Source organism: Seriola aureovittata, chromosome 13 (assembly GCF_021018895.1).
Source record: "Seriola aureovittata isolate HTS-2021-v1 ecotype China chromosome 13, ASM2101889v1, whole genome shotgun sequence".
Classification (NCBI taxonomy): Eukaryota; Metazoa; Chordata; class Actinopteri; order Carangiformes; family Carangidae; genus Seriola; species Seriola aureovittata.
The window spans coordinates 23,738,018-24,026,375 of record NC_079376.1 but is presented as its reverse complement, the minus strand read 5'-3'; the positions used below and the strand labels follow the sequence as shown (position 1 = coordinate 24,026,375).

The window sequence follows — 288,358 nt, the reverse complement described above, 5'->3', positions numbered from 1 at the left end:
GTTTTTTTTCCTAATGATGACTTCAGAGTCTCATTATGACTCACTGTCATATTTAGGAGAAAAGATCTCACAGTTATGAACCCAGGTGTTGTCAGGTGTATTCTGTCACCTGAGCTGGAATTTCATATTTATTGCCTCTATACATGTTTTTTATCAGACTTTATTTCAGGCTGTATCAGCACAAAGCAGCTTGGAAACCTTTCAGCTGCAGCTGGTTTAACTGCCCCTGAACCAGCAGAGCCACTTTGAGCTCTCAGAGTGTTTTCACCAGAACAATCCCAGAGACTGTAGAAACCTGTTCAGTGTTGATACACTAATAATAACACTCCGACAATAATAATACCATCTCTACTGCTCAGAAACATTAATCTCTCAGTGTCTCCAACCAAGGAGGAAATAAAAGAGAAATAAATCAGGTTGAACCATCGTATCCCTGTCTTCTAAAATATTGATAATCAATAATCACATCAACCTGTCTGAGATCTTGATCTTGTCGTTATGAGAGCTTTTTTATTTAGGAGATAGTAAATCATAGCTATGACATACAGATGTCACGATTTAACGAACAATTTAATAATTTATATTTTTGATTTAATGTTTTTGTCATGAAACGCCTGTTTTCAGACTCTCACGCTTAAAGGTCTCTCACTGCCCAAACAAATCTTAAACCAAATCAGATGAAGCCACAGAGTCTCTCCTTAATGAAAACTATACAGCAGCTGTAGGTTGACAGACTTCCTCTCTGAGTCCATGTATGTTGAGTTGAGCCTCTTTCACTTTGCTCTACAGTTTCTCTTTGACTTTGACCTGATTCCTTTTTAATTTAATGGAGTACCATACCTTACCATAAGGAATTATTGGCACATATTGCTGGGAAGTATTGAAAACAACTGTGATACAATTATAAAAAATTCTAGGTCATTTCATCCCTGCTGGCTTTCCATAATACATTCATACTTTCACACTCAAATTTTATTGTAAGTGCTTTAAAAAAGGTCTTGAAGGTTTTGTAAACAATTATCACCGACCAGAAACAGACCAAACCTAGTGCTTCATCGGCCACACCTCCGGCCTCCGTTCACCACAACTCCCCCTTCCCTTCACATTCTCAGTCAGCGAGGTGAGCCCAATGAAAGTGGTCACTAAACACACAACAAGACGTTCACACACACACATTAGAATTGCTGTGATGTGCTCCCCAGCAATGCTGACAGTTAGTCAGCTAGCGATAGCAACATTTGCCCAACACATTCATAATATAGGTATTAGCAAGTTAGCTAACATCATGTGTACTGTAACCGTCACTAATGAAAACAGGCATGTAGCATTATGAACCATCCAGATATTGACACATGGAGGAGAAGAAAAAGCAGTCAGCAGACTAGCATTGGCTCCATGGTTGGACTGGGAAAGAAATAAAGTCTTTGACTTATCCATTCGAACCAGCCAGATGAATGACACTTATGGAGCTGGTAAAAACTTTTTTGAAGGTCCACACTTTCTTTATCTCACTGGGTGCTCTTTCAGTGTCTCATGACAAGGACAAACAACTTTATCCCATCCCCTCCGCACAGCGGTGCCCCAGGAATTGGTACTACCATTCTCTTTGCAAATACACCACATCCTTGGATCCGATTATCTACTCGCATGGCTTCTCTGTTATGCAGATGACACCCAGCTGTACTTCTTGTTCCCGCAAAATGACCCCCACGGTCTCTGCAAGTGTGTGTGTGTGTGTGTGTGTGTGTGTGTGTATTTTAAGTTCACTCATTGTGCTGTGAACAGAGGAAGTCTAGTGAACCTACAGCTACTGTATATTTTTCATTAAGGAGCCACTTTGTGTCTTCATCTTATTTACTGTGACATTTGTTTGTGCAGCTTGAGAGCAAGAGACCCAAAGTGTGTGTCGCACACCAGAACTGATATCAAATGAAGAACACACGATGAAATATTTTCTCCATGTTGCCTCCCTGCTCCGTATGATTACAAGATAAAGACTCCAGTTCCTTTATCTTTGTGGTGAACTTAAATCCATACATACAAGCCTACATTTGAACAGAATAATAAAACAATCTGTGTTTAAAAGCCATGTAATTTCCATGTCTGCATGCTGAAAGAGAATGTGCTGGTCTGACCTCCCCTCCTCCTTTCAGGTTCAGGCCTGGTGGAGTTCGATGGTTGACACCAGGCCTGAGGAAGTGTAAGTGTGTTTTTAATTTGATTCATTAAAACAAAGCAGCACATTCAACGTCCTTCAAACTGTCACATCACTCATTCAGATCACTGATGTCATGTGTCATCATCACACTTTCAGTAAATTATCAGATAGATCAACAACTGCAGTTGTCTTCTTCTCTCCATTAGATTCCTGTGAACTCACACTCGACACAAACACAGTGAACACACAGCTCAAACTGTCTGACAACAACAGGAAGGTGACATATATGACAGAGAAGCAGCCGTATCCTGATCATCCAGACAGATTTGACCACTGGCCTCAGCTACTGTGTACAACTGGTCTGACTGGTCGCTGTTACTGGGAGGTCGAGTGGATAGGAGATGTTTATATATCAGTGAGTTACAGAGGAATCAGAAGGAGGGGAAAACGTAACGACTGCGTGTTTGGAAGGAATAATCAGTCCTTCAGTCTGTACTGCTCTGATGAGCATGGTTATTCTGTTTGGCACAATAACGTACAAACATCCATACCCTCCTCCTCCTCCTCTGTCTCTAACAGAGTAGCAGTGTATGTGGACTGTCCTGCTGGCACTCTGTCCTTCTACAGAGTCTCCTCTGACTCACTGATCCACCTCTACACCTTCAACACCACATTCACTGAACCTCTGTATCCTGGATTTGGAGTCTGGTTTTGGTCTTCTGATTCCTCAGTGTGTCTGTGTTGAGTGTAGTAGAGGGGAGTTCAATCCCAAAATCCCAATGTCCCCCCTAAGGCCTAAGCCATGAATCCTTGATGTCACCTGGTACGTGATTAGGTGAGGACTCCAAATGGTGTTAATAGGAATGGGACAGCACTTTGTCACATATTGCATTACCTTGATGACACCCAAAGATGTTTATTTGACATAGGGTTGCCCAGGATCTCCTGTGGGAAATGTACCCACTATTGATGAGTACCTCTCACAACCCCACATCAAATAACCTGAACTATAAGAGGAAATTCTGATTCAGCAATAATACACATAATCCTCTGTGCAAAACTACACAGTGAAGTGTGTTATGGGTAACCGATGATCCAGTTCCTGGCAGGAAGTGTGTAGTGCAAGCGTAGTCAGTGTAACAGCACACACTATATATTTTTAAAATAAGATAAAGATACACTTTTTATTTATTGTTTAAAATGTTAAATCAAGGGATATCAATTATTACCTGTTTGGTCTCTGCTGTACTTATGCCTCTCTGTTTAGACCTGGAACTGCCACAGCCACACAGCAGGCTGCCACTGGCTTATGACCAGGGGTTTCCAGAGGAAGTGACCAAGTGTGGTAGAGTTGGAGGGGTGTTGATGTGTTTTATAGTAAGTAATGCTATTGTAATTGCCTTTTAAATTAATATTTATTTACAAATTTGTTTCAGTATGTTTTGTAACTTTAGAGTACATGTGTTGATCAGGTGTTAATCTCCTGTGGGAAAACTGATTAATAAATAATTAAATTAATTAATGTCACTTAGTAGTACCCAGCTGATATAAAGGAGGAGGCTGGATATCCTGGTGAGTCAATTGTGATTATACCTGAAACAGAGACAAGCCAGCAAAATGAAACTGCAAGGGCCCAGGGTAAAAGGGGCAACGTCTAGTGCAGAGGCAAGTTTTTCTTATTTTTGTCTTTTTTTTTATATATATATATATATATATATATATATATATATATATATATATATATATCTTTATTTTTGGCCAGGCCTGCACTGTACATATTTCTGCATGCGAATGTCAGTTGTCACTGCTAAATAAATGCACCTGGACTGCATATCTGGATTTTGCCTCAGTTTTGTGCCTTAGCCACTCAGCCAACCCTTACACGATGGACACTTAAAACCCTCAACGGTCGCCATCTTGGCTTCATAGCTAAAGGGGTGGGACCACCAACGTATTTTCATACTTGACAGTGAGCATGACACAGGGGGCACACACAGGAAAGTAAAATGTTCATTTGGAAGTCAAATGAGCAAAGAACACATGGCAACTCAGGGGGACGGCTCGGAGGCCTTATGGACAGGCTGGGCAGTTCAGTGGGGCGACCCGGAGATCAGGCAAACGGACGGAGCCGTTCTGGAGGCCAGCGGCGAAGACGGGGTCTCTCCGGAGGTCAAGCCGGAGGATGGCGTCGCCCCTCTGGAGGGCAAACAGGAGGACGGCGGCGAAGATGTGGTCTCTCCGGAGGATGTCGTCGCCCCTCTGGAGGGTGACCAGGAGCCGACCTGGTACCAGGGGCAGTAGTCAGCTGGACCACCATCAGGACACGAGGAACAGAGATCGGCCGGACCACAGGAGGCAGCACAGAGTCAGGGACCACCGGAGGCGGCTGAGAGTCAGGGGCCACCGGAGGCGGCACAGAGTCAGGGGCCACCGGAGGCGGCACAGAGTCAGGGGCCACCGGAGGCAGCAAAGAGTCAGGGACCACCGGAGGCGGCACAGAGTCAGGGGCCACCGGAGGCAGCAAAGAGTCAGGGGCCATCGGAGGCGGCACAAAGTCAGGGACCACTGGAGCTGGTGCCCTGGCAGGAGCCACGAGCGGAGGTGACGTCACGGCTGGAGCCAGGGGAGAAGGTGATGCCACAGTCGGAACCAGGGGAGAAGGTGGTGACGTCACATCAGGAACCAGAAGAGGTGGTGAAGTCGCACCAGTAGCCGTCGCCGACACCGCTGGAGAACACGGAGCAGCGGCCGCTGGCACCACAGGAAGACAGGAACAGTCGTCGACGCCGCTGGAGAACACGGAGCAGCGGCCGTAGATACCACAGGAAAGACGGGAACAGTCATCGACGCCGCCGGGGAACACGGCGTACATCAACACAAAGGTGATAAAAAAAAGGTAATTTCAGAAACAAAAAGGACAGATGATGTAAAAGGGTCAATAAAACAAAACTCAGAAAATCCAGTCTACAAAACTCAACAAAACATCCAGACACACAAGGTAAGAAACTTCTAAATAAAACAGGAAATAAGAGACAAAGATCCAATAAGTCACTTTTGACATCCGTCACTAAAAACTGTCAACAGCATGTTTACTTGATACCACAGACACCACATCTGTTTTATCATATAAAGCCATAATGCCATAGAAATAGTTCATGAAGTGTTTTTCATTAAAACAGCTAGTTAAATATGCAGTAGTATCTGCACTGTAGTTACTGCATTCTGGTTTTGTAATCTGTGAACTGTCAGACTCATGATCAGATGAATATATCAAGCGAAACCTAGTTTGTGAGATAGCCGTGGCTAGCCGTAGATAAAGCTAAAGCTAAATCTAGTTATTGATTTTCCTCTATTGTCTAATAATCAAATCACAATCCTGACTTCCTCCTTTGCTCTCGTCATAATTAAATGGCTGCTAGACGTCCCATAACAATGAATATGAGCAATGATATTTTTTTGGCAAAATGAACCTTTCTCTCTGTTTTACAGTTTGCCATCCGGTAATGCAGTAGGAGTTGTTTTTTGTACCTCATAGTTGTTTATTTTCATTCAGAATCTTTCCTTGTTTCTACTTGGTACCAAAAGTATTATTAGAAAAAATATACTTTTAGTATTGAAAACAAAAATATAGGGTTACCTTTGCCTAATGATTAAGGTGCATTCTATATATAGTCCAGACTGGAAGCATTTGGACAGTTACATTGGTTCTCTGGACATTCAGCTTGACAGGTGATATAGCCCTTTTAATACATTGTACGGAAGTTGCAAACACCCGGCTACTATTTTTTAATTGAGCAGCTGTGACTCATTTCAACATAAGTTCAAGCACAAGAGCTCACACGCGACTCAGAGTTGATTGAAAGTTGAGAATTGCCATCTAGATTGATATGGAGTTGTCTTTCAATATGAGGTGTAAAGAGGTGACCATTCAATTTAAGGAGATAATGACGAGTTTGGTTTGCAAAAATCAACAGTACATTTTAATAAAGCAAGTGTTCACAGGAAGTGACCTGGTCGACTGACAAGCACAAGTCTTGGCTGACTGCGCAGTTAAACAAGAACACTCTCTAGGATGTTGGTGGACATGTCTTGTCATCAATCAAGAGACTTGATGACCATAAACTCACCACAAGATACAAACTCATGGTAAACCTCAAAAACAGAAGGACCAGTTTGCAAAAATATACAATAAGAGACTGGTAGTACTGGAGCAAAGTTCTGTGGCGTGATGAAACAAAAATCAGCCTCTGTCAAAATGATGGGAAGAGGAAAGTGTGGAGAAAAACAGACAGTTCATGACCCAAAGCCTCCACCTCATCTATCAAACATGATGGGTCTGTTATGGCTCGAGCATGGATGGCTGCCAATGGAACTGGCACACTCTCATTTATTGATGCTTTCACTGCTGATGGAAGTAAGAGGATAAATACAGAAGTATACAGGAGCAGTCTGTGGCTCCGATTCAGTCAAATGCATCAAAACTCACTGGACGATGTTTCATCATTGAGTAGGACAATGTCAGGGTCAGTCACCTGATCTCAGTCTGACTGAGCTGCTTTTTACTTCATTTGTATTTGTTCACTTATTCTTGAACCCTTAAACTTCAGGTATTGTATCTTAAGGCTGGGATTTGGCCATTTATTCTTGTCTCTATTTTATTTTATTTCACATTAAATATGCTGAATGAGCCTGAACAACAAAAAACAGTGCAACTGTCCATAACTGTCCCTGAACACCTGCAGTCTGGACTGTAACTAAAATATCTACTGTTTGATTGTGGCCGAGGATCTTTGTTACATGTTCTCCCCGGCTGTCTCATCCTGTTTTCTGCTTCTCTCTAAAATGTCTGCTGTCAAATAAAGGCAAAATACCAAAAGCAGTTTTATTAATAAATTACAGTCATTGGATCACTAGCTTACTGATGCATTACTTTGTAAGAAGCATTTTTTGTGTTAAAGTTGTTGAGATGGAGCTAATTATAATTAAATTAAAAACTTTATTTTAAAACCCAATAATTCTGTACGGTCAGGAAGTTTTATATAATTCATTTTGTATGTAAAATCCAAATTTGCAAAGTGGTAACTAGCTGTTAAATAAATAGATAAGTAACAACAATAAGTAATAAGTAATTTAACTTCTGAATTAGTGAAGTATGAATTCCTTAAAATGGTAGCTACAATACTTGAATTAGGTTCTTTATAAGTTGGGGTTACTAAGTACATACAGAGTCCTCACAAGGATATGAAGACCAACACGTGGGTGAGTTTAAGCCCAGTGTTCAACAACAAACAGACAGATCGGACAAAGTTCCGCCCTCGCTGCTCAGCTGTCAGTCAGTTTGTCGGGCGGAGCTTCTGATGAAGCAGCCGTTGGTTGTGTAACCCAATGATCCTGGTGTGACATCTGGCATTTGGCCTCAGCGACCACAGCAGCAGCTTCTGGAGGGAAAATCAAATCAATGCTACATTGACTCTGTCAGAGCGCGATGGAAACCTAATTAAAGGCCCTCTAGGCACAGCTGGTCATTTTATGCAGCCAAGCACCAGGGCTCTCAAATCAAGCCAGTAATATGTGCTATTGCTTTACTCTGGACTGAGGGAGGGGGCACGTGGGCCTCCCTGAGCAGGATAGTGTCAGCATTCAATATGCTAAAAACACACGCCTGTGTCATGTCATTGTTTTTGACAAACAGCAGTGTACTCTAATCTAAACTACTCAGTACATCACACATAACTGAACCTGAATGTCTGTACTGCAGCAAAGTGTATGGAAAAATGACCCAAGCTCTAGCAGTGTGAAGACATTTAAAACAGAAGGACTATGTTTATAGTTGCTAACATGTTCGCCATGGTGTCATATTATGGTTGTGGGACTTTAATAACATTTAAAAATCATAATTTTAAAAGGTTTTATTCTAATTTAGATTTGAAAATCTCTTCTCAAAATCTTGAGTCATTGTCACAGTTAAAAGTTGTACATAGGGCCCATGTGTCCAAAGCCCAACTTTCTCATATTTATCCAGATGTGAAACCTTGTTGTGACAAATGTAAAAGAGGCGAAGCCTCCCTTATCCACATGTTCTGGACATGTCCTAGCCTGGGAAAATACTGGATGAGATGTTTTCCAAACCTCTATTTTAACTTTGAACCCATGCTCAGTGGCTGTCCTGTCTAAGCCTCTAAATGATCCACTATTCAATTCATTACTCAAATAAAAAGTTCCTGAAGGTGTGGGGATCTTTCATAGAATACTTTCAAAATCAGGCAAATTAAGGATTTGTTCCCTCCTGCTCTTCATCTTTATTTTTTTCTTCTCTGTTGTTCAGTTGATTTTTGTCAGTAATACAGAGAGTTTTATCCATTTCTAAACCCATCCTTTGTTATTTATTAAGACACAGCTCGACAGCCTGACAAATAATGAGCTTCAGAGATGTTAGTAGATGCTGTCTGACAATGTCTAACAATTTCCTGACTCCATCTTGGTACCTAACATACACACATGAGATTGCAACAACTCCTCCAACCAGAACAACCAATCAGGTAGTTTTTTTCAACCCTCTGATACGACCCATTGGAGTGTCTCCTCAATTAAGCGCCCTTACTGCAATAGGTGTACCAAACCTTGGTTGTCATGGTTATAATATTAAACACACAGACTCTACCGGGAGCGGTGTAGCTACCTTCATCGCCATAGGTACTATAATAACATTCATAGCTTGGTTAGGGTTAGGAAAAGATTATGTACTTCCTCAACATTAGACGATCTTTGTTGTCATGGTTACAAAAATAACAACATAGTTACAATAGAAACAAAAACTGGTTTCACATGGGAATCAAACACCGCTCTCCTGTGTCATATTCATCCATCCACCACAACCTCCTCCTGACGTGGACTTTGTCTCTCTTTATACTACATCAACGCACTTTTCCCTTTGCTCCTGTCGTAATTACTACGACCACCAGATGTTGCCTAGCAACAAAACGTAACTATAGGTCATAATAATCTGCTGCACAGACGACCTATAGGCTTGTGTTTTACAGGACAAGTCTCTGAGATTGATGTCAATTTTCACATCTCAGTCTCTCAGTGTATTTACCAATGTTGAACATCTGGGAAATTAAAAAGCAGAAAAGGTTCATTCAAGTTCATTAAATTATTTGTTGCTTTTTCACAATTTCTATTCATAACAAAAATACAAATGATGCCAAACCACTGAGTTTTTTTCCACATGAAGACTTTTACCATGTCCTTGTTCATACTTTGCTGTATTGAATGTACACAGCAGGGATGCCAGCCAGTCATGCATGCATGAATATCCCCAACCCATCAGTTTAACAGCTGTGTGCAAGACGACAGGTTAAATGAAGCCACATTATCCACATTAGATTGGTGAACTGAGCTGAACTCAAACGTGAAGGCCTCCCCGCTGGCTCATTAACATCTTTATGTTGAGGGCCCCAGGATCTGGACCTATGTGAAAAACCAGCCATAAACAAACATCACCTCGCTCTGTCAGAGAGGGTGATATTGATGGCACTGGTTGGAGTTGGCACTGCTGGCGTGGGAGAGGGGAGGGCGGTGGGGGGCATTGTCCCGTCGGGAGGCGATCGATGCTCACATCCTGTGAACTCTGCATGTAACACGGGAGAGCACTCGCAACACACAGGCTGCTGCTGCTGCCACAGCACACACAACACAGATACACAGAGAAACAAAGGCGGAGGGGAGCAAAGGGATGTGGACCGGAGTTTGGGACCGGCACAAGAGGACCTCCAGACACCTCCATGGGGTAGCTCTACAGACACTGTCAAATCATAGGATGCTTATCTGAACATGATGAAGTGCATCAAGAGGCAAAGAGGGAACCCATACCAGTGATATGTAAGTGATACTGACAAATGGTTACTTCATTGAATGGAGTCATTTGGTGTTATGTCATTTTGTGCAACACACTGGTCCAGGAATGACTCTGGTAGAATAGTTTTCTCAGACAGACTCAATAGTAAGTGTAAATGTTTTATTTTCTTTTATTTGTGATTGTAAAAAGATTGAAATGATTCCAGATGAATTGGTTTTATTTTGTCCAGTGAACACACACCAGTAATTCAGTGCCGTCATGGCAGTGACATATTTGAAAATAGGATGACCACACATTAAGCTCCAGTGATAGAAAGCCTTGAAAAAGACCAGCTGGGGTTCAGATTCATCAGTGAAATGATGAAATTACTGGAGTTGAGTCATCTTCTTTTCAAACAGGTGTCTTTAAGCCCTAGACTGTAGTGATGATGTCATCCACAGGTGACTTCTGAGTAATGATGTTTTATGACAGCAGCCACTGTGATATACGGATGTATAGTAAAGCCTAAGCCCTGTATTTAAATCAAACTGCTTTGTTCCATTTTCTCTTCATTTTGATCAGATCACATTTCAAATTCTTTATTTTCTGTCTTAGGGAAATATTTGTTCAGATGCCACACCTGATGTGATAAGCTCTAGTTTGTTTTGACTCCCACGTACCCCTGTCTTACTGCCAGAGATACTCACTACTAGACCTGTATTCTATATGTTGTTGAGTTGTGTTCTTACATTATCCCACATGTTTCCATCAGTTCTCCTGTATTTCATTGGTCGCTTTTCAATGACATCATATCCTCTATGATCATGTGTCAGTGTTGTGTTTGTCTGACAGAAGTTCAACGTTGACTTTTATCTAGTTTTAAGCCACTTTTTACAAATGACTCATTTTAGATCTTGGATGGTTTTATCTATATATTTGAACCAGATGAAGGATTTTAGTCATCGGATGTCTGGATCTGAAGTTATCAGACAAAAGAGCTGAGTAAACATTAACAGCAGTTCAGCTCAAAGCCAATCAGGGATGATTTTTAACATGAAACAGTTTTACTCAGTGTTTTCACTGGTTTTAATCCCCTGGTGTGTTTGTAATGGAGAGGAGGACACCTCTGTGGATCATTCAGCTGCTGGTAAAAACCTGCTGAAGCACTGACACTGAAGGAATCCAAACCAGGTCAAGCTAACTGCAATGGTGTCGAAGACCAGCTGTGACAGCAGGGCTGGTGTTGTTTTCATCATGTCTCATCATGGCAAAACGTGGTCCTGGAGACACCTACTGTAGAAGGGATTACCAGTGAGATAGGTTTGTGGACAGATGTTGTCAACACAACCTGCAAGATAAGTCACAAAAGTTAACAGGTGTGTAATCAAATTGAAGGCTGAGTTCAAAGATGGATGTAATCCGGCCAATGAGTAATGACTACTAACCCTAACCCTGACTAATGAGTACTCATGGGATGTCCACCAACATGGACATCAACATGTCGTAGTAGTTGTGATCCAATCACAAGGTGGTGTCTAGCTCTTGTCTGAAAGTCAAAGAGCTCAGTTAAAAGACACAAAATGACCATAAAGCCAGAGAGTGTCTTCGCGTTGTTTGCAGTCATTTCATGTCTCTTTCAGCCTGGGGGTCCTATATACGAGCGGTGTCTATGCCCAGGGGCCTGTGTTCTCATAATCTTTCCATGTATGCTATGTCTCCACAGTTTGAGGACATGTGGCAGTGAAGTGGTGAGAAGCTGACCATGGGTGACTGGAACCTGCTGGGCAGCATCCTAGAAGAGGTCCACATTCATTCCACCATCGTGGGCAAGATCTGGCTTACCATACTCTTCATCTTCCGCATGCTGATCCTGGGAGCGGCCGCTGAAGACGTGTGGGATGACGAGCAGTCTGAGTTTGTTTGCAACACAGACCAACCAGGCTGCAAGGCAGTTTGCTACGACCGTGCCTTCCCCATCTCCCTCATTCGCTTCTGGGTCTTGCAGGTCATTTTTGTGTCCGCGCCCTCACTGGTCTACATGGGCCACGCCCTCTACTGCATCCGATCGCTGGAGAAGGAGCGCCACCGCAGACGGGCCCAGTTGAAGGAGGAGCTGGACGAGGCGGAGTTGGCGTTGGATGAACATAAGCGCATGGAGAAGGAGCTGAGGAAGCTGGACGAGCAGAGGAGGGTGAAGAAGGCGCCTCTCAGAGGCTCTCTGTTGAGAACCTATATCATCCATATCCTGACACGCTCCCTGGTGGAGGTCTGCTTCATCCTGGGCCAGTATACACTCTATGGTATCCAACTGGAGCCACTCTATAAGTGTGAGAGGCTGCCTTGCCCCAACAGTGTAGACTGTTACATCTCCAGGCCAACAGAGAAGACCATTTTCATGGTCTTCATGATCGCCATCGCTGGTGTGTCACTTTTCCTCAACATCCTGGAAATATCTCACCTGGGCATCAGGAAAATCAAACAGACGCTGTACGGAGAGAGGTACACAGAAGACGACAGTGTGATTTACAAGAACAGGAAGAAGGCGTCCTTACCACATCTCTGTGTAATGAGCAATTTATCACCTCACAACGGGCCTTTGACTCAGACCTTCAAAGTGATTCCAGAGGCGGACATGAAGCCTCCACATTACAACACTGGGCTCAAAGCCAACCAGGACGCCTCAAGACACAACAGCTTGGCTCATCTGGTACACAGTCATACCAGCTATATCTGCCCCCAACCTAGGATGCCACCCAGGTCTGACCAGAACTGTGCAATGCAAACTGCCCAAACCCACGAAGATGGCCACGCAGCCACGGTGGCCCACCATCCACCCTGGGCCTCAGCTGTGTCCAACGCAGAGGAAAGTGCAGCCAGCCATCTTGAGGACACCCACAAAGGAGAACACCCTCACCCCAGCCATTTGGACGCCCTGCTGCCCAGTAGCACCTTCAGGCCAAGTGCTATCCCAGACCTCGATGAGGACGAGCGAAGGGAGTCAGTGGGGAGCGAGGCCCTGGTCCCTAACCCCAGAAAGACCAGTTTCATGATCAGGCCACCCTCTGAGAGCTTGTCCTCCTTTAGCCGCTCCACGAGCCCTTCCTTCCATACCTCAGAGGAGTCGGACGAGTTAGGATCCCTGCAGGGAGACATGCCCATGATGCCGCCTGCCGGAGGCCGAAGGATGTCAATGGCAAGTAAAGAGAAGAGATTGTTTTGTGTCTGAATCACATTCCACGTTCGTCTAGAGGGTTGGCAGACATTTACTGTTCAGTTATGAAGCTCGTCTATCGTTTCATCTGCCATAATAATCTTTATCATATACTGTATATCATATATATTTAAAACATGGAGCATCTGCTGGTGGGTTATTGAAGAAGTCAAACAAAAAGTTTCCCAGATAATAATTTTATTATAAGTTCATGAAATCAAATAAATATTATAACCAAGAAATAGGTAAATTATAAGACATGATCGAAGTTAAATACAAAAAAATGAAACTAGTTTTTATTGTTCATTTAACATGACGGTCATAGGACATTTAAGCATAATTTGAATTATTAAAAATATATCAAACGCAAAATTAGACTCTATATTATATACATTTTACAGATCATAACTACTCTTTCATAAACACAGATAGATACAGAGCTGAAATCGTGTTCTCAAATTAATAAAATGTGCACATTAATTATTAATTCATTCTCAAATTGTTATGTAATGGAATAAACAGAATATAGCATTGAACATAAAGTATCAGTTCAACGTTTAATGCATGTGTGTAAAGGACATCATAGACAGTGGAGATTTGGAAATCTGAAACAACGTTGTGTTACCTTTAAATGTTAAAATCTTGCCTAAACACTAACGTTATGTTCTGTTAATAAATCAATTAGTCTGCAAATACAGCTGCTCTGACAAATGACTTTTCTTCATGACACATGTCAGCCGACATAGCTTTCAGGTTTAGTTTTATACTTTCCAAAAAATCATTATTATAATTATATAATTCACATATCCGCACATTGCTTCCATAAACTTGAAATGAATGGATGTTAAGGACAGTGAGACGAAGCTTCGTGAAGCACTGAATTGTTCCAGCAGTTGTTTGAGATCTCTTGATGCTTCATGTTAAAAGAGCAACATCTACTGGCCACAATGTGAAACAGGCAAATACAAACAGCATAAGGGAAAATGTTTATTCAAAGCAGACCTTTATAGTAATTACTGTGGAGACAATCAACATATTTTCTAGGCATCAAATATCTTCTATCATTAATATCAGTTAGATTCAATATCTGTTTTCAAATCAAATCAAGTTCAATTATGAAGCACATTTAAACAAAAGTGCTGTACAATAATATACAACAAAAACACACGACATAATCAACTATCCCATAGTCTGAGACAGACAGCAAACAGCTTGAAATAAAAACATATGGGATAAAAGATAAAGATCAAACCTTCGGGACACTCAAAAGCCAAAGAAAACATGGGTTTTAAGTTTAGTCTTAAAAATGTTGTTGAGGTGGAACGCTTAATTGAAAGAGGTAAACTATTCCAAAGTTTTGGGGCAGCTACCACAAAGCCTGATCACCCTTTACCCTTAACTGAAGTGTGAAAACTGAGTAGTCAGTGTATAATGGGAAATGGTTTTGGAACATCACCTGGGATACACAGAAACTCCAGTCCAACCCATTATTACAGTGGATCCTCGAGCCATCCAGTTATTGGGAGACATAAGATCAAAGTCTGAGGTATTATACACACAGTAAAATGTTGCTCCATGATTTGAACTGTCATCAAAAGCAGTTGCATGGTACAGACGGAAACAGAGGCTTCACATGTCATCAGTTACATCATACATCTAAAACAGCCCGTCATAGAGAGGGGAAATTAGCTAAAATATCATGTTTTAAATTCAGTGTTTCTCAAACCGTGTGTGAGTGACCGCAAAGCCTTCTAACAAGTAGTGTATATGTCTTGTTTTCAATATTAAATCAACTCATACTGTATGTAAATTCAAACATCTTTGGCGTCTCTGACTACTCATGTCGCTACGACAGTTTACAGTTTATGTTTTATGATTCACGTCAGAAATGATCAGCGTCACATTTGAAAGGAAAATTTGGATGAAGCTAACAGTTAGCCTGCCCTGGGATTGTGCAAAATTTCCAGTCAGCAGCCTATTAACTATAAAATGCAGAAAACAGACGAGATCATGGAGCGGTCGGTTAAGACCAAAATGAAACTTCTGACACAACGAACACAACAGCATATGTTAAAAAGTGTTGAGTTTTAGTAGTAATGTAGTCACCACGACTGAGACTTGTAGTGTGTTTGATGACCTCTGGCCAGTGTTGATATGTGTGTGATAATTCTGATGCTACATAAATAGCAATACCTGTTGCTGTGCAGTGTTTGCCAATAATTCAACACTTAGCAACACTTAGCAACACTCAACACACATTGAAGCCTCGACCACCAGATCACCAATAAAGGATTTATTCATCATTACCAACATCAAGGAGGTTATCATTTCACCTGTGTCTGTCTGTTTCTTTGTTTGCGTGTTTGTCAGCAGGATTATGATAAAAGTAGAGAACCTGTTTGCACCAAACTTGGTGGAGGAATGGGACACGGGAAAAGTTTTGATGTGGATCCGAATCACAGGGCAGATCCAGGAATGTTTTAGGAATTACTTTCCTTGACATCGCGACAAATCATGTTTAGATCTTGATGTATATACATATTTATTGTGTTGAGATCTCTGACTTTGTACAATTTAGTTTAGATCAGGATAATAGTCTGTATCCAGATAAGAAAAGGTTTGGGCTTGGCAAAGGTTTGCGCTCTACTGGGTGCCATTCTACTTCTTCATGTTGTTCCCTGATGTGAACGTACGCCTTTAGGGTCACAGAAATGATGAGTGTTAGGTAACTAATGGAGCAGTGACACTGGACAAATAGTGAAAGATGCTTGCCTCATGAATTCCAGGTATACAATGTGTGTTTAATGTGTTCTTGTCTTTCTCAGAGTATGTTCCTGGATATCTCCTCCATCATGAAGAAGTGAAGAGACGGGGCTAACATCATGTCCATGAGAGCACAGCTGGGACACCAGCAGGGGAGAAGCTGTATCAGTGATCCATCCATCAACATTGATCCATTGCTCAAGTCTCATGGGGCCAAAACCAGACAAATAGTCGGCCATGATGAGACAGCCAAAGTCCAGTTTGTTGTGGATTTGAAGCACCTTAGAGCGCCTCCATGTGGCTACAAATACCAAGGGATTGTAACTTTTTAAACAATGTGGATGTTGTTCCATGTGTTGGCTGAATTATTAAGATTTTGCAGAGACAACACTGGATTAGAGAGCGTTCTCGTCACGTCTGTTTGCTTGTGTAACATGGACTTTGTTAATTTAAAGTACATTTTCTAAGTCAAAGACTTGATTAGAACGTGTGTGTATCTCTGTATAGTCATTTATATACAGTCATTTCAATGATACTTTATATTATATTCAGATTAAATGCTTCTTAACAAAACAGCAACAATTTTTTTCAACATGATCTTTCATCAGAATCCACACACCAACACCAAACCAGAGACTTCTCATGCTTTTTGTTTTATTTCAACAAAAATTGCCTCGACAAAATGCTGTTTTTTTTCTTTAATTTTTCATATCAAATGAACAAAACATGACATGTTGCACAATATTTACAAAGAAAATCTAAAGAAAACAGGTCATTTGAACATTCAAAGTTAAAAAAAGGAAATCAAAAATGCTGAATCTGCATATAACAGTCATGTTGCAGGTACTCAAAAAAAGAACACATGAAAAATGGCTCACCAAAATCTACAAATACAATGACGTAACCACTGTAAAAAGTTAGAAACAACGGCACAGAAACTTTCTACATGTCTATCATACAGTCCTTACCCATAAAAAGAGGTATACTGAATCATCCAGGTAGATAAGTGTTAAGAGTCTGTTCAACAGAGGTTCAAAAAAAAAAAAAAAAAAAACTCAATCACAATCTGAGATGTGAGAAGTGGCCCTGACAATTTCCTGTAAACAGATTGGATTAAATAAGTGCTTCCTTTCAGATGCTGCCATGTTGTGTAAATGCAAATTGAAGGCATTTGATTCCAAGGTGATAACATCCCCTCCCTGATGACCACTGCTCAAACTTTAAACCATGACCGCTGGACCGAGATCAACGCTGCATTCAGAGATGTTAGAAAGTTGGGAAACTAAAACATCCTATTGAGGAATCTCTGTTCAGTTGACTAGACGAGTAGGTCAGTCCCAAGTTGGTTGACACGGCTAATCTGATGACAGCAGCGTACAGTGTAGACAGCCTGGTTCTCAGTCATAACCTACAGTGGCTCAAGAGTGCAGGATTTTCCTCCAATCAACTGAAGGCATCACCCGGTTTGAAAACATGGTGCACACAACAACCTGTTACAAATACAATATGACACTAACCAAACACATCACTTCCAAAATGCAATTAAAGGACCATACCAGTGGTTTTTTTTTTCAGTACTTACATTACTGCTGCTGACGGTTTTTGAATGTCGTCCACACAGCTTAATGAGTCTGCTAATCAACTCACAGGGACTGAAAACCTGCTGGTGTTACTGTGAACATGGTCAGAGTTTTGTTTTTGCGGCATGGTGACGCAGTTGCATTCTTGCATTGCACTTCCACACAACAATAACGCCACTCTGTTTCCCGACTAAAGCAAGGTTCAAGTGTCCGGGTTGATTGTTGTACTGAGATGAAATGAAACCATCTGAACATCAGAGGTCCAGAGTGTGCTTTAAAGACTGATCAGCAGCGATAAAAAGTGTATTGAATTTGCAGACATTGGACTAAAACAAGCCTTTAAATTCTATTAACACCATTTTGAATTTAAAATTGCACTGGTGCTACACATGCTCCATGCTAACTAGTCAACTAATACTGCTAGACACAGATAAAGTTGCTTTTGTGTGTAAAAGGAAGAAGAAAAAGATCATAATTTCAGTATCAATGTCAGACTTTGTTCAAAAAATGTATCCTCAAATTTGACATCTTTGGTCCATTCGTCCCATTAATGAGGAATATTGTGCAGCGTCCTTGTTGTAGACCGACTTCTCTTTCTTTTTCCACATCTCTGATGTGCAGCGTTCCGTTAGAAAGAGAGCATGTGTTTCATTTGCATCATAACATGAAGAGAACAGGGAGGGAACGTGTTTAAGTCAAAATGAGGCACAGAATCATTTCATGGCACTTTTTCCCGTGTTGTGTTCTGCACAAAGCACAAGAAAACATCAGCAAATGGATGTTCTGATATCACATTTTCATCAGTTGACATTTTTTGTTGTTGTTGTTGCTATTTTGCAACAGGGATGGGAACAGGGAACAGGGATGTCACAGGAAAAGTAATGAAGCATTTTTAAAATGCCTGTTGAAATAGTTTTGCAAATTCTATTGTCTTCTTTTAACGATTCCTATTTTTTAATGCCTATTAAAATATGAAATTATGGAAATGTTTTACTTTTCCTGTGACACCCCTGGTCCTCCATAATGTTTTGTGTAGAACGGATTAAAAGCTATAAAATGATGTGATGCCTCACTTTGATATTTTGATGTTTACTCCAGGGTAGCTTTTTTTTTTTAGCTTAATTACAGAAATGCAACTGATTAATTACAACAAATACATTTAATTTATCTTTTAAACAGTTGGTCCTCTTTATGATATACCCCACATGGAGACTCACAGTGGCCAATAGTAAAATAAATAAATAAATATATACAAAATATATGATGTAGCCATGAAACTAAAATAATACAATGTAATTTGTTTTGTTTTTTTCAAAAAGTTCTAAAATTGTGTGTAATTGTCTGATAGTTTCATGGTTATATTACATATTTTGCCTAGTTATATACTGATATTATTATTTATATATTTCATAACATTTCATTTATTTATTTAGTATTGACCACCTTGGGTCTCCAGATTTCCATAAGCGGACATGTACTTTGTGAAACAAAAAGTCAGAAATAAACTGTTTCTCTAACAGCCGGGGTCAGAGGGCCATGCCCAGTGTACTTCCTGTTGAATAAAATCCTTTGTTCCTTTACTGGACTAGTTTGGCCTCTGTAACCTCTAAGGCAAGAAATTGTAGCTGCACTTGTCAGATTCCTATTTTTCTCCCAAAGTCATCAACACTTTTAACTTATGTATATATAAAAAAAACAGCTTCATCAGCTCGTCTATTCAAATTAATTCTCAGATCTTAATTATATCTTTACAAAACAAGAAGAACAGGTAATACACAAAATTGTAAACACACTCACTCCCCTTTAAGTTAAAATATTACAACTTAAGTACGTGTGACTTGTAAATCAAGACTTATTTTTTTCATGAAGTTGTCAACAATAACAAAATACAACCATCAACAAGTTCATTCTAAGAAAGGGTAGCGACCTACATTTTACATCTATGCAATTTCCTCTACAACCCCTCCCCCCTCACCCCCCACCCATCCCAAACACCAACCCCAAACAAGAGCCCAAATAAATAAATTAACAAGTTCACATTAAGAAATTAAAGTGTATGAAAATCAGCTGAGCAGTGTTCTTCAGTGTACTCTGAGCATTTAGTACATTCTAATTAGATTATCATTGGCTAACGGTGTCCTGTGTTTATCATGAGACCAGCACAGTCAAGCTGCCACTATCTACTGATCCATTTACAAAAACCACACAGGGAAATAGCAGCTCTGTATTTAAAGGGTCATCAACCAATTTTCTTTTTTTTTTTTTTCTTTTTGAAAAATCAAGTGCAATGAAATATTGTCAACTGCGGTTTCAAACTCCAGTTTGATCACCCTGTGCTCCAGCCTGACGCGCGCTGACGTCGCAGCAGAGCGCTGGGCAGGGTGGCGGCAGCGGCAGCACTCGCCCCTGCCACGTGCCTCGCTATCGACTTTTCAACAGCAGATGAATTTGGCATCTCCCTAAATCAATAACGTGCCAGTGTGTTTGTTTGAAGCTCTGAATTTCATACAGCACAGGATCAGGGAGGCTGATTCATACGTAGGAGCTGATCATGTTGCTTTGTGTTTGAACAGATTTACATGTGATTTGTGAATTTGAAAAGGTGGGTGTCTCACACCAACATACTATACCAAATACTTTCAGTAGGGATGTTTGTCTTCTCTATAATACAAGGACAGTGTAGCTAAATACATGATTGCCATAAGTATAAACACTAAATTCTTACTACTTTTAAGACAATACATAAATGGGTGACAAAGAGCACTTATGATTTGTTTAAATGACCAAACCAGCATGTTTAAAATTCAGCCCATTTAAAATGGATCATATTTACTTTACATTGCCACCATCCATTTCCAAAGCATAACAACAGTAGATTTCTGAGTCTGTTTTCTACCTTCCAGGCAGGTGTTGGTTTCCATTCATTTCACCATATGATAATATATAATATATACAGTGGCGTCAGAAGGTATTCAGATTGTTTGCACACTTTGTTTTTAGAAATATTTGGTAATCAATTAAAAATCAAGAAGTGAAATCTCTCATTTAGTCAATAGGTCTTCAGACTCTTGATCCAGTTCTTTGTAGAACCCACTTCAGCAGCAGGTACAGCTTCAGTCTCTACAAGCTCTGAACACCTGGATCTGGCAAGTTAATCTCCCTCCACAGATGTTTTCTGTGGGGTTTAAATCTGGACTTTTTGGTCAATATCCAGTATGTGGTTTGGTGCTTCAAGGACCTCTCTGTATTTGGCTTCATTCATCCTTCATGATGACGATCTGACCACTGTCCCTGTCCCTGCTGCTGGGCTCTTGGTCTCCTCCCTGACCAAGGTTCTTCTCACCTGGTTCCTCAGTTTGTCTGGACTCCGCAAAGAGTCATTATGGGTTACTGAGTGTAGACTTATGCAAGAATGGTAATTTTATCGATCTAAAATAAAATCTCAAAATCTCAAAAACACAATAAAGTGCAAGACGATGGGGCCTGTCTACTTTCTGAAGCCTCTGTAAATCAACTAGGTACGTTTCTTTATTTCAGACTCGTTATTTCTGATATTCATTTAATTCATTCACTGTTTTAGTTTTTATGTCCCAATGTGTCAACTTTTTAAGTCAACCTTCTGTTTGAAGTTTCAACCTGTGGTTCCTATAAAAAAGAATATAAAACAGAAAAAAGAAAATATAATTTCCAAGGACGTTATACGGAGAGGAACATGCAATTTGGTAATTGTGTGGAAATAGAGACAATGTTCTAAGACAGTAAATACCCAGTTATTTATTACTACTTTTTAACATAAATTGACTGAAGTTTTAATTTCCAGAGATTTTACTTGATAGATCTATTCAAATCATAATGAATGGAAAATGTCTGGAAATCAGTGTAAACATAATCACATAAATCAACTTGATTCTCTATATTTGTTGAATTGTATCTGTAATTTTACAACTGCACAGGCAGACAAAAGTTTTTGTTTTCTTTGATAAAGAATTGATCAAATCAATTAAAAGAAATTAAAACAAAATTAAATTAAATTAAAAGAAAGTCTCCATTTTCACTATCACAATGACCAAATGACATAGTTCTTCCAGGAACCTTCCACTTCCTTGTTCGGAGATTCTCGTCTGTAAGTTGATGAACCACTGCGGCATGCTTTGGAAAATGGTGGGCAGAAATGTAAACCGGCACTGTTACTGCCCTTTAATGTGTCTGGACAGGCTCGCTCAGGTTCAGTGCCAGGCGTGACCTCTTGGAGGCGCTGGGCAGTGCTTCAGTTCTGTAATGTTCTCTCTCAGCACAGATATGAAAAAAGGCAGAAGAGAAATGTGTAGAAACGTCCGTCTGAGTACGAGAAAAAGTAAAAGTGAAGTTTTTCAAATGAAACTTTGCATAATGAGAATTCATTGAGCATTTTCATCTAATGTAATTTTTTTTTTTTTACAAATACATACCTTTGGTAACATTTTACTTTAAAGTCCTGTGTCACTCAACAATTACCGGATCATTTGAGATGAGATGAGAAATCATATCACAAGTGAGTTGTTTGATGTTGTTCAATGTACTGAATAATTTAAAGGGTTAGTCCAACATTTTGGGAAATGTATTACAGTCTGGTGAGAGGATGTGTGTTGAGTACAGAGATGGAGTCAGGATGTGGTTAGCCTAGCTTAGCATTAAGAATGGAAGCAGGGGAAACAGCTAGCTAACAACACCTCTAAATCTGACAAAGGAACCTGTCGTGTCTCCTTTGTTTAACCAAAGACCTAAGCAAAATGGCCGCAAGTTACATCTACTGTAAATTCAATTCATTTAACACTAATACAATCGATGTAGCTGACGTAAAGGAGCTGTGCACAGTGTGGTGTACTTCCAGTCATTATACCGACCTAAGCTAACCATGTTCTGAGTTCAGCTCTGAACTTCACAGATTTGAGGTTGGTATCAATCTTTTTCATCTCACTCTCAGAGAGAAAGCAAATAAAATCTTGAACTATTCCTTTGGTCAACCAGACGTGACAGGTGTCGATAATTAAAACTGCAAATCAACCGTACGTACCGAAGTAATTATCCAGCTTGGACAGGACTCTAAAGTAAAGTGCGTGTACATGTGAACAGGGACATTACTGAACATTCTGTGGAATTCCTGAGTTTAACCTCCCGTGATGCACGAGAGAGCTGGGGAAGTTGACAGGAAGAAGTCAGGATGATAGAGAGGGAGAGAGAAAGCTGCCAGTGCTTCTGTGTTATACCAGTCCAAAAAATATCTGTTGAACAGTATTGCTGATAAGATAACGCTTGTGTCATCCTTTACAAAAAAAAGAAAAAAAATACTTCAAATATCAAGGTATAGACAAGACGAGTGTGTCGTAGACCAAACCGTTCACCACTGACTCTAAGGACAGTCCCGTCTCTTCTGTTCATCCGTCGTGCATTTCTTAGTCATTTCCTGACAGAAATCCACTGTTACAGTGGGGCTACATGTTTCCTCAGTGGATCCACGCACCAGTGGACACTCCGCGTTCTGCTGCCCCACATCCGACACCTCCACCCTACACTGCCTGCCCCTCCTCCCCTGGCCGAGACCCACATCAGACAGACACGCAGCCACGCTTTGCTGTGACACCGGCGACCTGGGCTGGGACGAGACGTCGTCGGAGGAAGGCGACGGCGGTATGGATGTGAGGTCGATGCTGGCGGAGACGGGAGGCGGCTGGCTGCCCTGCACCTCCCTGCACACTTGCTGGGAGAGGAAGGAGAGGTTCTGCCACAGCTCCGACATACAAACCTTCAGCTGGTTGCGCTCGCTCAGCAGCTTCTCCTTCTCACACATCTGTGTTCATAAGACAAAGTTTCATTGGGTCAACATGGTGAAAACACTGGACGATCCTCTGTTAGCACCAGAGAAACAACAGCATCTGCCATCTGTTCAAGAGCCAAATGTGTTCAGACCAACATGAAGCCACAGTGTTGACGCAATAAAATCCTTCCTCAAACTTTTAGAAATATCTGTGCAGTGATTTCAAACTCATGGATCTGATACTCAAACTGGACTTCCTGGATTTATTTCCTGTCTCACTGGTACCTGAATCAAGAGACCCCCACCAACACAGTCCACTATGTTAATACAGTCTGAATATTTAACAAGCAACCTCTAGAGGCTGTGTGAACTTTGACACCTGGCTGAATACTGTAGTTTGTAGTTTCTGGAGACTGTAATTGTTCCTTAATCTCAGACTCAGTAGTTCTTCTTCTAACAATAACAACAAAGGAACCCTGACCTTTGTAATTAGTTGCAGTTTGGATTTGAACCCAAACTCTCATCTTTCCCTGACCATAACCAATACAAAGTTTGTTTTTTTTCCAAAACCTTAACATTTTTATAATGGGGTTTTAAAATAAAAGACAAGCTTTTTAGTTCCATATAAGCAATAATCTCCATCCATACTAACACACCTTAAAACACATATCACATGACCATTCAAGTACACTGGGCATGTGCAAGCCAGTGTAAAAAGGAAGCAGATTGTCTACTCTGCAGTTGATTAGTTGCAGAAAATACTATGAACCAGTAACAGACAGTTGTAGCGTCGAAATACAGAACACAACGTCTACGTCATCATCTCAGTTTCTGTCCGTCCAGAGTACAACACAACCCCCAGGGTTTTCAAAATAAAGTGGGTCCAGCAGCATTTCTGAAAGTCTCTATTTTCATGGCTCAAAAACTCTGAAGTACTGTGAACAGCAGGTAGCCTACCACAGCAATGGCAGATACAGTAAAGGTCGTTTCATCCTTTTTCTTATGGACCATCAGATCCAAAACTGCTGCTATGGATTGTTTTTTAAAGGGAATGAGAGTTTACATCGTGTTGTTCAGTTTTTTGTTGGGTATGATAAGACAGTACTCTGGGAACATGATGACAACACAATGACTACAGCACTTTAGCCACATTATCTAATACGTCCTCATGTCACAGGAAATCACTTGAAGCAGGACGTGGGCCTGTAAACATCTTACTGTTCACCTTCATTTTCTCATCATCTTATTGTAACTGAAAGAAATTATCACAGAACCAGGAAATACTTAAGTGTAATCACCCTTTAACTGAGAGAAATCTGTGGGGAAATCCTTAATACTATAGAATAATAATTTTGTGACGTTTCCCTTCAACACAGTGACGGGGAACTGGTTAATATCAATCAGTTATTGTGAGGATAAGGAACTGCAGTTACCCAGTTTGGCTACCAGAGGGTGCTACATCACCTAAAAGCGCCCACTGAAAGTGTGTGCGTGTGTGTGTGTGTGTGTGTGTGTGTGTGTGTGTGTGTGTGTGTGTGTGTGTAGGTGTGTGTGTGTGTGTGTGTGTGTGTGTGATCGCACCAGTTTGCGGATCTCGCCCTCTAAGTTCTGGATGCAGTCCAGCTTCCTCTTGCGGCACCGCTGTGCAGCGATGCGGTTCTTGCTGCGACGGCGGACGTCGTGGATGAACTCCAGCTGCTCTGAGCTCAGCTTGTGCATCTTGATGAGGATCTGGAAGTCATTGCGCGGCAGGTTGGTGATCTGGTCCACGGGGAAGGGCAGCTTTACCTGAAAGGACCACAAAGTTTCACAGTCATGTCACGTGATGGAGGCTGAACCATCTCCCTGACAACAAACAAACTCATTCAGACTAAGACACCTGGTTGAAAGCTGGATAGTATTAAGATTATTTTGTCACACCTCTGTGTTTAAGGTGAAGAATGAACTTTCACAATAAAAGCAACATGAAGAATCAAGAGTTTATGTTCCACTGAAGTTCCACTATGGGGGAATCTAGTTTATTTAACTAAAGCTACTTACAAAAAGTAGTTCTTAAAAATGATCACATTGACAATGTACATGTGATACGAAATGATCAAAAACATACATACATAAACCAAAAAAATAAAAATACCCCGCTGTTCATGGGGAAGTGCTGGAACGTCAGCTCTGGATTTGAGCATGGTGACACACGAACTACACAAAGGTCAAGTGTGTGTTGGTGTCTTGCCTGATAAATGCATTGCCTGGACATTACTTTACAGGAGTCAGGACGAAAGGAAAAGGGGGCAGGCTGGTCAATGGTTCAGTTACAGTAGAGAGGCAATGATAAAATTAAAAATTATTCCTTTTTGACCCCAAATCATTTGAAAAATGGCAAAAAAGCGATTTATCTTCTCGAATCACATATGAATGTAGTTGAACTACCAGCAATTTACTGCAAGATGTAGTTAAACGACTAGATTAATTACATGTAGTTCACTACTCCACATCACTGGCAAGTGAGTGCTATTTCCCACCATATTAAATATTTTTCATAATGTCAATTATATATCAGAATCAGAAATACTTCATTAATCCCCTACGGGAAATTGTTGAATATATATATATATATATTTAATTTTTTTTTTTTTTTTTGCAGTTCTGCAGTTTTGCGCAGTCTCCCCTGCTGCTGAGTCAACCCCCCATTTCACTGCTGTGCTTGCTGTACATTGAACCTTGGCATGTGACAAATAAAACCCACCCCCTGATGCTGTCATTATATCATATACTGAGATAATTGTGCTGGACTGTGACGAGATCTTACATTTTGGGTATATTGCCTGGGCCGAGCAGAGTGCTATCATCACCTCGGCATGGTTTTCATGAAATGAATATTTCAATCAATGCTTTGAATCAAAGCTGACAATGTGTTAATTATAATCCTAAACATACATTGCAACTGAAGACTAATCAGAGATAAGAGGACTCTTTGTTGTAAATACAACATTATGTATCAATACAGCAAGAAGAAGCACTAAAACTATATTGAAAGCGCAATATCTAGTTCCATCATGAAGTCATTATGTGATGTGATATAAATACATAAGCTTTTACTTAGGGAGGATTAATAATGCACTTGTAATGGAGCTGTTTTAATTGTTTTTTAATTAAGGATTTGAACTCTTCCTATTCAGTAAGGAGTATTATTCAACATCAGTTCCCGGCTGCCTGGTGGAGAGACATGTGGTGTACCATCCACCAGGTGTCAGTGTTGAGCAGCTGACTGATCCCAGCAGCTCTGACACAAAGAGAAAACAGGACGAGCTCTTTGTTTCAGTCTGGAGCTAATTTTAGTCTAAAACCTGAAACATGTAACAATTTCTTTCTTACTTGTTATTTCTCTGTTATGTGTGTAATGTGTCTGCATTTGGATGTCTTTAATGGGTTATGTATTATTCTTATGCATTTACTTATGTAAGCATTTATTGGTATTTTAAATAATTTTGTATAACTCCATTAATGTACTCCAAATAGCTGATTTGTAAATAATTTTCTATAACTCCATTAATGTACTCCAAATAGCTGATTTGTTTGAGCCTTTCTTTGTCATCCTGTTTACTTGCACTGGGTGTGTATCCACCGTGTAGCTGTGGCCCCGGAAACTAAATTTTTACTTTTTAAATCTTGTTGATTTGCAGTATGAGAGCAATGCTGAGTGAACACTGTGTGTTGACCGTTCTTACTCCGTGTTCCCTCCGTGTTACATTGCATCAGAACAGTCTGCTACAGCAGATCCAAGCTGTTTTCATCATACCAGCAGCGTTCAGCACAGAGCTGCCAGTATACAGCAATGACATCATTCAAAGAGTAAAGGGATAAGAGAGTGTGTGTGTGTTGTGTGTGTGTGTGTGTGTTTAGGTGCTGCCTGTCCTTTACTCTATAGACATCTATATATAGCTCCATGACTCTCAGCAGTCACATAATAAGGTTGGAATGACAAAGTGAGCCGTGGATGGTCATAAATCCCTCGACCAATCTCTGTCTCTCTCTGGTGTTCTGGTTTCCATTTTTAACAGTGTGTGTATCCTCGGAGACGCTCGCTCCATCACTTCACGGTGTTAGAACGAGAACTTGTCTAACATGTTCGACATCAACATTTAGCCAAAAGAATGACTGTAATACACTACATGTAAATAAAGACTGTTGTTAAATGTAATAACTGCAGGATTATCAGAAAGTGTGAACCTGCGGAGGAGGATTAGAGCCACGTGATGTAACCGCATGAGTCCTGAGATCAGTCTACGAGACAGACAAAGACAATAATCACAGTAACTGTGTTACGGCCACAGGGGTTAAACTGTGAGGAGATGATGTGGGAATAGTTCAGCACTGACATCATCCAATGTGTTGAACTATTCCCATCACAGCTAACTCTACTATCTCTACCAACCTAACACAGTGACACATGTCAACACTTGCTGGCATAATAATCCGCAACAGTTGAAGAAGGCTTGAGTCAGGAGCAGTAGTTTGTGCTTTTATTATCTCTTAATAGACAACACATCAATTGTAATTCAATATTATAAACAGTGTCAAGGGAATCAGGAGCCTGACTAATGAAACAGGATTAGTTAGCCTCGGGTTTAAAGTGAGTCCTGTTGCCTTGGTAACTGTCACAGCGTAGTTTCTTTCTCGAATTCCTAACCAATCAGCTGTGAGGAAAATCTGAATTGCCCCTTTTCTGCAGAATCCCAGCCCACATTACAGTTAAAATAAAGAGCACGGAGTGACATCAGTATCAAGCATCTAAAAAATGGAGCCAAAACCTACAGTTCATCTAATGACCACTAGAGTCTGGCTCCAACAGTGAGTCAATCCCTATAGACTCCCATGTTAAAATGTCCAACTTTACACATTTACACCCTGGTACAAAAACAGTTTTGGTCTCTAGAGCTAATTTCCTCCTTCATGACAACTGTTTATATAACTCACCTGTTTACATTTTATTAACACTTAAAGTTATGTATAATTGAGGGCGTGGCCTCTTGAATGACCAGCATGCACCAATGTCTGCTCCACACACGCCCCACCTCTTTGACCATTTTTGGATTAGCTGGGAGTTACGGGCGGAGTCAGACACTGCCAAGATGGCGACTGTGGTGCGGCTAACTCTGAGCTTCATAACCACGGGTGTGTGGGTGATGTCAAAGAGGCTACGTCCATCTGTATTTACAGTCTATGATCTGTACAAACTCAGACTTTGTTTTACATGTCAGACGACTATGATAATAATACATGTTGTTGTGTTAGCATTACAAAAAGCATCCCAGGCTTTTAACAGATAAGTGCCTTTGTCTTTCTTTGGCACTTTCATCAAAATCTCAGCTGCATGTTAAAGTCTATAAATTATTTTATATAAATTAGTCTATTCGATTTCTTTGTTTGATTTTTGTTTTGGGGGTTTGTTTAAACTTTGTATCTTTTAATTAACTCAGTTGTTCCTCTTGTTGCAATGACCAAATCTCCCATCAGGGATCGGCTTATTTCAGGAACTATTCAAGAAATATTCATCCCCACAATACTAATGTTGTAAATACTCACTACAACTTAAATAATAATTAAATAAGAAGGAAAAGAAAAGGAAAAACTCCAAAATGCAAAGTTGAGTGGAGAAGGGGTTTTAACAGGCTGGCTTAATTGGAGCGGTCAGATCTGGGGTCAGGAACAGCAGATGGTGGAGGGAGCGTTGACAGGACACCTTCCACCTGCCTGCAGGGTACCCTGTGTGTGTGTGTGTGTGTGTGTGTGTGTGTGTATGTGTGTGTGTGTGTGTCCGCTCTATGGGTGAGACAACTGGGTCAGGGCAAAGAAGTGGGACAGACCACACATATATACACACATGCACACACAAATACATACAGAGGAGTGATATATGATGTAAGTATGCACACATGTAACACTACAATAAAACTAAACTAAATACAACAGTGTTAAAAAGCTGCCCAGTGTGCTTATCAACTCTTATCAGTGTCACACTCTACTGGGAGAGTGGTGCATCTCTAAAGCCCCTTTTCCACTGATTATAAAACCTGCTAAGACCCACTAACATCAGGCTTTTGACGGCAATTGAAAATGGTTCAATCAGCATTCACACCCAGGTCACATGACTCTGCAATACACTCGGTATTGATGTGAACACAACACTCGGGTGAACCCACTAAATTTCACCCCTTTTCCTGCTGTGATGTCTTTCAGAGCACAGACACTAAACAGACCAGTTGTCCAGGTGCTGGTAAACCAGAAACATTGCGGTTACACCTTACCCTGAGAGTGAGCTGCAGCCCCGAAATAAGTTTTAAAAACACACAATCCCTGACACTGACAGGAGCAACAACCTGAGGATGAGACGTGACAGACCTGTTTTACCAGTCTGCACAGCGGCTAACAGCTCACTGTTTCTACCCTGCGCCCATGTGTGTGTGCTCTGTAAGTGCATGTGATGATGTTGCTTCTTGCAGTTGTGTGTGTTCTCAGTCCAAACAGAAAGACAAACTCCACTGACAGTGGAAAATCTGCTTTTATTAGCAGGTTTAGCCATGTTTAAAAAACCTGCTTATACCTGCTAATTTTGTTGGAGAAAGGGTGTTAGTGTGGTGGACCTAATAAAGTGCTTACTGAGTGTGAACTGACATTAGTATCAATATTAAGTGTAGTAACATTAACTTAATTTGATAATAGATTTGCCTCTTCTACAACTCAAAGTTGTTTTAATGGAGTAGAAAAGCTGCATAGTGTTAGCCTCATGTTCCACAATGACCCAGAGTTCACATCTCTGTATGTGATGTCACATCTTTCTTTTCTTTTTCATCTTGACATACACCACTTCAGTCATTTTAACAGCGAACAATGTCAAGCTCAACTCTTGGCCTGAATGTCTTTGCTTTGAAGTAATTGCCTGTCTGTTAGCAAAGACCTTACATAACAAGGAGGCTGACTGGTGATTTGAAAGGCAGCATGAGTTCACATGGCAGTTTGATGAAACATTTGTAAAATTCCCAAACAACAGAAATGGATTATAGTCAGTCAACAGATTATTATACATTATACACTTATTCATAGTTATAGAGTTCTGAAGGAGTGAGTCTGAAAACCCTGAAATTAGTTGCATGTTAGCTCCGCCTGTTCCCTGGTCCTGAAGTCTCAGGTTCTTTGAATGTGATTTTGATTAGATGGGTTAAATAAGGTCTGTGTTTAACAAAAGCTACAACATAAAATACGTCAGTAAATATCCCAGTGTTGATTTACTGTTACTAACCATGTCAGAGGAAAGGCTTTTTATAGAAGAGATAAGAGCTAAATCAAATTAGTTGAAGTTTAGTGGTGGTGACGGTGAAGTCATGTGACCGTGGTGTAGTTGGTTTATAGGCTAACATTAGCTTTTAACTTCTGCTGATTGTTTTTAGGCTTCAAACATCATAAAGTGGAGTTCATTAGTGAAGATGATCCTGCTGAACTAAACCTGTCGGGATCATAAACTGTTGTTTATTTTCTCAAATAATCCAAAAGACAATGGAAGAATCCCAGTGACTTTTAATGGAGGGAACTAGGGTGATGATAACTGCAGGGCTGGACTATAAAAATACATCATCATGCAGAACTGTATGTGGAGAACAACATCTGAAATAAATAGGCTGGGTCTGTAGTGTCAGTTTCAGCATGTGAACTGAATAACTGAAGTCCTTACAACACAATCCCCAATTCCTTATAAGGTACAAAGGTGCCGCTGTTGTGTTACGTCACACCTCTGATCCCGAAACACCATCATGCTGAAATCACACACATCGTGGCAACCAACCAGCATTGTCTGGTTCAATGTAAACAAGCAAAGGTGGCATAATGTGGGGTCTTAACAGTAATGTAGTGGGATCTCTGTTGACTCATCCGCAGGCCAGAGGCCACAACCACTCAAATCTAATAAAGCTAATATTCTGTGTGTGTGTCTGTGTGTGTGTGTGTGTGTGTGTGTGTGTGTGTGTGAGAGAGAGAGAGAGAGAGAGAGAGAGAGAGAAAGAGAGTGAGTTCCAGTATGAAACTAATCTCACATCTCTTCAGATATTGCATGTACTTAGGCGTCACCATAGCAACCATACAGCTCTTTTAAGTCCAAGGAGCATGTGCTGGAAGTGTTTGCGTCATTTCTCCTGAGAGGAAAACTGTCTAAGAATAGTCCCAGCTGTAAATCAATGATCCAGGCTACTGACACAGGAAGATGTGTTTTTAAAGCTTTAAAAAGAGGTCAGTTATTGATCAGGTGATCAATACTTCAACATTACCATTTAATAGCATGACAAAGAAGACAAGTGAGTGTTAGAAACTAGATTGTTTTTTTTAAAAAAGCATAAACAACTTGCAGGGTTCATGTTGATGGGAAATTCTGTCAGACAGGAGAAAGAGTACTATGAGGCTGTACTGTATTTAGACACAGTGGTGCTTTGAGCTTAATGCTAACATCAGGGGGCGTCATGTGGCGTAGTGGTCTAAGCAGGCGCCCCGTGTGTAGAGGCTACAGTCCTCGCTGCAGTTGGCCCCGGCTCGAGTCCCGCATCGGACGGCCTTTGCTGCATGTCATTCCCCCTCTCACTGCCTTCCCATTTCCTGTCTCTCTCTACTATCCTGTCCAATAAAGGCACAAAAGCCCCAAAAAATATATACTTAATACCTATACTTAAGTGTGCTAACATGTTCATGGTGACAATGCTTACATGCTGATGATAAGCAGGTACATTGTTTACCATCAGCCAGGCACTGAATTTACGTTGATGCTAACACAAAGAGTATCCTGCTCAAGAAAGTATAGTAGAGGAGCGTACTAACCTCAGGACCAGAGATTCTGGACATGCCACTTTCACTGTCTCCCTCTGAGAAGGAGCCCGATTCATCACTGGAGTTGCCACCACTGGCACCAAATCCCCGTTCACTTTTGATCTTGGTGCAACCCTGAGAGAAGACCACCTCTCCGCTGTGGGGGTTCCTCTGCTCCATCACCCCGGCCAGGCACTGAGACAGTCCAGAGATGGAGCCTGAGTGCGGTGATGAGGAGAAGTCAAACTGGGGCAAGCTGGAAGGTGAGCTACTGCTGCCTGCGTCCTCTGGGTACGAGAACGAGGAACGGGAGCTGGAGGTCTGGGTTCGGGGCTCAAAGGGAGGAGGAGAGTGGGCTGATGTCTTGATGGGAACAGGGCAGCTGGTGGTGAGGCATGATCGACTGGAGGAAAGAGGTTCTACCTGCATCAGGGTTGAGACTTTTTCTCTGAACTTCTCGTCCATGTAAGATTGGGCCAACATTTGTCGCTCGCCAGCTGCTGAGGAGAAAATGACACTGCGTCTGTCTAGCTCGCCCTCATGTTTAGAAGAGGAGGCTTTGGACACTGGCCTCTCCATGTTCCCACCAATACCAGTCAGTGCTGATGGTATTACATCTGCAATGCCGGTCTTGAGGTCCACTTGGCCGACAGATTCCCTCTTATCCCTCTGTCTGTCTTTGACCAGTTCCCTGTAGTGGTTGAGGGACAGTCTGTTGGTGAGTAGCTGCTGGATGGTGGTGCTGGGAACACCGCTCAGATCCAGGCCACCTCTCTGGAGGTAGGAGCGCAGACAGGAAGAGGGCGAGCCTTGGCTAGGCGAGTGCTCAGCTGCTACTGGAACCCCTTCTACCTCCAGCTCCATCTCCAGCACCTCCTCGGTGCACAACTCCGTGTTGCAGCCATTGCTTTCTTCTTCTTCCTCAAACACAAAAGGTTCCTCTTTGATTCTGGAGGGTGTAAGTAGAGTTTGTGGAGCAGCACTGCTGTCTGCAAGCTGCGAGCTCACAGGGCTGACTGAGGTATGATCGGCCAAAATGACATCATCACTGCCATGATGGTTTTCTCCATTGAGCTTGTTGTCACAGATCTGGTAGTGATATTTCCTGTATTTCGGACATTGAGGAGGGTCAGTGGGAAGTGGCGTAGTGCTTGCTACATGATGCCTCGTGTCTGCAGAATCGTCCACGGATGCCGTCTCTGAAAACACTGTGTCCTTGGCTGTGATGTCATCGTCATACTCCACCTTGCCGTTACTGGCGTGTTGGCTGTCATTCTGTAGCTGCTCCTGAAGGAACCGGAAGCAAGAGTCCTCCAAATTGTGAACACCCAGGAAGTCAGCGCACAGGATGACGTCATGGATGTTCTCCCGACTTAAAACCAGCTTGGCTGTGTAGGCAAACTGGAGCAGTGGTGCGAAACCCTTGGCTGTCACCTGCAGAGGAGAGTAGAGAGCAGATTTCAATTAAATGTGAGATGAAAAAAATACCTTTTATTGACAGTGAGTAATTTAAAAGATACTAGTCAGATTGAGCTCGTAATAATCAGAAAAGGTTCAGTTCCCGTCGCCTTACAAACTAAATTCAATTATCAATTATCATTTAAGTGTTTGTCCTGACTTCTGCCAGCTTTCTCCTGAAGAAACAAAGACAAAGATTCATTGTAACCTTGAGAAACTCTGTCCAAGATGTGAGAGAAAACGCTGGTATTCTGCAAGAATCTAACCAAAGGCACCTTCAACAATTTATTATCTTGTGCATTAAAGCTGCAGTTTCACAGCTGTCCTTAAAGTGATGAAGGTGATGTTTGAGCTATAGAGGAAGACACCTAGAAACATCAGCCATCCTTGATGACGGCTCCCAGAGAATACTTAATTCAAGGTGTCCTTTAATATTTCCTCTGCCGCAAATAATTATATAATAATCATATTATAATCTCTGACCAGCTTGGCCTGGCTGAGCAAAGCTGTCCTGCTCAAACATATTCAGTGTCTTCCAGTTCAACCCTTTCCATATACATGAGTATGCAAGGGTCTGCATCACGTAAAGTTCATCATTGAAGATTAGATAAAAGTTTTTTGTGCAGTCACCAAGACCTTGACCTTTGACCTTTGACCACCAAAATCTAATCAGTTCAAACTTTATTCCAAGTGAATGTTTGTGCTAAATGTGAAGGGATCCCCTGTAGGAGTGGTCAAGATATTGTGTTCACAAGGCCAAAATCCTGTTTTGTGAGGTCACCATGACCTTGACTTTTAGCCACCAAAAATCTAATCAGTTTATCCTTGTGTCTTGGTGAATGTTTGTGCCTAATTTGAAGAAGTTCCAGCAAGGCATTACTGAGATATTGTGTGCATGAGAATGTCACAACCTGAAAACAATAAGTCTCGCGGAGGAATAAAAAAGAAAATATTGTGTGTTACAACATTGACCTTACAGGATTTTAAGAAGTTAGCTGGAAATGAAAGAAACTGGACTTTGCCTCACAAGCCAATCCACTTTATTCATAGTCATTCTGCCACACTCCAGGTTTATTCATCTCATCGTCTGACTGTGGATCATTCAGCTTCTTCCTCTTCTCCTTCATCCCGCATCTCCTCTGCCTCCATCTTGTTCACTACATTCAGCATGGCTATTATGTGTTCATATGAGTGTGCGTTGCTGTGTGGTTGTTTACTGCATATAGCTGTGTGTGCATGTGTGTACATGAATAAGTGTGTGTGTGTGTGTGTGTGTGTGTGTGTGTGTGTGTGTATTGGTGTGTCAGCAGGCATCAGCAGCAGCTGCCTCCTGTGCAGAGAAGCTCCTCTGCACACTGAAGCAGTCCTACTGATGAGCAGCAGCAGGGACAGATGGCACAGGAGACAGGTGGGAGTAATCAGTGACAATGATTGATCATTAACCACTTAACATGTAGTTTTCACCCTTTTAATGTAAATAAAAAAAAATATATATATATATAATTCCACACTGTCTGACAGTATGATATATATTCTCTATCATCTTGTGTCTTTGGAAAGTTTAGGATCTTCACTAGAATTTAGAACTTAAAAAAAGTTCTGTGTTAATCTGGACCATCAGCTGGTCAGCACGGTTTAAGGGATGAAGAACAACCATCAAGTAAAACTGTAAATCAGAACTGTGTGTGCGCTTGTGCGTAGTAATTCAGTAGTTCAAAGGTTCACAAACTGTAGTTTCAAAGTAAAGGGCTGTTTGACGGCAGATAAAGCAATGTAAATGTTCAAAATAAAACGGCACCTCAACTGATATCAAATTGTTTGTCTGTGCTGTTGCTCCTGCTGCTTTTCTAAACTGGCAGCTGGTCTGAATCTACTGCAGGTAACACACTGACTATAGATAAGAACCTCACACAACCTCATATCAATTAACCCAAACTATCACTTTAATACAAAGCCGGGTTTAGTTGAACTTGAACTAAAAATATGTTTCAGTTTCCTGCTTCCTGCATAAAATGTGAATGAAGAATAAGTTAAGCAGCCGGTGAAGACACTTTTATTAATTAATATTGAACATGTCAGGTGTTTACAGCCTGCGCTTCAACACTTATAATTGTACCTATAGAGGAAGTTCAATAAGTCCAAAACATCTTGGAAAACAATAACCTAGAAAATGTCATTTTTAATTTTACAAGAACCAAGCAGATGAGCGGTACGTCCTTAGTCCTGAAAATACTGAACTTTACACCCACATCTGTTTCACTCTGAACTCCAGTCATTTATGAGCAGGTGAGTGGATGGACGATAGAAAGGATGAGGAATATGAAGCCATGCTTAGAGTCATGAGGAGATGGAGTTTGATATGTAAAGTGGTGCAGGCCAGTGTGAGTTGTTACTGTATGAGGTAGAGACACATTCATCAATATGACAGATCTGGAGCATTATAAGGTAAAACCAGCCCCTGGGATCAGGAGCTGGTCCCTGATCAGCCCCAGTGGTTAATGGAAGCAGCAGCAGCTAACAGGGCGACGCCATCAATATTCATGACCAAAAGATTTTCATAAACAGATCCATTTGTGTCAAACCCACTGTTTCATCCACGTGCCCCCCTTCTCTTTAACCTTATTTATCCAAGGAAGGTCGAGGTATCTCAGCGCCTCGACTCCATGTCCTCCTGCCCCTGCTTTACATACTGTCCTGCTTATCAGACCAGACTCTGGGCCCAAGTCCAGCTGAACTATAGCACAGAATAATTGGGTCTGGATAGAGTCCTGTTCTGTTGTGTAAGGTCTGTGTCTAAACCCAGGTAGATCTGTGCAGACTGTAGCAGCTCCGAGTGGTGGTTCTCTTCAACTCCACTCTTCAACTCCACTGCAGGACCAGGTCTAATCATCCTCTGGTTCTTTTGAGATCAGCTCGATGAGTCTTAATTTATGCATGTTTCAGGCAGGTTCACCATCAGTCTGTTTTAGATCTGAATCCATCAACACCTCCACTCCACTATGAACAACTGAGGTTGGCCATTAAGGCTGAGTAAGATTTAAAGACCCCCTCCAATGTATATCAAGTGTTTTACCTTGTTAACATCCACATGATGTTTTTATATTACAAGACATATGATGAGATAAATAATGTTGTGTGTTTCCACCTTGAACTGCAGTGAACCAGTGACAGTCTCATAAAAACAGATTCAGGGTTTCATACGTCACAAACCTAAGGAACCAATCCTGTCAACTTGTGGGGAGGGGGGGTGGGGCTAAATAAACCTCTCAGTACAGACAGAGAGAGTTAGCATTAGCACAACCACTAACACTGTGTCAGCCACTGTCAGTTACAAGCTAACAAACACCATAAACAAATAGAAGATGCTAACTACGCAAATGGTTCAGATCCGACTCCCCATCTGAGTCTTTCATGTTCAACGTGATGATGAACGTCCACGACAACCTCAGTAGTCTCACTCAACCACTTGTTAGCAACCAGCCTTTTTTAACAGATGTAAAAGCTTAAAGAAATCAGGACTTGGGTATTTACTGACTTATTTTATGTCATAGAATAAAACATGAAAATAATTGAGCTTGCCTTAACACAGACCTTAACGCAGTCACCTAACTAGAAACCCATTCAAAAAACTAAACCACTCCATGTGGAAGTGTTGGTGGTGGCCCTTTACCTTGTCCGGCAGGTTAATGATGGGCTCCGCTTCACCGGGTGACGTGTTGTGCCCCAGGAGGGCTTGTAGGAAGTAGCGGCTGCTGGCGGCGAGGACAGCCCTGTGCGCCCGAACCTCCCTTCCCTCCACCTGCACGGTCACGTCGCAGAGGATGCCCTGCCGCCGCTGCTCCTCCAGGCTCAACAGCACGTTGGCGCAGTGGACCTTAGATTCATACACGTACATGGGCGCTGCGGACGCCTCGCTGTCCTGCTCCTCGCCTGCCAACATCACTCCCTCTGGGACTCTGCCGAGGAGAAAGACAGAGGAAGGATCGTTAGCCTGCTGCATGGGAACACTCCTCATTGTGTTCAGGTGTGAAGAGATATGACACAAGGAACTCTACAAGATTCTTCTTACACAGTCTAAAGTGAGGTTGTTCAACAATATATGGCCAATACATGGAGATTCTCTCTGTCTCTTGGTTGCCATGATACTAGGTATGGATATTCAAGATTGCTGGTGATTGCCATCAATCACTCTACCGCTAACGAGCCCTGAACAAGCAACAACAGTACTCAACAAATAATGAGTCAGATGGGAAAAAGGAGCCTCTGAGGGAAGACATGATGGAGATGGGTCAGGGAGTACAGTAACAAATTGAATTTATTGTTTAGAGACCGCACAGTTGTTCAGGTATTTGAGTTTGAAAAGTTTTTGAACAATCTGTAAATGAAAATAAGTAAAATTTTTTTGAAAACCTAATAATGTCATGTAAAATGTGGTAAAAATATGGGAAAGGCACAACTCCAGTAATACTACTGAGATGAGAGTAAGCGATTAATCAAATAGGCAAGCATCAGAAAATTAATTGACAACTGTTGTGTGATTATTTATTTAGTAATGTAAAGAGCGGTTTTGAAGCTCAGAGTGAGCTGCTCCACCGTCGCCATCTTGGCAGCACCTGACTCCGCCCCTTACTCCAAGCTAATCCAAAAATGGTCAAAGACGAGGGGCGTGTGTGGAGCTGAGACTTCAATGCATGCAGTTTGTGGCAATCATACACTCACAGAGCCCACGCCCTCAATTCTACATAACATTAAGTCTTAATAAAATGTAAACAGGTGAGTTATATAAACAGTTGTCATGAAGGAGGAAATTAACTCTAGAGACTAAACCTGTTTTTGTACCAGGCTGTAAACATGTTTATTTCTGCTGTAAAGTTGGACATTTTAACATGGGAGTCTATGTAGACTGACTCACTGTTGGAGCCAGACTCTAGTGGTCATTGGAGGAACTGCAGGTTTTGGTACGGAGGTTGATGCTTAACTACAATAAATATAATACACAATCCTAACCCTAATAACAGTGATAGATTGTCTTTCCTGTATAGCCACCACAGTGATAAACATTACACGGTCCCTGCCAGTTCTGTTTTCACTCCAACACCTGTCTGATAGAGGATACATTTTTACATGTTTATCAGGGTTTACTGTTCTCAATGGTGACCTGCTGTATGATTAGTGTGTTTCTGTTGATAGACATTGAAGAAAGTACATATAGACATAAAGCAGCTCTCCACACTGATTCCTGCAGCTCTGTCCAGAGGCTTTTCATTGTGTTTCATTTCAATGCTGCAGAACATAAAGCCCCAACACAGACAGCTGAGCATGCAGTCTGTCTGTCTCATCAGCCACGGGCTGTGTGTGTGTGTGTGTGTGTGTGTGTGTGTGTGTGTGTGTGTGCGCGCGCGTGTGTGTGTGTGTCTGCAGGCAAAGAGGGGGCTGCTTTCTGCTGATTCATGGCTTTTGAATAGGCAGAGCCCAGCACTGGGGGCTTGCTGAAGTAGTGTTCTGGCTTTTCTCCCAGTGGCCCAGGGGCCAATCATCTCAGCACTGTAGATCATCTCCTGCCTCCCCTCAGGAGCACTTCAGGCTCCGACCATTCTCTCCTGTTTTTATGATGCTTGCAAATTTGTCCACTGTTTGCCCAGTGCCCTGCTCTGCTGAGCTGCTGAGGGCCAAAACAAAAGAAAGAGGAAACTACATTCACTAACACTGCTCTTTGTGTCTCGTCATCTACTGTGTTCCTCAGACAAGTCGCTATGATGGATTGATTATTAATGACTCACACCCTACTGTACTCACCACTAACTGTCCAGCACAGTCACATAGCCACAGTCCAGACTCAAGGTCTGACCAAAAGTAACTGTATAAATATCTGTAGCATCATCTTATTAAAGGTCCATACAGTCTAAGGGTCTCTGTCCATGTGTTGTGTAATTATAAAGCAGGTCTAAGTTCTATATTAATACTGTGAAAGTATCAAAGAGCTCAGTCCACAAAGAAATGCACACAGCATGTATTCAGAAACTGAGCCTAAAAACCAGACGTCAGGACTCCTGTTACTTTGTGATGTCACAACAAAGCAGTCACCGCCCTCAGCCACGCCCGAAGCCACGCCCACCTGGACCCACCATCCATAGTTTTTTATTATTGTTGATGATTTTACTTGTATTAATCTATAAAGACTAGATGAGATGTGAATGCGTAATATATGATTACATCATTTTAAAGACAAGTGAGTGATGAAATGCATTGTGATTCACTGGAATTCATGTCAGGAAGGAGAAATCCATCATGGTAAATGTATTTCATTTGATTTTTAGCCACGAAAATGTTTTAAGTCGCGATTCAGACAATGTATTACGACCTGAGTGAGGGGAGAGACACCGAGGCAGGTTACAACAGTTACCTGGATGAAAAAAACAAAGACAGCGACTTAGAAGACTTCAACCTGCTAACCAGCTAGTCAAGGCTCAGAATGAGACAGAAGGGGAGGAGCCAGTATCAGTGCTAGCTAGAATTAAAAATTCACCCGATGTCACATTGTCACTAAAACCTTTATTTCTCAGCCTCAGAGACAAAACCATGTGAATGAAACCTTAAACCTTTGGTTTTATCCTACTGTTCAAAATTTTTTAATCAATAAACATATTTCATGTTATATGTTTCATGATTCAGAGGCTGAGAAATAAAAGCTTTAGTGAACATCAAGTTTTTCAGAAAACCCTCAGGTTTTGGGAGGTTGTTTTCACACAGTGCTGAAGTTTTAGAGGGAGACTCAGGTCTTAATGAGTTAAAATAACAAGAAATGTCATTGTGTTGCTAAGCTAACAAGCTACAACACAGGAGGCCAATATATCTCAGCACAGCGTTCCCAGTGACCAAGGGTTATTTTCTTCTGAAACAACTGATTTTAGTCTGAATTTGACTCTGACTGAACATCACCATTTATATTTACCAGTGACTGTTTTACCCAGCTACATCAGTGGGTGACAATCTGTTAGCTTGTGGTTGGCCTAGTCGTGCGTCATTCAATAAACAGCCTGGGAGAGGAGATGTAAAACTACACTGAGATGGTTTTTGGTTCTTAAAACCACAAATATATCTTCTGATGGATCAACACTTCAAATCAAACACAGGAGAGGAGGAAAATATGGAGCTTTAAGAAAAAGAGTCCACAGCAGAAATCTAGTAGCTGTAGATACAGTAGGATCATCATCACCATCATCAGGAAACACTGGGAGCACAGTACATTACAGAGACACGACACCTTCAGAGCTGAGAGTCAGAGTCAGCACCTGCTCTACCATTATATCACAATACAGAAATCATTTAGAGAAACTGCATAAACATTTCCCACTTTCCACATTTCCCCAAGTCTCACTTTCAATCAGCAGTCTGACGTATAAAGCTGTTTCTCTGTGTTTTCGCTTTCTTCCTTCCCACCACGCTGGGTAAAGTGTTCAGAGACAGTTGAGGAGCTTTGGTAAACAAGACGTTGCCTGTGGTTTCATCATCTCGTCGACGCCGAGCTTTAATATGTGTGAGAAGGGGATGGCATGTTGGAGCAGCAGACAGGCTGACAGGCAGCGAGCTGATATCCATAATCCCCCAACTGTAAAAAAAAAAATATATATATATATATAAAATAACATTCTGCTGAAGGGGGTGAGAGGAGGAGCAGATAACTTCTACTGGGCTAAAATAACCTGGTGTGGAACTGTAGCTGCAGGGAACAGTACACTCAGCGATCATTTTATTAGGAACAGCACATTAACACTGGGTAGTTCCTCAGTTCTTCATGTCATTGGATCCACCAGATGTTGAGACTTCCCTCTCAGACTCTGCTCCATGTTGACATGATGCATCAAACCATTTCTGCTGATTCATCAACGGCACATTCAAGCTGCCAATCTCCTGTTCTACCACATCCCAAAAGTGTTCTGCTGGATTCAGGTCAGCCCCCCCTCAGTTTTAACCCTAACCTGACCCGACTGGACACAACAACAGCAACAACATAAAATGTAGATCTGGGTAAAAACATGTAAACAATCACACAAGGTTCAGCATGAGGTGTAAATATGTGTAGGTGTGTTTCTGAGGTGAGACGCTGGTCGACTCAGATGAAACAACTCATCAACATGAACTCATCAGTGAATCGGACTGTCCAGCTCATCACTGCAGTTAATTAACTGTAAAATACTTGACATCATTAATACAGTGATTGTTGTGGACACTTAAAGTGAACATGTATTGGTCGTACACTGAGAGCCACTGAGATACTGCTCCATCTGCACAGCTAAACAACTGAAGATAGGTTTCATATCCACCCAGAATACTACAGGCTGATGTATGAGACCAAACCTAAAGACACGCTCTGTAACTTAAGGAAAATGTTTTTTCACATGTAGTTTTAATTATTTTGTTTTAGTTAACGATAATAACCTTGTTCCAGGAGACACTGAAAAGTGATGAACCCGGATGGATTTACATGTATTATAATACATCCATGTGCACTTGTTGCTCAATGCTTTTAACTTCAGAAGTCTTTTCAAAGTATTGAACAACAAGTGCATCACAGCCAGGTCCATCACTTTTTAGTGTCCCCCTGGAAACACTTCCGTTGTGTTGTGAGTATTTGCAGCCCATGTGTTGTCAAACTGATGAAGACGTTTTCTGAATTTGTTTGTGTTTTGTCTGTTTGTATGTGTTTTCTTACGCTGCATTGTGTTGAGCTCTAAGAGCCATTATCACCCAAAGGATCTGTGTCCTCTGAGAACTGTGTTAGAATTAACAGTTGGACATAAAAGCTCATGATCACCTTGTGACCCAGTCAGAGTGTTTCACCTACAACACTACGAACCACCTCCAACCCAGTGTCTAAATACAGACCTCACAATCACAATCAACAGACTGAACCCCAGTCGAGCAGAGCAGCAGGAGCTTCCTCCTGTCCAAGTGCCACTGCCAGTATTTCCCATAATGCAGCTCTCAGTGGCCGCTCAGCACTTTCTCCTCATCAGTCAGTTGCTCTGTTAGCCTACATTCAACCTGGGAGAACCATCAATCACAAACACACACACACACACACACATCTAAGGCTTTTCAACCCCTGAGACACACACACATACACACTTACACTTATCTTTGTGGGGACTCATCATTGACTTAATAATGTACTCACCAACCCCTCACCCAAACCTGAACCATCACAACTGAGTGCATGACCCCAACCCTGGGACCAAGTCTCCACCCTCAAACAGCCAGTTAAACGTGTAGCGTCCCCATAAATGCAGTAAAACAAGCCCCAGAACACACACACACACACACACGCACACGCACGCACACACACACACACGCACACACACACGCACACATGCACACACACACACACACACACACACACACACACACACACACACACACACACACACACACACACACACACGGTGCATCCCAGCAGGCAGCGTAGAAACATCCAGGAGTGAATAATTCATCACAGGAGCAGCAGAGCCCAAGGTCAGGCAGGGATCTTCCCCCAGAGCTGCAGCTACACTCACAAATATTAATTAACAAACACTAATAATTCACCAATTCCACTCTGTGTGTGTGTGTGTGTGTGTGTGTGGGTGTGTGCGCGTGTGTGGGTGTGTGTGTACACTCCAATGTATTACTATGGCCTACTTTCCTCCACATCCCCTGCCCTGATTATGTCTTATGTTCATGTGATGGTGTCTGTGGGGTATTCTGAGAGAAGCTAATTCCATCAGTACAACAAAAGAGCCATGTTCACCGCTCCCTCAGCTGCTCCTCTCCAACACCACACATTATTTTCACTCACTTCTCCTTTTATGATTTTTTTTTCCCCATCACAGCTAAATTATGGTCAGTTACACTTAACACATCCTGTACGCTTTCACATTAAAAGCTTGATCTTGACGAGAAATAAAGACACAAGCCACTATTGACTACGTACAGTGTGCAACGTTTCCATAAAGTTTTTAAGGTTTTTACCGGCTCCATCGGTGTCATTCGTGTGGCCAGTCCCGGTGGATCAGTCCAAGACTGAATTCTCTCCCAGTCTGACTGTAGATGACCGTTTGATTTTATAAACTCCAACTTATCATGACCATGCAAAAGACTAAATGCAATCCATTTTTGAATAGAATCTCCTTGTGAAAAACCTTGAGAAGTCAAAATATGACAAAAAGGGGACAAAAAACTGTGATTAAGAAAAGTTGGTGTATCAATAAGAAGAAAAAGCTACAAAGTGCAGCAGAGAAAGACTCAGCGAATAAGTCATGATGAAACATCTGATCTGTGTGAAGTACTGGCTGACAATTTTTTCGGGATGGGGAGTCAATTTCAATATTGGTACAGGAAAAGACGTCAGTGGGAGCGGACCGGACAGGAATCATAATAACAAGTCACAACAAGTCAGTTTTTATATATGCAGATGAAAGAACGCCATTTTCTTTATTTGGAACATAATGCAGATTGTTCTTTTGTCTTTTTTATTCAGTTTTATCCTCTCCTGTCTGACGAGTGTGGATGATGATGCGTGGTGCAGCCACCAAACATCAGAGAGGCTGCTCCCTCTTACATTAGAACTACTCAATAAGTTTGACCATGAAACAAAGAGAAATGTCATATTTCCATCATGCTCTCCACCTTGTTTTCATTAGTTAGAGCTTTGACTGCAGCCCTTTTAATGACATCATCATGCTGTGCCCTCTTCTTTTGCAGTGGTTTAATGGCACCAGCTGGAGAATAAGTGCCACCAACTGTTTATTGACGTGTCTGACTCCTGATACTCACATTCTCTTTTGTTGCTTTTCTGGAAATCCATTTAAATGTGTTTCCCACTTGGACTGAACCTGACACTGTTCTGCTGGACTGTTTACCATGATCATAATCTAAACAAAGCACTGGACAAATTGAAATGTTGACGATGTAAATTCAGGAAATTCATCAAAGTTTCATAATTCATCCACATTTCATGATAATCCATTCAAGACTTGTCCTTCTCAACCTCACGGTGGCGCCACAGGAAACATCAGGAGATCAGACGATCTAAATAAATACAGAAATTTAATCTCAGGAACAAAACAACTCACAGCTAAAGATAGTGCTCAGTCCTCACTACATTACTGAGGCCATCCCTCTGGACTTCCTGAGCTCCGGAAACACACCGCCATGACATCAGCGTCTCCCATTCAACAATGAGGCTTTGTTGAGAGAGGCTCTCACTTGCACTGCGGTTATTGACACCCTGATAAATGACCTCTGAGGTCATCGGCAACAGTGTTTGCTCATCCCTCAGCCTCCTTCAGCCCTCTATAACTCATCCTGCCTTTGTCAAGTGGAATTGGATTTAGTGTGAATGAAACCCCCCTCACCCCTCAGCACACAGCCAGCTCTCCTGCGCCAGACGACCACTGCACATGTGTGAAGGGCAAGTGTCCTGCTGCAGGAGAGGGGGATTACAGGTAGTAAATGGACTGCGAGGGCCTGGACGATGGACATGTAACATTTATAGAGGAATGACATATGTGCTGGAATGAGCAGGGAGGGGTGTACGTGTGTGTGTGCGTGTGCATGTGTGCTGTGTGTGTGTGTGTGTGTGTGTCAGTGTGTCTGTGTGTGTGTTTATCCAGTGATTAAGTTACAATCTATAGATGCTGAATAGCTGACCTCAGTGCTTTGTGTCTCATGCCCTCACTCTCCATCAATATCTTCACCTTTTATCCTGTAAGTGCAAATACACACACACACACACACACACACACACACACATACACGCACACACAGACACACACACAGACACACACACACTAATGCAGAGCAGTAATCTGTTTCCCTCCCTATATGACATTTAACTGCTTTCACACTCCCCACCAGACAAGAACACTGATGCCCAGGATTATGTTCAATGTGTATATTCAGCTTTTTTTTATTGTCATTATTACTATTATTACTGTTAATGCCAGTGTTCGGAAACTTCCTGCTTTGACCAATATCTGTGTGTGGTCAACTACAGTTTAGTTTAAGTTAGGGCAGACATGTCTGAAGTCCAGCCCACGGGCCAATCGTGGCCCACTGACCAATTTTAAACGTCTCTCAGAATACACATTATGTGGCCCGCCACACAGTATCGGTTAATGGAGTAAGTTCACTTTGCCCAAATCCTGTGCACCTCACGATGACGACACTATCGAATAGCTCACAGACATCTCCACTAAGGTTGTGCAGATGGACAATGGTATCGGCGATAGACTGACTGCTCGTGCCTTTGCAAATGTCAAGGCGATATTTGACTTGTTTTCCCATTAATGTAGTAACTCATTACTCACACTCCAATCGGCTGATTGTATTGAAGCTGCTTGTTGTGTGTAGGAACTGCTGTGATTTATGAGCAGAGGAGATCGACAGACGGACCGAACACATCATTTAGTTCAGTTTCTTATCCTGTTGCTTTTTATTGTGGTAAATACAACTTCTGGAATCAATGAGGGAGAGAGGAAGCAAATGGGACACACTCGCTTTTCTGGTGACTCCCCTTTCTCTCTCGCTCATATGGTAATGTAAGGCCCCCCCCATAGGTGTAGAGCTGCCGGAGCCACTTGAACGACGCTCCTCTACTTTTTTTCTCCAGATGAAATAAAATATCTACAGTTCAAATAATCTGTTTGATATTTATATGTATTTTAAGTGGTTGAAGATCCTTTCATCACTAAAGAGTCTGTCATGAAGAGCGCTAATGAAAAGAAATGAAACGGTCAAAGTTGTCATATTGACATTTAGGGTGTATTGATTAATTTCCAAATGTCAAACATGCATTGATTAACACGCAAGAAAACATTCCACCTTTAAAAGATGACAGTAGCTGCCACTAGCCTCTGAGATGCTCAGTGAATTAAATGGTTAAGTAGTAAAAAACATCCTTTCATTCATCATTCACTCCTGATCAAACTGTTCAGAAAGTAGGCGGAAATCTTTTAAAGATCAGCTCTACCTGTGATTAAGACAGAGTAGAGGAGTGTAATCGCTTGTTGACCGGCATGAACAGCTGTGTAGTAAATACTGTACAGAGCCGCATGGCCCCCAGGTATGTTTACTTTATCAAATCTAGAGTAAAAAGGAAGAGAACACAGAGTTGGGCAACTAACCCACCTGATAAGGGGAAAGAAACTGTGTCCAGACTGTGCAACACTACAGTAAGTACAGTGGGTCAAAATTGAAGCAGGAAGTGGGTCTGTAAACTGTGGTGGAGGTTTACAACAGACAATTTGGTTAATTCATTCATTTCTTATTACTCTTATTTTCTGTTCTATATAAAAGTTTCTGGATACAGAGTCTGATGCTCATGTTACCTAAATGTTAATTACATATGTTTCTGACACATTGTACAGCTATAGGTTACTGAATTTGGTGCTTTCAAGAGCTACTTAAAGGTCCCATATAGTTTAATCATAATATTTTATATCCAAAAGGTCAAAGGTCAACTTCACTCTGACATCATAATGTTCTGCTCGGTGGGGGAAACAACCAGCCACGTGTGCTAAGGCGAGCCACAGGATGCTAACTGCAGTTCACTTCATGGCCACCGGTGTCATCAACAGCAAGGGTTTTCTGAATGTTACATATATGAGGTTTAAGATCTAACCAGCAATGAGACGAAAACAAAGGCAATAAACCAGGAAAATCATCACATCACAGAGAGATGAGACATGTGAACCTCGCAGTCTGAAGCCAGCAGCACCGTTTTCCCCAAAAACTAACCCGACGAGGTTTTCTTCTTCAGATAACTACATTCTGGCCTAAAGCTTTGTGTTTTTCTTTACTGAGTAAAAGTTTTTCTTTTACTGTGTTAACTAAAGTTCATGAGATACTCAGTTATTCCTGTGGGTTGTTGTGTACGTAGGGGAATGTTGATGGAAAATTGCCAGTTGATACATTTTGGTCAATTAGCTGATTCCAGTTCAGCTGTTAAAGTGAGCCTTTCATCTGCCTTCGTATTCCATTACATTCCACTTCCATCTGAGTAAACAGCTTATACTGAATAAGACAATATTAATGTAAAGCAACAGTCAGCTTACTGCAGCGTCGAGGCTCAGGCAGACATTATGTTCTGTTACAATAACACTCAGTCCAAACATCTGCATCCATTGCAGTTGGCATTAAAAACAGTACTGTTGTTCTATTCTAGCATCATGTCTACTCATTCTTCACTATGTAATGTTGTTATCTTTGTCAGTTGAGGATTTTGATTGGTGTTCACTTCTGTTTGTGGGCTAATTTCTTAAGTTTCAAGGTAAAACTGAGGTAGATTCAAGCATGTGAGGCCAGTCGGATTTCACCCAAACAAAAGCAGTAAGGTTAGGGTTTAGGAGTAGGGTTATGTTTTGGGGGTGAAGGGCTGTTTTTGTTTGTCATTAATCACATTATGCTGACAGAACAAAATTATAATAATGCCCCCTTATCTGTTTATTGAATCCCATCAAATATGAGTTGAAATTAATGAAATTCCGACTTTGCTAAACCCAGTTAATTCAATCAATGTTTCTTTTTTATGCCTCTGCGCCGGTGTCAGCCAGGGCCGGAGGCATTATGTTTTTGAGTTTTCTTTTAGTTTAGTTTTTTTAAGTTCTTTTAGTTAGTTAAACAAAGAATGAATGAAATGAAATCCTCTGTAAACTCTCTGTAGGCTAACTATCCAAATAAAGTGTAACCTTTACATTATATTTGACTCTCCAGGGCTAAAACAAAGAGTGGAGATACGTCTGGCTACGCGAGACTATAGTTTGTCTAACATGGAGTTTGTGCTGGAGCCATCGTTGACTCCATTTCTAAGCTAACGTTAGCTACTGTTGGAGCTGTAAGGAAAGCCGAGTCGAGGCACTCAGGAGCGTAGACATCATGTCTTTTGGATTTTCCCATTAGATTCGTCTTGAGTCCTTAACAAATGAGTCCACAGGTTGTTTAAAAATCAACTAGAGGGGCGTCGTGTAGCGTAGTGGTTTAAGCAGGCGTCCCATGTGTAGAGGCTACAGTCCTCGCTGCAGTCGGCCCCGGTTCGAATCCCGCATCGGACGGCCTTTCACTGCATGTCATTCCCCCTCTCTCTGCCTCCCCGTTTCCTGTCACTCTCCACTGTGCTGTCCATTAAAGGCATAAAAAAGCCCCAAAAAAAAAAATATATACTTTAAAAAATCAACTAGAACGCTGGGCAGTTACGCTACAATCCGCTCACACGGTTGCAATAAAAAAAGCAATTAATACATGTCGTACCTTTAAATGAACAACTGGAGGTGCAGCTTGCTAAGCAGGATTTCTGCAGCTTTATAAGGATCAAACAGTTTGTCAATTTGTCAAACAGTTATTGTTCTCTTTTGACACTGCTGCTTTTAGTTTGTCTGGATTACATTTACCTCTGAAAGCTTCATGTGCCCACACTGTAAATTAACATGCACTCATTTGCTATGGGTATTCATATGTATATGCTATGTTCAACTGTGTTTTTCAGAACACAATACAAACTGTGTTATTGAAGTGCTGAAACCACCATGACTAAATGTTTCAGTCAGTGTGGAGGTGTCTTAAGTTCCTCTCATGGCCATGAAGGCAGCGAGACAACTCAATCTTTTTTTCACACCTCTGATTCCGCTATCTAAAATCACACACAATATGCCGGCTTTGTTTGGTTAAGTAAAGCAAAGGCGGCATAACAAGGGGTCATCTTAACAGCAATATAGTGGAATCTCTGTATAAAAGGGGGCTACTGCCTCAGTGCAGTGGACAGGATAAGGTTTCCTTTCGGGAGCATCACTGGACTTTAAATTGTAGAGTCAGGTTGGGAGCAGGGGTCGTCAGATTCTGGTCATACAAAAGTAGTAGTCCTGCAAATCTGAATCATCCAAATTCCCTTTCATCCATTCCAAAAACTGACTTTTGTACATTATCACCATCATCGCCATCATCATCATCTGAAAATGATGCTCCCTGTTCTCTTCATCGAATCAAGAATTATTACTACTGATGGGACGTATGAAGCTGAGACTGCACTGGGTATGAAGGGCCAGATGAAGCAACGACATCTGACAAACGAGGCCTCGTGTTGCATGGGAGTGTTGGTTTCAGAATAAAAGCACTGTAAACATCCAGCACTTTGTGGATTGTTGTTGGTGGTAGTTTGGTTTGTGCATCATCAGTGTAGGAGAGTTTGTAGCAATTGCGTTTGGTTTAGTGGAGTATTTGTTGTCATTATTACCATTATCATTAGTATATATTGTTGTTTTACTGGTAGTAGTAGTAGCAGTAGTGAAAGCAGTAGAAGTATCAGTACTAACTCTATACTGGGTACCTCAAGCACTGAATCCCAACACACAGATGTTATCATGTCATTCATTTTCATGACATGAACCTGAAACACAGCTGCTAGCAAAGACAACAATGATCTTGTTATCACGCTGTTGTGTTTCTTCCTGGACCATATGTAGATTTTTTTTTTACAAGGCAGTTACTCTGGAGAGGAACAGAGGTGAGCACTGTTGCAGAAAGAGGGAACTCCACTATTTGGTAGCCTTCAGCACAAGTCAACACTTCATGTTATGAACTTATCTTTCAACTTCCTTTTCCACATGAAAATAACCAGCATCAATCACGCATTGGCCCAATCACACGAAGATCACGGTGCTTTAGATCTTAAACAGGGGCTTGTGTAAATATACAGTATCAGTTATACAGTATGTTCATACCTGGCGCAGGGCTGAAAACTGTGCATTAAAATGAATCATTTTTGAGAGGGTGCAAAAGCTCTCAGATGCCAAATGAGTCATAAAGGCAGAGACGTTGAGCACAGGATTATTTCATCTCCTTCACAAGGCATCGCAGTGTAGGCATGAAAATGAAAGTACACATGTGGGCTGCTAAACGCCCACAAAGTTTCCACAGAGGACGACTGACAGATTAACATCACCCCGCTGAAATTCTTTCAGCCTTTCAAATGTTTTGCATTGCTGGAAAACCAGGAGCAGATTTTCTGCTGTCGGAATTACACCACCACAACGTGCAGTCGCACAGCAGCGCAAAAGTCTTCAGTGACTCAGATGTTGATCTCATCCATAGACTCGGGGCTGTCCTGAATACTGCCTCCCATGTTCCTCTGCAGCATATCGGTGTATCACTCTCCTGACGACACTGTAGTGACGCCACTGTCCTGATTAACCCAGAAACCATTGAGATGTCAGACCCGGTCCACTGGATTTTATTTCACCTGGTTGACGGTTACGGATGTAGCAGATACGGACCTTCCCTCCCCGAGGGAGCTCCTCCGTGGTCATCTGTGTTTCCTGACACTTCCACTCCCTCCTTTCAGCTGGGAGGCTGGGCTGACATCACTTTGCCTTAGGCTGCCATTGAAGCGTAAATTGGATCAGGCTTGTCGGGTTTCAGGGAAAGTGAAGCTGGGTTTTGCAGTGTGAGTCATGGCCAGGATGGAATACTGCAGAAATTAAAATGCACTACACTGGGAACGCAGCCAAATCAAACTGAAGCAATAGGATCAGAACAAAAAAGAAAAACACACTTTAACCTCTCAGTGTTTACTAGTGGGTTTAAACACGATACAGCCAACAGTCATTTAGCAATTAGGAGCAAGCTTTTTCATCCAAACACTGAACTAAAGACGGGTTTGTTTGTTTTGTTTTTAATGAAGTGTCTCTGTCAGAGAGATCACACAGCTCCACTCTCACAGAGCCTCATTTAGAACTGCTGTGAGGTGTAAGAGATGTGAACTCACTAAACTCTGACCCATGGTGCCAGCGTTTTAGAGGCTGGAGGAACTGAAAACACAGACGGAAAAGAAGCAGGGTGGGGTCTAGACTGTTTTGTTTGATGGTTTAATTTCAGGGGTTGGGGGGGAGGGGGCATGTCAAATTTAAACACCTCCATCTAGGCAATGATACCCATGATTCATGTTTCAGTGTTGGGACCTAAGTTGTTTATATTCTACATAAATTATATTTGTAAAGTGTCCAAATTATTCAAATTTGACTTATTTCCTGATGACACAAATTTATACTGGGAAGAGTTCAGCCTCTGAATTCAGTGGAGGGAGAATTGAAAACGATAAAGACATGGTTTGATACTAACAAGTTACCATTTAAGTCAGACTTAGTATAAATAATATTTGGACATTGGCAACAAAACTAGTTAAAAGCAGGATTAATGACTTTGAAATAGAAAGTTTCTGGGTGACATTACTGACTATAAATTATGTTGGAAGCCACACATAAATAATGTAGAGAAAAAAAGTGTCTAAAACTGTTGCAGTGTTGCATAAAGCAAAAACAGAAATCACTACTTATATTATACTGCTCTCTCATATTAACATACATTACTTATTGTGTGCAGATATGAGGAAACACTCATGCTGCAGAAGAAAGCTCTGAGAATCATCAAGCAATCAGATTCTACTATTTATTCATTAATGTGCTTTAAAATGTCATAATCTGCACAGATAATGTATAAAACACAAAATCATTTACTCCCAAACTGTATTCAGAGCCAGCATGAACTGAGGGGAATACGTACAGTGAAAAAAAGAGTAAGGACCAATATAAAAAGAAGATGCATATCCGTCAAAGGGGTAAAACCTGTGGATGAGTTGTGATGATAAAATAAGAATGTGTAAGTTCACTTGGTAAATTTAAAAAAAGGTTTAAAAATATGGTGATGAATAAGTACAAAACTGACATATAATGGATATCATCACATAAATGCAGCAGTGAAAGTCTTTTTTATTGACTTTTTCATATTTTCTTTCTTTCGGTCTCCGTACGTACGACTCACTGGAGCTTCGTCTTGCCTCATGTTCAGTTTTTCTTTGTAAATAGTTTGGTGTCTAATCTTAGGGGTGAAAAGTTTTTCTGTTTTTGCTTCTCGTCGTTCCTATTTTCTGTGACTACACATTGGCCTGTAGTGAGGAGTTTGCCATTTCATGCAACATTATGTAGAGAGGGGGGCTGTAATAAGCTGTGGCTTCAGCCGACACCTTTTCAGCCAATATTAGTGGGTTTTGTTTCTATGTGTATTTACTATGTATAAATATTAAAAAGGACCGAAATAAAATTGAACTGGACTTAACTGATACAACACAACTTCATTGTATGTATGCTAATATACACTCCCTGACCACTTTATTGGGAACACCTTTACAATCTATTGTACTTTAATACAACAGCTGTGCCATAAATTCTATATTTATGAAGTTAATAATGTTAGTGATATCATCAGAAATGTATAAATTCAATTCTATGTTTATTACTGAGGTCAGAGGTGGCGTGGTACTGGACTGCTTTATACTGAGAGGTGTTCCTAATATTTTGCCCTTCCCGTCCACACACATGGGAGGGACAGAACTGAATTAGCTATGACAGTTTCCTCATTTACTGAGTGCGAAGGACAAAGCGGACAAGCTGATTGATAGAATAAGTCGCAGCTTCCTCATTCGAAAGCGGGTCACACTAGAAAGTGGCACAGTGAAATGAATAGCTCCAGAAGCTGCTCAAAGGGCTGGTTGTTAAACTGCTATAACATGTGCAACCCAGACAGCAAAATAAAACTTCTGGTCCAACATATGCCTGGGTGCTCGGCCCGAGTCTGGCCCACATACTTCCACATCTTGGCAGATTCTAGCTGTTATTTTTTTATCCTGTGGTACTGACTGACAGCCTGAAGATTTTCTTTGAGTGCACCAAAACCGGTCCAGATGTGGACGTAGCATCTGACAATCATTCGGTATATGGGCCAGATTTGGGCTGTGGAACTGGGCATATACAGGACCAGAAGAAAAGAAGCATGTGGCCCAAGTATGGGCCGGATTTGGAGACAGCTCCGGCTGGGAGTCAGCTGCCATCTGGAAAGCTAACCACTAACACACTAGTGAGTCGTGAACATGCCAGCTCTAGTCAGTCACAACAACTTTCTGACCTTCTTTCAATTGTCTGTGTACTGAACAGCTTGCTAACTGCTAGCATTTTGTTGCCAGGAGTGTTCATTTCATTAATAAAGAGTTATTGAAGGGGAGTTAGTTTGGTTCCCAATAGGACAGTAAATTCACATAATTGATCCAAAACGCATTTGCTCTCTTGACTCCTCATAACTCTTAACTGTCTTTTGTGGAGCAGTTTATATTGCAGTGGATGGTGCAACGCAGCTAATAAGCTAATTCCCCTGACGATCGTCGCCTACGAGTGAAAAACAAGTTCACTGAAAAGTGAACCCGACAAGAAATTTGCACAGATTTACTTTGTTTTTCTAGTTTTGCCACTGTGCAACATCTGGCACTGAATTGTCTTGGCCAATTAAATTCATGCATGTCATGAGAGGGAACCCAGAGAATAAACAGCCATGTGATGCCTTGGACTACAACAACTGGACCTCCCGCTGTATTCTATATTTCATCCTCTCACTAGTATCCTGTAACAAGTCGGTAAATAGAATTTTATTCATACAGCACCTTTCAAACCTAGGTTACAACATGCTTTACAGAAGAAGACCTCCACAGCCTGAGACCCAGGCAGAGTCCCCTTATGTTTTCAGTCTTGAGCCCCACAGAGGACCTGAGGGGCCTAGCAGAGGTGCAAGGCATTAGTGGTTCACTGATGAACTCTGTAGTAAGATTATTCACGGTCTTATAGATGAGGATCCTGAATCGAATCCTAAATGTAATCAGAAGCCAGTGTAGGGACATGACACCACCACAGCCCCCTGCACTGTTCTGCTTCTATATTGGGTTTATCACCTCTACCGCTGTAATCCTTCATAGCAAACAAACCCTAATTGCATCACATCAAAGCCACAGCCGTGCCTTCCCTCAGCAGCAGACATGGAGATGAATGTGAGAGCGTGTTAATCTGTCTCGACAGGTGGAACCTCCACAACATCGAGCAGCCTTTGCAGCTTCATTGGCATTGTTACATCAGCCCACAAACAGCTCCAGTGGCCCCTGACCAGAACACGCTCACCAGGAGGCGCACTGTCTGCCATCAAGTAGCTGGAGTTAACAGGAAACAATTTGCACTAATTGTGAAGGAGGTGGGAGTATATGAGGGTCATTTTCCAAGTGGACTTTGATTTGCTGGTTTGGGCTGCTGGTTTTGGTGGTGGTGGTGGTGGTGGTGGTGGTGGGGTCTCAGCAGAGTCTCAACATTAATAAATACCTTGTGGATCCTGCTGATGTTCCTCAGCATGAAATGTAGTCAAGATGGTGATCCATAAACTTTTCATCTAGAGCGATCATCAGGTCAAAATGTAATTTGTCCATTACTTCAATACTTTCTCTCTCCTGATTGGCTGGATCACAGCGGACAGTGTTAATGGAGGTTGTGCCAGAATCTGTTTCATGAATAGTTTAGCCAAGCTCACTATCAATCAGCATGGGGTCTGAGAGCATCAGTAGAGACACTGCTGATCTCCTTTCAAGAGCCCCTTTCACACTGGACAAAAAACCCACTAATGCCTGCTAACAAATGGCTTTTGTCGTTTATGTAAAAGGGTATAATCAACGACCAAGTATTAGGGCCACATTGAGGAAAACAAATCTGAATTTTCAAGGATAAAGTCGTAATTTCACAAGAAAAAACTCAATATAATGAAAATGAAGTTGTAATTTTAGATTGTGTGTTGTTTTAGAGGGAAATGTCAGAAGCTTCAGAATGAGGAAGGTTTCACAAATAAGGAGATACTTCATGTTTTGGCTCATCATCATCATCTTCAGCAGAAGGACACTGAAAAGATTGTGAAGAAACTGAGTCTATTCTATTGTTAGAGAAACAGCAGCTGCCAGAAGCAGCTCAGGCTGACACTGATGTAACATTCCTAAAAATTATTTTTTCTCTCAAAATTTTACATTTTTAATTCTTGTAATATTATGGCTTTTTTCTTGCAATTTCAGATTTCTTTTTTGGCCCCAATACTCCATCGTAATTATCAGCATTCAGTCCCAGGTCAAAATGGCTCTGCAGTATGTATCAGTTCAAGCTTCAATCAGCAGTGATGTAAACATGACACCTGGGTGAACTCAGTAATTTCCGCCCTTTTTCCTGCTGTGACGTCTTTTAGAGCACAGATAATACAAACACACCTGTCACCAGGCTCGGTCTGGGCTTCAACGAAGGTTACTGTCAACAGCTGGGTAGAAAAACATCATGACATTTCCCGATCAGCTCACTCGTTGGCTATGGCAGGTTTCTGTTCAATATTACTAGTCCTTTCACACTGCAGGATTTCAGGTTGTTATTTTCAATCGGGGCGATTCCCATCCAGCCCGTAATGTTGAGATTACGCATGTAAACCCTCAGACGACAGGATCATTTGATCACTTGGTCGGATAATCGGTTCAGACCTGTCAAGGTTTGTGCTAAGCTGGACCCAAATGCAGCCGAAAAACACAAGGGAGTTGGTGGAAAGAAATTATTTTAATAACAAAAAGTAACTACTTACAAAAACTCAAAATCCAAACAGGCAAAAACTGGCAAACCAAGTGAAAAGGAAACCGAAGCACGAGGGTTACACAAGGTACTTAAACAGCAAGCCAAAACACAAGAAACCACAGGGGATGACAACAGATGAACCGGAGCACAGAGACTAAATAGATACAAGGAAGGCGAGGGTGATTGAACACAGGTGAAACACATCAGGGCGGGGCAGACAATCACCACACAGGGAACAGAACAAAGACAGGAAGAACAAACATCAAGAGATACACAAGGAAACCAACTACAAAACAGGAAGTGACAAAATCCAAGCATAAATGTCCACCATGGCAAACCATGACAAAACCAGCCTCCAATCAGGAAGCATCCAGCAATTGTCATCAGTCAGACCTAAATACCTTCCAAATTCTCCTCTAGTGTGGGGCCAGCATTAATTATTACACAGTGTGACGACGTAGGGAAATACCAAGCGGTCATGGATCAGAGCGTATATCTGTTACTGTCCTCTCAGCAGGACGTCTGCTCGTCTCATTCTGCATCAGCTGGGTCCCTCAGACTGCTCTGAAGCTCTGTGAGCTAAACAACAGATTCAGCTTTAGCTTGGCAACCCCTACATGGAATATGTTGATTTAAGCAATGCCCAAAACAGCTGACCATCATCTCACCATCTGCCCCCCTGCCTGTCTGGACCAATGACCGCCAACCATGCCAGATGGGTCGCCAGATCTGTGGCAAGATTATGAACCAGATAAACCAGGAATGCCAACAATGCTCTGAGCAGTGAGCGCCGGGAAGAGAAGTGTCTGGGTTTTGTTGTTGTTGGTTTGTTGTTTTAATTATTTTTTTTAGAAAATGTCACTTGTTAAATACTGATATGCTGTTACAACTCCTTACAAAATCCTCTCATTTCTACAGCAACATCATCCACAGTGCGAGCGTTCACACACGGTCTTATCTCATCAGGAATTCTCAGTGTGTCTCTCACAAGTCCAAACAATAGCTGCTCAAATCTGTTCAAAGACACAAATATGCGTCAGTAGCTCAGAGCTTTCATGTCAGGAACGCCATCTTTCGCACTGGGATTAGAAGATGGTTTTTCTGCCATGACAAATTTGCTGCTGGTGACACTTTTCCTTGTTTCAAGGTGCGAACAGATGGTTCCATCAAATATTGAATGAGCGGTGGCATTGTTTTCAACATGTAGGCCAGGTCTATTTCAAACCAAAAGAAATGCTGTGGAATATGTTGCTGCACATAGGTTGACTGACTGATAAGAAGAAAGATCTAGCTGAGGCCCAGTACAGTACGTACGTACAGGCCATTACATAGTATCTGTCTGACAACCCATTTCCCAGGTCTGTACCAGCAGAGGGATTCTGCCACTGATCATGGTAAAACTAAAATATGTTTGAGTGGCTACAAACATTTCTTATTCTTTCACTGATCCCATCAAATATGGACCTTGTTCACAGCAATACACTGGTCACTGTCATTATTATCATTGTCACTGCTGGTTATTTAGTTGTTCACCACTGTCCCTAAAATACACAAATCAAAGGATGTCCTCAGGTGCAGCGCTGGGACCAAAAGACTCTACAACGATATATACATATGACAAAATGAAAGGTTCTGTAAACCATCGTCACTACCACTAGATGCCACACTAGAGCACCAGCATCTCAGACCAAAACAAATGCTTTGTGGGCCACCCCCCCCCCCCCCCCCCATAGGGTTTTCCTCTAAATAAAACCAGACCAATAATAACCCCACATTCGGATTGGGAAAAAAATTCAGCCTTGGTTTTATCCGCTGGGATTGGCCTCACAAATGGCACTGATGGAGCTGGTAAAAACTCTCAAATATAAAACCTTAAAAATGAAAGAAAAGAACAAGATAATGTCATTCTTTTAAATGGAACTGCATTCCATTTCAAATTTCTTTTTATATTTTGTTTTTTTAATTAAAACTGAATACACAAATTATTATCTACTGCACTGTAGACGATCAAAGTGTAGCGTCAAAATCACACGGTGTGCAGAACATTTACTTCCTGAATTTACTTACAAATCCATAAGTTAATATTTCAGAGCCTGGTAGATAAAACAGAGAGAGATCAGAGTCTTTCTCAGGTGATAAATAAATCAAACTAAAGACAAGCGACAGAGGATGAGACAGAAACCTCTGCTTCACATCAAACCACACACCCATTCCTGCAGGATGACAGACTGACTGAGGCACAGCTGATAAAAATAGATGAGTGTGGAGAGTAGTTTCAGAAGAAGAGGGAGACAGAGGGAGGCGTGGACAACAGACAGACAGACAGAGAAGGAGCTCCAGCAGACACACTGAGCTCAGTGTCTCTGTCTAGCAGAGGAGCTGTGCTGTGTCTCCAGGGGCCGTCTGTCCTCATCACCTGTGCTCACACACACACACACACACACGGTCAGGCCGGCCTTTATCAGTTCCCCTCCCCTGCACACAGATATAACAAAGCTGTGAGTGTGAATTATGTAGCAGTTTGTCTTCAAACGGCCTCCTACACAGACAGAGGCAGAGAAGAAGGAAACCAGCTCTCTTCACCTCGCGGAGCTGTGATTGTTCGCTTTTGAAAATCAAACGACTGGTGTTTGCAGAATGACGTTCATCCTGCATCAGCTGGAATCCATCGTTTGACGCGCTGGCTCAGTATCAATGTTCGTTTTGATCCACTGAGAAGCTCAGGTCTGCATCACTTCATTCACTCAGTCGGCCAAAGTTAATCCATCTGCTCCCTATTTGTCATGGTACGGCACCACAGTGTCTCCACACACTGAACTCATTCTGCTTTATTGAGGAGCGTGCTGTACGTCCATGTCCTTATTTTCCCTGATTTAACTCTTCTTCTATGTTGACCTCTTGTCTTGATAAATACAGTATCATAGACATTTCCAGAACACAATCACTTCCTTTCCTGGCAGGAATCATTCCTACAGGATCCTGACAGGAACAAAAGAGTTTACAATAAAGCGATCAATAATAACGAGCAGAAGATATTTAACAAACAAACTCTAACAAACAGGAGAGTTTATCACTAAAAAGCAACATGATAAGTATTGTAGCTTAATTTGAACTGAACGCAGATTCTTTAATCCGACAGGATTCCTGACAGTGATGAAGCTTTTACTCTCCTCTTCATCACTGCAGCTCAGAATAACACAAGGAACATTTCAGTCAGACTGACTCATCAAACATCAACGGCTTCTCTCCTCTTTTCTTTCTCTCCTCTCTGCAGCAGAAACAGTCTGACATTCATCACAGTTTGTTCATCATCAGACAAAAGAACAAAAGTCCTCAGTGAGAAACTTAATTGTAATTCCCATACTTATTTACACTGTATCTTTAGTCTGACTTTAATAATTAGAAATTATTTCTAGAGTTTCTTTTTTTACTCTAGTCATGTGGTCATATTGTTTACATTTCACTTTATGATAACCAAAGACCTCAGAGACTGAGGATGAAGAAGAGTTGAGGTAACAAAGACCCTCAAAGTCACGGCTAAAGGCTTCAAGGAATCATTGGAGCTGGTTCACATTTCTGTTCATGGGTCGACCACACACACACACACACACACACACACACACACACACACACACACGTTTGCTGGACTGATGAGACTGAGGTTGTACTGTGTGAAAGCTGTGACCTCATAGATGACGGTACCCCTCTGCTGTCGGCCATATTGCCCCTGTGAGTTCCTTCTTCACTCTCAGTCATTTGACCGTTTGTTTAGAGCACCTGCATATTTTAATAAAAATATCGATTTTTGTCACCAGTGTATCAATAACGTATCACAAGTAGCACAATATATTACTTCATCAATATTTAGTCCCACCCCTACTATGTATGGTACACAAAGGGCTCTGCAAACAAACATGAAAACATCCTCCCAGAGGTGGAGCAGGGGGGGGGGTCATCATCTGGGTCTCTGCTGCCTCTGGACCTGGACAGCTCCGCATCATCGAGGGGAAAATGAATTCCCATGTTTATGACGGTCTGTTCCAGGATAATGTCAGGGTGTCTGTCCACCTGCTGAAGCTCAGGAGAAGCTGAGCGATGCTACAGGACCATTATTGCAGACATTTTGACATGTCACAGCAAGAACAGCACAGGTTTAACACAATTAACAATATTAATATGGCTGCATACCAGGTGTCTGGCATGGGAGGGAGTCTCATTATTACAACTGTGCATTAACTCCTAGCAGTCGAAGGCTGTCGAGTCAAACTGCACACCTCCTGAATCCTTAATATTCCTCTGATCCCATCTGTTGTGGAAATGTGGGAAACTAAAGTTCATTTCAATTCACACAAAATACACAAAGATAGACTGGTTTTGACCCGGATCCGGATAAGCGGGAGACGACGAGAGACGAGAGACTGGTTTTGAACCAGTCAAAGAAAAATACTACCTGTTTCCCAGTGGAGTGGAAAATTCTACAGAGCCAATGAAAACTGATATTTTATTTTCATTTGCTAAATACTGTATATTAACTGGAACCAGTGCTAAAATGATGAGTGAAATGATGATCAGATCTTCAGTTAATTATTTTAGACTCTTTAAATATTTGCAGCTTCTGATACAACAAGACGTCTGAGCACGTGACCCTGAGCGGTGGGAAACTGTGACTGATATTTTTAACTGCTTTCTGACTTATACACTGGACAATTATTGATTAATCAATAGAATAATCAGCTGCGGCTCTAATTTCAAGTCTGGGTTCAAGTGTTTGTTTATGTTTAATATTTAATGTCTCAGTTCACCAACAGGACAGTTATTACAGACTAAAGCTGGCTCCCTCACCATGTGTTACACAGTGTAGAGAGAACAGCGATTGACACGCAGTTATTTTCAGGACCGAACGCTTCTCACTCCCCTCACACACTGAAAACCACCAGCCATCCTTCCATTCAGCAACACTGCTCCATAGACAGACATACAGTATAAATACCTGGCACTACATGCTCTGTGCTCGCCAAACACATCAACACATATTCACTGTTTTTCCTGTTTGCAAACCGTATTTAAATCAGCCTAAAGCCAGATTTAATCAGCTCCAGGTAGTCATGGTCTAGACTGGTAGTAAAGGTCATTGACCCTGTATATCTGAGACGACTTTCACATATCCTACCTACAAAGCACACAGTGTAACACATAATTATTAATAACAATAATAAATTAGAATCATCTATTTAAAGCCACCATTTTGTTTCTTAATTCTTACTTTGGCGCCATCAAGTGGCAGCATCAAGAACGACAGTGAAATAGTGCTTTTATTTTGCTCCCATATTCACATCTGGATTGATTTACAAGAGACAGATTAAACCAAGGAGCAGTGGCCAACACCTTGTGACCTTGTTTTAGCCCAAATGCTGTATGCTACACTTCCCATGATGCACCTCAAGAGCAGCTTTGGTCTGAGCCATCCAGCCAGGTAAATGTCTGTTTTTCTTTTGTTTGCAATCCAAGCCCTAGCTGATCTAACATCATGGAGTTATTTTCTCAGACTGGACAAAGCTTCACATGTTATATAATTATGCGTTATATACTTATATAAGCGTTTTGTGTATATTCAGTGTGTTCTCTCTTTATGGTCTGAATTAGTCATATCCCTACAAATATTTCAGAAATATTTCAGTGGTCTTTGCTCAAGAGCTGTCTGCAAACCAAAGTGCTGGTGGTAAATATTTCATTGGCCTCAGTCAACTCTCATCTGCTCCGTTCAGCTGAGCTGTGTGTAAAACCCTGAGAGCGGAGGTCCTCCCACCCCATCACAACCAAGTGCTGCAAACACTCTCAGCTTGATGCTGCCGTTTCCCCCATTAGAGGAGCAGTGGAAGATGGAAGTGGAAGAGGGGAGAGTGGCTTCAAGGCCCGGAGGATAGGAGGGTAACAAAGAGCTGATGTGTTCACAACAAGCCGTTGTCACAAAGGATTAAACAAGTGATACAAGCAGACACTGATTCACCCAAAGGCTTACTGAATAACAACACATTTCTAGGTGCTACATGTATCCGGCTCTGCTGCACAGAGGAGCTCAGTTATTCATGTTTCACATCTCTGAGCTCGAGCGCTGTGATGCAGGTGAACGGCAGCTAATTCAGACACTTAGTCAATAAAGGCACCCTCGCTGTATTCCGAGGTGGGTGTTTACTGAACCGATTGTTCAGCGGCTGAGGGCGGGAATAAGGGGGGGGGGGGGGGGGGGAGGCTGGGTCCTTTGTCCCTCTGCAGCCCCCTTCCTTCCTCCCCCTCTCCAGCGTGACAGCGGAGCGTGTGCCCCGGTTGTGGCAGCGTTGCAAAACATGTGCCCCCCCCCCCCCCCCCCCCCCCCCCCCCGGTTTTTAGCCCACCACAGCTGGAGGAGTGTGATGTAATGTAAGGTTAACGAACAAATGACGGACTGATACAAAGACACTAAACTTCCAAGTACAATTAACGGGCGCGTGTCGGTCCGTCGTACAGAACGGGGTTGCTCGTGTGTTGACACACGGCTCCACAACCACGGTTCACTCTCAGTATCCAGTCTGTGTAGTGTCATTGTGATGACGCGAGATTGTGTTTATGTGTTTTTTTTAGTGTTTAATTAAAGTTAGCGTTGTAGAAACAAACGGCGAAAGGACACACACTTTGTTACGGTACTTTCTCGACGTGCTATCGAAACAGATTCACTCAGCTAATGCAGCGTAACCGTTAACCTGCGTCAAACCGCACAGCTCGACAATAACCGCAAACCAGCCTGACTAACAGAGACATTGTGCTTTAAACCAACTCCTGCGACCACAACAACCAGTGTGACTGCAACACAAACAAGTGCGGAGAGCCGCCACTGCGAGCAGACAGATTAGTGGTAAATCCACGGCTGACAAGCGGCTCCCGTAGTCTAGTTTATTCAAGCGTAGTAACGAGCGATAGTTGCTTATTATCCCGGTAACCGAGGCACCGACTCACCCGCTCTTCCTGCTCGTCTGCTGAGGTCTTCAGAAATAAGAGTGAGTCCACATTGTGTCTTTTTATCTCCGCAGCCCTCCGACAGCCACGAACCGCTGCTTCTCATGGACCGTACGCATCAGTCGGTGTGTGGTGCTGGATAGGTCCTTCTGTGTGTGTGTGTGTGTGTGTGTGTGTGTGTGTGTGTGTGTGTGTGTTAGGATGAAACGCCTTTTCTCCTCCAGGAGCTGCATTGTTGACATTGGCTTCCTGACGTCATGCTGGCCCTCATTCACAACAACGGCCGAGCCCCCCGCCCCCCTCCATGCCCTGACGACGATGCAGTGGAGATGTTTGTATCTTTACTACTGATTTACTACTACACAGATTAATGCATTTTATCAGATTTCACCATTTTACCGGATAAGGATTTAGAATAGGCTAAGGAAGAGAGATCAGATTTTTATACGCAAATGTAATGTATGTACATACACTGAATTTCCAAATATGACATAATGTGTACATATAAAATAAAAACACATCTGTAAAAAATTATACAAGAAACATATTACTAATTGGAATAATGTCATATATTGACATATGTCTAACCCATACAAATATGTATGTTTATGTATGTATGCTTATATTGTGGAAATATGTTACACATGGTATATGTATAATGTATATATGTATAATGTAACATATATCCATCCCACAGCCTGTCAATATATGCATCCAAAGGTCTGAGACCACTTTCCCAGAATGGGAAAATAGACAGGTTCACAATGAAGGACAAATGAATTAGAAAAAACATTTTTATATGTATGTTGTTTTATTAAACTTGCATTGATAAATTTAATGTATATCATCAACATATATGGTCGCATCATGTTAAAAATACAACATTTCATAATGTAGATATTTTATATATATATATATATATATATATATATATATATATATATATATATATATATATACCAATTTATGCATTAATATTAATCTATAAATTATTTTTTAATCACACTAATAAATAACATGTAATGTAATAGAGGACATACAGTATATGGTAACACCACTCTTGATATAGGGATGTACAGTATATATACTACATTTCTGCATGTGTCAATCATAATGAGCAGAACCTTCCAATGTAAAAGATCAAGTTACAGTAAAGCAGAAATGCGGAGAAATGTACAAAACATAGTTTCAATCTCTGAATTATCAACCTCTCAACCATCATCATCATCATCATCATCATCATCATCAAACAATGACAGACATATTAACCTGTCTACTTGCTCACCTGGTTCCTCTTGCTCTCTCTCTTTCTTTCTCTCTCTCTCTCTCTCTCTCTCGCTTTACCTTTGCTCTGACAATCACACACTGTATTCAGCAAGAGAATGACCTGTAATCTGATGATAATTAAAGCCAACACAGACTATTTATGGTGTAAATGAATATGAGAGGAGGGTGGGGGAGAATCCACATTTGATTCTAGTCTATTAATACTGTACACTGCTTAGTTATGTGAGATCACTGTCCACCACCTAGCATTATAACTACAGCATGTGTCCACTCTCTCACCTGGTTCTCTCTCTCTCTCTCTCTCTCTCTCTCTCTCTTTGTATAACAAGCAAATGTTTATAATCTAATAAGAGGTATAAATCAATGTATAAGATTATTGTAACTGAATATTGTGTTGCTGTAAATCCATCCATGGTAAAACAGTTTGTTGTGACGCCACAGTTCACTGTCCATAAATGTGCTGTAAATGTACCATAAAGAGCAATTCTCTCAGAATAAGCAGCACTGTGATTAATTTAACTGAAATAATAAAGTGCATCAGTTAGCTCGTTAGCCGGTAACTGTGCACACAGTGTTAGCTGACGGTCTCTGTCAAAACATTCAGTTTCAACATGTATTTTTAATCTACACAATGCACTCGTTAACAACTTCTTCTTCTTTGGTATTCCAGCCAACACTAAAGGTTCATGTACTGTACCGGAGTGTGTGTGACTTCACACTGGATGTTAAACCTGTTCAAACAAAGGTAATTGAACCTGTCCCCAGGTACTAAAAATGATTTCAGATAATAATCACTTTTTAGCTTTTAGCTGAGATGAAATTTAGCCGTGTTTTAGCACCTTTAAAAAGAGTCTAAAATCACCAATCAAAGATTTGATTATTGACTCCCAGAGTTCAGAATGTCAACAACAACACCAGTCTAAAAAAAAGACAGGCCTGTGTATTTATTACAGATCACGTGATGTTTGACTGAAACCAAATGCCATTATTAAAATGCTGATTAATTTTCTGTCCACTGACCAATCAATTTAATTACTTTTAAAGCACATAAATACAATTCAGCAAAATTTCCTTAATTAAAGTGGTAAAATTAATATATTTTGACATGTGAAATTCCCCTGTGGATACCTGGTCGGAAACCCTGAATTAGAACCTTGAAACCTGCTCAAGGTAACCTCAAAACCTCTGAACTCCCTCAAGGACCCTGGACCCTGAAACCCGTGTTGCTATTGAATTCAGAATAAGACTGTAAGCAGTTTGTAAGCTGTAGCTTCACCAACTGGGGGCAGGGCTGTGAAAAATGTGCAGTGAAACTAAGGATGAGTAGATCTTTATTCATTTGTCTTTTATTCTCAAAGCCAGATACACAGCGCATCTATTCACACCCTTTAGAAGAGGATTAAGAGGATTATTATCCACGAAGATAAGCGTCCTGTAAGCTCAGACATTTTTACACCATAATAAAATTTACACAGGTATAATATAATAATAAAACTAACGATGGCTGACTAGGATGCTTGAATCAAACGCATTCATGTTATTAGAAACACCTGTACGTTTCCTGCTATGGCCAATGAAAAAGTCTATTTACCATGTATTTATTGTGGTGTCGCATCCTGCTCAGTCTCAGTCTTAGTTGTGTAGTAATGCATGTGTGTAATGTGTATCTCCAGGTTCAGTTTGTGAGGAGCCTACTAAAGAAAGAAAGAGGGGACACTCTTCATAGCAGATATTAATAGACTTTATTTTCCATCATGAATGTTCTTAAATCCACCTGTGCTCCTTTGACGGCTCAAAATGTCCGAGGTACAAGATTCCGATCAATGTGCCGGACAGTAAAGAAGTGTGACTGCTCTGATGACGGCGGGGTTATCAAGATTCATTCAGAATATAAAACATCATTTTAAGTTTTTGATAACTGTTAACAGGGACGAGAAGACAAACAGATATTATCAAGAGAAACATGTCAGTCAGATCCAAAATATGAAGAAGCCAAAAACACTCAATGTAACAGAAGATCCTGCTGTCTGTATCTGAAAACAGCAGCAGCTTGTTTAGCTTGTATCTTCGCTATCAGTTCGCTGTTGAGTTGGTCTGTTATTCGTTCTGTTGGTTAGACCAGCACTTGACCACAAAAAATTTCTCGGACTTGGACCAAGATCTAATAATGCTGGTGATGTTCTGAAGAGGCCGAGCTAAAAATGTAAATAAAGCGAAAGCAAAAAATTTGTCCTGTAATGTGTATTATAATTTTCTTTCGGTTAAAATGGATTTGATCTTGAAAAGAAGAATATCCCACACACTGCTCTCGCTCAGCATCACAATTTATTGATCACCCTCACGTTTCTTTCTCTCTAGACCTTCATCAGCGGTCAGCAGGGACTGACATCGTGGATGTGTGAATATCATCATTGAGAAAACCTGCTGGTGATAAAGTAATCTATTAATTATTATTAATTTAATAATAAAATACATAATTAATAATCAACGCAAACTAATTGATAGCACTAAGAAAACAGGCCTCCATCATCTGGGAGCTACTGAGCACACAAAACACTTACATCACATTATAATCTGACTACAACACAAAGAAATAGAATGAATAGAATCCAGTCAGATGTAATTCCTGCTTGAATAAATCAAATCTCATGTATGTGACAGTGTGTTTGCAGTGTACTGAGGGCGTTATGAGCAGGACAGTAGATACAGTACAGTTTCTAATACAGAGTATAATCCTGCGGGAACTGGCAGAGCTGTCTCATTTTATCAGTTTTGCCACAGCCAGCCACCTCTTGGGCCTCGTTCTGAGCGGCTGGATTCAGATCAGCCCACATTCTCAATGTCAAGATGTTATAAATAGCTAGTACTGATTTGTACAGCTCCTCTGGCAGCTACGATCAGCTAAGCAGGGGGGGACGTGATGTTCTCAGGGACGGATCCGTGGATTGTCTGATAGCGCTGGAATGAAAAAGAAAAGACAAGCTGGTTGGTAGTGACCTGCTGAGGGAACATACACACCTCAGTTTGTCACTTAGCAGCATGTTGACCGGTCACCTATTCCAGCACAACAATATGCACTGTTGTTATGTAGGAGGCTGTTAGTACTGTATGTTACTGCTTCATACAAATATGGATTAAATTAAAGTGATTTGATTGGCTGTATGATGGAGAACCAAGTATTTTGATGAATTAATGCTAAGATAGGGGGAGACCAAAACATACAAATATCTTTTTAAAGGTCCATATAGTATAAATGTAGATGTCCATGTGATTATAAAGCAGGTCTAGGTTCTATATTAATACTGTCACCAACCTGTTGTTGCTAGAGCTGCAGAGAGAAGCCTGAGAGAGGAGATGTAAAACTACACTGAGATGGTTTTTGGTTCTTAAAACCACAAATATATCTTCTTATGGATCAACACTTCAAATAAAACACAGAAGAAGAGGAAAATAGGGAGCTTTAAATCAATGCAGCAGAAAGACGAGACATTACCTACAATACAACTTGACTTCCTACAGTTTGGGTGGCGATTCGGGTGTGTTATGCTCATAGCAGCTAATGTAGCCTGGAGCCGCTAGCCTTAAGCTTTAAGTGGTGTGCTGCAGAGTCTGGCAAACTCTCATCTGTTTTACTCCATACCCCAAGTTTTTTTTTCATTTCAAACTCAGGGTGAACCGATGCTGAATCAAAAGACATCACCACAGTTTGTGTCTCTGGAAACACAGAAGACTTTTATATACAACTTCTCCTCCATATGCAGCAATCTTCCCCAACACCAGGTTTCATTTTAATTTGATAAAACTAACATTTTTTCCCCATCAGTCTACACTTGAACTCATGGTTTGGTTTCTGTCCTAACATCCCGCACAGAAATGCAATATAGGCTATGATATATATGTCCCTGCATCAAGGGTGATGTTGCCATGCACACATGTAAGGTGATATATTATTATCACATATATACATCCTCTGGACTCTTTATGTCTTTATATATCCAGATTCTGGATATATAAAGACATAAGTTGATATAAGTTGCAATACCCAAAGTAAAATTTGTATATGTACATACTGTAAGCTATATTTAAAATATATGAATATCTTTTATGTGGTATTACATGTTATGAGAATATATGTTAACAATATATATTTAATTTATATATGCAAGTTAATTAAAACAACATACATATAGAAAATGTTGTATATTATTAATTTCTTATTAATCTCAGACTTGTGGACCCTTCTGTATATAATATCAATATCATATATATACTGTCATGTATTGACAGACTTTGAGATGGATATATTTTTTATGTAACATGTCTATGAGATATATAACACACATATTTGTATTGGCAAGACATACTGTATATTTTAATATATGAAAATAGTTCCAATTTCTAATAGAATTTATATACAATTTTACATATATGTTTTAATTTTACATACATATATATCTATTATTATTTATATATGTATATTACATTTGTGTATGGGGCTGCAGTGAATTGTGGGATCTTATGTACACAGGTGTGTCAATTCGGTTCACCACAGGTGGACTCCAGTCAAGTTCTAGACTCATCCCAGTGATAATAAAAGCAAAGAGGATGAACCTGAGTCTGAAGTCTGAACACTGTAGTAATGAATGATTTCTACAAACATGTTTCACGTGTTACTGAATCTAGACTGATGGTAAAAATGGATATTTGATCCATTCAAAATTAAATTTATAACAAAATAAAGTGAAGGGTTTGTTCCTATAGAAACAGCTCCTGTCTTTAAAAAAAAGTACGTTTTTTATTGCTGTGTATCTCTATAACTCACATTAGAATAGTGTTGGGGGGACTTGTCTAACTCAATAATAAGGTCTAACTATAGCAGGAGGTGACAAACCCCGTGAATTCACATTCACACACCTTCCTCAGGTGAAGCTGCTGAAGTCTGATCATCAGAGAGAGAGGTGGGTTCAAATTCCGCCCGACCTGTCATCCAGGAGTTTTCTCTATGTGTGTGTGTGTGTGTGTGTGTGTGTGTGTGTGTGTGTGTGTGTGTGTGTGTGTGTGTGTGTGCGTGTGTCGCCAGAGCATGTCAAATTATTGTTGAAGGGAGTACTGGGATTTATAAAAACCATGCATCGCTATGGAAACTGCAGCGTCGCATTCAAGTGAATCCAGTCCTCTCCTTAAAGCAGAAATGACATCAGTATCCTCCTGCTGATAATAAACCCTTTTACCCACAAATCAAAGTCTTACTCTCAACTCGTCCTCAGCTTCTTCAATGGGCCAATTAAAGATGTAAATTAAACTAAGCATGAAATTAGAAAAAGTATAATATATATATTTCTGTGAATAAATGGATGACAGGTTTGCAGGTAACTGAAATAAATATTTAAAAACATCTTACTGTCTAAGTGCTGCATTTTTAGAGATTGTTTAAGTGCTTACAAAGATTAGAGTATTTCAGATAAATCACATGTATATACAAATGTATGCACTGTACATCATGCAAATTTATTTCAATAATTAATAGTGCTTTGCTGAGGGTTTGCTGATTCAGTGTGAAACAGGGCTACAAGTAAACAATGGACGAAGGCGAGGACGTGCCTTTCTCTTTTGTGTGACTGTGAGATTGTTGATGAGAAAATGATAAGTTACCGTGACTGAATCTGTCGGTTAGGTGGTGGTATTTCATGACGCACATCAGGTAGAAAAAGAGCAACATGTCCTGTGTTTGTCTCTGATGTCTTTTCTTCAGTCTTTCCTCTTTCCACAGATCTCAGTACTTTTGGCTGGACCACAAGAGCAGGGCCAGCCTTATGAATGCGAATGTCCTTGACTGGCTGACTGACTTACTAACTGACTGTCTGATGATATTTCCAGCAGTGGTCAGTGGAGTGCTGAGCAGCAGTCCAGCAAGGCGCTCTGGTTTTCCAGCTGCTCGGGAACTGCAAGGAAGAGGAGGAACACTTCCAATACACTGAGCCTCGCCTCGATTACACCAAATAAACTACTTTGATTCCATGTATCATTATTACTAAAGGAGGCAGAGGAATAATTAAACAAAAGACACACCGAGCAGAGAGCAGGAGAGAGAGAAGTCTTCGGTAACGAGGCTTCGTACTAACCGATATGACCAACTCTTTGATAGTTAGACAGAAAGACCTGCCTCTAATAAAAGTCTGTTACGTTCTGGAGCTGAGGTAAATAAATATAAACTATTGTGGATCGCAGACGGAGTTCTGTGCTCTGAGTGAAAGACTGAATAAGAAAGATAGTCTGTCTCGAGGCGTCCGGTGGTTCACAGGACATTTTGGCTTAGTCCTTGCTGCAGTGGCCTAGGTTCGAGTCCGGCCTGTCTCTCTCTCTCTCTCTCTCTCTCCCTTGGTCATGAAGCATCTTTGATCATCTCTGTGTGCAGAGGGAAACCTGGTTTTCAGAAGCTGCAGGAGCATGAGGACTGACTGCTCTCAGACAGGACGTGGACAGGCTGGGTGTATGAGTGGGAGGTTGAGCCACCGTCCTGCAGACAAAGCTGTTTGTCAGAACACACTGAGCTCTGCTGCGCTGTCACTGCTCATGTGCTTCCTACTTGATAGGACCAACCTGCAACTGCAACATCAACAACAGCCACACTACTTTTCTCCAGATACTGTGTGCTGTGAACACAGTGTTAAAAAAAACTGCATGCTGGGAAATCACAGCACTTCAGAAAGACTCATTTAAGACTTAGGTTTCTTTCATTATTTCATGCATTTTGTTTTCCTGTGTATTCACTGTTCTTTTGGCATGAAAATGTTCGACTCTGATATTTTTGTGTGATCATCTATGTTTCTCACATGCATGAACCAGGTAAGAAAGACTGGCACGTCCATCCAAACCTGCTGTTGACAAGCGGCAGTGGTGATCCTGGACTCTAGGGCCCAATCGAAGAAGCGGTGGTGTGACGGCAGAATATACTCCACAACATAATTGCACTGTCTGGAAGGAAAGATGGCCGAGGAACAGCTGAAAGATGAGGTCATGAGACTAAAACTTTTTAAAATGAGTGCTATGATCAGGTAAGGGTGCAAACTCACATTAGCATCTGTGAGGCTTTACAACGGTGGAGAAAGCACAGCTGTACAAGGAAAGAAATTCAGTCCTGGATTTATCCGTTGGGACCAGCCTGCACCCTGAATGACAGGCAGAGCTGCCAACCTTTGGGGAAGTATTTGGAGTACCATAATAGTCTAATGCTTAGTCCAAATGCTTCCACAGACTATTACGACTGTAACACCTGTTTCTGTTGCTGTGTTGAGATGAATGACATCTGTCAGTTATCCGCCCTTGACATTTGGGGGTCTGAACCCAGCGCTATGATTAGTCGAACTTCTTCTTCTCTTACTCAGAAGACCAGACATTACTGCCCCCCTGTTGTCGGACTTGAGTACTGTATGAGTACAATTGAAGTCATGGGTGTCAACAGCTTTTTGCACAGTTTACAGCTACAAATCGTACCAGCGTAATATTATGTAAAAATGCATACCTGCTACTAGGGATGGGTACCGGAACCTAGTATTAAAGAGGCCCCGGGGCCTTTTTTTAAAGACCAGAGTATCGATAAGCTCCAGCGTTATCGCTTCTGCTCTCGGTACTTGAGAAATTAAGAAAATAGATTTCCTGCTTATTATTGCAACGTAAGTTCTCTTGTGCAATTTATCTCACCAACTCTGTTTCTGATTAAGACATTCATCTATGAATGACGCATTTTCACTGTGAGAGGCCTCTTTCTCTTTCTCTCTCTCTCTCTCTCTCTCCTTCCTGTGTGAGGGGCGGGGGCAGCATTGTGTCATACGCCGGAGCACAGCGCAGCACAGAGACACAGAACCTGCTCTTAGTGTCAATGGCATAGAGCGCTCAATGTTTAAAAGAGGGGTTCAGTCTTTTGCATGTAAGAGCGGAAACACGAGCCAATCTCTGGAAACATCCAGTGAAAATCAGTTACACACAGATGGAAAAATGTACAGGTCACAGTTTTCGACCGACAAGCTTGTAGTCCATCCGTCGTTGTGCCATGTGTTCTCTGTATACTGTATACTGTAGCCTGGAGCCACACACAGTAAATTAAATTATAAAAACACGGGTTTATGATGAAAAGTAACCAATAGCCATCTGATTGTTATGGGCACGTTGTTTGTTGGTTTGTTAAGCAATGATGAGAAAATAAGCAATTTTAATTCTGTTCTTCATTTGTTTCATTTTTTTCTTATAAAATGACAAAAAAGTACCAATAACAGTAGCGTTAAAGTACTGGATTGATAAATGGTATCAATAAAAGTGGTAGTACCATTAAATTCTTAACGATACCCATCCCTTACGTAAAATGCATACCACTTTTGATATACTGGAATAGTTTGAGGGGGTAAGTGTTACTCAGCAAACTGAATACATGCATTGTATTGTTGACCAGTAGTGTTACCTTGTGCAAATCCTCAAATAATCTGTCACACCATTGTTTCACCAGAGCAGCAGAATTTATCCTCCTGTTATCCAATTCTTGGCAGGTAAGACACCTGCACTAAAAGCAGTTTTGTAAATTAAAACAACAGAGAAAATACTACACGTTTTTTTTACTTTCTAAAAGTATATAATTACAGTCTGTACATTTTGAAATCACAGGAATTCTAAGGCTTCAATTAAAAGTATCCATGAAATAAACTGAGAAAATGAGCTGTACAGGAACAATCCTAAGGCAACGTTTGAACAAACGCATTGAAACAACAACCCATCCCAAAGTAAAGTGAGACTACAACACATGCTGAAGATTTCATTTGACCCAAATAAGTGCAGTGCAGAAGAATGTTAATATAATTCTGTGAAACGTGGCTGTGTGCAAAAAGTAACTCGAGAAAACAGAAATTAAACAGATTAAAAAAAAAAAAACATTAAAAAAACTCGGTCAAGTTCATTATTCTACAGTTATTTCCATTTCAAACAAAGCTTTTCTTTTGCTCTGAGGCAGCGTGTCTCTGCAGCAGAACTCCTTTGGTAACATGTATTCACAGTAAAACTGGTTTAAAATGGTACAGACCACCCTGCTGCTTCTCTTTTCAGAAAACACAATAAAAAGGGATAAACTAAAGATATAAAAGTCATTTACAAATCACAACTGAAATTACTTTTTAACAATTCAAAAAAGAAAACACAACAAAATGAAACTCACTGGCTAAAAGGCAAGCTGTCTTATAAATGACGCCTCAAGGTTCTGTTTTTATATGAATACAAGTCCCTTTCAGAATAAAAGTTCATGTTAAGTCTCCTCGGTCCCACCCTGTCCACTCCAGTGGTAAAGACTGGAATGAATGGGACTAAATAATTTTATGGCCAACTCCATCAGCAAATGTGCAGAGGCCCAGAGAGGACATGGTAGCTACAATCTTTTTAAGTTCATTATATCACAACTTAAAATTCAAACTGAAATTCTGCTTTTTAGGAAATGTGTTTCATAAATATTAAAAATTGAATCACCAAAACTAAGAAATGTATATTCTAGTTATTGTTCTTGTGTTTTATAGTGTGAATTTTTGGCACTGACGTACGATGCTCATACTGTACTTTGATTGCTGCAGGCTCTAAAAAAGTGTTTGTTTTATTGCTTATTTTCCAACAACCTAAACTGGAAATATGTTTGAACCAGGGTGGGGGTCAACTGCTGTTTCCAGTTAGCCCCCCCACCTTCGGTGACCTCAGCGCTCTGTACGTCGATCCGTAACTCAAATCACAGTCAAGTTCTGAGCGCTGAGGTCAAAGGTCATCCCACAGTCCAGTCATTTGTCAATACTACATCTGGATCCATGAAAGAAAGAGAGCTCACGCTAGCGAGATGTGATTGGTGATAATGTTAGCAAGCAGAGCTAACTAGCTTCCATCCATCCTCGCTCTTATTCTCAGAACTGTGGCCTTTCTGACTGTGGGTCAAGCTACCTTTGTATTCATCACCTTCACGAAACAACGTACTGTACGTCAGGGCAAACTGCGCAAGCTAGCTTGGTTGACCTCAGTTATTTAGAGGAGCTAATCTAGGGAAGTACTGACAAATGTCTGAAATAAAAGTGAAGCTTATTTGATAAACTTTAGGAGGCACACAAGGTTTTTTTGCCCAGAAGTTGGACTGAACAAATCTCTACAGTGCAGGTGACGCATGGTCAGAAAGGCCACAATTACAAGAATAAGCATTTTCCTTTTACAACATGACAGGTCCTTTCAATACCAGCTCACACTCAACCCACTCAGATGTCAAACACGGCTGTGACAGCGGCCTCATTGTAGCTTAGATTTCATTCCACAGAAAATAATTAAATGAGCATTTATATTTCAGTCGCACTTTAACACTTGTAGTCCAAACTAGTAATTTAATTCTAATGTTGTCTTGATACATAGTTTGGTTGTGAATTAAATGTCTTATTTTCTCAGGATGATGACTTAGCCTACGATACGCTGAGCTGGAGTGTTTCCCCCCTCCCTTCAGAGAAACAGGCAGTAAAACAGAGTAAAACCAACAGAGGAGACACAGACTGGTTGCTGTGGCCCGGCCTCCTGTCCTAGCTGTGGTGCTGGTTCTGACTCTTGATCAGGCTCAGTTTGCTCTTCAGGCCCTGGTGGTAGGCCGACAGGTGGCTGTTGTCCTCCAGCAGCTTGCTGTGCTCCTGGATGACTCGAGACGAGGTCTGCTGCTCCCTCTGGTCCTGCTCCAGCTCAGACATCAGTTCCTGTCTGGACAGAGAGGGACAGACCTCCTGTTACTGTCAGGACGATACGGACACTTTAAACAAACAGGAGCGAGTCGTTACAGCTCAAAGGATCGCTTCAATATTTTTACTTCGTTTTGCTAACATGGTTAGGACCTGACAACCACGTTGAAACAGACACCTCTGTTTGAACCCTTCACTCCACCCACGCACATACATGTCACCGTGACTACCAACTGTCAGCAGACAGATTTAAAAGCAGTTAAGTTACAACATGCCTACAAAAGTATATAGTTCTATTTAAGATATTTACACACAATATTCGAGTTGACTTACTTCCTCCGGACAAAGTGAGCAATCTCAGACTGGACCTTCAGGTATTCCTGTGCCATCCTGATGTGCTGCTCAAACACAGCCATGGACTCTCTGGAGTTTGGACATGGAGCCAGAGGCTGAAAGCATAGGGACAGATCAGTAATCAATACACCAATCAATAACAAGGTTTAACACAGGTTTCAGATCAACACAGAGCAATACTGTGAAAAGATAATGGTATCAAACAAAACCAGTATTTATGTGGAGTTCAAACACCTGCACATGGGCACAACCTCAGGAAACTGATTAGTTCAAACTAAGTATTTCTGACAGAATAAGATCAAATCAATTAATAGATCATCTGTCAATCCCTGTCCCTTTCTGACTGAGCGTGATCAATGATAATTCTGAAGCTATGAATGTGAAAAGTAAAAGAGCTCAACTTGACAAACACAGGAAGTTCAATGTATGTGTACAAATGTGTATATACAACACCCATATACTATGGGATCATATCATGATATTCGATATTATTGAACATTGCCCTAATTAGCATACTCACCCATTTCTTATTCAATAAACATGAACATTTTACTCAATACATTTTATTCTTTCATACTGTGTGTACTTTGACATAAACATGAATCCATTACAGACTGTGATAAGTATAAATATCTAATTTTACTGTTGTACTGTACTCCCTGCAGAGCTGTTCTACAGGGACAGTATGAACTGAGGAGGACTAGACTCACATAAAGTGACCCAGTGATACACATAATAGTCAAAAAAAGTTGTAATAATAATAATAAAATGAATAACAACAAGTATAGTTTAATTAAATCAATTAAAGGTTTTCATCCAATCAAGATTAACATTTATTTTCAACTCACCTGTAACTGATGATCCAGTTTCAAGTACGCCATGGAGCTGTCTAAACCATTGGTGGCTGAGGACACACACACACACACACACACACGCACACACGTCACTGTCAGTGTAACACAGTGGTAGGTTGCAGTCTAGCGCCCTGCAGTGGTTTAGTGTGGACAGTGCAAGAGGATTCAGAGCTCTGACTGTGTGTGTTGTTGGTGTGTGTGGTCACACTGTGATGAATAGGATGATAACATCCTATCTCCAATAAACGTCATAATCCTCAGGTTCTTGTTGAGTGTTAAATCCTGTCATCTCTTCTGCAACAACATGTGATGTTTTCCTGAATTTGGTTCTTCATCCAATGAAACGTTTTCAGACTGTCTCCTGTGTTTTCAACTAAAACTCTTCTGAGTTTTTGGCCCCCAGGGCCCCCTGGTACACAACACTATTCCCCCGTCATTCACACACTCCTGCAGCTCTGTTTAAACCTCAAACACCCTCCTGCTCTGGTCCAAACCATGCATGTACATTTCGCTGCCTACCTGGGGGACTAAAGGTCATCCTCAGTTCTGATTGGCCAGTGGTGGTCACAGGGCTGGTGCAGTAGGTGGGGCTTTGGGAGCGTCCTGGTTGACTGTCCATGCTTGACACCCTGGACAGACCAGTCCGCAGTGTGGCTGTCTGAGGGGGATAGAGAAAGGTTAAATCATGAAGCAGACAGTGTGATCAGACTCATGTGATCAGAATCAGTGTGATCAGACTCAGACAGTGTGATCAGACTCAGTGTGATCAAACTCAGACAGTGTGATCAGACTCAGTGTGATCAGACTCAGTGTGATCAGAATCAGACAGTGTAATCAGACTCACACAGTGTAATCAGACTCAGTGTGATCAGAATCAGTGTGATCAGACTCAGTGTGATCAGACTCAGTGTGATCAGACTCAGTGTGATCAGAATCAGACAGTGTAATCAGACTCACACAGTGTAATCAGACTCAGTGTGATCAGAATCAGTGTGATCAGACTCAGTGTGATCAGACTCAGTGTGATCAGACTCGGACAGTGTGATCAGACTCAGTGTGATCAGAAACAGACAGTGTGATCAGACTCACATAGTGTGATCAGAAACAGACAGTGTGATCAGACTCACATAGTGTGATCAGACTCAGAGTGTGATCAGACTCAGTCAGTGTGATCAGACTTAGACAGTCTGATCAGACTCAGACAGTGTGATCAGAATCAGACAGTGTAATCAGACTCACATAGTGTAATCAGACTCAGTGTGATCAGACTCAGTGTGATCAGACTCAGTGTGATCAGACTCACACAGTGTGATCAGAATCAGTGGATCAGACTTAGACAGTGTGATCAGAATCAGACAGTGTGATCAGACTCACATAGTGTGATCAGACTCAGTCAGTGTGACCAGACTCAGTGTGATCAGACTCAGAGTGTGATCAGACTCAGACAGTGTGATCAGACTCAGTCAGTGTGATCAGACTCAGACAGTGTGACCAGACTCACACTTCAGTCTATTTACCTTTAATGGTTTGAACTGCAGAGGAAACTTGGCCTCGAAGCTCTTCAGCGTTTCCTCTCTGCCCACTGAGTTCCTGCGTTCTGTGTTGTCATCGCTTTTGTTACTGTTGATGGTGTAGTCAGCGTACGACCCTTCAGCCGGCAAAGACATACACACACACACACACACACACTGACCCATCTGTTGAAAACAACAACCATGCATTAACAATGAAAGCTGCAGAGCCAATAGTTACCGGTGCTCGTGGCTGATGAAGAGCCACTCCTGTTGGCTGAGGACTGGTGAGGGAGCTTGAGCGGTTCATCAGAACCTGGGAAGTACTGGAAGACCCAAACACACCAACCATCACACACAAAAACCACTCACTGCACTTGATACACAAAACCTGGTATCTCATTATTTTATTGGTGTTAACAAACTAAAACTGCTTTTCTATTTCTTTCCCCTCAGGCAGGAAATTCTGTTTCAGATTTGAGGTTTAGATAAATTTGACCTTAGTTACCATGGAGATCTTTCCCTCGAGACTAAACCTGGTCAGACTAGTTTTCAGGTTAATCTTGAACCAGGATTACAATCACCCCACCACAAACTGAACCATCAGTCTGCTTCCAGTACAACACTTCATATCTACACAATGTTCCAGTGAACAGATAAACTCTGACCCACAGCTGAAGCCCCATGGTCAGTAGTGATAGTTTAAACTCTAAATCTGTAAAAATACAGAAGTGGTAGACAGTCACTGTGAAGGTATTTAAACAGTGTTTACACTAGTGATGATGGTGGAAACACTGTTTAAATAAACGCAGGAATGTCTGAGTCTGCCTGTTCCTGCAGTAAAGACCAGTCTTGGTAGGACATGATGTGGTTAGCCTAACTTAGCAGGGACAAAAGTTTGACACTGACAAAAATTCAAAAACACACCCACCAAACTCTGAGGCTAATGAATGTGATGTTAATGTTATATTCCATTAGCTCAGTCTGGACACAAACACACACAGCTACTGTACCTTCATGAGGTGGTTCATGGTGTTCTTCACCTCCTCCATGGACGGTCTCTGGCTGGGCTCCTTGTCCCAGCAGCGGGTCATCAGAGTCTCTATGGGTTCTGGGAGGTCTTTGATCAGGGGGGGCCTCGTACCTTCGTCAACAGGAAACACGCAGTCAGTCAGTCAGAGACCTGGAACGTCTACACGTAATGAAGCTAGCTGCTAACTGGATTCAGGAGTTATTAGACCTGGAGTCCAGTCAGCGAGCCCAGAGACACACTCTGATGTGTCAAACTGTTGGAGTCTCCCTTTATTACTAACAGACAGTTGATGTCATAGTCATGGTGGGGGGTCCTCACCTCTGTGGACGGCCCACATGATACAGAACGCCGAACCACCAATCTCATCGAAGGGTTTCTTGCGTGTGATGACCTCCCACAGGATGATGCCCCAGCTGAACACGTCACACTTCTCACTGTAGTTACTGCCTGAGGAACACACAGCAGCATCAGACTCAGTGTGTCCGAGGACTCAGGTTATCAACCTGACACACGAATGTGAGAGTAAAGAACAGCTAGTAACGCTGTGAAGTCATAAATGTCTTATTCTAAAGATGTCCTCTGATGCAAACCCAGTATTTAACCTTGTTAACATCCATGATGTTTTTAAATAATACAGACAGTCTCATAAAAACAGACTCAGGGTTTCATACGTCACAAACCTAAGGAACCAATCCTGTCAACTTGTGGGGGCGGGGGGCGGGACTAAATAAACCTGAAGCCTTGTCAGTACAGAGAGAGAGAAAGTTAGCATTAGCACAACCACCAACACTGTGTCAGCCACTGCCAGTTACAAGCTAACAAACAACATAAACAAATAAAAGATGTTTTATGTGTGAAAACCATGTTAAACTAAATATGAATCATAGCAGAGAGATTTAGCAGGGTGAAATCCACTCCGTGGAGGGTGGAGGCAATCAGAGGCGTGATGTTAAATCAGAGGGAGGAGTGAGAGCGATGTTTCGTGACTAACCTTCAAACACCTCTGGAGCCATCCACGCTGCGCTGCCTTTATTGTTGGTCATGTAGGTCTGAATATCACAAGCTGTGCCAAAGTCACATATCTTCAGCACCGTGCCCCGAGCCACGAGCAGCAGACTGAAACAGTGGACAGGGATCAGAGACTGAACACAGGCTGGGTCTCATCTGAAGGGTGGAGTATCAATGATAAGAGACTGATAGGAATATTTCTGTCACGATGACGCGGTTCAGAATAGAGCCACACACCCTGAGTGAATGGATAGCAATAGTTGAGGAAACACATATCTAATAGAAAGGTTGTTATTTTCTCCGTCGTTTTCAGAACCTGAACCTTGTCCCCTCTGTCTGCAGAGTCTTACTTTGGTGGTTTGAGGTCTCGGTGGATTAAGGCCTTTGGCTTCATGGAGTGCAGGTAGGCGACTCCCTGGGCGCACTGCAGACACCAGCTCATGGCGTGGGCTGCTGTGTAGTGGGGCTGAGGGTCTGCACTGTGCAGGACTGGAGAGACCAGCAGAGAGAGACAACACACACACACACACACACACACTCTTTAGTAGTAATCTTGTCAAACAGAGCAGAATAGTTCTGAGGAATAGTATGAACACAAGAGCTGAAACACACTGATGATGTCACTCACTCAGTGCATGTGCAATAAAATGTGTTTTGTGTGTGTGTGTGTGTGTGTGTGTGTGTTTGTGTGTGTGTGAACTGTTAATGTTTAATTACTAGAATTCCTTTAATAATAAAAAGCAGCTGATGCTGTTGATCATGACACTAATAAATGACTTACGGTTGTATAAAGAGCCACACTCTGCGTACTCCATCACCAGACACACCTGAGAACACAAACCATGTTACTGCACCTCAGCAGTCAACCTGTTCATCTGTATTATTATCAAATCCTTTACTTAAACAGGCAGTGTCATTGAGATAAGGATCTCTTTTTCAAGACAGACTTCTGTACAAAAATAAACTTACACAGTTTATATAAATAGACAGACTCACATAAATTCATTGGCATTAAAATGGACACACACATTCATTCATTACACATTGAAGAAAAGCATGTGCAAGTGTGATAGTAAATACATAAGTACAGTCTTTTAAAATGTTCCAGTGAAATAAAAGAGTGTAACTTGAGCTCATTCCATCTGTATGCAGCAAAGCATTTGAAGTTCAGTATGAACAAGAGGTTCAGCTAAAGTTAAAATGTCCAGTGACCTCATGTTGTAAGTGCTGTGTTTAAATGTTACCAGAGAGCAGACATAACCTGGCAGTTCCTGTAACAGAGCCTTAAAAATAACCACCATACAATGCTGCTCTTTTCTGTTTGTTAAGGAGGACCATCCCACCTTCACCTATAGGACGCAGCGGTGAGTGAGGTTTCAGTGTGGTGGGAGAAAGATCTTTAACTTCCTCTGAACACACCACCACCACTGACCAACCACCTGACTACATGTTTAGACTGAAAATAACATGATGGGCTGAAATGATGGAGTCCAACACTGAGACCACAGTGGTGTCAGACTGTTGGAGCCCACTGTATATTCTGCTGATATTAAAGTCAGTATCATCATATCCAGCAAACAAAAACCCAGATAAACCCCCACAGCTGTCACACACCCACTGAGTCCTCACATCACGTCAACTTTATCTCAGTGAGAGGGAGGATATGACGTCACTACGTCAAAGATCCAGGTGTTCAGAGCCTGTAGAGACTTGACCAAGAAGAGTGATGCTGTGACTGCTGCTGAAGACGCTTCTACAAACGGCTCTGAAGACTTCTAGAAATGAGAGATTTCACTTTTTGATTTTTGAATAAATGTGCAAAAATTTCTAAAACATGTTTTCATGTTGATATTTGTCCATCTGTCTGCAGAAAGTGAAAGCGTCCGAATACTTTCTGTACCTGTATGAAAAAGTGATGTGTCTGTTAAACTGGCTGATTTCCAGTCTGTGACATACACTGAATCTTACTGCTGTGGTTATAGCACAAAGAAACAGATACCACCTCCTCTCTCAACATGTAGTTCAGTTCCTCTCTCACTTCTGACCCGGCTGTCAGATGAGGTGCTGCCTGGCAGAATGATGGATGGACAGACGCTCTGATGGAATAATTAAATAAATAAAACTGATCCACAGCAGTTCTACTTCAGGAAGGCTCTGAAAAAAAACCCTTCTCCATGATCGTGGTGAATGAGCTTGTGAATTCATTCAGGAAGGTTTCTGCCCTTTACACACATCCCAACAGACACTCGTCTGTCTGACCATGCTGAGCTGTTACTCTCTGGTTACTTACTGGATTGTCACAGGAGCCGTAAAGCTTCACGATGTTGGGGTGATTCACTCGGGAGAGCTGGCGGAGCTGAGCACAGACACAGAGACAAAATACACTTTACTACAAATTCATACATTAATCTGTCTGAGTCTGTGCAAAGGTTTCAGGCACTCAGGACAAAAACTCAAGACAACAATGTCAGCTGATTCACATCACAACATTCCTGACCTAGAGATGAGCCATATGCATGAAATCCTCCACCTGGGAATATTGAGAAATGATAAAGTTGCAGGAATTTGTCTGCGACAGTTTTCAGGCCACAGCCTGTTATATCGTGTTTCACTGTTTAATCATGGTGGAGTCTTTTCCTTTGTCTGTCAGGGCGGATCAGCACGTCATCCACTCCCCAAGGACAATTCCTCCCTGGTCGCGTCTTGGACCACCCCGTCTTTGGCTAGACCCTCCTCTCTTTTTTTCTTTTTTGTTTTTGATGCTTCCAGTCACCAATCACAACTGTTTTGCCTGATTGTCCAAGCTGATGACAATGACTCTGTCAGTCATGTTTTTGTCTGCTCCAGAAAATACTTCAAGGTCACGTTGATTCAAAACTAATATAAAAGATGATTGTTTCTGACTCATAAACTTGCTCATCGTGATAATACAACCACAGTCTTTAACAGTTTCAAAGCGTCTGAAGGGTAAACAGTGATGTTTGAATTGAAAAGAACAAAATACAACCCTGCAGCAAACAAGACATTAAAAATAAATGTTAAAACCGTGAATGCTCTGTTACTTTTTAATTCATCAGCTTCAAACATAGAAGCAATTCAACAATAATTGTGGCATCTGCAAAAGTCTGGCCATCCTTCTCCTCCCAGAACTTCAGTAACTTAACTGACTCATTAGGACTCGTCAGGCAGGTCAGGAACTGTCATTCAGATCCGTCCTTTTCTCTGACTCTTCAAACCTTGTTGTAACACTGAACAACCACGGTCTCCTCTGAGCAACTGACTGAGGATCTGAACATGAAGCAAACTGAGGCCTTAAATCCAGGAGAGGCTATAAAAAGATATCAAAGCGCCTCAGCTTGAAATTCCCACTGTCTGAAGTGTCATTAAGAGCTGGCAGAAGAGGAACTGAGGCCGAAACCAGATCTGGAAGACCAAGAAAACATTCAGATAAAACTGTTCATCTGCTGGTCAGAGAGACAAAGCAAAACCCCCACATGAAGGTTCAACTGTCATCAGAGGGAAACCTGACCTATGACCTTATCACAAAGTCAACATGTGAAGTCTGTAAAGCAACATCTGGATCAGCCAGAGTCATTTTGGAAACAAGTTCTGTGGACAGCTGAAGTTACAATTGAGCTCTTCGGCCACAATCACTGAAGGTTTGTGTGGAGAAAAAAAAACTTGAACGCTTTGACAACAGTTACTTTAGTGGATTCCATTAAATATCAACAGATTCTGAATCAGTCAGGAAAGGGAAAGTGAAAAGAGGCTGGCTTCTACAACAGGACAGTGAAGCAAATCTCAAAATCCACCATGAACCTCTTCAAGAAACACAAGCTGAATCTATCACAGCCTCCTGACCTGAACAACACTGAACATCTTTGGTTGGATTCCCATATAAATATTAAGATAGTTAAACATGCTGTGTGCTGGGCGGCTTATAAGTGTCTGTCAGAACCTGAAGTGACCTGCAGGAAGAGAGGCTGAAGAGTCCTGAATCAACAAAGGTGATATCTGCCACACTGAGTCCTGACTAAGAAGGGTGCACAAACCTTTACAGGTGCCACAACCACTGTTTCGTTTTTTTCAATTTATTTTACATTCATGAAATAAACATTATCAGTGCATTAACATTTAAACTTAGCTTAAGTTTTAACGTCTGTTTGCTGAAGAGGTGTTATTTACTGTTTTTCACTTTAAAAATAAGTGCGTATTATGTAGTTTGTCCAGGTGTGTCGCTGAATGTTTGTTCAGATTCATTATCTCTTTTATTGAATCTTTGATCAGTTCCTGAGTCAAACCCAAAATGAGTTTATTCTGACTATATTTTGTAAAGACAAACTTCTTGTCCAGCTCCTCGTGAATTCAGCAACTGCAAATAAAGTATTGTTTTGCTATTGGTAATGATAAACAGTCCCTGTTAAATGGCTACACCTGAAACCCAGTAAGCTGCAGGAACACTCTGAGCAGAACAACAGAAGGTGATCACCGTACCTCAACAAGGAAAGCATTCCTTTCATTTTCACTCTCAATGGTCTTGATTGCTACATCCTTTCCTTTCCATATGGCCTTGAAGACAACTCCAAATGTCCCTCTGCCGACAGCCTGAAGAAAGACAAGACAACATAATGGACGTTACGGAGGTGATTATGGTTTTGTAAATCATCATCTCCTGGATGAAACAAAGTGCATATGTCTCCAAGTAGATCAAATACAAAGTGATATATGTGACGTGTAGGCTACCTGCACGTCCCAGCAACAAATACCACGCAGTAAACAAAGTGAAACATAGTGTCACGCAGAACCGATATCCACCTACTGATCAACTTGTAGAAGTCAATGACAGAATTGCCAATGCTAGCGTGGATCCAGAATCCACACTGAGGCAACAGAACCTCCAATAAATGTGCGACAGCAAAGACAGCTGTAGTGTTCAAATGCAGATATTAACCCTAGAACAGTCAGCAAAGACAACAGTCAGTAACACTTGTAATTCATTATCTGATTGTATTCACCACTTAAAGTTAAGTATAATTGAGGGCATGGCCTCTGTGAATGACAGGTGGGTGAGCGTATGCTTGCCACAAACTGTCATGAACCTCTGAGCTCAACAGATGCCCCTCCTCTTTGACCATTTTTGTATTAGCTGGGAGTTAGGGGCGGAGTCAGGTACTGGCAAGATGGTGAGATTCAAAAGCGCTCTTCAGAAACCTGTGGGTGATGTCATAGAGGCTACGTCCATCTTTATTTACAGTTAAGTTATGTTTTTCCCCCGTCGAGACTACAATGCAGTTTTCAAACTAACAGCCAATGGGCCGAGCAGCGTTTCCAAAAATGTCCCTATTAGAAGCCTGGAAACTTCGGAGTAGTGTGGACAGCAGCCATACATGTAGCAAAAGAAATGGGTTTAAAACTTAAATGTAGTAGCTAGCCAGTCAGGCTAATCCAACCCGCTGCTAGCCTGTTCCCCTTAATTATGCTTGTATCATAATTGGGGTCCATAGTAGGTAATCCAAGCGAGAACTGCAGCTAGCCACAGAACGCTACTGGAACTTCCACCACTTATATGTAAATGCAACCAGACAAACAAACAGGCTACGTCCACGTTTTAAAACTCACCTCTTTTCCTACGTTTCCTCCTGCCGTCCACACTAATCCAGAGTTTTCAAGTCCCAAAAAATTGGGACTTTTGGAAGTGCTGCTGACCCTGTTTTAGTGTCAAAACTCAGACATGAACTGAGACCTTTAGAAACATTACGTAGACACCCACAGTCGCTCCCTGATTGGGTCTTATCAACCATGACTACCAGCGGCGTTACTGACCTTGTTGTCTTTGCTAGCAGCTGTTGTTCCATTAACTTCTGCATTTTCTTCTCTTCTCTTTACAACTTGTCTTTAGCCTCAGGTATATCCAACATGTAACTTATCAGGCTAGGCTAGGAAAACCACAACAAACTGTTTAAGACAGATTTTGAGAGCACAATATGAAACACGGGTCTACAGAGCAATTAACTTTGAAGAAGGTCATGAGAAGATCAAAAAGGCCACAGGTGGGCTGCATGTGGTATTCATAACCGGGACGTGCAGTTAGCCTACACATCACACACGTGCCTTTGTTCATATCTCAACCTTTGCACAGCGTGAGGGGACAGATCCACTTTGTTTAGTGTCACTGACACAGAAGAGAAACACAACTCTCCTGCACAGGACACCGTGCACAGAGAGGGGGAACTGGGAGTTAACAGGGGTCCACCCACTCATTTTAGCCCACGACCCCCCAAGTAGTTTAATGTGGCCATGGTAAACAGTACATACCCCCCTCACTATCAGAAGAGGGGTTTAAAATGCAAACTGTATATTTACTATGCCCTTAAAAAGAGTTTACAATCACAATCCCACAACTGAGTTTTACCAGTGTACGTTTAACGACCAGTCTGCCCTTTTAAAAACTGGGGCCTTGTTCTGCTTGTTAAAATGCCTTCAGGGTTTTCAATAGTAAACGCTGTCATGTTTAATGGTTTGTTCAGGCCTCGGTGTATTAAACTCTCCCTGTGTTTCTCGTCACAGGACAGTAAACCACTCACTTATACCTTCTATCTGAGAGTCGCTCCTCAACAGAGAAAACGCAGCAGCATTTAAACTCCCACAGGAACATGTTCCCCCAGAAAACACAGAGCTAACGTTAGAGCCTCTGTTGTTGGTCAGTAAGTTTACCGCTTCAACTTGAATGTCCTCGTACTGGATGTCTTCAAACAGACAGCCAGCTGGAGCCTCCACCATCGCAGCGGAGCGGCGACTCTCCTCAACGCGAAGGGCCGAAGATGCAGGTTCTGAAAGCCAAAGTTTAGCCTGTGGTTATCGGGGCGAACGGTCCGCTTCGATGTTTGTGGGCTCCAAACACCGTTTTTCATCTGTTGCTGTGAATTCAGGAAGTAGGAACCAGCAGCACTGGCAGCAGCAGCGGCAGCGGCAGCGGCAGCACTGTTGTCTAATTACGCAGTGTGGGCTGTGCGCTCTTGAACGTCCCACCCTCCGTATATACGGTCTGTGGTCCCAGGAGACGACACAGAGTGTTTCTGGCGCGGTGTCTGAACTGTACCTAGCAGGTCTCATCTGAAACATCTGACCGGCGGGGAAATCTAGTCTTCATTTTACCGTGAGGCGAATGACCTTATCATACAGTGGTTCTGCCGACTGATCGACGGTCTTGAATGCAGCTTTGTTTTGTTTCTGCAGACTCTCCACAAGGGGCGATACACCGTTTCCATAGCTAATACACTGTACTGACACACATACACTCAAATTAACATTTTCGTATCAACATACAGCAGCGGCATTATTCGGTGTCCTGCGTCATTTAAATTCGGTTGAATCGTAGCAGCTTCATTTTTACAGCTGAAAGTCTCGTTTTAGTTTTATACAAGAGTTAGTTGCGACAAAGTGATTAGGCGAGAGTCATTCTGCGGCAGTATAACAGCACTGGGACTTTTAACTAAATGTATCACTCCGCTTTACAGGTGTTCTATTAACTGTTAATTAGCGTTACATTAACGGTCGTTATCTGTCTTACATTGTAACAAATTTTGAATAGCAAAGATGTATATATTTCCAGAAATAACGTTTGAATTGAATTATGTAACAAATAATAATCTGTTGTTGCTGTTAACTAATATGGCGATATCAATACGATATACATCACTCCCTCTCGTGATAAATAAAATAATAAACCACAGTTCATGTGCACACACAGTTCATACAGTTAGACACAGTTTGTTGCTGTGACTTTCCCATCAAAGGGTTTCTGGAAAAATGAGATTCAGTACATTTATGAATAACTTTCAAGAACCCAGTTCCACAGTGATATGGGCCTTCCACATTTCAACCGAGAGATTAAATTGCGTTATTGTTCAGTATTATTTTCTGTAAGTTACTGCTCCAATTCAGCTCATTCTTCAGTTCTTAAAAAAAATAAAAGAAACTGAAACAAAAACACAATATTGTTATTCCCACTTTTACTTAGTGACATTTAGTGAGCTTGACATACATTGTGGCAGCACAGAACAGCCTCTTCAACAGGCAGAAGATCACTATATGTGATTTACAGTTAATTAAAGAGTCCAGATATCCCACAGAGCTGGAAACCCTCCACACAGGAAATAAGATTTTGAATAGATGTGACAAATTTTCACTAATCAGAGGGATACATCTGGATCCTCTGAGGTTTTTGAATAGAAATGTGATGTTGTAAATGGTTCCAGATCAGTGAACATGTGGCTAAGTGTCAGTTCAGATAGTTTAGATTCTCTATACATAAATAAAGGCTGCTGAGTCCAACAGATACACCTGGCACTAAAGTACAATAACTGACACAGGAGACTTTTGATCCAAATCAACCAGGAATAATCTTTCCTCAGTTTTTCTACCAAACCCATTTAAAGCCATCAGAGGACACGAAGAGCAGCTGATCAATAATATTTGTTACTGGACTGTAATTCTTTTTAAATAATAACACCTGTGATTTCATCTATATCACACTTATATCACAACATATACCCACATTAACTGATAATACTGATTCTCAATTAAGTACAATTTTAATTATCTATCTGTAAGGAATGAAACTGAAGTGTTTTGTTCATAATTTGTTCAAATTGTAAATATTAAAATGAAACAACAACTTCATGAATACAAATATTACCTGTGCAGATATTCACATACTGTTGTGTAAAATGACGGAATGAATAAATGGGGAGGTGTTACAACCAGCAACAAACACCTGAACACTTTACAAAAACAAAACAGAACAAAAATATTGAGAGTTACTAAATGATGCATTTTTTTTTTTTTTATATAAATTTCACATTGATCAATAAATGTTTTAGAGGATGAACCGACAGAAGTTTTTCTTTCAGAACTGCAATAAACCAGAGCTGTGCACATACATAAACAATGTAGGTCAAATATATTTGATCTTAGGATGAATGTGTGTTTTTGTTACTTTCTCTCTTACAAAAATGTGCCATTAAAAAAAACATAAAAACACTCAAAGGTGTTATTTCAATTATAACTAATAACACAAGCTAGACTTCTGCTTCATGTCACTACATTCAGGCACATACATGAAGTTACATAAACTCAACTAAACTAAACTGTCTGTGAAGACACTGAGACTCCAAACACAATCATCCACATCCAGTCAATCCAATATTATAACTCTATATCACTCATGGTCCCTTATATATGATGTTATATTGTGCAAAACATCCTGTACAGATACATCAGTTCATCCCCAGACTCACACTTATAGCACACACTCACACACACACACACACTCACAAGCACACACTCTCTCTCTTTTTTTTTTTTTTTACATTAAAACTAGAGTCAGTGTAAGTTGAATTTGAAACTACTTTGTGGTTCCCGTCAACTACACGCTGTCACGTGTCACGAGGCACATCAAATTCAGTGTACAGAAGCTGTACACTTTATTGCTCCAGTTAAACCATCATGCATTGCAGCCTGTCTTGTGAAAGTGCAGCAGAAGCCATCTCACTAACATGCTAGGTGCTAACGTTAGCTGCTAGTTAAAAGTGATTTCATATTCTTATAAATGTATATTAGCGATAAATAAATAACATCTCTAAATAACAATACTTGTGAGCTCTAACAACAGTGGGCCTACTGTTGCTTTAAAAACAATGTCATTAAAAAAAAAAAAAAAAAATAAGATAAATGAATACTATACTTTAAATTTGCTTTGGACAGAAGTGTAATTAATACAGTATGAAACTCTTACAATAACACAAACTGACAACAGCAGTAAGAACTGACCAAAACAGACTTCAGGTTGCTCTGTATTTGAATGTATTTCACCTCGTGATGCAGATGCTCGTGTTTCTTTACGTGTAGAGATAATAATTATTTAGCAATTTAAGCAGAGTCTGAAATGTGTCAGCTGCTGTCTGCACGTATCCCCTAGTCAGTCTTCTGTGTAGAAAACTCTATATTGTGGGTGAGTGAGTGAGCAAGTGGACAATCATCACGATGACACTGCCAGGCAACCAACCAATGAGTCACTGAGGTCGGCAAAAGGATAAGCTGTGTCGCAATTCAGCGGCGCGATTAGGCTGCCACATTTCAACAGGCTTGTCGAAAGGCTGTTGAAATGTGACTAGGTAGGCCCAACCTAGCCCAAGATAATCTTATTTATAAAGCACTCCTCTAAACCCACGTTACAAAGTGCTTTACACAAGGCAGCAAAATAAAACATGAACGTATGTTGTATTGAATATGTGTATAATATAAAGCCTGAGGATTACACTTTTAAATGTAAGTATTGAATTCCAGCTCATTTCAACACCTAACAATAACTGTTAAAACCACGGGCTTTAAAAAAAAAAGTTACATGTTGTCAAGGTTGCTAGGCAACAGGAGCAGCGCTTTATGGCACGACGGTAAGGGCGAACATAGCTGGTGATGCCAAGAAAAAATCCTCCTTAGGCCAGACCGTCTCATTCCGGTTTGGCCTTCAGGGTCTACAACAGCTACGTAGACCACTTCCTCCGAACCCCTTAATTGGGACACAGCTTTAGTCTTGTCCATAACCTCCTGTAAAAGCACAACTTCTTGCTTTAACACTTCAGTTTTTGTACTCTATACATACACTGTCTGTATCTATATCTACTGTATATACAACCATGACCCATCAGTGTGGATGAAGCCTCCATCGGTCTCAGGGAGGTGTCGCTGCTTCCTGTCACTGGTTGAGTTTTGCTGCCGGTCTCTCTCTGCTGCTGTCGAACATGTTGTGTCTCCGCTGCTTTCTGCGGTTCATTTTGGACAAGTCCTTATCGAACACCTCCCCAGAGCGCAGAGCGGACACCAAGTCGTCGAACTCCCCGCCGCCCTCCTCTTCATCTGCTTTGGCCTTCTTCAGCTTCTGCTCCCGCTCTCTCTTCAGCTGCAGACCAAGAGAGAGACAGAGTCAGTGTAGGTGAAAGGCGGTGTTACTGATGTCGGCTCTCAGAGGTTAGTAAGAAAACGATCTGATATCGCTGCTGACCTGTGCCTCCATGAGAGCCCGTTTCTCCTCCTCCTCCTTGCGTCTGGCCATGTTCTGGTTGTCTTGTTTAGCCTCTAAGAACGATCCGAGGAAAGTGTCGAAGATCCCAAAGAACTCGTCCGGCTGCAGGGTGGATGAGTCCTCTCCGAAGTGTCTCAGTGCCTTTACAAACTGCAACAAGAGCCACAAAGGATCAAGCTGCTAATTTAATAATAACTTTCTATGGTATGTTGAAGCTTTGGAGAAAAAAACGCACATTGAAGTTGCAAAGTTTGCTTGTTTTGTCAGACATGGGGATAAACCAGCCTCACTTGTTTTCCCAAAAGCCCTGAATCTTTTATAAAGTTTGTACTTCATAGAAAACTTCAAGTTTGGATCATTTCCCCTCAGTCTCTCTGACTGGACCAGCAAATCAATGGAACTTTTTTAGCCGCTAGGGAAATATCGCCATCAGTGAAGTACAGACATGGCTAGCTTAGCTTAGCATAAACACTTGAAGCAGTGGGAAACTGCTAGCCTGATGGAGGTGGTCAAGAGAACACATCGCTCCAACATCTCCCACAGATGTTGAGTTGGATTTCTGGTTCCTCAGTGTCTGTGGTCGACGCCTTCACACCTTCACGCCTTTATTGTTATGATGATGATGATATACGTTTTAAAGGCAGAAGAAATCAGAGAAGGAGTCTAACTGAATGAATAAGTCATCTGTTGTTATCTGTTCTTACCAGTTCTTTGGCCTCAGTGAGAGACTCCTCGACCTCAGAGAAGCTGAATGAGGCCACGGTGATGAACTGACTGACCACAGGGACAAACTTATCCGCAGGACTGTGAGAGGCCTGGGCCTGCTGGTGCTTCAGCTCCTGCAGAGGGACCGAAATACATCAGACAAAGAGACAAGACATTAATACTGAAAAGATCTTCAAGCGCTCTGCAGAGCTCACTCACCGCCTCAACGCTCCTCAGACCAGATCTCAGATTCCCAATGTCCTTCTCCAACTCTGTCATACTGGAGAGACACATGGCAGGGTGTTAGGCTCAGATGGACCTGGAACTATTTCTTGGTGCAGTGACTGTTTACCTCCACCTGAAGTCTTGGACAAGTTAAGGTGCGTTTGACTTTATGTGGCGCTGCACAGCGCCAACTTGATATGATGCATGCTGGACTTAACACATTGCATACTGGTTAGAAATTTTGTCCATCTTTCACCGGCGCTGCACAACGTCACCATGTCACATGACTTTCAAACCTCGCAGGAGCAAGGCGCCTTCAGTTTTCATGATGACGTCATGATTGGCTGAAGGCCTCACTGACATGCATGATGTTTTTTATTCTAAGAACTTCAGATCCTCTGTTATGGTTCTCTCTGCTAATGGGGATACAGTTTATTTGATCTCCTCCTTCTGACTGCTCTTTTATTCACATAGACACCAACACTATGGTTTTCATTCCCATCAGAAAGCAGTAAAACAATATAGTTCAGAGTTTCTTACTGTAAAAGTAGTAAAGTCCTTATAGGTCATATTTATTATTCTTTAGATTTCATTTCTTTTCACCTTCTGACAACATGGTGACCCTTGTTTTCAGCTGAAGTCAATCTCGAACGCACCTTTTATTAACAAAGCCAGCTGCTAAAGACTGAAATAGACTTTATAGCTAACTGTGTCATGTTTCAACTTCCTCTTGTTTCACCCTCAGAGAATGACATCACAAACTGTTTCCCACAACTTCCTCAGTAGCTTCTCAGTCCTGGCTTTCCTGTATGTGTGCCCTGCATTATATACTGTGTATACGTATATAGTACCAGTCAAAGGTTTAGACACATGTCCTGTAGTATAGTCAAAGTTTTGACTGGTACTGTATAAGATTAATTAAAATATAAAACAAAGAATCATAATTATAAAACAACAATTATTCTTTGTATGGGTGTGAAACAATAACGACATGATTTTATTAATGTTTTGTTGAACATAAGTAAATGTAGCCAACTCGTTTAAAATGACATGATGCTGTGTGTTGCTTTTCCTCTTACACACATGTATAAACCGGCTAAATACATTTAAAACACAGCTATCTAGATAAACCTGATTCTGCATGTGTTACTTCAACAGTGCGTTTGTTCATTCTTACTTGACTTTAGCAGCTTGGGGCACATTCTGCAGCTCTTCACTGAACGCTGCCACCTTCGGGTACTTCTTCTCCAGGACAGTGATCATGTAGTGGAGCAGAGTGATGTTTCTAATAACACACACCACATGTATTTAACCATCAATCATCCATTAGTGTGGCTGTGAAACTGTTGAACTAGTGAACAGGGCAGGCAGCAAAAGCACAGGTGTTACTAATAGCACTGAAAATGGCTCTGTTCTTCTGAATAGAACCAGCATGAAGAATACCAGGACTCAGACAAACTTCAGCCCCCACTCCCACATGTGAAAAAGCTTTGTAGAGAAGTGTACTTGTCTATGCTGGACTTGGTGTCAGCGATCTTGTTGAGACTGGACATTTTAAATCCATAGGCGTTTCCTCGTTGTCCTTTGTTCATGTAGTTCCCGAAGGCCAGGACCACCTCAAGGAGCTGACGCAGAGTCCCGCTCTGAACCACCTCCCTGGACGCAACACACAGAGCTGAGAGCACAGAGAGGAGGAGGGAAGTTCACACACAGCACTCACGTCACGACTGTAATGTTCCATATCATATCTTCAGCAGAGGACACAAAACAGAAACTTTAAGAGAGAAATTCATTCATAATAACCCACACCTTAGGTTCAAATTTAACCCTCAAACATTCAGCCTCATTCATTCATTCAGTGTAAACTCACGACCCTCTGGGACAGAAACGGTACCTTTGATTTTAGGTTTGACGTCATCCACTCTCTCAGCAAACTTCTTCTTAATGTAGAGAGCCTGGAGTCTCTGCTGATAGTGGTTGATTCTGGGTTTGCACAAAAAATTGAAAAACTCTGAGTGGAATCAAAATCTCTCAAAGAGTCACTGACAACTGGACCAGCAGGTTACACAGCAACTCCGTACCTATGCCGTACCTATGCCGTACCTATGCCGTACCTATGCCGTACCTATGCCGTACCTACACCAGACCTACACCAGACCTATGCTGTGCATACGCCCATGCCATCTACAGTGCCCGGCCGTCCCCAAGAGAAGTTTGATTTTTTTTTGGATAGCAAAATGAAACTCAGCCCGAGTCTGGCCCATATATTTCCTCATATCCTCCAGTTACCCTCCAGTGTTGGCTGACAGCTGGAAGGTTTTGTCATGGTCTCAGCCTGGAGGCTCCAGGGTTTTGTTTTTTTGGACGTTTTTGGGACTTTCTTGATGATTCAGTTTTCTGTGTCTTGGGTTTCTGTTCTGGGTTTTGAGTATTTTTAGTTTGGGTATTTCTAGTGTCCAGTTTAGTCTTCCCTGTCTTGTGCTCTGTTTCCCCGTGCACTTCCTGTTTTATTTTGTAATTTGTTTCCTTGTGTGTCTCAGTGTTTTGCTTCCTGTCTTGGTCCTGTTTTCTGTGTGGTGATTGTCTGCCCCGCCCTAATATGTTTCACCTGTGTTCAATCACCCTTGCCTCCCTTGTCTATATGTTGGCTGCATTTTGGGTCCAGCTAAACCCTAACTACCCTTACAGTTGTGACAGATTTTCTCTGCTTGTGCCAGAATTGGTCCAGATGTGGAAGTAACATCTGACAATAATGCTGTACATGGGCCAGATTCGGGTGTATACTGAAAGCTATCTGGTTATGTGGAGGAGACAGAGCACAGAGAAAGAATTTTAGCATGGAGACAAGAGAGAAGAGGAAGCCACCAAGAGAAAAAGAGAGAGTAAAGACACCCATGGAGCTCAAGGAGAAGACCACTGAGAGAGGAGGAGGAGGAGACTAATTACAGCACTGTAGTTCAGAGAATAACTGAATTGGAGGAGAGTGATGAAACACAATCTGAGGTAAGAACAGGACAAAGTAAGACCTGTAGTAGATCGTCACCCCCACAGAGGGTGTGTTTTGTGGTGTGTACCTGCTCATGTCATACAGGAAGCGGTCTGCTTTGGCCATACGGTCCAGCTCATGCTTGTGTTCTTCTAACAGCTCGATGTCGCTCTTCTCAGGAACAAACTTCAGCAGCTTCACAGACAGAGATGCACAAACTTTTAATTTGAAAAGCTCCTCATGTAAAAGATTATGAGATATATGATTAGTAGAACATATTAATAAGATGTTTCCATGGTTCCATTAGAAACATGGATCCAGAATTATCTCAAAATATAAAAGTGAATAAAGCTGATAAAATCTTCTCTTACTGAACACATAGTTTTATTTAATAATATGATTATATATTAGAATGTAGCACATACAAAACACTAGACAACTGTCATCACCCCTCCCACGCTGTTAATGTCTTTCTGACAATACTATGTGACGTAATGAACATGGAGCTTGTGTGTCTTCAGACTGTGTTGTGTGTTTCTGTGTGTGTGTGTGTGTGTGTGTGTTTGTGTGTGTGTGTGTGCGTTTTGCCACCTGCTCCAACATGTCTTTAGGCAAGTCCTCCTGTTCATCCATGGTCAGGATGGCATGGCGCATCTCCTCATTGGTCAGCTTCAGCCTGTAACACAAATTTACACATTATACTTTTACATTTCATACTTCATTTTAATCTGCATTTTAATTATTTTTCTCTTGGTGAAATGAGCTTTTCCTGCTGAGGCTGTAAGAGAAAAAGCTTCATTAAACTGTGGAGGATGTAGTTTCTGCTTTTGTCCGGGCCTCTAGTTTAACATTAAGAAAGTGGTTCAGTCTGTGTTAATGCAGCAGACTGAGATCTCTCTCTGATGTGGGTGTTTTATACATTTTATACACGTTTTATAACAAATGTCCTCTTTGTTTTCTGTTGAACCTCTGAAGGATGTACAGACTGAAATATGGAAACACAGGTTAAACCCCTCTGTGCGGTGTAGGATGTGAAAATCTTTGGCGACTCCCAGTGGTGGTATCAAATATGACACCCACAATATAAATAGATAAATAAATAAATGAAAATAAAAAGACAGACAGTAGTGGTCAATGGGCCAAAATCTGGCCTTTCATTAAAAATATTTAGTCCTCTAAAACCTGCAGCTTCCACTTTGTTGTATTCATCAGAATTTTTACAAATCGACTGTAAATACAAGACTCATATAAATCCTGATAAATATGGCCATGTCTCCACATGAACAGAAGTCTAATAAATCTACAGGTAAATAATGATTTATTTGACCTATTTGACCACAACATTTTGTCAACAACAATACTGTTTCTGTTTCATCACTTATGATGCCATTTTTATGAAAAAAGCTTTTATTGTGATATGTCTTTTTTAATATCGTTTACTTTGATTTGTTTGGATGTTTTATATTTGACTCATGTGAAGCACTTTGTCATTTTTATTTAAAAGTGCAGTACAAATAAAGTCTTACTAAAGTCTTAATCATAAATCAAGCTGCTCCCTTTTTATTGTGGGTGTGGAAGTTTTTTGTTAAATGAGAATAACATCAGCTGCTGTTGTTAGGAAAACTTACTTATACACGCAATCCTAAAAATCGTTTGTAGATCAGTATTTTGCTCAAGTCAATTAGATGAAATAAGCAAAACGGTAAAAACACACAGACCAATGTGTGTTTCTCTCACACACACCACATGTAAAGGTGCAGACCACAACATCCAACAAGACGTAAACACTGACAGTAACCTGTGGTGAGTTCATGATCCTCAGGTTTATGAAGAATGTACCAGGTTATAATGTGAAGAAAACAACCCTCCAGGCTGCTAACACCAACAGAGTTCATGTCCAATTCCATCATTAACATAACACACACACACACACACACACACACACACACTGACCGGGAGAGCAGGATGTTACAGTTCTGTGCTCGGCGACCGTCGATCACTGACAGCTCCTTCACTTTCTTAATAAAACTGTGATCGTCCTCAGCGTCCTTCTGTTGACACACAGGAACGTCATGATGATGTCATTATCTTAAGATAACTGATTTAAATGATAAACATTAATACAACAAACTGATGCAGATAATCAGCTGGTTTATTCATGACGTTGGTTGATTATTGCCAAGAAATGAGAAAAAGAAACTTCAGAAACAAATCTTAAAATTTACTGGCAACTACATCTGCTTTTATCTTTTGGGAGAGTCTCATATCGCAGTGCATTAGCCTGGACTTATTAGAATAGGTATAATTAAAAGAAATGAACGTAAGCAGCGTTGCTTCATTTAGCATCAGAGACTCAGGAACTGTGACACTGAAGAAATCACATGAGAAAATATATGAATGGATGTTTATGTCACCGACACAAAGAGAAAGGACAGAGCTGCTTGAGGCATGGCGGGCGGGGGGGTTGTGTGTTGTGTGTTGTGTGCAGTGTGTTGTGTGCAGTGTGTTTACTTGTGGCTTCTGGTAAGCTGAGAAGGTCCTCTGGAACTCCTCCAGATCCAGGACTCCGAAGACCTTGAGATCGTCGATGTTTTTCCAGATGGTTCCTTCTGTCTTGTTCTGAAACAAACAGCAGAGTAGTTTGTGAATATAATCGTCACTTACTCTCCAGTTAAAACACGGTCGTTGCTGGTTTTGCTCTGCACAAGAGGAAAAGTACAGAACACCAGACTTTAACGTAGAGCAGCACCTCAGTGGAAACTGGATTTACTCTATTTCCCAGAAAGCATCAGTGTATTGTTTCTTGATAACAGTTTTTCGTTTTGTTCAATAAGATACTGTCTTTCAGTAATGACTCGTTGGGATTGTTTGAGGATGACTGAACATGTCTGAACATCAGCTGGACCAGTTCAAACATCTGTAGCTGTTGGCTGATGCTACAGAATGTGCGCTGCGCACATTATGATTGTGTTGAAGCTATTACACTGCAAACCTGACCACTGCTCCGTATGAATGCATTAACTTGGATGTAACTAGAGGCCTTGTTCTGGTAGGTGAGGAGAACATTAGTAGTAACAGCTGGAAGAGGAGCAGCAGCAGTAACAGGCCTGGGAGCAGCTGCAGCAGATGGACTAGCTGCAGTGACAATAGCACCGGTGACCAGTGTACTGTACCTCAGGCAGTTTGCTCCAGTTGAAGGACTTCATTGGGTTCGGTGGCTGAGGGATGTTTTTCTTCTGGACACTTCCTAGTGGAGCTCCTGGAAGGGGAGGAGGAGGAGGTGGAGCAAATGGAGCCGTGCCAAAAGCTGGTGGGCCTCCTGGAGGAGGAGGCGGTGGAGGAGGAGGGGGAGGAGGAGGAGGAGAGGGGACGGACGAGGCAAAACCAGGGAGAGCTAAACCGCCGGAGGTGACAGGAGGTCCTCCTGGAACGGTGGAGGCCTGAGACAGAGGACCGACACACAAACGATGGTCGTGATGACGGGATCTTGTGAATCTCAATATTACATACATGTAAATACACAGGAACTGATCACAGATACATGTTGAAATGTTTCTGCTGTCGGTGAACGTACAGAGCTGAGCTGCTGCAGCCGAGCAGACAGCTCGGCCACTTGTAGTTTAGCTTGTTTGTGGTCGTTGCTCTCTCGCTCCAGCTTGTCCTTCATCTTGTTCAGCATGGCCATCATCTCTTCTTTCTCCTTGCTCTTGGCCTCACACTCCCTCTCCTTCTTTTCGAAGCGCTGCTGGAGGTTGTGATGGTCTGGAGAGAGGAGACGGTCAGACAGCTCATAGCAGCATGTTAAATCTGCAAACCGGGTTATTCAAAGTGGAACTCTTGAAGGCAGAAACTGCTGCGACAGATGACGAGTGACGGACAATAATCCAGCACTGGTTTGACTTATTTATATATGAGTTTGGTTTTGTGTTGGGTGCTTCTTGTAGATGAATTAATTAAAATAAAAAAGGGAATGATGAATGTATTGAGTGTATATTTACCTTTCCTCATTTTATCAGCTTGTTCCTTCCACTGTTTGACCTCATTCTCCTTGACGAGCCTGTCGGCAAAGACACACACACACACACACACACACACACACACATGACTATATGTATATTTACGTTCACTCATTTGTCAGAAGTTTTTATCCAAAGCAGCTTCCACTGAGGGACCACACTAAAGTGTAAGTACAGAAGTAGACCTTGGTGTAAGGACTACATGTGTTTAATAAGTGAAGGAGATGAGGTAAAGAGGTGCAGGTAAAGTTGACAGTAAGAGCTCGTTAGACATGTAGAGGTGTTAGAGGTGTTAGAGGAGTTGCTCTCTGAAGAGAGGAGTCTTCAGCAGATTCCTGAAGACAGAGAGTGACGCTCTGCTCTGATACTTTAGACTTTAGTAGCTTGTTCCACCATCAGGGAACCACAGACCAGAACAGACTGGACTGAGACTGTCTTGTGTGCCGGACCACACGGAACACAGTGGCTGAAAAGCGTGAGGCTGAATGATTGAATTCAGGTAGATGGAGCATATAAGTTACTCTGAAGGCAGCATTAATGACTTGAATTTAATTCAGGCATTCATGGATGACCAGTGTAGGTCAATGACTGATCAAAGACCAGACGATCTGCTGCATTCTGGACCGGAGTGGATAACTCCGTGAATGAGCAGGTGTACAGGTGTTTCTAATAAAGTGCTCGGTCATTTACGTGTACTTTTGTAACATTTTATCAAAATGAATAGTTGGTAAAAATGTTTCCTTGATGCAGTTATTTGATGTCACCATAGCAACAGAGGTGAACGGTGTTAGATTGATGTAAGTTTATGGTTAATTATTTAAATCAATGTGGAGTTGGTCAAATGTGAGACTATATTTCTCTCATTCATCAAGATTTTGTGAAAGTAATATTAGACCTGTAAAGATTACTATTCAGAAGTCTTGGCTGAATCTGATATTATCTGAAATCCGTCATTGGTGCAGTTTGAATCTAATCTGTCATCATTATTAAAAACCTTTGCAGCACTGATGCTGATGCCCCAATGTGAGGAACCCTGTAAACTTACATGCGTATAACATTTTTAATGTTGAAGTCTTCCAGTGGAGCAACGTCAGGGTTTTCACCTTTGTCCGTCTGCAGAACCAGCTGCTGAACTATCCGGTCCAACAGCACCCAGTACTGTAGGGTGGTGCTGTTCTGCTTGTCTGCAAACAGACAGAGGAAGGAGTCAACACAGAGAAAACTGCTGCCAGTAAACTGTAGGTGAGCAGAGAGACGGCCTCTCTTACATGGCATCATGAGGCAGTGGTGCAGTGCAGACAGCAGGTGAGGGTAAGCTTCAGTGTGGTTCAGCTTCTTCCTGATCAGCTCGAACATCTGGCTCGCACTTTTAGTCTCTATATGGACCTGGCACATCAAAAGACATTTATCACAGACACATGTGATTTACATTTACAAGATGTACATATGGACTGACGGATGGATGGACAACCAGAAAACAATATGCTTCCGGCTCTGACTGTTGCTGACATGGAAGAACAAAACAGTATAAAGTTTTGTCTGAATGACTTACACCATCAAAGCGTTTGGACATCACCAGCTCATCGTCATTCCTCAACATCCCAAAGAAGTCCAGGTGTCTGGAAGACAACAACATCCAACAACTGAACTCAGAAAAATTCATCATATGTTAAGGTACCATTAACTTCCCCTGACCTGTCACTTATCTTTTAGATCCATGTTACAGTAAGTTTGAAAATTCTTGCACCTCATGGTGCATCTGATGTACCTGTCCAGCGTGGCGTTTTCATGGGAACGTAGTTTGTCGATGACCGGCTGGATGCCCAGCATCAGAAACTCATAACGCAGATGGATACGGAACTCCAGACTGGTCTGTGGAAGACACACACATGCACACATGCACACAGCATTGTCATATTATTTTCATCATTTTTCTTACACAATGTGAAAAGACAGGACAAAAATGATCAAAGATGAAGTAAATATGAGAAAGTAGTTACTGTTAGTAAATAGGTAAGTAAAACTTTATTTGAATAGCACCTTTTTCAGCACAGGTTTAGTGCTGTGTTGAAAAAGGCGCTGTACATCATGAAGCTAATCGAAAAGTGCATACAAGATAGAAGCACTCAAAAATACAGACAAACAGTGGCCTTTAGTTTTTCTCAGGGTAAGCATATACACAGAGAACAGAATGGGACAGAGGATTAACCCCACTCCAGATAACGGGACACATAGTGACCCACTGAAACCAACAAATATCTATTAGTCTAATATGATTCAGTCTCTCGCTCTCCCCTGAGAAACCAGTGACTACGGTTGACTAATGAGGATGGTATGATCAAAGGCAGTGCTTACATCGAGTAAGACCAAGATGAAGTGTTCCCCTCCTAATCTACTGTAGTTTCAGTTCTGTGTATTATTAATATTGTTCATCAACTTCAAGCAAAATTGAAAGGAAGAAAAAAGTCACACCTCATTACAAACTAACTCCTAGAAGACATTTAACGTAATAATGATGACGATGATTCCTTACCTCTCCTGCTCCCTGGCTGAGAACAGCATTGATGAAGGACATGATGGCCGTCTTCAGATTAACTTCGTCTCTGTAGCGGCCTGTAGATCGATCCAAGTCCGTCACCAGGGTCTGCACACAAAACAGGAAATACTCAGGTTTTACCATCATAAATCATGTCTGTACGGGTAAATATTTTTGTTTGACACCAGTTTGGCTTCAAAATTCTTTCTTTCACATTATTTCCCTGGTGGTCTGTCTACAGACTCCAGATATATACAGAAGGAGATGGACCTGCCTCCATCACACGATGGTGCTGACGAAAAACCACATTCAGCAGCAGAGAAAACTTACAGGTAGAACCTTTAAGCTTTGATTCATCATCATTCATCAATAAATCAGATTCACCTGTTTCGTCCTTTCACATCTTCCTCTGCAGGAATTGAAATGAAGCACAGACAAATTTAGAAAATCAAAGCAGACCTGAAAGCGAGTTCTCTCGGAGGCGAATCTCTGGTAGTGCAGCATGGCTTCAAGGACTTTCTTATGACCTCCTGGCACCAAACAAACTGCACCCAGAATCTCTAACACTGCAACCTAAGAGGAGAGAACGACGGTCAGTTACAAAGGAGAAGAAACATTCATGATCACTGTTGTACAGGTTGAGTTTACAGGAAGTATACAGTTTTTTAAAACTGTGACCAGAAACAAACCATACCTATTGTAAGAATACAATATATCACCAGCTTCCCTTCACATGGAAACCCTGTTTTTCACCACAAGTAGCACTATGGACCAGTATTTTTATGAGTGTGTGCCTGTTTTGTATGAATCCTGTATAAAGGCACAAATACATGTACACAAGCACACTCGGTGGAAGCAGTACGAAGCCTTGTTCGTTGACTTCTCTCTCTCCCTCCCTCTCTCCGGCTCACTCTGCTCGGTGAGTCTTATGTTTAGTTCTTCCTCTGCCTCCTTACTAATAATGATACATAGAATCAAAGTAGTTTATTTGCTGTAATGGAGGCGAGGCTCTGTGTATTGGAAGCACTCCTTTGCTTCCCTGCAGTTCCCAAGCAGCCAGGAAACCAGAGCAGCTCAGTAGACTGCGGCGCGGCACTCAGCTGACCAGTGGTGGAAATATCATCAGTCAGTCAGTCAGTCAGTCAATCAGTCAGTCAGGGACAACCTAGATTATAGGATTGGCCGTTGCGGTCCAGCCAATATTGTGAATATTCATTTCAAACAGAGGCGCCTGACCATGGAGCCCAGTCAGTGATCCTGATGTTGAAATTAGCATAACCATCAGCTCCCTCAGCTTCTAAATATATGTCTTTATGAATTCAGACTGACAGGAAGTCGCAGAGTGAACCTACATGCTCTTAGGTTGCACCCACCTTGGTTTTGATGTTTTCAGTGGTGAGACTCTGAGCGATGATGTTGATGCTCTCACAGTGACCCAGGACATGAGATCTGCCCTGAGAGTTGTTCATCAGAGCCTTGATGCAGCCAATCAGGGAGGTGTGGATCTGAGACTCAGTGGTCTCGTAGTCCATGGACTTGAGGAAGTTCAGGATACATGAGAGGCCATCCAGCTCAATGAACCGCGTCACGAAGCTGAGGGAGATCAGTCAGAGGTTATTCTGCAGCTCAGTGGAGCACAGGAGGAAAAGAGACAGAGTGATGTGTGTGTAACCTCATGGGCTGTGTCCTCAGTGCTGTTTTCAGACCATCCACCATCTTATATCCTCCCTGCTCTTCATCATCCTCCAGTGCCAGCAGAGTCTTCCTCTGGAAACAGAGTGGTTAAACTCAGAGACTGGACATACGCTCCCTAGTAAATGTATGTAATATACATGACAATATATATTATGACAAAAATAGAAAAGGCTCTACGTGTAAAATTACTCTGATGAAATGCTTTTTAATTCGACACAAGGATGTCAAGAATTTAGTGAAATTTTTGATTAATAATCTAATTCTGTAAAGAAAATTGTCAACAAAGCAAAATCTATAAATCTTAATCTGTGAATAAACTGGGACAATAATCAGGATGAAAACAGACTTTGGTGTGTTACTCACAGCAGCCATGGACCTGAGCTGGTCAATATAAAAATCTGGCCAGCTGGTCGCTCCTTTATTCTCCTCTGCCTCCTGAAAAACACACATGTGACACACAGGTCACGGTTATGGAGATACTGCACTTAAATCCACGTGTCATCAGCCTTTTTATCAACAGAGAAAATGAAAACTATTTACCAAAAAAAGCAGCAAGAGATCCGCTCTGCTGAAGTTATAGTTTCTTACCATTTTCTTGCTACAATAGATCTGCCACTTTTTCTCTGCTGGTAAAGAAAACATGGCGGCTCTGTGCTCCTCTGTGAGGCCCAGCTCATCCTGGGATAGAAAGAGACAGGAAGTGAGGATGAGGAGGACAAGAGGAAAGCTATTATGATTGGTTGAAGGTGTGTAGAAACACTCACCACCAGCTCCGTGAACATGGAGTCCAGCTCCTGAGGGGGGGGCATGGGCAGGGAGGGCTCCAGTGCAGCCATACCGTTGATATTGTCGTGGCAGTAGGTGATCTCCGGTTGGTCACTTCCATTGAAGCAACAGGAGAACAGAGAGGACAGGCCACGCCCCTCAGGCCGCTTCACCCAGGCTGCCATGGTTACAGCAGCGACCTCACCAGTGTTGGCTGGATGAAGATTAGAAATAAAAAAAAATGTTGTTAATTATTCCCCGGTTTTATGGATATCACATATCGATACATGCTATACGCAGCGATTTACAGATGTCCCCTAAAAACCTCACATGCAGACTCAGTAGACACTAGCTACAGTACATGTCATCATCAGGGGACCCACCTATAGGGGTGTTCTGGGGCCACAGCAGTGCACTGTATTGTGTCTTTAATGGAGGTTTAAGGGGTTTATAGTTGTCATTGCAAAATGTGTCAATATGAGGGGCCACCAAGGGCCCCTTTTTCCCTTGGGGGCCCCAAGCAATTAGATCCACTATTTCAGGAGACACTGCTATGGTCGTATCAGAGGTTTGAAGGTTGTTCAGGTTGGAGGAGTTTTGCTCGACACAAATGGACTCATCTGGGTGTGATTAACAAACCACAACTGAACGACTGAGTCACGAGGTGTGGCCCTGAGCTCTTACATCACAGACGTGTCTGGTAATTTATTTTAAGGGTTTGATTTATGATAGAAACAGAGCTGTGGTATGTTGCAGACAGACAGTAGTTTCAGTGTAGCTGTAGGTAACAGGTACTAACTCAGGCCCTGAAATCACAGTCAAAGAATATGATGTTATCCCACAGTGTTATTGCTACACTTCATGGTGTGTTTTGTGGTAGATTGCGGTTGTGTGAGTTTGTTTGTGGTGAGACTCGACACTGAACTCTGTATCCTGGAAATGATGTTTATACGCAACAGAACTGCGACAGTAAATATGTTCTGTAGGAAGCGTAACGGATGGACAGGTTGACAGAAAACAGGACTTTTACTTTTATTATTATTACCATGACGACAAAGGTTGCTTTGTGTACGTTCCTGTGTGCCGGGACAAACTGTCTAAGTGGCCATTTAGTTTTTAGGGACTTGCAGTACAACTTCCACCTGTGATAACTCCAGCTTTATGAAACTGTTTCATGTTTCTATTCAAGAACTGACAGCTCTTAGTTCAGGTCAGGGAAAGATCCTGGTCTGGTTTATTACAGAACTAGAATCACCTCGTCATGGCTGTATCCCTCCTCCACTCAGACTAGTTTCAGGTTACATCCCTGTTTATCCAGAGTCATAGAAAATATGAACCATCTGTGTGAAATTTTAATTGCTGTGAAGTCTTGAGGAATGGCTAAAAAGTGTTTTGTGAGGTCACCATGACTTTCACCTTTGACCTTTGACCCCAAATTCTGAATCAGTTTGTCCTTGAGTCCAAATGAAAGTTTGTGCTAAATTTGAAGACGTTCCTTCAAGGCGCACAGAAAGAACGCTGGTTACTGATTGGCTCCCTGGTAGGAAGTCAGAGTTGGCACCAGTGCCAACATTACATAAGAGGGTTGAGGCCAGACTGGGCCGACAGGTGAGGAGTAGCTCAACGGTTATGTGAGGCATGACAGCTGACGGACAGGTAGGCAGAGACACACCCTCAGCTGGAGGAAGCTCAGCTGATCGGGACAGTGACGCTCAGTGAGAGGTTATCCAGGTCCGGATCCAGGTCCGGATCCAGGGCCAGAAGCAGTTTCGATAATTTGAAATGAGAATGTCAGTGTTGCAGGTTGGACTGATGGACTGTCAGTATGTTCTGTAGAGTTGATCATTTGCTCTGTGGTTGATATCAGAGATCACATCAGAACTTCACTGGACTTTTTGGGACCGTGAATGTGGATCATAATCTTCATGGTGAACTGCCTGTTTAGAGAAATTCAGATCCTGGTAGCAGCACAAACACATTAACAATCTTCCATTACAGTCAAAATATTCCTTTAAGATGCAGTCACTGACTTTAGGCACCTCAGGTTATATAGGTAAGTGGGCAGGTATATGACTCACCCTTTAAAATTAAATACATCATGGGCTCATGTATTATTAGATTCTATGGCTTTCATTTTAGATAATATAAAACAGTCTAACTTACAGAATCAGTCATTTGATCCATTGCTTATATGACAATATTGATTATAGCAGCTTTACGTGTTGATTGCTGATCACTGCTCACTGTCATATTTTACATTCTAGCTTTTGAAAAATTTGAAAAACTTCATGAGTCTTCGACTGTTGCCATGGTAATGGAAATCCAAATCAGTGCTCAAATGCTACATTTTTATTCCCACAAAAATCTCAAATAGCCCATGAAGTAAGAAAAAATGATCTAACATTATTCATGATGCATTATATCAGATGATATTTAATCCTAGTGATAGATTTGTGCATCACAGCTCTCATCTAATGTTACAAACAGTGACACTGAGACAGTCACAGGTGACCATGTGACCTGAGAAATGATCAGGACAGCCGTAAAGAGTTCACTCATGAACTTGGGGACAGTAATTTGACAAAATAATCAGAACTTAACATCCACCTACAAACTTCTTTCTGGAGATTTCAACAGCATTTCTCTGTTTTCATCAGCAGATGGAGTGAGCTTATTTTCATTAAGTTGGTTCAGTTTTTATCACATGACTTAAAGTCTGGAGCTCACACTGCCACACTTCAGCCCTACAAACAACATATACAGACCTGGAGCTCCATGTGTGTGTTGATGTGTGTGACGACGTGTCCTTGTCTCAGTCATGTAAATGTTTTTTACATAACAACATGTCAGTGGCTGCTGCAGGACTAAATAATGATCGGCACTGTGTGTGTGTGTGTGTGTGTGTGTGTGTGTGTGTGTGTGTGTGTGTGTGTGTGTGTGTGTGTGTATTGATGACTGTTATAATTCATCCTGATCAACCACTCAGATGAGAGTTTGCAGGGTTTAATCAATACTTCATTGATCTCTGGAGTGTGTTTTCTCTAGCCCCTCTTTCACACAGGGGTCAAAGGTCAGTGCTGTAGGGGATTCATTGTCTCACTCAAGGACAGTTCAGTCAGTGAATGTTTATCAGAGCTTGTGTTGTTGATGCAGCTGCTGAACATCTGTCCTCTTGCAGACTGTCCAATTAAGGCCCCTTCATCATTTTCGTGGTCCAACTTATCCCAAGACTCATTGCGTGCTGGTAATGAATATAAGATAACAGCATTGACACAGAGGATTACACTGTTAAATGTAAATATTGGGTTTCAGCTCAGTTCAAAAGCTAACTGTACAACTGTTAAAACCTCAAGTTTTCTGGAGGAAAAAAGTTACATGTTGTCAAGGTTTCTAGGTGACAGGAGCCACACTTTGCAACGCAGTAGTAAAGGCAGGAACAGCTGATGACACGAAGCAGAAATCCTCCGTAGACCAGACCGTCTCATTTCGGCTCAGACTTCTCGGTCTACGACAACTACTAAAACACAGCACGCTCTCATGTGGACCCTGAATGACAGGCACACAGAGTGGACCACTAAAGAGATTTGACAGGGCTGGTTAAAACTATCTGACAGTCCAATGCAGCAGCCCACCAGAATTTGTCCTGTAGCTCCTGATGACCAGACCGACTCTTGCTGGAGAACATTGAACAATATGTTGATGCTAGCTGTTATATCATGAATAACATTATTTACTTACATTAATCAGAGCATTCACAATAATCATTCACAATCAACAGGGGTAGGTGTAGAAACAGCTGTTTATGACAGCTCTCTCTCTGGGGATTACTACAATGGAGGGGAAATGGAATTAAGACCAAAAGTTCTGTTTACAACCATGAAAAGCAGCAGGCTAACAAGCGAACTAAGGATGTACCAGATCCAATCAAATACAAGCTGATCCCAATTTGGGAGGTCCTGGATCCAACACATATTAAGCCCTGCTCAATATTATCTGTAAGAAGCTATCACATGTAGAAACTAACTGAACTCGTTGCTGTGCTGCAGTGCTCTGCTAATACATTGTGGATTTAAGTCACATGTGAGCACTGTGAATAATCTTCATATTGTATGTGCTGAAAATGAATTTACAAACATACGAACATGTGTGGGATGAAAGAGTGACATTTAAATAACTTCAAAGTTCCCTATAGGACTGCATCCAAGCGTTTTATAGCAAGAAAATTAAATAATTAACATTTTCTAGAAAATAAATTTATCTCAGTTGGATTATTGTGAAGTCAATCCTGTGATTCACACTTGCTTTGAAGCTCCAGGTCTGATCCAAGTCCAAGCAAGGAAACAAAAGGATCCAATGGTATTTATGAAATACACAATATTTATTATGAAAACACAGGTATGTTCCATCACAACAGCCACGATTACTCACTATAACTCGTGGGTAACATGGGAAAAGGGTGTGGACTCAGGCAAGACTCCATATTCTTTTTCTACACAGAAATATATCAATAAAACTGTTTGTTACAATTAAGCTAACAAACTAAATATCTTATGGGTCAATAAAGATAACATGCACAATACTTTGACATGAAAACTCTGGCTCCTTGGTTTTAAACACCTCAGACCATCAGACATTGGTTTGGCTGTCAACCTGTTTTTTTCTTATTTCATTTACATTTAAAAAGAGAACAAATGTGGAGAATGTTTCTTACTTTGGTTCCACAGGTTTGTCTTATTCCCAGTGCCTTTAAAAGCACATATGTGACTGGAATATTGTGCAGGTACTTTACAATAAGAGCAGCCCACAGTAAAGTGTGACACATTTACTTCTGACAGACTGATGTCCACACTGCAGCAGGGAGGAACCTTGGAGAATATGTCAGATTTTTACACCAGTTCCGCCTGAGGTGAATCTGCACCTGAAAACTAGTCAGACCAGGGGCAGGCCTGTGGGTTACCTGGCTTCAGGTAGCCTGACATGGGTCGTCCTGAATAACCACTAACACGAAGCTGGCCATCAGAAGTGAGGTTAGTGGGTTAACCAGATACCTTTGGGCTTATCTGAGGTTGTCTGGTATCATGAATCTGGTTTAGTTCTAACAGGGGCACATCACCATGTACATCACCATGTGGTGCATAGTCCATACATAAGACACCTTATTGGTCGCATCAGCCCATTGATACATCAACGTCGCGACCATATTGGACCATAACATTTCTATTTCTCAATGAGTCATTTTTATATTGAAGGTTTATGACCTATGTGGAGTGAAAAAAAAGGTTTTGTCTCCAGTTACTTATAATCCTGATAGTTTAATCATTGTTTTCTATAAGGACTGACGTGACGGTAAATAATTAATTGTCAAATGGAACTGTTAAAACCGTTTGTCGATCATTGACTGATCATGACTGAAACAGTAATAACTGACCATCACTGAGAAAACTGTAACAAAATCATTATACAAATAAAATCAGTCAGCTGCACAGTGTCAGTCAGCCGTGTTGTTTAGTATTAATATATAATCATTTACTGCTTTTCATCTCATAAGAAAAGTTTTTTTTTCAGAGGCCAGTCTCACAAATATGTTTTATCCCATCCTCTCAAGATAACAAAGCTCATTATCCTGATATAACGAGATACTGTCAGGAGAAACGTTTTTGGGTCGTGAGTCATGCAGTCCAGATAATCTGCATCGCTTGTGCCCAACTCCCCCATCCCTCTTTTCTACCTACACACTAAGAAGGGCAGGAGAGAAAAAAGAAAATATATGTTTTATTTTTGTTTTTTCTCTTTTTTCTTTTCCTTGTTTTTCTTCTGCTTTTCTCTCTCCCTCTCAGTACCTCAAAATATAATGATAACAAAAACGTTGTTGTTTTGTCACACTAGTAGTGTATGCCATCATGCTGTTATGTCATATCACCTTATTGTCTTTGATAAAATAAGAAAAAGTAAAATGAATTTAATCCTTTTCTACTGAATCAGATCAATAATAACCAACCTGCAGCCAGTGACCAAACAGTCACACTACAAACTGAAACTGCCTGTGTACATTTGAACGCCACATAGTTTCCTCACACAAAGGCCAGAAAAACATCAGCACCAAGGTCGAGCAGAGTCCATTTAGCTCCGGTGACGTCGGGTCACCAGGGATTTACAAAGGCAGCACTCACTTACTGTCATGATTTTTAACATTGTTTCTCCTCACCTTGTGATACACTGACTTACTGTGGGTTTTTGTTATGAATCAGTAACCAATAGAAAAGTGACTGTGATCCCTCCTGGGTAGTTCAAGTACAGTGGAAGAAAACAAGCCTGTGAGGAAGCAGAGGGAAACTGAAGGAGAAATAAACTGTTCTCTCAGTGTAAATACTGTGTCCTGTACGGCGCTGGAGATACCGGACTGGAAAACAAACACACGCAAACAAAAAGCTGACAACACTGATATTCTAAAGCCATGACGGTTTAATGTGTTTCATGGTTATGACGTATCAAACCTGTGGGGGTGCAGTCAGGTAATAACAGAGGCTTTGGAGAAAACTCAGGTGGAAGCCTGTTAAAGAATATATAAAATATATTAAATATAAAAAATATGGGTCACTCACCTCTGCTGGAGCACAGCAGTGTTCATTTATACAGACAATGACTAACTTACAGTACAGGGGACTGAAGACCAGACCCCCTGCACATACAGGAGCTGATTCAGCCTCTGTTCCTTATTAGCAGAATATCAGTGATGTCGCCGGCAGCTGTAATACTGTACATACTGTGTGTACTTTTTTTTAAAAATGATTTTGTTTGTTTTTTTAACATCCTATCTTGAAAATAGAATCGCGACAACAGGATGTCCCGTCTTATTTTGAGTCTAGATTGAAGAGGAGAGCAGGAGATGAAGGAGGAGTTTGGTGCTTTGATCCATCATGATATTGGAATTGATGCTGAGGTGGTTCTGCAACAGTTTGATGTAACGTTCAGAGGCAGAATAAAATTCAATTATGCAGGAATACTATTTTATTGTAGCAGCTTGGTTTGGTCTTGATGTTGCATGTTGTTATTACTATCTTTAGTAGTTAGTTAGACAGCTGCTCTCATGATGATGATGATGATGATGATGCTAATGAGGGAATCTGTTGCTTAATGCCGACTTTTACTTTTACTGCACGTTTCTCTGGGATATTCAATATAGTGTAATAGAAAATTGTATCATGTTATTCAGCTGCTGCTGTTGTTTCTCAGGCTAATCAGAGTGTTATGGTGATGTTGTAACTGAATCAATCCCTCTCTTTCTCTCTTGCTCACTCACTCGTTTGACTCGTTGAGTAGACATACTGTATGTGTGTGCGTGGGAAACCTAAACGTATTCTACAAGCAGACAGGTGGCTCTGTGCCACTGCACCACCGATGTTGACACCATTTCTCCAACAACTGTACTTAATAAATGTGCAATGATACTCTATAGTCTTGTTTTCCTCCACTGCATGAACAGGAACTGGAAATTATGTTATTGATACCTGGTTACATCACACATCACATGACTCTGTTTGGAGTCTCCAACCTACTGAGAGCTACTTTGTCAGAATAAAAGGGGCAGAGAGCTCTTCATGTCTTATATTACTAGTTACATTTATACACGTCGTATCGAAACACTCAAACTGATCTCCAAACCACATCAGATGACTGACAGGTAGATGAAGAATAAGTTCTTAATATCAATATCCACAACTCACATTTTGTACCAAAAAACAGTTGAAAGTCACATCAGACAAATAATCTGAGTCATGATTCAGCCAGACGTGAACACACAGACATAACACATCTATAAATAAACCTCAGTAAATCTGATTAGAAACCAGAGAGGGAGTCAGTGATCAGTGATCGTTGTCAGTTCATCAATGGTACATAACAAACAGGAATTTAACACAGATCATTCACTTCACTTCATTGAAGCCCACAGCTAAACTCACTGTATCCATGGCAACATAGTTTCTGTTTATTAGAAAAGTTATCAGAAGAGTTGCCATGGATCACTGTCATGTCACCACCTATACAGCAGATCTGATGTGAACAAACTGACAGTAACTTATTTGACTGATACCTGACTGAAGTGGGCGGGGGCGGGGGTGGGGGTGGGGGTGGGGGTGGGGGGCTTAGGTGGGCTCGTGGTAGCTCACAAGCCACGTGTTGGAGACCCCTGCTCTACATGCAGGGTGTGGGCTTCTTACCTGTGGGATCCTGGTCTATGTGATGCAGTGAGGCGCCATGTTCAGCTCCAGCTGCAGGTGTAGCATCAGTCAGGTGTCAGACGAACATCCCGACGACTCCCAACACTTCCAGCAGCTGACGGTCACTCTGAGTTTCTGACACGATTTCACTTTTTAAAATGAAAGAGATAAAAGTCGGAAAGTGAAATCAGCCTGTCGAATCAAAAATGTTCCACAGTCATAATCCTCAGGACGTTTGTTGAGTTAAATACAGAATCCGCCAGACAGAGAAACAGTCACCAAGATCTGATTGACAGAGAGTTAATCAAAGTCTGGAGGAAACCTGCAGGTGTCCGTGAAAATATAAATCCTCTTAACGTTTGTTTCACACGTCCACGCAACGTCTGTCCCTGTGTCTCTGACACACACACTGACAGATCACTCCGCAAAACACACACTACTGCATTCCTGGTGGAGGCGGTCACACCCAGACCTCACCCACTGCATTGTGTGTGTGTGTGTGTGTGTGTGTGTGTGTGTAGTGAGTGACAGAGAGAGAGAGAGAGAGAGAGAGAGACAGAGAGAGAGAAAGAGAGAGTGGCAGGTGACAGTCATTATAGGAAGCTTGTGTCAGGGGAACAAAGTGTTATATAATTTGAAATTAAAAAAAATTAGAGAAAATATCTAATTAGTTAAAATGAAATAAACATCCGTGCAGCTTCACATCTGACCATCAGGGTGTAGATCAACACATTATAGACAATATCACATTTACATTTTTTTTTTCGGTTCTTCAGAACCAGTTTGACTGAACCTCGATCATTAGTGTCGTTACCTCCGCCTGCTCTCACATAATCACACTCTGTAATGATCAGACACATGCAGGAGATCTGAGCCACCACAGAGGATCATATCATCTGTAACTTTTCCACATTAAAATGTCTTAAAACAACTAGACCCATGTTCTACTTATGTTCTTACATTATCCCAAATGTTTCCATCAGTTCTCCAACCAGAGAAACCAGAGGCAGAAGTTACAGACTGTGAGTTTAAACGGTGGGATGATTGATTTCTTTTGGATTACAGATAGTAGCATTTTTATGAAATTGTATCAGTTAAAAAATGTCTTTGATGTTTCTTTATTACTATAAAATTCCGCAGTGCAACAAACACACATGCATAGAGATGTACTGCTGTATTCTGAGGGCAAAGGTTGCAGCAGGTGTTGACACAGTGTGGGTGCAGAGTTTACAGAAAGAGGGACATAGACAAAAACAGAAGTGAACAATTTTACAAGATACTTTAAAGGTGATCTACAATGAGCTAATTCAGGAGAAACTTCACCTCCACCCTCCACCCTCCACCCTCCACCCTCCAGGCTCCTGCAGCAACAACGATGGCTGCTTCACATTCTGCTAATTCTTCTTCTTCCCATAGAGACTTAGCTTTCCATTAGGCTAACGAGGCCCGGCTCACATGTGACTAACATCCTCAACATTTGAAGAAGAGAGCAATTACTGAAGATGCATAGTGTTCCATAACGTGTAGGCATAATTAAGTAACAAGTTTAAAGAGAAGCACATAACACCTGATGACGGAAGGTAATTACACCAATAGACAGATAGATAGTGTAATGTGTTACTGACAGAACATAAAGTAGCCAAAGTTTATGATTCATTCATTATTCTGATTACACACGAGTGCTCGTTAGACGTGTCCGGGTGTTAGAGGTGTAAGGAGACGAGAGAGATAATCATCACCTGGACTAGCAGCTGGGTGGTTGGTTCAGGTAAGAATGACTGAGATTCAGTTTTAGAGAGGTTGAGTTGAAGGTGTTGTCCTTCATCCATGTGGACTTTTACCAGTCAGTCAAACTGCAGAGTTTAGACTCGTTCTAGATCAGCGGTCTCCCACAGGTGGAGGTCACCCAAAGGTCCAGAGGATATAGTCTGTACAAACCATGGATGTATAGATTAAACTTTAAGCGACACAACTTCACTCATTAAATCTGCTCCAAATAAAACTGAATCACGGCGGCTAACAGCTCCCTCTCTCTCTCCTGTGTGTTTGTGTGTGCTCTGTTAGTGCATGTGATGACATCACTCCTTATGGTTGTGTGTCCTCAGTCCGAACAGAGAGACAGACTCGACTGGCGGTGTAAAAGACTTTTATTAGCGGGTTTAGCCATGTTTATTTGCAGTGGTGTTCTCATGTCTGTGTTCAGCTCTGACTGAATCATGACTCTCATTTTTCTCTCATGTGGGTTTCACAAGTTTTGGATATTGATATTTGATGACTTGTTATATGATCTTATTGATCTGATTTGGTTTGGAGATCATGAGGATCAGCTGATAAAATGCACAGTTATAGATTAAACACTATAAAGGAGTTAGAAATGACTGACATTTATGTGTCAGTAATAATATTATACATATATAATATAATTGGGCTATTCTGCATAATGAGTATTTTTACCTCCTGTAAAATCTCTCTCTGACACTTCCTCCTCCACTGTTGGTGTCAACACATTATTAGATGTTGGTGCTGAGGCTGACACAGCAAAATCTTCATCCTGTAAGAACCATCGGCCTGGGAACCATGGAGAACGTGTTCCTGTTATCTCACCCTTACATCATCAGTGAGAGTTGATATCTCTGTGAGTGTGTGTGTGTGTGTGCGTGTGCGACAGACAGACAGACAGACAGACACACAGACAGGTAGATAGACGGACAGACAGATAGATAGACAGATAGATAGATAGATAGATAGATAGATAGATAGATAGATAGATAGATAGATAGATAGATAGATAGATAGATAGATAGATAGATAGATAATAGTGATATTATTATAATCATATAATCATTTTACTGGAGTATTTTTTTCTTTTACTCCACTACACTTAAAAGACAAATATTTTACTTTTGACTCATCTACATTTCTAGCATTTGCATTTTTGTCTAACTAACAATGTTTGAAATTTTAGAAATAAAGAAAGATTCCTTGTGTTGATCATGACCAAACTTCATCACTGCCTAAAGAAGACAGAAATATGAAAACAACAATGGCTGTCCTGTTGATTCAATTGCGTTTTTGTGGCCATTGCTACACACTTCTCTTTATTCTACAGGTTTTACAGACATTCAGTCAGTCAGTCAGTCAGTCAGTCAGTCAGTAGGTTTTTTTCACTCATTAGGCTTTGTAAATACATTTGGAACAATACAACAATGCCTTGACAAAAATGCAAAAATGTAGTTTTTGTACTTTTTAAAATCAAGTATTCCAGTAACTCAAGTAAAAATCTGACTGAACAACTTCCACTTGTATTGGAGTCATATTTGAACAGGAGGATCTGTACTTTCACTTAAGCAATGGAGCTGTGCACTCTGTCCTCCTGCTGTAATGGTAATAATGGTAATAGTGATGTGACCCCAAAGAAATGCTCCCCCTGTCTGAGTCACTGGGGGTGAGTGGTCTGTCATTAGATTTACACTACAGGACTGACTGTGACTCACTGTGGCGGGCTGAGGGGATTAAAACTGTTGTTGTTATTAAAGAAGTAATAATGGCTGTTTTCATAAAGACAACAACACATGTCCGGCTCTCCTCCAATAGGAGCTTGAGCTTTATGTAAATCTGTACTTGAACGTGACAAGGTATGTGAAGGGATGAATCTGATTTTCTAACTAAAGTACTTCTAAATTATCATTATTATTTCTATGTTTTGCTTCTTTATACTTGTATTTCACAACAATTCAGAGCCACTACATTTATTTCACAGATACTTTTCAGATTTAAAAAAAAAAACCTAATGATCACTTTATAAAATATGATACAGGAATACGGATGAAACTACCTACAAATACAAAACAGTTGAAAGCAGCTCCTCCCTGACAGGTTCTACCGACATGTTGATGCAGGATATAGTGATATAATGATGACAGAGTCCATTCTGCTTGATGAGTACTTTTACTTTTGATAAGTTGTAGGTGTATTTGTACTGATAAAACTTAGAAAGTTGAATTAGAAAGCTGGGTTTTTACTAGTAGTGGAGTATTCTTACTCTTTTAACGTCCATCTTTTAATTCTAATTGGTATTTTTTTTTTTAAATGTATCTATTGTTTGTTTTGGACAACAGCACAGCAGGAACTATTAGGTCCAACTCCAAAATATACCTCATATATACCCTGCAATAACTTCACAGTGCTTCTCTGAGGAAGGACAAAGTATTCAGATCCTTAAAATCACAAGTTACTGCAATTTAGAAATCCACCTTTACAAGTTATAATCCTGCATCCAGAGTATTACTTGTGCTATAGTATTCTGTTTTATTATTACAGATGCATTAACATGTAAGAGGCATTTATACTTGTGTATGTTTCACCACTTAAAAAGTAAAATCTCTAATGCATGACTCACTTTTAACAGAGTATCTTCACAGTATGGTTTTAGTTTTCTGACGCTTCTTGCACGAGTGCTTCACTAAATCCATAACTGATCCTATGTTCTTGATTTTTTTGCTGGTATACAGGCCTGTTGCACTTCACTGTTCAAATGCTGTGTTTTCAGTTTAGGTTAAAAAAAAGCTCAGACTGCAGCTGTCATGTTGCGTTGAAGTCGTGTGGGAATTAAATGTGGTCTTCACTTCGTTGCACAGCAGCTCAGCTGAAGATGAAATGTGAAATTTTCTACAGGCAAACAGAGAATTCAACATGTCTGAATAATAAAGTTTACAGTTATGAATGAAGGTATATTTTTTGGTTTTAAATGCAGCAGTTTCTTTGAGGATATTCCTCTTGAATTCAACAAGTGCTTTCGTGTGTGTGTGCTGGGCTGCTCTTCACTTCACTGCAGCTTCATGTCGCCATCTAGTGGACTAATAGTGGAAGTACAGCAGCTGATGGCAGCTTCCTCTGCCTCACACTGCTGTCTGACTGCATTTAACTGACACTGATATGAAACAGAGAAGAAGAATCAGTGGAGGAGCAGCTGATGTTTTAACAGGAGAAATTATCAGTTGATGTGCAGATGAATTATTTGTGTTTCTCTCCTCATGAAGGTAGAAAGTGTGTGAGCTGATGTGAACTCAGCAGCATGGATCAGTGTGAGGACAGGGAGGAGGGAGCCCCTCCCTCTAAAACCACTCTGTGTGGGGAACATGAGAGGGTGGGGGGGGATAACGTCTCCCATGTTCAGACAGTCTCTCCTGGAAGACGTTCATAGAGTTGACCTCAGTAGTTGAAAGAGACAGTAATAGTTTGTATGAAGAATGAAAAAAGAGCTGAGAGAGAATTTCAAACCCCGCCCACTTTCTCAGCTGCACACAGCTGACCAATCACAGAGGGAGGTGGGTGTTTCAGACGCCATTCAACCATCTGACAAACACCTCTGATGGAGTGAACTGATCCCTTCAAATGTTCCTGATTCATGTTTGAACTGTCACTTACACTGGTTCATTGTTCATACTGGGAGCTGTCCAGTACAACCAGTCTGATAGAGGCCGACAGTGAGCAGCTCCACTGGAGCAGCTGGAGGTTCCAGGTGTCTTGCTTCAGGGCACTTCAGCAGTGTTCAGTGAGGGAGGGAGAGCTATGTGAAGGGTTGATGAGAGCTGTTGTACTTTCCAAACTTTTACTTGCAACAAAGTGTTTTTACATTGTATTATATAAATTATATTAAATGAAAGAATGTTCCTTATAGTTACAAAACTGAGAGGCTGAGAGTTTAACTTTATAGAAAAGTTGTTTTTTTTAAAGTCTCTAAAGACAAAAAGAAATAAACATGAATGTGAAGAACAAATAAATCAGATAAGGCAGGAATTTGAATTTTCTGGTCATTTCTGAGGGGTGAAATATCAAAATAGTTCAATCATCTAAGCGCTGATAAATTTACAGGATTTAACACCCACATGTTCCCCTCCTCTAAAGGACCAGCTGTGTTTCCTGTCCTGGTGGTGTTGGTCTTTAAAGACCCTCTACAGTGACGCTCTTCAAAGACAGGTGACCTTTAGGCTTCAGTCCAGGATGTGGGCTTATAAAATACACGTTATGACACAGGACCACAAAGAAATAAAAACACTGTCCCCTTTTCATTATTACTTAAAACTGCAGGTCTGTTATTATATATGTGTGAACTGATTGTCATCCATTTAAATTTGAAGCTCAAACTACTACTTGTTTGGGGGGGGCCACCCTTGTTTTCATAAGAACTATATAATTTAGTACCAATTACCAGGAAAATAAAGACAAAGTTAGTTTTGAGTTTACATCCAGCTGTTTTCAAAGGACTGCTCTTTAAAGAAATTATTTGTTATCTATTTTTTTTATATATGTTTGTTTGTGTGTAGCATTTTTCATTATTTTGTGTTTTTTTGTGTCTTAATTAAATAAAGTGTTACCTTTTTTCAATGGTAAAAATGACACATGGAAAAGACATTTAAAAAAAAAAAAAGGAGACAGGAGTGGATTTTGAAGTCAAACTTTTTTTAGCAACCTCTTTATTGTCAACAAAAAACAATGATATGAAAATGCAGTTACACAAACAAGTCAACGTGTCAAGAGATGACATATTTTCCCTCCTGTTTGGCACCTGAATCCTTGTCCGTCCTTGTGTGTCTAAACTGGTCATTTCATTTTTAAAATCATTTTCTGTTGTGAAAACACTGTTAAGAAATCACGCCTGTCTCACAGTGTTAAATCTTTCATTGTATTTGTGAGAGTGCAACTCAAATCCTGTTGAGATACATTCAAGCTGATGAATAATCATGATCAAATCAAATAATAAGTAAGTAAGTATAAGTAATAAATCAAAACAACAGGCAGCAACAGACAGACATGATGAAAAGTCCTCACATCTAAACAACAAAACATTATGACTTTTAATATTCACAGTTTCTGATCTACAACATCTCAGCTTCAAACAAATTAAACCATGATAATTAATCCAACAAACCATCCATCATCACAACCTACTGGCCTGGTCACACCTGCAGTTAAGACAGCAACATTTCAGAGCCAAGTCAATTCATTCAAGTGCAGTTAGCATTAGCATTTCCCCTGCTGGCTAGTGTCTTATGCCGGGAACACACTGACTGCATTGTTTGTGTGTGTCTGCTGCGTCGCCGTTACTGCAGCACTATCTCTCTACATAAGAGTTTACAGGGTACTCAGCTGTTGGATTTCTCTTCATTATAAATTCATTTCTGATTTATTTTAAACTGAAAATGTCAGTAAAGTGCCACTGTCTCCACATGCAGCTGCTTAAATGGTTTATATTTTTCCATGTCTTGGTCATAATCAGATTCAGCCTAGACATAGAAACAATAGTGGTGGGTGTCAGTTTTATGTGATGTTGCTCAGAGACGTGTCACACGTGAAAAATAGCCAAAAGGCCGAATCTCTCGAAGCGTGAGGCATGTCTTCTCTAACTTGTTAACATGGGTGCAGAAATGAAAACGAAAACACACCCGCCACACATACGCCCACATCCAGTGTGGACACAGCCTTTGGCTACGTCCACACTACTGCATTTTCGGAGACAAACGCATCTCTTTCCCTTCGAGTTTTGTAAATGCGAATCCGTTTTAATTTGAAAACCCTGGGGTTGTGTTGTCATCTGGACGGACAGAAACGGACACCTTTGGAAACAATGACCTAGACACCCACGGTTGCTCCTGATTGGACTACCAGTATTGAATACAACGATAAAATGAATTACTGTTGTTACTGATCTTGTCTTTTCTAGCAGCTGTTGTTCAGTTAATTACTGTATTTTAATTCTACAACTGTTTTTGCTGTTTCTCATTTGTAGCATGTTGTAAGACTAATCAACTGCAGAGTAAACAATCTGCTCCTTGTTTACACCGGCTCACATATGCTCAGTGTACATGAATGGTCATGTAGTTATGCGTTTTTAGGTGTGTTACTCTGGATGTAGATTGTTTTAAAATGAAAACGTAGTAGTGTGGACGTAGTCTTAGTGGTTAGCTTAATAAGCTACAGTAGTGTGGATGAACTTCACCCTGGTGTGACGAGGCAGTTGGAGGTTCTAACAAGTTTCGTTGGGAGATTGTAACTTCAGGTTGTTTTAAGCATTAAAGCAAATTACTGAAAATGACATGTACAGTACATATATGTTTTAAACATGGATGGTTTAGGATCAAGGAAATGCTACATCCTTATCAATTTTCCATATTGACATATGAAATGACATGAAGAAATTGCAGCACAGGCGTCACAATACTCAACATCCCCTTCCAGAGGTCTTCAGGCTGGTCCTGTGGATCCTTCAGAGGACTTCATGGTGTCCTCCAAATTTAGGAAGGATTTCATGTAACTCATTAGCTGTTATACAGCAGTTGCTCAAACTGAGTTTTCACCATCATGACTTTTGTCTTCCTGACAGTTCTGTCAATTAATAGAACTATACGAAAAACTCATTATCCTCCTGATTCATGGAACAAAATCTGGTCAAGTTTTGATTGGGATCATGAACGTTTATGAGATGCTGTGATCCGACGAGACACGAATACTGTCAGGTATTTCTGAAGACCTTAAACTGGTGACAGCAGTCTCCAGATCCTCAACTGTAAATACAGATCAGATGGAAACCATTATCAGATAGTTCAAACTCGGTCCAGAACGTCACAGGCTGGTGTCAGCTGTCTTCATCTTTAGAGTGCTGACAGAGTTGGGTAGTGTTGTGGTGTCAGACTGGGCGTCCCTGCAGAAGAATACAGCGGGGTTTTTACAGGCCCACATTGCCACCTCTCCTCCTTTTCCAGGACTGGAACTCGACAGTCTGCTGTTATTGTTCACCCCTACCCGGCTTACGTAGCGGTCCCTTATCCTGTCTGCTTGGTTGAGCCGAACCTCGCGGTTCTGGGTTTGGCTGGAGAGGTACGCAGCGATATTTCTGGTCCGATAGCCCTCCTCTCTGTTCCGCCCCAGTAACATGGATATGTTGGGGTTCCTCAGGGCGTAGATCAGAGGGTTGATGGCTCCGTTTGCCCAGGCGAGCCAGATTGCCACCGTGTCCATTGCGGGGTTGAATTTATAGTCTCCCATTGCTGTGACCAACCCCATTAAACAATATGGCCCCCAACAGAAAATGATGAAAACGATCATAATCAGAACCGTGGTTGCTGTTCTCATTTCACTGTAGAACCGCAATAAGTATGCGTACGTGGTCACTGGTCGGACTCGGATCTCTGAGAGCCGGACCGTCTTACAGATGTTGTAATGGCAAAAACACATGAGGGAGAAGGGCAGTAAATAACACACCATGATGAGGCAGATGCTGTAAGCCGTCCCCATGCGTGACGTCCCAGAGTGGAACACGTACATACAGTGGTAGAAACCTCGCTTATGGATTTCTGCCGGCGTCCGGACTAACAGGTACCAGGGTAAAGAAAAGATGACAGCAGTTAACCACACAGCTACCAACAACTGAGTCGCTTTCTGGCGCCCAATTTTCGCCTGTGGCTGCCTGACTATGGCGTAGTACCTGTCAAAAGAGATCAGAGTCATGGTCAGGGTGGAGATGATACCAAAGCAGGTGTTGAAGAAGCCGTTGGCCACACAGAAATTATCCCCAAACATCCAGATCCCGTCCTTACTGAAGAGCATGATGAAGGAGAAGGGCAGACACAAAACAGCCGTGAGGAAGTCAGACAGCGACAGAGACATGATGAAGGCGTTGGTCACGGTTCGAAGCTGCCTGTGTTTGATGATGACGATAACAACGGCTGAGTTACCAAGGCTGGAGAGGAGGAAGATGGAGAGGAGCACCAGGGCCTGAGCTGCCACGGTGATGCCCTGAAGAACAGAGTTACTCTCAACGGCGCTCAGGACAGACGGGGTTGATGCCGGATGGGTTTGACTCAGCTCGCTCCTTCTTTGGTCTCTGAACGCCGACAGGTTTCCTGTGGTGCCCACTGTGGCCTCTGTGGTGGCAGTCACTAGACTGGTAACTATGGAAACAACCCTAAAGAAATAAAAAGAAGTTATATAGAGATATACGATGCAAACAGACGAGAGGAGGCAGTAAACACTGCTCTGCAGCCTGGAGCTGGTTTCACAAAGATATTTCAGACTGGTCTGTAGTGTTGCTCCAGTCTTTTGGTCAATTTGGCTCATAGATTAGTCTCATGCAAATCAGACTGTTTCATAAAAATATAGACTGACTCATTTTAAGCCTCAAACATTAGACACCTCATCCCAAGGCTAAATCAGGCCTACGACCAATGTCACCATGGTAACAATAAATAACTTGTGGTTTGCTAACATCGTTATGGAGAGGGCAAAGAGAAGGGAAAGAGTTTTTAGAGACCGCAGTCACTCTCCATGTAAAATGTCCTTATAACTGTTGAATTCTTCCTCAACAATCATTTTCTGCTGGGGTAAATGGAGCTCATTGGTAGGATGCATTTCCCCGGTCAGCCATTTTTTTTTTTTATTTAAAAAAAAAAGACCAATCACATTAGTCAAACATCACTTTTAAAACAAGTGATGTATTTGTTCAGCCAATATAATTTTCCATCGACACAAACTGTTTTTCACATCAGTCAAATACATTAGAAACCTCACATCTGTCCAAGTCAAACTTATCAATATAAAATGATTTAAACAACATTTGTATATCAATGGTTCTGTCCCAAATACTTTTGTTTTTACTACCATTTTTGGCGAGTTGAAATAAACGATCTAAGAAATAAAAGATTATTCTACACACACACACACACACACACACACACACACACACAGACACACACACAGAGGGTTTGATTCTCTTAAATGTTGTTCTCAAATGTGTCAAAGCTGTGGTAGTGAGCAATTCTCTTTTGTCAAGATCATCCCTCCACCTGACAGGTGTGGCATATCAAGATGCTGATTACACATCATGATTACTGCACAGGCGTGACCCAGGCACATCACAATAAAAGGTGACTTTAGAATGTGCAGTTTTATTACATAATTGTACAGATGTTGCATGTCTTGAAGTTTGGTGTGCTGAATGTCAGAAATGAATGGTCATTTCACCACCATGAGACGTCTCCACTGTTGTTTCTGAGAGTGTGGTCGTCCATCCATCCAGACCCTCACTCACCAGACATTGAGCATGTTTGGGATGATCTGGATCTGCGTGATCCGCTTCCTGTCAATATCCAGCAAACTCAGAGCTATTGAAGAGGAGTGAGCCTACACATCTAGCATGTGAAACCCACAGTTCAGTACCTTTATAAATATATTTTATCAAAACTATAACTGCACACTTAAAAGTGACCTTTTATTGTGACCAGCCCAGGTGACAACTGTGCAGTAATCAGGCTGTGTAATCAGCATGTGGATATGCCACACCTGACAGGTGGATGGATGATCTTGACAAAGGAGAAATGTTCACTGACACAGATTTAAACACATAGTGAACAATATTTAAGAGGAACAAACCCTCCATGTGTGTAGAAAAATCTTAGATCTGACCTGACCTGTTTGAACCACTAAAATCAGAGGTGTGGCCAGAGGAGGTGATTCAATAACACCAAAAACACAGGAATTATAAAACAATTCAGGGATTTCCCTCTAATCAAGTGAATGAAAAGTAGCTTGAATCAGTTACTTTAGCTTTGATAAGACACATGTCTTAACATGAATGTTGTAAAAAGAGAAAAGATCTAAATTTGACTTCTGCAAATCAATTAATAGCTCTGCACCTTGTTGTCTCGTCTGGAAAAATGTGCAGGAATAGAAAAGAGGGCTTAAAATAAAATACCTACAGTGCAGGTTCATCCCATAGCATGAAGAAAAGATTCAATATCACACAACCCACATTGACAGCTGAGCATCTTCCATCACCATGAAACCCTGATGGATTCAGTGGTCCCTGAGCTCCTGCAATATGCCACCGATATAAACTGTTTCCAGTCCTGAGGGCATGACACCACTCATTTCTGATCAGTGTGCTCTACATTTGAGATATGAAATCATTTCTCCTGGCTGAACTGTATCTCTGCTGAAATTAGCTGGTCTTTTAATTTGATGGTTGAAAATATGTTTGCCACCTGTAGGCCACTGCAGTGCCAGGAAAGGGTGTTTGGATGGTGCAGGTGCCAGTGAGCAGATAAGCAAGTAATTTAACCAGCTGTTACATTCTGGTGCAACAGAGGGGACAGATGTGAAGGCAGCAGAACAGAGTGAATTACCTCGGCACAACAGGTGAGCCAGTGCCTAGCTGGTTGATGAAGCTCGGCCCAGAGTTGTCAGCTGTGTAGTTGCTGCCACCACCGCCCCACAGGGCCGTGCTAACAGGCGACTCCATCGATGACGCACAAAAACAACACAACAAAACTCATCCCTTATCTCACAAACATCCAGTCGGATCAGAGTCAGTCAGTGTCGGGTTCCTGGAGTCAGACATGGCTGCTGATAATGACTCCTCCTCATCCGTGTGTCGTTTCCTGCTTTCAGCATCTTCAAATCCATCAACAGAGAAAATGAAAAGGGGGTAGTCAAGTCTGTGTTCATGATAAAAGGATGTAATGTCTTTTTGTATGATGGATACCAATAACCAGTAGGCTCGGGCAATATCCAAAATTTAATCTCGATACAGTCCGGCTCAAATATCATGACATACAATATTACCTTTTACTATCTTAATACTATCTTTTTATATATATATATAATTATGTTGTTGAATTTTAAGTTATATGTATATTTATATTTTGACTGTGCAAAACTGCAAAAGAAATGTAATCATTTTGATGTCATGTAAAATATTGCATATAGCAGGAAATATTGTGATATTTCATATTATTGACTATCAGGCCAAAACTGGCTCTGGGACTAATTATATGCAATGTCAAATATGCTTTGTTGTTGTAAGTGTTAGTGGCTGTAATACTACCATAATACTTCCCAGTGACACTTTTCTATTGAAGCCCACCTCTCAGGAGAAAGAGGTCACTGATTGATGCCATGACTGATCCACAGGAGTCTTTCATTAAAAATGCATGCGTTTTGTGTCGCATAAATCCAGTTTCAGAATAGATTATTATGCAGAATTAACAGCTGTGATTATAAGGTTTTCACTGTTTATTCATCAACACTTTAAGATACTCTGTACAGGGGGAGTCACCTATTGTATATCTGTAATTCATTCACATTTACATTTAGCAACAGTGATTTGATGATGTGGTTTTTGCTCTGCTAAACTAGTTAGCAATTGCATCTATTTCAGGAGTAACCTGATGTGCACATTTATTTTTTTAAAAAAGAAGATTTTTTTGTCTACATAACATATTTAGACCTTCACCTCTCTGAGTTAAATAACTTACCAGGAAGTTCTGTGTTATTGGTTTACCCTCTGTTAAATTTGACCACCGGGGTCGTATCCACAGTTAGTTAAAGCATGCTCAATATAAATGCCCGCTATCTGTTAGTAGAACACGGTTTATTTATTCCGTTTCTTCCTAAGACTTGGGACAGTCAGTTCACATTCACCTCCACACAAACGAGCTGTTTCTCTCCATCAGTCGTTTCCAAACGCCTGTTTGTTTTCCAGCTTCGTTCAACAGAGCCCAGTCAGCCGTTCACTCTGAATGAACACAGGCTCCGTTTCAAGCAAAGCTACGATTCACATCTTCAGTTGTTGTTCAGGTTCTGGCCTCTGAAAATTCTTAATACGGAGAAGAAGAAGAAAGTCAATCCATCTCCTCTTCCTCAGCTGTGATCAGCGCCGCTGGAGGGAGGAGAGAAAAAAACACATCGTCTGACATGTAGCGGCTCCCACCCTGTTGATCTCTGTCAGGAGAAAAACATACACTGGCCTTGTTCCTCCTTGTTCCTGCTTCTCTGTGTCTCCATTAGCAACAACAGCTCACGAGCTGCTCCAGAAATCCCAGGTGAGGCAGATTCTGCACGAGCTCCCCTCTCTCCCTCTACATGCCTACGACGACCCCCCCCCCCCCCCGTACCCGTACCCTCTCAGAAACCACGCCTTTCATATGAACGTGCTCACTGTTCCGTCTGACGTTTAATGCAGTTGCCATGGTAACTGGTGATAGATTTTTGCATCCATGTCCCTGTAAAATGGTATCATACTGGTGTCTGCAAAATAAACTATTTAAAATTGATACACTAGCTACATGTCAGCGGACGTACAATACTTTTTGAGCGGTGCGGTGATTCTCTTCTACCGCTGCTCAGAGGTTTCTGATGAGCATGAGCCTGTTAGCATCAGCTACAGTCAGAGCACGAGCAGCTTAACCTGTCCATTCTGATTTTAAAAAGCCATTGTCATCCATGGTGTCTTCAGTGACGTTACTGCATCTAGATCTGTCTTTTTATCAAGCCAGACCGCCATGACGTCCATGTTATGGAAGTCTGAAATTAAAATGAAACGTTTTAATTAAACTGAAATAATTTTTTTCCACCTGTGCTTGTGAATAAATAGCAAACTAAAATATTTAATTAGGTCTGGGTATACATAGACCATACAGGCAATTTCCATATATAGGCTATTACTTCATGCTACACAAATAAATATCACAGACTTTTTGGATAAAATATATTTCATGTCTCAATTAAAAGAACAAAATAATAAAAGATATAATTGTGTAGCCTATGGCTCCATCACATTATCAGTCACACAGCATTTTTTGTGATGCTCTTGATATATTGTCAGTTCTGTGGATTTGGAATTGTCTGAAGTGAAGATCACGAGAACTGCATAACAGAATTATAGAAGTTACTTCATCATATTTAGAGAGCAGGAAGTTGGACTGCTCTTTTCTGTGGTTTTCCACTAAACCAAAACGTCAATTTGTCATATTAAAACATAGTCCCCTCAAACATTACCATAACCTCAGGACAGATATTTCCAAGAGCGTTTTGTGGCCTAAAGGTGCATGAATATAAAATGCTACATCATATTGGCAGGACTTGAGTTTTATATTACACAACAGTTACTTCTGTTATGGAAACTTTGTTTGAAAATGTTATGAAGTGAATGTTTTTGGACCTAACTGCAGACAAACTCAAACCAAAGCTGGTACATGGAATAGGGGTAATTTACTAAACAAAAAAAAACTACCTGTTTCTCCTGTAGGAGGGGAGAACACCTGAACTGAATGAATGAGCTGACAGAAGAGAAAAGGTGGGACCTGAGCAGTGAACACCCTGGATTCTTCTCCCCAGATTACCCCTTGTTGCATGAGATGGTGGGGTAATTTCATGGGGGTATGTGTTGTGAGGTGAAGTGGCAGCAAGTCAGCGTAGCTCGTAGTGTCGATTGACGTTTTTTATTCTACACCATTGGTTCGTCTGATGATGGAGAAAATAATGTACATGAAGGAATTATTATTTTTGACACGTGAAGTGTGTCCCAGCAGAAATAGACAGAGAACAGACCTGTTGATGTCATATTTACATCATAGCAGCAACATGACATAAAACTGACACCTTCCACTATAGTTGTCTATGTCTAGACTGAATCTGAATGACACAGACATGAAAAAATATAAATATATTTTTTAACCATCTTAGCAGCTGCATGTGGAGACAGAGACGTTTTACTGATGATTTCTTTCAAAAATAAATCAGAAGTCAATTTATAATGAAAAGATATCCAACATTGGAGTAACCTGCAAACTCTGTGTAGAGAGACAGAGCTGCAGGAGCAGCAACATAGCAGAGACGCAACAGGTGTGTGTTCACACCTGTTGCGTCTCCGCAGCAGCTCAGTGACGGCAGCCACCACGCACAAGAGCAGGCAGTGTGTTCCTGGGATAGCCCAGTAACACGGGTGCCGAAATGTAAACCAAAACGTTCCGTCTCTCTCGCCCAATGTCAGCTGTGATTGGCTCCAACCAGACATTATTTACTGTATTTATATGTGAAGGGAACATGGTCAGTGCCAAATATGTCCAGTAGATGGCAGTCATGCAATAAGAGGGAATCCATTACTGGGTGTCAACAATGGATGTCTTCTGTCTATTTCCAAACAATTGAAATTAATAGTGAGATGGAATCTAAAAAGTTTTTGGATGCAATAAAAATAAATAAATACATACAATACATTTCTCATTCATTTAATTTTTATCCTCATTCGGTGAACTTTTGCACTCAAACTGCAGGAGGACAGAATTTCTTGGACTTGGTCTAAGAGCAATTGTTTTGATTAAATCATGATTGATTATAGGAACAACAACAATAAGAAGAAGAAATAATACAATTACTGGAAGAAAGGGGTACAAAATACATGTGAAAACTTGTAAATATATTGTTGAGTTTCTTTTCTAAAAAGCTCTTAACCTTCCTAAATTTGCTGCTTTGAATATGGAACTTATCAAAAATAGTGAGAAACTAGAATCACCCCCTGATGGTTGTCTACCTTCTCCACTCAGAGTAGTTTCAGGTTACATCCATGTTTATCTAAAGTCATATCAAATATGAACCATTTGTGTGAAATTTTGTCATAGTTGATCTGTGAAGTCTTTAGTTATGGTTAAAAAGTCTTAAGTAAAGGTTAAACAGTGTTTTGTGAGGTTACACTGACCTTGACCTTTGACCACTAAAGTCTGAACATTTGTGCCAAATTTGAAGAAGTTCCTTCAAGGCATTAAGGAAATATTGCGTTCATAGGGCCACAACCATGTTTTGTGATGTCAAGATGACCTCGACCTTTGACCTTTGACCATCAAACTCTAATCAGTTCATCCATGAGTCCAAATGAATGTTTGTGCCAAATTTAAAGAAGTTTCATTAAGGCATTACTGAGATATTGTGTGCCACGAGAATGGGATGGACAGACTGACAACCCTAAAACAATATGCAGCTCTCACTGTTGCCAGTGTGGAGGCACAAAAAACAATAATTAAATGAATTATATGGCTGTGTTTTTACTTCATAGACATCTAAACTGCACACATTCAAAACACAGCACAAATTCTGGTAGGATTTTATCAACACTGCAAAAACTCACATTAGACCAAAAACAGAACACATTTAAGAAACTCCAAAGCAAGTGAAAAAACATTTTTCGGTAGTTCAATGAACATCAACATTATCATCAATGTCACTTTCAAATCTTGTTAAATATAGATTATGAAATTGAGTCTTTGTCCTTATAATAATGTTCTGATGTTTTTGGTTTTGTCTTAGTCTACTGGCATGTATTTAAAAATACAGAATCAATAGCAAACCCTTGTCTGTGGGGGGCAGTGTTAAGCTCTACAGTGTGCAGTCTGCTGGAAATTCATTGGAAGAAGAAGAAAACTTCCGGTTTGTGTTACCTTATTTTCGTCCGTATCCAGTTTAGCTACCGAATGAAATACTGTAGCACCGAGGCGAGAAAGTTGTTTTCAGTCACCACTGGTCGAAAATGGGTAAGTTAGTCTTGGCTTTCATCTGGTGATAGTTAGCTTGTCAAGATAGTTGGACCGCCCCTGCAAATAATAGTCTGGTTTGACTAGCTACCTGTGAGCTAGCTAGCTAACTCCATCCCACTGCTTTACACTAATTAGGAGACGTCTCTCTACTCGAATAAACCACCACTGTGTTTATACCAGTTTAAACAGTCATCATTGAAACTAACATTAGTTACAGCTGCGGACATTTGAGTCAGTTTTTTTGGAAACTGACTTTTGGTTTCGATGTAACGTTATTCGTCTGCCCTACTGTGAAGTAGCTGCTTTAGCTCAATCAACAACATCTCCAGCGTATGTATTTGTCCACATAATAATAAACGAGAGACTGTCTCTACTGTTAAACACATCTCTCCTCTCTCCGGCACAGTGCTGGAGAGAATCCCGCCCATTCCACATTATAATCACCAGAATATACTGTTGACCGGAGCAGCTAACTGACACTAACCTTAACCCTCAGCTGTTCTCATCTACTTTGGAGCGTAGACTCGTTCGTGTTTACATTTGAAACCTGCAGAGTTACCGTGTGTTTTCACACTGCTGTGAGCAGTGGTGCCTGCTGTGTAAAAGCTGTCTGTGTGTCATTGCAGCTGTGGCCATGAGCTCAACGTGTCCAGGCCTGTACTGTGGCAGGATGATGGTTAATGGATCAGTGGAGGGAGAATGTGGTGTGAGTACTGACCCAGATTCATGTCTGACTGCTGCTGTGTATGTGTGTCTGTGGGGAACTGCTTGTCATCCGTCTATGCTACAGAAGAGAGATGAGATAGTTGAAATTTTGGTTTCCAGTTTTGTGTCCTGCACCAGACTGTGTAGTGCGTATAGTGCCCTAACCCACTATACAGTTGAGTCTCAGCTAGTCATTGAATTTCTGTGCTTGAGTGATGAAACCAAGCTACTCAACAGCTTCATTGTTCAGATTTGGGGATGTTGTGTCAGCTTCTCCATGGTCTGATTCAAAACTGGTATGGAATACCATCTAAATAAGTATTATATTTATATATTAAATGAATAAATAAATAAACAACTACTGTTATGAAATAAATAAATTCGGTCATACATATAGAAATATATAAATAAATGTAATTGATAAATTATATGTGAGTCAAATAAAAAAATAGCTATAAAAACTAATAAATAAATAGCTTTTAATTTAAGAATTACCTTTTTCATTTATTTCAGGGGTCTTTTATAATTCCACATTTAATTTTTTCCAGAGACTTTTATTTCGAAATGTCATATTTATTTCCCAGCTCTTTTTATTTCCATCTGTTATATTTAAAGGATGGAGCATGGTTATCTCACAGATTCAGACCGAAGCAACAGCACCAGAACAGCACAGAACAGATGGAAATAAAAAGAACTGGGGAATAAATGTGGCATTTGGAAATGAAATGTATATATTTATATTTATATTTATTTATTATTTCTACATTTATAACCTAATTTATTTAATTTAGGGTTCATTTAACAGCTGTATTCATTGAATTAATATTGATTTAGATGGCATTCCACACTAGAACAAGCAGCCTGCCTCAGACAATGTTTGACTAGCTATTTATCTACATCAGCTTTCAGGAAGTCAAACTAAATGTAAATATAAGGGAGCAGAGCTGTTATGCACGTGTTATTTAGTTGTGTTTTTGTCGTAGGAGCATCTCAAAGATCAGGTCTTGTCTCTCACACACGTTAGATTGTTGTGAATTATTGTGAGTCAAACAAACGCTCTCAATCCTTCCTTCTGGTAAAAATACATCTGCTTGAAAACTAGAAGACAGGACTTTATCACATCTGATTTTTTTAGTCTCTCATCAGTTTGAGTATAAAATTATAAAAATTTTCCTATTTACCTTTTAAAGCGCTTCATGGTTCAGTTCCCAGTTACATTGCAGACTTACAATCCAGAGCGCAGCCTCAGGGACATCCTGATGGGTCCTGTCTTAGGATTTAAGTCCCAGCACAGGACATATCAACATTATTATTATTATTATTATTATTATTATTATTATTATTATTATTATTATTATTATTATTATTATTATCATTATTCTACTGCTAATTATAATCATTATTGTTATTAACAATGGTGGTAGAATTAAATGAAAAAGTCATTTAGTAAAAAACAAAGGTACTGAAGGATGTCTAGATTTGGTGTCAGTGTCCAGCACCACACTGGAACCACCACTGCTAACATTGACTATTGTGAATGTAAAGCTGAGGAAGGTGTGGAGCTGCACAGGAAACAATCTTTTTTATGAATTTCTATCATAGTTTTCACAGTGAAATGCAGCACAATGATGATGTTGTAGATTCAATTCTGGAAAGACGAAGAGGAAAATGAAAAGCTGTTGTCGGGCCTGCAGTGAGTTTATGTGTGCTGTGTGTCTGTGCTGTCAGGTGTGTCCTCGTGGAGAGCGGGCCAACCTGCAGAAGGTGTGTGAACGCTGCAACGAGTCCCCCGAGCTCTACGACTGGCTCTATCTGGGATTCATGGCTATGTTACCTCTGGTGCTGCACTGGTTCTTCATTGAGTGGTACTCTGGAAAGAAGAGGTGAGGTCATACACAAGACTAGACACACACACACACACACACACACACACACACACACACACACACACACACACACACACACAAAGATCGAGACCACGACATGATCTGTCATTTCATGATTTCAGAGTCACTGTCAGGTCCAAAGATGCAAAGTGAATCTAACTTCTTGACATTGAGCACGGAGTTGACATTATAATGGAGCAGGACACTTTCCAAGCTCTGTTTTTATCAGAAGAGAGAAAGTCAATCTTATCAGGTCAAAAGCTGCAGCAGCTACAACCAAGATTATTCTAGCAAATCACTCACTCAGATCTCTTTCAGTAAACCAGGCCTGTTCTCAGGAAACTGTTTCTTAAAGCAGCTTCAGGCCGTTTTTGTACTTTACAGAACAAACAGATTTGACCCACAGCTGTAGCCACATTCTGAACGTAGCTTTTCACCATTTGTTTTCATTGTAAAAGTCAGAAACTTGTATAGTAGTTTTCAGTTCAATGAATTGAATGATGAAATGATTCTGGTCTTAACTGCTGTTCTACAACATCCTGCCAAAAGCACAAATGTTCTTGTTTATGGTTTTGTTTTTGCTGTGATATTTTATTCTTCATATTTCATGTAGGTTTGGGCCAATATTAAAAAATTAAAAATGTTGCATTGTACAATGGATGCAATAGTTTTATATCTCTACAGTCAGAGCTGGAGGCATATTGTTTCCTAGTTGTCCATCACCTGGACTCAAGGACAAACTGATTAGATTTAGGTGTCTAAAGGTCAAGGTCATGGTGACCTCACAAAACATGATTTTGGCCTTGTGAACGCTGGATCTCTAGGGACTTTCTTCAAATTTGTTACAAACTTTCACTTGGACTCAAGAATGAACTGATAAGATTTTGGTGGTTTAAAACTCTTTTTAGCCATTACTCTAAGACTTCACAGCAAATACGACAAAATTTCACACAAATGGTTGATATTTTCTATGACTCTGGATGAACACGGATGTAACCTGAAACTAGTAATGATATTCTTATCATAAAATTTGGGCTGGACTGTGTTGGGATATAAAAGTTTGGATATTTTCTGTGAGTTGAGTGTTAGAATCTGTGATGAGTAACTGGAGTTATGAGTAACTGGAGTTGTGCGTCTCTGCTGTCTGATCCCGTGCTGTCGTGTGTTCAGCTCCAGCGCTCTGCTGCAGCACATCACAGCCATGCTGGAGTGCAGCGTGTCGGCCGTGGTCACTCTGCTGGTCACGGAGCCCGTGGGCAAGCTCAGTATCCGGTCCTGTGGAGTCCAGATGCTGTCAGACTGGTACACCATGCTCTACAACCCCAGTCCAGACTACATCAACACCATACACTGCACCCAGGAGGCCGTCTACCCACTGTAAGAGCGGGTGATGGGGGGGTTTTAAAAGGCTCACTTTATGTTCACCAGGAAGTGCACAGAAGTCGTTGAAATTTAAATAACCTCCGGCCTGTGTTGTCACCAGCGTTGAGTCCATCGTGTTTGTCTTCCTCCTCAGTTACACCATCGTATTGATCTACTATGCGTTCTGCTTGGTGCTGATGATGCTGCTGCGCCCTCTGCTGGTGAAGAAGATTGCTTGTGGTCTGGGCAAATCTGACCGCTTCAAGAGCATCTACGCCGCTCTCTACTTCTTCCCCATCCTCACTGTGCTGCAGGCGGTGGGCGGAGGCCTGCTCTGTGAGTACTGACTTCATGTTTAACACATCACACAGCTGTTACTCACTTCAGTTTAAATGATAACGTGTAGGTCGACCTGTGCAGCTCTAAATGACAGCTTGTGTGTTGCAGACTATGCGTTTCCCTACATCATACTGGTCTTGTCTCTGGTCACGCTGGCTGTTTACATGTCTGCCTCTGAGATACAGGTAACTACACTCACTGCACCGCGTCTTTTCAGCATCATGGAGCATTTGATTTGTGTTTCCTTGAAGCTGATCTCTAACCTCTTGTCTCTGTCTACTGCTCCTCCTCCTCCTCCTCCTCCTCCTCCTCAGTCTTTTAAGAACCTGATCGCTAAGAAGAAGCGTCTGGTCGTCTTGTTCAGCCACTGGCTGCTCCACGCGTACGGCATCATCTCCATCTCCCGACTGGACAAGCTGGCGCAGGACCTGCCGCTGCTGGCCCTCGTGCCTGGCCCCGCCCTCTTCTACATCGCCACGGCAAAGTTCACCGAGCCCAGCCGCATCCTGTCTGAGGGCGGCAACGGACACTGAGCTGGTTTCATCAGGATTTCAACAGAGATGAGATTAAACTCACAGCTACAGTCAGATCTCCTCTGAGTCTGAGGCAGCCATCAACAGACAGCGGTGTGTTGGTGATCAGTGGGTTTGAATGGGATATTTAACATTAATGAAGTACATTCACAGTTGAATTGGACAATAACTGATATCTGCTTTATATTATTTATCATGAATGTGTTTCTGTCACATGAAATCTTTATTTATAACAGTTTAATCTAATCCTCCCATAGGAGTAAGACGCCATGAGCAGCAGCTCTTTACCCTGTTTGCACAGTCCAGGCTGAGAGCTGCTCACATCACCGTTTACATTTCCACTCAGCAAGGTTGCCGCTAATGATCGTTTATTCAAAGTAAATCCATCTTAATTATTGTTAATTAATTCTCCTATATTCCATAAGAATAATTACAAGTTGCCAAACTCAACGGTTTGCAACAGAGCAAATCTGGAACCAGAAAGTATTTAATATTTAAACTTGATTAAAGAGTGGAACAATTAATTGATTATGGATACATTTTCATCTTTAAGTTAAAATCCTGTTTTTGGAAAATGAAATCCTAAATTCATTATTCCCGTCCTCACTGCCTGTCTCATGTTGAGCTGACATCATCATGACGACAGATGCCTTTTAGTGTTTTTGTGAATGTTGTATATTTTCTCTAGTAAATGAAATGAAGAGTGATGGTTGCCTGGTTACTCAGATCACCTCAGGTCGTGGTGTAGAGACTCACGTTTATATCAAAGTGACCTCAGCCACATCCAGGCAGGACACAGTTGGTCCTGTTTTAACACATGTTGTCGCAGAGCTGAGCGTCCATCTTTCTCAAAGCAAAGTCCCTGGTAGTTCTGGGGATTTTCCCAGAATCCTCAGAGACTCTTGTGATAATCTGGATTAAAGAAAACCAGTTAGTTTAGTTTCTTTATCTAAATCAAGACTGTAGCTGGAAATGACACATGACCACACTTGATTTGCACCAAACCATTTGTTTAAATGAATGTTACTTTTTTATTTTAAAACATAATAACGTTCATCTTTTCTGAGACAGACTTTAAGAGATGCAGTTGTAGTGTGGTTGTAGGTGTGAGTCTGTTTTTCAAAGGTTCCCTGGAATTTGTCTTTCCCACCAACACATGAGACAAACCTGCTACATTCAATTTGTCCTAAAGATAAAATGTTACACTGAAATGACTTTTTATTAAAATGAATTGAAATGAGAGTGCTACATAACAATGTGAAAACAGTGAAGGGGTCTGAAGACTTTGCGAATGAACTTCCCTCCAACCCTTCAAATGTTTTTTCTGAGTTGAAGCTGCTGAGGTATTGTACATGTATGTGATTGTAAATATATGAATAGTTGTAAATATGAGTGTATTCATGTTCAGTAGGATTTGCTACATGCACAACTACGGCTCATATTGCAAAGTAAAGTTTCACAACAGTAATATTTAAAGTTCAGTGTAGCTTCCTGTATGATATGTGTTTACTGAACCAGTTAGTTTAGTTTGCATGAGCTAAAACGTCAGGTACCTATGAGTCATATTCACACCTGCTGCCAGGTAGAAACTGTGGTCTCTTGAACACAGAGATGAGAGCTTGCAGATGATTGTCTCTGCAGACGGGAGACATGTTACTGCCTCATGCAAAGCCAGCTCCATCCAGCCTGTTCACAGAAGCTTTTACTTGTTTCTGTGGATCACCTCGTTAGAGTGAGAACCTAAACAAAGCCTGTTCCACAAGTTCATGTTCTACAGTCGAGGGAGCTCAGTCCAGAGTGAACCAGCACACTCTGAACCTGACTGTAGGAACAATGCATGTTTGTACCTGTGTAAATACAGTCTGCACTTTGTGGGCGTGAACACACAAATAAAGTAGAGCCGCCTTGAAAACATGATAGAGCGTGGACTTTCTTGTAAAGTACACTGCAGGACATTTAATATACTGATAGTCAGGTCATAGAAATGAGATGACATTCCTTCTGAGCCTGCCTTTGTGTTATTTTCCCTCTTCCCTTCTTTTTACCTCCTCTGGTTTCTTTTCTCATGAATTCATTAACTTAAGGAACCAAACACGAAGACATTACTTTAAACATGGTCTGACAGAGTATCATTCAAAACAGTTCATTTGATAAGTGCTCGAAAAACGTATTTTTCTTTCCCTGTAATTACCCAAATTGTGTTTGAATACATTCTGGACAGTGCATTATGATGTATAGACAGGAGGCAGTAACATCAGGCTACTTAGCTGCAGGACGGTGTCACACTGAGACTCACTGACATACATTGTTCTGTTTGGACTATCTGGCTTGTTTAATACACTTCACTAGCTGACCTTCACTGTTCCTGAATTAGATGGTGTGAAGTATCTAAAGACGAACGCTGATGTTAGCTAGTTACTAACTTTAGCCTTAAATTACAGTTTTAGTTTGCAATGTTTCCATGGCGTTTTATTACGAATGCAATAATTGAACAGTATGAAATGTTTCCATGTAATTGTAATAGCAGTGATGAGAAGAAATTAAGTACATTTACTCTAAGTATTGTACATCAGTACAATTTTAGGTACTTGTGCTTTGAGTATTTCCATTTTTCCACTTTAAATTTATTTGACAGCTTTAGTTAAATAATACTGTAACTGTACTGTCATTGTTTGAATCACTTAGCCTGGATTAGTCAAACCACATTTGAAAATCAGGGCTCTGATGTTCACTGTGATAGTTTACATTATTGAGTTCACTGTTAAAATGGAAATGAATGGAAACCAACAGCTACCTGGAAGGTATGAATAAATTTGTCAAGTGGGATACAACTGGTCTTGGCAGCAGCCTGTAATCACAGGGTACAGGCATACTGTGACAGCTTTGGATCACATGACTCCGCAAACACAAATAAAATTATGACTGTCTTAACAACAACACTGCAGACACTACTGTTTAACTCAGTGACACCACAAAGATCATTTTCAGGAACACACTCATCTTTATTCCTTCACAGTGCAATTCAACATTTAGATTCAACATTTCCTTTGTAGGTACAGAGGAAACTCTAAACACAAAAGCCTCATAAACAGAAATTTATGTCCAAAATAATTGATTATGGATTCTTAAAAGAAAGACAAATGCAGCATGGCTACGGTAAAAGAGCAGTGAACATACTGTACAGTGATGATGTTTCTCCTGGAAAACTCAGTAGTTATCTTTAAACTCAGTGAGAATACAGTGTGTGATAATGTGACAAACATCAACAGAGGAGTGAAGAATATTCAACTGTAAAAACTACCTGAGACAACCTTTACAATTTACCTTTACCTTTACATTCTCCCATACTAGTAGATATTTATCTTACTAATTTTCCTTCAACCTGTATCAACTGAAGAATTAGTCTACATTCATAGGCAGATATTTTGCATTAGATTGAACAGTTTTGGAGGAAATGGTAAATGGGTGTATTCTGAGCATATCTGTAAAATGTTGACCGTCAGCATTTTACAGTAAGTAGAGTGAAATGGGTGAAATCCCAGAATAAGGAAACAAATGTTTTATAGTATTGTTGGATGTCAGAATAGGAGTAAACAATAAAAAGGTGACCTTTTAGGCGAGATAATGATTACAAGTCATTAAACTGAATGAACTGATGAAAACTCACACAAAGGAAAAATCAAATTATGGAGTTAATAACAATAAATTATTAACAGCAGCAGCCACAAAGCTGGCATTCTCAGTAGGCTAATTCAAAATGGTAAACACCATTGACCAATGTTAGCAACATTAGCATGTAAGCAGAAGTAGCCTGTAAACAAACCAAAGTGCTCATAGACAGTTAAACTACAGCATCACTCAGTATTGATGCAAACATTTAATGAATGAAAGGGACATACGGTGATATTATATCAGTGATATGACATTTACTTAACAATATAGCTGTGTCCCAATTCAGGGGCTGCGTTCTTCAAAGGATGTGGTCTAGCTGTTGTAGACCATGAAGGCCACACCGAAATGAGACAGTCAAATTGAGGATTTGCATCATCTGCTGCCCACCCCTTACCGTTGCGTCACAAAGCGCCACTCCTGTCACCTAGCAACCTTGACAACATGTAAATTTTGTATATAACAACTTGAGGTTTTGAGGTCCTTGGTTTTTTAACAGTTGTACCGTTTAACAGTGTAATCCTCAGGCTCTCTGTTGGTTTATTATTTTCTTCACCAACAAGCAATGAATCATGGGATACGTTGGACCACGAAGGATCCACCTGTGGGAGCCTTCGTGGCCCAGAAAAAGAAGGACACATTTCTAGGCTGCATTTGAGGAAGCCTTCAAAATGGCACAGTCTAGTCAATTGTGCAAACTTTAGCTAAGCCTTGGGACCACGTAATATCACTGGCATTAATGACTGAGAATGTCTTACAGAGGAGGCATTCATAGATCCAGAGAGTTCAGACTTTATTCCCCGATCCACTTGTTTAACTTTATCCTCTACTGACAAACCATTAAAATAATTGGAGAAGGCGACCAGTTGATCCGTATCGAAAACTGACATCTGACACCGCTGACTGTCACTTTCTGCCAACCAATTACACTCCACCCAAAATAGGTCCTCTTTATGTCGGGAACACACTGCCTGTGTTATGTGTGCATGATGGCTGTGTCGCTGAACTGCTGCAGCTTGCATGTATGTGTTTCAGTGTTCATACTGACGGTGTGTGTGCTGCGTCACTGCTCCTGTCAGCTCTATCTGTTATAGAGTTTGCCTTGGACAATGGCCAGCAGCCAGCTGCTCCAATGTTGGATTTCTTTTCATTATAAATTAATTTCTGATTTATTTTTTAACAGAAAACGTCACTAAAATGCCAGTCTCTCCACATGCAGCTGCTAAAATGGTTAAAAAAATATAATATTTATATGTTTTCATTTCATAATCAGATTCAGGGAACCGCAGTGATACGCAGTCACTCTAACCTGTTAAGATAGGCGCCAAAACGAGACCCAAGATGTTCCGCAGTCACCACGCACACGCCACGCAGGCAGTGTGTTCCCAGTCTTGAAGACTATTACCACCTAACACTTAAACCCAACCAGATATGGTGATTACACAGGGGCATTTAGTGTTAACGCCACTCAACTAAAACATAAATGTTAATCCAGACTAAAAACACAAACTGAAGGTATTTCAATATATAAACAAAACTCCAAGACACAATATCTAGTCTGATATGCTGATACTGATATTGTATGAATAAAAGTTGTGTATTCCATTTACTCAGTGAAGGTTAAGTATGTCAGTCTAACATGAAATGTTGTGAGGCCACACCAGCAGACAAACTGGAAGACCATACATATGTTGTTTCCATCCAGTGTAAAAGTTAAGCTTTGTAACAAGAGTTGACACAAGAATACCTGAATTAAACTGTATCTGTTGAAAACATTTACTTTCCCAATTTCTTATCTTCCCATGAATGTGAGAAATCATCAATATCACACGTTTCTGTCCACCCCCTTCAGAAGATGATTTCCACCTGTATCTATTAGAGATGCACCAATGTGTGATTTCAGGGCAATAATTCAATTTTTCCGTTTATCATAAAAAACTGTGCATCCCTAGTGTCTTGCAAAGTAAAAATTCTAAAGAGAAAAGGTTTCACAAGAACGTAACATATCCTGTATGTATTTTCAGACACTGTTCCTTATGATTATTGGAGTCATATTACTGCTGCACTTGCACACATTAACAGACACACAGAAAAGTGTGCAGTTCTGATTCCTGAGCACTGAGACTTTTGGCTTTCACTCTGTAGCTTCTGACTCATATACAAACAAACCATTTCCCATAATATCTTCCTGTTTTTTGTTTTTGTTTTAAATCAAGTGATCAACACCATTTATGTCATGTGAACAGAGGCAGCAGGACAGCTCCACTCCTTTTTACTGAGGCAGAAGCTCCAGACCAGACACTGAAGACTCCTCACTGAACAAGCTTTAAAACCACCATCAGCCTCTATCACTACAGACCTCTCCAAGACGTCCCCCTTAAGCACAGATCCACTGCATATTTCAATCCAAACATCCATTAGAATTAAATGAGTCCAGCATGTGCAAGTATTAACCAAAGAAAACAGCAGGCTCCATTGATCACAAGCTCTCATTACTTCTGGATGTAGATGATGATGATGCACAGAGTTCCCACCAGTCCCAGGGCCTGAATACCCAGGAACCAGAGCAGCAGCCAGAAGAAGACAATCACTACTGGCTCCACTATCTTGTCCCCAAAGTACATCTGGCTAAAGCCCATCCCCCGAAGACACTTGTTTAGCATCCCAAACAGAGTCCCCATCCGCTCGCAGTCGTCCAGCTGGGGCTCTCTGGTGGTGGGGTCGTCCACATGGGGCCATCTGGCAGTGGGATCGCTGGGCGGTCGAGGTTGGGTCTGGCTGCCATCCACCTGAGAAGACAAAGTTCCAGTTCCAGTAATGAACAGAGTTGCTCTTGTTTGTCTTGTTTGTTGTTACCCTTCTCGCAAAAAAAATTGCCAAAATCTAAATTTTCATATAATTAATGTGTTTATTATGCGTTTCTTCTAGACTGGTAAGTAAACAGCTGTTAATGCTAACGTTAGCTATGTAGCAATAGCAAAACTTAAAAATAGCTCCTTTAACATATAGAGGTATAGACGGTTAAGTTGTAGAACAGTTCTTGCATGTTCTTACTCTGCTGTGTTTTGTCCACCTTTTGACAGAGCTGCTCTGTGCTATGTGAGTACATAGTAGAGTATAAATGTGAAAGATTATTATGGCGCAAATGACTCTGGTTCACTGAGCTTTACTAATGAAACTGTTAACCTTCTCTTTTTGTCATTAGCAAACAGTAGGAATGTACGAAACCATCTGGTAGCTACTTGCCATTTTCAGCCAGTGCTGAATCAACATTTGGGCAAACATAAATCCAACAGAGTAAGACATCCTGTCTCCAGATGATTTGTCACAACAATTTCATGAGTCACACTCCCCCAGGTAAACTTTCATTCATATCATATTTATAATTTATACTTATCAACATCAATATTTGGATCAAGTAGCTTACAAAAAATGAGTTTTACTGAATTCAGAAGTCTACAGCTGTGAGGTACATATTTAATCAACATGTAGGTAAATATAAGTAACAGACTGGACACAGTATCTGCAGATCATCAAATATTAAATGACTCAGATCATGATCAAGGTCAAATTAAAATTTGTAATCTCATTTACTGTATAATGATTTACTTCCTTACTGGACTAGAGAGCGATCTGAGACACATTATCAATACGTTCCACCTGCTAACTTTCTGAACAACAGCACCCCTTAAAGAAATAGCAACACAAAGGAAAAACAAATGTACTACTAGAACAAAGTTCACCACAAGTTGTAAGAGACAATCGAAGTAGGGACCTTCAATACAACTGTGAATTACAAAGAGCAGCAGACACACATCAAAGACTAGAGACTGACAGACCACACCTTGTTAGTCTGCAGTTGCAGTAAGTTACAATGTAAAGCTCGGGCCAGTTTGAATAATTCTGAATTAAAATACAACTTGGGTATATATAAATGGGAAATAAGGAACATTACAGATGATCCAAATGATTCATCCTGTATCTGGTAAAACAAAAGGCAAACATTCACCTAGATCTCAGTGCTGTTTGACTGTCTGCAGCCTTAACTCCCATTGTAATTACATTACAGGCATGACCTTCAGCCTCCAACTGGTAATTAAAGCTCTGCTACTGTAGATGGGCTGAGGGCTGTCTGTAGTTAATGCATTTCATTCCCCTATGAACAAAACGAATCTAATAAGACACTGTCATTATTACTGAGTTCATGATAAAAACCCATCGCTGTCACATGGTGTTCTCTCTTATGAAGGTGAACAAGCATTTCATTTAAAGTTGTTGAGCGCTCCCCCATGATAAACAGAGACCTAACAGGCCACGACCTGATAAGTTTAAACGGTGTGTATAAGTTACTGTATCATATTATAATATAAGCATTACACCTTGCAGCTCTTAATTATTGTTATTATTAATAATGCAGCTACTTATATATTTGGCTCATATATATCCCGACTTTAGTAGTTGGTGGTGTTAGCTGTTAATAATCTCAAATCTTGTTCTATAAGCTGTGTATAGCTCACCTTTGAAAAGAAATATTTAAGTGTCAGGTTTTTCGAATGGAGTCTGGCTGGCGCGCTAGTGTTATTATGGCTTTTTACACGGGAGCTAGACTGGATAACTGAAAATCGTAAAGACTGAGGTGGTAAAGTGAAAGCTCTTTCTCTATCACAGGACGTGACTGAGCTCAGCTCCTACACTGTGAACCCCCTCCTGATTCCGGGTCTGGGTCCATGACAAAGCTAGCATGAGATCCACTACAGGGCTACAGCTAGCTTATTGACATGACGTTACTTGTGCTTTACCCGGTGTCGCTGGTGGTGTTGTGCGGTCTGCCTCGCACCGTGGACAGGTTGAGCGATGTGCCTTCCTCCTCTCTGGTTCACTGACGGCAGCTCTTCAAATTCACGTCGATGAAAAACACACCGGTCGTTTACAGGCGGCGTCACAGCCGACATTTTACAAAGCAGTCCACTGAAAGCAACTTTCAGGAATCAAAACATGCGAGCGGAGAGTGATAAATAGATATTATGGTCCCAACGTCCGCCCCGAGAGTTCGCGAGAGCTGGTCAACATCAGCAGTTCTAACTCGTGTCAATGCACGATGTGAACACGCGCCCCCTACAGGCCGGGACAGTGGCTACAGCAATGCTACTGACTGTAAATCAGGGGTCTCCGACCTTTTTTACTGAGAGCTACTTTGACAAAATAAAAGGGACTGAGAGCTCATCATGTCTTATATTACTGGTAACATGTATACACATGTGTTGGCTTGGTGATCAATTTGAGAGATCAAACTGATCTCCAAGCCACATCAGATGAATAAGATCATTTAACAAGTCATCTAATATCAATATTCAAAACATGTATAAATTCACATCATTGTGAATTTTTGTGTCAAAAATCTGAGTCATGATTCAGTCAGACCTGAACACACATGATAACATCACTACAAGTAAGCCTCCATAAATCTGATTAGTAATTGATCTTTGTCGGTACATCAGTGGTGCATAACAAACAGGAAGTTAAAATAGATAATTCAGTACACCAGTTTTTCATGCAAACAAACATGGGTTATAACAAAAAAAAACTGGGCTCAAGTTGATATTGAAAGATTTTTATTCAACACTTAAATTGCTTTTTAACATTATTGGTGTGTGTGTGTGTGTGTGTGTGTGTGTGTGTTTGTGTATGTGTGTGTTGTTAATTACAATTACAGTAACCTTGACTCTTGTAGAAATTAACTACCTTAATTTACAGCTATCAGCTTAAACATTAGCACCGACAACTAGCATGACAATACACAATAAAGATGACATAAATTAGAAAAATTTGCCAGAAAAACAATACTTTCTTACCTAAAAATGAGTTTTGTCTGTGTCTGTCACAGGGTGCTACTTCCTCACATGTGGAATAACTCAGTTGAGCAGGTATAGAGTGAATCAGGTGATTCATAACTTGTTCCTGATTGGAGAAATTGGTGTTGTTACAACTGATCCATGTTACAACCATCCACGCTTACTAGCTGTAACTTTCTTCACTACTACATTAACATTAAACAACACTGTGCTGTACAAATGTCTTCATGAAATACCCCACAGGGCAGGGTAGTGGGGTCATACTGTTCCAAGGCATGAAAAGGCTCGGGCTGGCCCTGATGTTGTGATTTGTTATTCTGACAGTGAGGCATGGGATTACACCCTGCTTGTAAGCAGTGTAATCCCAGCTAATCTGGGATTCATTTTCAATCTGCACTGTGGACACCACCTCAGACTGGAGAGCACTGGGAATATGGAGATACAAATGGCCTGTCTGAGTGCGGGGTTCCTCTGCTGAAGGATGTATCTGCTGGTCCTGGTTCACATCTTGCAGTCCTCTCTGTTGGCGGTCCACTCCTGTCCATCTCTGTGCGCCTGCTCGTATGGGAACAGTGGAACAGCAGAGCTCAGGTGGAGTGAGGCTGACTTCATTCTCTCTGTGTTTGTGTGTTCAACTGATTTGTTTCTCCATAAACATAACTCATCGTAGACTACTATATTTTATTTATTATTATTTTATTATAGAATCTCTATCTGAACCAACACATTAGTGCTATTGTAACAAATGTTATAACCAAATGATGTCATCACCGAACGTGAGTAAATCTGTGAATAGATTCCCATATTGCAAAAAAAAGGTGTAATCATATGGTCTGTCTCATGCATATATGTGTTTGCATTGTGGATAAGTGGGTAGTGTTATTACATAACATCATATACTTTTGATTGTAGATGAAAAGTAATCTAAAAGTAATAAGATTCCATTAACTAATGCACCCTCACCTGCTGAAGACCATCTCTACTTATGGAGGTTAAGGGGGGCAATCCTCCTGTTTTAAAAGGTTCTATTCTAAGCTTTCTCTGTCACTGAACATGGTTTCTTGTTGGGGGCTTGTGGTTGTGATTGTCACTCGTCAAGAGCTTCAGCCATTGAGGTTATAGTACGTCTTCTGAGCAGCTGCGTCTTCAGGACAGGCTGGAGGCTACAGACGAGCTATCAAGTCTAGCTAGTTATCATGCTAACTTCAGTAGATGATAGAAAGACAGTGGGGTCCAAAAGTCTAAGACCACTTTCCCATTCACTTTAACGACAGGTCAGTGCAGTGCAGTGACCCTGGAATCTCAGTTGTTCCCATTAATGTACCAGCCAACACAGTCAAACTGCGTCTGGAGAAGACCTTGATCTCCAGGGTGCCCCGGGCAGCCTTCTACAACCTGTCAGAGCTGCGGTTCTTGTGGCTGGTCTACAACTCCATCACGTCCATCCACCCCAGCAGCTTTGTCAACCTGAAGGCCCTGCGTGAGCTGCGTCTTGATGGGAACTTCCTGACGTCCTTCCCCTGGGAGGGGCTAAGGGACATGCCCCAGCTCCAAACTCTGGGTCTCCACAACAACCGCCTGTCCAGCCTTCCCGCCCACGCCGCGCTTTTCCTCCCTAACATCACCTACCTCGACCTGTCCAGCAACAGGTGGGTCCACATGCTGTACAACCATGTAGCCAGTTTACAGAGCTGTCAGCAGTATCAATAGCTACTTCAGCTTGCCTTTCCTACTCTCCTTGTTTCCTATCCTGTCCTCCTCTCCTTGTTTCCTATCCTGTCCTCCTCTCCTTGTGTCAAATTGTAAGGTTCTCAGGATCCAAACACAGATCCAAATGAAGGCTGGTAAGTGTACCGAGAAGGAGCGTTTGCCAAAACTAACAGGAAGTCAGAGGCACCGGGCAAAACTCAGGAAACAAGAACGGAAACACGATGAAACGTCAGGGGGAAAGTGAGCAGACCAACTGGCAGAGAGAACAGAGAGAACAGAGAGTAAATACTGTACATAAGGGAGGGAGGGATGACTGGACACAGGTGAAACACGTCGCACGAAAGCAGGAAAACTAGACAAAGACAGGAAGTAAAGCAACAGGGTACAAAGAGTCTCTAAAGGGCATATCATGACACCTTGTTTCCTTTCCTTGACTCCGCTCCTCATCTTTCTTTTCCTTCCCTCCCCTCAGGTTGACTATCCTGCCTGCCGAGCTGCTGGACCTGTGGTTTCCTCTCCCAGGACAACAGGGGGGGCCGACACAGAGACGGATTTTGGGTACAGTGTGTTTTGGAGCAACACAGACATTAGATTGTGTCTAATAGCAGCCATAGTTGATGTAGATCAGACATGAAGATTAAGTCCAATGTCTATCAGGCCGATAGATCTTCACTCTTATTCTCTCACTTTAATGTTCGTAACATGCCCATGTACAACATACATGTTGGTGGGATCGCTGACAAAACAATCCCACCACATGCTGTTGTCAGGTCCAAAAATTCTATTAATTATTGACTTATTATTATGCTCATTTTCATCAGAGACTTACAGAATTGGAACCATAGTTCCAATTCAAAGTGGCGGGAGTACCATCCATTTGCCCCATTCACTTTAATGTAGGGGAGGGGGGCACAGATGTTTCAAATCAACTGATGTCTGTGGTGTTTATCCACCACTTTACTGACATTTGTTCCAGTCAAGGAGACAGTCGGCAGGCAGGCAGACAGACAGACAGACAGACAGACAGGCAGGCAGGCAGGCAGGCAGACAGACAGACAGGCAGACAGAGTTAGTTGCAGCTCTATTTAAAATATTAGTTTCTGGCATTTCAAACAATGAAGCCCAGCTTCAGACTTTTCTCAGCAGCCAGCAATCAGAGCGTAAAATTGCAAAATTGCATTGTCTACTTACCAGGTGAACACGAGTGATTTTTCTTCTCCATATCAGCAGGTTCACTCACATGACATCATGCTTCACACTTCTCTTGGGAAATGTCCATTGTAATTGAGTTCATTCAGTAGAGTTCACAGGTTTTGGGGCATGGTGACAGACTCTGTATATATGTTTGTGCTTGTCAAGAGAGGGTACTATCATTATCTGTTAATCACTGACAATGACAAAAAACAAGCACAGACACATGCATGTTTCCTCATACTAACCACTCACATTAACACTGACTGAGAGTAAAATATGAGTGGGCATTTCATACTTTTCTTTAGGCTCTGATACAGTCTGTCCAACTTGGTGGTAAAATAGCTCAGAGGAAGCAAACATCATAGATAACTGACAGCACTGTTAGCAGGTTTCATTCATTCCAGCAATACTGAAATAAATGACTGCGCACAACTGAAAACCTGCCATCACAGCAGCTCTTCCACCCAGTTTATGACACATATCAAACATGACAATGATGCTAACAGGGCAAATTGTCCTGGATACCCAGGTCTCCATGACAACCCTTGGTTGTGTGACTGCCAGATCTCCATGGTGATGTCCTTGTCCATGTCCCTGTGGAGTCCTGTGGTTCTCATGGACCAGTTGCTGATGTGCAGCAGGTCTCTGGGTCAGTCGGGGGTGCTGCTGACCCAGGCCCAACTGTCCCGCTGCATGAGGCCCTCAGTCCAGCCCGCGGCCACCAGAGTCGTCTCTCCACTGGGCAGCAACGTCATCCTCCGCTGTGACGCCACCGGCTACCCAACACCAACCCTGACCTGGATCAAGACCTCAGCCTACGCTGGTGAGAAATGCAGGGTCTCTCTGCAGTGATGAAGTGATGTCACTAACATCTGAGCATCAGTCAAGTCATTGTGTGTTTGGTTCTGTGCAGATTGTTGCCAGCAGAACATGATTGAGAGCTCTGAACAGCTGCCCAGGAATTTAGAGAGCTGTAAGTGCTTTTTCTTTTTTCCTCATCATGTGTTCAACCCAATGTTTGTGTGTGTGTGTGTTTGTGTGTGTGTGTGTGTGTGTGTGTAGTGTATGTGTGTGTGTGTGTGTGTGATAGAAAAGAGCAGTATGCATGTGTGAGTGAATGGATGAATGTGAGTACAGAGGGTATACAGTATATGAGCTTTGGACCCCACTGTGTATGTGAAGGAGCTCTATAAGCACCCTGACACAGACAGATGTTTAATATGATTTAGTCATAATCATGTTAATAATGTAAATTAAAACCAGTACTGTTAAACACAGTCTGTAGCTTCTGCCTCTAGGGGTCTCTCAATCAAAACAATAACAAAAGACGGCGTTGGGAGACCCTAACCCTAACAGCTTGGGATCATGGGAATTGTTGTCTTCACCACCACCAGCTTGTTTCTCTGATAACTTCGGATCCAGTCGTCTCACGACTAAAATCCTTCATCTGGGTCAAATATAGAGCTGAAAACCACCAAGGTGTAAAAAGTGTATGTGGCTTTAAACTAAATAACAGTCAATGGTTTCTGGCAGGAAACCACAACGCCAACCCATCATCATACAGGATATGATGTCACTGACAAATGACACATACCGTTACCATAATGTACACAACTCCAGAAAATATATAACACAGGTCTAGTCATTTTTAAACCTTTCAATGTGGAAAGTTACATAACTTGAGTGTCCAGTAGGAAAAGTCACAATTGTTAAGTAAAGTTAAAGCCGGCTATTAGTTATCATTTATTATTGTTATTTGTTAAACCCAGTTTTAGTCCTGCAGAACTAACTGTCAGACAGGAGTACAACCTGAGTTCAGTTGGTTCTGGTCTCAAAGATTGCCTGTGTAAAACTCTATGCTATAGTTAACAGAAGTGCACCATCAGGAGAGGCAAACCAGGCAAATGTTTGGGGCCCCCAAAGGGAAAAGGCGTCCCTGATGGCCCCTTATATTGATACATTTTGCCATGACAACTATACACCCCCTTAAACCTCCCAATAAGACACTATACATTGTGCGAATGTGTGCTGTAGCTAGCATATACCCACCGATAGTTGCCTGTTAACCTTTTTATGTCCCAGTTATGCAGGAGTCTCCTCGGGTCGGGGTCCGCTGGTCGATCATCAGCCTAAACGGGTTGTCGTACAAGGACGCTGGAGAATATCGGTGCCAGGCGCGGAACATGGGAGGAATATCTGAAGCCCTGATCAGACTGAGGGTGGTGGGTGTCACAAGGGTGTCCCGTCCTCCAAAGAAGAAGTCCCAGAAGACCCCACCAAAACCGTCACTAAAATACAGGAGGCCAAACCAGAATCCAGCCACTATCAACACCCCCTCAATGAAGGAGAACCAGATATCCCTAAACATCACACCACCTTCCTTAAACAAGACCCAGACCGCCCCTGATCCTGGGTCCAGAGTGTTCCCTGCAGACGAGTACAAAGTGGACTCCCCAGATACGAAGAAGAAGACCCAGACGTCCATTAAGTCTACACCTGAGTCCTCAGACAACTCGACAAGTGCTCTTCTGTCGGAAACACAGAGATATAAAGAAGAGCAGGATCGATGACATGTCTGTGAACCTCTAGTTTTAGTGTTCTGTTCTGTAGAATAACTCAGGTTGTTGACGAGCTGTCCTGTTGGTCAAAATAAAAAGTGTCACACAGAGAAAATCGGATCGGTGTCAGTGATGTGCCTTTTGTTTTCCGCAAAGGTCTCAGATTACCGGCCTGTGAGCCAGATCCGGTCTGCAGGACCAGATCCCCTCATGTCCACATGTCCCCAGTCACTTATTTTGCAGTTGTGGTTTCTGGGTCTTTATTTCTCCTTTAACACTTAAGCTGGGACCATCCGAGAGGTCTGAATCACACGTGAAACCTGACACCTGAAAGTCTGAGCCAGGCTTGGGGGTAACCATTAATTTTCCCAAAATGCCTTGGGTCCTGTATTTCACAATGACATAGAGGTTTTCATAATCACAGCCACCAGAGACAGAGGGATGAACTGTGTCTACAGCTTCAGCTTCCAGAGAGGACACAGGCTCATACAGCACAGAGAGTCTCAATGTACAGCTTCATTATAGTGTGGAAAAATTATGTTTATTCAGAAGTGTTCAGCAGCCATTCGGAAGAGAACACCTTGGCCGTTGCCCCCGAGGTAATTTGAGTTTGAGGGGCCCTGGTTTGCAGTTCCACAAAGAGCCCCAAAGTAAGAATCTGTTTTTCCATATTCTTACTGTCTGATCCAGACTGTGTGAGACAAAGAGACGGTTACGATACCTACTGGACATTTTCTTTGACTTTACATTTAAATGTAACATGACCACAAGGTGGCGCCAGAAGATACGATACAAACAACTGACTGTGACACTGTGGACTGGGCTTTATAACAAGTACACCATCCCCCTGTTGGCATTATTCAAAATTCTGCCAAAATTAAAATATAGTTTATTTTTTTACAATGATATTTATTTAATCTGTCTAAATCAGAAAACCTTTATTGTCATTGTAAGATCTGTATACAATAAAATGATTGGTGCATAGAAACATGCAGAGAAGCAGCAGACACATAAAAACACAGGTCCTTATCATAGACCAGTGGTTTTCAAGGGTCCCAAGCAAAAAGAGGAATAACTGATTCCCCTTTTATCAATAACACAAAGTATGTATGACTATTCTGGTCATGGGTTTAAACACTTTCTGTAATAAAAGATCCTGCTTTTCTCTGGTTCTCTTCTTGATTTGCTCACGTGTCCAAGTCATGTAGTTACTTCAAGTTTTATTTTCTTTGCATATGTAATCATGTAATCATTTCCATGTCACAATTCTATCTGCTGCTCTTATATCAACTCATGTACTGATATATTCATTAGGTCACGCTCAGTATTATGCTGTGTGATCCAGATGTGATCCAGATGTACTCACTGTCATGTTTTACAGTTTATGTTTCACATTCATGTTTCTCAGTAACTGCTCATTACTCATCACAAGTATTGCTTATTATTCATCTCAAGTGTTATCTCTAATGTTCGCAATCATAACCTTCGTCCAAATACGCACGTGATTGTGAACAACAGGATGAGTTAGTTCCTCTATTTACTATATAAGGCAGGAAAAATCTAAGGCGTTGTCCTTCTTTTCCATTTTCCTGACCACTACATTTTAAAAACTGTTTTCGTGTTTTTGTTAACCTAAAATAAAAGGCTTAAACTTCACATCACACACCAACCCGGTTTGCCCGTCCACACCTGTCTGAAGGTAAGCCCCACTCCAGTGGATGGGTAGAGGTTAACTCCAGCTAGGTCTGATGTAGATCCTATGAGCCCAGAGGTACACAGAGAACTGTTTTATATTAGGGTGACTGACTATCCGGCTGTCCCTAATAGTAAGGCTGCCTAGTACATTTAGCTCTTTTGGGATCTGGCCCGCTGCACCGTCAAGGCCTGGCACTCCCGACCCTGTCTCTCATGCAGATACTTTTTGAGTTCAAGGATAAGGGAGTCTTAATGTTTATGAGTCTTATCTCTATGAAACACAATAAAGATACAATATGAGGAAGAACCTCAGGGTCAGGCTGTCGTATAAGCTGCTCTGCTTTGATCCTTTAGCTGTGTAACATGGTCAGCTGGGTTCAACTGTTTACCATATGGTCGTGGAGACGGAGGATAACATGACACTGTTGAGATCATTTTTCCAAGTTATGAAATCAGAGTGTTATTCGTCTAAATGGCTTTGCAGTTTTTTGGCATCTGATGAATCTTGAGACCCATGAATGTATCACTCCCTGGCCTCCCTGGATCGTATTGCTTGGCTGAAGTTGATTTAAAAAAAAAAGAAAAGAAGAATGATGACTTAGTTAATAAATCCTGACAAAAAGCATTAGGCTTCCACTGGAGAGACAACAGACTGCAGCAGATGAAAACATCAGATGTGTGGCCTTTGTTTGAGCTTTGACTGATTAGGTGATCTCACTGTGTCTTCTTCAAATGAAATAGTTTAAATGCACCCAACTGGAGAAATAGCATCACCAATGCATCCAACATACACAGCAGTGAAAGGAAACACGCATGAGTCACATTTTCCTTTGCAAATTTTCTTGAAGCTCAGTTAGAAGTTGCTTAGATTTGGATGGAAAGTTGAAGCTGCCACAAATGCTTTGCCCTTTGTGTTTTGCTAACACAGGTGTGTTTTCAGTAAGGTTCAGAAAACCTGCTCATCTTAACCTCACCCTTAACTTCCTATTAGTCACGCAACTGGTTTGTGTTACAATCTTTATTGATTTTTATTTTCATTTCATCTGAGTGCTCTGCTGCATGGTGCACTACAGAAACCTCACTGAATGCAATAAGAGCTTTTCCACATTCTGGATTGATTACTAAAATGCTACTGTTGCTATGGAGAAGAAGGAAGTAACCATACGTTCAGACTGAAAGCGTTGAGAGGTAAAAAATTCACTCTGGCTGCCAAGGACGCTGTTGAGGTTGGTGAACGCTCTGACGTGGATGAAACAGAGAGCTTTGTTAGACACGTTAACGGTATCTTTGTTCCAGCTGACCACAGGTAGTGTATAAGTTAAAGATGTTAACGTTACTGCCTGATAGGCATCACATTGTCAAGCTACACTGTTTTGCATGCTATGGCGCTAGTTAGCAACTCCCTCCTATTTTCACCAAATATATCACAAGCTACACTTCACCAACTCCCCTGGAACACCTACGGTGTCAGACACCTTAGTCCAGGCATCAATTTTATGCGACAAATGCATCAAAGGTCAAGGGTCAGTGTGACCTCACGTAACACTTTTGAGTCATTACTCAAGACTCACACAGAAATTATTACAGAATTCCACACAAATGGTTCATATTTTATATAACTCTGGGTAAACATGTAATCTGAAATTAGTTTGAGTGGTGGAGGCAGACAACACAAGGTGGTCTTTGTAGTCTCTGTAAACAAACAGGGACACATTGTATTATCTTTTCCATTGTGCTTCAGAACAAAAGTTTGACGGGCACAAAAGTTTACACAGTTGTTTTCTTTAGTGTTCTCTAGAGCAGAGCACCTCTACGTTCCAAAAGCCAAACCAATCGGCTCATTACCACAAAGTCACCTGGACGGCCACACCGCCGAAGAAACGCCACTGACAGGCTGCGGCTGCTCGACCCCAGGAGACGCCGGCTGACAGAAAATGAATGACTTCCTGTCACTTTGACGTTCATGTTGCTTTGGGTCTGAACAAGGTATAAATTCAAATTTTAACCTCTGTGATTGCAAGATTCTTACTGAAATGCACCTTGGGAGTTGTAGTTGATTTGTTTTATGGTTTTTGAACACAGTCTGGTGTCTTTGACACAGTTTAACAAAGTTTTTCATCGTACATGCTGATAATTGATTGAGTTTCATGTCCATTTAAGTTCTAACACTGTCTAACTCTTCCTCTGTATGTCCAACATGTTAAAGGTTCATCCTCTGGGGAGCATCAGTGGGCTCAGTAAACTTCATGGCAGCCTCTCTGTTAGATGTTAATGGTCGGCTAGATGAAAGATCAAGGGGCAACAAAATGATTTTCCTCTGGGGATCATGAACACATACTTTCATGATCAGCTTGCTAATAGGTTTAAATATTTTCATTAGGACCAACCATCATCATCATCCTCAGTCCTGCTGCTACTGGAACAAGAGGAGAAATGAATATTTCTCTCTGTTAATCCTGTTAGTGTGGTGCAGCACAACACAGCCATTGTTTTGCTTTTCTGTTCACACGTCTCTCTGTTGCAATCACTGTTGACCAAAGAGCAAATGCCATAGCAGCTACAGTCATGTAGACCCCCACCAACCCCCCCCCCCCCCCCAACCCCCGTGTCAGCAGGACAGATTCCACTGCATCCAGTTCACTTTACATTTATATCACTCAGATGGATTCAAACCAAACACACACAGAAAGGTTCACTTCTTTCTAAAGTTACATGTTGTGTTTACGTGCACACACACAGAGAACATGCAGCAGTTTTAAACCACAAACACTCACTCACACACACACACACACACACACACACACACACACACACACACACACACACACACACACACAGTTAAAGTTGAAAGCTGTTGATTTACAGACAGATTGTAGATGTTTAACAGGAGGAGGCGTGTTAACTCTGAGCACAGAATAAATCTCTCCCTCACTCTTTGAAATTCTCTACACTGTCTGACCGATTTCCTCTCCTCACTTCTCCTCCTCCTCCTTATCTCCACCCCACAGCACCAGAGACTGTGGATCAGCTCACACAGTGAATACAAATACTGTGGGAGCCACCGCCTACAGCTCTGACTCCAGGTCAGCTTCAGGACCTTTTACCTGACTACAGCTGTGTCTCAGTCCAGTGAGAGTTCAGGTTCTGAAGTCACCATGGTGGACAGCATGGACATGGAGAAGCAACAGAAGCGCTACTGCGTCCGTGGTAAGCATGTAGTCATCATATGTGTGACGGTGGTGGTGTGCTCTTTGGCGGTGGGCCTCGGGGTGGGCCTCTCCAAGCCAGACACCACCACCCCCTCCATCCCGCCCCCCACAGCAGAGCCTCCCCAGCCCCCTCCGCCTGGCAGAGGGCCTTGCACGCCTTCCACCGACTCCAGCGGGGACTGGAAGAATTTCCGTCTGCCCAACTATGTGAAGCCAGTCCACTATGACCTGCTCCTGGAGCCGGACCTGGTCGACGACACCTACACTGGCACTGTGGACATCCACTTAGAGGTCAACAAGCCCACCCGCCATCTGTGGCTCCACATCAGGGAGACGTTTGTCAGCGCCATCCCCAGACTGAAGATGCTGAATGGCCAGGGGGGGCAGAAGGAGATCCCAGTGAAGAGCTGCTTTGAATACAAACCTCAGCAGTACGTGGTGGCGGAGGCCGCAGAGGAGCTGCCCGTCACCGGACCAGGGGAGCAGTACGTGCTGAGCCTGGACTTCCAGGGCTGGCTCAACGGCTCCGTGGTGGGGTTCTACAGGGTCATCTACAACGAGGAGGGGACCACTAAGTAAGTGACAACACACACACAACACACATGTTCACAGAACAAAGAGAAAAGATAGCTCAGGTTCACACCCAGAGTCCAGGCTCACATCTAGAGTCCAGGTTCACATCCAGGGTCCAGGTTCACATCTAGAGTCCAGGTTCACATCCAGGGTCCAGGTTCACATCCAGAGTCCAGGTTCACATCCAGGGTCCAGGTTCACATCCAGAGTCCAGGTTCATGTTCACATCTAAGCTGTGTCCCACTTCAGGGGCCGCATCCTTCGAAGTCTTGGCCCTCGTAGCCTTTGTAGCTGTCATAGAAATGAGACAGTCTGGCCTACGGAGAATTCCCTCTTTACGTCACCAACTGTTCCCAGCCATACTGTTGTGTCACACAGCCCCCACTCCTGTCGCCTAGCAACCTTGACCGCTTAGGTTGTGGTTGTACCGTCTTCATTGCAAACTTTATTTGATATTTCAATTATTTCAATTCATTTTTCAGCCAGTCTCTCAAGTAGAGAGAACAGTCTGTTCATCCTCTCCTCTGCCTCTCTCTGCAGCCTCATGTCCTCTGTGATGAGCTGTAACAGCTCATCATCTCTCTTTCTCTTTCTTTCTGCTGCTCCTGACTGGTTTCTCCTCAGTCTCTTCCCCCTCCTCATCTTCCTCCTCCTCCTCCTCCTCCTCCTCCTCCACTGCTGCACTTGGCCCTGGTGTGTCCTCAGGGATGGAGGCAATCAGGACAGGGGGTGTGATGAAATGACTCTGTCCCAACACCTCATCCATTAGGAGAAACCAAGGCCAAGTAGCAGTGGTGGGGTTCCCGCTCACTCCCTCTCCTGACCCTGGAAAACTTACAATCCTAACACAGAGGAAACCAAACATGGCAGTGACAAACAACAGCAGCAAAACTGATTTCAGCAAAAGTGTGTTTATTAACCTGTATGATTAAAACAAATAATTTGAATCACGAGTCATCATCCCCAGCAGGCACATTTTCTCAAGACTTGTCCTTACGGAGAGAAAACAAGAGAACCAACAATGTTAACACTGGGATGCAAATATAGGGAGATTGGGAAAGATACAGGACAGAAAACAAAATCCCAGAAAAATATTTTACTTGGATACAATATTTTGGATTGTGACTATGTGACAATCATGGCTGGCTTCCGTGTGACAGCACTACAAACAACATAACAAAAAAAGGGTGTTGCTACATCTACTGGTTGTGAGGTTTAATTTAACTGTGACTTTACTTACATGGTGGCAAAATGGAGATATTAGCTGAATCTTTTTGATCCAGCACCCGTGACAGTACCTTTGTATGTGCGTGCTTTACACCTTGATTGCCCCAGTGGCCGTCATTCTCCCTCTCCCATTTATATTCATACAGTTAAGTAAAAATGATCTATGAAATTGACACAATCTTGGTAAGATGTCAAATTTTGAACTTTTACAGCCTTTTCTGTAACATCGGTTGTGGACAACCGAGCGGCGCTTAAGTGCTACAGCTCCAGGTAGCTAGCTAGCTAAAATTTAATAGTTGTACCGTTAACTGTTGAACTGAGCTGAAAACAATACTTACATTTAACAGTGTAATCCTCAGGCTCTCTGTCGTGTTGTTTGGTGCCATACTATATTCATTAGTGGCGGGCAAAGAATCTTGGGAAAGGTTGGGCTATGAAGGATCAACCTGTTGGAGCCTTCATTGCTCGGGAAAAGGAGGACACGTTTGTCGAGCCTTTGAAATGAGACGTAAAGGTTTGGTAAAGATGGAGGTTTGGATTAAATGTAAATAAGCATATTATATATTATAAGAAATCACTGTATGTTGAGTGGTGAGGGTCTGGACAGTCGAGGACAGTGGGGGCTGGAACCAGTGAGTGATTGTGAAGTGGATCAGTGTGATGTGTATTTCCTATAGTCTGTTTGTTAATAGTCCGACTGCAGCTACAATCCTACAGCAGCTGCAGACGGAGACACAGTCATCAGGCTGTCAGAAAACAAAGTAACAGAGCAGTAATATCATGCACAACACTGAGTCAGATGTTTATGTAATGAACTGTTAATAACTCACTATGCACTGATCTCAGTTAATGATGGTGTTTGTTCAGCCTGGCAGCGCCTCACAAACAGCACGTTTCAGAACTGTTGGTGTCTAAAGGTTTATTCCCACAAGTGTTCCCTCTCTGAAGGATAGAACAAGCCCACATATACTGTCATCAAAGACAAGATCAGGCTGAAGCTGCTCATTCTGGTAGGGGGTCTAGACCAGACCAGACCAGACCAGACCAGACCAGACCAGACCAGGGGCTGGTTCACAAAGATATTTTAGACTGGTCTGTAGTGTCGGTCCAGTCTTAGTTTGGCTCACAGTACAGCTCAGTATAATGTTTCCCCAAAATAAACACTGACTCATTTTAAGCCACAAACATTGGAAACCTTACCCATTTTTCTTTTTACTGTTTCACTCTTCCAGTTAAATGCCCTTGTAACTTGAATTCTTCCATAAGACGAACATTTTCTGCTGGGGTAAACAGAGGTGAGCGGTTTGATGCAGTTCAGCCATTTTTTTCATTTTGAAAGAAGTCTTAATTTACCCAGAATTCATTGTACAGCTTAAGATAGTCAAGCACTGAACTGCTTTGTGCAACAAGTGAATATAGGCATCTATCTGAAGTCCGACTAAGCTGACTAGGCTGAGTTTAGTTCTTGACTATCTTAAGCCGGACTGTGGTACAATGAATTCTGGGTAAATTAAATGGCCAACCGAATCCAACCACTGAGCTCCATTTACCCCAGCAGAAAATGTTTGTCTATTCGAAGAATTCGACAGTTACAAGGACGTTTTCCTTTGGAAATTCAGTGAAGAGTGAAACAATAAAAAGAAAAATCTGATATAAAAAAAAAATGCTTTCTCTTCTCTGCTCTCTCCATAACAATGTTAGCAAACCACAAATTATGAGCCATTCCTTCCAAGGTTTTGTTCGTGCTAGTGGTCAGCACAGGTGTCATTGATTGTTACCATGGTTGAGTTAGCCTGGGGGTAAGCTGTCTAATGTTTTTTTCTTTAAACTTGTCAGTGTTTATTTTTGTGAAACAGCATTAACAAGAACAGAAACAGAAACATCAACTCTCATTCAACATATCAATAAATCTTTCTAATAGCTGTTAAGTGTGTTTTTATTCTCTATGTCCCACAAAACCAACATTTTCAGAACAAGAAATGAGAAAGTAATGAAGATTAATTCATAATTGACCTTGAAAACAGAAATTTAATAAATCAATCCCAGTGGTCTTCATCAGACCATGTGAAGCAGAGACGTACAGTAGATTTTCTGTTTTCCACATAAATTCAAACCACTTTTCAAATCTTCAAGAGCAAAATTGTTAAAAATGACTCAACACACACATCACCCACCTTATTTTAACAGTCCACACTGTCTAATGTAAAGCTCTTGGTGTCAAACACTTCCAGGTGGAATAATAATTTGCTTCTGACCTCCAGAAAAATTGCTGCAACTGATCATGAGCCAACAGATGCCCGCAAGTCGTTCCCCTGCTTCGATGAGCCCAACAAGAAGGCCACGTTCAAGGTCTCCATTGTTCATGATGCTCATTATGAGGCTCTGTCCAACATGCCAGTCGAGGTAAGACTCAAGTCAACAGTGATAAACATCTGTCCAGCAGCATCACCCAGGACAGCACTGAATTTTTCCTCATTCACAAAATCCTTCTGTCCTGTCAAAGTCAACCACAATAACACATCTGAATTAGCCTCTAAGTCTATTACATTTATAACACTGTACTGAAACAGACAACACAAGAACAATGCTGCTGTTTGGGTCTTCTACATGTAACATGAATGGGATAGACTTTCAGCATCGTATCATGTATCCAAGAGAGCAAAATAAATCTGGTCCATACTTGGGCCGCATGTTTGTTTTTCTTCTGGCCCAGTGTCATGCCAGTTCCATGGCCCAAATCTGGCCCATATTGTCAGATGCTACTTTTACATCTGGACCACTTCTGGCATGCACACAGAAAATCTTCCAGCTGTCAGTCATTACCACAGGATAACAACCAGACTCTGCCCAGATGTGGAAGTGTATGGGCCAGACTCGGGTTAATGACCCAGGCATATGTTGGGCCAGAAGTTTCATTTTGCTATCTGTGATGAGGTGATCGTGTGTATGTTTTAGATGATTTTACAGGTTTCTACTTTTAACTCTGATCAGTTGAGATCAGTGGTTCTCAACCTTTTCCAGCTCATGGCCCACTTGAAAATCTCTAACATTTTGGCATCTTACATCTGACCCCGTAACAATACGAACATTAATGATGACCTTCAGATCTGAGCTGAAAGCAGGAGAAACATGTAGAAGGCTCAATTTTTCTTTTTTGTTTGACAGGACAGATCACTTTTCGATTCACCATCTATCTCTTGACTCTTGCTTTTTAACTCTTGATGTTGCTAACCAACTATCTATTTTGATCCTCCAAAATAAATATCCTCCTCCCTCCCTTGTCATGGATGAAATGTTTTAGAACAAATTCAGACTGAGATAGCAAACAAGTATACCATGTGGTCCGACAACATAAAAGTTCCTATCATTGGCTAATCACAGTGATAGACCTTAATACAAGAGGAAAAAAACAATGAAAACATCTTTAATCTTTAGTATTTAAAAACATTATTCATATTTTTAATTCATGTATTTTTTTTAATTATATTTTTGTTGTGCAAATCTAAGTTGGCCCACTTGCAAAACCTTCCCCCTGGTGGAGGGTTGGGAATCAGAATAGAGTTACAGTTACTGAAACCTGTCTGTCATGGAAATAGTCTATCACAGCAGCCTTGTTTTGTTTTTTTAATTTTGCCTCAGTTATTTTACTTTTTTTTATTGAGTTAATTCAAGTCATTTTGACTGGGGAGAAGAGCCATGTGAAAAATCGTCAAAAGTCACAATCCACGAATAACTACTAATAATGACTGCTTTGAGTTCCTTGATGTACTGAGATACTTGCTAGTAAAACTGTTCATAATCCTGTTGGCCTCCTGTTGGCTGCTGGAGGTGGAGTGAGTATTTCCATGGTTGAGCTGAACAAAAACCAAAGACAGAGGAAGCCAGGCTCGGAGTGAACACTGTGAATACCAAACAGCAGAAAGATCAATCTTGTGCCTCTGTTTTGGGGCTCGGGGGTTCCACCCTCTACAGGCTGAGTGACACCCACAGTAACCCATTAGCCTTTTGCTCCGCCTCTACAGGGCACCCCTCAAAATCTGGCTGACAACAAACTGAAGACATCCTTCGAGAAGTCCATCCCAATGAGCACCTATCTGGTGTGTTTCGCAGTGCACCAGTTTAAACACGTGGAAAGAAAATCTGCTCGAGGAATTCCTGTAAGTTCACCATCATGTGCTACAATAAAGCACTGTTCAAATGAAACTGATAGATGTAAACTGTCAGGCACATCCTGATACACACACTCACACCTGTGTGTTTTGTCTTCCTCTGCTGTCACAGCTGAGGATTTATGCTCAGCCCAGTCAGCTGAAAACAGCAAAGTATGCAGCCGACACCACCAAGGTCATCTTTGATTACTTTGAGGAATACTTCAACATGACGTACTCCATCCAAAAACTGGGTAAGTTTAGATAAACTGCTTCATGTTAATGGAAACCTCTTATCACTACACAGTGATCATAGTGAGATACATGCTTTGTTTCTGGGGTCACAGTGTGTTCCTAATAAGAATGACAAGTCTAACAGTTCCTGCTAGCGCCCCTTAGTGGCTTCAGTTTTATTCTAGAGTGTTGACTATTCCAAATAAATGTGGATGTCAGACAGTGCATCATAGCCCATCTGTGCTGATAAAATACTCAAAAACAGAATAATGCACCTGGGTACAGCACTGATTTTAGAATTATGGGACTGAACAGAATTGTTTATTTACACCCATCAATGTAAAATAAGTAACATATATTTGTTTGTATATTTGTTGGAATATCAGGCACGTTTACAAGTTATTTACAACCTCATGTAGAGGTAATAACCCTCACTTATTCCAGAGATTTAAATCAGACAGTCCAAAGCCTTCCAACATATATCAAACAGTCATCAGCATACAGAGATGTACTGTATGGTTGTTTGTGGACAGTGATGGGATCATGATGCTGAGCAAGTGATTATGGTGATAAGGCAAGCAATAAAGGTGAAAGAATACAACCATTTCATTCTCATAAAGCCTCAGTTACTGTAAACGCATGAATCATTCGTTCACAGCCCAGAGAATAATTTATGAAACCAGTTGGAGTGAGGACATCCATGTGCAGTTTAATGTCAGTGTGAAGCCAGACCCAGTGGGTCTTTATAATTTTTCACAGTACTGAAGTTTCGCAGTATTGACCTCCCAAGATAAGGACTACATGGAAATGTCCTGTAGTAATTGTCCTAATGAAAGCAAAAGCATCTTAAAGCTAGTTCCACTGAAAACAAGCTGTTTATCAGTTCCTCTGTGCATGAAAACTTCAGTACATATAAACACTCATGGGTACTGTTGATCAGTAAAGTTCATGGTAATCTACTCAGTTGATCTTAATCTTCAGCTATATTGCTGGTATATGTCAAGATAATATCTCACAGTAACATAATGCAGTGACGCCATAAAAAACATGATAAGGTCTTACTTCTGCGGGATCTCTGTGTTGTCTCAATCCAGATAAGATAGCCATCCCTGACTTTGGGACCGGTGCCATGGAGAACTGGGGCCTGATCACCTACAGAGAGACCAACCTGCTGTATGATGAGAGCCAGTCTTCCTCCTACAACAAGCAGCGAGTGGCCAGTGTTATTGCCCACGAGCTGGTTCACCAGGTACCACTGTCTAGTTACTTATTACTAACTTTGTTTTATTTGTGTAATGGAACCACATGTTGCACGTGTCGGAATCTAGAAGTGGAATCCAAGACTTTACACACTGGACATGTTTTTCACTTTGCTATTCTGCATATGTCTAAAAGATTACACAAATGGTGTACTTTTTTTAAGTACTTAAACTTGAGTATTTCTATTGTATCCTGCTTTATACTTCTTTTTCACTATATTTCATGTCCAAGCATTTACTACAGTGGTTGCCGACCTTTTCCAACTCATGGCCCACTTGAAAATCTCAAAAATGTTGGCTGCCCACATCTGACAACTTAAAAATATAGAGGCCAAATGATACATTCCCACAGCACTTTTTATTTCAAATAACGTTCAAACATTCAGGACTGAACTGAGAGCAGAGGAAACATGTAGGAAGCTCCACAGTCTCCACTCTGGTTTATCACAGAGGCTTTAATTCAAGCAGGAATTTTAAATGTTTGTTATGTTTTTAAAGATCTTTTCAATAAAAACATTATTGATATTTTATAATTCATAATATTTATACAAATAATCACAAACTTTGTTGTATGACGTTTATTTAAATATTTGTGGGACTTGTAAGAATTAGGAATTTAGTCCATCTATCCAAACAAGCTTCAATAACATACACTGGTAAACCTGGTGCTGTGTTTATACAGTGTTGAACTCAAAATGAACCACCACTGATCCCTCACTGCTGTATCTTTGAATAGTTCATAAAACTTTATTGACTGCCTCATGACATCTTATCTGTCATCACCGTGAAACAGCTGAAATGCTGGAAAGATTTGTTCCCATCATGCATCATAAAAAGCTTGAACAATAACACATTAGGGATTTTAAACATTTACAGTTGGGAACTCTGAACTCTCTGTGTGAGATAAAGATAAAAGCATTGTTAAAAGAACAGTGAGCTGATTTGATGGATTTGTTTTTTTTCCATCACGTGGCTACATCAAACTGATAACAGTCTGTTTCATGTTTGGAACACACTGAGTTTCTACTGCTCCTTCACTCAACTGGTCTCAGTGAGCTCCATCCATCCTGAACTGGTAACTGGTTATAATGTAGTCCATCCACCTCAAGGTTGGATGTGTTGTTCACGCTGAAGCTTTTCTACTCAGCACAGCTGTAAAGAATGGTTATCTGAGTGACTATAGTCTTTCTGTCAGCTCCAACCAGTCTAACCATTCTCCTTTGACCTCTGACCTCTGACCTTTCTCATCAACACAGAGCTGCTGCTCACTGGATGCTTTTGTTGTTGCTCCATTCTGAGTAAAAACTGAGTGAAATCCAGGAGAACAGCAGTTTGAGAAACACTCAGACCAACAATCATGAAGCTCAAAGTCACTGAGGTCACATGTTTCCATGTTTCCTCATTAACTGAAGCTCCTCACCTGGATCTGCAGGAGTTTATGCACTGCTGACACATGATTGTCTGATGATTAAATGCCTGAATAAGCAGGTTTACAGGTGTTCCTAATAAAGTGCTTGGTGTGTTTATAGTCCATCAACAACTTTTCTCAACAAAATTGAATATGAGAGATTTACACAGCTCACAGTGGTCTGCACCTCACTGTTTTCAATGGTAGACACTGATCCAGATTGAAACCTGCCAGGATATAGATTCAATTCCATACACACCTTCCTTTGTTTGGACCCTTAAAGCTCATGTCCATTGTCTTTTTCCAGTGGTTTGGGAACATAGTGACGATGGACTGGTGGGATGACCTCTGGCTGAATGAGGGCTTTGCCAGTTTCTTTGAGTACGTTGGTGTGGAGAGAGCTGAACCCACGTGGGGCATGGTGAGTCTTTGTTTAACCATCAGTCACACTGACAATAGACCAGTCATGTTGATGATTGCTCTTTAACTGTTGTCCACAGCGAGACATCATGATCATCAGCGACGTGCTTCCTGTGATGGTGGATGACGCCCTCCTCTCCTCTCACCCAATCATTGTGAACGTGTCCACCCCAGCAGAGATCACCTCTGTGTTTGATGGCATCTCATACAGCAAGGTACGACCGCCGGAAAACCTCAGTGTAATGTTCAGAAAACCTTGATTCCTGTGGAAACCATGACGAATCAGTTTCATTACCGACAAAAACACAGACAAACAGTATCAGGGAAATTATCCAACTCTTTGCAGGGAGCGTCCATTCTTCGGATGCTGGAGGACTGGATGGGTAAAGACATGTTCAGAGACGGCTGTCGGGTAAGGCGAACATTGCTGCAGCTTCAGGACAGATCATTGCCAACGATTAATGTTCATTACAGGCTGATTCTGTTGGTTTTTAATTCTTTTTCATCTTTCACCAGAAATATTTGAAAGACTACTACTTCAAGAACGCCAAAACAGCCAACTTCTGGGCATCACTTGCTAGTGTGAGTTTGAGCTTTATCAGTTTTATCCTCAGTTTCTGTGCAAGGCCAGATTGATGTTATGAATGTGAGCTCAGAAGATGGATGTCATGTGTCATGTCTGAGTGTTAAGTACAGAACTGGAGTCAGGATGTGATTAGCCTAGTTTAGCATAAAAACAGTTTGCCTCAAGATGTCCAAAGTTCAAAAATACACGTACCATCACCTGGAAAAGCTCAGTGATTCACAATCTTTACTCAGAGATAACAATTAGTGGTTATAAAAGGAGTCATCATCTCAAACTACTTCCTGATAAACAGAAGTGTATCCATCCACTTAGTGCTTCTGTACAGTGTCTCCCCCTACTGTATAGCGTGGGTAGTTATTGGCTCATCAGTTCCAGTACACAACCCCTTCTCTGTTTGTGTATGGAATAAAAAATGTTAATCAGTGAGCCTCAGATGTGATGGACAGAGCCAGACTAGCTCCTTCCCCCTCTTTCTAGTCCTTATGCTATGCTAGGCTAACCACTTCCTGACTCCAGCTCTGTGATCAATCTGAATCTCACACTCAGACAGAAAAAAACATTTGTCTGTAACTTTCACACTTTCACCTCTCTGTGCTCAGGTGAGTGGCTTGCCTGTTGCAGAGGTGATGGACACATGGACCAATCAGATGGGTTATCCTGTGCTGGACCTGTCTGTCTCAGAGACAAATGCCAAACTGAGACAGAAGCGTTTCCTCCTGGATCCTCAAGCTGATGCCAACCTGCCCCCCTCACCTCTTGGGTAAGAGGATAGAAATAACAAATTCTCAGAGCTGTGTAGAAGTGGATGACGATGGTATTTGTTCTATTTTGGTAATATTACCCATCAAACACTGCAAAAAGACTAAAGGCTGATAAATACTGGCTAGCTGCATGAAGTTGCTGTGTTCATGTTCATTCTTTCATACATAGCAGTGAGCAGAAGTCAGTTATTTGTTACTGACAAGAAGAAAACTACTGAGTCTTTCTTTAACTTCTCGTGTCTTCACTCTCAACAAGCTCCACCGGCTACAACGTAACCTCAAAGCCTACGCATGTAGTTGCCATAGATCTGGTGCGCCTGTAAATGATCATCACTGCCACTAGGTGTCGCACTAGACCACCAGCATCTCACACCACAACAAGTAGCCGTCACTAATGAACAGATATGTAACATTATGAACCATTACGTTACTGACACATGGTTGAGAAGAAATAACTGTTCTGTGTCCAGCTGGACCCTCTCAGTAAAACCAGACCAGTATTTGCTCCATGGTCAGACTGGGAAAGAAATTCAGCCTTGGACTGATCCACTAGGCCACACAAATGACACTGATGGAGCCGGTAAAGACTTTAAAAAGCCCTCAGTCCAGTCCACCTGTGCTCTGGTCTCCTCTCTTTCTTTGTCTGAGGCCTCTTTAGATGAAAATGTGGTTTCTTCTTCAGTGAGGGAAATTATGAAAGGTTGCACTCACCTGAACGCTGCATACTGCACTGAGCCATCTCACCTGTGGGCAGAGCCTGTGTCTGTGGGGAGGACCAACGGTTCACTAACATGCACACGATACCAGAGCGGCTACCAAAACAAAGAACAGAGAAACTCAGATTACAACACACAAAGAGGGGGTGTGACACAGAAGTAGAAATCCAGCTTTAGAGACCAGCTGTTGAACATAGCATAGCATCTAGCAGCTAAAGTGCCGGAACTTTTTCCAAAGCAGAGTCATGAAAGATGATAACTGCAGCTTCGAACAATTAAATGAAAATGTACGGTTTAAATGTTTAAAGTGAATGTGCTTCTGTTACAGGTACAAATGGATGATCCCAGTGAAATGGCACTCTGTGAAAAGTGACAAGAATATGTTTTCCATGTTTAACAAGAGCAGCACAGGTAATGTGATCAATAATCAGCCTTTAAACCAGTCAGTGAAGTTCTCCTCATAATGACACCTAATAGTTAAACAGGGGAGAAAGAATAATACACTTGATCCAGTTCAAATATCCATTTCCACACACTAACTATTGACTGTTGATTATCAGAGCACGTCATCAGTGACTACTCTCCCTCTGTGGACGGTCTGCTGAAAGTCAACAATGATCACATTGGATTCTACAGAGTCAACCACGACAACCTCATGTGGACCGCCATCAGTCAGCAGCTTCAGAACAACCACACGGTAAAGCTGTCCTCAGAGACGTGAGCGTTGTCTGCTGTCGTGTTGTTTTTACAATGTTACACACAGGGATTTTCAGAATAAAGTTCAAATATTTAAAGGAAAAAGTTGTAATGTTTAGAGACTAAAGTCATTTTGTAATAAAAATCTATATGAGAAAAAACTAAAACTAAACATAACATAGAATTTTGGCTGACTTTATTTTATAACATTATCTTGTTATATTAAACTTTTTCCTCATAACTTTATAACTTAGAGATATTTAAACTTTATTCTCCAGAACCTATGAAAAACAGTGACCCTTAATACCTTTATATTCATTCTTTTGAACCTATATTAAATCAATTGTAGGTTTAAAACTAACAGACACAGGCATATTATTTAAAAAATGATTATTATTTAAATTTACATTTACCTTGGATGCTAACTTCATCTTCTGTTTGACTCACTTTTCTGTCTGAAACAGGAGTTTGACGCTGCTGATCGTACGAGCTACATTGATGATGTTTTTGCACTTGCAAGGTGAGAGTTCGCTCATATGAAACACCGTCTGAACCTTCACGTCTCTGGTCATTTACAGAGACTGTAAACCCTGCTTCCTCTCTCTGTTCAGGGCAGACATCATAGATTATGGTAATGCCTTCAATCTCACCATGTACCTGAAGAATGAGACTGATTACATTGTCTGGGACCGCCTGGCCTCCTCTATCGCCTATGTCCGGGACATGCTGTCAGGCAACGCTACAATCTACAAGAAGTTCCAGGTGAGCAGGCTGCCGATCCGTCCAGGTGTAAAAGATGTCTCATCATATCACCATTACATTTATTTGTGATCTAAAGTTTCAACCAACCATCTCAGCAAAATCAACACATTATTTTTTTTTTTTTTGCATTCTATGAAACATTTTAGTTTAAATCAATATATATCTATCATTACACCACAGCTGTGGATGGTGTGCAAATATTAATTGCACTAAGAATTCAAAGCAGGAAACACCTGTATTGGATACAAACAAATAATAAGTTACGATATGAATTTTAATAATCACAGCACAACTAAGTGAAGATACCGGTTTCTTCACCTAATTTTCCGATAACGCTCAACACACTGCAACTCAAGAAAACACATGCAAACAGACAAAACACAAATATATACATATATATGGAAACACATACATACATATATATATGGTCCAGTAATCACTTGTACTCCTCGAAACAGTTCATCAGTGAGTTTTTGTGTAGTTTCCCTGTGCTGATTAAGAACCATATTCTTCTTTCTTTCCTCTAGAAACTCTTCCGTGATCATGTGAAACAAATCTCTACACAGCTTGGATGGAATGATACTGGCACACAGACAGAGAGGTACACCAGGAACCATCACACAACTACACCAGCCACTCTCAGGTCTCCCCCTGGTCTGATCAGTGAGCTGCTGTTAATGAACATGTGTCTAACCCGTGCACTACTTTATCAGCTGATGTAAGATGGTGGTTTGGATGTGTGTGGCAGGTTACTGAGGGAGACCGTGCTCAGTCTGGCCTGTCAGATGGGGGATGAAGAGGCTCTGAAAGAAGCCTCTCGTATCTTTGACCAATGGATCGATGGAGGTCTCAGGTAACGCCACTCTGCTGTTTTATTCCTCACACACAGACAATAAAGTTTTCTACAGTAACAGACCTGCAACTGGAATATGTTGTATTTTAATCATTTGTGTGCATAACCAGCAGAATGAACCACATGACATCAAGAACTATTGCTCTTTGATTCATCCTGACCTGATATTTACTGGTGATGCTTTAAAAAACAACTGTGTGTTGTGTCACATGAAGTGTGTCCTCTCTGGTGACATGACCTCAAAGTCTCCTGACCCCTCTGACCTGCAGCAGCGTGGCGGTGAACCTCAGGCTGCTGGTCTACCGGTACGGCATGAAGAACTCCGGCAATGAGGCGAAGTGGAACACCATGTTCGAGAAGTACAAAAACTCGCCTCTGGCTCAGGAGAAGGACAAGCTGCTGTACGGACTGGCTTCTGTGGAGGACGTCCGCCTTCTCTACAAGTAAGCAGAACATCTCAACTTTACACAGCGTCCGATCCGATAACCTTCCACTGCGTTCTAGCCCTGCTGAGATCACGTGTGCGGTACTACAGTGGGTATACCTAACGGTGACATCACCTGGCACCAGAGACGAGCCAATAGTGGATGGACACATGGACATCCTGTTTTTACCTGCAGATGCCAGAGATTTATTTTTTTGTAAAGCTGCGCTTGGTTTAACCGTAACAGAAAGCTTTGTTGTTACAAAATCTTCTTCAAATGGTTTGAATCGTGTGTAAATCTTCAGCTCGCTCACGTTAAATGCAGACACACACTTTGTCCCACTGCTCACTGGATGCTGGCAGTGATGCAGGTTTATGGTTTGCACAACACAGATGATATGTGGCTGTTTTTTCCCCTGATGTCTCACTGTGGACAGAGGTCTGTGTTTTAACCCTTGTGCGTCTTTAGGGGAAAAAAACAACAGAGGTATTATGTTGTTATGTTAACAAACTGGATTTAAAGGATCAGAATCTTCAAAGAGATTGAATTTTTGGTAGTTATGATCAGGACAGAAAAATTCATTCAGTGAAAGTGTAAAATAATATTAATATATTATATTTTTGTTACAGTTTTTTATTCTTTTTATACACATATTTTTTTTTCTCTGAGGTCACAAGGTCAAGGTCAGTGTGACCTCACAAACCACGATTTTGGTCACAAATTCATACCCTAATTGTCACACAATTTAACTCAAATGTCTATAAGGATAAAATGAAGTGATGGCATTTTAAATCCAAAAGGTCAAAGGTCAACTTCGCTGCACTCGGCTGGAGGCATTGACACTGTGAGGTAGAGTCTGACCCGGTGCAGCTTCATTATGTGGAGAGAAAAACCTGTGTTCTGCCCCACAGGCTCCTGGAGGCCACCAAGAATGAGAACGTGGTGAGGAGTCAGGACCTGTTCACCGTGGTGCGCTACGTGTCCTTAAACCCTCTGGGACAGAGCATGGCCTGGGACTGGACCACACTGAACTGGGACTATCTGGTCAACAGGTCAGTCAGTCCACCAAGACTCCGCCCACAGCTGACAGAGACAGACAGGCTGAGACGTTTATCAACTGAAGCTCTTCTATAGAGAAACACGAATCCAACTGTCCTGTGAAAACCCAGTGCACCCACAGGTCCCCCCACCTCAGACCCGTACACATGGATTAACGTTATAGAGGGAGGTGGAGAATAAAACATTCACTATGTTCTCTGGTCATTGAAGTCATAGTTCTGGACAGCATTTTAATCATCAGGGAGAAACGAGATGTGGTCAGTAATGGACAGAGACGTTTGGCAGGACAAGACCAGGAGAGAGAGCCAAAGGCCTCCCCGGGGGGGAGAGGAGAAGGGGGGGGGGGGTGACACAGATATTATTCAGTTTGACTTACACTTCCCAAGGAAATGATAACATCCAACATCCATAAAACTGCTTGGAAACAAGAGGAGAGACCCTGAGAACATTCAGACGGTAAAATAGGAATAGGAATCCAGAACCTTTAATGGTCATTGATCATTTTTTAATTTTCCTTTCATCACTATTTTTGTTTGAAACCAAAAACTAATTCATATGTTTTTTTGTTTTTTTGAAATTCTAAACCAAAAACAAGATCACATGCACTATTCGTTTTTCTCATTTGGCAGAGACAGTCGATTGGTGGACAGACAGGAAAAGGAAGTGAAGCGTAAAAAAAAAAAGTCCAAAAATAAAAGCCCAGAGGATATAAAAGTGTAAGCAAGCACAGGATCTACAACAGGGTAATGTTTGAAGATAGATAGATCCATGTGATGTTTGATGCTGACACAGTCACACAGTCAGAGGCGTTTCACAGGCCACGTGTTACCAGCTCGTTTCTAAACCCTTTCTGCTGGTGTGGACTGGAAACGGCCTCACAGCTCCATGAGCTGATGCAAATAGCAAATATAACCGTAAGCTTAAAAATATCCAAAAACTGTTCTACGGACTTAATATCACAACATGATTACGTCAGCTCTGGCTTTAGCTGTGACTCACACAGTCACAAACCTGACCTCTTGTTGTCATAAAATGATTCCAGGGTGTATTTTAGAGGAAGACTACAGCGCCATGTGACTGTATCAGCTGATGAGGATGAAATCTGTTAAAGTGACTAAACATGCGTCTGAATAAAGAAGATAAGATAAGACTAAAAGCAGAACTGTGAAGTTCAGTCAGATGAGGTTAGAACCCAAAACCATGTCACCTCGTTTTACATCAAAACTGCATCGTGTTGTAGTTGTCGACCTACGGTCAAACATGTTTGAACGTCCTCTGTTCACAGGTACACCATCAACGACAGGAACCTCGGTCGTCTGCTCAGTCGAATCACCACCACCTACAACACAGAGCTCCAGCTGTGGAAGGTCAGCTGTTTCCTTTGCTGTGTGTGTGTGTGCGTGCGTGCTTGTGTGTGTGTGTGTGTGTGTGTCAGGAACCTGCACACTTAATATGAAATCCTATATTCATATTATAATGATACAGATGTGTGTTTTAGAAGGAAAGTGAATCTCTGGTCCAGTTTTATAACCAGGAAATGAGTTCATAGTTGAGTCTATTTTTGGCACTTAAACACTTTTATATAGAGAAGATATAAAGAAGCTGCTACAGGAAACAGTCTTGTAAAGGGAGGGAAACACTATCTTAAGGGGAACGGACTTCCACGCAACACCAGCATGTTTTTCAGAGCCTCACTACGCAAGTTGTGTAGGACTCCACAAATTATGCAAGGGCCCCGCCCCGAAATCGATAAAAAATCAGACCAAAAAGCGAATCAACGAAAGGGTATCACTGAACGACGGCTGTGAGCAAGATATAATATCTGACTTTGTCAGTAGAGGTTGTCGGTTTGGGTCCAGGTCTCTGGTGACACGTGTCTCTCTGCTGGTCTTGTAGATGGAGCATTTCTTCGGCCTGACTCCAGATGCTGGAGCTGGGCAGATGCCCCGGCAACAGGCCCTGGAGACGGTGAGGAACAACATCGCGTGGATCAGGAGGAACGGGGGCGAGATCGCGGGCTGGCTGGAGGCCAACGTGGTCTGAGACAGCAGCAGTGACTGGAGACAGGAACTCTGTAACTGAAGAACGAGATCATCACAGACCCCTGCTGCTGTACATGTGGTCTTCTCCCAGTCAGTACGTACTGTACACGGGGAGTTACGGCTGAGATTAGGTTCTGTTTGAAGCTCTTATTAGTTCTTTACATCAGTTAAATTCATTCTTCAACAGATCTAAGTCCAAGTCTGTGATCCACAAGAGTCCACATCCAGTCTCAGTCCAGTCAGCAGAAACAGTCATGTTGTCATTTACTACTGCTGTCACTAATTAAACAGTGAGCTCCTGTTTCATGTAAATTAACTCTGATAGTTGTTGTACTGTGTTCTCTTATCATGTCGGTAAGAAAGTTGTTATTGATCACTGAAGATCTCTCATCTCTACTAACAATCATTTCTGATCCTGAAGGATATTTATAGTCTCTTCAATATTTTTTTTGTAAAACTTTAACTTATATAAAAAATAAAAAGCCTGAATTATTTTGTCACAAATACAAATGTTTGTATGATACTCTCTGTCGAACTGAATAAAAACTATTTTGAATGTTAGGTGTCGGACTTCTCATGATCACAGTGTAGGTTCATTATGAATGTTATGTCTTCATCACGTTGGCGAGGTTGGCCTGACGGTCTGTTCTGACAGGGGGGAACCATTTTTTATTCAAAGCACCTTTTGTCCAAAACACACGGCCTGTTCCGCTACCAAGGCATCCGTGAGGGTCAGGCTTAGGGTTTGACTAGCTCGCAACATGTCCACCTCGGGGGGGGTGTTTGCGTGCGTCATTCGTGGCTTGTCACGGCAGCTACACGACCAGGACCATCTGCCTGACATCCCACGGGGGATATCCACACACTGAGACCCCACCTGTCACCTCTCTCCACACTGGGAACTCTTGACAAAGATCCCCCTGCTGCAGGAGAGGAGAGTGGCGGAGCTGTGATGAACCCATTGTTTCTACCTGTAGCTGACACTTGCACCCTCAGCTGGAGGGTTATTTACCAGAGAGCCTTTGTCTCTGATGCAGAAGCCGCCACATCTGTACACAGAGGACTAATGGGTTTTTCATGCGCATGATCTTATTCAAACAAGAACACAGTCCACACACACACACACACACACACACACATATAGACTTTCACTGTCAGTTTGTAATTGAAGTAACTGGAACACAACCAATGACTACAATGTCACAGCAAGTGGGATTTACACAGTAAACACCAGGATGCACAGTCAGGTTATCAAACAGAATAATAACTATAACAGAAAGATTCACGTTACTTCATCAGACCAATCGTCTGCACGTGGTTTTAATGTCGGGCTCTAATAATACAATGCGATGCTTTCGTTTCATCTCACTGGGTCAGAGGTTGCTGGGAGGTTGTCATGGGAACCTGGGTATTGATGGTGATTCGCTGCCTGGTTTGACATCGGATCATCCCTATGATGGCTCTTCTGAACCTGGAGGAAAAGATCATTTATGCCGTTGAATGCACCACAAACACATCTGTCTATCACATAATGTTAAAAAAAAAAAAAAAAGGAAACACACTCACTTCTTGTTGGCTACGACATAAATGCAGGGGTTGTAAAAAGTGGAGGACTTGGCAAAGAGAGGAGCGATGATAGCCATCGGGGCAGGTATGGTCATGGGGTCACCGAATGACGCCCAGAGACACACGAGGGAGTAGGGAGACCAGGCCACCAGGAACATGACAATCATCACTATGGACATCTGACACAGATGGAGAGAGGCGAGACCGTTAGGAGAGAGACATGAAGGTGAAGAAGAAGAAGAAAAGAACATGAGGAGGGATCTCAGTGATCTCTCTGTTTGTCCTGGTCAAGTAGATTGACATGAAGGTCAGTGATGTGGGTGTGTCTGTGGACACCGAGCGGTCTGAAATAAATGTCTCTAATCAATCCCAGAGTTTGAGGTGTGACTTTGAGGTGTGCTCCTGGTAAGTGGATGAGGTCTTAGGACTGTCCCACTGTAAAGCCATCATGTCTGTGCAGTCATTGTCTCACTGTCAAACCATCAAGTCCACGAGGACTCTCTAGCAGACCTGTAGGGCCCTTGATGCACACTTTCTATAAGTCTGCATTTCTGCAGACTTTGCCTGAGGGAATTACCCACAGTTCACAGTGTTGTGACATTAAACACAGGGTTACCATGGTTACCAGGGGACGTCTGGAAGCGTTTAAAATATGCTAAACAAGAAGAAAAAAAAAAAACACTTTGCTCAGTGGTGATTCAGAGCCTGGAGTGTGTGTGTGGTCATTTGTCCTGTGATGACAGATACACTTTCCTCATCACAAACGGAGAGAAGTGAGCGAGTAAGAAATGCAAAACCCAAAAGGACATCAAACCCACAGTTATACGAAACATGTTTTGGTGTCGTCAAGGTAACATGATATGTTACAAAGTGCTGTCCTATTCCTCTTTATACTATTTGGAGCCCCTGAAGCGTCTCATGCCCAATCACTCACCAGGTGACGTCAGCGAGGGTTCAGGGGTTAGGGGGGGAGACATTGGGATTGGGCCCAACACCAACCATGTCAAGCTCGGCAGTGAGCCTACAACTTGTCTATAGCAGCCGTGTAGCAAAAGCAGCTGCTGCAGACCAGGACTGACCGGATCTGTTTACAGATATCCTCTCTGAAGCTCAGTTACACCATCAGTGTAGTGACATACTGTATACAAAACTCCACTGGTGCCTGTGGGTCACAGTTCTAGTTGTTAGCCTATGAAAGACTGTATTGATTAAAACCGAATACAGACTCGTGTGAGACGGACGACCATAAAATGTGACTATCGCTGTGTCCCGATTCAGGGGCCGCATCCTTCGGAGCACGCGGTCCACGAAGATGTGGCCCCTTTGCAGTCGTCATAGCTCGCAAAGGCCGGAATGAAATGAGAAGGTTTGGTATATACGGAGGATTTTCACCGTGCGCCCTCACATTTAGTGGCAAAGAGAGCTTCAGCAGTCGAACCACTAGCTGTTGAACTGAGCTGAAACCCAACATTAGCCAAGAGGGATCCACCCGCTGGATCCTTCGTAGTCCAGGAAAATAAGAGAGCATTATTTCTCGGCCAGCATTCGAAATGGGACGGTGTAGTCGCACTGCTGTGACGCAGTAGGTCTTCAAATGCAGCCTCTGAACTGGGACACAGCTTAAGCCAACATTGCATTTAAATGCATTGAGACTTCTTCATGTCACGTCTCTGCCATGGTCGCAGTGAACTCCTGAAGCCTTTCACCGGTGACTCATTTTCCGGCAGCATGTGGAGGAAAACACACTGATTAACTGACTGTTAGCCGGATGCTGAGCGACTCTGGGCCTCCACCAGCACCTCAGGGACACGCAGCAGCGGAAAAAGAGCGAGAGTTTCACCTTGGTGACGTCCATCTGGTCGGACCAGTCGACGTTGATGCTGTCCAGGCAGTTTCCGGCTTTGTACCTCCTCACGGTGACCGACACGTTGTAGTAGCAGTAAAACATGACGGAGAGAGGCAGCACGAAGTTCACAGCAATCACCGCCATAGTGTAAGAGATGAAGGAGCTGTGGAGGAGAAGCAGAGTCAGCGTCACACGGTCACACACTGGCTCGTACCTTGTGTCAGGCCCGGCTAACGTGTTAGTGTGTGTTAATGTTGTAAATAAAGTTTAATAATCTAAATTCAGTTCAAATTTAGTTAAGAAAAGAATGTAAAAAACTAACTATGTACTACTAGTAACTATTCATTAACATTAACTACATCAGGTACCAAACAGGTTACGTTTTCCCCTGTCTCTTTATTAGTAGCAGACCTGGTGAGGTGAAGGGTCATAGGTCACAGGGAGGAGTGCATTCGGCTTTAGGACAGATGTGTGAATGGGAATTCTTTCCTCTGGAGTCTGGTTTATGTTGTTTGACACTATCGTGGGCGGAGGTCTGCGCTCTCTGAGTGTCTCGCTAGTTAAGAATCAGCTCGTATCTGTTCGTAGGGGAACTTTACGCATTATTAATAGAGCCAGTATCAATTTCAATCTGGCAGTTTATAAACTGGGCCTCTGTGTTGCAGTTCATCAGTTTCCAGTGCTCTCTGGTGCATAAACCATGTAGTGGAGACACTGTTTCTAAATGTCTTCAGATGCCTTTATTTATATAGTTTTGTAGTTTTGTACTTACTTACTTATTATTTCAATGTAATTATTTTATTATTGTTCCATGTCATTTTACAATTATGTTTTTAACATAGTTTTTTATTTTAGCTGTGACAGTATTAATAGCAGTAGAATAACAGGATGGTTCTGTGGTTTTTAGTTCTAGTAGAAACTTTGAATATGAAGCAGCAGCAGTTTAAATACGTTTCTAAAGTAGGCGTTATATTAGCGAGGTTGGGGTCCATTTACAGAAGCCCACCATATAAAATGTGTCACACTAGTACATGCTGGGGCAGTACCGGGTTATCTTGTTTTAAACTGCTTCAGTCGTTTCCTCAGTATTTTTGATAACTCACGCGTCATTCTGTCTCCAGTTGATGGTGCATGTAGCTCCGGTGGGGTCGGGGGCGTAACCAGCCCAGCCCACTATGGGCATGGAGGACCAGAACACGGCGTTCAGCCACGCCGCCAGGATGAGGAGGTTGTACGATCGCACCGTCATCTTCTGCCCTGGAGAGAGAAGCGACACCACGTTCACAGTGAGACAGGCGGTGAACTGTACATCCAGTGTGCAGCTACTGCTGTCATTAACATGTGGCCCATTTCTATTGGGTTGATGCTGTAGTTAGTTTCCAATTGTTTGAATAAATTAACACTTAAACTGACAGCTTTTTAAATTGTTAATCTACACCTGATTATCCTGTTCGTTTTTATCTGTGAGCTTAACATCTGATCACCCCAGCACAAGATCATATCAGTCTGATTCTCTCTGTTTCCCCTCCACAAACAGTTCAATAATAACAACAATAAAAGTGTTATTAGGCAAAGAAACACAAAGTTTTATTTCAGTTTTAACCTCTAAACCTTGAGATCTCATGAGAGTTTGTAGCTGAGACAGAGACCGGTCTCTCATAATGTAAATGTTCTCCTGGTCTGTCTGAAGACTGTCATTTAACGTGAGAATGTTCTGAAGATCTGTTGTGAAAGAACTGATCCAATATTTATTCGGGTGACTATGAGGTGAAGGAATCATCATCTGTGATCAGGTTCACTTCTCCCATTGGAGTGAACAGACTCAGACCTGCTGCTGGTCTCCTGAAGGAGAAAACCCACGTGACACAGATACAGGAAGTAAGTCCTTTCTTATCTGTCTCTGGTTATACTGACATTACTTTGTCCACCCACTTCGTCTCAGTGAGAGTGACACAGAGACACCTCTCTGTGCAACACAACACAGTTCAACAGCAGCACCAACAGATCACTCAAAACCTGAACACGACAACCTTCATGAAGGACTGTTGTGTTACTGCGCAGTGTGTGTTTCGGTGTACGCTGCGGTCAGGCGCATGCATGGCGGTAAACAGATACCTATGTCTGGTCGACAGATGGTGAGGTAGCGGTCCATGGCCACCACAGTCAACAGGCCGATGCTGGCCATGCCAAAGAAGATGTTGAGAGCTGCGTAGACCTGGAAACAAAGCACAGAGATTCTAACTTTTTTTTTTTTAGTTCACTTTTTTTTTTAGTCCAGCAGCTGCCTGGTGGGTTGGATAGACACATTCCTCAACCTGCCAGTCTACTGTGTGCCTTCGGTTAGCAGTAAGGTATATGACATTTATAGTGAATGGATGAAATGATTGTATTGTCCTTTTTCTTTGGAGGAAAGGTGACAGTGATCTCTGCTGTGTGGACGACGACATGTAAACCGAGTGAGCAGCAGTGAGCAGACAACGAAGAGACGACCAAGGACCAAGACGAAGGAATGACCTAAAGAGCTCAGGGTCACAGACAGAGAGAAAACAGGCAGGACTAATGCCACTGAGGACCAACAGTGCACTTTGAAAAGACCTTCTTTCTATTTGATGACATGCTCAAGAAAAAAAAAAGAAATAGAATCACCTTGTGCATTGAGTTTTCAAGTCTTTTCAGGCCACAGGAGTGCAGCTAGTATCATATGCCAGTATCAAGAGCTTAAACAATATCCATCATTAACCTCCAAAAATATTAAACTGTCAGCTGCATAAACCTGAATCACCTCCTCCACCAACCAGCCACGTTGTAGGAAGTATGCTCAGTCTCTCCTTCCGCAGTTACAGCACTGAAAAATTAGTGTTTGCAGAACATTACAGTAAAGTTGACCTTTGACCTTTTGGACATAAAATGTCATCACTTCATTTTATCTTTTGACATTTGAGTTGAATTGTTTCATCCTTACTGATTAAATTTGTGAGTTATGGCCAAAAACGTGTTTTGTGAGGTCACAGCGAGACAGGAGTGATGATGTTCCCTCTGGGTCAATGTTCCCTCTAAGCTGCGCGCTTGCGCAATCGCGCACTGCTCGCACATTCTCAGCGCACAAGAAAATCTATGCAACGCAAAAAAAAAATCAACATAAACTTATTAATTAATATTTAATATTAGACCTAATCTAATCTAATTACACCAATAATATTTTTTTGCAATGTAACTCAGCGACAGGTGTCAGGTGTCCAGCTAATGATACGATACGGTTCACTTCACGTAGCCAATCATAGCATTGACAGTGCTTGCATATGTGCCCTGCCCATACGCGTCGCGCAGGTTAGCTAACTAACAACAGTGCAGCGGAGTTAAGAGACGCAAATGCTAACCCCTTATCACGGCGAAACGAACGGGTAGCGACACATCCACTCACCAAGCCAAAGTAAAAAAGAAATGCGGTTCTTTTACGATGGAATGGCTGTCGGAGTATGTGAAAATAGAAGAACAAGCGGTGAAACTGGGTGAGATTTTTTTCTTTTTCGATTGAGAAAGGTCTACTCTGCAAAACATGCAGCGAAGCCAAAGTAGCAAGTGAGTTTTCGGAGGGAAAAATGTGGACTGAATGGAAGTTGGAACTACCTCAAGCGTCACATTCAGCAGAAAAGTCATTTAAAAGCTGTTGGAATTGTACGAAGACTCAAGATGGGACTGGGGATCGGTACATTATTGCGGGAGAGCGCAAAAGACCGAGAGAAAAGGAACGAGCTGTCACGCAAAACAAAATCTGATCCCGAGCAAGTTAAAGTTCTCATTGACAATATTTTACTTGCCATCAAAATGAATGCATCAATGCTGTCAGTTCAACAAATCCACGATCACATGGCAAAGTATGTGAGTATACCAGAAAGCTGGCGAGGGAAAAACTATGCCTTTGAATTTGTGAACTCAATAAATGAGATGGTGCAGAATGAGACTATGTGCAGGGTTAAAAATGCACCCTGGCGTACCCTGATAGTAGATGAGAGCACAGACATATCAGTACACAAAATGCTAGTCATATATATTAAACACAGGAAGGAAAATGATGTTAACTATAAAACTGTGTTTGGTGGCATCATCCAGCTGACAGCATGCACTGCTCAGGATATTGTGCAGGCAATAATTCCAAAAATGGACTGGACATGCAGAGAATGGTGATGCTGACCTCCGATGGTGCCTCAGTAATGCTAGGAAAACACAACGGAGTTGCGGCTTTGTTAAAGCGCCAAATACCACACCTAACTGAACAACATTGTGTGGCCCATAGAGAGGACTTGGGCATTGATGATGCCTGGAAAAATGTGCCTTTGATTCGAGATGTGGAAACTTTTCTTAGAACTGTGTAGTCCGCTTTCTCTCGGTCCAGTGTGAAGAGGGGCAAAATGGAGGATCTAGCAAAGATTCTTGATGAAGATACACTGTCATTCAGGCCTCTGAACGAAGTGCGATGGCTGTCGCGGCACCGAGCTGTCAATGCTGTTCTGAGGAACTACACTATGCTTAAAGAATTCTGCAAAAGAGAATTCAACGATAACAGAGATCCAGTGGCAAAGTACTGCTACCTCATCAGCTGATGGCAGAAATACTGGTGAGATTACTCTTTTTATTAGTAAGCTCTGTGATCACATGGATGCTCGTTTTCCAGAGGGTGAATTAAAGGAGTGGTCTGCATTTGACATTGAAGCACTGAGCTCAGACATCAGTTTTGACTATGGATCAGCTGACATTGCCACACTGGCAAAGAAGTATGAAGCCATTCTCCACCACCCACAGTCTATTGAGGCCATTAACAGTCAATATGCTGAATTCAAGTACATAATGAAGCAAAAACTTAAACAGGGGTCAATCAGCACATTCTCAGATATGGTTGCTGCAGCACCTAGATGTGAGGAGCTAAAGGAGATCTCACAGCTTGTGGATATTTGTGCTACATTTCAAGCTTCCAGTGCAGATTGTGAAAGAGGATTTAGTTTAATGAATCATATCAAAACAGCATCCAGAAATCGTCTTGAAGTGGCACATTTGGACCAGCTGATGCGCATAAAGTCAAAGCAAGAAGCGGACGAAGCCATCAACCTGGACAAAGCGTGCAACCGTCGGAGAAGTGAGAAGGACAGACGTGAAAAATAAGGCAAAATTTAAGTCAGATTTGTGCATGTTCTAGTTACATTTATTAAGATTTTTTGTTTATGGATATTAATCATTAAATGCTCCACAGCGTGCACATCTGATGTTGCTCACAGTGGTCCTCAGTGTGCTCAGGGAGCTTGTGTGTATACCCAGACACATGAAAAATTAGAGGGAACATTGCTCTGGGTGTTCCTGGAAGTCGACGTCGATTCTAAAAATTATTCGACGTGGAATTTTAGTGTCGACGCGTCGCGTAAAACCACACAGGGTAAATGTTCATAGAACAAACCCGGAACTTTCTAATGGGACCGTCTATATCCATCGTCTTTGGTTTACCCGGATACAAGCGCAGCGCACGGACTGGGACAACGCGGTGACGTAATTGAAGTCATTGACTACGTGAATGATTTGCGTCTGTGTAATTCTATTTAAACAACACGGCGGCGTCTACCAGCGGTACGACGGCGCGTGTGGAGCAACAAAGGTTCGCACGCGGTCCTCCAAAGTTTGGGAATACTTTAATCTTGACACCAACAGTGCGGTAGTCTGCAGACTCTGCAAAGTGCATCTGACATATCACTCTAGCACGACAGTCATGCACGAGCACATAAAGAGGAAGCACCCTGGTGCAGCGAGTCAAGATGTTGGACGGGGCAAATTGTTATATTAAATGACTAACTGGAAAATAATTGCAATAAAGTTACTGTTAGGTTAATAAAAAAAAAATCGTTAGATTAGTCGAATAATTGAAAAAATAATCGCTAGATTAATCGTTTAAAAAATAATCGTTTGGGACATCCCTAAATGAGACACATGGTCTGCTTGTTGGCCAGTGGAGAGACTCACTGCTGCAGTGTGGTGAAGTTACACAACTTTTAGCGCCTGTTACTGTTAATAATTGTTTTACAGTTTGATTGAAATACTTTATCATCTCCAGATCATTTCTTATTTCTGCTGCTGTCATGATACAGTATACGTAAAATTTTGGGAGATTTTCTGTTTATTTGTTGTAAACCAGCTAATGATACGATACGGTTCACTTCACGTAGCCAATCATAGCATTGACAGTGCTTGCATATGTGCCCTGCCCATACGCGTCGCGCAGGTTAGCTAACTAACAACGATGCAGCGGAGTTAAGAGACGCAAATGCTAACCCCTTATCACGGCGAAACGAACGGGTAGCGACACATCCACTCACCAAGCCAAAGTAAAAAAGAAATGCGGTTCTTTTAAGATGGAATGGCTGTCGGAGTATGTGAAAATAGAAGAACAAGCGGTGAAACTGGGTGAGATTTTTTCTTTTTCGATTGAGAAAGGTCTACTCTGCAAAACATGCAGCGAAGCCAAAGTAGCAAGTGAGTTTTCGGAGGGAAAAATGTGGACTGAATGGAAGTTGGAACTACCTCAAGCGTCACATTCAGCAGAAAAGTCATTTAAAAGCTGTTGGAATTGTACGAAGACTCAAGATGGGACTGGGGATCGGTACATTATTGCGGGAGAGCGCAAAAGACCGAGAGAAAAGGAACGAGCTGTCACGCAAAACAAAATCTGATCCCGAGCAAGTTAAAGTTCTCATTGACAATATTTTACTTGCCATCAAAATGAATGCATCAATGCTGTCAGTTCAACAAATCCACGATCACATGGCAAAGTATGTGAGTATACCAGAAAGCTGGCGAAGCAAAAACTATGCCTTTGAATTTGTGAACTCAATAAATGAGATGGTGCAGAATGAGACTATGTGCAGGGTTAAAAATGCACCCTGGCGTACCCTGATAGTAGATTAGAGCACAGACATATCAGTACACAAAATGCTAGTCATATATATTAAACACAGGGAGGAAAATGATGTTAACTATAAAACTGTCATCCAGCTGACAGCATGCACTGCTCAGGATATTGTGCAGGCAATAACTCAGTTTTACTCCAAAAATGGACTGGACATGCAGAGAATGGTGATGCTGACCTCCGAAGGTGCCTCAGTAATGCTAGGAAAACACAACGGGGTTGCGGCTTTGTTAAAGCGCCAAATACCACACCTAACTGAACAACATTGTGTGGCCCATAGAGAGGACTTGGGCATTGATGATGCCTGGAAAAATCCATCGTCTTTGGTTTACCTGGATACAAGCGCAGCGCACGGACTGGGACAACGCGGTGACGTAATTGAAGTCATTGACTACGTGAATGATTTGCGTCTGTGTAATCTATTTGAACAACACGGTGGCGTCTACCAGCAGTACGACGGAGCGTGTGGAGCAACAAAGGTTCGCACGCGGTCCTCCAAAGTTTGGGAATACTTTAATCTTGACACCAACGGTGCGGTAGTCTGCAGACTCTGCAAAGTGCATCTGACATATCACTCTAGCACGACAGTCATGCACGAGCACATAAAGAGGAAGCACCCTGGTGCAGCGAGTCAAGATGTTGGACGGGGCAAATTGTTATATTAAATGACTAACTGGAAAATAATTGCAATAAAGTTACTGTTAGGTTAATAAAAAAAATAATCGTTAGATTAATCGTTTAAAAAATAATCGTTTGTGACATCCCTAAATGAGACACATGGTCTGCTTGTTAGCCAGTGGAGAGACTCACTGCTGCAGTGTGGTGAAGTTACACAACTTTTAGCGCCTGTTACTGTTAATAATTGTTTTACAGTTTGATTGAAATACTTTATCATCTCCAGATCATTTCTTATTTCTGCTGCTGTCATGATACAGTATACATAAAATTTTGGGAGATTTTCTGTTTATTTGTTGTAAAGATAATACACAAGGCTGCACAGTGGTGCAGTGGTTAGCGCAGTCGACTCACAGCAAGAAGGTTCCGGGTTCGAGTCCCGGCTCGGCCATGGGATCTTTCTGTGTGGAGTTTGCATGTTCTCCCCGTGCAAGTGTGGGTTCTCTCCGGGTACTCTGGCTTCCTCCCACAGTCCAAAGACATGCAAAATGGGGACTAGGCTGATGGGATACTCTAAATTGACCATAGGTGTGGCTGTGAGTGTGAATGGTTGTCTGTCTCTATGTGTTTGCCCTGCAATGGACTGGCGACCTGTCCAGGGCGTAACCCGCCTCTCGCCCAAAATAGGTAGGCTCCAGCCCCCCTGAGACCCTACTAGAGGATAAGCGGTAGAAAATGGATGGATAATACACATGTAGCATCATGACGATTATCACTCTAAGTAAAAACAACTACTGACTTCATAAGTTATTATTCCTCCGCGCCAGCAAAATGGTTTTGACCATAACCCACAAATACATTCACTAATTATGACATAATTCAAGTCAAATGTCTATGAGGATAAAATGAGGTGATGACAGTTTATATTAAAAAGGTCAAAGGTCAACTTCACTGTGACATCATAATGTTCTGCAAAAACTCTTCTGGCCATTATTCAACACTGTGACCCAGGAAGGAGAGACTGTGAGCAGACTTCCTGTAACTTGGCTCTGATTGGAGGAGGAAACAACCAGGAGGAGGTGATGGTGTTGAAAACCTCACATTTAATAACTTTGTGGTATCTTGAGGTGCTGATGTGAAGAAGTGATCACAGCTGACACGTCTTTACTTGCAATCAAAAAGAAGTTTATTTACAAGAAAGAAACAGTGTCAAAAATACCGAATCCTGGAGCATCTCTGCCAATGTGAGATCTCCTTTCTACCTTCTCATAAACTCCTCTATTTATCTGTCTCATCCCACCTTTGGAATGTACACTTCTTCCTAAAAGAAGAAGCCTTCACCCAAATGGTAGATAAGATCTGGTTTATGGCCTCTGCTCTCTGGCCTTTGACCTTTTAGGCTATAAAGACCCCGACATGTCTGAGTCTATCGTACCATATTAAACAGAAAAACCAAATGTTTAACCAGTTTTGACCCCTAATGCACATTCCTTAAACTCAACTTACAATGAGTGGTTGAAGGTAACCTTTAACAAAGCCTCAGTTGACACCCTTCTTGAACTTTAGGATAAAACATACATAAAAGAAGAACATACAACAATTTAGAATGTTGTAACAAAAGGAAATGAAGTGGATAATTCACTACAACTTGTTTTTTAATAACAAGTTCATTGTTGTGGACTTTTGAATCGTCACCAGCAATGTCACAAGACATGATGGAGGATAGTCTCTATGATACACATTCATGATGGTGGGTAATGGACAGAGGGCAGGACAGAGAAAACATGCTACAGATGGCTTGAACTGTGTGGTTTTAATTATGTCCCTCTTTGGGCCTCCTATTGGTGCAAATACATTTAGCTGTAAGTCGTATCATCTAATATCCATGATACTGCATTCCCCTTTTCTTATTTGTGTAACAGCTCATTTCACAGACCATCCTTCATTCACTTGTATCCCCCTGGACGAAGCCAAAAGTTTGTATCAACAGGAGACACAGTCTGACAGGACATGAGACCAGGACACAGTTGTTGATCGTTTACAATGTGTTCAACAGTATCTGGCTGCGACTTAATGAGACAACTGGCTGAGGGAATCAAGCAAGACTGAGCCAACAGAATGAAGTCTGTACTGGACCAATCCCCCCCCCCCCCAGAAAATCATAATAAGTCCTGATTAGGAAAGTATTTTTGGCATAGGAGCTTTTCTTTGTGTGTGTGTGTGTGTGTGTGTGTGTGTGTGTGTGTGTGTGTAAAATAATTCTGATAATCCCGAAATCCATAAACAAGTCGATTTTCCTCTGACTTTGTATTATATAGGAACGCCATTACTGATGGTCTGTCTGGCTCTGGGTTTTCCAGCTCTCCCTCTCACTGTAGATTAATATCACATGGGTCCGTGTCAGTGTGCAATAACAAGGGCTGAGGAAAAAACTTCTAATCTGCTGAAATATTCCCAACACGTGTCCTGCAGCGGAGCAGCAGCTGAAGCGAACGTGCGTCAGTGTGCTCACAGGTTTAGCCTCAGGCAGCTCACAGTAAGTCATGGTAGTGTGACATTTCTGAAGGGGTTTAGAAAACATAACAATGTTTTTATGCAGACGACAAGGCTGGTGCTACTTCTGACTGAACCTGGCGAATAACTGGAATATATTTGTACACATTTGGGAGAAGTAGTGGATTGAATATATTCTTCTCTAAAACACCTCAGCACACATTTAACAGATGGTGAGCACAGGAGGGGGCAGAGTCCAACCTCATGCACTACTGGCCAAAAGTTTTCCAGTTTTTATTTTGAATTGAACGCCCTGCTCAGACCTGGTATTATCATCTCAGGTGATCCGATCACAAGTGGTCAGCTCTAAGTTCAGGTGTGAACACGTTGAGGATGCGGTTGAGTTTTGGCTGCTGCTGGTTTCCTTCCAGCTGCCTGTGGCTCTTTTCCTGGCTGCTGGTGCTGTTAGTTTGTTATCCTGGATACTTCTGTGACACTGTGTTAAGTTTTGTTTAGTGTTTATTAGCGACTGTGTCGATGGTTAAAGTTTAGCCAGTTAGCAGCTAATGCTAAATTCAGCGAGCCCTCAGATGAGGAGGCCCCCGTCGTGACTGTTGACTGTTTATGTGACTGTTATGGAGAAATCTGGTCTTATGTTGAACATATGTTATATGTGTGTAAATGAGTGAGCCATTTTAACCCTTTAATGAGTTGGAGAGGTGGGGGACTTGTTTATTTTTGCACATTTATGGTATTTCGTTTTAGCGTGAGCAAGTCAGACAGTGAGAATCTCTGTGTAGATGGAGGCGGGTAACGCTGTGTAGTGACTGTGAACCTGAAGTGATATTATTGCTCTTGCAGAAAACATTCACTAAACGTGTATCACCAGATCGAGCCTGTGTGACATCATTCTGTGCACCGCTTCACTATCACTCCGGTTACTGCTACCTGGGGAAAGTGCTATCAGCTTCCTGTTTTGGTTGTGCAATGACAGACACACTTCCTTTGTACCCGAAGACAGAATTACAAAGTGAAACCAAGGATTAGAAAGAAGCAATCTAATGCTGTAATGGTGTCTTTACTCTATAGTCATTACATTGTCCAATCAGCATTTATTTCATAATGACAAGTTAAAGCAAAAAAACCTACTATCACTCTAATGTATATTTTAAGCCACACAGTGAAAAAACAAAAGAAAAAACTCAATCTTTTCAATATAGATGTGGTTCAATCATCCATTAAATACTGCACAGATAAGCAGTAGATGCTGTGTGTACATAGTAGAATTACAGTTGACGTCACTCGTCCACTAACCTGACAACCGGTGTAGCCAAATTTCCAGCTGCCGTGGATGTCGGAGGCAGCCGACATGGGGTAGCCGATACCAGCCACTCCGATGTCGGTGAAAGCCAGGTTGATTATGATGAAGTTGGTGGCAGTGCGCAGCTCCTTGAACTTCACAAACATGAGCAGCACCACGATGTTGCTCGCTAAACTGATGACACCTGAGAACAGGAAAGAGGACGAGAGGAAGTGTCACAGTGTGGGAGGTAGAAATCCTGAAACACCCGAAACTGTATTTATACTGAGCAAAAGTCACAGTGGCCGAAGAGGAAAGAATGAAAGCTATGTAGCCTCTTCTAATGCGCCTCATGATGGTGAGCTTTAGAATGACTGATAAACATCAGCGTGCTGTGTATGTTGTATGATCTGCTGCCAGCAGCTGACCATATATGACACATGACCAGGGAATAAAGTGGAGTGGAGCAGTGTGTCTGCACTCACCCGTTAACATGAGCGCTGGAGTAAACACCAAGGCGTTCTGCAGCCGCCACACAGCCAGTGTGTTCCAGGCCTAGGCCCTCTAGCCTCACTGATAAACTGTTAGTGGAAGTTTCAGTTACAAACATAATTGTCTGCCTGTGTGTGCTCTGTCTGTTGCACTTACCGTATTGTCAGGATATGGGATCTCAAGAGCATGATATAGGTGGGGACTGATCAGTGTGGATCTTTAAAACTTAAAGTCTTTCCAGTTCCAAAAGAATCTAAATTGTCTAAACTTTATCCCATGGGTAAAGCTGTCAGAGTTGACGTGGGGCCTGAGATGAATAGATGCTGAGAGTTGCTCAGTTTCTCCAATAGCAGGAAAAAGTCTTTCTTTCAGGATGAGAGGGAGGTTTCCTGACAGTGTCTGGTTAAGCAGGTGTGGAGTTAGAAAGGTCTCTTCCGGTCCTTGGCCCAGCAGTGGTTTTGGGGCTTTTTTGGGTGTAGAGACATTTAGTAGCTTTTATGTCATCTTTTAAAGAGGATGACCATATTCTGAAACTTCCAAACCGGGACGTTCATGCACGGACACGTGTGTGCTTTTTTAAGAATCGCAATGCAGCAGAATGGTATTATTACCTACAGTGTGTGTCCCGTTCTGTGTGAATGGTGTAAAACTGAATGAAAATAGAAGTAAAATTGGTCACAAACAGCAGACATTATGAGCTGTCAAACACAGGTGTCACTAATAAAGTCATGATTTGCTGCGTTGAATTTCAATAACTGCTGCGTGAGTCATTATTAATGTCACCTGTGCTTCTCCTGCTGTGACAAGTCACATGACTGATGTGAAAAACGTGTGAGTATAAGCAGACAGGAGGGCTGTGATAGGAGCAAACAAATCAAACAAAATGCCATGATCAGTACGAGACGGACGGAGTTTCAACAAAATAAAAAAAACAAAACAAGGCTGATGCTGATTTATCAAATATGAAGAAACCTACTGCATCCTGCTTTCAGTGAACTCACGCTCACTCAGTGAAACAACCCAAACCCGAACATTGTTTCTACTGTTGCTTTATGTTTCACTGCCTCAGTAAAGTTGCCATAAAAAGAAATGTTTGTATTCAGAAACTACTTTGAAGATGTCGGCCTGGTCCTAGGAAGCGGGAACTGAACATTAAACATGTTTTCATATGATCCAATCTCAGTAAACCACCATGGCACAGTGCCAAGGTCTGGATAAGTTACATAATACTATCAGAACAGCTTTTCAAAGGAAAACAAGAATGTTCTTTCACCATTAACAGCCCTGCAAAGTCTGAGCTCCCATTAAACTCTGGGGTATAAAAACTGTGACCTGGACAAACAACTTCAACTATCACTGGACAGACACTAAACAAAACCAATCCTTTAACGTTATCTGGACATAGTTTCATCAGTGTAATAAATAAATTCTGTATACATGTGTACATACATGTATACTTTACAGAAGTACACAATACGACAACAGTGGTAGGCTGATCCCTTCTTCTATAAATTACATCAATACACTTCTAATTTGCGACCGCAAATACATTTGTGATAAACATGATGCTGCATGTAATATTTTTTATCAACAAAATAATAAAAGCAACAATAAAAAAAAGTCCTGAAGGTATCTGTAAAATTCATTTCCAACATATTTTGTTGTAATAGTTTTATGGTTATGGTTCAGTAACTCTTTGTCGGGATTAGAGTTGGTTAAATATTTAAAAAGTCAACTGAAACTTGTGTTGAGTGTGTTTAAACAAAGAAGCACCACTGACCCCCGAGTCACATTATCTGACTGCGAGAGGTTCCACAGAAGAACATAAAGCAGTGAGATCACTCTGAATCTACACCATCATTATTCCACTGGCTGTACTGTACCTGCAGTGATCAGATATGCAGCCACTATGTTGTGCTCCAGCTGGGTGAAGGCACTTTCTCCCCCGTAAGGTGCGACATCATCTGAGATATTGACTCCAGAGTCCATCCCCATGTTCAGAGTTGTTGAAGTCGACAGTCACAGTCGTCCCACGAACAGCCTCAGACAGGAAGTTACACACAAAGCTAATAAACAATGTAGAGGTGTAGACAGTCCGTGCTGTAATACGCTGCTTCTGTCTAAAAAGTGTACGGCCTTTGGAGAGCTTGGGGGGGTGAATATGGAGGGATGGGGTGAGGGGGGATTATAACATACCACCGCTCCCCTGTCCCCAGTGAGCAGGAGGACCTCTGTGTGTGTGTGACATGGGCAGCAGGGCCAACACTAGACAGGATTACCTCTCACGTGTAGTCGGTTGCAGGTTCGGCTCCGACCAATAAGCTCTGACATTACAAAACTGAAGCTGAGTCAACGCCTGACTGAAGACCGTTCACTTCACAGAGGGTTCGAAACCATGGGCAACACGGACACCAGATCAAGGTCATAGGCCGCAGACTGACTGTGTGGTGATTAGTTTGCTTCATTAATATAAAGTCATATAGAAAGAGCCTTAATGTGACTGCATTTATATCTGATCTCCTGGCCCTGGTTTATGTAGTTTTAAAGAGTAGTGAACTATTACTACCACACTACTACTACTTCTTACTCATCACACATAGGCTGTGTCTCAGTTCAGGGACAGCATCCTTCAAAGGCTGCATCTGAAGACCGATAGCATCCATGCGGTGCGACAAGGCTGCCCCCATTTCAAAGGCTCCTTCGAGACGAGTGGGTCCTTCTGAGATTCAATGCACGCAAGTGATGAATCGCTTTTCTAAAAGAGAATAGGACTCCATTTTCCTCTAGTTAAAGAGCTCATGCACCAGAAGGTGGCAGTAATGCGCCAAATAGCTGTTTGCCAAACAACCCCAGAGGAGGAAGAACTATGGTGTAAACCCAACCGGCATGCGGTGTCTGGTGCTGATCATACAAACAACGCTGTCATGGTTTGACACTTTTTGTTTGGACTTTTGATTTATTTCCTGTTTTATTTTGTAGTAGAGTTCCTTGTGTGTCCACTGTGTCTTGTGTTTCCTTCTTGATTGTCTGCCCCGCCCTAATGTGCTTCACCTGTGTTCAGTCACCCTTGCCTTCCTTGTTTGTATTTAATCTCTGTGCTCCCTGTTGTCAGTTTGTCTGTTTTAATCAGTATGAGTTTTTGAAGTTTGTGTCTTTTGCTCCAGGTTTACCAGTGTTTTGATTGTCTGTTATACTTCTGATGATACTGTACCTCAGTGTCTCCCTGTGTTTCTGTTTTTGGACTTTTGTTTCCCGGGCTTTGTTCTGAACCAAGTAAGACTTGTTTTAGTGTTTTCTTTGTTTAATAAATCACCCTTTTTCTTTCTTTTTTTTCACTTCCTTGGATTGCCTGCATTTGGGTCCTTAACACTTCCAAACCTGACAAACATCTCCTGGTGCTGCTGAATTAGGTCATATGAACATTTGAACAGGAAAAACTAAATCTGACATTATTTTTCAGACGCATCGGCAGCAAATCTGAAACGACACATCCTCGGTCGGCCATTTTTTTTTTTTTTTTTTTTTTTGTATTGAAAAAAACTCAATGTACCCAAAATTAATTTTACCACAGTCTGGCTTAAGATAGTCGAGAACTAATCTGATTTGGGCAACGGAGGAATTTTGACGTCTGTCTGAAGTCTATTTGTTATAATTAAGCCACAGTGAGTATTTCACAGTGAGTGAAACAAGCTAATGTAATGCATTCCTGAAGAGCATAACTCCTCCACGAACATCGTCCTCCAGGACGCCAGGTGGCGCTAGTAGTCTTCGATGAGGCTATGAGGAAAAATGATCTTTGCACTGAATCACTTCCTCTTGACGCCATAGCAGCTCTGTCAGTCGAGAAGACATCTCTTCATCGTAGCAGATAAACATGCCGGGGTTCCTGAGGACCATCGCCAGCCGTGCTGCCCCTGCCCTGCGGCAACAGACTGTCTCCCAGAGAGCCAGTATGTACACCAGACCGGCCAAGGAAAAGATCGGCCCAGTCGTAAGTCTGCTGTAATCTCTCCGCCACCTTGGTCCCATGCTAACTAACGAAGCTAGCAGCTTGTCCTTGGTTGACGAGGTCAAAACCGGTATCTGAAGTCAGCGGGCGCTAAACCCGTGTATTTTGATTTATAAACCATTGCGTCTAATTAACCTAAGGTTCTCAATTTAAATCGTTACATTCCTGGGGAAGTATTTTTAATTCTCCGCTCCCCCTAACCCGCTTCTGTCGTTAGCTAGGCCCATGCTAACATGTTAGCCGTTCTATGTCTGTGTGCGCTGTCTCTGTGGAAGAAACAAAATGTCAAATTGTCGTTGTTATGACACAGATTTCAGGGACAGTTGCACATACATGAGTGAAAAACCTTAGTAACTTTTCAAAGTGTCACTATACCGCAATGTCCTTGATACATGCAGCCAACAAAGCAGGACATCAGTGAATACACACAGATACAAAATACTTCCTTCTAGATTTATTTTCATAAATTTACACTCGGTTGTCAGTTTATTTGGTGCACTGATGTTAATCTAATAATCCTCCTGTCGTCCAGCTATTGCAAAAAAGATTTAATTTGGCAGCTCATCAAACTGGAAGCCTGTAGTGCTGAATCATGATAAACTCAAGGACCAGTCTCTGTACAGAAAGCACACAAGTGTATTTTGTTTTTTAAACGCTGTTGTCTCAAAATGTATTTTAATCTACTCTTAAGTGGGTATTAGATGAGTAACTTTTGAAATATGATTACTGGTGTATTAATGTAAATGTTGGGGAACCACAAAAAAATCTGTCAAAATGTATTCACATTGTTCCCATTATTCACAGTTTTCAATCAGACATGATAAAGCTCGTGTTGTGATTGTCCCAGGAATCTTTCACAAAGGAGATTATAAAGAGATTTTGTCCCACAGATGGATATCATATGGTGTGACATGAAATAGTGATATTTATATGGGCAGTTGTGTGGAGACACAAAAACAATACACAATTTAATGAATATGCACAAGGAATATGACAATGTGACTTAGTTACTTAAGAAACGTATACCACATTTTCACTTTATGTACAGTAACTTTCACGTGACACCATATAACAGTTTGAGGCTCTAGTAAAACAAAATGGTGAATACATTTAGATTCAGGGAAAAATCTGAAAGACCACATATATTTCTGGTGCAATCAGTCAGTACAACACTACTCAGTCATTTTACTGCCTTATATTTGAAGAGTAGTTCAGGTTTATATGTGAACCAGTGAAAAGCCTGAAGCTGAGGAGAGTTAAGTCAGAGCTCAGTGAATCTCATGTCTGTGAATGTGATATGAGCATTGAATTCCAACCTGTGCCAGCAGTATCAACACATTACCTGATGATTTTACGCAGAAGTGAAGATGCTGATTGGCTGCCAGCTTACTAAATGTCCTCTCTCTCTCACTGTCTGTTGTCCAGGAAACTACCATTGGAATGAGTATGTTTGCCCTGGCCATCCTGGGACCATCTGGATGGATCCTGGCCCACCTGGAGGACTACAAGAAGAAGGAGTGAACGGGACATTTTAACAGTTTGACCTAGTGTATCGAGCCTCCTGTCTCCAGTGACCACCTGGGACCATAACCATAATGTTCAGCTTCAGAGAAAAATCTAGGACAAGTCTTACCTTCACACTTCTACCTCTGACAGTTCCACTCCACAGCTCGGATACAAACCAACTGCTCCCAAAACAATGACTCTGATACATCCAAAATTGAATTGTACATCTTTCCTCATAAGCAGTATGTTACAATATTAAATTTTAAACACAACTGTGTTGGCTGTTGTGTCTTTGTCTCCTGAAGATGAGGCAGAGCTCAGAAAAGAGAAGGAGAGTACAGGGCAAAGGTCAGCTGATAACTCTGCAGGTCAACCACACACTCACAGCAGCGGTGAAAGACGATCCTTCACTTACATAAAAGTAGCAGTGGCACCATGTAAAGATGCATTACAGTATATGTGAAGACTATTGGTCTCTTAAGCCTGGTCTCTGTTTCATGTTCTTAATTAATATTATGTTTATATATATATATATATATATATATATATATATATATATATATATATACCCTAGCTACAGAGGATAAAGATATGGTGAGAAGTCCTCATTGAGACAGGGAAACATGGAGTTCAACAGTGGGGATACCGGTGAACATTTCCCGCTCAGCTCTTCTCCAGCAGTCAAACTTTGGCACATCTGATCTGAGTCACTGTTTGCTCTCTGAGTGGGGGATGTTAATCTAGTCCAGCAGCGAGGTTTGGTTCATTTTCTGCTTCATGTAACTTTGTGAAGACAGTTACTCAAGAGTAGGGGTTATAATTAGATGTTGGAACATCCACAAGGATTAATAGAGTAGCTGTTTAACAGCATTACATTGGCACATAAATGGTTCATGATCAGATGTTCCTACACTGTAGTAAGACCACCATAAAGTGCACCTAGCACCCTTCAGTCCTTGCTGTGGTCCCATGAGGACTGATCTTTTCGCCTCTGCGCTGGTGACAGCCCAGACTGGAGCCCAGTATGTTTTCAGGTTGTCCTTCCTATTCTCGTGAACGTGATATCTCAGTGACACTTTTAGGGAATTTCTTCAGATTTGACACAAACATTCACTTGGACTAAAGGATGAACCGACCAGATTTTGGTGAACAAAGGTTAAAGGTCATTGTGACCTCACAAAACAGTTTTTGGCAAAAACTCACAAATGCATTCACTAATTATAACACAATTTAACTCAAATGTCTCTAAGGATAAAATGAAGTGATGATATTTTATATCCAAAAGGTTAATAGTCAACTTCACTGTGACATCATAATGTTCTGCAAAAATGTAGTCACTCAGGTGACCATATTTCCTGCAACGAGGCCCGTTGGCGGAAGGATACAACCATGAAGGGGTCCCATTTCTGATAATCAGAAAACTGATCCCATGTCTACCTTTGGAAGTGAGAAAGACTACATGTTCCTGAGTGAAAACCTGATGATTGAATAACACCTGGGCATAATTGTATAAACCTGCTGGGTTGGCCCCTTGATCTTTCGATCAAGAAAATACTACTCACTTGAAGACAGTACCCCCTCCTGTTTTATTATCAACAACCATCTGTCTCAGTACAACACCCTCTCTGCTTCCCTCTGTCCTCTCCAGTACATCACTGTCTTATCAACACCTTTACCTGTGGCCAAGCTGATTCAATCTAGGGGCCCTTCCTGGCCCCCTGGTAAATTGACTCTAGGTGTTACACTGTAAGGCCTCTCCATCCCCCTTTTTCATCCACTGTATAACTGTCCCCTTGCTCTTCATTCTGGGTCAGTCTATTGCCTCAGACCCGCTCTGTGTCAGTAGGCTCACCGTATTCTAGAATACCAATAAACTCACACCACTACAGCAAACTTGGAACCAGGGACTTGAGTGAATTTCTTCAACAGGAACCTGCGAAATAACATTTCCATGACGGGCACAACATGTTTTTCTTTTTTTCCCTGTCAAATATCTGCCATCCTGTACAAAATGTGGCTCTCAGAGTTTCTGAGTTGAAATGGAATTGCACCTGTCACCTGTCAGCACCGTACCACCACTCATCTAATGGCTGAGCTGAGACAGAGCTCATGAAGCAGAGCGCTGCTGATACATTGGAGAGTTAACCAAGGCATTGTTGAACATCACATCACTCCACTGTGTGTTGTGTTGTGTCAAAGTCAATGTAAACTACAGAGTAGTTACATTTTGAGGATGGATGAAGTGGCTGTTATTGCAGTCCAGGACCAGTAGAGAGCTCCAGTGCTGTCTGTGTAGTTGGATGAGAGCTTGATGAAACAAGACACTGTGGTGTAATCTGATGTTACATGTGCACACCTGGACGACTTTAAGATGCACGTAGCAAAGCAAAGAGCCTAACAGTCTTCACTGTATCCAGCTGGATTTTATATTAAATGGATACATTGAACATTAAGTTGATTTAAAGTATATTGACTCAAAATGGTATCGTAAAAATGTAAGATGTTCTGTGTATGACGTCAGGAGTGTTTTTCCCTGTAATTATGTCCAGTCAAATGACTTGACATTTCATGTGGTAATTGTCAGATTCACTGAACATACCTCCATTGAAGAAATCATCAAATCTATAACTGAAAGGTTTTTATTAGTCTTTTAATATGAGGAAATGACTTAAGTTTTAGTATGGATGTATTTGGTCATACAACATACAACAACTGTTCATTCTGAACAGGAATCTTTTGAACATCTTAGCGAATCTATTAAGGGAATTACAAAGGGAATTTTCCATGTTTACGGTGGAATTTAATTATTTAATTCGTGATTTTTTTTTTTTTTTTTTTTTACCAAATTATTTCCTAAATGTCCATATTGAAAAGCAAACTGATTGTCAGTCACCGAGTTTACATATTTCATTATAATATTTAGAATAACCTTTTTCTCTCAGTGTGTAAACATCCTTCAGGGCGCTTCCAGCACCAGTGCCGTAAGTGAACAAGGACTGTGGTGAAATCACTTGACCGACATTTGATCATGTGACGGAACAGCCGCTTGGCACGTGATCCCTCCCCAACAAACCGACTGTTCCGGCAGGTAAAAACACGTCTTTGTTAAACTTGTTGTTCGTGTTAACTAGTTTATGGTTAACCACTAACCGCCAGTTCAGTGACATGTCGCAGTAAGTGTACATACAACGCAACTCAGACGCATCCACTGCTGTTGAAGTTGCCTCTCTTGCTAACATTAGCCACTGCCTCACCGAACATAATGGAAAAATCTGGCAGTTTACCAGAGTCCTGTTTATGGACAGTGTTAACTGTCAGGGGCCATCTGTCTCTGCCTCAGCGGTAGATAACAGCCGGTCTTTTCAGACAAACCTGTATTTGAGAGGATACTTTTAATTAAGTGACTAATTGTAAAGTGACAACTATGATAATCAGCCACATTAAAATCAGCCAGTTTTTGAATTGAGTTTGGCGTGGTTTTGTCTCACTTTACGTCCATCAGGTCTCCATGGCGTCAGTAAAATCCAGGTGACTGTCATTGTTTTTACACTGCTAGTAGAAATCCAACACGATGAGGCTGGTCATCCTGGACGAGTATGACCTGGCCAGTGAGTGGGCAGCTAAATACATCCGCAACAAAATCATCCAGTTCAGGCCTTCAGCAGACAGATACTTCACTCTGGGTTTACCTACAGGTGAGCACCATCACACAGACAGTGCTCTCCAGGCTCAGAGGTCCTCAGTATTAAGCGGAGTGTGTTAACATCGTCTCATTTCTTTCAGGGAGCACTCCTTATGGCTGTTACCAGAAGTTAATAGAATACTACAGAAGTGGAGACATTTCATTCAAATATGTGAAAACCTTCAACATGGATGAATATGTTGGTAAGTGTAAGGCTGACTCAGTTATACAGTTGACCAGCTCATCTCCTCTTACACTGTCAGATGCAGCACCGGGTGACAGTGGGGAAGAGAAACTCCCTTTAACAGGAAGGAACGTCATGGGAGTTCCCTCAGCAGTCTGGGTCTATAGCAGAATCACTAAGGGATGGTTAAGGACTGACCTGAATCAGCTCTAACCATAAGCTTTATCAAAGAGCACAGCTTGAAGCCTGATCTTAACTGTAGAAAGGGAGTCTGCCTCCTGGACCCAGACTGGGAGCTGGTTCCACAGGAGAGGAGCCTGATAGCTGAAGGCTCTACCTCCCGTTCTGGTCTTAGAAACTCTAAGAAACCACAAGCAGACCTGTATTTAGAGAGCAGAGTGTTCTGTTAGGATAACAGGGAACTGTGAGCTCTTTAACATACGATGATGTCTGACTAATAATAGCTCTGTAGGTGAGGAGGAGGATTTAAAATCTATTCTGGATTTTACAGGGAGCTGATAAAGCTAACATAGGAGAGATGTGATCTCTTCTCTAGTTCCTGTCAGTACTGAAGCTGCAGTATTTTGAACCAGCTTTTCTGTGGGTTATTGATAATAATCCTGATAATAAAGAGTTACAATAGACCAGTCTAGAAGTAACAAATGCATGGACTAGTTTTTCAGCATCCTTTTACATCATTTCATATCAGTTAGCATCAAATAGCTCTGGACAGGGATGATTATTGTAAGATTTTAACGAAAGAGTGATTTACTGCGGGACTTTGACAGTATTTTACTGTTCAGTAGTTTACCTCCACTCAGTGATCTGAACCTGAAACTGAATATCAGCTTAACCCAGTTTATAACTTCCACTTCCTTATGGTCCCGACTGGTTTGTCGCAGTGTGTTTGGGCCAGTGTGTATCTGGATTCATGGCTCTGCAGCTCTCAGGTAAATCAGGTGACCCTCTCGTTCTCCAGGTCTACCACGTGCTCATCCAGAGAGCTACCACTCCTACATGTGGAACAACTTCTTCAAGCACATCGACATCGATCCAGCCAACGCTCACATCCTGGACGGAAACGCCGACGACCTGGAGACAGAGTGTCAGGCCTTCGAGCAGAAGATCGCCGAGGCCGGAGGGATCGAGTTGTTCGTAGGAGGTCCGACACATGATTTCTGTTCTGGTGTTCTACCTCATTACTAAAACAGTCTGTTGTAGATGTTGTAGGGTAACCTCATCTCTTTGTCGGGTTCCCTCTCCTGGTCTTGCTGTAGGAATCGGTCCTGATGGTCACATTGCCTTCAATGAACCGGGCTCCAGCCTCGTCTCCAGGACCAGAGTGAAAACCCTGGCTAAGGACACCATCGTGGCCAACGCTCGTTTCTTTGGTAACGACCTCTCCAAGGTTCCCACCATGGCTCTCACTGTGGGTGTGGGAACCGTCATGGACGCCAAGGAGGTCAGACTCAAAGGCAGTTCATTTATTGATCTCTAGTGACATCATCTATTTGACCAATTTAAGATTCTGTGCTATATATCTGTATCAGGGCTGTCACTTTTTCAAAAAATCAAGATTGAACAAATTGGAAATCACCCGCAATTAATTTGAATGAATTCAAATGCCTGCCACTTCTACTTCGCCCTCAATACAACAACGTTTTTAAAAAACCGTGCTGCACTTTTCATTCAGTGAAACTCAGTCTCAAAGTGCTACAGTAACATAGAACACACGCTACGACAGACAACAGGAGGGAGCTCCCACACCTTTGAACTAAAAATGTAGCAAGGTAAACATGGAATCAATAGTCAAGCCAAACGGTCTGACTTAATTGCTCATATTATTTGCCAGAAACACAAGTCTATCAACACGATCGGGATCAAGTTCGGCTCTCTCTTTATTAACAATATTAGCTGCTGATGGTCTGATGCGCTTATAGAGACTGCAGCCTACATTTGCAACAGGACATTACAGCTCCAGTATGAACTTTTCACCCCATGTTCGAACTAGTGACAGCCCTAATATGTACTGTTTGTAACAGTGTTGTAGGACTCCAGTCCAGGACTCTGACTGGAGTCCTGATTTTCAGGACTTGTGACCTGACTCTGACTTGGACACTGATAGCATTCAGACTGGGAAGTTGGAGACAAAGACTTTGACTTGTTTTGTTAGTTTTGGTGTGTGTGTGCTCGCTACCATGCTCGTTTGTCTGTTGTCTCACACAGTAAATAGCGTCTCTTTGAAATGGTGACAGCTGTGTCACTAGTGTTTATGTAGTTTTAGTTTTAGTCACAGCCTGATTCCTTCTGCACAATTAACATCAGAATTTAAGGATAAACATGTAAATATGTGAAAAAAAACTTCACGGCTTGACTCAAAAAGCTGCATATTACAGAGAAAGAACAGGCGTCTGTGAAAGTGAAACGGCCTTCAGATTTACTGTCAGTTTTACTGACCAGTAACAGAATTATTATTGTCATTGTGAGCTCTGCTGCTCATCAGTTGGTGCGTAGGAAAAAAGACAGATCATTTCTAATAAATAATATAAAATTATGTACAAAAGCTTCATATATGAGTTGAGTGTGTTATATTGATATTGGTAAAGGTGGTATTGCACATGAATAAGTAGCAGTGTGACATGAACAGTTTGGTCAGTTAGCTGTTAACAGACCATTAAATGAGCTAATGCACAGCTAAAACACAGCAGGCCAAAAGAGAAGCAAACCAGCAGCTACAGCAGCAAAATATATTCTTGATGCTTTTCACACCAGACAACGGCTGCTCTGATACGAAGTTGTACATATCCAGGAATCTCTGAGATGAAGTGGTCTGCAGACGGCTTCAGGAGAGCTTCGATCTGATTGGTCTAAAGTCAGAGTGAAGGTCAGGGCAGAGACAGAAGTGGAGGACGTGTCTGACTCTTGGACTCGGTAACTAACCTTCCTGGATCCACAGCGCAGAGTGTAAGTGTGTTGTTGTCGCCTCCTCAGGTGATGATTCTGATCACGGGAGCACACAAAGCCTTCGCTCTGTACAAAGCCATAGAGGAGGGAGTGAACCACATGTGGACGGTGTCGGCCTTCCAGCAACACCCACGCACCATCTTTGTCTGTGACGAGGACGCCACGCTGGAGCTCCGAGTCAAAACTGTCAAATACTTCAAAGGTACCACCGTCATCATCCTCACTCTGCTCAGTGGAGAGTGAACTGAACAAAAATATTAATAACACGTCAGCGTATTGTCACAGAAACTACGGCCTTAGAAATGAGCATAGAGGTGAATCAACCTTTATGGAGGAGGGATTTATTGCAGGACTATAGGAATAGACTGCATGAGTTTTAACTAGGTGGACGTATTAAACTGCAGCTGCACTGAGTCCATCTGAAAACCTGAGTCCTGGTCTTGTTCCAAGCAGATGCTGATGCAGTTATAGGCTTTTGTGATAGTAAATATGAGGGTTTATTTTAAAAATTTGATGATAAACTATTAAATCCTGCAATCTGTATATGTGATGTACATATATATATTGAAGTGGGGGAGAGCCCATCAGCACAGGTTCCTTTGTGGAACCTCCCCTGAACCCAGAACCCTTTGGTCCACCGTCAGTTCTCAGCTCTGCAGGTGAAATGAGTGTCTTTCATTTTCGTAACCTGTAAATGAAATGCAACACAGGTTAATGAGAACGAATGCAGTCAATGTTCAATCTATATTCACCAGGATTTGAATCACATGGCTGAGGTCGACACAGAAACACTGTCAGAGATTTTAATCATCAGATCATCTGTCAATCCTTTGTGATTTAAAAACAAAAGAAAAGTAACTCTCTTCTTTGTATTAAAACTCTTCCTGTCTGTCACTGACAGGACCAAATGAGAAATGAAAAAACGAAAAGTTGCGAAAAAACATTTTTAAAAAGTAGATTTTCTGGCTTCTTCTGTGGAAACAAAAAAACAAATAGACCATGTGATTTTGTTTTTTGCTTTTGGTTTAGAATTCAAATTTAAATAAAATCATATGAATTCAGTTTTTGGGTTCAAACAAAACAATGATAAAAAGAATTGCCAAAAGCCAAAAATGAATCAGTTTTTCTGTTTTGGTTTCTGAAACAAAACAACAGATTTATGTTTTTTGTTTTTTTTGTTTTTTTTTTAAATTACAAATGAATTACGGTTTACCTGATAATACCCAGACCGATTTGAATGAAGTTTGATCTCGTGTTTGAGGGGGGGCATGTTGTTTGTACAGTTCATATGATGCTAAAACACTTAATCGTCACCATGGCCTTCATTTTAATTAGCCCCTCCAGATAATGAACCATCTGTGACTAATGATTTTAGTAGCATTTGAACTGATACTAGAGGAGCTTTGAATGAACTGATTCGGAAAAAAGTAGAGTGATGAATTTTGTTGATCATTGATTTATTGAGTGGTGCATGGCAAAAGTTTTGAAAATGCTTTGATTAATCCAAATCAAGATATCTCTGTTCTCCTGTTGTGCCATTTTTATTTCTTTATTATATAATGAAAGTTTGGTGCCTCACTACTCTAACTAGATGTGTGCAAGAACTTATGATGTTCATGGCAAATTATACATTTTATGTTCATTTTTAAAGCACATATATTTATAATGGCGGTCTATGGGATGACAGGTGCGACTGCTGAAACTCACTCAGCTTTCACGGCCTGCTGCTCTCACATATGAGCAGCTTTACAGCTTGTTTTAGCTCCAAAACTGCTGCAAGACTTGACTTGAGTTTTGTAAACAAGCATTGTGTTGTCTGGACCTGACACATTGTCATTTTTCATCATAGGTTTAATGCACGTTCATAACAAGCTGGTGGACCCAGTGCTGAGCATAAAGGACCAGTGACACAACATCACCAAGGAAGAGAACTGAAGATGTCCAGATGGTCAGAGGTTCCTTGATCCATCAGGACTGGACGGCATTATTACTCTGCTGCTGTTCTGTACCTGAGGAACAGCTGAGCCGGTGACTGGGTGACTCTCCTCCTGCCTGTGGATTATATATTAACCTCAGACAGTCACAGATCCTTAATGAGAGGAAATGATCAGGTCTTTAGTGGAGCTTCTTCCTCTGAGCTTCGTTGTTTATCAGTTTGGATTTAAAGGGACGTGGGTCCTCTTCATCTCTGTTTGGTGACAGAAGTTTGAGGCTTGATTTTAAACACAGCCTTCATTCTGAATCTCTCTGCTCTCTGTGAGTGAATCAGTGCAGTATATACTTTAACTTTCCTTAATGTTAACTTTGTTTTTGTTTTTTTCGTAAATGATTGAGTCCCAGTTCCTGACTGTCCAGAGAAACTATGGAGCTCAGATGAACGTCATCACAGGTGACCTCTGTCCCTGGTCAGACTTTCTTTCGTATGATTTTTTTGTGTTTATCATACTCCTAGAGGGAGTGTGAACTGTGGGCAACTCCTCCATTGACAGTCACATGTTAAATCACATGTTGAACCACCACTGAGTTTTACTTGAAGTTTCAAACAGTGTAGAATTTGACTATGTTGGAGACAGTAACCTCTGTTTCTGCTTGAAGATGGTCTCTGGTCTCAGATGTGATTATCCCTCTAGATCTTCCTCTGGTGCATGACTTTTGACCTTTTCCAAGTTGATGCTGTGAGTGGTTTTTGCGTAGAGCTTGATATGTTGTAATCCATTCTCTTGAAGACAGTGAGATGTGATTGAAAGCTCTGAAAAAGGAAGTTATTGAACATTAAGTTTAGATTAGTGATTTGTTTGCAAGCATCAGCTCTACAGTGGGATTCAATGATAACTGCTGCTTTTTCTGCATGTCGGGTGTTCAGCTCCTGTTCATGGTGAAAGATCATGATGAAACAGACCTTGATGTTATTTACCCCAAAGTTTCTTTGAAATGCAAAAGCACCTGATTCATGGTGCATCTCCTCACCACTTCACTCGTGCAGGTTCCTTGTGCAGGCTGTGAAATATTTACAGAGTAATAATGTGATTGACTTCCATCTTTTGTTTGGGTAAAACATTCCTTCCTTGGTTTTCTTTGTTTCTTCAGTCACTCCTCCTGATTATCAGATGGTCATGGTTCTGACTTCTACTCAGTGTTTTTGCAAATAAACTGTAGTTTTTAACTCTTTATTTTCTATTGACAATAAAAACTTTGCTACAAATCCTTTATTTCTTGGCTCATCTTTTATGAAATAAACACAGTTTCAGTCCTGATGTTATCTGTGTCAGAAACCCATTTTTATCCACGTGTAGATGCAGTTCCATTCCCTTCCACAGTGGGGCAGTCATACCTAAGATTTGAAAAATCATTCTATCACTGTGATAGAAATAAATGGCCAATTGTTTTACTACAGAACCACATTGGTTGTATGAGACAGTGAATCTTGTTTTTTTTTGTTGTTTTTTTTTTGCTACAAACACATGATATTCATAAACTTTTAGAAGAGCTCCACTGTCAGATAAGACAAAGTGTCACAGCAGCAAAGGGAAATATAAGTCCAGACATAGTATAGATCAGCATGTTGTCTTGTGGAGGAGTTTCGACATCGTCCTTTTGGTATTTGTAGAACGTATGAATTCATAACAGGGTTTTGCTCACAGGATGTCGTAGTAAAAATATAATTTAAATCAAAGGTACTGCTGTAACATGTTTTATAAAGGTTTGTTTATTTATTTTTGCCCTATATTCTCACCAGTTTCTTTATGAGGTCCTCTTATTAATTGCTCTGCCATGACCCATTAATGTGGAGTCATTAGTTTTATTGTGTTGCGTTTAGCCTGAAGTTATAGTTCAGCTAACTAATGTTAGCTAGCTGGTAGCGCGCCCTGTTAATTCCAGTGTCCAATATAAAATCTCATATATGGTCTAATGTTAGCAAACACCGGTGCTCAGTCATGAACAGTGAGACAACGGAGGATTAGCTTTCAGATCAATATAGTTTATTATTTCATCTTAATAGTCTTTGTGTGTCTGTGGTGGTTTAGTTAGTCTTTCACCTTTTTAATATTAGCTTCTATAATAGACACTCTCTTTGTCACTCAGGAATTCAGGAGTTTTACTTGTTGGGTCACTGAACAATTTTAAAATCCATTTTCTCTTGAAGGTTCAGTAATTGTATTAGCAGTGGTGGAAAGTAATGAAGTACATTCACTCTAAGTCCTGTACTTAAGTACAATTTGGAGATAATTGTACTTAACTTGAGTATCTCCATTTTACTTCCACTCCAACATTTCAGAGGGAAATATTGTACTTTTCTACTCCACTAAATTTATTTGACAACTTTAGGTTAATAAGATCCTGTAAGGACTGTAGCACTTCAGTTCACTGGGTTTCCTTTCGCCTTGGAGAAAAAGTCGACCCCCCAGATTTTCATTGTATAATTCTCACTCTGGTTCCAGCTGACTGTCCAAATCCCCTGCTGGATGTGCAGCCTCTTCTTGGTTAGTGTGCCGTGCTATTTCCATGCCTGGCAGTGGTCCAAACACACTACCAGGGGTCCACATTGTCCCCCCTGTTGTATCCCTGATTCACAGGGATGCTAGAGCAGTGGCTGACCAGACTGTCCACATCCCCGGCAGCCTCTGGAGCGTGGCTCGGGCCGGCGCTGCTCTCTCACAGTATTTTCAGTAGACACGGTTTCCAGTATTCAAACAGCACAGAGTAAACTGCCTGATTTAATCAGGTTCATGAGTTCAGTGTGGCTCACAGTAGCAGTCTGACACAGTCAACAGTGTTGTATTTGCATTTCTGCACCTCTGAAATTCAAGCTGCTGATTAAATATGACATACATAAATACTGAGTAATTACTTTATTATGATGCAGTGAGGCCTGATTAAACAGGCAGCAGGATGACAGCAGCACACCCTCCTCTGTGTTTTATTTTCCTCTCTGATGGAACGATCTGACAGCTGCTCTCTAATATCAATGTGTAATAATGTGAGCTGAATTCAGTTACTGTTGGTTGTGATCTGAAGGGAAATGCAGTTTGACCAATGGCCTAACTTAAAGATAGAACTTGTCAGTGATATCATATGTAGGAGCTGTTGGAGGATTTTGTCAAAGAAAAAAACAAAACGAAAAACAAGGGTCTTTTTTTCTCAGTCTTGTCTCCAGGGCTTCAATGCACATAGCTGAGTGTTAGGAGCGTGAAGTGTTTATGAAGAAAGAAGAACACTGATTTCCTTTATAATGAAGTAATTTACTGGGTTAAAAAAAAAAAAGTGTATTTTGTCTTTAAACCTATTTCAGGGACTCAGCATGTTCCAGTTGAGCCTGCAGCATATTTGTGGAATTGCAGCTTTTCTTTTCTACTTTGTCTCTCAGCACTTTCTGACTCAGCTCCAAGCCCATTGGCTCCTTCTGAGGACTGTTTTTGTGTCAGTATTATTTCTTCTGAAAGTGAATACCATCCTGTGTGAAGGCAGCACAGTCACAAAGGCTTTGAGCTTGAGTTTCTGTTGTTTGCTCATTTATCACTGGTCTTCCTGGTTGATTCTGGACTTTGGGGATCCTGTAAAAAATGAAGCGACGCGTGGATGAATTAATTCAGGAAACAGTCATGGGCCCTGGTGATTATCCAACCCTCAGTTTCAGCCATCATTAACATCTCAGCCAGCTCTGGTTTCATTCTTTCCCAAGGATTTGACAGAGGCAGATCACATAGCATCCAAGGTGGAGTAATAGAATGAATCTATCAGCCAGTACGTGTCTGGACATCTCCGGCTCATCAGCATTGAGGACAATCAGCCCGTCACAGATAATTTGCCTCTAATAACACAACATGTTCACAACAGGTTACAGTTACTGATGGTGTGAGCCTGCGCAGTGTCCCGCGCAGCAGGAAACAGCTCACCTGCAGCTCTGATGACATCACATGGGTTCATGTTCTATTTAAAGGCTTTGTAATCCAGCAGCAGAGAGCAGGTGAGTAGATGACACACACTGGGCTCACCTCACCCCCATCCTCCCCATGCCTCATTAAACTGAACATAGGACCCTGATTATTACATGTCTATATAAAGACTTTATGAAGATCATGAAAAGAATTAATACACACATTCAAAATAACATCTTTTAAGTGTGTTGCCATATTTAAATGGAAATAAAGCAATAAACGGTAGCACTGTACAATAGGGAAGTATAATTTGGGAATAACAATAATTAATCGGTACACTGAAACTACAGTAATAATAATAACAGAGAAATGTCTTGGTAATGACAATAAGTACTATGGTAATATTTTAGTGTAAAATTGGGGCAATAACAGGAGGCTAATAATGAGTTAGTCTACAAAATAAATATGGTATAATATGTTAACAATAGACTGATCTGCTCACAATAGTCAGGTTATTTCAGGGTATTAGTTTTAAAAATCAGTGTAGTGGTACTATTAAGGCCAACTAATACTTAAAGAGGATTAATATTAGACCATTTTTACCACATTACTGTTAGCAAAGGCCAATGTGCTAACTAACGTGCATATTTAAAATGTTTGTCTAGAAAATCACTGAGCCTTTGGTGTCTTCTACTTTAAGTAACATATCTATAACTTTCAGACCGCCAAGAAATGTGTTAAACGATTGGTTAGTGTTCTTATGGAGGCCCAACACTCATGTTGAATAATGATTTACCTGTTATTAGTAGGTATCTGTCACAAATCTGAGTCCTCTGACAGGTGACACAAGTCTACATCTACAGTGCAGCTGACGCTAAGCTACAGAGGCTTACCTCACTGGTTCTACAGGCAGATTCATCATTGTTTATCTAGTCCCACTAGCCTTACAAATAGCCACTTAATTAGCAGTGCTTCTTAGCAGACTTTCCTAGGCATTAATCAGGTCTTACCCAGTGAAGTTAGTGGTTAGTAGGGGTGCAGGCAGGTCTACCATGTGGCCACACTCTCAGTAAGTGGTGTTTTGTTTCCACAGAGGATCATCAGTGTGTTCCACTGTTACAATCTGTACAGTAAAGCTGTCAATTAAATGTAGTGTAGTAGAACGTACAATATTTCCCTCTGAAATGTAGGGGTGGAAGTGTAAAATAGCATTGAATGGAAATACTGAAGTACAAGTACCTCAAATGTGTACTTGATTTCCTGAATTCCTGGGAGAAAACAAAGGGGGTGACAATTACAGAAGCTAATATCAAAAAGGTAAAAGACTAACTAAACCAATACAGACACACAAAATACTATTAAAATGAAAAAGATAAACCATATTGATGTCAAAATGTATCTCAACAACGTCCTCCATTGTCTCACTGCTCATGACTGAGTGTGTGAGTTTTGACAATGTTCCTGTGGATGTGTTACCCTGAAAACATTATTGAGGAAACATTAAAATACATTGAAATAATTCAAACCATTTTTATTTACCTGCTTTTGCCCCCATTGTCACACATTAACAACAAAACCAATATTCTTTACATTACTATTTACTTTAAATTACATTCCGTTTTTATTGCGAAATCTTTAGTTTTCAGTTGAGCCTTGGACCTGGGACCTCCTAATTAGCTGCTAGATACTAAGCAAACATTTTCTATTTGTATATTTCAGATACCATACTTTAGCATATAACTTTAAATATAACAGGCAGTGGTAGTAATTGCGCCATATCACTCTCAACAAGCCCAGAAGATCAATCTATAGATAAATATCTGTCACTAATGTGATATTTCAAGTAGATAAATATCCTGGGGGATAAACAGGGATTTGTAATGAGATGGAGCATGGCTATCACACCCTGCCATCACTTTCATTAACCAGTAGGGGCCTGATTTAAATGATGAGCAGACTGATTGGAATACAGATTAATAACACTTCATTCATCATTCATATCAAACATGTACACATAATTTGACTTACTCAGTTTATATGCCCTCCACACCTTAGGAATCAGGGTACGCTGACTTCATCAAGGATCCATCTCATATTAATGTACATAACTCAAGAAATCATGTAAAAAGCCACTCCTTACTAATTAACCTAAGATGCCTCATAATCATCATGTTCAGACATTTTCTTCATCAACACCATTCAAGGTGATAGTTGTCTGTACATCAGTGGCTGCACTGCAAACAGGAAGTGCCTTGTTGAAGTGTGACTTTGCCCAATTATAAAGAAATGTAGGCTGAGAGAGAGAGAGAGAGAGAGAGAGAGAGAGAGAGAGAACAGGGCTGTTAGCCTTGTCAGAAAAAGGAAATACCACCATTGCAGCATGAACACATTTTGTAGCATTTGTAGGATTGACCAGCGATATATCGTCAGCACAATAAAACAAATAACTGTCTGTTACCATCCCCTGTAAGGTCATTGCTGCCACAATGAGTCAAGTCAGTTGTGGAGGAAACAGTTGAACAGACAGTGGATCTATGCTTAAATATATCAATAATGAGACTTCCAGGTTCAAAGTCTTCTTTGCCAACTAAGTCTTGAAAATTCTCAAAGCTTCACAATCCTCTCAATGGAGGTATGTAGACATTGGGAGCAACCCAGCTGATGTGGCCTCTAGAGGTTTGAAAGTGGATGCATTTCTCAAGAATGGAACATGGGTGTTGTAGGAGCCAAATTTTCCATGTCAAGGTATTGTGCAGATGTTATGTTACCATAAGATATTTAATTTGTTATCATAATTGAGTTTTGCACTTTGTCCACGCCCTTTGTTCCCATGTTTCCCCTCTACCACTCCTTATCTTGAAGGTAGGCAGAGCTCAGGTAGGCCAAGAAAGAGTGTTACATAGTTTTTTGACCACACCCTTTGTTAGTTTCTCCAGTCCATCTGAAGCCATAGGCTACAGGACTTTTAATGTTATCTCTAGGTGTTTGTTTTCAAAGAAAATACAATTTATCTTTACTATCAGATCCCTTGAGAGTGTATTGAGAGTCGATGGTTGGCTGAGCAGATCATCTACGCTTGCACAAGCCAAACATCCCACAATACTGGCTAAGGATTTCTATATCTCGGACCGTCCTCTAAGGCATATCCATCAAGAAGTGGGACATGGTGACCGTAACTACATGTGGTCCAAACTGTGGGTGAGGAACTGGATGATTGGTTGTAGTGCAGTCATAAGGAGGGTTCTATCCAAGAGTGACATTGAAGTCTGAATGTCCCAGCAGACCGCAGACTTACCTTCTGAAAGAGTTACTCCAGATGAACTTCCATTTGGACTGGTTTAAGTGAAGACCAGAAGAAGCTTAGTGAAGAGGTATGGTGTCATTTTCATCTGCCTGGTGTGAGGGAAATATATGATGGAATGGATGTGCTTTGGTGTTGTGTGGAGTTCATTGCCTGATCTGTTGTTCAAGTAAAGAGTGTTATCAGTCTGACATTTATACAACCGTGAAGACTTGGCGAGGATATAGTCCTTGGCTGGGTTGCGATGACTGAAGCTGTTGAAGTTATTGATGTTGTACACAGTTTTTGGGAAATGTTTGCATAAAGAGTCTTCCAGTGAAAGGGTCCAGCAGGGCCTGTTGGGTAACTGTCTGTTATGGTGCTTTGCATCTTTGCTGAATAGGTGTTGACTAATAGCTAAACGAGAGGTCTCGTCTGTTTGAGTCAGAATGCTTTGCACATTTGATTTGATAACTTGTGTGTAAACTGTCCACTTTCAATCTGCAAAAACTTGGAAGAAGGATGTCTTCAGTTCTTTTAAGTTGAAGCCATCATCAACAGCTGGGCAATTACCAGGCATCCACAGATCCGAACAATCTTGAAGCACTGACACCAAACCAACAGTTACTGTGGAAGACCTTACCATTTTTGCCACCAAGAGTCAGGTGCAGTAACATGTCAGAATTGTTCTGGAAAAGGTGGATTAAAGACTTCTCACTGCAGGAGTGAAGTGCAACTTTGTCCCTGGAGATATAGTGCTTTCCGTGGATAACACCACACCTGGAAATTCCTGGATTATGGGAAGATACCAACAAACCTTCCCAGACAGAAGAGGATTTGTTTGATAGGTGTGCGTTAACACAAAGAGCAGTTGCCTGAACTGATCTGTCTACCACAGGAGGCTGAAGCTGGACAAGGAGTGGCTGCTCTGACATTTGAACTCAACCTTGATTTAGACTGACAAATTCATGGTTGAAGGTTTTGTCATTGAAGAGTCAGTGCTCTTTTACACCTGTAACCCCACCAAAAAGGGATGTCATGGGCCAAAACCCACGACCAAACCCTGAGTACAACTCCACATCTCTACAGCAAGTTCAGACCTTTATCTCTTGGATGTCAGTAATGGTGTAAAGTGTAAGTACTAGTGCAGCTCTTACAGAAGTTTAGTCTTTTGACATGAAAAAGCCAAAGATGATGAGTTGTGATGAGGCTCAGTACATATCCAGGAAACTGTTCACTTCACTGAACCTGGTGGAGTGAGTGTGGGCGGGGAGTCCTGCCTCGGTGTAGTCATTGATCTGAGGCAGCAGTGGGAGGTGCAGGTGAAGAGCAGCGGCCAGTTGAGTTTTATTGGAAGATATTGTCAATATTCTCTCTGATCACTGGTGCAGCAAGAGCGCTCCATCGCAGTCCACACACACACACACACACACACACACACACACACACACACACACCTCCATGAATTTCCGATTTCATCACATTGACTTTCATTAATTTAATCACAGTGTTATCTGTTGCACACAGTGTTTCTGTAAGTTATTTATAACTTAGCTGATAACTAATGCTGCTTTATCACTTTTTGACCTGACACACCCGAACCTGTGATATTTTCTTGTATACGTTGACCTGAACCCGCCCAAGGTTATTGGTCAGCTCGTGCCTCACTACCTCAGACGCTGCAGGGATTTAATGAACTGAAGGAGAATCTTTAGTATACGGAAGCTGTGGACAGCAGATACTGTAAGAGTCACCAACACTGATAGATCGGTACGGACTGATTTACTGACTTTACTGCTCTAACTACATTATTTTAAACTAAATACTCGTTTCAAATCTCCTTCAGTTCATTAAAAATTGTGAGAAAATGTGCAAGAGAACTTTTATGTAGCAACAACAAATTGGAAATCTAATTTCTCTAGAAGCGAGAGTAAAGCCGATAACGTCAGAGCTTATCAATACTACGGTCTTTAAAGATTTAGCCCCAGGTCCCATTTAATACCGGGTTACGGTACCCATCTCTATTTGTAGCCCAGAGCTGAGGTGAACCCAGACAAACAAAGATCCAGAGCTAATGACCTGAAGTGACACCATCATTGACATGAACACTGACGTATGGTGCAGCTTTAAAATACAATGAAGAACCAAAGAACTAAGAATGGGTTGGTTCACCCAAATCACAACCAACCATTGTCTCTGGTGCCATCTGTGTATATAACCAGACATAGAATAGATGTCACATGAACCATCCCTGACCTTCAAACACACTGATCGGACCACATTCAGATGTGAGATGAAGAAAACTCATTAACGTGTTAATCATATAATCCTGGTCTAACCCAGAGGTGTTGAAACTTTCCCGCGTACACTGTCAGGTCCTGTCAGCTCAAAACAGGACCTTTAACAAAGTGAAACCAGAGATTAACAGTGTGTTAGAGGAGAAACAGACCGTGCTGGACTGATGTGTATCACAAACATTACACTTACATTTCCTACATGACATGAAAGTGAAAAAAAACTGACATGAAAATGAAATGAAACAAATTTTACCAAACTACATTACCAAAACAAAATCTCAAAGAATTACAATGCTTATTAATACTTATTATTTGCTTGAGTTATAAGAGAAGAAAAGATGTATGACACACCCTTTCTATGGAGAGTGGTAGGAACTGGAATACATACATGTATTTGAGTAAAATGAATATTTCCATGACTTTTTTTTTTTTCTTTACCGTCAGATGCTGTTAACATTATTATGTTCTTCACCGCTCATACTGACAGACAGCTCCAACTCAGTCCTGTCTGAATGTCAACTCTCAGTCACCTCTAAATATCCTCAGTACATGAACTAATGTTGCAGCCACACAGATGCACAACAAACAGTCAACAGTCAAAATCAGTACAAAATACACAACGTAAACATGTCGGATTGTATCCAAAATGCTAATTCATCCGTAGCCCCTGGGCAGGTAACATACAACAAAATACATTACAAGTCACAATACACTACTACCAATATAAAGTACACAAATAAAAAGACAAATAGATTTTGCTGCATACTAAGTTAAATGACCCAGTCTGTCATCCAGACCCTGATCCTGATCCACCCTCCCCCCTCCTCCTCCATCGTGCACCTCAGTCAGTGATTGGCCATGATTAAGATTCCCGTCGGATTGGGAGGGATGGACGTCCCCTTTGGCAGAGTGGGGGCGCTGTCACCATGGCAACTGCCAGCCCTAGTGATGGGGTAAGCCTCTGCCAGCCTTACAGTTACATGTGCTGCGATCCCTCGTGCCACAGCACGACATCTCCCATCAACACGCTGGTCACTGCCAATGAATACTAACATATCACCTCAGCAGCAGAGTCTCTTCACTGCATTAAAGCCATTTCAATCTTTCTTCTGTCAGACTGAGGTGCATGTGTGCACACTGAGTCATTTCAACACAGACCAAGAGGATAATGGAAGTAGAGCTGTGTGATGCAGTCTCTGAGTTCCCCTGTGCTGCTGTTAGCTGTTGAGCTAAACGTGAGGGGGGGTCGACTGTGTTGTCGTAGTGACGGACAACCTGCAGCTCCTCTTCACTTCACAGAGCTGTAGTGAGTTTATGAGTCTGACCCACAGCACCACCGTGAGAACACTGATGACAGCTGCTGTGAAGGTTTATTATGCAGATTCACCAGAAGAACTCAGCACAAGGCAGCTTTATCTATACAGCACCATTCAGACGCAATTCAAAGTGCTCTACTACGGTGGCCCAGAGAGCTCCATGCACCGCAACCTGAGACGAACACATGCAAACAGTGATGACCGTGGCTGGGACGCGCTAGTTGTTCAGTTTTATGTGACATTTGAAGTTAAAAGCATCGAACAGCCTGGTTCATCACTTTTTAGTGTCCCCTGGAAACACTTCCATTGTGTTGGGAGTATTTGTAGCACATGTGTTGTCACAAGGTGTTTTGGATTTGATTGTATTTTGTCTCTTTGCATTTGTTTTCTTAAATTGCAGTGTGTTGAGCTCTCAGGGCCACCGTAGTTTACAGAGGCATGGGAATACATAAAAAGTAAAACATTAAGAGGACATAAAAACTGCATTCAAAAAACAATAAAAACCAGATTTGAATAAATTAAAAAACATTTAAATAAGATATATTAAGCTAGTACAAAGGTTAGGGTCAGGTAAGATGTCAAGCAGAAGTGAAGTGTAAAAAAGTCATATAGAATATATATAGAATATATTATATTCAATAAAAGCCAAGAGGATATAAAAGTGTAACATGAAGCAAGCACCAGATCTATACCAGGGTAATGTTAGACGATAGATAAATGAATGAATGATGTCTAAATTGAAAGTAAAAAGCAATAAAATATATTTAATCATATAACCAAACTGACACAGAGCAGAGCTCAGGTGTTCAGGAAACTTGATCCACAGGTGAGGAGCAGAGAAACTAAAAGCTGCTTCACCTTGTTTGGCTCTGATTGTGTGAACACTGAGTAAAGTCTCAGATCACCTGAGGGTCTGGATGCTTCATATCGCACAAGTAGATCTCAAGTTCAGGTTTATCGGTCACATGTAGGTTTGAAGGTTGACGGTACAAGACTCCGGTCAACTCAGCAATAAAAACTAGCGTTAATAGAAAATAAGAAATAATAGAATAACAAATTTAAAACTAAATTAGATTAAAAGTTTGTTTTGTAAACGTGCAATCACAGCACTGAGAGTTCAGTAGCCTGATGGTAGAAACTGTCCCTGAGTCTGCTGGTGTGTGCAGCTCCTGCTGCTGTATCATCTGAGATGTGTTTAGGGACCTGAGACCATTGAGTGCTTCATAGACCAGAAGTAGGATTTTAAAATCTGTGCCTTGACACACAGGAAGTCAGCAGAGCAGTAATGTTGTCTTGTTTCCTTCTGTCTGCAGCTCCTGTGAGGCTCTGGACTTAAGTCTTTAAAAGACATTTACAGCAAAACAGCTGTCTTCATATTATTATTATTATTATTATTACGACCTATCCAAAACACCCTTGCACTTGTATTTTAACTCAGCTGCTATGACATTTTCATTTCCCTCCAGGAAATAATCATATATATAATAATAGTATAATAAAGCCTATCTATCTATCTATCTATCTATCTATCTATCTATCTATCTATCTATCTATCTATCTATCTATCTATCTATCTATCTATCTATCTATCTATCTATCTATCTATCTATCTAACTATCTATCTATCATTGTTGTTATTATTATTATTATTATTTTTATTACCATTAGGAGATGGATATGCTCACATGACGCCTCTGTCTCACATGTGTTTCATGTTGTTGTGTTATGGCCTCATAGTTCAACTCTTGTTGCAGATGAGCATGGTGTTGCCGTAGAAACACTGATGTTCTGAACACACACAGTTCTGAACTGTGACATCACATCCTGTTGTGGAGCGCAGTCACTTCTCCTTCTCAAACAGAAACTGTATTTTTCTGTTATTATGAGTTATTTAACTGCCAGATTTCTTGCTGCTCTGTAGCAGCAGACTGGTCCAGGCTCCTCAGGTCTGCTCCACCAGTCAGACCAGTGTTGTAGTGAGTGGGACGCTTTAATCTCAGAATATCACCTCGCGTCACCTCGCTCCTGATTCATCTGGACCACTGCTATGAGTCATTACCGCTCCTCTCATGGTGCATGTGTGCAGGCTCTGACCTGACGCTCAGCACACTAGTATGCTATTCATGGTCACTGTGGCTGTCTTGTCTGTTTCCATGGAAACTGAGCTGCTGTGATGAGGCGTGGGGGAATGAACTTGACAGGAAGTAATCCAGCACATCTGACAGAACACACAGACAAACATCACCGGACACTGTGGGATTCTGTTACTGTTTCATACTCATTAGCATCTCTGAACATGTCCCTGCCCATCACCGTCAACAGGCTAACATGCAGCTGGAGTCTGTAGTGTTTGATCATAGATCTGTGATCGCCCGCTGTGCCTCCGTTCACTCAGCCGCCTTCATCGTCACACAGTGCAGCTTCATGCTGAACATCATCGTCTGGACTCATCTAGAAAACCAAGTTTTCAAATCAGCTCCTCACATTTATTCATACCCGGTCATACGTTAGAGAGACAGCAACAAGTCTTATTCCTCCAATCAGAAATAAAGCCAGAGCGATGACACTCATACTGCACATGCTCAGTTAGACCCTCCCCCTACCAGGAAGACAGAAGACACGTTCTCCTCCTCTCAGACTATTTTCAGGTTACATCCCTGTTTATCCAGAGTCACAGAAAATATCAACCATTTGTGTGAAATGTTGTCATAATTACTGTGAAGTCTTGAGTTATGGCTAAAAAAATGTTTTGTGAGGTCACCACACCCTTGAACTTTGACCTCTAATCAGTTCATCCTTGAGTCCAGGTGAACATTTGTGGCAAATGTGAAGGGATTCCCTTGAGGAGTTCTTGAGCTATTGCGTTCACAAGGCCAAAATCATGTTTTGTAAGGTCACCATGACCTTGACCTTTGACCTTTAGCGACCAAAATCTAAGCAGTTTGTCCTTGAGTTCAGGTAAATGTTTTTACCAAATTTGAAGAAATTACCTCAAGGCGTTACGGAGATGTCGCGTTCACAAGGCTGTATTTTGTGACGTCACCATGACCTTGACCTTCAGCCACCAAATTCTAATGAGTTTGTCCTTATAGTATAGTTGTAATGTTATAACCTTTTTCTTGAAATTTTATGACTTAATTCCCATAATTTCAAATTTTTTAATTCAGATTTTCTTTTCCTCAGTGTGGCCCTAATTCTAATGCTATGATCACTATGAGCAGTTATTGAATTATAAGATGGGATGAACTCGTCAGTTTGGTTTGAACATTGAATTAACAAACATTTCCTCATATTGTTAGAAAATGTAACCAGTATTATGTTTCCTTCAAAATGTATCTGTTGATCAAAATACATAAATGTCATGAGAAAATATTATATCCTACAGCAGGTGATGTTATACTGATCCTGAATGATGATGATGATGATGATGATGATGATGATGATGATGATGATGAATATTCATACGTTTAAAGCCTGACCACACACACACACACACACACAGATGAAACTGATTGATGGACTGATTGATTTTCAGATCTGAGGCGTGCTGTGTTCGCGACAGCGCCGGTTCCCTCTGAGGTGAAGCAGAGTCCTCCACGTACCGAGGAGACAAACCAACGGGGAGCACATCATCACACACTGACTTTCACTGAGTGAAACACAGCTGAGGCCTGAGCAGAGACCGTAACACAGAGTCCCTGACCCACCGAGGCCGCGACACCTGGGCAGCTCCCTGAGACCGACCCAGATGAGTTAACAGGAGGAGACGCAGCTGAGGAGGAGCGACACTCATTTAGATATGAGCGTGGACTTTGTTTTCAGATTCACACTCACTCAGCTTATCGCTGCATGATTTATTTATTTTGACATTTGCAGTGTTTGTGTGTCACACTATAATTTAATTGGCCTACTGTATTCGGGAGGATGATACACTGGCTGAGCCCGTGGACCTAATTCCCTGATGCACATGTGAGAGGCAGGACTCACAGACTATTTTGCTGTTAATGTGGCCTTCTCCCGGTCCCTAACCCCCCGGCCACGCCTGGACAGGAGTAGGAGGAGAGACTCCGGCCAGGGTCCTGCACCATCATGTTGTGCTGGCGGCGCTGATTTTTAAAGACTCTCGTCTCGAACTCTTTTAAGCATTTAGTTTTGCCTGGTGTGCTGATGGACAGAGTGCTCCCCAGGAGAATAGCAAGAGAAACAAACAGGGGTCTTCACCTCTGTGACACTGATAAAGGTGATGGCCTTCTCCAAGTCTGTGCCCCCCCCTGAGTTAGAGATGCTTTACACCCAGACACTATATGTGCCAGTGTTCCCTGTTGCTTGGGGAGATCCCATTTTTGTCCACGTGCCCGACGACCCTCGTTCCACTGCTTTTGACATCCGCCTTTCCCTCGTTTTCCTACTCCACTCTCTCTTTTGTTTTGCTGACCTGTTGTTAACCACCTCTGGTATCCTCTCTGACCTGTGATCCGTCCTCTGTGATGTTTTCCCTCTCAGAGATCAGTGCAGTCTTTTCTTGTTTCATCTTTTCACTGTAAGAGGCTGCACTGGACAAAATGGGAGGCAGGCAGAGCAGAGCCGTTACAGGTGGTTACAGGTGTTCACTGTCAGGTGTGTACCGGGGAGAGTTTTATTCAGAGCGACACATCGGTCCCACCCCTCCCATGATGCACTGTGACATCACTCCCAAAGGTTATTTATGATGCCAAAACCCCAGCACCTCAGCTTTCATTACATCAGGAGTGATGGGACAGAGCAGCACATTGTGTTCTATTAATAATGAACCCATATGCCTTGTTGCATTAATAAGTCATGCACCAACTGCCTGTGAGAGTGGGCGAGCGGGGATTGATGCCATTCGTGCAGCTGCAGGACGACCTATTAATTGATCAATGTAACTATACATCAGCTGTTCTTCCAGCTCAAAGAGAAGTTTGAGAGCATCTCTGCAGCCTCTGTCACCATGCTAAAACTGCTGCGACGCGTCTCCTAAAGGGAATATTCCCCATATTTGTGATATGTGAAACCCTGCAGACAATGGCGTGAGACTCACTTTATTATTCCAGCAACTAAAGAAGTGTGGTGTTTTTAGGGTTGATGGACAAGTCAGGTCTCCTCACCTGAGCTGGTCATCAGAGCCATGAGGTGCACCTCTACACAGGTGTCTGTCTGTTTGTTAAACATGTGATTCAGTTAGACAGTGGGTGCATTTAGGGGTGTTTCCCTCACTCAGTCTTCTTCTTCTTCTTCTCCTTCTCCTTCTTTTTATATCTCTACGCCAGCGACAGTCAGAGCCAGAGGATTATTGTTTTCAGCTTGTCCGTACATCCGTACGTCCGTCCCTTTCCCGTGGACACAATATCTCAGTAACACCTTGATGGAACTTCTTCAAAGTCGCTAAAAACGTTCACCTGGACTCAAGGACAAAGTGATTAGATTTTGGTGGTCAAAGATCCAAGTTCAAGATCAGTGTGACCTGTTTAATATTTCACTTGACTCTGGATGAACAGGGATGTAACCTGAAACCAGTCAGAGTGGCGGAGACAGACACACAGGTCTTTTACTCGTTCTCCAGAGTGGGATGTTTAGCCTGATGTCTGCCTGCTGTATGACATACGACCTCAGACATCTGTCAGTAGTCTATGCCCCCTTTCAGAAATGAATGGGTTGCTGTCCTACAACCACTCAGGTTTTTCTTTCTGTTGTTTGTTGTGAAACCGATGAAGATGTTTTCTGAATTTCTTTGTGTTTTGTCTGTTTGTATGTTTTTCTTTTAAAGTTGCAGTGCTTTGACCTTTCTGGGCCACCATAGTTTCTATTTATCCATGACCATTCAACAAAGTTAACCACGTTGTAATTATCGTAACCATGACGACAAAGATCGTCTAATGTTGAGAGAGTACTTAATCTTAACCCAAATCCCAATATTTTCCCAAATCTAACCAAGCCATGTGCATTATTACAGTAACCATGGAGACAAAGGTAGGTACGCCGCTGTCTCTACAGTCCGCGTGTTTATTATTGTAACCATGACAACCAAGGTCTGGTACACCTGCCCCGTAGGGGCGCTATTTCATCTCTACTTCTAACTCCTATGGGTCGTATCAGAGGGTTGAAACAAACGACCTGATTGGCTGTTGAGGTTGGAGGTGGTTTTAGGTGGGATGACTTCCACAGTTTAAAAGAATATTTTATTTTATAGTGCGTTCTGAATCCAGGTAAAGTTCTGTCTGTATCTTTTCTTACTCATTTAGTTCATCAGTAAATGTTCATGAAGACACGGAAGAAACACAACACTCATCCCGAGTAACATCAGCGCTCCACACACAGCAGGATTTCAGCGGGGCTCAGGTGCTGTATGTGCTGGACTCACACAGAGCCCGTCAGTGTTGAGTCAGTGTGCTGTACACACTGTCCTGTGTGTGGCAGACTAACAGCAGCCGCAACATGTGACGGGCTGAGAGCTGCACAGCTTTTGTCAGGAGATGGGGGAGACGGGACATTTCTTCTTCATGCTTTAAAATAGGAGCGAGCATCTGCAGAGCACTTCCACTGACATATATGTGTCATACATTGTTTATGAGGCTTTTGACTAAAAGAAAAGCTCTCTATACTTTTCATCTGAGCGGCACATGGATCAGAGATTTCTGCTGGAAATTTCAGATTGCTGGATAGAAGCTTTATGATTTATTAAAGCTGCCGGATTCTGACTGTCTTCATGGAAATGCTCTGAATCTATCTTTATCTGTGTGTGTGTTTGTGTGTGTGTGTGTGTGTGTGTGTGTGTGTGTGTGTGTGTGTGAGAAAACACAGCAACTGTAGGGACTGAAACTCATGGATGAATATTTGAGCTTCAGCAGTATTTTATTTTATTCATCTGATTGACTTGTTGTATCATCATCTTCAGTTGTAATCGATTGTGAAATGATCTCACATGAATCTGTTCTTCAGCCTCAAATCACTGGTGTGAAGTTGGTTTGAAATCGGTGTGAAGTTGGTTTATTTTTCAAACTTTGCGGGAAGTAAACAGCTTTTGTCTGTGACTGTTTCTGACAATCCTCCTGTAGGGAAATATTGCTTTAATCATGATTATCATGCCAAATAATTTTAATTGTTCTTCTCCCAGTATCATTTCAGAGTCAGAATAACAACAGTAATCAAACCTTTTCTCCTGCTGATCAGTCAACAGTGTCTATAACTCACAAATTAACAAGTCAAATGAAGACTACGACTTTATACTTCAACATTTATTTCCCAACAAACAAAAAGCAACACAACAATAACACAACAACACTAAATAGTGTTGATGGAATTTGGAACAATCATTCACTAGGAGCAAAGGATGAACTGATTCGATTTTGGTGGTCAAAGGTCAAAGTTCAAAGTCATGGTGATCTCAAAATCTTGTGAATGCAGAGAAACCACCAGGAGGAGGTGATTGTAGTTTAATGTTTCTGACACTCCCACTGATCTCAGCCCAGTGAAGACCAGTGAGACTCCCCTCTGGGTGACGACGTGCTTCTGTTGAACTGCGTGTATAAAAACAGCAGTCAGTCCTGTAGAGCTGACTCAGTGATGGTGATGGTGGCCGTGTGACCATGTGACCATGTGACCATGTGGACTCTGGTGGAGCGGACAGTCACTTTGCAGTGTTGCAGGGTCACTTTGTCCCGAGGCTGACGACTGTTTTTTTTTACTCTCTGCTGATGGCACAAGATTCAGTGACATATTTACTCCAATCACACAGTCTACTGTAACCACAGAGTGATGACTGAGCTGAGCTAAAACTAACACACACACACACACACACACACACACACACACACACATTTTTCCATTCATACATAACCCTGGTAATTCTTTAAGTTTTGCCTGTACATATAAAACAGTGATGGTATTTTCTGCATTTGAATTGTTAAATAATTCAAACCGCGACTATCATTAATACTACAGCACATCATCAGAAAGTAGTTTATGCTGTAACTATTCCATTATCGTAGAGCTACAAGTATCAAGCATTTAAAAAATTCAATGCAGATTTTTTTTTCTACAGCGGTTTGGAACGGCAGCGACTGACTCTCAGATACAGACGTATTATATTGCATTGTGGAGATAATGGCGAGACGATAACCCACAGAAACAGTCTGTTAGTCGTCTGAGTCCACTGTATTTTGTATCGAACACTTGTCGAGGTCATGTGAATGCAAATCTGTTTCTATCAGGAGAGCGGTCCATACATTCAAATCTCCATGGAGACTACTTCAGCTGAATGAGCCCTTCAACACGTAGCAACAGACTCCCCTCAGCCGTCGTCGTGAGAGCTTTCACACAGTCCTGATACTGAGGCTGGAGGGAAACGGCTGTGATTGGATGGTTCTCTCTGAGAGGGAGTCGGCTAGTGAATTTAAATTGAAAGTGGGGAGAAGGTGGAGTGTAGGAAGGAGCGGTGGATAGTAGAGGGGAGGGATAAATGTGAGAGAAGTCGACTTTTGTTAAGCTCCATTTATTTTGTAATCACACAGGTCATTACCCAGTGGCATCGTTCTAATAGGTTCTATTAGTGTCTCATGTTTCTGCTGACATGAGACAAGAGTCGTTGTGTCTAACGGCAGCAGACCAGCTGTACATCACACTGACAGAGTCATATAGAGAATCTGATGGTTTGATATTTAAAAAAAAATCTACAGTATCCCTCTCACTTATGCTTTTACTTTGTAGGCCAAGTGTAGCTTCCTGTTCCAGGTCAGAAGTGGCAGCCAGGTCACAGGTGGGGAGGGGTGTGGCCAGGAGAACAGAGGAAGGTGAAGCCTCATCCACATGGAGGACAAAGGAGTTCAGCAGGGGAGGACTGAGGACCAGAGATCAACTTTAGGCCGGAGCACTAAACCCCAGTGCTGCATCTGGTGAGTTTGATTCCTGTTGGATGATATTTCTTTCTTTTTCTGCAAAGCCTCTTTTGAAGAGTGGATTTAAATTTCATTTTTGTTTTTGGACTTTAAAGATCAGGACACAGACTATGGACTGCTTTGGACTATTTGGGTCCAGCCTAGTTGATGGTCAAGTCCTCCTTTTGTGAATTCATTTTGGTTATTTTGTTTGCCTTCATAATAAGTTGATGTGTTGGACTACATATACGTTTCCATTCAGTACACTCTGTGGGTTTTCTCAACTCAAATTTCCTTCATTAACCAGTTCTTAAAAACACAAATGAGCAGCAAACAGTTACAGTGCGTTGAGCTCTCGGGGCCACCGTACATTTGATATGTTTACCGTCAGTTAGGAAAATGAATCCTCATACTCCCTCAGACATGAAGGTGAGAGGGGAAGATGTCCAGGCAGAGAGCAGAAGATGCAGGAGAGACACTGTCAGCACAGGAAAGACATGCAGCACCGAATCATGAGGCGGGACATGTGTGAAAGTCTCATGTATGTCACAGAAACACTCTCTAACGGTCAACAGTGTAGATGAATCGCAAATTGTTGCTGAATTTTGTCCATAGGGATCAACAACATCTGATTCCAAGAATTTCAGTAACTTTACATAAATACATTTTAATTCATTTCAATTTCAATTAATTTCATTTTTAATTTAAAATGTAATTATGACAAAAGTGAGCGTGTTTTTAATCGGCTCGTTCAGGGGCACTTGACTGTTGGGCTAAAGGAGGATGAGTCATGTGTTTATGCCAAGGGCTGCTGCTATGATAGAGACCACAAACCTTTACACATGATTTTCTTTTTACACTTAAACTAATTTGAAGCTCTTATCTCTCCCATCCACAGTTTAATGTGAAAACAGAAACCCTCAGGAAATGATCCAGAAAAAAAATATTACTGAATCACTAATGAACAGGTACAATGTAATTTGAATGATAATTAAGATTACTGGTAATTAGTAATGTCACAGTGGTAAGTGAGTGGCTCAGCAGCAGCAGTATAGGAAGTTAGAGTCGTGACTTAGTGAGAAACATGAAGCTCAAACAAAGTGTCGGTGACAGGAAACCACTTACCTGTCGACTACAGGCAGGAGACGAGCACGAGTTACAGGAGAGGAAAATGCTCTGTTATCTATTATTCACACTGATTGTGACTTTTTCTATTGATTTCACCCTGTAAGTGAGTGAGTGAGTGAGTGAGTGAGTGAGAATCTCTTCTTCTGTTCTTTAAAGCGTGAGCTGTCAACTCAACCATTCACGCTCAAAGAAAACACAGTGGCTCTGTGTGTGTGTGTGTGTGTGTGTGTGTGTGTGTGTGTGTGTGTGTGTGCGCGCGCGTGTGTGTCTTCTGGAGGACCAGTTTGAGTCGTGTATGCTGGGAGTGAAGGGCAGGACACACTCTGCTCCTCACTGTTCGACACAGCTTCAAATCCCTGTTTAAGTGTTCAGACTCAGTTTAAAGGTTAATGTTAGAACTGGGTGGTTATGGGTAAGCATTGGGGGTTAGGCCTTTAGTTGTGATAGTTAAGGTGGACACATGAAGGCACTCCGATAGTTGAGTTTATCAGTCTGCACCGGACCGACTTTTTCATAGAGCCATGCTGATAATGCAAACCTGCCGCACACTTTCAGCACCGCCCTCAACCTTTATTATAAATAATCGTCATATACGGATCACTGGCTGAACAATCTGCAAAATAAATCATATTTCAATTGTGACACCAGTCACAATTTATGACGGAACACTACGAAATAAAGTAAAAAAGTCGTAATATTCTGAGAGTTAATAATATAAAATTTCGTGAGAAAGGCACGACTCTTACGCAAACGGGTGTAAAATTTGGAAGCGTATATGCTCCCACAGGCTTTAGGGGACAGGGAAATATGACAGTGCACTGCAGGTCATTATTTCCCTAATAGAAAAAAAATAGCCCAGTCTTGGTAATGTGTGTTTTACAGTCCGATATAAAGTCTCTCCAAAATAAAGCTCCGCTCCAAGTGCTCAGCACGGCGGTGTACTGCTGTGATAAGCCATTTCTTTTTTGCAGCGCTTGCAGAGCACCATGTTGTTCGGTCTCTACTTAATATACTCCCACACTTTAGATGATTGTGGGCGAAGTTTTTTTTCGCTTCAGCTTTCTCTTCGGTGGAGTCCATGCTCTGACCAGGCGCAGCCATCTTACTTCCTCCTTGCGACGCGTTGATGCACGTGACGTTAATCGTCAGTTGTCGTCGCGTCGCTCCAGCCCTAGTCTTTTGTTCGGCATCGAAGGATACAACAGGGAGATCCTTCACGGCCCAACATATCCCAAGATTCTTTGCGCGCCAGTGATGAATCGCTTTTCAAAAAAGAGAATAAGGTGGACTCCTTCGGTTTGGCCTTGGTTGATCGCATGCTCCAAAGGACGCAGCCCCTCAACTGGGACACAGAGACTATGGACAGACCAGTCCCTCATGGGTCACATTCATATTGTCCAAGCCTATAACCCAGCAGGAGGAAAACCCACCCACACATGCATAACCTGCACTGAAAGCACCTGGGCCAGGCACGAGAGGCCGGACCATCGAGGCATGAGAGCAATGAGTCAGTCATGCTGTGCAGCTCGTAGGCGCCGCTGCTTCCTTCGGTACGAGGACGAGACCTCGTTCTGCTGAGCATCAGGGAGGAGACATTACACGCTCCTCGATCAGGTTATGTGCTGCTCAGCTAATCAGACATGTACTGCAACTCTTCAGTGGGTAGAAGATGAACCTAATCAAGTGCTCGTCTGACTTCAGACCTTCATCAGAGCGAACGTACGTCATGTTCTCTTCACCGTGAAGGTCCGACAGAGCGAGAGCTCAGACATTAAAGTGAAGACGCTGTGTAGATCTAACTGTGCAGAAACGTTTTTCCATCAGTCAATAACTTCTGTTAAGCAAAGCTCGTGATTATTGAACCTTCTCATGCACGTCTGACAGAACTGATACGTTTCTGTTTTAATCAATCTGCAGTCGCCACAGAACAGCTCAGTCTAGCATGTGTGTAAATGTGGATTCATATTTATGTTGCTTCATTTCTGGTCGCACAGTGAAATTCAGAGGCCTGTAGTTTGAGGCTGAATGTTTCCGGGTCATATAAAATACGAACCATTGCTGTGAAATTTTGTCATAATTGCTTGAGTAATGGTTAAAAAGTGTTTGTGTTCATCCTTGAGTCCCAGTGGATATTTGTGCCAAATGTTTAGGGATTCCCTGTAAGAGTTCCTGAGATATCACTTTCACATTTTGGGAGGTCAGCGCGAGCTTGACCTTTGACCCACAAAATCTAATCAGTTCATCTTTTAGTCCAAGTGAATGTTTTTGACAAATTTGAAGATGTTCTGTCAAGGCGTTACTGAGACATCGCATCCGCGAGAATGGGTCAGATGGACATAACTATGGACAACCCACAAACAATATGCTTGTGCAGAGTTTAATGGTATAACTAGAATCACCTCCTCGTGGCTGTCTGCCTCCACCACTCAGATTAGTTTCAGGTTACATCCCTGTTTATCCAGAGTCACAGAAAATATCAACCATTAGAGTGAGACTTTGTCATAATTGCTGTGTGAAGTCTTGAGTAACGGCTAAAAAGTGTTTTTCTGGGGTGACCTTGACCTTTGACCTTTGACCACCAAAATCTAATCAGTTCGTCCTTGAGTCCTAGTGAATGTTTGTACCAAATTTGAAGAATTTCAGTCAAGGCGTTACTGAGATATCGCATCCACTAGAATGAGATGTACAGTCGGACAACCTGAGAACAACATGCCTTTACCTGGATCCCCTGAGGATCAGTCCTCATGATCGTCCTGATGTTTCGTCTCACACCAGTTATCTCATGAGGCTGATTCACATGATAGGTAAGGGAACAACTGTAGTTATGATCAAAAGAGTGTGGTTCATCATTTCTGGAAAAGCACTGTACATATTCTCTCTGAAAGGGAAACGAGGGGAATATCCCTTTCATGTCTGTATGTTTTTGGTAGCTCAGTGTTGGCTTCATTGTACAGCCCCCGGACATTGAGTGCACAGGATCGAAATCCTCAGAGAGTAGGTTGCGGCTCAGAGGTTGTTGTTGTTTCTTGAAGTGAAGAGGTTTTTGAAACAGGCGGAGGAAAGGGAGGAGAAACGCCACCTGGAAGAGACGCCCAATGGCTGGTTTATACCCACAGCCTACAGCTGCCGAGTCCACACTCAACAGAACTGATGCTATAATGTATCCAGTCACCCACACCTTTTTATAAATGTAACAACAGGCATTCATCACTTCAGATCATCCACTAAAAGGCAGCATTATAAACCCTGTCTCAGTTAAACCTCAGTATAAACCGTGTCCTGCAGCAGCTCTGTTTCTGTTCATGTAACTAATCCAGAGGTTTCACTCTGCAATCTCATCTATCAGCCAGGAGGTGGGAGCTTTTCAACTCTGCGCATCTTCATACCCCGTAATCACGCCTCACCAGGAAATGACAGTTGGCTTTATTTTCATCCCCTTGTCAGCGTCACCATTCAGGCGACGCTGCCTTCTCCCATTGAGCTCGCATGGTAATTGGTACCTTCCAGTGAAAAGAGAAAGAGAGATATAGGCACAGCTCGAGGGATGTGGGACCTGAACAACAAAAGAAACCTCAAAGCGTCTTTGGATAACTCACACTCTGGAGATGTCTTTTTGTAACAGTGTACCCAGCAGCTGAAAATTGCCTGCATTAAGAAAATTTTTCATTTCCCTAGAAGCCGATGTTTCATCATTAAATTCCAATTAAAAATGAATCAAGGAGAAACTGAACACTGAGGAAATTCTAAGTAGTTTTACAGCACAGTGTTTGTTCAGAGCTCTGACTCTGTGAACAGACAGGGTAATATTCAGAGGACGTGTTTACAGGCTTTAGTGTTCCCTGCAGAGAAGCGCCAGAGATCTCATTTACAAAGACTAGGCTCAAATACTGAGAGTGTGCAGGCAGACGAAATGTGCTCTGGTCACTGTTGTTTCTCTTGGATGTTTGACCTTCGCTGTACACAATGATGTAGGTTCAAATTGTACCACTGGAAGGTTCTCTGAGTCTAAAGACAGTCAGCACCATGACTGAATTGGAACTGCAGTGAAGTAATAAAAAGACATCCAGGGTTTAATACGTCACAAATCTAAGGAACCAATCCTGTCAACTTGTGGGGGCAGGGGGTGGGGCTAAATAAACCTGAAACCTTGTCAGTACAGAAAGAGAGTTAGCATTAGCACAACTGCTAACACTATGTCACCCACTGCCAGTTACAAGCTAAAAAACAAACAAAAGATGCTAACTACGCTAACCGCTCTGATCCGTCTGCTAGTCTCTGGTTCTGGTCTCAGACTCCTCATCTGAGTCTGGGTCTGACTGAGGCTCAAACATGTGGCTGAGTCTCTCTGATGTTTCCTCCTCTAACCATCTTGATACTCTCTGCTCTTTCACCTGTCCACCTGGAGCCAGCAGGTGGTGGGCGGGGCATAAGGCCTGACCCAGATATCTCAATCAGGAAGTAAGAGGAGATGTTTTATGTGTGAAAACCATGTTAGACCAAATATTAAAGCTCCTCTCCAGACATGTTTTAAAGCTGATTGTGAAATCTGTATCTCATCGTAAAATAATTACATATTCATAGATTCTGTGTTTTTAATTGAGATATTAATTTGAAAAATTTCTCACCAGCTAATTGAATTTTTTCACTGCAAAAGCATCAGACACAAATTAGTGCAATTCAAGATTATTTGTTAGGTGTCAAGGGTCAATTTGAGTCAGTGATTCCACTAACACAACACACACACACCCACACACACACACACACACACACACACACACACACACACACAAACAGTAAAACACACGTGTCATAATAAAGTTTATATTTGTATCTTTATTAGTAAAACTAATGACACTAGTAAGATAACGGAGGACAGGGAGCAAAGGGGCTTATGGGAAATGAAATACTACTGATCCCACTAATTATCTTCTCCATGTCTGCTGTGTTTGTGGTAATAACCCAAAACATCATCTCGTTATCAGACACTGAGGTGTTCGCTGACATCCAGGAAATTAAAACAATAGTTCAATTTGGTTTGTTTTTAATCTCAAGTAAATGTATCACTTTATTTTCCTCAAGGTGGGAATATGAGTCTGCAGCATGGGCATTAAAAAAAACCCCACAAACATTAAAAACTAATTAAAAATGAAACTCACAAACACCAGAGTCTACACATGAAAATAACAGTCCAGTCCAAACTGGTGCAGTGCACTGTAACTTTGCAGGTCTTGGATGTAAACTGTATTTGAGTAGTTCGTATACTGCTTGTCCCTCATTTAGAGCCCAGGATGCACATTAGAACAAAATTAGCTCTTGAGCTTTAACTCTCTGGAAAATATATATCTTTTTGATTTTATTTTTTACTTCAGTCACTTTCCAAAAACAAGTGATCTGACTTTCACTCCCACTTCCTGCTGTGACTGACCTGCTGTGTGGAGGTGACAGAAGATTTAACTTCTCTCACCACTCTTTGTTGCACAGCTGAGAGCATTACTGCGAACATCGATAGTGGAACATGCACCATCATCCCTATTGTTAAACAATATGGAGTCTCCTCTCTCTGTGACTGCTGGCTTTTCACTCTCCAACAGTGTGGCCTTTTGAAACAGCTGTGAACACTTTGACGTCCTGGTTGGACAGCACATCCTATGAACTGGTTCTGACGGACCGTGAACCTGTTAACAACTGGCTTTTGTTGGCAATGTGAAAGTAAACGAGGGGAATTTCAATTAATTTTTTACGCATTTATAGATTCTGGTAAATTGATACATGACGCTTCTCAATTGATTCACAATGGACTGCATCTTAAAACTTCTTTTTTATCTATATTAAAAGTGTGTGAATGATGCATGATTTTTTTTAACTTTCTTTGGGTTTTTTTTTCTTATCAGAAACTCAGGCATCAAATCACTCGGCGGCCTTTGTGACCTAAAGATCTTTGTGACGCTGAAGGCCAAATGGCATTGCCCCTAAAATGATCAAATTCCTGGCCTGCTCCCATTACTAGAAAATTAGGCTAAAATTAGAGTTAAAGGAGAATAATCATAAAATGAAAGAGATTATACATAAGAATTAAAATGCTGATATGTTTGGTCTTCTCTGACGGTTCTCCACTCATGAGGGCAGTTACTAGTTGTGCACTAAGATGACTGTAACTCTGATCTAAGTCCTATCACACTGTTGTGCTATGTGGTGTTGTGTCTTGCTTCACCTTCTCCTGACGTATCAGTTCTCACTGTCTGTTTCCTGCAGCAGCAGCATCAAACGGCACCACATCATCTTTTCCCAGGCACTGCTTTATTTTCTCACAGTGTGTTGAGTTAGTAGTCACAATACAACATGAGCAACATTTACAGAGAATGATATTGCGCACAGATGACAGATGTGTTTATATGGCTTGGGCTGAATGCAATACATAGCATCATCATCATCATCATCAATACCGTTAACAACAACCTCGCTGTCGTGTCCACGCGATCGTTGAACGTGTTCTTGAGGTTGAGGCTGAAAGAATACAGCATTCGATTTCTAGTGTGAAGCTACTCACAAGGAGGGGAATGCAACATGAAGTCTGAAGTGTACTGTTACATGAACACATTTAAATGAATATTTTCGGTTACACTTCAGTTACAAAGATTGAAAAGCGATATAAACTCACATTTATTTCAAACACAAGTCATGAAAACAATCATTTTTGAAGCCAAGACAGAGGAGTTTGAAGCCGGGGAACTGAGGGCCCTAAAGAACCTACTGCCTAGGAGCCATCAGTGCTAACCTAACACACAGCTCTGTGGAAACGTGCACAATCCTTGAAATGATACTCTGCAATTAATATACACAGCAATGCGGCTCTGATAACTGGGCAAAGAAGCTATGAAAAACAAACGCTGCCTGCATTTATTATGCTGTAAATAACCTGCTATATTAAGCATATTCACTTTGTAATTTGGATTCATTTCCCTAATATGAACAAATGCATTTAGTAAACAGAGGAGCAGCAGATTAAACATTATATTCAAAAGCACTGCCGTGATGAGAATCAGGCTAACGTCTTGCAACCCATGTATCTACAGAATTTCCTTTTGGTACAGTATCAACAGGTTTTTTACCTCGCCTGCTATAGATGCTACATTAGAAGAATCTTTGTCATTTGCACATGTTCCTGGATCTGAATTTGTTTTTGTTTTTTTAAGACGAATGTGACTGGAAGCAACAGAACCTAATGAGGGTTTCCACCAGCACAGAGGTGAGGAGAGAAACCTCGGTGTGATCTATAGAGACAGTGACACTGTGGCGGAGGAGCACTGATGACTGTGGCGATCACTGTTCTCTACAGTGTGAGGAGTTTAGATATTCAAACTGGCCTACTGTAAAGTCTCAGTTTAAAAGGCTGGTGTTTTTGACTGGTACGAACGAATAAAGGCATCACTAATAAAAATAAAATACACTGGGGGGGCGATATAACTACTGTAACGTATGTTTCCACTGTATCAAACGTCACACGCTGCTGCTCTCACTTTCTCCTTTAAATCCTATTAACGTTTGCTGTTTTTATTCTGCTATTCTTTCACTGTAAGGCCATGTTTTGTGTCATTGTATGTCATGTTCTATCTATAAGATGGATAAAACATTAATGTTTTTGAAGAGACAAATATCGCTAATGTTACCGAGTTAATTAGCTAGCTGGTGCGGTAATGTTACCGTTTCTTTGACTGTTGGAATATTCTTGAAAATGTTGCCTCAGCTTTTTGCAGTTTTGTGTAAGAAACACATTGTACAGATCATTTCATCAGAGAGAAGCTGAGAGCAGCAGAGACTGGAGTTCTGCTGAATCTGTGGAAATGTACTTTATGTTGAATTCATCAAGACAACTGGTTTACAGCAGGTCTGATTGACACAACATCAATTCTACTTTTACTCTTTAGAATCACCGCAGGTAAAAGGTGAACCAGTATTTCTGGTCTGGTCCGTCATGTTTTAGAAACTGAGCAGAAACATGAACTCAGTTTGGTTCAGACAGGACATGTTCAGCTGTTTTAGCCTTAGTGTTTCTCAGTAAGGGGTCATGTTTGTTTTGGTGCTATATTGGACATTTTCATAATGATTATCTACTGTTTCTTCAACACCATTAACAGATTAAAATGATTTAACAAACTGTAATTCCCTTGTTGAGAGCAGAGAAAGTAAACTGGGTTATCACAGAGAGTGACTGCAGTAATGTTCATGTTTGCATAGATTAATGTGGCTTTCAATACATTCCCTGTTAAGATACTTGTATGGTTGAAAACTACAGACCTATCAGACATTACTGATCACTGACATGTGGGTTCATTTATAACTATAACTCCTGTAAATTTCTATAAACTTGGCAGATTGATGGCATCTTGGTGACGGAGAAATGCGGCTTTAAGGGTTCAGACTGTTTGACATTTAAACAGGACACATACTGAAGTTGTATCTGACAGTTTCTTTGGTGTGTGTGTGTAAGGTTTCAAGAAGCTCTTGTGTTTAATGGGCTGATGTTGGTGTGTGTTGTTGTCTCATGGTGTCTGTGTCCTCACATTTCCTGTCCTTCATTTTAGAGCATGAGATAGTACCTGAAGTAGTTTTCACCTGTTTCTTTTTTAAATAATTCGGTGTGTGTGGATGCACAGTTCACTGCTGGTTAACTAGCAGATCTGAAAACAGGACAAGTGTTTTAGACCAACAGTGTTTTAGACTAAAGAAAGTAAGTAGAATGTTCTGTGATTATGGTGAAGCCTCAAGAAAACTGTTTAACATCTTCTGGTTTACACATTTGTTAAAGCGCAAAGAACTTTTGTGTCCCAATTCAGAGGACGCAGTCTACAGAGGTGTGGCCCGTGTGGTCCTAGACCATGAAGCTCGAACCGGTAGAACCAACAACTCCTCCTCCAACCTGAACAACCACACAGGTCGTTTTTTTCCCCTCTGATACGACCCATAGCAGTGTCTCCTGAAAGAGCACCCCACCCCCCAACCATGACCTTGGTTGTCATGGTTACAATTATAGGCACGCTGACTATACTGAGAGTGGGGTACCTTCGTTGCCATGGTTACTACAATAATTGTCATGGCTTGATTGGGTTTAGGAAAGGATCAGGATTTAAGTACTTCCTCAACATTAGACTATCTTTGTTGCCATGGATATAATATTAACAACATTAACAGCTTTTGCTGAACAGTCATGGTTAATAGAAACAACATAAACTGGTCGTTTCACATGGGAATGGAACAGCGCTCTCCTTTGTCATATTCATCCATCCACCACAACCTCCTCCTGACGTGGACTTTGTCTCTTTATACTACGTCACCCCACTTTTCCCTTTGCTCCTGTCGTAATTACTACGACCACTAGATGTCGCCTAGCAACAAAACGTAACTATAGGTCATAATAACCTGCTGCACAGACGACCTGTGGGCTTGTTTTTTTACAGGAGGACAGTCTCATTAGAATCAGTGAAAAGATTCAACTGGTTCACTTCAACCTGTAACTCAGGGTAAACTAGAAAATGTCAAACTACATGATGACTGTATGAACCTCTGTCTATTTACTGGATTTACTGTTTCCATCAATTCTCAAAGAAGAGAAATCTGTGATTTTAATCATGGTCACGGTTCATGTCATTTGGTCACCTTTCAATCATTCATTCAATTCATTTTTATTCAGTTTTAAGCCACTTTTTACAGTTCACATTTTAGATCTTGAGTGGTTTTATCTATATATTTTAACCAAATGAAGGATTTTAGTCATTGGCTTTCTGGATTTTAAGTTATCGGAGAAAAAAGCTGAGTACATGTTAGACAGCAGAGTATCCTGTGTCCACCAAACAATACTGGAGAAACGCTGATTTTTAAAGTAAAACTGCTTTACTGTTTTATTTTATTACTTTTTACTGGATTTACTCACCAGGTCTGTTTGTTTCAGAGAGGAGGAGACCTCTGTGGATAATTCTGCTCCTGGTAAAAACCTCTGACTGCAACAACTCCCATGATCCCACACTACTTCACCACATCACCAAACTCTGTCTTTTGTTATCATTTGTATTCAGACCCCTAGAGGATTGACTCTATGCTACGGACAGCTGCCTTTCAGACACTGTATTGAAAATGTTGTAAACATCATTTCGAAGAGGATGTTGCTGTTCGTGTCAGTGTGTGTTCATTTGCTGTGTTTCAGATTCACCTGTCCACATAGTGAGTGTCTGACACGCAACACAACTGTAGAAAAGGAAATTCGAGTAACTTAATGAGCTGTGTAGTAAAGGACAAACCTTCAGAGAGGAAACGCACAATTTAGAGCTGGACGTTTGAAAGAGTGAACTCAGGTGTTTTTTCGGCGTAGAAGCATCCGACTGAACAGTTCGTCAATGACAGCTCTACCACTGTTTGTGACTTATGATACATCAGAGTATAAAATCTGGCTGCTGGGAAAAACAACCATCTCTGTTCATTACAATTCACTGTTTGACTGATTTTACAAATTCGTTCCATGCAGGAAGCCTCTGAGCGGAGGCCGTCTGATCCCACAGATCACAACACTATGAGGTGTCGCCTACAAAAATACAACCCTGTGGACAAAGATATGCCCCCTGGTTGTGTTCAGATCTACTAGACTATCAGGGAACATACCTTTACCTGAGGGAACAATCACCCTCTGTCCGTATTACAGCTACAAAGTGCAGCGTTCCTCCTCTTTCCTGCTTCTCAACAACATCAGTCGCATGGTAGCAAAGAGTAAACAAACTTTTGGGCTAATATTTTTTTCTTTTTTTCTTCTTTTTTTTACGTTTGATGGCAATATCTCCTCAGTGTGTAGACTGGAGTTTAACTGGTGCAAACATTTCTTAGTCAGAGTTGCTGTGGGTGGAGTCAGAAATCCAGTATCAAGTGAAGTTGGATCAGAATGAGGTTTATATTCCCGTTCACTTCAGGTGTCGTTGGAATCAACATTTATTAGCAACAGCTGATGTAATGTCTTATTTTAACTGGCCAAAGTGACAGAAAGTTCTGGATGAAAATGAGGCCGAAATATACTTCATTGTTTTCTTTCTTGTTCTTTGCTAAAAGTAATTAGTTCTTAGCGTTGGAACTTTGTGAATCGTGGTATTTTGCTAACAAAGAAAAGCACCTCTGCTCTCATTCTGCTCTTTTACACTGACATGGGTGGGTTGAGGTGTTTGTGAGTAGGATGTGTTTCGGGTGTCCAGCTGACCCACAACAAGCTGGAGGGATTACATATCCTGTCCCAGGGGCTACCTCACTAAACTTGCTGCCACTCTGGGGAATAGATGGATGGATGGGTTGACGGTGCTCTGTGCCAAAGGGTTTGTTTAAGTGGAAATTTAATCAGAGGTGTTGGTGCAAATTAGGGTTTTTTTTCTGCTGTGAACAAAAAAAGGATGAATTGCACGGCACATTTTTGTCAATTTGCCGATTAGATTTTGATATTTCTTGTGTACAAGGGGGAATTTTTGGAGTGAATCTCCTGGTGATCATGAATATCGCTACAAATTTGATGGAAATTCAGTTTTGTCATGTCAAGAGGAATTGTAAATGTGGTGCTAAACGGTCGCCATAATCATCAGGGATCACCCACTGGAGACAATGAATATCCCATTCTGTACTTAATGGCACATTAACCAGTAGCTGTTGACCTGTGTTTCTGTGGAACAAACCTCAATCCTGTTCTTCATCGTTTGTATTCAGGTTTTTAATTGAGTTTACGTTTTGCCACGTGTTTTCTGAGTAATTATTTCTGCAGCAGCTCTGCTCCTGTGAAAAGTTTGCAGATGCTAAACTTCAGCCTTCTTTCTGTGAGGACTCCAGGTTTTATAGATACAGATAACCTATCCAATAAACCAGATTGAAAAGGCCGAAAGCGGTGGGGAAGAATATTCGTGCGTACGAATCGATCTTCGAAACGCGCACGTGCATCCTGTTCTCGCGCCACGCCCCCGAGCGGCAGTCGTCGAAGCAGCAGAAGAAGCTGGCGCAGTCTTTTCCATCCAGACACTCGTAGGCGTAGTCGTCCTCCTCGTGATACGGCACGATGTTGTTCATCTGCAGAAGGGACGTTCCAGGTCGAATGTTCACCATGCTGGACGCTTTCTGCTGTGGAGGAGAAAAACACAGTACTCAGTAGTCATGAGTCAGACCACACCCATCTCCATACTTGTGATGCTATTGCGATGACAAACCTTGACTTAACCTTAACCTAATTCTAACTCTTTCCCTTAAACCCCTTAAACCCACAAACAGCCCATTAAAATTTAACTTGTGGGATCTAGCATTTTGGTCCCCACAAAGCTCCGCAGACCCCACAAGCGTAGTGGGCTCCCAGTCTGCGGACCCCTCAAATATAGTAAAACAAGAACAAACACACACACACGGTGAAAACAGCAGCAGCCAAGTCATTGTCGGCTGGTATCGACTGTCTGGTACCTGTGTGTTATTGTTGGCTTTAGCTTTCTTGTTCTGTCTGTTGCTGGTGAAGTAGTGCAGAGTGCCGTACTCCATGAGGGCGGCGAAGGTGAAGATGAAGCAAACAGAGACGAACAGGTCCATGGCGGTGACATAGGAAACCTTGGGGAGGGACTTCCTGGAGATGGTGCTAAGAGTCGTCATGGTGAGTACAGTGGTGATACCTGTATGGATTGTCACAGAGACGAACTTACAGTTGTATGTCACCCCCTTCAACTTCTAAATCACTCACAACTTCATTAACTCGTTAGAACTAAATTGACTCATTAGGACTGTAAGGAGGTCAAGAGCTGTCATTAGGATCTGTCAGCTGGTGACAGCTCCAGTGATGATGAAGTCTCTTTGCTGTAACACTCAACAACCACGCTCTCCTCTCCAGTCTGAGCAACTGACTGAGGATCTGAACATGAAGTAAAACTGATGTCTAAAAAAACAGGAGAGGCTATAAAAAGATATCAAAGCACCTCAGCTTGAATTTCCCACTGTCTGAAATGTCATTGAGAACTGGCAGAAGAGGAACTGAAGTTTGAGATAAAACTACACGTCTGCTGGACAAATCCTGATGTTTCTATACAACCGAACTGTTGTGTAGGTGATGTGATCGCTGACTGGATCATGTTTAGAGGAAACATATTTTTAGAATGAATGGTTCACATCTAGAGTCCAGTCTGTGATGAGGTTTAGACAACAGCAGCTCTCTGGTTAAGTTCAGTGAAAGATGGTAGTTTAGGTTCAATGTAAATAAACAGGTAGTGTCTGATGAAGTCACTGAACTTTTTCTGTATTAAACCAGACCAGGATCTTTCTCCAACCTGAACCAAGTTCTGCGACTAGGGCTGGATATCATTCAAAAAGTTTCAGGTTACATCCCTGTTTATCCAGAGTCATAGAAAATATGAACCATTAGTGTCAAATTTTGTCATATTTGCTGTGAAGTCTTGCGTCATGGCTAAAAAGTGTGAGGTCCCCATGATCTTGCCCTTTGACCTTTGACCACATAAACTCAATAAGTTCATCCTTGAGTCCTAGTGAATGTCTGTGCCAAATTTGAAGAAGTACCTTCAACTGAGTTACTGAGATACTGTCCATGAGAATGAGACGGCTGGTACGGAGGGACAGACAGATGTACAATTCGAAGACAATATGCCTCCCACTCTGGCTGTCGCAGTGGCATAAAAATTTACATTACATGTTACTATACAAATGTTTGTTTTACATTAGTTTTAGTTTTAAGCTGTAAAAGTATTGAAATTCGATACAGAACCATAAACAGTTTCATGAAGCTGGAGTCACTACAGGTGGATGTTGTACTGAAACATCAGTTTTGTACAAAGTGTCTTTTCTGTTTAACTGTCGTCATTACGACTCAAACATTGCTAAATCCTGATTGGTGCAAGGATGTGTGTGCCATTTTTTTTTTATAACAGTGCCCCGCCCACTTTAAACCATCAACAGGGAGGAGCTTAAAGATAACGGTGTGTAACAGTTCATAACGGATCCCATCACTCATAGTAAGAGGCTGATAAAAGAAGTTCTCAGGACCTTTAAAGCCTTTGTTTCTGTTGAAGTTGGGTTGAAGTGGCCGGTACAGTGATTCACAGAGTGACTTAGTTCAGCTGTGTATAACATGACAACACATCAAACCTAGAGAGGTGCGTGCTGGGACGGCGTCCTTATTGATCCAGAAGGAGACCCAAGACAAGACCACGATCATGCTGCAGGGGATGTAGGTCTGAATGGTGAAGTAGCCCATTCTTCGACTCAGGTCAAAGAAGATCGTCATGATCACATATTCACCTGAAAGGTGAACAATAAGATACAGATATAAGAACTTGACACGCCTCAAAGTGAGAATTTCCTGCATGTAACCCACTGCAGTTTAACAGTTTTATATGCATTCTCGTAGAATTAATGTATACCTGTCATTTCAATATGAATTACCTACTTACATGTGGACTATCCAAAAACACTGTGCAGGTGAGAGGACTGCACACATACATATTACTGGTTAGCACCATGGTAACACAAGAAGGACAAGAACAAAAGACCTACAATAAAGGTCAAAATTGTTGGTACCTTTACACTTGATTGAAACAAAGCTGTGTTCTTCAGAAGCATGCTGAAGGTATTTTGAAATGAAATGGATGGGTACCAACACCTTTGACCCCCTCTGTTCTGTTGTTGTTGAACTGTACTGCTGAAATTAATCCAAAAACCTATATTTGTGTAACAGCAGTGCCTGATGTCTCACCTGACTGGGTGTGAGCCACATCAGAGGTGTTCCTCAATCCTACAAAGGCGAACTGGTAGAGTCTCCAGTACCGCTGGTCTGCCACCTCTACTGCCCGTCTCTGCCACCGGTACATTATCTCATTCTTGGGATAACCGTCTACAGAAACCCCGCCCCCCCATCATACAGACACAGTAGATTAACTCTCAGTCTTACTGATGCCTATAATATCCAACAGGAAGCTAATGTCTGTCACACGGTGTAATGCACATCACAGGGGAACATCGTACCATGGCAAAGCAAAAGGGAAGCATTCAAGATGGAGCTGACCTCAGTCTCATGAAATGTCTTCAAATGAGCAACATGTCTTCAATTATAAACAACAGTCAGTGTGCTACAGAATGTGGTGGGTGACAGTGAGTTTTGACAGGTGTTCCTATAAGTCAGTAGTAGGTAGTTTATGCAGATATGAGCTAGTGCTTACTCCCAGTCAGTACACAATGTGGAAGTAACTGAAAGAGAGTAACTGATAAACTGGATTATCTCACAAGTCCTCCCAGCTAAACTGCAAAATGTGGCTATTTCCGTTGCATTCAAAAATGACCATAATGCTTCTCATGGCAAATCTGATGTTCCACCTCTAGGGTTATGGGAACTTTAGGCAAATAAAACCACTTGGTTAAAGGAGCAATCTCTAAGTTTTCTCTGCTGCTGAACGTGGTTTCTTGTCAGCAGCAGGTGGTGGTGATTGTCACCTGACAAGAGCTTCATCCACTGTTGTCTTTATAATACAAGAGGTTATAATACATCTGAACAGCTACGTCTTCTCCAGCTATGACCGGAGGCTACAGTGTGGAGAAAGACTGCTAGCTGGTTAGCATGTTAACTTAACCTCCTAAGACCCGAACTCTTGCATGGCGTGCATTTTTAATTTCTCTTTGCTATTTATTCTGATTGGGACCTGAGAAAAATGATGTCCACATATGAGGACATTAGTTTTACATTTCTATTACTGAGTGGCAGTATAATATCCTCATATGTGGTCACCAGGCCCTTGTTGAGAAAAAGTTAGTATTGTGGTCTAGAGAACCCAAAATGTGAGGTCCACATATGTGGACGCCAGGTCCTAGGAGGTTAAGTAAAAGAAAAGACGTGATTGAAACAAGAGTTAACATTGGTGTTTGTTTCCACCTCTGGGGACAGATGTTGGTGAGTAAACGAATCAAGTTTGATGATGAACTCACAACATTTCCTCTAGACTGGGAAGTAAACAGCTGCTGATGCTAACGTTAGCTATGCAGCAACAGCTAAACTTACAAATAGCTCCTTTTAGCTAAGGAAAAATGTTATGGTTAGCCTTAAAGTTTGGGATAGGTGCTCTCAATTGAGAACTGATACTGACTACTAGGAGAAGACAGGACATGGTCCAGATCTCTGGTGTTGAAGTCACATGCTTTGACCTCCTCCTTTAGAAGGTTTACTTCCATCACTGCCAATGAGAGAGCATTATGCACAACTGCAAGAGGATGTTTGCTCACGAGCCACATTTATGTTCTTTAACCATTTCCACAAAAGACCAATGCTGCTGTATCTCAGGTGAGATCTCTTCAGTCGTGTCATAGTTTTTGTTTTTGGGCTCATTTGATGATATTTAGTGCGACTGTACTGGTCCTGACGTTTCTCCTCGACTCCATGAAATGGTCCTTGCATTTTTCACTAGTGTGTGGAGGATTGAGATCATGAGCAGCTGAAGCACAATGAAGGAGACAAATGAAGGATGACACAGACAGCATGAATCAGACTGGGAGAGGGTGCATAATTCATTAAGTCTGTCAGAGAAAATGGGACTGGGTGACCTCCTCTCTCCGCTGGTGGAGCTGATGATAGATTGGTACAGGCTTAGAGAGGGCAGCCTCAAGCAGATGAAGCTTTTGGCAAAAAAAATTAGAAACAGGGGCTTAGCCACTACGCTAGCCCACACAGAAGCCCCTCTCTCTGGGGAAGTTGAAGTCGAGATGACGGGTTCAAAAATGGAAGGGGAAAATATTTGACCACCTACAGCTTGAAAACTCCAGTGGGCATGAGTGCTCATCCATTGGAAAGTTATGCAGCTTAAGGTAACACTCCGCATTAATAGTCAACCTGACAAAAACAGAATTATGACAGAGAAAAAGCAAGTCTCAGCATCGTTGTTTTCCCTCCCAAATGTGACTGAACACAGTACAGGTACTTAATGTTCTCTCTGTAATTATACCATAAATGCAGAAATAATATGACCATCATACTGTGCTGTGACTAACCGGGGTCACCTACAAGAGCACTACGTGACAAAAACACAGATGCACACACTAAAGCTGCACAGACAACAAAGACTTGATACTTCAACATTAATAATGACTATCAGAGAAGTCAGCGAACTGGCTGCACCACTGTCCTACCTCAGTGTGTACATGACTCTCCCGTTGCTCCACAGCCTCAGGAGGCGGTTGGGAGTGGTGATCCAGTGGGCGTCAGATTTACGTGAGTTCCTGAAGAATGTGTCGGGAATCCAGATTTTTCCTACCATGTTACTGTTGAGCATGAGCAGCTTCATGGAGCTGTTGAATTTCAGTCGGCTGTCGTACCACGTCTGGGCGAAGAAGATGTCGATGGTATATTCCTGCGACAGATGATGATGAGATCATGTTCACAAGAATGCACATCCGTATGAGGCGTAGATATCTCAAATCAAGGTGGGTTTCCATTCAACTGTTTTAAAGCACATTTTCAATTTGTGTAAAAAAAAACAAAAAAAAACCAAGTAGCATAAATGGAAATTTATGAAAAATCTCAAAGAGCAGAAAAGCTTTTACACTTGGCTGAGGTGCAATGGAAACAGACTTAGTGGATAAATCATCATGTACATGAATAATGTAACTCAAACGCCCATTGAGACAAACAGAACTTTCACATTTCTATTATGTTTTCTACGTTTATTTCACAGTTCGAGGTGTGACTGGTGCCCATTTTATTTTTTTAATGTGATCTTGCATTCTGCAGTGGTTTAAAAAACAGTGCCACAAGTTTTTCAAGTTTCTTTCATTTATGTAGCACTTTAAATGCAAATAGACAGTAGATGTTGTGGAAGTGAAACAAGATAAAAATAGAAGCAAGTTGAAACACAATTTAACACTCAGTGAATCAGATAAAAAAGAAACAAGTTAAAAAAAAATTATAGCCACAAAATAAAAGTAGGTCTGAAGGTGCTTCTTAAAATATCAACAGACATTGTGACATTTCCTGGAGAAACTAATGTGTGGACTGAAGATTTGTTGTGCGTTAAAAATACCTTCGAGATAATGAACTGTCACTCAGCTATTGGATGAATTACCATTAGATTTTGTACAGACATTCACAGTCCACAGAGGATGAATCCCAACGACTAAACCTGTAAAAACTAGGGATGTTCCGATCAATCCTGAATCCTTAATTCATTACTGTTTTTTTATTTATTATTTGTAAATCAAAAGTGGAGCTGATCCAGTGTACAGTGAGACTAAGCAATGACAAGGCACAAGTGTCTGTGGTAAAACCGAAAGCCGTCTGATAAAAGACCTCGTAGTCTCAAACCTTGTTGTAAAGCTCTGGTACGGCGGTATGTGAAATGTAGTGTCGAGAGGATGGAGCATACTGTGGCTCCAAAAGCTCCAAAAGTCAGCGAAAACCTGTGATATCTCCCACCACCATCGGCTTCTGCTGGGTTTATTTTTTGAGGTGCCGTATCAAATTGGTAGTATCGAACGCAGCTCTGTTACTACCGCCTCGAGAAATGCTGGCATTACACCTTCCACTTGCCACTTTCCATTTTAAAATATTTCCACACTGCAGACATTTTTGCTGTGTCCTGCCATAAATTGTGTTAGCCATTTAAAACACCTGTGTGACAGCTGATGTGAAAAGTAAAGGTTCATGCTCCGAACAGTCGATACCAATTAGTTACAAAATGCCTTGATCACCCCTGATACCGATCAGGACATCCCTAGTAAAAACACTTGAACATGCTGTTGTGTAACATTAGTAAAGGGTGTTAAAAGCACAGTCTCACCATGTTGATGGGGTCCACTGGTCCGATGCTGTTCACGTAGACAGCTGTTTCAATCACTGTTGGCCTCACTGAAACACAACACAAGACACACTGCACTGACACACACAGAGTGAATGATGACAAACAGCTGCATCAATCCCCATTGAACTGCTGCACAATGTAGATCTCCAGATAAAGGTGAAGACAATGGGGCCAGGTGTTTAAATGCAGGTTGGGCTCAGTAACTGACCAAATATCAAAGCCACATTTAGATCCCCTCAGGACTTCATCTTTCTCATGTCACATAATTCAGTTAATACTTTCCCTAATGCTGCGTTCATGAACTGTCCCCTTAAAAAAAACGTCCTCATTCTCAGTTTTTGAGTCTTTTGGAAACGTTGCTGGACCCATTTTAGTTTGAAAACGTGAGGTTGTGTTGTTTTTCTGTGCCGACAGAAATGATGACACCTGCCTCACCTCCTGATCGTGTCATGGTCCACCCTGAGGGGACTCTTTCTTTTGGACTTTTTGGTTTTGGATTTTTTTTCACGTCCTGTTTTTACATTGAAATCACTTGCCTTCAGTGTCTTGTGGTTGTTACTTTGTCCAGTTTCCCTCCGTTGTGATTGTTAATCTGTTACACCTGTGTCTTGTTACCTGTTCCCCTTGTGTGTATTTAGTCTCTATGCTCCCTGTTGTCTTTGTCAGTTCGGCTGTTTGTCTTTGTGAAGTTTCCCCGGGATCTCGTGCTCCTGTGCTCCCAGTGTTTTGGATTTTCTGGTTTTGTTCCTAGTGTGTCCTGGTGCTTCTGGTTTTTGTTCCTGCCTGGTTTTTGGATTGGTTTTGTAAATTGGTTTTGTACTATTTTGTTATTAAAACACCTCTTTTCCAACCAACCCCCTTTTTTTGTGTTGTCTGCATTTGGGTTCAGACAGTCAGAAAGTGGTGAATGCAACGTGGATAGTGACCAAAGGTAAAGATTAGTTTATTCATCTGGACACAATCACACTGAAGAATATGAAGAGTGCATTGCTCAATGTAATCATTCATTAATTAAAATCACAGTAAAAGTTTGAAATAATTGTGATATTGATTTGAAGTCATATCACCCAGATCTACACGCATACACACAGGATTGTCGGTAAACTAATCGATTGCTAGTGCTGTTTTTTCCTGTTTTGTTCAATTCATGTTGCATTGAAATGCTGATTTACAGTGATGCTTCAGAGAATGAATGAGAATGAGCTCCACTTGCCTCCGATGTCGGGCCTCAGCTTGTTGTCGTAGCCCTGCAGCAGTTTGTTCAGGATCAGAGTCACGTCGCTCTCGTAGACCTTTGGTGATAGGACCCAGGTCTTATTGATGGGCACGTCTTCATAGTCCTCCTCTTCCTGTTTACTGGGCCCAAATGCTGCACTGTGAAGCAGGGGAAAAACACTGTCAGAGACAAAGACAAATAATTCGGTGCGTGTGTGTGAGAGTGCCAAAAGAGTGTTGATACAGGTATGATCCAGCTCTGTGGTCAGAGTTGAGCAATCTGTTAGTCTTGTCATCGTTATATATTATATAAATAATCGGACACCAACAAAAAATGTACAAAATCGAAACATTTTTATTTCCAGATGTTCACATTAATAGACTTTTCAAAATACAAATATATAGAACGTGGAAAACCTTGTGATTTTCAAAATATATATTAAAAAAAACAATAAAAACCCTGATAAATAACTGAATAACTTCATTTTGAGACATTGCTATGGAGCTAAATTTGTCGGTCTTTGAGGGGCCCTCTAACAGCCTGGGGCCCCAAGCAGTTGCCTGTCCACAAGCTGCGTCTCTGTCATCTCCAGTGCTTCTCCTGACAGCTGGTTTACTTAGTGTTGGCTGAAGGAGAGGACTGATATCTTGATTCACACAATACCAGTCTTGAGCTTCACTGTCTTGAATGTAGTAGAGTATATCACAAACACTGAGTACAAATTGTCACATAATTGTTTTAAGCCGGTACTAGAATCATCACACTGGTGTCAATTTATGCACCAAAGGTTTAAATTGTGTATTGATGAAGTGCTTTAAAGGAGATTCCAGAATATCCAGATGTTTGTTGCGTATCGTGATATATCTTAAAAATATCACAATATTATTCATAGTGTATATCACCCAGTCCTGACTGTAGGTCTTAACTTCAATTTCTCTTGTTTCATCCATTTCCACCATTTATCTTGGTCTATATGAGCTAAGCAATAGCACACACATTTTTGGCTGGACCACAGCAGCAGGGTCAGCCGTATAATCTGGAATGTCCCTGACTGACTGACCGACTGACTGATGATATTTCCACCACTGGTCAGCTGAACCTCAGTCTACTGAGCCGTTTTGGTTTCCCTGCTGCTCGGTAACTGCAGGGAAGAGGAGGAGTGCTTCCAAAACACTGAGCCTCGCCTCCATCACAGCAAATGAACTACTTTCATTACGTGTATCATTATTACTAAAGGAGGCAGAGGTACTAAACATAAGACACACCAAGCAGAGAGAGCAGGAGAGAGAGAGGGAGAGAGAGAAGTCATCGGTAACGAGGCTTCATACTAACGACTATGACCAACTCTACATATCAAACAGAGGGAGTCAGACATAAAGACCTGCCTCTAATAAAAGTCTGTTACATTCTGGAGCAGAAGTAAATAAAGATAAACTATTGTGGATCCAGACGGAGGCTGTGATCTGAGTGAGAGACTAAATAAGGAAGACAGTGTCTCGGGCCCCAGTGGTTCACCTGGTGGAGCACGTGACATTTTGGATTAGTCTGTGCAGCGATGGCCCAGGTTCAAGTCTGGCCTGTGGCCATTTGCTGCATGTCATTCTCTCTCTCTCTCTCTCTCTCTCTCTCTCACTATGACTGTAATAAAGGCAATTGGCCTGAAAAAATAAGATAGTCTGTCTAACTCTCCAATCATGTTACAGTAAATTCAGCTGAAAACACAGCTCAGTCTGTCTTTAACTGTGTTTGGTAATTAGGTTTTGACCTAGTCTTGTTCTTGATCAGGAAGCTGAGGAGCTTTAGCATTAGCCACCACATACTTGAAATGACACGCAGGAGCCTGGTTGAAAGCATTTTATCATTTAACAGCTTGGTTCTGCAAATTCAGTGTTAAGAGTAAAAACATGCTCTCCAAAGTTGTGAACGTTGCAGGGAAGGTGATTGAAAAGTCACAAACACAACACGCTGTATAACTGAAATTACACAGGAAGGCTAAACACTACACTGCTTCTGAATGCCCATCCGTATACTGATGTCCTGACAGGTTGTCTATACCATGATGGTTACATACAAAGCTGCAGAACTGCACCATAATATCTTTGTGCTTCGAGTCTGTTTTGCTCCAACTTCAGTGGGTGTGCTACCGTCTAACATGTCCTCTGATGAGTGATGGACAGTCTCTGGTCCAATCAGAGCTGCCAGGTTGAGACCTCTCAACCTCTGTCAAGTGTTGCAGCTACATGTACCTTACATGTAGCCTGTAGCATCATTCACTGCTGCACTGGTACACATGCGGTTAGCTCCTTCTAATCTGACTAAAATTCGATTACAGCTAATATAGAGTTTCATCAAAAAACTAAATCTAAAACTAAATCAGGAGCCAGTTTAACATCACATATGTTCTTACATGTAGACAAGGTGTGTGTGTGTCTGTTGTCTGCCGTCCTGTCCTGCTGTGTGTTACAGACAGTTCCACACGACTGAACTCTCGCTCTGTGCCAAGGTGTACTGCTGCTGTTCTGTTAATGAACATGGATCTGTTGCTGTAGCGACGCGGGGACTTGGCGTTCAGCCCGGGCTGTTAAATGATCCTTTCCCGGACAAGTTCTGATACAAAGGACGTGACACAGTAACCCAGTGCAGAGTGACTGCTCTGAATCATGTCCACTGAATGTCAGTCGAGGACACAATAAAGCAAACAATAAGGCTCTGAGCCTCTCTTCTGATTGGCTCTCTGATTGTTTTCACTCAAACACTCAGAGAAACCAAATCCTTCAAGGTTGGATGGTGGGTCCAGGTGGGCGGGGCTTGGGGCATGGCTCAGGGCAGTGACTGCTTTGTTGTGACATCATAAAGTTGCAGAAGTCCTGACGGCTGGTTTTAAGGCTCAGTTTCTGAATACAGGCTGTGTGCATTTCTCTGTGGACTGAGGCTTTGATACTTTCACAGTATTAATATAGAACCTAGACCTGATCTATAATCAAACTACACATGGACATCTACATTTATACTATATGAGACTTTTAATACAAAAATACAAACAGACTCCCAGTTCTCTATAATAGAACATGTTACCATGATCTGAATAAGAAACAATTTGTGTATAAAAATCACTCAGAGATAAATGTCACCATGTTCCCAAAAACAGATATCAACAGATATCTAAATAAGCACAGTATCATCATCATCAGTAGGAATAAAACTGACTTAGGCCTGTCCTGTAACTTGTTTCATTGTGTTTTTAAAGCTTCATTTACAGATGGAATTTGAAGCGGGCTCTCATTCCTCTCTACATCTCACAACAGTTTAGTTTGATCCTGTTTGTGTCAGATTCAGTTTATACTGTGTTACAGTTTTCAGTCTGAGCTGAATGAGCAGCTGAATGAACCAGACTGATCTTCATATGTGGAAACACAGTTTGTATTTCTAGTTAGAGTCACTCTGTTCTTCACAGACAGTTCAAACTGTAGAAGTGGAGTTCACTGTAACTCTGAGGCTCTGCCTTCAGCTCTGAGCTGTGCTTGTTGCTGCTTGAGCTCCAGTTTTAAGTCACAGTGACTTTGATGCTGAGTGTAGATTCAACTGGAGCCTGGAGACGTTCAGTGATGAGTCACTGATTCCAGATCAGTTCAGTCCGTCTCTGCATCAGGAGCCTCTCTCCACTGTCAGATGTTCCAGTGGTTGATTAAACCAACAAAGCTGATCACCACGTCACAGGGCCGACGTTCTCCTGGTCTGAAGCACCGACAGCTGCACAGCACTTTGTTAATGATTATGTTTCTGATATTATTTAAAAACAGAATAAAAAATGTTTTTTTACATACAGTCCATTCCCTACATGACTTTAGACGTATATTCAGCTTTTGTTCGTTTATGGTCCCATGGTGTCACAGAGGAAAACATTAGGATATGGTTCTCTGTGGATCATTTGCGATCATTCCCTTTACGACTATTTAAGAGGAAGAAGTTCTCTTGATAACCGCCAGGGAGCGTCTGCGCACATTACAACATTCAGCTAGGTTTTGTTTGACAAATGTGTAAGAAGCAGGGGCCGGTTACACAAAACACCTTAAGTTTTCTACTTAAGTATGACACTTTCTCCTTAGATGAGGGAGTTACTTAAGAGTATTGCACAGAATCTCTTAAAAGGTTTCCATAGTCAAGGAAAGAAGTTGAGGCATTTGCATTAGCAGTTTACGGTGTTAACATTCTACTGTTTCCATGGAGACCATTGATTTTCTGCCATTAGCAGTTGAGAGCATTACCAAAATGTGGAAAGTCTAGGGATCCAGCTCTTGACACTCAGAACTGACTCGAGAACTCCTCAAAGGAATCCCTTGAAATTTGGCACAAATTTCCAACGGCAACGGGACTCAAGGATGAACTGATTAGATTTTGTTGGTCAAAGGTCAAAGATCAAGGTCAGTGTGACCTCTCAAAACACTTTTTAGCCATAACTCAAGACTTCACACAGCAATTATGACAAGATTTGACAGTAATGGTTCATATTTTCTAAGACTCTGGATAAACAGGGATGTGACCTGAAACTAGTCTGAGTGGAGGAAGCAGACGACCACCAGGGGGTGATTCTAGTTTTCTCCATAAACTCTTCAGTTAAATCAGGACAGTTACGACAGAGTCAAAGGTACCTTTAGTTATTACTTAGTTTGTTGCTAAGGTCTTCTGTTCAACGGTTTAACTGACTTCAAGTATAAAACTAAGATAAGGAGAAAATGTTAAATACTTCAGTGAACGTTTTAAGGAAACATTAAGGAGAAGACTTTCATGGTTTCATGGTTCAAAGGAAACAGAGAAACAGGGACAGTACCATAACAGCTGACCCTGGAGCTGTGGCAGACAGGGAAACACTGACTTGTACTGACAGGGAAATCTGATAAATCTGATAGTGACATCCATCAAAAATCATGTGACAATACAGACATCAATGAAGTCAATGGTGACACAGAACCAGAACATACAATGAGAATACGGATCCTGAGACATGGATAACATTAATCACAATGCTGCAGACGCACGGATACCTGAACAGGTAAGTTCTGTTAGAGTTATAACTGAGCTTCAGATTTCCCTCAGTGTAGATGGACTCACTGTTTCTTGACCTGTTCTCTGCACAGAGAACATCCAAACCCACCAAGCACATTTCCTCTGAGAAGAAATGCTGAAGTTCATCAAACAATTCTCAGGTAACTGTGGCAGTGACAAACGCACCCAGAGAGGAATCTGGGAGGAGCTCCCGACGCGTCAACACATGCATTACCTCCCTCTGATGGATGATGTTTCTTTTCAGAGAGCAACATCAGCTAGAACACCACCTCTAAAACGCTGCGCTCTCTCTCAGCGACCTCTAAAGAAACACAGTCAGGTCCTTCTGCAGTGCACACACACACACCAGCGCTGCCTGGCAGAGAGATCTGATGAGAAACAAGCTCACACTATGATCCCGGGTTCAGGTCAGGGCACAGGTCATCTCCGGCTCAGCTGAGGGAGGTCAGTCCGAGTCTGAGGAAATCTGAGAGGTGACAAACACAATATTTCTGCCTGGAAGACACAGTCAGGGGGAAGTGGAGAGCTGGAAGTCATGTCATGGCTTTTAGTGTTTACTAATGTCTCCACACAAACCTACAGTGTGTACGCCCATGGACTCTTTACACACACACACACACATGGATCCTGGGACAAATGCAGTGTCTTTCTGTTCGACAGCTACAGACTACAGCAGCTGAGACATTTGGTTAATCCCCAACTCGTAAGTAACAGATTTCACCTGTTGTGTACTTTCACAGACAGGAAGTTGTACAGTGGTACAACATGTGTGTTTAACTCTATCCGTCTATTAAAGCCGGGTTAGGTCATCCACTTCACAAACGCTTTTTATTTTTCTTGCAGAAGAAGCAGCAGCAGCAGCAGATGACGCAGAAGAAGAATAAGTAAACAAAGAAGAAGCAGGCAAAGAAGCAGAGGCAGAAGAAGTATGGTCTTTTTTTTTCAGTCTGGCTAACTCATGCTAGCATCGCCAGGATTATTCCAGCTTTAACATGAAATATCTTTTCATATTACTGATGGAAGTGAGCTAAAAGAAAACTGTGAACCTCTGTTTATACAGTCTGTGTCTGTGCTGTGTTTAAATGGCCAGAATATGAAGCTATAACAACACAGCTACAGGAAGCCACTGAGAGGTCACACTTTTATGTATTTGTCTTGATGCGCTGCACCGGTCCGGTCCCTGAGCTGATGGAGGCTTCAGGACTGAGGATTTCTGGGAGCAGAATCCTCCGGAAACTTGTGACCACTGAGGCCTGGTTGAATTAGAGCTGGACCGCTGCCCTTCATGGAGACAGCACTCCATCATTACTCTGTTCACAGCCTCTTCTTCTCACTTATTCAAGCTGCTGTTTTGAAGAGCGAAGGAAGAGCAGCTTTTTTTAAACATGTAATTTAACCACTATTTCATACTGATTAATTACCCAGCATTTTAAATTAAATGGATTTTTTTTTTTTTTTTCATGCTGCACAGTTTCCAAGAGTCACTGAGAAGGAAATCAAGGCGGGTACAGTACAGAGGATAGTCTGAAGCTGCAGTATTTGTTCTTCAATTAACACTTAAAACTGCACGACACATTCATGCCCTTCTTAAATTCATCTGTTCACATGAATCATACAAGCCAATGAAGCGTAAAACCCTTCACTTTTTCCCTCAAATTCACCTCTGTATACAGTAGCTGCCCATAAATCATACGTGACGAGTTTAACGAGTGAAAATCTCACTCTGTCAGTACATTTGGTGAATATACTAAGTTCCCTCATAGCGAGTACTTGTACACCTCAGTGAAATCAGCCTTCCTCTGCACGTCAGAAATGAGACCACAGTGGTACAGACTTTTAATCACCTGCTGTAACAAGCAACGGTACTAGAGCACCACTGGATTTCATATTCATTAATAATCTGTCTCAACACACACCTGTGTGTCATTGCAACACACACCTGAGCGGCTCCCGGACAAGTTGTTCAACTGGGAAAATTTAACCCTTCAGCAGACGAACGCGAAAACATCGTCTGAGCTGCTGTACATCTACACACTGAAGCTCACACAGTCAGAGGAACCTGGAGGGGGAGAGATAAACCTGTCACACAGAACACCTACATACCTACATATAATACATGTCGGATACAGTTTACTAATCATGCCCCGCTCAGTGTGTGAAAACAGCCAAGTCTGAGGCTACATCCACACTCATACCTTTTCATTTTAAAATGAAAACACACTCTGCCCAGATGAGTCCAGACTAACACACCTGAAAACACATATCACATGACCATTCGTGTACACTGTGTAAACAGGAAGTAGATTGTCTACTCTGCAGTTAGTTTGTTGCAGAAAATACTCTGACCGAGGAACAGTACAGACAGTTGTAGCGTTAAAATGCAGAGTTAAACTGAACAACAGCTGCCAGCAAAGACAACAAGGTCAGTAACACTTTCATTCATTATCCATGTAGCTTTCACCACTGGTTGTCGAGGCTGATGAGACCCAATCAGGAGAGCCCGTAGGTGTGATGTCATCACTTCCAAAGGTCTCAGTTTCTGTCCGTCCAGACTATAGCACAACCCCAGAGTTTTCAAACTAAAACAGGTCCAGCAGCGACTCTGGAGTCTGAGTTTTAAACTAAAACGTAATAGTGTGGACGTAGCATGAGAAAATAACACCAGTGATGTCATTGTGATGTCATTGTGATGTCATCTCAGTTTGGGCTGGAGATGTACAACAGGAAGGAGTTACAAACTATGAGCAATGAGTTTGAAAGTCACTGACAATTAATAAGAAGATATTCAGAAGTATTATGGGAAATGTCTCCACCTCTCCTGCTTCACTTCTCCTCAAAAGACAGCAGTCAGAGCTGTGATTGGTTTGACTTTACATTTCTTCACATGTGTATTTTAATTCAAGATCAATAAATGAAAACTGTAAATATCAAGGCAAGAGACAAATCAGCAATGATTTAAATTGAATTAAAACTTGATGTAAAAGCATTGATTGCAAAAAAAAATCCATAATTGACTAATTTTATTTTATTTTATTTTGACATTTATAGGCACGCATTCCATCCAGACTCCACATCTTACAAGGTGGAGGTTGTAAATATAAATGTACAGAATGATCTGTTGAATAAAGATCTGCAGTGTCCAGATGTGAGGAGGACACAGGCCTGTCCTCACCTGTGTCCTCCCCAGGACACTGTTCACACCTCTGAGCGACTGAGGCGGGTGTAATCCTGAGTCCTCTAAGGACCAGGGCCATCCATCAACAGCCACATGACATCCTGCTGCTGTACTGACACAGATGAGCTTCAGGCTGACACGGAGGGAGATGCAGGTAGAACCGAGCCTCCTCGTTTCTGTGGCCAAATACATCCAGTAAAGCAGCGGGTTCACACGGATCAGACACATGCAGACAAACAGCTCACGGTCGGTTCATTCAAAGACCATTTCCCGGCGGAGCAGGTATCAGACCTGCTCCTCCGAGGCCCCATCAGCCATCACACTGTGATCTCAGGTACAACACAAGACTCCTGATCAGTACAAGGACATGAGCTTCAGCATCAGCAGCCATTTACCCAGACCAACCTCTCCTCTCCCCGTCATGGAGACATCCTCCCTCCTCACACTTACCACAGTCCGAGCAGAGCGAAGAGCAGCCAGGGGCTCATGGCTTTGTCCTCCACCGCTCTGACAAACAGCCGCTTCATGCTCCGCTCCGCAGCTGGAAACCGCTCTGAACGCGTCCGCGGAGGCGACGAGGAAACCGGGTCTTTGTGTCGTCAGGTCGCGTCTGAATGCAGCCGACACGGGTTAAACGTAGCGACGGAGGGGTGTGAGAGCTGCGTCCATGGTGTGTGTGTGTGTGTGAGTGTGTGTGTGTGTGTGTGTGAGTGTGGAGGGGGAGGACGAGGCGGAGTGAGAGCTGACTCGGCTCTAGTCCATCTGCAGTGCCGCTAACAGGCTGCGGTGACAGACGCTCCCTCACTATCTGCTTCCTCAGTGACTGAACCGATGGTTGTAGGTGTGTGTGTGTGTGTGTGTGTGTGTGTGTGTTGTATGTGTGTGTTGTTGTTTACTACTGTTCACACTGATGCCAGGTCCAGCACACACACACACACAACACACACACACACAACACACACACACACACACACACTGCTTCACATTCACAGCAGCTGCTCAGCAGCCTCATCATCTGTGGTGCAGGGAGCAGTCCACAGGGGACACACTCCGAGCTGCTTCGGCTGGACTCTAGTCACTGCCTTGCTCAAGGGCACCTTGACAAATCTGTGGGAGGGGAGGGAGTCACACTCACTCATCTCTACACTTCACAGGCTCTCAGTCAGACAGCAGAGTCTGGCAACACTCAGGTCACGTGCCTAAGATATGCAATTTGCATTATAAATAAGATTTAGGTAGATAAACAGACACTGAATCTTTATTGTAGTTTATATTTAGTTTATAAATGAAATACTGTATTTACACATTATATCAGCTGTGTGGACACAGTGAGGACACACGGCAGCATAAACTGTTTAATCCCATCAGTCACAACAGTGACTGTAAAAATATTTTCAGTTATAAACCCCAAAAAAATGTTACTGAATGTTCTATCAGTGCATTTCAAACAAATATTGAAATGATAAAATCTCTCACTGAAATATGTGATGTGTTACCAGAGCTGTTCACTTCCTGGTTACACCACGAGACAATGGCTGCATCAAAGCTCTAAAACGTAATAAAGTTTGTTGACATTAAGACTTTTAGATTTGTATAGCACATAGGTGTGTGCATATCACAGTCCAACAATATGCCATTAGGTTAATTGGCTACTAAATTGCCTGTAGGTAATTGCCTGTATGTATGTATATATACATATATATATATACAGTATATATACATATACACACACACACACACACATATATATATATATATATATATATATAAAATGTGAATGATTCACTAACATTGAATAATCACTGTACAGTTGTAAGTAAATGTTATTTCTCTGTAGTACAAATTCAAATGTTACTATAAAGTTCTCATACTAATGTTTCAACATGTTGCACTAAAGCAACGATGTTACAGTGTTTGTTACAATACTCTGTTATTATTCCACCGCTCACAGTTGTGACTTTGTCTTCTACAGTAAAACAAGGATTATACTGAGCGGCTACAGTTTTATTGATTTCAATTGATGCTATCTTGAGTGTTGTCACTGAACATTGCTAATTATAATCTTGACCTTATCAGGAGTGTGCGAGGAATGTATCACACATTCTACTGTCAGAAGAATGAGTTTTTAATAATTATCATTAATTGATTTCAGACACCCAATATAAGAATTCCATGCAAACATCAAACTATGATCAAAGATAAGATAAGATAATGATCCAGACTGTGCTAGTCCAGTATCTTTGTTTTCCTGTGAAGTGACAGCTGTTAGACCCCAGCACTGTGAGCCAGTGTCCTGTTGAATGACTGAACACATGACCTGCAGTTTAGTTTCACTTCATTATGTGACAGCGGGTGTCACAGAAGGACGAGAGCAGAGCTGCTTTAGGTCTCAAGGATCTTTCTCTAACCTGATCCAGGAGCTGAGAGACTCTGAACAGAAACAGAAACCCGTTTAATGATGCTGGATTCATTACAAGTGGAGATTGGTCTGTAACATCAGATGTGTTAATTAACATCACATCCCCAATTACAGTAATAGAAAACATCATCCAGTTTGCATCTTTGCTTTTCACAGATGATGTGGTTTTGATGGCTTCATTAGAACGAGACCTTCAGTGCTCACTGGGACGATTTGCAGCCAAGTGTGAAGTGGCTGGGATTAGAGTCAGCACCTCCAAGTCTGAGGTCGTGGCTCTCAGCCAGAAAACGATGGACTTGCTCCCTGCAGGTTGGGGGTGAGTTGCTGCCCAAAGTATCTTAGGGTTTTGTTCACGAGTGAGGGTTAATGAAGCGGGAGATTGACTGACGGATCAATGCAGCATAAGCATTACAGACATTGTACCCCATGGTGAAGAAAGAGGGGCAAAGCTCTCATTTTAGCAGTCGATCTTCAGTCCGACCCTCACCTCTGGTCATGAGCCCTGGGTAGTGACTGAAAGAATGAGATACAAGTGGCTGAAATGTGTTTCCTCTGTAGGGTGGCTGAGCTCAGTCTTAGAGATAGAGTGAGGAGCTCTGACATTGGGAGGGAGCTCGGATTAGAGTCGCTGCTCCCTCATGTCGAAAGGAGCCAGTTGAGGTGGTTGGGGCATCTGAGTAGGATGCCTCCTGGGCGCCTTCCTTTGGAGGTTTTGCACTTTAGTTTTAGTTGAGGGGATGTTAATGTGATTTAGTTTCAACATCATCATAACCACTGGGTGACCGTTTGAAGCCGAGCAAGCAGAAACCACCACAACAGACTGTGATTGGTGGAGACACCTGTCAGTCAATCAAACACCCCGAACTTACTTACTTCATTTAAAGTTATTATCACTTTAACACATTGATGGGAATTAAGTTCACTAGAGACCTAATTTCCTGTGGGAAACATATATTATTACTGTTGCTAAGCAACTGTATCAACTAATTGTTCACGCCTGAATAGCGTGAAGAAGATGATGAGAGGCTACGAGAGAAACCAATTTCCAGTAATCCCACTTGTTTCTATCTTTTCATCAAAGCTCTCTCTGCACTCGTGTTGATGGACCACACACAGTCTCAAGTGTTTGGCTCATATTCATACAGTACTGTACGACCGAGTACGATGTTATTATCATTCACTCTTCAAAGGGTCAGTGTATTAGACCACTTTTCAGTCCTGTCTAACTTCCTGTCTGTGGCTCTCAGCTGCAAACCCACTGGTTTGTAAAACGGCTCACAGTAATATAGTCTCCCTGTAAAATAAAATAAAAAATCTCAGTAATATCCCAAAACAGCTGACCACTGCAGTTTAACAGACTTTCCTCAAACAGAAGGAAATGGTGCAATTTGTTGGGGCTATTTTCACGGGCAGATTAATCCACATCTAGTGAGTATTCTGGTAGCAGGTGTGTGTGGGAAAATGAAACTACAGTGTGTGTTCATGGTGATGAAGGAACACATCACCCAGTTACACAATGAGACTCATCAATGTGTTGGTAATAGGTTTTTAAGAGATACCTCTCTTTGTTGGTTCGATTCTGCACAGAGGAGGAAAGATGGCAGCCTCAGTTCCACTAATTACATTTCATCTTATCACTCTGTGTATACTTCCATTCTGGAAAAAATAATCTCCTTCAACTTTTAAGATTTTCCTGGACCACTGGACCAAATAGCTGAATTCTTACCTTTAAAAAACATTATGGTGATTATATTTTGGTTCCCGCTATTTTCATGCTTAGAAAACCTTTGTATAAGTGACCAATAATGAACCTGTGACAATGTCTGGTACTGACTCCCAACAGTTATGCAGTGGGTACATTATTAATGAAGGACATACTGTATGATGTAACTTTTAGCTACAACTCGGCCACTGTTTTGTTTTTGTTGTTCTGTTTCTTTACTAAGGAATACTTCAGTTGTATATATGCAACCAATCAGAGAGCTTGTTGCACCCCATGACCAATTAGTTTTGACTGGTTTAACCACTGAAGGTCCAGAGTGTCACAGAAAGGTTCAATGACCAAGCTAACGATGAACTAATAGGAAAAGGAAAAGCAGCAGGAAAAAGGAAATGGAAATGGTAAAGGGAAATCCTGTTATGAGAGAGAGTATTATGTTGTTTTCGTAAATCTATTTTTTGATATAAAGTATTTATTTATGCATTAATTGTTCATTTATAAATTCTTTTTACAAATCCTTTTTTTAATGTCTGTTGAGATATGAGATTGAAGAAATGCTGTTGTACTTTTCCTGTGACATCCCTGGTCCTCCATAGGTGAAATAAAAAGACATCCATTCAGAGCTACATTCAGTCTCCTGCAGTCCATCATTAAACCCTGTGTAAACACACTGCGGCTGATCAGTGAACACCGAGCTCGTGTTGCTGTATTGTGCTGGGTTACGGCCTCCTTGTAGTAATCATGAGTTAAATTTGCTAAGAGACTGCTGCGGGGCTTTAAATGGATAAAACCTGTCTTTGCTGACGTGCTGTAAATATTTGATATGATTCCCTTCAGCCCCCTCAGATTAAACGATGAGATATCAGCGTGTTTGTTTGCGGCTGTAAAGCTGAGTCCCTTCCTGCTGACCGCGGCTGCAGACGGGAGGTGAGAGAGGCAGATTACTCACACATGATAAAAACCTTTGTAAACAGTCTCCTGGTCCTGGAGGCCGAAGCTGCAGGTGTGATTACAGAGCGGCGTGCTGCTGCTGGGCATGTGGCTCATCGCAGAGCTGCCTGGTAGCATTTATACGTGATATGAACAAGCTATTAGAGCTAATTACTGTGTTGAGTTCAAATACAAAAGCCAGTGGGTGTGTAATCCAGAAACACATTAAATCTGACATTTTTCATTCTGATTAGCCGCTTTAACACATGATACACACCTACTGCTTCATCACACACGATACGAACCACAGTGACTCGTCCGGGCGGCAGGAAGCTGAGACACTGAACTCAGAGGGTTTTGTAATTTTGCGTTATTGCATCAAATCTCACGTAGCGTGTTGATTTTTATATGATCAGGAAAAAAAGCATTTAAAAGACCTCAGAGAGAAGACGAAGTCAGATAAATGAGATGAGTTCCAGCAGGTAATGCCCCCTAAAACCATCACACCTGCTCTCTACACTTCTGTTTGTGTAGAGCAGCGCTTCCCAACCCTCAACCTCCGACTCCTAAAGGTCAAAGGTCAAGGCTGCTGTGACCTCTCAAAACACTTTTTTAGCCATTATTCAAGACTTCACACAACATTTATGGCAAAATTTCAAACAAATGGTTGATATTTTCTATGACTCTAGATAAACAGGGATGTGACCTTTGTTTTTTTATTATAGCTGCAGTGAGAGAGAGAGACAGGCATGCAGGGTTGTGGGTATTTTTTTAAACTTTGAATGAACAGACTTTAATCTTAACTTCAGAGAAATGACATGATAATCTGCAGTGCTCTAACAAGAGGACGTGACGCTGGAATGTTTTTCACTTGGTCACATCGTCTTTCTTAATCCCCATAAATTGTGACCTCCACTCAAGCGAGAACTCTGCCCACAACTCACCTACTTTCCCTTTCACTTGTGTTCCAGACTTGAGGTGTAGTTCCCCTGACGTGTGTTGTCAGCAGGGGTGTGTGTGATGGGGTGGAGGTGTGTGTGTGTATGGGGGTCTGTGATGAGTACTGGGATGAGTGTGGACAGCTCCAGCCTCTGGTCATGGTCAGGCCCTCAGAACGATACTTCACCTCAGAGATCAAGACTCCCCTGAGGGGCAGAAGACTGTGTGTGTGTGTGTGTGTGTGTGTGTGTGTGTGTGTGTGTGTGTGTTTGTGTGTAAGAGAGAGACAGAGAGAGAGATTTGAATCATGCTGACAGCTGGAGTAATGTGTTTATATGACTAGGTTTTTCTGTGTGAACGTGTGTGTGTGTGTGTGTGTGTGTGTGTATGAGTGTGTATTTTGTGGAGAAAAGAAAAAAAACATACTGTACACACGACAACATCCTCATATCATTTTAATATTTTACAGCTCATTAACACACACAGAGAAAGTGGTTCCGCCACAGCACTGGGTGAACGTGGTGAAATGACACGATCTCCTGTGTTTTGACTTGGTCTGTGCGTCTGTCCGTAGCTGATGTGTGTAAAGCTGGTGGGGTCCAGCTTCAGTGTGAATGGGCGGATGACACCCGGTGAAAGGACAGGCAGCAGTGGGGATAAGGTGGTGGAAGATCAAAGACAGGTGGAGGGTGAGGTGCAGACAGGAGGTAAATGTGCTGATGTGCTGCGGCTGCTGTGCTGCTCCTGATTACAGCCTCTTCAGCAACACTCATTCAGCAGGACTCCTCTCTCAGCAGAGCCCAGGATTTCAACACTGCTGGGATTTGGATGCCTCACGGCCTGCTGACTGTGTGTGTGTGTGTGTGTGTGTGTGTGTGTGTGTGCTTTAAAGATATCTGGACACCTTTTGCACAGAGTCTTACGGTGCAGGATTTTAGCCCAGTAGCAGCAAAGTGTAAAGACAGTGATGTCAGTCCCTTCATCACCTCACTCCAGATACTTGTGATATCTTTAAGTTATTTTTAAGTCTTTTTTCTACAGGAAGAGCGGAGAAAGACAGCACATATGGGGGAGACAGTGGGGGGAGAGACATGCAGTAAAGGGAGTCAAACATGAGACTGAGGACATGAGGACTCATAACGCCCGAATGGCCATTGGGCCACCACAGATAATTGTGATATCTTAATAACTGCTGGTCTCACTGCCATGAAATATTTACCATCAGATTGATTTCTCTGTCAATAAGATGTACTGTCACTGGTCTGGGCTTTAGGACTTGTTACTATGACAACAGCTCCAGATGAATTTTAAACCAGCTTTAAAGAAACCTGAGAGACTCAGGATAACTCAGTTATCTACATGATTTACTCCAGCACTGTGCTCAGCCTACTGTAACACAGGATGATTCACTCAGTCTCTCATCCAGGGTCTTTGCTGTTCCACCGATGTAGCGTTCCTCGCAGCGATCACGTGTGATGTCACGATGACATCATACACCGCCACAGTCTTGTGGCTGTGGGGGTGTCTGTACCAGCGGAGAATCTGAAGGCTGACTCCCTGTGATGTGGAGGCTGGTGAGGTGTTCTGACAGGAGTCCCACTGAGACGCTGCCGTCCTCTAACACATCACAGTGAAATTAGACCACATGAAAACAGTGGTAATGGCAGCGCAGTGGTTGATCATCAGTTCCACACTGAGGAGGTTCCCTTTGTTAGAGATGATGTGTTACAACACATTCAACACAGAAACCAATCTCATGACAAGAAAGAAAAGAAAAGAATTAAATCAAAGAGGAGGTATGAAAGAAAAGTTTAAACCAGAACTAAAAACACAGAAACTGTCTTTGCTTCCTTCCTGTCGAGAACCGTTACCGTGTTCAGTCCTTCACACTGTTGTGATGTTAGCCATCGAGTACATTTTAAACTCTTGGAGCTGCCGCGGGCGCACCAGCTCTCCCTCACGTGAGGCTGTGGACACCAGCTAAAACAAATGGACGCGCTTGTAAATGCAGTCACGTAGACAGGTCCTGGCAGATATGTAGGAAGTGATAAGTATCCGGTTCCTGGCATTTTTGGAACCAGGTCCACATGTGACTTGAAGACTGGTGAGATGTTGCGACAGTCCAGCCACGTGAGGGAGTCCCACACTGACGGGGTTCCTCTGTCAGACCTCCGGGGTAAAGAGACGGAGGTGAAATGCCAGGTGCCGTCAGCCCAGAGGACAGACTTCAGATCGCGGCACACTGAGTCACCGCGGCGGCCTGATGGTGTACAGCTAATTAAAGTTCAGTGATGATATGACAGCTTTATATACTAGTGAACGTACGTTTTCCCTTTGAGGCTTTAGAGTCACTGCAGATTTTTAGAGGAAAAAGATAAAGGGATGTTATCAGAATATTTGCATGAGGGAACACTTTCAGAATAGTTGATTTCACATCCACAATCTCTTGAGAAACTCTGTGATTAGAGAGAAAAAGAAGCATATTCATATCTGATTGCTTTATTTTTTTTTAAAGTTTATTTTAAAAACAGTGGAAAGTCACTTTCACAAGGAACACGAAGGAATAATAATACTACAAAGGAAATGTGATTAATCTGCTACATTTTTTAACAGTCAATGAAATACATGTATTTAATGTAAAGAATTTCTTCATGTGTGTCAGACTTAATCAAATTAACAGCATTTTTCCATCCATGTATCCATTTCCTTGAAAGAGAGCAAACATCAATATTAACTTTTAATAATATGAAGAAACTCAGCACACAGGTGGGTGAGGGGGCGGGTGGTGAGGAGCAAGGTCATACCCAGCATGCACCAGACATCAACGAGACGTCAGACAGACGTTGGACTCTAACGTCTCTTATGACTCTAACGATGATGTCAGACAGACGTTAAACTTTGGTTGGAAATGGGAAGTGGGTGGACGTCAGGGTCCAGTGTTGGTTAACTGACATTGTGATGTTTAGGAGACATTTGACGATGATGTGTTGGAGGTGTTGAGGAGACGTTTAGATGATGTTCAGGCGACATTTAGGAGAAATTTAGGTGACGTGTGGGTGACATGTGGGTGATGTTTAGGAGATGTTTAGGAGGCGTTCAGGAGATGTTTAGGAGATGTTTAGGAGGCGTTTAGGTGATGTTTAGGTGACGTTTACGAGGCGTTTAGGAGGAGTTTAAGAGATGTTTAAGTGACATTTAAGAGATTTGTAGGTGACATTGGGTTTTGCTCACAACCAGAATGTCAGTATTTTAGACACTGGACGCTTGGTTACTTAACAACACAACTTACAAGCAACAAAATATCAACGTCAGCTGTCGGCAGTCCTCTGCATCTCATTGACATTGGCGTTAAACATTGCCCTGACTTTTAAAAATGTATTTAATAAATTTAGTAATCTGACGGCACAACCTACAATCAAGCGAAGGACGTTGGTGGCCAGGCGTATGTCTGCAGCGGAGGTAGCAGCACAGGGGATGGCAGGACAGCTAGACTGTGAACAGCCAGTTTGCTACACTAGGCTTCATATTGGGCCAGACTGATGATGACGGTACACAGGCTGAGCTGATGAAGGCTCCACTCCAGCTGCTCATTTCAGATTTTACTAACGAAACAAAGACCAGCTCTACACACATCGCAGAAAACAAACTAACTACACTGAGTGTCACAAAGAAAATATATATTGGTCTATGTGCAGAATCACAAACAAGTAAACTGTCAGGGGGTGTTAGGTCTCTGTGGCTTTAGATGTTTCATTTGCTTTTACTTAAATTGTCCTCATTTCCTGTGTTTCCCTCGTCTGCTTTGGGCCCTGTTTAGACAAACAGCATGTTAAGTAGGTGCTACTCATTATCTGCTTCGCTAAATTCTAGGTCTGTTTTATTTTGAACCCAAGTGACTCATGCCCAGTTGCACTGATGCTGTATTTTATGAAATGAGTGTTTCGGGTTTTCATCATGCCATGGACACTTGTGTTTTCATTACATTGTGGGATGTTTTGAGGACATTAGAGCATCTAGTTCACACTCAGATAAAATGGGAGAATGTGAAAGTAGTTCACTAATATAGTGAAGTTTCTTGTCTTCACTGATTCTCTTGTCCAGGTTCCTTGCTGTTTTGCTGATGTAGTGATGCTGTCACATTCGATGTCACGATGATGTCACACACCAGTCCAGTCCTCCCCTCAGAGGGGGGGTGGGGTGGGGGGTGAGTTTACAGGGTGACGCCGGAGCTAACTCCATCGTTTGAGTAAGACTGCGAGATGTAGTTGAGAGCTGACATCAGGGGTCACTTCACTCAACTCTTCTGGTTGACTCAATCCAGACACCATCTCAACAACATGGCCAGTCCCAGACCAAGACCCAGACCAAGACCCAGACCAAGACTCAGACCAAGACCCAGACCAAGACCCAGACCAAGACCCAGACCAAGACCCAATCTGTGTCTCAGTTCAGGGGCTGCATCCTATGAAGGACTTCACAAAGTTGTACCATTTGAAAAGGCTTCCTCAAATTCTGCTGAGAAATGTGTCCTTCATTTCTTGGACAATGTGGCCCGAGATTCATCGCATGCCAGTGATGAATCACTATGTAACCACTTTTCAAAATAATGGCGGTCTCTGTGAATAAAACAGCAGCCGAGGGTAAACAGGAAATCCTCCATGGGCTACATTGTCTGGCCCATGTCCTCTGAAGGATACAGCCCCTGAACTGAGACACAGCACCAGACAGATTTTATATTGTGACCCTCAGTGGTTCCCTACATGTCAGTGTGCCCATGTTTATTTGTCCTCCTGTGCTCTGGGATGTGCAGTCTTTAAATACAGTATCTATAGTGAATCTATATAGATTATATATTATTATTAAGTAAAAGAACTGCATTGGTGTGACCATTTATCGCTTGGTAGCTTGCACTTGTTTGGGAACGTATAAGAAGTATTTTGACAGAAAAAAAACACAATTTCAAACCTTGTAATTTTACACAAAGTGGTTCAACGAATGCAGAATTACTGACACTTTAGGCTGTAGGTTGAGACTATTAAATATGTATAGGTCCTTTGTTCTTGCTACATTGCTTATAAAAAGATTACAATAAAAAAATATTTACATTTCATACACACAAAACAATATTCTCACACAGTTGTGTCCAGAGCGGGAGAAGAGTCTAAAAACCTGTACAAGAGCTACAGAGTGATCTGGATGTGCCGGTGGTGAAGCTGTGGTGTGGAGTAAGTTCCCTGCAAATATCTTGATGTGTACAGATGTTAATTTGACAGCCCGCTACACCCACAGGACCAGACTACTCCCTCAACACTCCATGTTTTCCCAGAGATGAAGTCCAATGTGGGCAGACTGAGGAGACTCAGGTCTGGTTGATGCTCAGTATTTAGATGACAACACCCAGCAGAGCTGTATTTAGAGATGAGTGCTGACTCGCTGCCTCTCAGCTCCCCGTGGCCTCGTGAATACAGACGCTCATTAATGACAAAACCCATTTTAGCGGTGCTGGATGTGCAAGAACATATTAACAGAGAAAGAAAATTTTATAAGCTTCAGGAAGAATAAAATCAAATTCAGACACATTTTGTGATAATTATGACTCCTTAACCCAGCAGTGCTACACCTAACAGTTATGAGAAAGCACAAATCTACGGGAAATGGATCCTCGGATAATCATTGTTACTGCTGTTGATTAGAGATTTGATTGGAAATTTTTTTTAGTTTATTTCCCTGCAGCTGTTTTTACCTTTAATACCTGAACAACACTTTATTTCTCATGACCTCTTTCCTTTACTTTCACCCAGACAAGCCGGACAGATCATTGACTTTAAGTGGACAATATGGACAGAAGGTCCTGGCAGTGGCATAATAATAATAATTGAAAGTTCAAACCCCTACATTTCCATGAGAGCTGAACAAACTTTAAGACGCTCCAGAACAAGCTAGCAGGTGGGCCTAGTTTAGTTAACCCAGTAGTTTCATTTGGCAGGCGGAAGAGAAACGTCCTAATGTGCTGAAACATTTAACAGCAGGAACATCTGGACCGTTCTATATAGTTAATAAGGTTTTGGTTTTCCTAAAATTACCAGATAAAGACGTGTGAAATATGCTAGCGCACAAGTAAATTAACAAATAAATACAAAAATAAATAAATATACAAATAAACATAATTCTGACTGCGGGATTGGTGAAATTAATTTGACAGGATTTGAAACTTGAATTAAAATTCAGTCAATACAGTTCTGCATGATGATGTATTTTTATAGTCCAACCCTGCAGTTATCATCACCCCAGTTCCCTCCATTAAAAGTCACTGGGATTCTTCCATTGTCTTTTGGATTATTAGAGAAAATAAACAACAGTTTATGATCCCGACAGGTTTAGTTCAGCAGGATCATCTTCACTAATGAACTCCACTTTATGATGTTTGAAGCCTAAAAACAATCAGCAGAAGTTAAAAGCTAATGTTAGCCTATAAACCAACTACACCACGGTCACATGACTTCACCGTCACCACCACTAAACTTCAACTAATTTGATTTAGCTCTTATCTCTTCTATAAAAAGCCTTTCCTCTGACACGGTTAGTAACAGTTCATATAAACACGAGGCTGTAAAGGTGGACTGGTGAGTAGATCTGTTTTCATGTTCAACATGATGACGTTTAACGTCCCTGACAACCTCACTAAGTCTCACTTAGACACTAGTTAGCTCCTTTTTTAACAGAGGAAAAAAGTTTAAAGAAATCAGGACTGGGATATTCACTGACGTATTTTATGTTGTAGAATAAACGTGAAAATGTCTTGAGCTTTTGTTAAACACAGACCTTATTTCAGCCATCTAACCAAAAACACATTCAAAGAACCTGAGACTTCAGGACCAGGAAACAGGAAGGGCTAACTAGAGTTAATTTGCCTTTTTAGCTTGATTTGTGCTTAATTTATAGTTTCAGAAATTCTAATTAAAGCTGCATTTATTGACATTTTGGCCTCTTGGTGGCAGCTGATGAAAACACAGCACTGACACACTAACAGTTTTCCCTTTAACTCTTCTTCTTTAACACCAGCTCCTGAGGAAATAACTGGGTCTTTAGCTGCTAAATGCTCCACTGTGTTCACAGCAACTGCAGGTGAAAATGAGGCTGATGATCAAAACTGAAGCTCCTGGACATAAAACAACGAGCTGAAAGAAAAGCTCTGTAGAGCTGAGGGAGGTTTCACACGATCATATTACACATACTCATCTCATTCATTGTTATTGATTCAATATAAAAAATATTGGTCAGTGCAGCTTTAAACATTGATTATTTTCTTAAATTTTCTTGTTTATAGAGATTTTTTTTCCTTCCCTTTATTTTGTTTTCTAATATCACCAGATGATACTGTCATGATTATAACATTTAATTTGAAGGAAATATCTTTTTGATATTCTTTTCCTTTTGATATTTTTCTTGAATGGTGATGAGGTTTTAGTTTCTCTCAGTCTGGGCTGAAACTACAGGTAAAACTAAGATAATGAAATCACCTCTCTCAGTTTGTTCTGACCCAGTTCTGATGTTTACCTGCATCGATCAAACGTTGTTCTCTGTAGGAATGACAGAAGAAGAGAGGAGAATTCTTCATGCATAAAAAAAAAAAAAAAAAAAAAGAAAGCTGACAGATGTGTAAGTCCTGCTTGTGTGGAGTGAGTCCCTGCAGTTCACTTGGAAGGATCCAGATCTTTGAGGACCGGCTCTCTGTTCAGGTAGGTGGCCCAGTAGACCAGGTTAAAGCTCCCGAACAGCACGGGGAACATGATGCGGGAGATGCGGTCGATCTTGCTGACGCTGTTGAAGGTCTTCTTGCTCTGCTCGGGCTTGGTCTCTGCCGTGGTTTTGTTGGGGTCGCTCAGAGCGCACTTTGAGATGGTGGGCAGCGTGGAGTCCTTTGTGATGTTGGGAGCGTAGTTAGCCACCGCTACAGCGTAGGCGTTGTTCTTCTTCATGATGGATGCTTCCTTTTTCTGCAAGGGAAATGTACCAGGGTTAGAGAGAGAGAGAGAGAGAGAGAGAGAGAGAGCGACCGTCTGAGGTCATTTCACTACGTCTCAATGATCGACATTAATTATAGTGGAGCAAGAGGAAAGAAATTCACTGTGTCTACATCTGTACTGGCTCTGTGCTATAACGGCAGCATGATACAGTCAGCAGGACGTACACTTGCTTACAATATGGCACATCATACTGTGAGTAGTTACTGAGGAACAAGTGAGGAATGAATCAATGTGATAATTAATCATTAAGGGTCATTATTCCAATCAACAGATACTTTGATTCTACAGTGAACTGGTGACTCAGAGAGGAATGATTACAGGTTACAGGTGTCTGTGATTAATCATGATTAATCACAGGTAATTGTGTTATTAATTAGTTATTTTTAAAAATGATTCACACACCCAGGTTCAAACTAAAGATATCAATAAACTGTTCATTGATAAGGTTTTATCACTTGTTTTATCCAGTCTAGTAACACAACATCTGCCAGTAGCCATGACAACAAGAAAAACCTCACAGCACAAGGTTGAGGTCACGTCATGGTTTTGGTTTTATAGAAAGAGGACTGTAGTTGATCAGCATTTAACTGAAACCACAGTTTGTCATCAACTTTAACCCACGGCTTATCAAACTGTGAGCAGAGGAAGAGACAGTGATTATGACACATACTATAGGTCAGCAGCCAATCAGAACAAATATCCCCAAAATTCAAAAACAAACATCCTCAATTCCACCACATGACCAACATAAGCAAACTGCTGAGCCTGCTCGGAGAGAGAGCTGCAGCCTCACAACTGCACAGTGTGTCCTTACCTGCCATACTGTGAGCAACAGTGACACACACATACACACACACACACACGTGCCCCACCTACTGTTTGTTACAGAACAGTGGGAGCATTGTATTAACACACAGTTTGTTTTCCTGTATTGATGCTTCTGTTATTGTTGTGTTTGTGTTTGACCTCCTTCCCTTTGCAGAGTACTGTTGATGCTGTTGTTGTTCAGCTGTTCAATCAATATCATCAATATGTTTTGTTGTTAATTGTTAATTTCATCTTTTCCACATGCAGTCTGCTTTGACAATGCTGTATCTGAAAATGTTCATGTCAGTTAAGCCTGCCATGATGCCATGACATAGATTTGTTAACCAAAAGACCAAAATGCAGTGTTGCAACTGTTGTTCACCTCCATCCTCCCTCTCCAGCCCTCGACCTGACTGTGCTGAAACCATGACGCTGTCCGTGGTGCTGAAGTAACAGATGGATTTATACAAACTCCTCCTCTCATATTAAATAGTCTCTAAAGTAAATATCAAGAGCTCTCAGGTCCTTTTAAGAGACATATTGTAACAATGTTAGAGTGACCTCGGTTTCCTGAAGAAGTTAAGTAGCTGTTGTTAGAGTTAAATGTTGCTTAGGGATCTTTGATTTCCATCACTACGGCAACGTGTTGGAATGTATACAAGCACCATAGTCGTCACTTCAACCATCACTGTTTAAAGTCCCTAAAGACTCACCCAGTTCACTGTTAATGGAGACAGTTTGTCAAAGTGCAAACAAAAAACGTCTGAGTTTGTAGCCCACAGCAAAACTCTGAATCCAGAGCTATAATCCTTTCAAACTGTGAAAACCCTGTTTCAACTGAACCACATGCTGGACTCAGGATGTGAACCTGGCCCTGTGATCTGTCTGCCGACCACACACTCTGATCACTTCCTGGCAAACGTCTCATCTCACTGCGCTGCAGAACAGAGAGGTTCAGGAGATCCTTTGTTCCCACTGCCATCAGGCTATACAACACCTCAGCCACAGGAAGTGGACTAATCTAATTATTACTGTTTATTTATTATTAACTGTTTTTATTATTATTATTATCAACAATGAGCTAATGGACACATGAATTTCCCCTCAGGGATAAATAAAGTATCTATCTATCTATCTATCTATCTATCTATCTATCTATCTATCTATCTATCTATCTATCTATCTATCTATCACAACTGAGTCATGGCTCCATGTGGGGAGGAGCTGCCTGAAACCAGACTGTGAGAAAGGAGGGAGGTGAATCAGCTGCAGCAGAAGTCAGGAGGAACAGGAACAGAACATAAGCAACAGAGCATAACAACATGTGACTAAAGTTCAGAGGTCTGAAGACTTTCTGAATGAACGGCAGGTACTTTCACCCTCTCAATCCTGTGTCATATGAGAATTGACAGTAGCTGTATTCAGTTGGATCTACGAACAGCAACCAGGACTCTTCGCCTGGTGCTCCAGGTGTGTGACAGCTCTACCTTGTCATTGACGACACTCTTCCCGTCCCAGGCCCAGCCTCTCTTGGTGAAGTAGTTGACTGTGGCAAATTCAATGAGCGCAGAGAAGACGAAGGCGTAACAGACGGCGATGAACCAGTCCATAGCTGTAGCATAGGCCACCTTAGGCAGTGAGTTACGGGCACTGATACTCAGCGTGGTCATAGTGAGGACTGTAGTCACACCTGGATAGACAGAGAGAGAGAGAGAGAGAGAGAGAGAGAGAATGAGAGACTTTGAATGAGAGCCACTGAATGACTGTGTGTTTAAAACATAAAAAGCGCCAGCACAGGAGGGACTCTGGAGGAGGTTATACAGGCACAGGATGGTGAATACATGATGCAGATGTTTACAAGTACAGATGTGCATTATGCATGATGTGCAGAACAAAACTGCAGCGAAAGTGAACATACATTTAAAAGTCTCTTTACTCAGGGGGTGAATCACAGAAACTTCTTAACTGGCAGATCATATCTTAACTTTTTGGTAACCATGGGAACCAGAGTTAGGAACTGATTCAGGAAAAAATCCGTAACAGGTGAATAGTCTGTGTCAAGTTCTGAGTCAATGTTCCTAACTGAAGACAGGAAAAGTTATAATCTGTAACTTCTCCACATTAAATTGTCTAAAAACAACTAGACCTGTGTTTTATATGTTGTTGTTGTGATCTTACATTATCCCAAATCTTTCCATCAATTCTCAAACTCTCAAAATCTGTGATTTTAATCATCCTAATGTGTGTTTGTCTGACAGAAGCTCAACAATGACTTTTATCTAGTTTTAAGCCACATACACTTTTTACACCTTGGTGGTTTTCAGCTCTATATTTGACTCAGATGAAGGATTTTAGTCGTCGGACGTCTGGATCTGAAGTTATCAGAGAAACAAGCTGAGGAAATGTTAGACAGCTCAGCTCCCAGCTGCTGGAGACGTCCTGTCCTGTGTCACTTAAGAGCGTCGCTGAATCTCTGGTTTTTAAAGTGAAACTGCTTGATTCAGTGTGTCTACTGGTTTTAATCCCCTGGTGTGTTTGTTATGGAGAGGAGGACACCTCTGTGGATAATTCAGCTGCTGGTAAAAACCTGCTGAATGTCTGCTTCATAAGTTATCAGAGAAACAATCAAAACAAAGGTTAGCATCAATATCAGCTCCAGCTCTTCCCTGAGTCTTTAAATGGGAAACTGCTTTATTCAGTGTTTTTAACCGATAGAATCACCGGGTCTGTTTGATTTCCTGAACCACTGACACTGAAGGAATCCAAACCGGGAGAAGCTTCTGGTAATGGTGGAGAAGACAACTCTGGTGATCCCATGATATTTCATGATGTCAACCAACATTGTCTTTTGTTATTTTTCTGACTCCTAGAGGCAGAAGTTACAGACTGTGAGTTTAAAAGACTAGAGGTGTCACTCATTTCCTGAGTGGGAGGTTTGGGCATATACTGTATCTGATAATATCAAATATAGGGTTATATTTCCTGCTATGTGTGATATTTTTCATAATATTGATTTTTTTTTTTTTTGCCGTTTTTTCTAAACTGTCCTGCTGCTGAGTTCGACTCTCATGTCACTGCTGATGTTTGAGGAGGTTCTCAGTCATTCAGACTGATGGAGTTTAGCTGCTAGAACAGCATCAGCTTGCCATTAACACCCATTAACATAAACACACACACACACACACACACACACACACACACACACACACACACATACACACACACACACACACACACACAAATACGCACATGAATACTATTTGTGCTGCAGGTCATATTTCAAAGCTTCCCACCACAGTGAACGCATCACTACCCACTGTAAGAGGATAATGTGCTTTCCTTTTGATGTTGCTTTCCTCATATGTGAACACACACACACACACACCTCCTCTCCTTCTATATTTCATCCTGAAGAATCAGCGTTGTGAAAAATATAAATCAGTGGTTTTGATCTGGCTGGTGTTAAAATATTCTCATGGGATTAAGTGAAGCAGAGACCAGACACCTCTGCATCAGTCTGCATCACACCTCTGTGATGAACCCCTCATCAACCACCTCATCATGGAGCTCCTATAGAAATATGCAAAAACAGAGAGAGTGTAAAAGCATCTCCTGACCAGCTACATAACTACAAAGATCATGTGACTGATCTTTAGACGGCAGTCGCCAGTAACTCAATATCTTTGTCTAAAGCAAGATACATTAAAAACCACGGATCACACAGATGTAGGACAAAAGTCACTGCAGTGTAGAAAGATAGTATTTATGAGGTGGAGAAATTCATATCAATATTACAGACTTCCTTCAAATCAGTTTAACAGTTTTACTGCCCCCAGTAAAACGACTGCCCTGTGGTAATGTTTTGATGGCTGCATGAAAGAGGACAGTTTCATTTAGCTTAAAACTGTCAGAGCAAAAGACAGAGAGAGAGGAAGGAGGTATCAAAAGGTGATAAAGAGCGAAAGGCTGGGGATTTGGGGGATACTCGACTGTGATCTGGCAACCCTCAACTTCCAACTGCACCACAAACATGTTGACCAGCCGCAGCCCGGCAGCAGCAGCAGCAGTGGAGTCGGTGGTGAGGCAGATTGGAGGTGTGATTTGGAGACACTTTGATTCATAAAAAACATCAGCCGATGCAAAGTTATCCTTTAAGAATCACACCATGCTGTCTACCACTCTGCTCTCAGGATCATTACTGATGAAGCTTATAACATGGTGGTCCTCTCTCTCTGAGAGGTGTGAGTTGTATTTGTATTTGTTTATTTACAAATTCCCTTCTTGAAAAACTGCCATCTTACTTCCGTGTTAGTCCGGTCCACTGGACCACATGACACCAGGACTAATGACCGGCTGATGCTCCATGTCCCTCCAGTTCATACTGAGCCTGAACTCACCACAAAGCATTTAGAATGAATTCATTTGTGTCTCTTGGTCATTTTAGATTATTAATCTCTGAATTTCTGTTTGTACCTGTTTTAACTCATTCTTTTCATTATGTTATTTATTCATTGTTTTGGTTTAATTTGATGTTGTATTTTAACTGGTATTTTTGACCTACTCCTCACAACAAAGATCTCAGAGTCTGAGGATGAAGACGAGTCGATGAGCAGAAGGATCAGTAACAAAGAAGCTGGAGTCACAGCTGAAGGCTTAAAGGAATCATAGGAGCCGGTTCACATGGAGTCCTGACATGGACACCACAGAGGAAGCTGCTCTTCTTGACCCACTGTAGGTGAACCATATATCACAGTCCTAGCTGCACTGGTCTTTAATGAACCAGGACTGAGACGTCTCCCGTCCTGAGAACTAACTGATGCCTTTCAACCTCTCCTCTCTGCCCGCTGTGTCACAACAGATAAGTGGGTGTGTTACAGGGTGTCATACAGCAGTGAATCACGTGCAGAGAGAGCAGCACGTTAGCTCCACACAGCTCCCTGATACTTCAGCAAATGGAGAACCAGATTGCGGGTGAACATTGTCCTCTGGCAGATAAGGAGGGAGCGAGTGTGACCCTCATCTGGTGGGAGGCCTGCAGCGGCCTGATAAGATGTTCACCTGTCAGCATGAACACAGTTTACAGTCAGGACCACAGAAGAAGAAACCACAGGAAAGCCCTTCAGGTACACACGCTAGTGGGACGGTGACCTGCTTCACCCTGCTCCCTCCACAACGCAACCCCACCCTCCTTATACACAGACAGCGACCCACAGGAAAAATACCACTCAGCCGTGTGTAGAATGAATCTGCTCTCTGTGGGGAGAGTTTCAGACTCACCAAAGACAGTTCTGGCCGGCACTGACTCCCGGTTGAGCCAGAAGGAGACCTGGGAGAGGATGACCGTCATGATGCAGGGCAGATAGGTCTGGATCACAAAGTAGCCGATCTTCCTCTTCAGATGGAAGTGAGCCGTCATGACTGTGTACTCACCTGAGGACAGAGGGACAGATGCTGCTGAGTACAGATGTGGACAGCATTATTGGACAGAGGTGCAGAGTATGACATCCATGTGCTGTATAGTGTGCTGTCACTTGACTAGTTTGGCCCCTTGATGCCCTGTGATGCTGCTGCATCACCTTCACTTCCTCAGGCTGAGAATAAAAAAAAAGATTTGAAGAGAGTCGACTTAACGTCACAAAACACAGATAACACAGGAGAATAAGAAATAAAACAAAAACAAATAAACAGAATTACCACCTCGTCTTGTTTCCTCCACCACTCTAGCTGCAGGGAATATGGTCACAACCTCTCCATGCTGAGTTACATTATGATGTCACAGTGAAGTTGACATTTGGGATTTAAAATGTCATCACTTCATTTTATCCTTATACACATTTGAGTTAAATTGTGTCATAATTAGTGAATGAATTCTTGAGTTATGGCCAAAAAGTGTGTTTTGTGAGTTTACCTTGACCTTTGACCTTTGACCACCAAATTCTAATCAGTTCATCACTGAGTTCAAGTGAATGTTTGTGCCAAATGTAATGAAATCCCTGTGGGTGTTACTGAGAGCATAATTCCTCTGGCCCTGATTGTCACCAGCGCTGAGGCATAACAGTTAAAGTCAGATCAGAAACCAGTACTGAAGCCAGGACTGGTTTTGCAATCTGTACTGGTTTTTACAATCAGGGTTTAATTATTCAGTTGTAGGTGAAAAGTTTTATAGTTTTATATTGAAAAGAGGAGGTGGCCAAGAACTGAGCCTTGAGGGTCCGGGTATCATCAGATAATCCATAATTCATTTGTAATTTAAAATGAAAAAACTGTAAATCTGTTCTTTGTTTTAAAACCAAAACTTTTTTGGTGTCAGAGTCAAAAAAACGAAAAATCTATCAAAACGGTCCGTTTTTGTTTTTTGGAAATTCCTTTTATCATCAAAAACTTAAATCATATGGTTTTATTTGATTTTTTTTTATTCTGAACCAAAAATGAAAAATAAAATCACATGCTCTATTCGTGTTTTGTTTCCAAAGAAAGAGAAATAAAATGTAATTCACAGTCCAATTTTGGTTTTTGCTGATTCATTTTTTCATTTTTCAGTTGACAAAAACAGTAGAACAGTGGAGAGACAGGAAGAGGAAGTGAAGTGTAAATAAAGTCGAAATAAAAGCCTTGAATAAAGAAAGAAAGAAAGAAATAAAGAAAAAGAAATGAAAAAAAATTCTCTAATGATAAATGTAATAATGTAATAATGTAATTATGGTAAGAGGAATGGCAAAAACCACTGTTCATTCTTTGATTCTGACACAAATAATAAAAGATTTAGGGTTTTTTCGTTATTAAATTACAAATGACATGAATGATGTGATGATACTCCGACCCTTGAGTGACAGGGGAGGACAGGGAGCCGTGGAGGAAGTGGAGTTTCCCATGGTGATTGACAGAGTTCTGTTAGAGACGTGTGAACACAGTGAGCTGAGAGCTGAGCCCTTGATTCCTACTCATGTCTCTAAGAGGTGTAAGGGGATGATATGATTGGCTGTATCGACTGTATTACTTATGTGTAAAAGAACTCAAATTGCAGTTGGCAGGAGGTCAGCAGTGACTTTAACAAGGGCTGCCTCTGCACTGTGAAGAGCCCTGAAACCAGGCTATCCAATAAAGACATAAAAAAAGAAATCAACTGACATGAGATTATTTTTTCCAGCTCGTGGCCCGCTTGAAAATCTCAAAAAATATCGTTACGAATGTTCCGCACAGACATCGTAATATAATCCATACCATACAATAAAGCTCACAGGTGGGACATGGACATGTGAGCAGGTATGGCCTCACCTCAACACATTTATCTTGATTATTATCTATCAGCTCTAGCTCCAGATGTTTGCTCCTGGAATGATATCTGTCATCAGAAGCAGTCTATAATATCAATCACTGAGTGAGTGAGTGAGTGAGTGAGTGAGTGAGTGAGTGAGTGAATGAGTGAGTGAGGGAGGTTGTGTGTGTGACAGCAGCAGTGCAGGATGTGAGCAGACTGTTGTGTTGCGTGTGTGTCAGTGACGTGTGTGTCGGTGACCCACACCTCCAAACTGCTGCTGCTTCAAATGTTTGTTCGTGCTGAGGTCGACAAATGTCTGTCTGAATCCTGTCCAGACGCCCTGCAGCAAACTCATACTCACCAACTCTGCATCATAAAACACTTTCACAAGTTAAAGTTTGTCTTTTAGGGCTCTATTAGGGCTGGGTATTGAAAATGATTTCCTGAATCCATTCGATTCTGATTTGATTTGATATCGATTCAGTCAGAGATATTTCAGTGACAACATCAATTTTTCTTGAATATGAATGAGATTCTCAGAGAACTAACAGCTCTTCACAGTCTACATAGTTTTTAAATCTGAAATGCAGCCTTTAAACTTGCCGCTGACTTCACTGGGACCTCATCTGTCATGTTGTTGTCTCTCGTGTGCAGAGGGGGTTTCGAAGGTGATGTAACCACTGTTCCTATGGTGACGAGTTTACACACGCTTACTGACTTCTGTCGAGCAAACGAAGCCGCACCGGAAACATCCGTTCAGAGGAGAAGCTGCAGTGCAGGCAGAGGGCCAGCTAAGCTAACAGGCTAGGCTATGAAAAGCTTTCATTTCCAGCAGCACAAGCCGTCCAAGTGTAACTTTGTCATGTTTCTGTGTAAAAGCATCACAGATAAAGAAAGCATCAGAAGAGTGAATGATGAATGAAAAGATGTTCTCTGTTTTTTCATCTTTACTACTCAACGATTTAATTGACTGAGCAGCTCAGAGGCTGCCGGCTGCTTCTGGCTGCTTCTTTTAAGGTTGAATGTTTTCTTGCGTGTTACTCAATGCATGTTTGGAAAAGGCATCTAGGACACAAAAAGTCCAGAGATGATATGATACGATCTGAATAATAAATATGTCTGCTGTTTCTAGTTCTCTGTTTGTCTGGTCTGGACACTGATCCCTTGTTCTCACCAGTACTGGATTTGATGGTCTCCTTCCCCACACTCTGGCCCACCAAGTCGTACTGGTTGAGTCTGGACCCATCAGCTGCAACGTCCACAGACTGGGAGGCGTTACGAGTCCAGATGTAGGTGACCTCGGTCTTAGTGTAGGCGTCTGTTGGAGGGAGAGGAGGGAGACACTGATCGTCAACACGGTGTTACAATCGTACTCAACACTCAGCACATGAACGCTTGTACACTTCCCGGCACACGCTGACATCAGGAGAGCTATAATTACTCCTGCACAGTCACTGCAGTAGACAGTCGTGTGTCAGAAACATTGGTTGTTATAATTATTTAAATTCTTTTCACATCCTGAAAACAGTGGAAGTTAAATGATCTGAGCATAAGCAGATCTGTCAGAGGAGGGTGTTAAAGTCACGTAGGTCGCTGCTTCAGCTGTTTAGACATTGACCAACGTTAGCGTTGACACCTGTACCAGTTTTCCTGGGATTGTTCTCTTTTTAGCAACTTACTATTCTTTCCCGGGACGCGAGTTGTCTTGGTTTTTTGTGAAGATGCACGACTGATTTAGAATTTCATAGTTTGAAATAAAACTATTTGTTTCTTTCTACTGCTTTTCTGTTTTCTTCCTGGTTATGTCCAATCCTGTGTCCGTAAACATACGGGGAAGTGAAACCAATTTTGAATGAAATTTGTTGGGCAACAAAATAGATAAATAAATAAATAAATATATAAATAAATAAATAAGTAATACGCTACAAGGAACATTTTTAGTTCAGTCTGTGTTGGAAACAGAAATGATGTGTCGATACTTACAGCTGCCAAACTTCAGAGGACACGAGTGAGAGTCCATGGGGAAGTCCTCTAGGTGCATGGGACACTCAGCTTGAACCGTGAGCCTGTCAACACACACACGCACACACACACACACACACACACACACACACACACACACACACACACACACACACACACACACACACACACATCACATTATCTGACTATATAAACACATTGCTCTGATATCAGACACTGTTCTGAGAAATAAATCTATAAACACAGGCTTTGTGAGCTCTGGAGTCTCTGCAGAGAGCTCACTCACATCTGGATGGATACAGCTGCAATATAAGAATCACACTCTGTGATTTCTCCAGTGGATTCAACATCATCAGACACCGTTATAGAGGTGCAGACTCCTCCACCATCTCCTGGATTACTGACGGACTGACAGACTGAGTGCAGGTTGTCACATGGTGGTGAGTCGTAGTCATAGTCATAGTCAACACTGCCCTGGCTGGGTCATCGTGACCTGGTGTGGCTCAGGAAGGGAATGGAGGGAAACCGAGCAAAACATGGAAATTAAATTAAAATCATTCTTTGTAGTTAAAGCAGATGACCCAGCAACAGTCCTGCGGATGCAACTCACTTTTGGTTAAAATCCTCACCTGGATCTGCAGGAGTTTATACACTGCTGACACATGATTTGCTGATTGGATAATCACATGAATAAGCAGGTATAGAAACATGATAAAATCAGGTACCTCATGGTGTACAGCAGGGTTCCATCCTCCATGATCCTCAGCAGCTTGTTGGGCATGGTCATGTTATGGGCCACTGATTTCTTGCCGTTGTGGAAGAAGGTGTCAGGAGTCCAGATCTTACTGGCCATCAGGTTGTTGAGAGGCAGGATGTTCATCGGCCCGTGGAACTTCAGTCGCTCGTCCTTCCAACTCTGACGGAAGAAAACATCCACAGTGTACTCCTGAGAGAGAGAGAGAGAGAGAGAGAGAGAGAGAGAGAGAGAGAGAGAGAGACTGTCAGTCTCAAGCATCAACCCCCAGGCCTGAAAAATGAAGTCAACACTGAAGAACTAAACCTGCAGTTCCTCTGATGACCACTAGAGTCTGGCTCCAACACTGAGTCAGTCCCCATAGACTCCTATGTTAAAATGTCCAACTTCACAGCAGAAATAAACATGTTTACAGCCTGGTACAAAAACTGTTTTCGTCTCTAGAGCTAATTTCCTCCTTCATTACAACTGTTTTAAATAACTGTTTACATTTTATTAAGACTCAAAGTTATGTAGAATTGAGGGCGTGGCCTCTTTGAGTGACAGGTGGGTGAGCCAACAACTCCTCCTCCAACCTGAACAACCACATAGGTCGTTTTTTTCAACCCTCTGATACAACCCATAGCAGTGTCTCCTGAAATAGTGCCCCCTACAGCAACAGGTGTACCGGACCTGGTTGTCATGGTTACAGGAATAAACACATGGACTGTACCAACAGGGGTGTACCTACCTTTGTTGCCATTGTCACTATAACAATGGTCATGGCTTGTTTAGGTTTAGGAAAAGATAAGTACTTCCTCAACATTACAGGGTCTTTGTTGTAAGGGTTACAACACAAACTAGTACTTTCACATGGGAATGGAACAGCGCTCTCCTGTGTCATATTCATCCATCCACCACAACCTCCTCCTGACGTGGACTTTTTATACTACGTCACCATAATTTTCCCTTTGCTCCTGTCATAATTACTACGACCACTAGATGTCGCCTAGCAACAAAATGTAACGATGGGACATAATAACCTGCTGCACAGACAACCTGATGGCTCGTCTTTTACAGGAGGATTGTCTCGGGTGAGTGTATGCTTCACCAAAGTCTCGGCTCCACACACACCCCTCCTCTTTAAGCAGCAGCTGGGCGTTAGGGGCGGAATCAGTCACTGCCAAGATGGCGACAGTGGAGCAGCTCACTCTGAGCAGCTCACTCTGAGCTTCAAAACCACTCTTTAGAAACCTGTGTGTCTTTATTTACAGTCTATGATCTGGACCAGTGAGTCATCATGTGACATACTGAGACTCTGGAATCAGTAGACCTAGATAGGAAACATTAACCCCTCAGATTCTTTGTGATTCCAATGACAATTATTTACAGCCAGTGGTTGACTCATTCATGTGATTTCTATTTGCATTAAACCACAGGACAGGATGTCACCTCCAGACTCTCATTTCACCTCTCAGACTTATGAGAACCTCAATTAATACTGTAGGAGTTCTGAGAGTTCATTGATTGTAGAAGTAGTAGAGAGTAGAGTCATAACTGACCACTGGTGGCGGTGAAGCAAAGTTTCATCACATATTGGAAAATGTGTTGAAAAAGTTACTTTGAGGAACGAATTCTCTAGAAAGCGTAGAGCTTCCAAACACCAGATTTGTTTATGAGATCTGAAAGTTCATGTGAGTTGCTCTGTCCTGTCGTGTCCTCAGCCTCAGACTGAGGATGGTGATGATGTGACACCTGACCAGGTTCAGACCTGTCAGTCTCAGATCCAGCTGTTCCTTAAGGAATGTTCCCTAAGCCACAGTTTACAACAACATTAATGAGGCCTTGAGTTCCTCCAGTGGAACCATCTCCCTGGACTGGTTCTCTCATTGTTCCACAGTTAACCACATGTCCACAGGGGACTGCATGGAGCGTCCTCGGAGAACAAACTATAATCAGTCATCTTCTCAAATCTGGGTGAGGTGAAACTTCCCTTCTTTCTGGGTACTGACACACACTAATCACCTGCTCATAGATTTTCTACAGGCAAACTGAAGCACTAGTTGTTTGTTAAAGTGACAGTTCGGGTTATTTCATGGAGGTTTGTATGAGGAACTTATCCACAGTCACAGCACACTCAGGCAGGCAGGAGCATCTGCACTGAAACTGAGTGATGTACTGCTGTGGACGGGGTCAGCAGGAACGTGTACAACATGTTTTTAATATTTTCACTACAGTCAAACAGCCCTTTATGACCCAAACAGCTGGTCTGTGGCGTAATGCAGTGCACAGCAGTTCGTCCTTGAGTCCAAGGGAATGTTTGCACCAAATTTGAAGAAATTCCCTCAAGGTGTCACAGAGATATTGCATTCACAAGGCCAAAACCACATTTGGTGAGGTCACCGTGAACTTGACCTTTGACCTTGGACCACCAAAATCTAATCAACTCATCCTTGAGTCCAGATGAATGCTTGTGCCAAATTTGAAGAAGTTTCATCAGGGCGTTACTGAGATATGGTGTCCATGAGAACGGGACAGACAGCTCTGACTGTCGCCGGTGTGGAGGCATAATCATGAATCCAGACCGAGCAGAACGGGAACAGAATCTGACTCCACCCTGTAGCTGAAAAGACTGAAAGATATATAAAATATTTAACACTCTATAACATCTTTATAGGTCAAGCCTCTGTCTGCTTCTATCCTACATCCTCTTATACCAAGTCTTGAAACACCTTTCCTAAATAAGTAATAAATATTCCATTACATTTGTCCTCCGGTAAAAGCCAGCCCATAGGTCTGTGTGCCATCAGCTCCTAATGATCTGAGAGGACAACAGCACTGGGACTTTTAACTACATGTGTCGCTCTGCTTCAGAGGTGTTCTATTAACCGTTAATCAGCGTCATATTAACGGCCGTTATCTGTCTTTGATTGTAACAAACTTTACAAGTATGAGAAAATAGAAAATATTTCCAGAAATAACATTTGAATGAAATGACGTCTGGTCGTCAGAAGAGGATGAAGGGAAGAAGCCTGGATACTTCAGCGCACACCTGAGGTAACATGTAGACAAAGTAGCAAGCTAGTGTGCACTGTGCAGGTCAGGCAAATGTTTATGTGTTGCTTAGCAACAGTCCAGTTCCAGTCCACTTGCGGGACTATTTGTGTTGGCGTAACCAAATAAATGATGAATAAACAAACGAATCATAATCTGTTGTTGCTTATTTAACTAACACGGCGCTCGCCTGCGGCCTCGTACCTACGCCCGGATCACAGTCGTGCCGATACTCAGTACAGCATCAATCTTTCTCGTGTGATATTGCTCAATTTTAGATCTTCCCAGCAGATGTTTTTGCTGTGGCAACAGAACCTGATATTTACCGTGAGTGTGACTTCAACAGAGCACAGCAGTCTGAATGCCACAGACAGAATGAGCAGGTGTTTGAGTGTTTTACTGAAGCGTCTCGCTGTGTCTCTGCTCTCACAGCATTAGTGTGAGAAGCACAGCCAGGACTTTATAATCCAGAAATCCGAAACCAAGCGCACAAACAAGCGGCAGCACAGCAGCAGGGGGCCATCCAAAAGACGTGTGTATGTGTGTCTGTGTGTGTGTGTGTGTGTGTGTGTGTGTGTGTGTGTGTGTGTCAGAGCTGAGCTATCAGAGGCAGAGAAAAGACAGATACAGTGGTGGAGTGAAATTATCTGCTGCAAGTTTGATGGAGACATGTCATGAATTAAAGATGAGACCATCTCTGTGTCTTCTTTCTTTAGAAGGTGCCGTCTCCATCACGACCACTTCCATCCCTCTGCCCCTCCACGCCACTTAAATATTTGAGAGGAGCCAGGTGGGGAGGGAGGGTGAGGGGTAGGGGGGGTGGGGGGGGTGGTTGGGAATTGTAATGGAATAACTGAGCAAAGCTTTGAGGGCAGGGAGCAGAGTGTTTGTGTGTGTGTGTGTGTGTGTGTGACATATGGACGTACTGTGTGTTTGTATGAGCTGTATCAGTTCAGTGAGGAGTGTCTCTGTCAGCACACTGGATGTTTATGGTTAACTGTGAACATTTTAACATGTTTAACCCTTGACTTTCACTTAGTCTAGTTTAAGGTTTGGATTTGTATGCCAGAGCTGGAGACATCATGTTTTTGCGTAGTCCCATTCTCCTGGATGTGATATCTGTGTGACGGAACTTCTTTACATTCGTCACAAACATCCACCTGGACTCAAAGACGAACTGATTAGACTTTGGGGGTCAAATGTCAAATGTAAAGGGCATGATGACCTCACAAAACGCGTTTATGGCCTTCTCGTCTTTATTAATGGAGTTGGAAAGAATCCCACCTCAGTACATCATATAGACTGGGCTCCAGCATATGAATTCCAGTGTTTGTGTGGTGGAGCATTTTGTATGATGATGACAAGTCTGTCACGGCCTCCAACCAACCACAACAAAACATTAGGCTCATGTCTCCTGAGGCCCCTGGTTGGTCAGGGGCCCCGGAGCTGAAGCCCAGGTAAGCACCTTCATGAAGGAGCCACTGGGTATCACTACACCACCCCACTGTGGAGAGGAGGAACATTACAGGCATCCATACTACACCTAAACTTATACTTGTCACCTGACGTATATGAATACTTTAAACAGACATGTTGTAGTACTGTGGTCTAAACTCAGTCACATCATGAATGACTGTTTGCTTCACCTGTATGACTCATGGCTCATGCAGGTAAAGCACACACTCAATGACTGTTTATCATGACCATCAGCTGGTTGAAACTAACTGTTAAACAGAGGATGAAAGATCGACGCATACAAAGCTTCATCATGCGCTGTGATTGGACCATGTGCCTGTTGGATGAAAAGCAGAATCACCTCAGGGTGACTGACGGCAGGAGTCCCAACATCACTGGAACATATCAGCTGATCAGATCTGACAGGTTTTGTTTTGTTTATTTGAATGTAAGAATGTAAGCTTTGTGAATTATATATACCATCATCCATCCATCACTTAGCCAAATTCGGTACTAAAAGGTCAAAGGTCAACTTCACTGTGATATCATAAAGATCTGGTGATTATTCAACACTGTAACTCAGGGGGAGGAGACTGTGACCATATCACCTGTAACTTGACTGGCAGGTGGAGGAAACAACCAGGAGGATGGTTTTAGTTACTTCATGTTTCTATCTCCTTCAGAGGATGAGGAATAAAGGTTTCAGTGAATGACAAGTTTTTCAGAAAACTCTCAGGTTCAGGTTGTTTAAACAATGTTTATGTTTTAGAGGGAAACTGAGGTCTGAATGGGTTAATATCCATTTGATTAAAAGTAGGATTAGGGTTATAGTATATGTATGACGTATGATGTATGATCATTTATGATATGTATTATAAAAGTCATTAATATGATATATGACAACGGCCATTAATATATTATATAACATGATATGGACATTAATATATTACATAACATATGATAATAATCTTTAATAAGTTTAATATGCAGTAGACGGCTCAGATCAGAGCTGGGTGTCGGTGGAGGATCAGATCACATCTTTAATAACACAGTCTGACCCCTGACGTGTCATCACTCTCCTGTTGGAGTGGGTGGGTTTCCCATAGCAACAGGACAAGCAGTACTGACAGTTCTCTGTCTGGAGGATATTATCTGCTGGATGTGTGTTATTGCATGTGCACAGGCCCAGCATTTTATGAAGCATGGTGTGTCAGAGGCTCGGAGGCCGACTTCTCAAGACTGGGTCCTGGATTCAGACCTGGTGCTTGGCCTTCTGTGTGTAGATGGTTCACTCACCTCAGCGACAGTTTTTCAGTGTTCTGTCGTTCATTTCATCAGTATTATTAATATTGTTTTATTAAACTCTATTTTGATTGTATGGTACCTGTATTTTTATTGCTTTGATATTGCAGATCTTGCCTTTTGTATGGACCATAGACTGTAAATAATGATGGACGTAGCCTACGAGACATCACTCACAGGTTTCTGAAGAGCAGTTTTGCTGCTCCACCGTTGCCATCTTGGCAGCGTCTGACTCCGCCCCTATCTCCCAGCTAGGCCTCAAAATCACATGTTGGTGTCACTTCGAAGTTTCCTTGTACAAGTCTTTTCAAAACCAAAAGATGTTTGAAACTGTGGATTTATTCTGACTGATTGAAGCGTGACGCATCACTTCACTGTGTTTTTCTCGGCTCACGAGAAGGTAAAAATCTGAGAGGTGATGTGTGTGAGACTCACCATATCTGTGTCAGACACTGGGCCAAAGCTGGTCACATAGATGTCAGTCTTCACTTCTGTCACTCGGTCTGTGGAGACAGAGAACGACATGTGCTGCAGAAAATCACGGTGCAAACAAAAGCAAAGTCTTTACGACTCATGACAGACAGGTTAATGAAAGACTGGTGAGGCAGAGATATCCTGACATTTAGTTCCTGATGTGATTCAAACCTCAAAAACACTTGCTTTTACATTTCCCATAATGCAGCTCAAAAGGATCTTTCATTCAACCCTCCAAGACAAGTAAACATCCAGGTCTTTGAACCGCCCTACCTTCAGTTTGTCACAAAGGCTTTGTGTTTTTCATTTCTAGTCTCTGAGCCCAGGCTGAGCTGATGTCATCAGGGTTATTTTCTGCTGTGGTGATGCCTCCCCCCCTCCCTTTGACACAACTTGTATAATGAGCCGCCCGACTCTGTTCCAGTTGCTGTGCATTCCACGTGATATACACTTGGGTGTGCACAGGGTGTTTTATTTTGAAAATTACCCAGATACTCTGTACCGTTCCTGTGTGTGAGTTCCTGCCTGACTTGATCTGTTCTGTGCTGCTCAGTTACACAATATGAATAAATAAATTCATGTGGGGGCGCCCTGGTGCCTCCGCTGGTACAGCACGTACCACAAAGGCTTAGTGTCACTGTGGCTATCAAAAAAAAGGAAAAAACGAATGACAACGAAAAAAAAAGAATTTAACACCTCATATGATGGATCAAATTGATTTATTACCTTTTAACACGTTTTGAGACCCTGCATGCTACAAATAGCACACAACAGTTTCTAAGTCTGATCTAAATCATCTTCTCTCCTGTGTTTATAACATACGATAAAATAAATCTTTTTCCATGGTTAATATTTAGAAAGGAGGAGTCGAACCAGGAGCCATGTGGTACGCAATCTAACGATTTGATGATCAGGTCGCCCCAAAGGTGAAAACATTTTTTTGAACATTCCTTTATGGAGTTAAACTCAATCTTACCCATCAGAATCTTTTCAGTCCTACTCTGTGTATTATAATATCATATATAATATCATCATTTGTCAAGTTTAAGAACGCAACTCTGATGATGTCATAGTGATGTCATCAGGGTTATAACAGAAAGTCTCACGTACAAGCTGCAGGTGTGGGGTTTGAGAGATGTGGGTATTTACGAGACAGGAAGGAAGAAGACTTCATTACGTTGCATTATGGGAAATGTAGGATCCAGTGTTTTACAAAAGTAAAGATATCTCTGTCTCTGCTGATTTGAATTTGACCGTCTTCATCTGTCTCTTTTGAGTTTTGATGGAAGTGTGTAAGTGTTCCAGTCTCACCTCCCAGACCAGGTCTCAGTCTGTTGTCATATCCGTCCAGCAGACTGTCCAGGATCTTAGTGAAGGTTGTGATGTCTTTGAAGTTACGTGTTGAATTGGAATCCGCCTTTGACCTAATACAAGACGTGTGAGAAAGAAAAATGACCAGTCTACAGCAGCAGGTAGAATTACAGGTTCCACTGGGAGCAACATGTGATCCTCATCAATCTGATCAATCAAGGGACTGCCTTTTTCATTTCAGCCCTCACCCCAGTATCATCTGTATTTTAGGGACAGAATTAGAAATCATCAATTAAAGACTATTCTGACGAGTCACTATGATTTTCATTAGGAATGATCAAACTGAAAACTGAAAATCCTGTGTTTTGTCGACCCAGTCATCCACCCTGATATCCTGCTACACAGGCTCACTGACTCCAGTCACTATGATTGGCTGAGTAGCATCACATGACCAGAACTATAAAGGCCAAAAAAGCTGCACCAGTTAAAATAAAAATATTAGTGACCTCAGCTCTATATTACACTTTTTACTGCAGATATGTTACACTTTTTTGCACAGTTCTTATAGAACTCCAACCTTACCAGGCAGACACATCATTGGTCAGATATGGTGACATCAGGATTGTGACAGGAGGGTTTTGACACCTGGAGAAAGTAGGACTGCTCCCTAATGGCCTGACCCAATGACTAGCGGTCGAGCAGGGAAGTGTTGGGTCTATGGGAAATAGATCAGGAGTATATAACCAACGTTAACCCGAGGAAGAACGAGGCAGAACATGAACAGAGAGCAAAGAACAATGATTGTAAGTTAATATACTACGGGTCGTCATGGCTCCAACTGAAACTAATCTCGGGACCCAGGTATGGACAGGTAGGCTGCGGTGTGTCACTAGATCTATTATCTGAGTGGATGAAAGTGGATTCTCTGTCATTCGTGATCGGATGATGCATTAAAATTGCAGATTCTCTGTTGTTTTATAATCCTTCACAAGCTCTCAAATCTTCTACTGCCAGGCTTTTGAATACACACAATTTGACACACAAGAAAATAAGCAGTGCAGCTTTTTTTTTTACTATTGATTTTTTATTGTAAAGCACGTTGAGATTCATCTCTTGTATGAAAAGTGCTCTATAAATAAGGTTTATTATCATTATTATTATTATCATTATTATTATTATTATTATTATTATTATTACTAATATGTCTTTGGAGGGAAACCAGGAACATGCAAACTCCACACTGGAAGGCTCCAGAGAGCTAGAACCTTCTGGCTGGGAGGTGACAGTGCTTGCTGGAGGTGAACTACTAAATCACTGGAATACTCCTCGCTGTGTTATCAACAGTTTAGCCTGGGAGGTACGATTACACAAATGGCACAATAAGCCTTTAATAAATAATTCAATTAATAAAAGTTCAACAGTTAATAGGTGAATAAATCAAAACCACTGATGCACAGTTTTAAAAGGACATGGATGAATTCTGGTCTGGTGTCTAATTAAATATTCAAACAGGCACAATACAGCCTCAGTGTTTTGAAGTTTTTAAAGAGGTGACATTTTAATGCACACAGTGACACTGTACTTGCTGACCGGTCAGTTCCTTACAAATTATTATAATCTTAATTAAGAAATTCAAGTAAATGCCAAGAAACTTGTGCAGCAATGTGATGTTTATTGGAATATGAAAAATAAGATCCACTGATGCAGAAAATCGTCAGAGGAGAAAACATGACAGAATGTCCTGATTTGTGATTATGACCTGCCTTCATTTCTGCTCTAAATAAATCACCGGGACAACCAGTTTCCACAGTAACTATGTTTTCAGTTTGACAAACTGGGGCTGGTTGCACAAAACATCTTCAGTTAAGATTTTCCTTAAGATTCAAGTGAAAGTTTCCTTAAAATAAAAACAGATGCACAAACAACAGTCTTCTTATTAGGGTTTCCTTAAAAAGTATTTCAGGTTTTCCCCTTATCTTAAACTTATACTTAAGGTCAGTTAAACATTTGCACAGAAGACCTTAGCGACCAAACCAAGGAACAAACTAAAGGTTGGGGAGACGGTTGCAGCAAGACTCTCCCCCCACCAGGACGATAGAAGATATATTCAGCATCCGCTGCTGCTGCATTTATTGAATAAATGTTGTTTTGAAAGTATGAATGTTTTTTTTAATGAGCTGTATTTTTCACATACAATCTTGACCTTTTTGTCTGAATTAGTCAAAACTTACTGAGTTTGATTTATTGTAACTGTCTCTAGGCTGAGCAGCCAAATCAAAACAGATCACACAACAGTGTGTTTCAACATTTTTAGTACAAAATATATGAGCCAAATATGCAGCAAATTTTGATGCAACAATAGTTCATTTTAAGGCAATAGAAAATACAAACAGGTTATTTTGGGAATTATTTTGTCAGCCTCTCATGGTTTCATCATATATTTGCCTGTTCTTTGATACAAATGATTAATTAACTAAATAATACTTTAATATTATTTTAAAACAATACATGTTTTCAGGATACTATGCTTATTGAGGCAAAAATCAAAAGTTAATTAGTGCAATCTAATGTATTTTCAATATGTTGTAACCCTCCCTGATCTGTGTTGCAACTGTCCCCAGGGTTGGGGTCAGGCTAAATATTGTGAATGATATGTCATATGTAATCTTTGAATGGTATGGATAATTAGCAGACAGGTGTGAGAATAATATATCAAAGTTTGGTTGGTCTCTGAGTCACTGGGAGAAATGTAGAAACCGCGCCCGGTCTCTCCAACCTCTGACTGTATCCTGACATTATCACACAACGTTAAGTGCTGTTGAGTTCATGTGGAACACACGTGCACACAAGCAGTGTAAAAAAATTAATTGTAAAACTACACAGATTAACGGAAGTCCAGTCTGCTGCTGGATTAAATATGGATTACGCTTGTTACTGTCACCGGCGGTGTCCGTCCGGTTTTTGCGCTGGGTGGTAACAGTCAGTTCCCAAAGTTGACAGGTCTGAGGTCAGAGCCGTATTCGTGAGACAGTCATATAGAAACAGATCTCATTGAGCTACTGAGATATTTCTCCCTCATGTGCAAATAACCATTAAATTGTTAAATCTATCTGCGGGGTCTGGCGCGTGAGGTTGAACAGAGCGCACAGAGCGACTGTTAGGAGAGGACGTGATCAATGATAAATCCACATTGTTATTAGTGTGGGTATAATCTAGCTGTAGTCATCTATACTGCTGCTGCTGCTGCTTAACAACACACCGTTAAACAGCCTGGAGGTGGAGAGGCACAGAGCCGCTGTGCGCCCGGTCAGTGCGCCGTCAGAGCGGTTTATTAATCTGTAAAAACACGTATCAGTAACACAGAACTTACCGTGTCTGCCACAGCACGATCAGAGAGAGCAGCACTGACATGGAATATGAGCTCCATCGTCCTCTCATGGCTGATGCCTGAAAAAGCAGACGGGAACGCTGTCGGAGCCTGAATGAGACGGTGGAGCGGCACGAAGCGCAGCTGAGGCAGGTTAGATGGTCCCCGCAGAGACCGGCTTCAGTTCATCTAAGACTCTGCAGCCGCCTCAACCACCAGCTCTCTGTCTCCACAGCCTTTGAGGAAACGTGCGTTCAGTGATGGAGGTACTGCCCAGCTGAAACGCGACAGGTGTCCCCGGGGGTTGCCAAGAGAGACGCGGACTGCGTGCGGACACGGTGGAGATGATGGAGCCTTGGTCGGAAAAAACAGAGTAGTTTCCCAGAGAGAGGAGCGCGGTTACTCTCCGTCCATCCTGTCCTCCCCTTCGGCTCAGCCACAGTCTGAGAGAGCAGCTCCAACCCGCGCGCTGATGGAGAGAGAGTCACTGAGTCCGCTGGAGAGACGCGTTCATCTGCTGATGATGAGGTTTCGTGTGAGCGCACCACCAACGTGCACCAGGCAAGTGGAACAAAAGCCTGTAGAATGACACGTAGAGGAGTTAGTCACTTCAACGGATTCATTCGGGTCGCACTTTAATTTACAGTTCACTAATGAGAAGTAAGAAAAACTACTTTATGTCAGACAAAACTAGGAATAACATGTTCTACAGTAAAGTATGGAAACCGAGAATGGCCATGCTGGCAATTTTCTTTTTAAAATCCCATTAAAGCAGAGATCAGAATAATTATCTCATTATCTCGAGATAACAAAGCTTTGTTATCTCGAGATCAACAAAAATCTTGAGGAAACCAAAGCTGTTAGCTGTTATCTCGAGATTAACGCTGCTGTCTAGAATAATTATCTCGAGATAACGGAATATGATACCATTATCTCAAGATAACAGAGCTTTGCTATGAGGAGATCGGAATATACACTGTTATTTTAAGAAAACAAAGCTCCATTATCTGGATTATCTAGTTACAATATCTCGATATAACAAAATAATGATCTTGCTGTTTTTTTTTCAACATAACAGGATAATTAAGCCGTGATCTGGACATAACAGTCTGCTTATCTCGAGATAATGGGATAAAAAAAATATTTGCGAGTATGGCTCTTATCTTTATCTCCAGATTAATGGATCTTTTTTATGTTGAGATAACAGAACAATCATCCCGTTATCACGACATAATGGAATAACAATCTTGAGATAAGGGAGCTATGTTTTTTCAAGATAATTGGATACTTATTCAGTGATCTCCAGATAGCAAAGCTTTGTTATCTTGAGATAATATTATAAATATCCCAATATCTATATATCCCAATATATAAAAGTATGGCCTTTCTCGGCTTCTGTAGTAAACAAACAGGTCATACCCTAATTAGACGCCATATACCTGGATTTTTAATCAGCAACTGCATATAATTCCATATAGCCTACTATAGACACTATTAAACCACAATACACTCTAAATTAGAAACCAAAGAGTAAATACACACTGATACACTATGAGACACCTTTTACGAGATCATATATAATATATAATATCATAAATAAAACAATGTCATAGCAGATCCAGAATAATCTACGGTCAGAGTCCATTCTACAAATCAAGCTGTAATAGACATTTAATTCTACCAACATGGGCCTAGCTTCATTGGACAACATGGGCTGTAGGTGATGTTGCCTGTGTTGCAAATGGCCCATATTAAATAAACTTGTGTTTACTTAAATGGTCTCAAACTGAACCTGGGACCAGGCACTGGTCAGTGTCCCTCTGCCTTCCTGTCCACTGGGTCTTCGTCATTGATAATACAGGACAAGGTATGTTAATACATGGATACCAGAATAACGTATGGAGACATGGCAGACAACACATTTCCTCATCTTATACCACAGTCACCCGTTTGCACAAAGTATGTTTTCCAGCGAAGTCAAGAGCGGCCATACTCACATACTCTTTTTTTTAATCTCGTTATCTCGAGATAACGAGATAATGTCGTGATATCAAGATAACGGGTAACAGAGCTTTGTTTTCCTGAGATAACGGGATCATTATACTGTGATAACAAAGCTCTGTTATCTGGAGATAACAAGATGATTATTCTGTTATCTAAAGAAAACAAAGCTCTGTCATGTCAACATAACAAGATAAAAAAATATTTGTGAGTATGGCCTTTCTTGGCTTCCATAGGTTTCTATGGTTACCTGCAGTTAAATATATCTGGTGACTGACTTACAACAATGATGTTACTGTTGACAGGAAATATGTTTTTTAACAGATATCCACCAGCCAATCAAAAATTGTTATTTTTGGTGATACAACGAGCTTCATCTGCTACTAGACTCTTTATACTGCTGCCATCATTCAGTTTATCTCCCTCACACACACACACACACACGCACACACACACACCAGTGTTGTGCCTCCTGTGCCTTCCGTAGTGTTCATGTTCAGGTCAGTGTGACTGTGTCTGTGAC

The 288,358-nt window shown here is 41.6% G+C and overlaps 15 protein-coding genes across 21 annotated transcripts in view; 7 read left to right on the top strand and 8 right to left on the bottom strand.

Annotated features, from left to right (window-relative positions):
- LOC130180722 (protein NLRC3-like) overlaps positions 1-3,989 on the top strand; it is a 10,328-nt gene extending 6,339 nt beyond the window's left edge. For both annotated transcript variants that reach the window (XM_056394423.1, XM_056394422.1), the window contains 2 exons: positions 2,154-2,200; positions 2,365-3,989. In XM_056394423.1, coding sequence (XP_056250398.1) covers positions 2,154-2,200; positions 2,365-2,903 — 586 coding nt within the window. In that variant the 3' untranslated portion in view covers positions 2,904-3,989. The remainder of the gene's footprint in view (positions 1-2,153; positions 2,201-2,364) is intronic.
- A 7,742-nt stretch (positions 3,990-11,731) lies between these two features.
- On the top strand, positions 11,732-13,221 carry gja10a (gap junction protein alpha 10 a). The gene has a single exon (XM_056393913.1). The coding sequence runs from the start codon at positions 11,758-11,760 to the stop codon at positions 13,219-13,221; it is 1,464 nt and encodes a 487-aa protein (XP_056249888.1). The 5' UTR covers positions 11,732-11,757.
- Positions 13,222-16,652: 3,431 nt separating this feature from the next.
- Positions 16,653-63,282, bottom strand: bach2a (BTB and CNC homology 1, basic leucine zipper transcription factor 2a). Its single transcript, XM_056394242.1, has 5 exons — positions 63,126-63,282; positions 37,316-37,601; positions 32,200-33,621; positions 24,925-25,131; positions 16,653-23,376 (listed from the first exon to the last, which is right to left on the bottom strand). Exons 2-5 carry the CDS (start codon positions 37,583-37,585, stop codon positions 22,939-22,941), a joined length of 2,337 nt encoding a protein of 778 aa, XP_056250217.1. The 5' UTR covers positions 37,586-37,601; positions 63,126-63,282; the 3' UTR covers positions 16,653-22,938.
- A 9,721-nt stretch (positions 63,283-73,003) lies between these two features.
- LOC130180545 (mitogen-activated protein kinase kinase kinase 7-like) lies at positions 73,004-87,211 on the bottom strand. Of its 2 annotated transcripts, none has more exons than XM_056394118.1 (14): positions 86,614-87,211; positions 84,394-84,504; positions 82,190-82,255; positions 80,681-80,726; positions 80,250-80,388; positions 79,883-80,007; positions 79,210-79,338; positions 78,872-79,002; positions 78,100-78,184; positions 77,865-77,995; positions 76,867-77,005; positions 76,342-76,397; positions 75,473-75,588; positions 73,004-75,161 (listed from the first exon to the last, which is right to left on the bottom strand). In XM_056394118.1, exons 1-14 carry the CDS (start codon positions 86,677-86,679, stop codon positions 74,990-74,992), a joined length of 1,512 nt encoding a protein of 503 aa, XP_056250093.1. In that variant the 5' UTR covers positions 86,680-87,211; the 3' UTR covers positions 73,004-74,989. The 2 variants fall into 2 exon arrangements, with proteins under 2 accessions (XP_056250093.1, XP_056250094.1); XM_056394119.1 differs by having other exon boundaries at positions 86,639-87,209.
- Positions 87,212-87,894: 683 nt separating this feature from the next.
- daam1a (dishevelled associated activator of morphogenesis 1a) lies at positions 87,895-112,512 on the bottom strand. The gene is made up of 26 exons (XM_056392648.1): positions 112,130-112,512; positions 103,910-104,124; positions 103,734-103,823; positions 103,509-103,580; positions 103,123-103,217; positions 102,824-103,043; positions 101,910-102,023; positions 101,448-101,558; positions 100,683-100,786; positions 100,467-100,533; positions 100,183-100,300; positions 99,960-100,098; positions 98,897-98,955; positions 98,473-98,660; positions 98,072-98,338; positions 97,410-97,517; positions 96,852-96,949; positions 95,490-95,574; positions 94,987-95,093; positions 93,807-93,895; positions 93,419-93,587; positions 93,090-93,197; positions 91,907-91,967; positions 91,687-91,821; positions 90,962-91,132; positions 87,895-90,859 (listed from the first exon to the last, which is right to left on the bottom strand). Exons 2-26 carry the CDS (start codon positions 104,093-104,095, stop codon positions 90,656-90,658), a joined length of 3,165 nt encoding a protein of 1,054 aa, XP_056248623.1. The 5' UTR covers positions 104,096-104,124; positions 112,130-112,512; the 3' UTR covers positions 87,895-90,655.
- A 6,064-nt stretch (positions 112,513-118,576) lies between these two features.
- LOC130180718 (G-protein coupled receptor 135) lies at positions 118,577-126,054 on the bottom strand. 3 transcript variants are annotated; one of them, XM_056394414.1, is made up of 3 exons: positions 125,440-126,054; positions 124,309-124,576; positions 118,577-122,093 (listed from the first exon to the last, which is right to left on the bottom strand). In XM_056394414.1, exons 2-3 carry the CDS (start codon positions 124,422-124,424, stop codon positions 120,752-120,754), a joined length of 1,458 nt encoding a protein of 485 aa, XP_056250389.1. In that variant the 5' UTR covers positions 124,425-124,576; positions 125,440-126,054; the 3' UTR covers positions 118,577-120,751. The 3 variants fall into 3 exon arrangements, with proteins under 3 accessions (XP_056250389.1, XP_056250388.1, XP_056250386.1); XM_056394413.1 differs by having other exon boundaries at positions 125,606-126,054; XM_056394411.1 differs by having other exon boundaries at positions 124,309-126,054.
- A 3,302-nt stretch (positions 126,055-129,356) lies between these two features.
- jkamp (jnk1/mapk8 associated membrane protein) lies at positions 129,357-136,234 on the top strand. The gene is made up of 7 exons (XM_056393358.1): positions 129,357-129,489; positions 130,119-130,198; positions 131,926-132,080; positions 133,254-133,460; positions 133,600-133,781; positions 133,893-133,969; positions 134,099-136,234. Exons 1-7 carry the CDS (start codon positions 129,486-129,488, stop codon positions 134,315-134,317), a joined length of 924 nt encoding a protein of 307 aa, XP_056249333.1. The 5' UTR covers positions 129,357-129,485; the 3' UTR covers positions 134,318-136,234.
- A 1,061-nt stretch (positions 136,235-137,295) lies between these two features.
- On the bottom strand, positions 137,296-143,073 carry fam241a (family with sequence similarity 241 member A). Its single transcript, XM_056393359.1, has 2 exons — positions 142,786-143,073; positions 137,296-140,775 (listed from the first exon to the last, which is right to left on the bottom strand). Exons 1-2 carry the CDS (start codon positions 142,936-142,938, stop codon positions 140,479-140,481), a joined length of 450 nt encoding a protein of 149 aa, XP_056249334.1. The 5' UTR covers positions 142,939-143,073; the 3' UTR covers positions 137,296-140,478.
- Positions 143,074-144,319: 1,246 nt separating this feature from the next.
- lrit3b (leucine-rich repeat, immunoglobulin-like and transmembrane domains 3b) lies at positions 144,320-149,359 on the top strand. Its single transcript, XM_056393912.1, has 7 exons — positions 144,320-144,429; positions 145,113-145,512; positions 145,646-145,788; positions 146,021-146,106; positions 147,272-147,561; positions 148,363-148,378; positions 148,825-149,359. The coding sequence occupies exons 1-7, from the start codon at positions 144,320-144,322 to the stop codon at positions 149,310-149,312; spliced, it is 1,533 nt and encodes a 510-aa protein (XP_056249887.1). The 3' UTR covers positions 149,313-149,359.
- A 4,297-nt stretch (positions 149,360-153,656) lies between these two features.
- On the top strand, positions 153,657-171,929 carry enpep (glutamyl aminopeptidase). The gene is made up of 20 exons (XM_056392723.1): positions 153,657-154,779; positions 158,266-158,407; positions 160,027-160,161; positions 160,286-160,406; positions 161,481-161,635; positions 163,361-163,474; positions 163,554-163,688; positions 163,820-163,885; positions 163,990-164,055; positions 164,659-164,819; positions 165,865-165,947; positions 166,097-166,233; positions 166,697-166,752; positions 166,844-166,994; positions 167,522-167,595; positions 167,743-167,847; positions 168,117-168,290; positions 169,184-169,324; positions 170,617-170,698; positions 171,228-171,929. Exons 1-20 carry the CDS (start codon positions 154,151-154,153, stop codon positions 171,372-171,374), a joined length of 2,874 nt encoding a protein of 957 aa, XP_056248698.1. The 5' UTR covers positions 153,657-154,150; the 3' UTR covers positions 171,375-171,929.
- A 596-nt stretch (positions 171,930-172,525) lies between these two features.
- rrh (retinal pigment epithelium-derived rhodopsin homolog) lies at positions 172,526-186,351 on the bottom strand. The gene is made up of 6 exons (XM_056393915.1): positions 186,154-186,351; positions 176,901-177,000; positions 175,889-176,042; positions 174,780-174,948; positions 172,940-173,118; positions 172,526-172,844 (listed from the first exon to the last, which is right to left on the bottom strand). The coding sequence occupies exons 1-6, from the start codon at positions 186,304-186,306 to the stop codon at positions 172,739-172,741; spliced, it is 861 nt and encodes a 286-aa protein (XP_056249890.1). The 5' UTR covers positions 186,307-186,351; the 3' UTR covers positions 172,526-172,738.
- Positions 186,352-190,435: 4,084 nt separating this feature from the next.
- On the top strand, positions 190,436-192,418 carry LOC130180413 (cytochrome c oxidase subunit 8A, mitochondrial). Its single transcript, XM_056393920.1, has 2 exons — positions 190,436-190,622; positions 192,066-192,418. Exons 1-2 carry the CDS (start codon positions 190,506-190,508, stop codon positions 192,159-192,161), a joined length of 213 nt encoding a protein of 70 aa, XP_056249895.1. The 5' UTR covers positions 190,436-190,505; the 3' UTR covers positions 192,162-192,418.
- Positions 192,419-195,122: 2,704 nt separating this feature from the next.
- On the top strand, positions 195,123-202,185 carry LOC130180412 (glucosamine-6-phosphate isomerase 2). 3 transcript variants are annotated; one of them, XM_056393916.1, is made up of 7 exons: positions 195,123-195,234; positions 195,706-195,841; positions 195,930-196,031; positions 196,992-197,174; positions 197,290-197,474; positions 199,004-199,178; positions 200,826-202,185. In XM_056393916.1, the coding sequence occupies exons 2-7, from the start codon at positions 195,718-195,720 to the stop codon at positions 200,882-200,884; spliced, it is 828 nt and encodes a 275-aa protein (XP_056249891.1). In that variant the 5' UTR covers positions 195,123-195,234; positions 195,706-195,717; the 3' UTR covers positions 200,885-202,185. The 3 variants fall into 3 exon arrangements, with proteins under 3 accessions (XP_056249891.1, XP_056249892.1, XP_056249894.1); XM_056393917.1 differs by having other exon boundaries at positions 195,139-195,234; positions 195,703-195,841; XM_056393919.1 differs by lacking the exon at positions 195,123-195,234 and adding an exon at positions 195,300-195,319 and having other exon boundaries at positions 195,703-195,841.
- A 25,857-nt stretch (positions 202,186-228,042) lies between these two features.
- On the bottom strand, positions 228,043-250,882 carry gabrg1 (gamma-aminobutyric acid type A receptor subunit gamma1). The gene is made up of 9 exons (XM_056394030.1): positions 250,506-250,882; positions 241,814-241,974; positions 240,580-240,647; positions 238,934-239,154; positions 238,555-238,637; positions 236,517-236,654; positions 235,910-236,062; positions 234,227-234,429; positions 228,043-233,896 (listed from the first exon to the last, which is right to left on the bottom strand). Exons 1-9 carry the CDS (start codon positions 250,580-250,582, stop codon positions 233,615-233,617), a joined length of 1,386 nt encoding a protein of 461 aa, XP_056250005.1. The 5' UTR covers positions 250,583-250,882; the 3' UTR covers positions 228,043-233,614.
- Positions 250,883-261,056: 10,174 nt separating this feature from the next.
- gabra2a (gamma-aminobutyric acid type A receptor subunit alpha2a) lies at positions 261,057-286,600 on the bottom strand. The gene is made up of 9 exons (XM_056394453.1): positions 285,838-286,600; positions 282,468-282,580; positions 281,118-281,185; positions 274,864-275,084; positions 274,139-274,221; positions 273,330-273,473; positions 270,175-270,327; positions 266,385-266,587; positions 261,057-264,060 (listed from the first exon to the last, which is right to left on the bottom strand). Exons 1-9 carry the CDS (start codon positions 285,903-285,905, stop codon positions 263,758-263,760), a joined length of 1,356 nt encoding a protein of 451 aa, XP_056250428.1. The 5' UTR covers positions 285,906-286,600; the 3' UTR covers positions 261,057-263,757.
- Between the last annotated feature and the right edge of the window lie 1,758 nt (positions 286,601-288,358).

Bases quoted from the DNA above. Each gene is read 5' to 3' on its own strand.
- enpep (XM_056392723.1), top strand. From the start codon at position 154,151: ATGGTGGACAGCATGGACATGGAGAAGCAACAGAAGCGCTACTGCGTC. The intron at 161,636-163,360 runs GTACCACTGTCT...GTCTTTTTCCAG, and splicing joins CCCACGAGCTGGTTCACCAG to TGGTTTGGGAACATAGTGAC. The intron at 166,234-166,696 runs GTAAAGCTGTCC...TGTCTGAAACAG, and splicing joins AGCTTCAGAACAACCACACG to GAGTTTGACGCTGCTGATCG.
- fam241a (XM_056393359.1), bottom strand. From the start codon at position 142,938: ATGTCGGCTGTGACGCCGCCTGTAAACGACCGGTGTGTTTTTCATCGA. The intron at 140,776-142,785 runs GTAAAGCACAAG...TTGTCTTCTCAG, and splicing joins AACACCACCAGCGACACCGG to GTGGATGGCAGCCAGACCCA.
- lrit3b (XM_056393912.1), top strand. From the start codon at position 144,320: ATGTATCTGCTGGTCCTGGTTCACATCTTGCAGTCCTCTCTGTTGGCG. The intron at 145,789-146,020 runs GTGAGCAGACCA...CCCTCCCCTCAG, and splicing joins GATGAAACGTCAGGGGGAAA to GTTGACTATCCTGCCTGCCG. The intron at 146,107-147,271 runs GTACAGTGTGTT...CTGGATACCCAG, and splicing joins GACACAGAGACGGATTTTGG to GTCTCCATGACAACCCTTGG.
- LOC130180412 (XM_056393916.1), top strand. From the start codon at position 195,718: ATGAGGCTGGTCATCCTGGACGAGTATGACCTGGCCAGTGAGTGGGCA. The intron at 195,842-195,929 runs GTGAGCACCATC...CATTTCTTTCAG, and splicing joins CACTCTGGGTTTACCTACAG to GGAGCACTCCTTATGGCTGT. The intron at 197,175-197,289 runs GTCCGACACATG...GTCTTGCTGTAG, and splicing joins GATCGAGTTGTTCGTAGGAG to GAATCGGTCCTGATGGTCAC.
- LOC130180545 (XM_056394118.1), bottom strand. From the start codon at position 86,679: ATGGTGGAGGCTCCAGCTGGCTGTCTGTTTGAAGACATCCAGTACGAG. The intron at 79,003-79,209 runs GTGAGGACCCCC...CTGTTGACGAAG, and splicing joins CATGTGGGCCGTCCACAGAG to GTACGAGGCCCCCCCTGATC. The intron at 75,162-75,472 runs GTAAGTCAACTC...CTCTCTGTCCAG, and splicing joins GCTCACTTTGTCCGGAGGAA to ACAGGAACTGATGTCTGAGC.
- rrh (XM_056393915.1), bottom strand. From the start codon at position 186,306: ATGTTTGTGAAGTTCAAGGAGCTGCGCACTGCCACCAACTTCATCATA. The intron at 174,949-175,888 runs GTGAGTTATCAA...TCTCCTCCACAG, and splicing joins AACTGGAGACAGAATGACGC to CTCCTTCATCTCTTACACTA. The intron at 172,845-172,939 runs GTGAGTGTGTTT...CTTTTCCTCCAG, and splicing joins TATGTCGTAGCCAACAAGAA to GTTCAGAAGAGCCATCATAG.
- gabra2a (XM_056394453.1), bottom strand. From the start codon at position 285,905: ATGAGAGGACGATGGAGCTCATATTCCATGTCAGTGCTGCTCTCTCTG. The intron at 274,222-274,863 runs GTACCTGATTTT...GTGTGTTGACAG, and splicing joins ACCCTGCTGTACACCATGAG to GCTCACGGTTCAAGCTGAGT. The intron at 266,588-270,174 runs GTGAGTCTGAAA...CTGTCTATCCAG, and splicing joins GCCGGCCAGAACTGTCTTTG to GTGTGACTACAGTCCTCACT.
- gabrg1 (XM_056394030.1), bottom strand. From the start codon at position 250,582: ATGAAGCGGCTGTTTGTCAGAGCGGTGGAGGACAAAGCCATGAGCCCC. The intron at 239,155-240,579 runs GTGAGACTGTGC...CATCTGTCGCAG, and splicing joins CAGTGGACCCCATCAACATG to GAATATACCATCGACATCTT. The intron at 236,063-236,516 runs GTGAGACATCAG...TTCACCTTTCAG, and splicing joins TGTGGCTCACACCCAGTCAG to GTGAATATGTGATCATGACG.
- daam1a (XM_056392648.1), bottom strand. From the start codon at position 104,095: ATGGCAGCCTGGGTGAAGCGGCCTGAGGGGCGTGGCCTGTCCTCTCTG. The intron at 100,534-100,682 runs GTACATCAGATG...GTTGTCTTCCAG, and splicing joins GAAAACGCCACGCTGGACAG to ACACCTGGACTTCTTTGGGA. The intron at 91,968-93,089 runs GTAAGAATGAAC...GTGTCTCTCCAG, and splicing joins CCCCAAGCTGCTAAAGTCAA to TATGACAGAGTTGGAGAAGG.
- bach2a (XM_056394242.1), bottom strand. From the start codon at position 37,585: ATGTTGGCAGGCGAGGAGCAGGACAGCGAGGCGTCCGCAGCGCCCATG. The intron at 25,132-32,199 runs GTTAGTACGCTC...TGGTCCTTTCAG, and splicing joins CCAGAATCTCTGGTCCTGAG to GTAAAGCTGCCCTTCCCCGT. The intron at 23,377-24,924 runs GTGCGATCACAC...TTATGAACACAG, and splicing joins AGGGCGAGATCCGCAAACTG to ATGTGTGAGAAGGAGAAGCT.
- LOC130180413 (XM_056393920.1), top strand. From the start codon at position 190,506: ATGCCGGGGTTCCTGAGGACCATCGCCAGCCGTGCTGCCCCTGCCCTG. The intron at 190,623-192,065 runs GTAAGTCTGCTG...TCTGTTGTCCAG, and splicing joins AGGAAAAGATCGGCCCAGTC to GAAACTACCATTGGAATGAG.
- LOC130180718 (XM_056394411.1), bottom strand. From the start codon at position 124,424: ATGGAGTCGCCTGTTAGCACGGCCCTGTGGGGCGGTGGTGGCAGCAAC. The intron at 122,094-124,308 runs GTAATTCACTCT...TTATTTCTTTAG, and splicing joins GGCTCACCTGTTGTGCCGAG to GGTTGTTTCCATAGTTACCA.
- gja10a (XM_056393913.1), top strand. From the start codon at position 11,758: ATGGGTGACTGGAACCTGCTGGGCAGCATCCTAGAAGAGGTCCACATT.
- jkamp (XM_056393358.1), top strand. The intron at 133,461-133,599 runs GTAAGAGCGGGT...CTTCCTCCTCAG, and splicing joins CAGGAGGCCGTCTACCCACT to TTACACCATCGTATTGATCT. The intron at 133,970-134,098 runs GTAACTACACTC...CCTCCTCCTCAG, and splicing joins TGTCTGCCTCTGAGATACAG to TCTTTTAAGAACCTGATCGC.